This window comes from Hydractinia symbiolongicarpus, chromosome 6 (assembly GCF_029227915.1).
Source record: "Hydractinia symbiolongicarpus strain clone_291-10 chromosome 6, HSymV2.1, whole genome shotgun sequence".
In the NCBI taxonomy this organism is placed as follows: Eukaryota; Metazoa; Cnidaria; class Hydrozoa; order Anthoathecata; family Hydractiniidae; genus Hydractinia; species Hydractinia symbiolongicarpus.
Genome location: NC_079880.1, coordinates 20,645,604 through 20,851,299, shown reverse-complemented (window position 1 = coordinate 20,851,299; position 205,696 = coordinate 20,645,604). Strand labels below are relative to the sequence as shown.

The 205,696-nt window shown below is 34.4% G+C and overlaps 14 protein-coding genes across 19 annotated transcripts in view; 2 read left to right on the top strand and 12 right to left on the bottom strand.

Annotated features, from left to right (window-relative positions):
* Nucleotides 1–1,194, bottom strand: part of LOC130647485 (protein boule-like) — a 5,688-nt gene extending 4,494 nt beyond the window's left edge. The window contains exon 1 of the mRNA XM_057453355.1: nt 875–1,194. Coding sequence (XP_057309338.1) covers nt 875–1,015 — 141 coding nt within the window. The 5' untranslated portion in view covers nt 1,016–1,194. The remainder of the gene's footprint in view (nt 1–874) is intronic.
* Nucleotides 1,195–14,109: 12,915 nt separating this feature from the next.
* On the top strand, nt 14,110–38,904 carry LOC130647481 (kynureninase-like). The gene is made up of 15 exons (XM_057453352.1): nt 14,110–14,310; nt 20,171–20,291; nt 26,714–26,796; nt 26,994–27,055; nt 27,329–27,400; nt 27,624–27,698; nt 29,124–29,205; nt 33,664–33,728; nt 33,964–34,062; nt 34,443–34,519; nt 35,486–35,538; nt 35,856–35,944; nt 36,058–36,112; nt 37,128–37,312; nt 38,724–38,904. Exons 1-15 carry the CDS (start codon nt 14,142–14,144, stop codon nt 38,841–38,843), a joined length of 1,407 nt encoding a protein of 468 aa, XP_057309335.1. The 5' UTR covers nt 14,110–14,141; the 3' UTR covers nt 38,844–38,904.
* Nucleotides 38,905–39,011: 107 nt separating this feature from the next.
* On the bottom strand, nt 39,012–68,509 carry LOC130647479 (calmodulin-regulated spectrin-associated protein 1-B-like). 2 transcript variants are annotated; one of them, XM_057453350.1, is made up of 21 exons: nt 68,391–68,509; nt 66,961–67,065; nt 66,220–66,426; nt 64,785–64,870; nt 58,417–58,646; nt 57,296–57,682; nt 56,835–56,979; nt 56,663–56,742; nt 55,063–56,378; nt 54,782–54,857; nt 47,345–47,454; nt 46,925–47,072; nt 45,959–46,533; nt 44,979–45,033; nt 44,317–44,765; nt 44,098–44,186; nt 43,476–43,655; nt 43,111–43,333; nt 42,586–42,681; nt 42,156–42,220; nt 39,012–39,383 (listed from the first exon to the last, which is right to left on the bottom strand). In XM_057453350.1, the coding sequence occupies exons 1-21, from the start codon at nt 68,415–68,417 to the stop codon at nt 39,203–39,205; spliced, it is 4,830 nt and encodes a 1,609-aa protein (XP_057309333.1). In that variant the 5' UTR covers nt 68,418–68,509; the 3' UTR covers nt 39,012–39,202. The 2 variants fall into 2 exon arrangements, with proteins under 2 accessions (XP_057309333.1, XP_057309332.1); XM_057453349.1 differs by lacking the exons at nt 54,782–54,857; nt 55,063–56,378; nt 56,663–56,742; ... (5 more) ...; nt 66,961–67,065; nt 68,391–68,509 and adding an exon at nt 48,706–52,283.
* Nucleotides 68,510–72,923: 4,414 nt separating this feature from the next.
* Nucleotides 72,924–82,754, bottom strand: LOC130647482 (tRNA-splicing endonuclease subunit Sen2-like). Of its 2 annotated transcripts, none has more exons than XR_008982859.1 (13): nt 82,472–82,754; nt 78,631–78,739; nt 78,190–78,247; nt 78,057–78,114; nt 76,967–77,176; nt 76,549–76,626; nt 75,726–75,776; nt 75,360–75,502; nt 75,176–75,212; nt 74,989–75,103; nt 74,689–74,722; nt 73,815–73,870; nt 72,924–73,070 (listed from the first exon to the last, which is right to left on the bottom strand). XR_008982859.1 is itself a non-coding variant. In XM_057453353.1 (13 exons), exons 1-13 carry the CDS (start codon nt 82,670–82,672, stop codon nt 73,020–73,022), a joined length of 1,197 nt encoding a protein of 398 aa, XP_057309336.1. In that variant the 5' UTR covers nt 82,673–82,753; the 3' UTR covers nt 72,924–73,019. The 2 variants fall into 2 exon arrangements, 1 of the variants encoding a protein (XP_057309336.1); XM_057453353.1 differs by having other exon boundaries at nt 75,364–75,502; nt 82,472–82,753.
* A 167-nt stretch (nt 82,755–82,921) lies between these two features.
* On the bottom strand, nt 82,922–92,372 carry LOC130647480 (uncharacterized). The gene is made up of 9 exons (XM_057453351.1): nt 92,250–92,372; nt 90,599–90,756; nt 90,329–90,466; nt 89,646–89,779; nt 87,430–87,520; nt 85,613–85,718; nt 85,482–85,537; nt 84,140–84,406; nt 82,922–83,834 (listed from the first exon to the last, which is right to left on the bottom strand). The coding sequence occupies exons 2-9, from the start codon at nt 90,753–90,755 to the stop codon at nt 83,143–83,145; spliced, it is 1,641 nt and encodes a 546-aa protein (XP_057309334.1). The 5' UTR covers nt 90,756; nt 92,250–92,372; the 3' UTR covers nt 82,922–83,142.
* LOC130647483 (presenilins-associated rhomboid-like protein, mitochondrial) lies at nt 92,042–94,393 on the bottom strand. The gene has a single exon (XM_057453354.1). It carries the CDS (start codon nt 94,302–94,304, stop codon nt 93,345–93,347), a length of 960 nt encoding a protein of 319 aa, XP_057309337.1. The 5' UTR covers nt 94,305–94,393; the 3' UTR covers nt 92,042–93,344.
* A 10,253-nt stretch (nt 94,394–104,646) lies between these two features.
* LOC130648173 (uncharacterized) lies at nt 104,647–107,038 on the bottom strand. The gene is made up of 3 exons (XM_057454212.1): nt 106,850–107,038; nt 106,516–106,597; nt 104,647–105,386 (listed from the first exon to the last, which is right to left on the bottom strand). The coding sequence occupies exons 1-3, from the start codon at nt 107,036–107,038 to the stop codon at nt 104,926–104,928; spliced, it is 732 nt and encodes a 243-aa protein (XP_057310195.1). The 3' UTR covers nt 104,647–104,925.
* Nucleotides 107,039–109,208: 2,170 nt separating this feature from the next.
* On the bottom strand, nt 109,209–125,725 carry LOC130647475 (intersectin-1-like). Of its 2 annotated transcripts, none has more exons than XM_057453344.1 (17): nt 125,567–125,725; nt 121,486–121,637; nt 120,977–121,131; nt 120,719–120,831; nt 120,473–120,566; nt 119,680–119,830; nt 118,732–118,826; nt 117,716–117,823; nt 116,343–116,398; nt 115,335–115,789; nt 114,157–114,271; nt 113,550–113,903; nt 112,958–113,053; nt 112,580–112,610; nt 111,811–111,892; nt 110,724–110,822; nt 109,209–110,347 (listed from the first exon to the last, which is right to left on the bottom strand). In XM_057453344.1, the coding sequence occupies exons 1-17, from the start codon at nt 125,660–125,662 to the stop codon at nt 110,176–110,178; spliced, it is 2,424 nt and encodes an 807-aa protein (XP_057309327.1). In that variant the 5' UTR covers nt 125,663–125,725; the 3' UTR covers nt 109,209–110,175. The 2 variants fall into 2 exon arrangements, with proteins under 2 accessions (XP_057309327.1, XP_057309328.1); XM_057453345.1 differs by having other exon boundaries at nt 120,473–120,542.
* A 2,405-nt stretch (nt 125,726–128,130) lies between these two features.
* LOC130648172 (uncharacterized) lies at nt 128,131–133,484 on the bottom strand. Its single transcript, XM_057454210.1, has 6 exons — nt 133,043–133,484; nt 132,191–132,529; nt 131,214–131,516; nt 129,968–130,285; nt 129,363–129,677; nt 128,131–129,038 (listed from the first exon to the last, which is right to left on the bottom strand). The coding sequence occupies exons 1-6, from the start codon at nt 133,134–133,136 to the stop codon at nt 128,260–128,262; spliced, it is 2,148 nt and encodes a 715-aa protein (XP_057310193.1). The 5' UTR covers nt 133,137–133,484; the 3' UTR covers nt 128,131–128,259.
* A 1,929-nt stretch (nt 133,485–135,413) lies between these two features.
* LOC130647477 (polyunsaturated fatty acid 5-lipoxygenase-like) lies at nt 135,414–146,602 on the top strand. The gene is made up of 15 exons (XM_057453346.1): nt 135,414–136,454; nt 136,729–136,773; nt 137,234–137,371; nt 138,598–138,698; nt 139,121–139,256; nt 139,838–139,930; nt 140,527–140,623; nt 140,943–141,060; nt 141,297–141,386; nt 141,823–141,883; nt 142,480–142,585; nt 143,099–143,181; nt 145,034–145,207; nt 145,627–145,790; nt 146,173–146,602. The coding sequence occupies exons 1-15, from the start codon at nt 135,957–135,959 to the stop codon at nt 146,288–146,290; spliced, it is 2,022 nt and encodes a 673-aa protein (XP_057309329.1). The 5' UTR covers nt 135,414–135,956; the 3' UTR covers nt 146,291–146,602.
* Nucleotides 146,603–150,305: 3,703 nt separating this feature from the next.
* On the bottom strand, nt 150,306–150,830 carry LOC130648171 (uncharacterized). Its single transcript, XM_057454209.1, has one exon. The coding sequence runs from the start codon at nt 150,828–150,830 to the stop codon at nt 150,306–150,308; it is 525 nt and encodes a 174-aa protein (XP_057310192.1).
* A 6,678-nt stretch (nt 150,831–157,508) lies between these two features.
* Nucleotides 157,509–164,433, bottom strand: LOC130647473 (uncharacterized). The gene is made up of 3 exons (XM_057453342.1): nt 162,698–164,433; nt 161,964–162,180; nt 157,509–161,828 (listed from the first exon to the last, which is right to left on the bottom strand). The coding sequence occupies exons 1-3, from the start codon at nt 163,701–163,703 to the stop codon at nt 158,516–158,518; spliced, it is 4,536 nt and encodes a 1,511-aa protein (XP_057309325.1). The 5' UTR covers nt 163,704–164,433; the 3' UTR covers nt 157,509–158,515.
* Nucleotides 164,434–164,977: 544 nt separating this feature from the next.
* Nucleotides 164,978–173,494, bottom strand: LOC130647474 (echinoderm microtubule-associated protein-like 2). Its single transcript, XM_057453343.1, has 8 exons — nt 172,465–173,494; nt 170,775–171,497; nt 169,673–169,829; nt 168,972–169,107; nt 168,071–168,389; nt 166,830–167,861; nt 166,017–166,331; nt 164,978–165,535 (listed from the first exon to the last, which is right to left on the bottom strand). Exons 1-8 carry the CDS (start codon nt 172,735–172,737, stop codon nt 165,254–165,256), a joined length of 3,237 nt encoding a protein of 1,078 aa, XP_057309326.1. The 5' UTR covers nt 172,738–173,494; the 3' UTR covers nt 164,978–165,253.
* Nucleotides 173,495–173,640: 146 nt separating this feature from the next.
* LOC130647472 (E3 ubiquitin-protein ligase UBR5-like) lies at nt 173,641–201,984 on the bottom strand. 3 transcript variants are annotated; one of them, XM_057453339.1, is made up of 45 exons: nt 201,878–201,984; nt 201,439–201,480; nt 200,927–201,008; nt 200,052–200,125; nt 199,847–199,923; nt 198,087–198,162; nt 196,511–196,712; nt 195,303–195,468; nt 194,731–194,887; nt 194,267–194,456; nt 192,066–192,302; nt 191,746–191,903; nt 191,353–191,458; nt 190,857–191,106; nt 190,498–190,736; nt 189,793–189,904; nt 189,395–189,552; nt 188,885–189,140; nt 188,561–188,710; nt 187,901–188,024; nt 187,055–187,384; nt 186,710–186,856; nt 186,063–186,335; nt 185,031–185,169; nt 184,335–184,489; nt 183,735–184,041; nt 183,184–183,310; nt 182,063–182,269; nt 181,469–181,710; nt 180,940–181,070; nt 180,695–180,838; nt 180,293–180,580; nt 179,569–179,711; nt 179,071–179,241; nt 178,630–178,859; nt 178,097–178,331; nt 177,555–177,698; nt 177,322–177,479; nt 177,086–177,216; nt 176,586–176,744; nt 176,360–176,444; nt 175,849–175,993; nt 175,412–175,536; nt 174,820–175,053; nt 173,641–174,013 (listed from the first exon to the last, which is right to left on the bottom strand). In XM_057453339.1, the coding sequence occupies exons 1-45, from the start codon at nt 201,937–201,939 to the stop codon at nt 173,801–173,803; spliced, it is 7,581 nt and encodes a 2,526-aa protein (XP_057309322.1). In that variant the 5' UTR covers nt 201,940–201,984; the 3' UTR covers nt 173,641–173,800. The 3 variants fall into 3 exon arrangements, with proteins under 3 accessions (XP_057309322.1, XP_057309323.1, XP_057309324.1); XM_057453340.1 differs by having other exon boundaries at nt 194,731–194,884; XM_057453341.1 differs by having other exon boundaries at nt 198,087–198,159.
* Between the last annotated feature and the right edge of the window lie 3,712 nt (nt 201,985–205,696).

The following is a 205,696-nucleotide window of genomic DNA, read 5'->3' as shown; positions in this document are numbered from 1 at the left end:
AATTTAAAATGCATAATCCTTTTAAAAACACATTAAAACTATTTTATTGACTTGATGAAAACTGTCTGGCAAGAAATAATTCCTAATTACAACAAACTATATTTTTACCGCGCATAAATCTTGAGGACAATTTACACTCCTTCGCAGAGATAAGAAATATCCATGCATTTTAAAATACATTATATTTTTAAGACATGAAAAAACATGAAGAGGGTGAACATATAAAGAAATTCAGTGGATTCCACACGTGAGCGAACGCATGCATAATAACCAAGATGAAAAGTGTTTTGCATTACATTGAGGACTAGTTTATCCAGTAAAAAAAATATTTTTCTTAAAGTTTTTTTTAATTTTAACCCATTTTTGTCAGCATTTTTGCTGCTTTTATATTACAAAATATTATCCCGTAAACAAAAAAGAAAGTTGAAGGCAACGGTCCTGAAATTATCCGGTTGTTTTGATTTTTTTGCAAAGACAAACATAAAAAGAACAACTCAGCAAAATTGAACAGATAAGGTATTATGAAATTTAAACAAGTTGAACTTTAGAACATGCTAAAAATTTTGCTTTTTGCTATGAAAACATTGTTTGAGTAGTAATTTATTTCAAAAGTAAACAAGTGCAACGCCATCTTTCCTTCGCGTGCGCACATGAAATAACCATTTAATAAAAAAAACTTTACAACAGAAACGTTTAACACAGTAATATATAACTTTTTTTAATTTATTTTTATCGCCCTTTACTTTCGATTTTGCAAAGCTTCTTTAAACTATGAAAGAAAAACGTAAGCAAAACGAAAAAATCGATCTTCAAAATTGTTGTAACTCCACTGATATGTATGGAGTAAAAAAACAGAAGAGATTTCAATTTTTACCTCTCTATCCATGTTAAAATAGTGTGAACACATGCAAGCTGCTTCTTTGTTGACTTCATCCCCTTCTTGTGTATGTTCGTCTATTGAAATTCTCAAATTTTTAAAGTTTTTTACTGTTGTTTTTTCTTCTGCGGAAGACATTCTTAAAATGATGTCTGGTACCAGCACATTGGACGTTTTAAGTTATCTCCGTTGTTGTTAATGCAAAGCTCGATTTTTACGTCTTCAAACCGGAACATAAAACAAGTAATACCACAATAAATTTATGCATGCGTATATACATTCTATTTCCAGCGATTCTGCACTTAATTCGTTAGTTTACAGGATCACATGTTATCTCTCCTTCGCAGATATTATTCTAAATTTCTAGTTTGTGCAATCTCGCATACTTCATATAATTGCTTATTTGATTGAAATGTGGTTACCATGTATGACGTCATTATTGACTAATGTATGTCACGTGATGTCATTATGATACCACGATCTCGACAAGAATATTCTAGATGATGTAAAAAAAAGAGAGAAAAACACGGACCTTGTAATTAAAAACAAAAGCGATAACTGGTTCTTCCCAATGATGAATATTTATTTCATATTAAGTTAATTTTCAGAAATTATGTCTGGAGGTCAATATGCCAAAGCTATACAAATAGGTTTATAGTGTGAGATTTTGCAGCTTATACATAAACCTTTTATATTTCATTTATAAGCTACTTTTATATAGCATTCCATTTCAAACGTGACGCAAAAATGGTCCTTCATGTTCAGTTATACGACATTCAACACAAAGACAAGGTTTAGTGGGCGGGGTTTGCTTTCTTGATCGGGGCCAGCATGTCTGGCGTCTTCTGTTGTCGTAATCAAAATACCGAAGGAGTTAGGGGGCATCGCATGAGCAAAATCGGCCCGGCAAAACGGGCTGACTCGGTTTGCCGAGATCTCATCTTTATTAACAAACTTTCTCAAAAAAACTTGCTTTCAAATGAGAAACGAGCTGACCCGGCTAAGCGAGCAAGGCGGGCTAAAAAATTCATGTGATAGCTGCAGCCACGGCAAACCGGGATGACTTTTTTTTATTTATTTGCATGATAAGGTCATTTCAATTGGAGAAATCACATGTTTTCTGCATCCTCGTCCCCAGGGTTTATTGCCTTAACAAAGCCTCTAGCAGTTACTTTTCGGCTAATTTTCACCGCCCGCCTCGATGTCAAAAGACAAAAAACCCTGTGGACAGAGTTGTTGTTTTCTGTACTCGAATAACAAAAATGTTCAAGAACAAATTTATCAAACAAATTTATCAATATAATAGTTTCATTATACAAACTTTTTGATGAAAATAATAATATACATACAAAACTTATTGAAAAATACAGACTTTTCTTTGTAACTATTTTTCAGCCCGCGCTGAGAAAACTTTATGTGATAGCGAGCTGATTCCAGCCCGGAACGAGCTTGTGTGTTAGGGCCCTTGAGGTTGTTCATTGAAAAGAATTTGTATTATATATAGTGCTACATTATACTTTCTGTACCGAATTCAGCTTAGTATTTTCTCGTGTCTTTTGTGTGTTTTTTAAGAGGAAAAAAATCATCAAAAGCTTGCCGATTATTTTGTTCTTATTTTTCAACTATTCCCTACCTCACTGTTCTTACAAAAATTTCTCACAAAAATAAATGTGACAATTGCCGTCCAAATGTTAGAAAAGATACAAGATGCCCTAGGGTCGAGGTTGACCATGGGCAGGATTTTATTCTCATAAAGCATTCTCATAAAATGTGCTGAAGTATTAGAAAACAGGATTTGCTGATGCCACAAAACTTTTTCTCATGTGGCAAAAATTGATTTCCGCAGTTAGCAGATGTTTGTCCCGCATTACCTATCCTGTAAAAAAAAATAAAACTTTGTCGCTGTAATATTTTTTTTGTTCATTTTGAAATTTTGACGAACACGAAGCAGTTTATACTTTTGAAAGATTTGGGTAAAATAATAGGCAAAGGGTGAGGGGGTAATACATTGACTAAGGAGAGGAAAGAGTAATGGTTGGCGCCGGTCTAAGTTTGTTTAGGAATTTCAGATTGTCTAACACGGTATTCAAATTCTCAAGCTTTGCTATGTTAACATAGAGAAAGTAGTTTTTACGAATCTATCTAGGCTCCGAAAAAAATTGGGTCTTTCGGGTTCGACGGCCCTGTATTGCTATCATATTATATACGCTATCATTGCAATAATGATATGAAAATCATATTATTTATCAGAAAATCTCATTTTTTTGTCTTGTTTATATTTCACGCACTTTCTTCATCCATTTGATGTATCATATATATTCAGATAAAACCTGAACAAATTACCACAAATTATCCAAATGTCGAGAATGTTTAAGTCACTTGCTGCATATTCGTGTATGATGAGTCAGCTCATCAAATGCTCTAAATATTCTCCATTACGTGTCTTAGATATATTCTATTAGTTTCCACTTGACGTCATTGGTGAACTGATCGAGTCCGCTCCAAGGGATTTCTACTGTAATCCATTTCGTCCAAATCTAATTCAATCCAAAGCATCTAAAAATTTCCTTACATCTAACATTTTGATATAAATCATTATGAGATGAACGTTTTCCCATATAAGCACCATACTCAAACTCGTCCAAAAAAGAGACAAAAGGAGCTGGAGACGAGTTTGCACCATACTAGCTTGCAGGGACAGAACCGTTGTGTGCACGTAATTAATTTCTTTTATTTGTTCTGTATTGTTTAATATTTTCATTGTTCGTAATTATCGCTCGTTAACTTAGAGATAAATTTCAGGACCATTGCTGACCGAGTGTGCGACAAAGTTTATTTGTTATTGCCAACCCTGATGCTTTCTGCATATTTAAATAATTAGGGTATTTTATCTCTTCAGAATGTCTAGGATCATATATACGGTGAAAAAGATTCTGCAGCTGTGATGACGATTTTGAAAAAAAGGGTCTCGCCTGTTGACGCAATCTCCGTGTTAATAAAAACAGTTGATAAAGTTATGATAAATTATGCAAAATCTCGTTAACCGAACAGTAGCTTTATGGATGGGCGTTCACTTTGAAATGAAGGCTTTAAATGCACTACCCCTTTGCATGGGTCCAGGGTAATTGTCCTTAGAAACATAACAATATTTCATGGGGATTAGAACGAATAATTAGTAAACTGTAACAAAAAACATCTGTTGTGCTACAAAAGACCTGATCACTTTTCGGGTTTAAGGTGGTTTACCACCAAATAATGTCTAAATTTCAAGAATTGTCTTTTACCTGTTTTCTGACAGCAAATTTACCTTAGAATACCGTGGCAAGTAGTTCTTGTGACAAATTTCGGTTTTTATTGCGCAATCTGGCACTTTCTCCAACCAACCGCAAATATAAGTGCATAGCAACACCCATAGCAACCATTTTCGCATTTTTAGACAGCTTTCTTGCCCCTCCGTCGATGTTTAATGCTTTGCAAAAGCTGGATGATACTTTAGGGCCTCCTAAAACAATATATGACAGTTCTGAATATTAAATATGGTGTTCCACACGCAGTCAGAAAGCTGTCTTAACGATCCCTAGCTCAAAACGCGCTTCAAATAGCACATGTTATTCAGTTATTTGGTTTAGCATCGAGCAGCAAAATCTCATATTTTGCTCCTATTTTACCTAGCAGCGGGTAATCATGGCAACCAATCAACTAAATTTTAGACTTAATTTTGTTGTACTGTCGCCTCCTATGATATCCTCATCAATTAACTTTGGAAAAGACAGTCGTCTGCAATATAGGTTATTTGGTTGTGAGCTACCTTAATAATTTGCTTCTTCTCAACCTTAGCAAAGTCAAACCATGGCCAAGCTAACTAGATTTCTGTCCTCTCGTCTAAAAGGTTTGGTATTGTTTCATGCTAGGTTTGATTTTACTTTAAAACTTTCTTTTCATGTGAAGTGATTGATGTATTTGCTAAGAAAGAGAATCGATATAGCACCTCGTCTCGAAGATATCCAAAAGTTACTAGCGGTATTTTGCTTGTACGAGAGCCCACAGTTTCAAATAATGCACACAAAATATACACACATTTTTGATTTTAATACGATATTTTTAAAAAAAAATGCAATACAAACGAGCCAGATTATATCCGATAGGAACACAAAACATTTATCGCGAATACATTACATACTAAGGGAAAAATCAAATAAAAAAATATTCAGTATACGGACAATCCAAAACAGAGTCGTATGAGTCTTAACCAGCAAAAGATGAATTAACGTTTTCGAACTATTCAGAGACTTGAGCAAAATAAGCATAGTATATAAATAGGAACAACGAACTTTCCTTTCTTAAACATTGAGGCGTTAAACGAACCATAACAAGAGAATCTATTTTTCACATTTTACAGATAATTTTTTTTTTTTAATTCGAGTCTTCAGAAATTTCTCAAATGTTTAAAGACCATGTTAGATGATATATTAAAACGAAGGCGTGAGCATGCTGATGTCATCAGCGGGAATTACATGACTAAACAATGCTCATAGTCACATGATCTGATGTAATATTTAAAAATAGTAGCACGATGTAAACAAACAACGAGGTAGCCTATTTAACTTAACTTTCTTCAAGGATATAAAAATTCAGTTGGTCAAATCCTTAAAATTCAAATTCACAAATTAAAATGAACCACTTATGCCTGATAGAAGAGATGTCTAGATAATATGTATTTTGTAGAATCTTTAAAACATAATGAAATGTTTGTAGTTTTGTTCGAAATGTTTGTAGTTTTGTTCGAAATGTTCATATTTTTGTTTGGAATGTTTGTAGTTTTGTTCGAAATGTTATCAGTTTTGTTTAAAATGTTCATAGTTTTGTTCGAGATGTTATCAGTTTTGTATAAAATGGTCATAGTTTTGCTCGAAATGTTCATAGTTTTGTTTGAAATGTTCGTAGTTTTGTTCGAAATGTTATCAGTTTTGTTTAAAATGTTTATAGTTTTGTTCGGAATGTTCATAGTTTTGTTTGAAATGTTCGTAGTTTTGTTTAAAATGTTCATAGATTTGTTTGAAATGTTCGTAGTTTTGCTCGAAATGTTCATAGTTTTGTTTGAAATGTTCGTAGTTTTGTTTAAAATGTTCATAGATTTGTTTGAAATGTTCGTAGTTTTTTTCGAAATGTTCATAGTTTTGTTTGGAATGTTCGTAGTTTTGGTCGAAGTGTTCATAGTTTTGTTTGAAATGTTCGTAGTTTTGTTCGAAATGTTAGTAATGAATTTTTTCGTATTTTTTTTATTGATTTTTTATCATTTATTCTCCGTCAAGTATTTTTGTATTTGTTATTCGCATTGGAAAAAACTTTTGATTCAGTTGACGTGCGATTTAAAGAATGGAGACGGAGATGTGACACAACTGACATGCGTTTTAACAAGTGGATACGAACATGATTTTATGCATCTGACATGTGTTCTAACGAAAGGAGAACATTTTAATTTTTATCTTCATCTAAACCTTTGTAAGAAACTTTTGAAATACTTGAATGACAGCTTGCTGGGAGTTAACTTTTTTCCCTCAATCAAAATTTTCGTTAAATGTCAAATACGTCAGAAGATAGCTGCCCTTATAAAAAAATAATTTTCGAAGTCAAATAAATCTGCTTTTATTTATTTATTTAGTTTTCTTTTTATTCATCTCTATAATAGTAATAATACCCGTTTTATATGTGTTTAAAATGGTAGTTTTATCTACAGTGTAACGACTAATCTCTCTAGGAATGTGCGTAAGCTGTTTAAATTAATAACCGAATCGATACTTCGTTCTAAACCTGCACGAAATATTGCTGTTTATAATATGTACAATCTGCTCACTCTACAACCTCGTTCCCAGCGTCTCACCGTCCAATGTTGGAAAAGATACTAGATGCCTTGGCGACAAGTTTGTGTACCCTAGTGTACGATTATTTCCCCAGGATGAGCTCTCTTCAGTTACAGGAACTGAAGAGCCTATTAGAGAACTGAAGAGCCTATCAGAGAACAGAAACCGATCAATGGAGAAAGATGCAAATTCAATTCTTGTGCTGAACGCTAAACAGAAAGGATTGATTAACATTTTTGTTTTTGCGCTTGAACCAGAGTAAAGGGGAGTTTTATCTAGAAAACCACCATGCACACTTCTTCATACATCCACGTATTCACCGTTGTCAAAAAGCGTCTACCCCGCCTAGCACTATACACTACCAACACTACTGAGAATTTAGGCATAGACTGGTGTTTAGACCGGATTCTGAGAATGGATGTTGATTTACTTACACTACAGCTTACTTAAATCTTTTTATACACGGAGCTTTCGGCATGGCTCAGTGCCAAAATATTTAAAAATCCCAAGAACAAGAAATGAGAAGTGCTTAAAGTGGAAAGCTGCATATAACATCCAACATAGAGTTTCCGGTGGACACCAGCGACGCATCCAAGTTTAAAAAGAACTTTAACGTTTATGAACTTAAAGATGACTTTTAAAAGCTCATGAACTGCTCTGTCTTTGGCAAAACCATAGATAATATTTGCATATGCGACCACCGCAAGATCATTTTCGTGGTGCAACACATAACAATTGCAAGCTAAACTACAAACATATTCCCATAATCTTCTACAATCGAGTGGATATGATGCCCATCTCTTCATCAAAGAGCTTGGCAAAAAGTACAACAAGACAAGTAGAAATAATATCTGTTTTAACGCCAAAGTTAAGGTACCCTTCAAAGGCTAACCAATTCGATTGGAGGCAATTGTACAAAAGGATAAGGCTAAGATTTATGTAGATTTATGTCGTTATTCCTGGACAAACTATCCTTAAATCTGATTGGTACAAGCATTGAATTATCTAAAGTTTAGACGCCCCATGAAAGTTAGGTCGATGAACAGCTCCTACAATGTTGAAATTAAATGCACGTCGTGTCAGGCAGAGAGGGTATTGGTTTTAGATAGAGAATTGCTACAATCTAACCTACCCAGCACATACAGGATCTACCAGCACGATGTCATGGATTTCCGTCAGATATGCTGAGAAAATCTCTGCAGTTGACTAAGAATGATTTAAGAAGATTGAGCTACTTTTTCGCAAATGAGATGCAGTAAGTATGGAACATTTTGGACGAGCTGGTAATTGTCTTTAAGAATTCCCGAGGTGTCTGTCTTGATCACTATATAAGCTAGATCCAGCGAATTGTTACACTGCTCCACACTTTAGTACGCGAATGCACAGAAATCTACCTAGGGCTTCTAACCTGTGTTGATACGGTGTAAACTCCTTTGTATCACCAAACCGAATTGTAAACCTAGTCAGAAAGAAGAATATCGGTCATTTCCTAGAGATGCTGCACGATAGCTATAATGATTTACTAGGTTTGCTGCAACGACAATGTCAAAACAGAGCATCATGAGAAAGAAGAAAAAGCTGCAAAGGCACTATCTGGGCATACTCTTTCTTTAGCATATTTAAGTTCTCAAAAAAATTGATTACCTTCACTTTAAGTTTGTTTTAAGTTTAACCACAGGGCGGGTTCGCTACGCTACCCCATACTCTTCCAATGTGATAACAACTGTATTCATGTCCGATGTGACAAAACTGTTGGGAGAAAATATATGCAGATTAAGCATGCAACAACAAATGATGACCATGATCATACTCTAACAGCCTTTTGTTGAAGAGCCTTGCTGAGATACCTTTTAAATCTCAAGAAGCGTAAGAGTTAGCCACTCACCAGAATAGTACGCATGAATTAAATATTCACACTCTGCGGTAAAAAGCTGGAAAAATACCAACACAGGGATGATAGGAATTAAGCCATCACAAGTGAACAAACTCGATGAAGCACCACTTGTGCAGACCAAAGAGTAGAAAACATTTGCAAGAAGATGGTGGAGCAAACAGGCCTACAGCCTGGACCATATTACAGCAGAACCAATTAGTCGCGTGTTGCACTACCCTAAAGATGGTTCTGCGCGTAGCTTTGTATCTGAAGAATTGATGCATATTTCTAAAGATGCATAGCTACCTAAAGAACCCGTAAAAAGTGTTGAAGTCGCAAACTGCGCTAACAAACGTGCGATACGTAACTTTTAGGCGAAATCGATGTTGAACATTCAAACAGCTTCTCCGTGTCACAAACAGGTAGCGTAAAGTGACTTCAATAAATGTTTTTAATATCAAGCACATTACCTTTAAATATGCACCATGTACGTACGGCGTTGGGTTTATAACATTTTTTTTTTCGTGGGTTACCCTGACATTGGATCATATAGCCTTGCACCTATCCCAAGATCGGGGGGTGCATTCTTATTAACCACTATTAAGGCACAATCACAGGGGATTTCATGTTGTTTGTAGCGTGACTGTTGCACCTTCTAGTGCCGCTCTGCATTTTCATCTTTAGGAATAGCAATAGCGGCGTTTATTTCCTCAACCAAGACGACAAGTTTTCTGTTGGCAGCACTGTATCGCAAACCCAATTCATAAGAGCTCTGCTTTTTCTATCTTGTACTTTAGAAGGCAGTAATAAAGACAACGTTCTGTCAGCAAAACTGTGTTTTTGCTTAAGACGGACGGGTTATCAACCTCGCTGTATGTCTTTTATTCCATATTATTATCTCTCATAGCTTGCAATTATCATTAAGAATATTATTTTTTTAGACGCGACAAGCACCTCCCCCCCCCCCGAGTGATTTTTGCCTTATTTGATATGATATAATCTTCCTGGGGAAGAGGGTGAGCAAAAAGATGCTAATCTTGGTCGAAGAAGAATTCAGAGGTCTAATACGGTCTTAAGGCTTTGCTACACGACACGCGTAGAAGTGAAGTGTAGAACGTAGAGTGTAGAGCGTGGAAGTGAAAACCATCAATGTAAAATGTTGTGAGCTATAACTGTTGTGCAGAGCAAAGAAAAAAAAAATGCTTCCGAGGTTCCTCATTGAATGCGATGATAAGAATAGCCATATGTCGTATTATTGCGCAAAGATTGTTGAGTGTGATCGTTACTTTCAGTAAACTTCTATTGGCTGCGGAGAAAACAATGTGGTTCTCAATATAATTAATAAATAATATAATCTCTTCTTTGATCTTATTTGAGAACATTAGCATTTAAATTCTGTTGTTTATGTTTCGTGCGAAATTGCATTATTTTTTGTTAAAAAGCTAAACACAGTGTTTTCCTCCCATACCTGTTTGGCATATTCTCCGTCTGGCGTAACACAACTTGCATTAACTCAGCAAATTCGCCATTATGAATGCAGAGTTTTTAAAACAGCGTGGCCATGTGATTTTGATGAGAACAAGTAAATTTGAATAAATTGTTTTGGTTTTTTTTGGAGATACTAAATTAGAACAAACTATTAATTATTAAATTCTATTTAAATTTATCCACATCAGATATGTTGTTGATACAAGGAAGGTTTGTTTGAGGTAGGCTGGCCACCCTCCTCCCCAGGGTTTTTTGCCTTCTTGATGACGGTGAAATTTTTTTGTCGTCTTCTCTCATATCGAAAAGACAAAAACTTTGGGGACGAAGGTGGTGGGAGCGCCCTTCTTTCAAGTTTTCACCAAATGGCTTGGCAAACATGCTCACCACTTTAGCGAGCTCGCTTCGCAAAAACAAATCTTTTTGGTTGGTTGATTGGAGGAAGATACTTTCCTCGAAGATGTATGGCGACACAGGACAAGATCTTAGAAGAGCGCTAGCAAACGTTATCAAAAGGATGTGCGTCGATAACATCAACGACAACTCCCTTGAAGCAATAATGGCATCCCGACTAGTCCCACTGGACAAACAACCTAGGACCACGGCCTATTGGAGTAGGTGAAGTACTCAGGAGAATAGCAGGAAAAATCGTGATGAGTGTCACAAAGAAAGATGTGGTCGAAGCTTCCTCAAAATCACAAATGTGCGGCCGAGAAGCAGGTAGTGAAGCGGCGATACACGCAATAAAAGGGCTGTTTGGAAGAGAGCAGTCTGAAGCAGTCCTCCTCGTTGACGCTGCAGCAAACGCTTTTAACAGTGTGAACAGAAAAGTGCTGCTTCACAACATCTCCATCATATTTCCACCGATTGCCACATGTGTAAAGAACTGCTACCAAACGCCAGCACGTCTGTGTCTTCTGGGGGGCAAGAAATATTGTCAAGAGAGGGCACAACACTAGGTGATCCACTCGGAATGGCTATTTACGCGATGGCTATATCCCCTTTACTTGACATATTAATTGCAACAACTGAGGATAAAAACAACAAGATGGTGGCGTTCGCGGATGATGTAAGCGCATCTGGAAGCCTCGTCGCACTTCGTAGTTGGTGGTCAAATCTCATACAATGTGGGCCAAAATATGGATATTATCCCCAACCAACAAAGTCGTGGCTTATCGTGAGGCCAGAGAAGTTCGACGAGGCAAGAGAGATTTTTGAAGGAACTGGGGTGAAAATAACCACTGAAGGAGAAAGACATCTTGGGTCGGTGGTAGGAAGCGAACAGTACAAGCAAAAATACGTTAATGAATTGGTCGAAAAATGGGTGAATGAAATGTCTCTGCTTTCTCGGATTGCGACAACACAGCCGCAAGCAGCATACGGCTGTTATATTGCTGGATATCAACATAAGCTGACGTACTTCTTCCGAACAATCCCAGGGATTGAAAACTACTTACAACCGTTCGAAGAGGTCCTTAGACATCAGTTCTTCCCAGCCATTACTGGTGGACATATCGTTAATGATAGAAAGAGATCACTCCTGTCCCTTCCGCCACGTCTTGGAGGTCTTGGTTTGAAAGATGTTACTCGAACAGCAAATGAAGAATATGAAAATTCCTGCCAGGTCACGCTCCATCTAAAGAACATGATCCTAAACACGCAGGTAGAAAGTGGCAAGACGAAATCAGCGATCAAGGCAGAACGGAGAAAAAAGCAACAAGCTAAGCTCGACAGCCTACGAGAAGAAATGGTGGATGCCGAAAAACGTTTGAACGACACCAACCTTGAAAGTGGCGTTTCGAACTGGCTGACAACACTACCCCTGAAATATTGGGGCTACGATCTGAATAAACAGCAGTTTTGGGATGCAATCAGAATAAGGTATAACTGGAACCTCGAGCGACTCCCGACAGAATGCGTATGTGGTGAAAAATTCGATCTTTGCCATGCCTTGTCTTGTAAAAAAGGGGGCATGGTCACCCTGCGACACAACGAACTGCGTGACATCACCGTCTCACTCTTAAAAGAAGTCTGTTATGACGTAAAGAAGGAGCCAATGCTGATTGAGGTCAACGGAAAGCGTCTTCGAGAGAGAACAGCAATCATCCAGAAGGAAGCACGTCTTGACATCAGTGCTTCCGGTTTCTGGACGCCTCGCCAAAGAGTATTCTTTGACGTAAGGGTTTTTAACCTACACGCTCAGAGGTACAGACGTTCAGAAATTAAGAGATGCTTTCAGATGAACGAAAGAGAGAAGAAGCGACAGTACAACGAACGGGTGTTGCAAATCGAGAATGGTTCGTTCACACCACTGGTGTTCGCTGCGAATGGTGCAATGGCAAAAGAATGCAACGCCTTCTACAAGCGGTTAGCTAATATGATTGCAGAAAAACGCAGCATTTCAAATTCGGTCGCAACCAATGTCATAAGAACGAAAATCAGCTTTTCGCTCATAAGATCAACATTGAGATGCATTCGAGGATCAAGATCACCGAGAAATGCAGACAATAACATAGAAGAATTTGAACTCGTTAACAATGCGACAATTCATCAAGAGTGATGGAGTAAGAAAAAAAAAACATCTAGTATTTTATATATGTGAGATAACAACCTAATTTATGTATAACACAGTTAATGTTAATAAAATAAAGTTTCCGTTAAAATAAAAAAAACAACAAGAAGCCCTGGGGGCTCTAAGAATTTCTGCGCGCTACCAAAATATTTGATGAAAACCTGCTAATTCGTTGTGTTATTGTGCCAAACATTCGAAGGGGCTTGGTGCATGAACCTCTGAAGATAAAGCCCATCAGTGATATTATATCTTACAACAAACGCAAACAAAACGAAACGTGTCATAATAAACTCACATTTTAAAAGAAATTGCTAACAAAAAATACAGCCTATCATTCATGGTTGAAAGTCTTGCGATTGAGACGTTTATGGTCTTAAACGGCATTAGTTGACAAAAAATCAAAATTTTGATGTAACCATCATTTTCAGCATACTTTTTTTATTAACTGTGTCAATTTTTGTCGAAAATAAAGCAGTTTTAATTTTTGGATAAATTTTGGCCTGAAATGACATTTAGGTGACAAAAAATCAAACTTTTGTACCATCATCATTTTCAGCATACTTTATTTGTTAACCGTGCCAGATTTAGCCGAAAATGAAGTGGTTTTAATTTTTGGACCAATTTTGGTCTAAAATGGCATTTAGGTGACAAAAATCAAAATTTTGATGTCACCATTATGTCAGCATACTTTTTTTGTTAACTTTGCCAATTTTTGTTGAAAATGAAGTATTTTTAATTTTTGGACCAATTTTGGCCTAAAATGACATTTAGGTGACAAAAATCAAAATTTTGATGTCACCATTATGTCAGCATACTTTTTTTGTTAACTTTGCCAATTTTTGTTGAAAATAAAGTATTTTTAATTTTTAGACCAATTTTGGCCTAAAATGACATTTAAGGTGGCAAAAAACCGAAATTTTGATGTCACCATCATGTTCACCATACTTTTTTTGTTAATTGTGCCAAAATTTGTCAAAAATAAAGTAGTATTAATTTTTGGACCAATTTTGGCCTAAAATGACATTTAGGTAACAAGAAATCAAAATTTTGATGTCACCATCATGTTCAGCATACTTTATTTGTTAACTGTTCCAAATTTTGTTGAAAATAAAGTAGTTCTAATTTTTGGACCAATTTTGGCCTAAAATGACATTTAGGTGACAAAACTCAAAATTATTATGCCACCATTATGTTCAGCATACTTTTTTTGTTAACTGTGCCAAATTTTGTCGAAAACAAATACCAATTTTGGCCTGAAGCGTCAATACTAGACTTCCTAGTAGTTAAGGAACTTGGGTACGAAGTTTACATCTGTGACGGACCAACGTGAAATCCCAGGGTCGATTTTTTCTCAAAAAATGCTCCGAAAGAAAAAAACGACGGTTTTAAAGAATTTCCTACGCCTTTGGGCGCGGAAATTCAAAAAACAAAACAAATCTTTTCATGCCGTGACAAAAAGCACATTTTGCAAAGATGGCGGCCCAGTATGCACAGCATCCCTTTGATACTTTACGAAAACTGTCACTGGAAACAGGACTTTTAATTGAAACTAGACAATTTGCGGAATACTTAGATAATATTGATGAATTAAAGAACTATCGCCGTGACTTTCACTATCCGAAGAACAAAACAATATCTGATGGTAATATCCTTTGTTCTAGAAAGGGAAGAAAGAACTGCGAGGAACAGAAAAAATCACATGGTTCATGTAATTTTTTCTAACTAAGTGGGAAATAAAAATATGTTTATATATGTAGCTATATATGTATAAGCATAATATTTATTGTGATGTAGGTTAAATGCTAGTAGTAAGCTAGGCTTCTTCCAATTTATTCATGTCTACCTTTTTGATTCTTTATTTTCCGGGGTCAGGGTTGTCACATCTCCGCTGACACAAAGAGCTCTAAAATACGACTTTTAGCACTGATTTGCCTGTCTATAATGCATCTTTTTAAGTGTCTAAAAGATGTCTTTTCAAAGATTCATTTCAAAAGAACTCAGAAGTCTTTTTAAAAATGTCTTGTAGACCTTTTACAGATGTGGGAGTGGCTAAAATGTATCTTTACTGCAACTTTTTAAATGTATCTTATCTATGTATGAGACATCTTTCTTGGTTTTTATTGTTTTCTTTTTGTTTTTTTTATTAACTTTTTAGAAAAAATAGGCATTTGATAAAATAAATTTAAGATGTTTACGTTAATGTTGAAACACACGTTTTCAATTAAATTGCTGAATTAACGGTATCAAAGACGAAAAATACTTTGCAATGAAAATATTTTGAACTTTTTCAAACTCGTATTGACACTTTAAACAATTAGCTAATATATTTTGCAATTACAGTAAGCAAATATAACCAAAAATAAGTAAATAAACACTACACAATTAAATCATTCATATTTATATTTAAAATTTGTAATCATTAAAATAATCTGTATTATGAATTCTATCTATGCACTTATCCATGAGATGTACACTAATTTGTATCACGTTTTTTAATAAATCTTACTATTTAAAGCATAAATTGGAACTCTAATCAAATTTTTTAGCATATTTCGGGCTAGAAAGAATCACCTAAAAAATTCTGTGGAAATTGCAGGTTGAAATCGTCGTAACGGTTGCAAGGCTGAAATAAACAAAGAATATATTCAAAATGATAAAAAAGTCACTTCAGAAGAAACAAATGTATTAAATGTAAAAGTGACTTTTCCTTTGTTTTTTGGAAATTTATACATTTAAGGTATTTAAGCATTTCGCAGCTTGGTCCCAATTATGCTTTCATTTCTTGCTAATTCGCATCTTTGAAACGCTCGTTGACAGATTCTTGAGAGAAAAAATCACTTACAGTACTGTGAAAAGGTTTTTTTAACATTGTGGTTCGTATTTATTTCATGTTACGCACACACCACGATAGCCCACGATGCGTATTTTATTAACAATTGTGGACCTCACGATCATGTTTCGTGGACTCTACACAAACAAAAATTAAACATTACACCGTGACGTCTATGATAGATAACTTCTATTGTAAAACAATAAGGACTATTAGTTCATCGATTAAATCAAAAACAAGGGCAAAAAAATAAATTAACACTTGCTGTTTTAATTCGTTGTCATAAAGCTAGCTAAATAATAGATTTTATTTGTTCGTGAATCAAAACGCGATGTAAAAAACATTTCTTTCCCCTCTTCTCGTTTTTAAACTTTTAAAATATGATCTAAAAAACATTTCTATCGCCGTTCTTCTTTCTTAAATTTTTAAAATGTGGCGTGAAAGCATTTTTATCGCTGCTTTTTGTTCTTAAACTTTTAAAATGCAATCTAAAAGAGCATTTCTATCGCCGCTATTTGTATTAAACTTTTAAAATGTGATCTAGAGAAGCATTTCCATCACCGTTTTTCTTTCTTAAACTTTTAAAATGTGATCTAAAAAAACATTTCTATTGCCTTTTTTCTCTCTTAAACTTTTAAAATGCGATGTAAAAAACATTTTATATCGCTGCTTTTCGTTTATAACCTTTTAAAATGCGATCTTAAAAAACATTTCTATTGCCGCTTTTCGTTTTTAAACTTTTAAAATGCAATGCGATTTCATAAAAAAACAATTTCGTCCATTATAAAAAAGTATTAACCAAGCAAAAACTATGAATATGCTTTTTTAACTTGATAAAACCTGAAACAAGCAAATTAACTCTAATGAAAAACTTTTTTGAAAAGAAAATTAATTAAATTATACTGGCTATAAAAATTGTGGAGCTCGCAAAAAATCGTGGGACACATGATCCTTTGTGGAGATAATAATATTAGTGTGGTGGCCATGATAGAATGTTTGAATGTTTGTTATATATAAAGACGACGATTTTATCGTGGTTCTTGTGCACCACGCTTGGTACACGAACATTATGTTAACAAACCTTTTCACAGTACTGTATTTCTGAATTGAGCCCAAATTTATCTTAGTATTAAAAACCGCTGATTTAGTATTAAAAACCGCTGTAATATATTCCGAGAATCACAAAACAAAAGTACTTACTTTTTAAACAACAGGTGTCCCGCAGATGCTTTTATTAAAATCCTGCCAATTTGTATACTACAAGATTTGAATTTATTAACTTTCAAAAGACGTATAAAAAATGTTTTTTAAAGACGTTCTTTAGAAGATGCATTAAAGATGCATATTTCTAACAGAAGATTTAAAAAAGACATCTAAAGAGGTCTTAAAGACGTCTTGTGCGGGCTGGGATGGTATAACTTTTGGTTGAGGGAAAACATGGTGACCAACAAATATCCATAATGTATTTATATTGATTTTGAATCCTCTATTATGCAATGTGATTTATGACATTGTTGGAAATGAAAGTTGCTATCTCTTCATTTAGCATACTATTAATTACTACGTCATTTGATATCAACTGTTTATAAAGGCAAACCCAAATCTTTTCTTTTTGCTGGTTAATTATGCCTTTATACATGATGACCTTCGTTGCGCACATTGATTGAAGTTTGGTCTAGGTAACATTTCTAATGGATTACCTAACGCATTGTCATTGTAATGCTGTAAGTCCAATACAAAACAACTTGCATTGTTTGTATTGCGCACTGCAATGACATTGATTCTGTATGTTTGGCTGGCAGTGTTGGCTGTGTTGGTTATAATATAGTTTAGCCTAAAAATGCACTGGAATTGTTTTTTCTCAATTATTACAGTCAGGGAAATTAGGCTATGATAATCTAATGTTAATAATCTAATGTTAATAATAATAATTTATCTCTCCTAATTAGACATGGTTTTTGCTGCCTATCAATGTTCCGTGTTGCATAGTCGCAATGATTTCATCAGCTAAAAACATTCTATCAATCCTCCTTTCAATCGACCAAATATATTTTTTTTTTCTTTATTATTTCAACCCTTTTAATTAGGAATTTTTTACGACGGCAAAATCGTGCCGACGTGATTTGATACTTTTGCCAGACACGTCGGCAAATACCTATTTCACGTCGGCAAAACTTTTTTTTAAGAAAAGGGGTTTTTCCTTTCGTTTTCGGTGTTGTTTAAAGTTGTATATATATTTTTTGTATCATACTTAAAACGTTTTATGAAATTTACGAATAATAGAGAAAAATTTTCATTAGTTGCAGTCTTCTATCTTCTAAATCATCGTTTCGAAAACAACCCACAATCGACCACTACGAGCTACGCTACCATTTCCCCACCCACGTGTTGGACATATCGAAGCCCCTGTACCTATTCTTAGAAGTGAAAATCTTCGCTTCGCACGACCTCTCTTTTTGGCACACGAACCACGTGTGTGACTGTACAAAGCCAACAAGTTCATCCTAGCTAATTCACCGACTCCTGGCCTAATTAGGAACTACGTAGACACAGATATCAACAGCCCGGCCCCTTCGTGGTTGGTAGCCTTGGTCTCACGGAGGATATACAGGCCATGCGGTTCCTAACTCGTACGGAGGTGAACGCCGACGAAGCACGGATGAATCAAGTTTGCATGATTCTTTTGAATTTTCTCCATAAAATTCGCTACACACTGAACATTTTATTTTTGTAACTTTCGAAGGATCACTTGGATCATCACAAAAATACTCAAATTCTTTTCTTTTAAATTCCACTTTTTCACTACAGACAAATTAACCATTTTTGAAGTCTTCATTGGTAAAATGTTTGTTGTTAATAAAGTGGCACGTTTGAATCGACTTAACAAAAAGAGAAGATGTCCCTACGGGAATAAAAATTTTCTTCTTTTTTTTATGACGCAATTCGAATGAATTAAAAATAGAAAAGAACACGTGGAGGAAAAAACGAATGAATGAAAAAACATACACATGGTGGGTTCGTAGAAGAAAAAACAAAATGTAAACACAGCTTGAGTTCCCGAAAGCAATGAAAAGAAAGGATTTAAAGGAAAGAAAAGAAAAAAGTTTTTTACTGTATTTTTTTACAAAATAAGTGAAAAATCTTTATTTCTTTAGGCAACAATTTTTTTTTTTTGAAAATATAAAAATTCTAGCGATGGCATTTTTTTGCCGACGTGATATTAGTTTTTTCTCAAATCACGACGGCAATCACGTCGGCATTTGCCGCGTGCCGCCGTGAATTAAAAGGGTTGTATTTGCACTGTCAAAAGATATAGTGTTTAGTTTGTTTTGATTAAGAAACATGTGCTGTGCTACGCCTCCCTTTAGCCACCTCAGAGTGGTTTTACATAGTGATCGAGTGATTTTACTACTGCTGGAATAATTTGAGCAAAAGGATAAAGATCTTTAATAGCATTGAAATCTTAGTTAAAGAATTAAGACAACATGTAAAGCACATAAATACAATTACATTGACAGAAAATCCCACTTAACTGGCGGGTACACACATTTGTGCAGTTGGCTGTTGAAGCATCAAAGTTTTATAGTATCTTCTGTTTGTGATTGGCTGAGTAGAAAGATTCTTTTCTTGCCATTTCTCAGAATATTTTGTCTCTGTGCCTGGCATTATTCTTTATTGCATTTTATTAATTAGTTTGTTTTCAAACCAGTGTTCTCTTATACTTTGTCCTTACACTCAGAGACTGGAAAGTAGTTTGAGGTCAAAAAGAGATTATATTTTTTTGACAGTTTTTGTATTGTGTTTATTTTTCCAATCATATCAGTAACATTAATTTTTTTTTTGCCTAAACAACACGGAATGTTTTCTTTGGCATGTATTTTGGCATGTGTTATGCAACCTAGTGCCTAGGACTTATTAATTGATGTTAAAGTTTTTTAAAAAATGTTGCAATGAAATATCAGTGATACAATATATATTTCTTTTGTTTTTATCTTACTTTGATACTTACAAGAAACTGATGACCAGTAAATAAAAAGCAAATAAAATAATAAGGTACATTTGGTACACATTTATCACACTGTAAGCCATACACTAATCTCTTGCTAATTTTATTTATTTTGTTTTCCCCCAAAGATTTTTTTAGTGCTTGAAGTTTTGATACTATACTAAACTTGTCCAAGAATATTTTATAATAACAAAGCTGATATCTGAATGTGTGCATTTTTCCTTCTGAGATAATAATATATTCAAAAAACTATTAACCAACCTTTGTTTGCAGACCCTTAGTGTTAATAATGTTGTTTTATTTTTATTGTGTTTTGTTAGTTAAACTAACAACTGATAACAGTTAATTGTAACAAAACCTCTACGAAAGTTTTCTACTGCACAACCCACTATTTTGCATTACTTTCCTAATCTTGCCAATATCAATGTTTATGAACGTAAGACGATTTTTTTAAAATATTGTGTTGTCAACAAAATTGTTTCGAGTTGTCTTGTCAGGAAACATCTTAAATTCTAAGATAGAAAACTACCTGGGGTATTTTGTTAATTGCATTTTATTTGTCAACAAGCTTTAACCTTACAAAAATATTACTAGGGGATACGCATATCCTCCAACATTTAATTACAATCAAATTGAATTTGTATAACAAGATGTTTCTTTTTCTAGTTGATCTTAGTTTGGTTGCTGGAGAAGATGACTGTATATACTTGGCTGGGATGTCTCTTGGCTTAGCCCCAAAGCAGGCTAAAAATCTACTTGATGAAGAAGTACACAAGTGGCAGCTGTGGTAGGCTTATTAATTTAAGTTGTACTTTTGGTTGGAAAACTTAATATTACAAAAATTTTATTTATTACAGTTATGGTGATAAATGGACCTATTTCCGTATCCATTTTCATTACACAGAATATACATACCAAAATACTGAATACTATAAAACAGGATTAGTTATAAGAATTTTTTTAGTTTGCAGTGAAGTAGTGTACATGTATATATTTTGTTTACTTGCATTTTTTGCAAAAATTAGTTCATCATACAATATAAGTATTAACATTTGGTACTAATATGAGATAATTGTATGTATCTGCCAGATATTGGACTGTTCAAATAGTTTGTTTATTATTCTTGGTGTTAAACCAGCCAAATAATATAGCTAGCTTTGAATATGTTAGGAGTAGCTACCAGGTGGCTGGCTTGTTCCAAAAAGTTTAATTTCAAGCTGTATATTAAGGTTGATAGTGTTGCTGGTAATATCTTGTGTCATAAGTTTTTTATTTTCTGTCATTTGTTATGAAATTTAAAGTTTATACATTTAATGAATAAAATAGTATATACCAACAGGATAAAATGCATACATATAATTGCATGCGCGATCCTATATCTACGTAATCTTACTTCATATACATGCTTTACTTTTTTTCACATAGTGAAATTGTTTTAACTTTCTATTGCTTGCCAATGCTAATATTACGAGCTCTCTCTGAAACACAATTCTGGAGATAATGTAATTCTAATCTATTTATATCTTTGCAATCACATTGAGCACATTGAAATGATTTGCTTCCGGTAATAGTATCATTTTTAGGTTTAATTAGCAGGTATTTCGCAACCTAGTGCCCAGGACTTAATTATTAATTGCTGGTAAAAATATTGAAAAATGTTAAAATTAAAGTATAGATAATAATTTTCTTTTTTATCTTCGCTACCTTCAAGCAACAAGTGGCCAATGAAAATATTAAAAATAAATATAAAATACAATTATTAAGACACACGCAACTATCTCCTCCTCATTGCGGCCATTCATTTTGTCATCCACACTGTGATTGCTGAGATATAAAAGGATAACAAAATTATATAAACATTAGAAAAGAACGTTCCGTTCATCGCTGTTACAGGCAATCCGCGATAATTATTATGTTGTTTATTTTTATGCCAAAAAACTTAAATATACATAAAAAAACAGAGATTTTATTTTAGGTTTATAACTGGATAGCATGTTTTTTTATTTGTTTGTTTGTTAAATCACAGGAATCATCATCATTATCATCATTCTCGGCTTAACGTCCGTTTTCCATGCTAGCATAGGTTGGACGGGGTATATTAATGACCCTCTTCCAATCTGATCTAGACTGTGTTAGATCTAAACTCAACTTCCTCTGTATCAAGTCTGTCCTTATAACCTCCTGCCAAGTCTTTCTTGGTCTGCCTCTGGGCTTTGCCCCAGGAACTATCAAGTCTCTACACTTTCTTACCCAATTATCCTCCTCCATTCTTTCCAAGTGCCCCAGCCAGTTCAATCTTCTTATCTGGATAACATCTTTAATTCTACGGAGACTTAGCCTGCTTCTTAGCTCATCTGAACTCTTTCTGTCTCTCAGACTGGCGTTACACATCCACCTAACCATTCTCATATCATTCCTTTCTAAACGGTCAAGATCTTCCTGCTTCACTGCCCATGTCTCACTACCGTACAACATAACACTTCTTACACAGGCCTCATACAACTTACCTTTTAACTCAATTGACAAGACTCTGCTAGTCAACAAAGGAAGTAACTCTGAACTTTTTCCAAGCAGAACCTATCCTGCAAGTAACACTTCTACCAACACCCCCTTCACTGCCCAACATATCACCTAAGTAACAGAAGTTCTCAACTATCTCTAACGAGCCACTGTTGTACATCATTAAAGCTGGAAATACTTCATTCTCTATAATCTCACCTTTGCAACGCTTGCATACAAACTGTATGTCAGCTCTTAACCTTCCACTAATACTACTGCACTTCTTATGTACCCAATGCTTGCAAGTCTGACAAAAAATTGAGTTACTACCAACCCCTTTCCTGCAAACTCCACAAGGCCACTTTCCAACTACAAGGTCACACTTGGCTGCAATGCTACTAATCATGACTTTAGACTTTGCTGTGTTTACCTTTAGCCCTTTCTCTCCTAGTCCTTTCTTCCACTTCTCAAACTTTTTAACTAATTCTTCCATCGACTCTGCTATGAGAACCAAATCATCTGCATACAATAACTCCCATGGACAACCTGTTCTGAACTCCATCGACAGCGCTTCTAAGACTAGAATAAACAACAAAGGACTAAGTACAGAACCCTGATGTACACCAACATTTACACTAAATTCATCACTAAGTGAATCGTTAATCCTGACACGACTTCTAGCATTGCTGTACATAGACTGTACCATCGTAACTAGCAACTCATCCACACCTAATTTTCTCATAGCCCACCAAATAAATTTACGTGGCACTCTATCAAAAGCTTTCTCTAAATCTACAAAGGAAAAAATAGAGATTCTTTCTCTTTCCTAAATACTTTTCCTGAAGCTGTCTGAGTAAAAATATTGCATCTGTAGTGCCACGCCCTGGAACAAAACCAAATTGCATCTTATCTATATCAATTCTTTCTCTAAGTAACTTATCAATCACTCTTTCAATAACTTTCATTACTTGATCAACCAACTTCAAACCTCTATAGTTACCCCTTTCTAATGCATCACCCTTGCCCTTGAAACAATTCACTATTACACTCGACTGCCACTCACTCGGAATAGCACCATCCTTTATAATCTGGTTAGCAAGACTTGTAATAAGCTCAACTCCAATATATCCAGATGCTTTTACCATCTCTGCAACAATACCTGATACTCCTGCAGCCTTGCCAATCTTCAATTTCCTAATAGCCTCCACTACCCATTTCGTCTTGATCTGCATAGCTGGCCCTTCTACAACATCATCAGCAGACAAATTATCCTCGTCCCAATCAAACTCAGTGTTAAGCAACCTCTGATAATGATTCTTCCAAGCTACCCTTTTCTCCTCCTCTGTGCTAGCCAAAACACCTTCATCATTACGTATACACTTCTCACCTACAACATCTTGATTAGTCTTCTTCATTTTCTTTGCTATCTTGAATACCTCATTGCACTGGTCTTCCCTTCTTAACACATCTGCAAATCTGTTTCTCTCTGCTTCTGATTTTGCCTTATACACTGCTGTACGAGCACGACGCTTAGCTTCTAAGTAAATATTTTTACTACCACCTGACTTCCACTCTTTCCAAAGTTTCCTCTGTTCCTTTATACACTGGTCAACCTCATTATTCCACCACCAGGTCTGTCTATGTCTTGCAAGTCCTTTCGTCCACCCACAGGTATCATCAGAAGCTTCTAGAAGACAATTCTTCAAAGTAGTCCAAGTACTTTTAACATTGTCACTATCACATTGACTATTGTAGGCTAACTGCTGAACTTTTGCACTAAATTGTCTTGCTACAATCTCTTCCTTCAGCTTCCAGACTTTTCGACGGGGCCTGTACTTTCCCTTCGCTTCTTTAACACTCTTCAAGATAATATCACAAACCAGCAACCTATGCTGGTAAACACACTCTTCCCCCGATATAACTTTCACGTCCTTCACCACTTTCTTGTCTGACTTTCTAACCAGGAAGTAATCTATCTGTGTCTTACAACCACCTGACTCATATGTTATCAGCCTACTCTGTCTCTTACCGAATGATGTGTTGCAAACCACCATGTCCGTTGCCATTCCAAACTCAAGCAATCTCTCCCCTTCCTTATTTCTGCTCCCAAATCCATAGCCTCCATGCACACCTCTATAACCTTGAGATGACTTCCCAACATGACCATTAAAGTCGCCGCCCACCATGACAAGTTCAGTGTCTCCAAACTTTGATGTGACTGCTATTAACTCATCATAAAACTTATCTTTATCTTCCTCACTGAGTCCACACTGTGGAGCATAAACTGACAGAAAAGTGAGAATCCTATTACCTATCAAAAACTTTATCACTATAATACGACTATTAACACGCATAACATCTATTACTTTTTCTACCCACTTCTCTGCAACGAATATGCCAACTCCTCCATATCCATCACTATTACCAATCCAAAAAAGCTTATACCTTGCCCTCCTACCTTCCACAAATCTCACTGAAGCTCCTCTTCAACTGACTTCCTGAACACAACACATATCAACAGATCTACGTTCACCTGCTCTACCTCTCAGAGTACCAACATTTACACTAGCCATCCTCAACCTAGTGTTATCTACCTTGGAAGCAAGGATTATTATAGGCTGAAACTAATGTCTACAAATAAAAAGAAAATAGCATTGTCTGATTTAGTGATGTCGGCATTAGCTGAAGATCGACTTGTTCGAATGAATTTTAAATTCATTATTATTTCGGCAATCGGAGACAAGGAAGTTAAGACAGAGAGTTGCTAGTTCAGACACTCGTGTTTGGGGTTCACAAGTTGAAACGTCCCCCACTTGTCTACAGCATAAAAAAAAATGACACAGAATACACGCACATATTTATAAAATGACGCTGAATTTTTTCTTAACACAATGGGGGTTATGCAAAGGTCTGGGTAAGTAAAACACATTGATTGAAATTTTTTGCAGGTTATACGAAGGTGCTGGCTATCTGATAGCATCTAGTTTATAACTCCCTAAAAAAGCTGAACTGCGGGTTTACAATGTGCGGGTTATATACCGGAAAATACTGTACGGTTTTGATTTGTTTTTGAAAAAAACACAAAATGATTACTTGAATGGTTCTTACGTACTACCCAGAATAAATTTTTTTACAACCTTAAAATTTTATCCACAAAAAACTTTAATCAGAGACAAAAAATGTGGAAGAATTCTAGGAAGGTTATTTTCTGCAAATAAACAATTTAAACAATTCTGCAAGATTAAATTTTAATATTTTATGTATATATAAACAAACAAACAAAAAATGCACAAAGACCTGGTTTCTAAAACATTTAAACTTGGATTTTGCTAAAAATTAAGCTTGTTTACACTTGGAATTCAGATGGCTAAACACAATATTGTTTACATTACACTATAATGACAATATCATTAGTCAGTATACAGTGCAGCAGATTATCACTGCTAAATCTCTTTACTATCCCCTCACTCTCCCTCCCCAAAGTCAATATCTCTAGAAAAACTTCCTGGAGTACTTCTAGCATCAGTCAAGCATTTACAATATTTAATTTTAATTTGTTAAGAAAGGGAGACGTCAAAGGTAAAGGTTATAGCCTAGTTGGCTATTTGCTGGCAGCTAGCTATGCTGGCTGGTTACTAGCCTGGTTAGTAGGGCATGCAAAAAGTATGTTAAGGGAAGGGTTCTGTAATAGCAAACTAAAAGAAACAATGATAAACATTTGGACAAACACAACTTTTTAAATATAACAGTCCATGGAAGAATGAGTTGAAAAGTTTGAGAAGTGGAAGAAAGGACTAGAAGAGAAAGGGCTAAGGGTGAACACAGCAAAGTCTAAAGTCATGATTAGTAGCATTGCAACCAAGTGTGACCTTGTAGTTGGAAAGTGGCCTTGTGGAGTTTGCAGGAAAGGGGTTGGTAGTAACTCAATTTTTTGTCAGACTTGCAAGCATTGGGTACATAAGAAGTGCAGTAGTATTGGTGGAAGGTTAAGATCTGACATTCAGTTTTTATGTAAGCGTTGCAAAGGTGAGATTATAGAGAATGAAGTATTTCCAGCTTCAATGATGTACAACAGTGGCTCGTTAAAGATAGTTGAGATCTTCTGTTACTTAGGTGATATGTTGGGCAGTGAAGGGGGTGTTGGAAGAAGTGTTATTTGCAGGATAGGTTCTGCTTGGAAAAAGTTCAAAGAGTTACTTCCTTTGTCGACTAGCAGAGTCTTGTCAATTGAGTTAAAAGGTAAGTTGTATGAGGCCTGTGTAAGAAGTGTTATGTTGTACTGTAGTGAGACATGGGCAGTAAACAGGAAGATCTTGACCGTTTAGAAAGGAATGATATGAGAATGGTTAGGTGGATGTGTAACGCCAGTCTGAGAGACAGAAAGAGATCAGATGAGCTAAGAAGCAGGCTAAGTATCCGTAGAATTAAAGATGTTTTCCAGATAAGAAGATTGAATTGGCTGGGGCACTTGGAAAGAATGGAGGGGGATAATTGGGTAAGTTCCTGGGGCACACCCCAGAGGCAGACTGAGAAAGACTTGGCAGGAGGTTATAAGGACAGACTTGATAGAGAGGAAGTTGAGTTTAGATCTAACACAGTTTAGATCAGATTGGAAGAGGGTCATTATTATACCCCTTCCAACCCATGCTAGTATGGAAAACGGACGTTAAGCCAAGAATGATGATGACACATTTTACATTAAAATTATAGTGGGGTTCAAGGACACTATACTGGGAAACGACCGTATCAACATATTGCAGAATTCGTCATTGACCAGAGTGCTAAATTGATAGGTAATAAATTTTTTGTGGTTGTGTAAAGCTTAGTTGTGTGAAGGCTTTTTCCACAGCGAGGACATGTATATATTTCTGTCTAAACTTACTAATAATGATGCATTTAGAATAAAATTTGGTTGTCAATTTATTCTACAATTAATTTATAATACTTATTCACCCGCCGAAACGTTTTTTTTTAATTATTTTTTTTCTAGGAGCAAAACCAATTGAAGTTGTGATCATGAACACACTGTCGGTAAATCTACATTTTATGATGGTAAGTATACAAAGTTTATGTATGTTTTGCAACTAAGTAATTGTAGAGACTTGATAGTTCCCGGGGCAAAGCCCAGAGAAGACTTGAGTATTCTAACCAACACATGCCAGCATGAAAAACAGATGTTAAGCTGATGATGATAATGAACCCAGTTTCTAGACTTTCCACAATAGCCAGCCAGGCTAAGTGAATATTCCTGACTAATGGGAAACTGTTTGAATTAGAAATCAGTCTCCAACAATGATTACCCATACAATATGTTTTTTTTTTCAGGCAGCGTTTTATGATCCAACTGAAAGCCGTCATAAAATTCTTATCGAAAGTAATGCTTTTCCTTCAGATCATGTAAGTATGTCTTTGGTTACAATGTGTTTTGAACGTAAAAAAGAATATTTGAAAATTGTTTCAAACATTTTTTCAGGTTACTCAATGCTTTAAAAGGGTTTTGTTTTCCAGGACTTTGCTGTTTTAGACACTAACGTTTCGATATACTCTAGATAACGAATCATTGTATTCTTAAAATGACAACCCTGAAATAACAGCTTAAACCTAAAAATGATTTTTTTAGGCAGCCGTCGAATCACAGATTAAATTCCATGGATTTGATCCAAAGAACTCCTTAATTTTAGCAAAACCAAGAGAGGTGGGTTTTACCTGTATACATTGTTTTTCGACTTTTTTTTCCTGTAAGATTGCGTTGTTTTACCCAAGAGGTCTTTCCAATCACCCCAATCAAGAAATTTTGTAGATTTTGCAAATTTTTTTTTCAAATTTGATCAAATTCACATATTTTGTTGTCAAGACATGAATGCACTAGGAACAATCAATATTTTTTTAACACAAAATTACCATGCTATTGTTTAACTATTTCGAAGGTATTTTTGATGGTAGGCTAATGTTCCAAATTTCAGCTTTATTTTGCTATTTTTTGTCAATTGAGAAACAATTGCAAGTATATGGTTTTGATTTTAAACATTATTTCACTGTGATTTGAATTAGTAAATTTTTTTATTGACATTTTTAAATTCTTTAACTTCCTAAATCTGTAGCCATCTTAACAGGGTGTTAGCTAGAAATACACTATTATGGCTGTTAAGCCTTTTTTTAAGAGTCTTCGAAACGAAGGACTATCCTGACATCCTAGGAAAAGATTCAAAATGCCCCTGGAACAGCTTTTTCTCTCAGCATGATAAAAGGTCTCATTATTAAATTCAGATTGAATTCAAATTGTTTTCAACGATTAAAATATAAAACCAGCCCTTGAAATTAGAATTTTTGTACGTCTGCAATAAAACTGAGACGTGAGATACATTTCAACTGATTTAAGTCGGCATTGTGTCGGCAATATTTTTTTGTAGTGAAATTTTTCAGCTGGCAATAACTTTCGTCATTCACCTTTTTTTAGGGCTAGACCTCTCATAAATTTGATGCATTGATCTCCTAAGACAATGACAAATGGCAATGGAGTACAAGTCTTTGACTTTGTTAGGTTAATAGCTCACTACCAACTGGCTTTTCGAGATGCACTCGTTAGGTTAGGGCACCATTAGGTTGTGTATCGCAGAAGTCGCCAGTGACATGCTTCGAAAACGCTTGTCACGGGCAAAGTTTAACATGAAGCAATTGTTAGAGTCTTCACAGAACATCTCTTCTCACTAAACTGAGGGCAGGGCTGACTTATTGCCTGCTGTGTTGTGTGGGAGACTTCTGGACTATACAATTTTTTCGATTATTATGGCACCACAGTATTTCTGTAGCCTAAATGATTTTAATTAGTGATAATGGCTTACCTTAGTGAAAATCAAATGTAATTATTTTGTAGTCGCAATGAGTGTATGATGAGTAATCCTTTGGCTAATGAATATTCAGGCAATTCAAATTTTTCAGGACTTTTTTTGATTATCTGGTAAATATGTGTTTATCTAGAGATTATCTAGAAAATAAGTATCTTGTTTTAACTCGAACTGCAAATAATTTTATTTTGTTAATCTCGAACCGTAACAAATCGAGTCAAATGATATCAACAAAGGACAAGATATGAAGTGTATTTTTTGCTTGTTTTACTAAGGGTGAAGTTCTGCTAAGAAACGAAGATATAATTTCTCTGATCGAAGAAGAAGGTGATGAAATAGCACTTATATTGTTTTCAGGTATGTTGTTTGTAGCCACAACTTAACCATTGCTCATGTTTCTAACGTTGTGGGTTATGTCTTGTTTTCACAAACATCAAAATCAAGCGTCTTGTTGTGCCCCCTCAGTCGATTTCCTTGCATGTACATTAAATATCCCTACTAGAAATTGTCAACCTCACACTCAACCCAGTTCATTATCGAGGGTGATGAAATTATCAGAGCGTAAAGAAGTTTTGTCGTAAATAGCGCTGTTGCTTATGTGGTGGCTTCGAGAGCATTCATTTACAGCAGTCTTCTTCTTGTGATTATGTTTATGGTCAACTTAAGATCCATTTTCTGTAAGAATCAGGCAATACTCATAAGGAAAGGAAGTGAGGTTTCCAAAATTGCTAGATTTTTACTTACGTTAGAGATACTATGGTTTTAGGAATTTTTTGAAAATTTTGTTTGATTTCGGTTATCGGTTAAGATTTATGGTCGTTTGAATATTTGTTCTTTGGGGGCCTTTTTGGGCCATTTTTTAACGAATTTCTGGGTTCCATGTTTGAAATTATATAAATCATAAAATAAGTTTGCATCCACTTTGATTTCATACGGATTCTGTTATAGTCCATAAATTCTATGGATCGTGTACCAGTTTTGCAGAATTTTTTAGCTAAAAATTTTAGCGTGAAAGCACCTCTCAGACCTTTTTTCCAATTGACCAATTTTCCCTACTTTTGAGGCCCAAATTTGGTTACACCTTATACAGCAATGTTGGAATCTAATTGGCATTGGGTAAAGTGCTTAATTTTGTACAAAAAAACATTAAACTAAGCGTTGAAATCATGTGCTTTTCATCAATGACCTTCAAACTGGCGAAAAAACAGTTTAGGTAACTAGTTCCAGTCCTTTTTTCAGAATGGGCAACATTTTTAAACTACACGATATTTGAAAATGTTTAATCCAAGGTGAGTAATTCACAAAGGAATAAGAAAATCCATGTGATCTAGTCATGCTAGCTAGATAATATTGCTCAAAGCAACCTTAAATTTACAAAAAAATGATACGAAAATGTCATAATTTTGGCATTTAGAGCCTCACAAGAAATGTCATATCTTTATTTATAGCTGTTACTAGGAAATGTGTAGCCCCTCTTTCTTGCAGAAAGAAAACCATAGTATCTTTAAAAATCTAGTAATTTTGGAAACCTTACTGACTGTTACAGAAAATGGCTCTTAAGTTTGCCCTGAAAGATCATGGTTTATCTTGTTCTTAATCAAGAGGGTCCCTAATAAAAACCACGTGTCTAAATTTAAATTAAAAATTTCTGCATGCTTCTAGATTTTGAGGAATTTATTTTCTCAAAGTTTATTTTACAGTTTAATTTTAAAACAACAATTTTGTATAAACAAGTACAGAAGCTAAAAACAGCATACATTTATGGCTGTAGTTTTTTTTTAAAAGCACAAAAAAAGTTTAGGAGCGAATAAGATAATTTTTCATGCTTTTTCTCATGTAGTAATACTTGCGATATAGTAAAAACAAAAACTCGTTGCAAATTGTCATCTAAACGAAAATCCACGCTAAAAACCTTGCTGCAAGTGCTTTCATGAGGAAAATAAGTTGTGCTAAATTCTTTGCGCACTTTTTCTAACATTCTCTCCGTGTGATCATGTTTTATGTAAACGTATACCACGTGACAACATAAGAACAAGCTGTTACAACGCAATGTAACATGTAAACTTTATATGGACTTTCCTTAAGAAAGAAAAAACAAAGGAAAGCGAACGTTTCTATTTGTTATGATGTGGACAGTTATAATAATACAGTTAACGAGGAGCAATCTGCAAAGACTAAGAAAGCGATTTATTGAAAAGCAAAGTTAAAACCAGAAGCAAATAAACTTTTGATATTGAAAATAAGTACAACAGAGATAATAAACCGTTGTCAATTCCCCGTTCCCTCTATACGGCTAATTCGCAATGCATTATGGTAGTTGTATTCCGCGAAAACGTAAACAAACCATTCGTAGTAACAAAAATGGCCGAACAAGTACACTTCATCCTTAATTCTACTCAAAACCAAAGCGATATACAAAATTCTAATCAAGACAACAGTTTTTTTCAAAACTTGGGCTCTCCTGCAAGCATTGGCTCAAACTTTTCATCAAGTTCAAGCTTTTTATTGCAAGCTAAAAGTAAAGGAGGAGGGATAACTTGCTGTGTACCTCTCTGTCAAAACAACTCAAAGAAGAATCCAGACTTATCTTTTTATGTCATTCCTAAAGACTCAGAGCTTCGAAAGAAATGGCTTTTTATGATCAGTAGAAAGGATTTTGTACCTTCTACATCGCATAGAGTTTGCTCTGTTCATTTCACTGGTGGAAAGAAGACATATATGAACAATGTTCCCACAATAGTCCCAAAAACTATCAAACCAACAGCTAGCAAACCAAGAAAAACTCTCAACAGTACAAACTGTAAATTGCAACTATTTTCTCCTGTGAGGGCTACGACAAATGACATTGCTGCAGAATTATCTGTGGAGGAAGAGTTAAAACAAGAGTTGGAAAAATTGAGAGCCGAAATTAGTTGTATGAGAATTCATGAAAAGGAACTTGATCAAACTATTGAAAAACAACAAGCCACTATAAGTGACATAGCATTTTCAATTGACCGGTTTAAACACAATGAAGCACACTTTAAGTTTTATACCGGATTCGAATCTTATAAATTAATTAATAAAATGATGATGGTTTATAGTCATTTCCTTGTAATAAATATGCCATTGAAGTTCCTTGCCCTATTTCAAATAAGTCTGTCGCTAATTTTTTGACTTTTTCGGTTGAGGGCTCATGTGCAAAAAGTGGTGTAGAACAAAATTTTCTATTTCCTGTGACCAACTTTTGCGACTTTCATTTGTGTCTTTCGTAAGGTCTGCTTTCTCGAATGCCATTGCAGAAAATTTTATTGGTGCAGAATTTGCACTTTCTCCAGGTACATGCCATTTTTGTAACAAATCTGTGCATGTCTTGTCATCAGGGACAATTTTTAAGTCCAACTGTTTGTATTCAACCAATTGAAATAGAACTGCTGCGACATGCTTACAGCATCCTCCTGCTCCAGCTTTACATAAACATTTCGCATACAAAATATCACCACTTCTTTGACACAGGTGGACATAAACAGAATATTTTTCTCTTTTCATGGAAGCAGCTACAAAACATTTCACAAGAAAAGTTAATTTTTCAGCCATAACATTACTTTTAACTCTCACTTTCTTCACGTAGCTCTCCTTGAATAGTTGGTATCCAAGAATTTTATGCTTTGTAGCACCCTTCGGCTTGCTATCACAGCTATTTCCAAGAACTAAATATTGGTGAATTTTCTCCTGGGTGATCGAAGGCATAGCTGCAAGATCAGTTGACCATTGACTTATATCTTCGTGTGTTCTTTCCTCCACTTCTTCGTCCCTCTCGGCATTTGTTAATTCTTTAAAAACAGGTCTTGGTACCACACAAGAGCTTTGAGAAAAGCTAGGCCCAAGATCTGTAGAGCTTAAAATTATATCTAAATCTGTATCCTTATTTATTACTTCCATTTCGACTTCTTTCACTCCTAAAACCTCACTAACTAACAATATTTAAATGTTTACATCAATAACACGGGTTTTGGATAAGGGAGATAATGATTTTCTTGAGGAGATTTGAAAATTATCACAAACAATAACGGCTTTTTGTTATTATCGCCACAATAAAAAGAATGCTGTTATTTATTTACAAACTCTCGCTTCTGGGAGGGAAAACTGTAGAATACAACTACCATAATGCATTGCGAATTAGCCGTATAGAGGGAACGGGGAATATACTGGATTCTCAACATCAAGTCGTTTTTCCGCGGTTTTAAATTTATTGACCCAGGTATCAATAAAAAAAAGAATTTATCAATAAATTCAAGCATGTTTGATTCACTCACTTAACGAAAATGGTGTTTGCAGAAGGGTCAACTGTGCAGTATACTTTAAAATCTAGAGGCATAAGTGGACTGTGATAAGATAATAAAGAACCAACTGGTATTTGACCAAAAGATGTCTGGACTTTAGATTTCTTATTTCTGTTAATGATACCTAGAGCTGGTATAGCTACACTCTTATCTGGCAAAGAGCTTAATTATAGTTTTATTTTGACCATGTGAACAGACTTTATACGCTCAAGATAATGTAGGTGATAATAAATGTATTGAATAAGTTAAGAAAGCCTATAAAGAGTTATGTTGAATTGTTTTATCTGTGTCATTATTGCCCACCAAGGTAAGAAATCCGGCCGTTCTGACGTCAGTGACCACTGTAAACATTGACCAGTAAAGTGCGAAAGGGCCTTGTGGTGTGTAATTCCGCCGCCATCCCCAACATATTATGACTGAGGTTGTAGAATGAAATTTCCATGTATTTCCTAGCTGTCCGTCATCATGATATAATGTTCGAATTTTTATTTAGGTGTTCAATTTTACACAGGACAGTATTTTGATCTTCAAAGTATCACAAAAGCTGGTCATAACAAAGTATGATTTTGTGTACTGACTGGTTGAAAGTCTTTCTTGGTGCAAATAGGAACTATATATATTTTTTATTGTTATTTTCAGATATTTTAGGTTGAACTTTTTGTTCATTTCTTTTAAAAACTATTTTATTTATTTGTTAAACGGACTATGAAATGATTAGAGTTCTTTATTAGACTTTAAATATTGTGATTTTAGGATTGTTCGTTTACAAGGATTTTGAATGTTGTGTTTTTAGGGTTGCAAAGTTGGATTCGATCTAGCACATGCTGTCGGAAATGTGGAACTAAAAATGCATGAGTGGGATGTAGATTTTGCATGTTGGTGTACATATAAGGTAATTACGTGTACAAATAAGGTAAATACATGTACATATAAGGTAAATGCATTTACATATAAGGTAAATGCATGTACATATAAGGTAAACACATGTACATATAAAGAAATTGTTTAACAATAAAGCTATTTCAGTGAACACAGTTACTCACTCTGGTTGAAGGAACTTCCTTTATTCGAAGGAACCTCCCTCTTAATACATCACATGTTTGCTTTACCTAATAACAAGACTCATAATGGCGGATATAAAAGTGTTTTTTGTGTTGTAAATACAACATTTGGAAAACGCATAAAGGGACTCTTAATAAACTGTAAAAACATATTTGTGAGAGCAGCTGTGTGTATGTGTGTGCGTGTTAATATTGACTTCTCTATTTTTAGTATTTAAATTCAGGACCTGGTTCGACTGCTGGTGCTTTTGTTCATGAAAAATATGCTTACGATAAAAATATTAAAAAGTAAGAATCCTTTCTATCAATCTATTTTTTCTTAAGAATTAAAGGAGTAACAAAATCTCTTTTCTTAAAATACATAAAAATACTACAATAACCGTTAAAATCTCTAAAATAGTACCGGTCATCTGTCTGTTTGTCCGTCTGTTACAGAAACAGGAAATGCGATATATAAGGGAGGAAGGACTAGTCTCAAATATTTTTCAATTTTTGCGGAAAAATACGAAATTGTTTTCGAAATCTTTTTAATTTGTTTTATGAAAATACCAATTTTCTTAAGGTTAAAAATTTTTCTTAAAACTCTTCTAATTTTATTTATAATTATCATTCTCGACTTAACGTCTTAAATCTGTTCAATTTCTTTCATTAAAATACAGTTATCTTCTAAAGGTTGAAAATTTTCCTCAAAATTCCTCAAACCTCAAATTTCATGATCATCATTCTCGGCTTAAACTCTGTGTTTTATGCTAGCATCTACATCAAAAGGTCCTGCCAAGTCTTTCTCGGTCTCTACACTTTCTTACACAGTTATTCTTATATTGCTCAATAAATAAATACTTGCATAATTACTAAAATGACTCTTTCGAATATTACACTTTTCTTTCTTTTTTTTGTAAAAAAGGGAATAGAGAAATAATTTGATTAACATCAACATCTTCGATAAACATGTTTAAAAAAAAGAGAGAGAAATTGTACTAGTAGATTCGCGAAAATAATTCTGCGCAAAAATGTGGTTACCAGGTTCGCTTCGCAATAACTAGGTCCATGGTTCAGTCCACAGCACAGGCATGTTAGCAGTAGCCTTTACCACAGCCACAGGTCAAACTCTACCATGTGATGGAAACTGAATGAAAATGTCGATACATACCTAATGTATACATAAGATCACAAGACCCACGTTGGTAACAATAAATTAAGAGATATTTTGGACATTTTGTTCACACGCTCATTAACCTTATTCTCTTCACGTAGATTAACTGGTTGGTGGGGTGTTGAATTTAAAGACAGATTTCATATGGATAATGGTAGGTTTTTTGTTTCCCATCTTTTTTACATACTCACGCTGACAACCTTGTCCCCAAGTCGTTTTTATTTTACAATTTACCTTTTGAAAATATACAGTAAGGATGGCTTTGTTGTTTTCGGTTTCTTGACTTAGAGTGTAATGTCTTATCTGATATAGCACCACAAATATTGCACGCAATTTTCTTTTATCAGGGTTCCCATTTCTTTCTTGCCTTGCTTATATGACAGAAGTTGTTCACTTTTATTCGTCAACAATATTTGAAAGAAAATAACACCTTGCTCTTGACTCTACCGTAATGTTCTTGTTTATTTTTAGAAAAATTACCCATCATTCCTGGTGCCAGGGGATATGCTGTCTCGAATCCTGCTCTCTTTTCAACTATTCCAGTTCTTGCAAGTTTAGATGTAAGTTTGTCACGTTGTGTTAGATATGGAAGCATCCATCACAGATAACTCAAACTTGCTTTTGTGAGATATACTTCTAAATCAGTTATTCATGGTGTATTTTTAATTTTTAGATATTTGAGAAAGTAGGGATGTCAAAGATTATTAAAAAGCAACGATTATTAACAGGTTTGGATTTGGTATTCATTTACAGTAAATACTTGATGGACCACTTGGTGCTTATTTGTGTGTTTTAGCTAAATGGGATAACGACAGGCTGTATCCTGTGTTTTTATTCAAACAAAAATTCAGAATTTTTTTTATACAGACATTGTCACGGAGGTAAAAAGGTGACATAGAAACGCCCTGGAATAAAGGCGTGTTTTTTAAAATAACTAGATGTGTCAAAACTAACACGATTTTTGAATTCTATGAGAAATTTCAGGCGGAAAGGAGGTATGACTTTAAAATCTTAAATATGTAACGCCAAAGATATCATCCGTTAAAAAAAATTTGACCGAAGATTTATAAATTTATGGTTTTTAAAAAGATGAGGGAATTTTCAAACAGATCAAACCTTTTTAGAAATTTATCAAATTTGGTCAAGTGATCAGTTATATGAGTTCACCGATTTTGACTTTAAGATTTGGTACTTTTTTTATAAAAAACCTTGAATTTTACCGCGAAATTCATTTTGTGTCAATTTAAGGCTCAAGGGCGTATAAAAATACCATTTTGGTAATCAAAAAGAGTGTTCAGTCCAAATTTTCAAAGAAACGAAGTAAACGAAACTGACGTATCTTTTTCCTCCCTTTAATTCAAGTTTCTGAGAAAAGTGAAAATCATTAGCTAAATAAACTTTCGCGAGATAAACTTAACGAATGAACAATTTCATTTTTTTTTTTTGCAAGATAAACTTTCTCGGATAGGGCAAAAATTTGTTTCGCCGATTAAAGTATTCGATTGTTGGTCAATTTTTATTTTTGGAGTGTTATTAAGTCGAAACAGAACATTGTAACCACACGACATTCCTTATTTTTGTCTGAGCCAATTTAAAATCCGGGGTTTGTCTCATCGAATACGCCAAGTATACCCTTTTTACGAAAGCACAAAGCCGCTGTATACACTTTTTTTGTCAATGTTTTTTTTGTCAACCTTGCCCTCTCACGAATGTCTGCTGAAATTGAAACTTTGCTTTTCGTAGGATATCTAGAATACCTCATCAAATGCACTCTGACGTCACAACTACCAAGTCACATGACTCATTTTGGCGCCAAAGTTGATATAATCACACCAAGTGATGTTCGCTGTCGTGGTAGCCAATTGTCTTTGCATTTCTCAATGTCAATTGATATCGTTCATAAAGAGTTAACAAGAAGAGGGGTCGTGGTAAGCGTTTTGTTTGTTTTGATCTCGGTGAGTTCGTTGTAACTCCGCGTGCAAAGACGTTCAGATTTTATATGAGAAAATCTGAGAGATTTTATAGTGCGTTCAACCGCTGTTCGAGAAGCCTTAGTAACCAACACAAACAAAGTTGCGGGACCTGTTTTACCTAAGCTCTCCTTATTAATATTATTTATTAATGGCCGTCTCATGCCTGTCTGAATGAATGTTATGTTAGGAAAATCAATACAAGTATACGTTCTAAAACGTTTATTTTTGTCTTTTTGAGTTATGATTCTAAAATGATAAAATGTCTTCAACACGTTTTGTAGGGCAGGGCAGAAAGTACTATAAAATCTCTTGATTTTCTCTTTTAAAGCTTACCCAGGATAGGATTGAAATCATGTCTCCGCCAAGTGGATTCTCCGTTCCAATACATTTAGGAAAGTTTAAAATAGTTGACCCTTGTGCCCGAGCTTTAGATGACGATGCAGATCTAAACGCGCTGAGAACTTTAGGTGTTTATTCCAACTGTCACTAGTACGGCTTTTACTATCGACCATTAGTACTATTTCATACTTCTTTGTGGGTGGTAAGAAAAATTCTATTGGTTCGGCCATTCTCCCTTGGTAATTGAAATATCACTTTTAGTTCGCCAAATGTCTAATTGATTCAATTCTGAACAGGGGGTCATGGCAGTTAGAATCGTAGCAATTTTAAAAGTCAAATCTGTATCATTCAAATCTCTATCCAAAACTAAAATATAGATTTATGGCTACCTGAAAAAAATTAAATTTCATATTTATATTCTCTCATACACAACTTAATTTGCTTTGTTATCCCATAAATATTTTTTTAAAAAAAACAAAATTTTGAGAAATAAGTGTCTGAAATTAACTGTCACATACATTCCTGATGAAATCCATGATACAGTAATGATGATCCCTCGGTGTAAAAGGTAAATCAAAATCCTTTTGGATCTATGTAGTGTTAATGTGACACACATTGGGACTTTACAAAGTTTTTTTTCGCCAATTACGCTGCTAAAAGTCCCAACTCCTTTATATGGTATTTTTGTTTCTGTTGTGTCGACAGGCCGTTCCTTATCCTAGTTTTAAGGATGATTTTTTTGAGAATGACTTGTTGTAAAGGCGCGGCTGAAATTGCTTGTTGAGTGGCATATATTTTTTCTATATCATTTTTTTCTCGGTAAAGTGACCTCCATTTTGAAACTGTCTATGATCATCCCAGAAAATTTATTTTATTAAGTGGGTTGCTTGTGCTTCTGTGCCGGTCCGTTCTATCAACCACCAAGCGTTTCAGTATTGTGATCGGTAATGCCATGATGGGTTAAGTGGGATCTGCCACCTTCAAGTCTATTTTTAGTACCTTAAATTGCTGTTTTATTACATTTTAGTGTGACAAACGACAACCAAATGTGATTCGTGTTTCTCCAGCACCGCTCTACAACAATTTTACAGACGTGTTTAAATTTGTGGAGACTTTGAGTCAAGTATTACTTGCTTTAAAACATTAAATTTTCATATTTTATTTTGTACTACATTGAAAATAATGATATAATATTTTATTGAGTGATAGATTTTCTTTTCTTATTTTGTACTACCGCAAAAATTTTTAGGAGAAGATAATTTTGTTGCTAAAAAAAACCCGTACGAATTTCAGGTAAAAAGAAAAGTCTATTACGTGAAGGTGTGTGTGTATTTACATATCATACAACTAATAGAAACAACTATATACAGGGCGGAATGAAAACAGTAACCACATTACTAATACTACTTTACCCTACTGTACGTAACTACCGTTGCGTCGATCACAATAAATAAATTACATAATAAATTTGTATAAAAATTAACCTTTCTAAAGAAATGTACATCTTCATCTACTTGGAATGCGGTTGCTACTACCTGTAGGAGGTTTCTTGCGAAAATTGGAATTAGTTTTGGAAGCTAAATTCGATTTCTTTTCCCATAGTTCTTTTTTGATCATAAGACCGTCGATTTGTATGGATAAATGTTTTGTGTCCAGCGCGTTGAATTCTTTTGCTCCGCTGTTATACCTAGAAAGTGAGGTCGAATCTAAGATTATTGCATTGTTATTTAATCTTATATATTAATTCCCTTGCGTGACTAAAACTGTGAGTCCACGACACGGAAATCACGGGTTACTTTCTTATGACGTGGCTGTACGCTAAAATTTAACTAAAAAGATTAGGGATGTACTTCATAGAAATCGCACATAAGGTGTAAATATATAACCCGCTGCTAATAACGATATAAATATATATACCCTTATGCCAAAAAACTCTATGTTAGCATATATATATAGGTATCGCTACATATGAAACGGTATTAGATATTCACAAAGCATACGGACTGTTAAATGAAGTTCCGAGCATAAAACGGAAATTGTGTTTACGAAAAAGATGGCTGTTCTTTTTGAGTATTCTCTACTCTTTCATTCAAAATAAATCTTTAAAAAAACATTTGAAGAAGAGCATGGTTTTATAAATTAATCATAGCAAGGTTCTGTAAGGTTTTTTCATGTTTTATTTTCAGTTTTGATTATATTATTGTTGCCAGACATGTTTTATAGCTAGCATCATAAAAAGCCAACCACCACCAACAACTAGCTAGCTAGCTAGGAATATATATATATATGTAGCCATGTTCTTTATACCTAGCTAAGTCTCCAGTTCATATTTAAGTGACTAGCTATTAGCTGCTGTAGCTAGCTAATGCTAGCTTTAAACTAAAGATTCTCAGTATATATATTCCCACAAAACACATCAAACGTTATTAGCCCTGAAAATTTTAAACATTTCCTGGGTTTTTTTTGGTTTGCGAAGTTCTTTTCCTCCAAATATTCTGAAAATAAAGTTCAGAAATTACTTATTTTTAAAATGTAAATTTAATTTGCTTCAAATTGTGTGCAAAAACCTTAATCAGCATGCTAAAAGAACTAACTTTTCTTAATTTAAAATTACTAAACACAACCATTTTCTTACATTTAGTGTAAACTTTTGTGCGTATGGCTTATATTTAATACACCAAAAGAGCTACTTTGTTGATTTCAATTTTATACTCTTTGTAAGCTATTTTTTTCTTCTTTTTGACATTTTGAATTAACTTATTGTTGTAGAAGGCATATAATATACATGCATATAAAAAAATGGAATTTTGCAAATTTCTGTTTTACCACTCAATTTTTACATCTTATAAGTTATTTGGAACAGAATGGTATGAAATAGACCAAATACCTGATCTTAGTTGTTTTTAATTTACAGGCTGTCTGTGAAACTTTAAGGGAAACATTTGGTGGAAGACAATGGCATGACATATACTGATAGAACTGATTTTTGTTGTGTTAGATGTTAAATCTGAACCTTTTTGACATTTTATGTTAATTTTGCGAGGAAGGACCATATATATATACACAGAAGAAGAATTCGATTTTACACCTTGCAAGCTTTGTTTTTCTATATTTTGTATAAATTCTTACTGGGGAGGACTCCGTGCAATATATCGAAATGACTGATCCTTCTCGATTTAAATTTGATGTGTTCTAAATCGTATATAGTTTTGGAAATTTTGTGTAAGATTTAATGGGTAAGGGCTAGATGCAATATGTCAAAAAACTTTTTTTGTTGAATCAGAAGCACTCCCTATAACCATTCTTTTTTTTACAGTTTGTGAAGCTTTTGTGAGGAAAGAGTGTATGCAATATTATCGAAATAACTGATTTTTGTTGCAAACTGTTTTTCTTTGGCATTTTTGGATTAAAATATTGTTTTAGAGGGCATATGCAGTAGATATATGTACTGAAATAGTTAAATTTTGCAAACTTTAATTTTGTCGTTACCTCTCATTTTTTACATTTTGATTAAACTTTTGTGGGAGACCGTTGGTATGCGAAGGACCAAAATAAGAGATTTTAGTATTATTTAGAATTTGTATTTTGTGTTGCAAAATTGGTGCAAAAATTGACATAAAATGAACTTATATACAGATTGATTGCTGTTGTTTAACATGACTCATTATGACTTATATATATATTTTATGAAAATTTGTGACAGAATACTATGTGAGATTTGAAATTTTGTTTACTTTATTGATGGTAAAACAGCATGCAAATTGCTAAAAGGACTTTATTAATTTTAGATTTAAACACCGTTATTTTGTTGGCATTTTGTCTAAAGTTTGGTGAGGAAGGACTGTATGCAATATATCAAATAATGTTTTATTGCATTATAATTTGTCCTTGCAAATCCCTTTTTTTACACCTTAGATAAAAAATTCTGTCAGAGGCACAATTTATTGTTTATTTTTCACATTGTGTGTCAACCTTTGGCAGGGTTTGCAATAAACTAACTGATTTTAACATATACAATGAGAGAGATTTGTGTTTAACATTGATCAGCTTTTTTGTATATATGTGGCGTTTTGAGTGATTTAAATTTTATGGGTGAGATGTATGTTGAAATGCTTTTGGAAACTTCTTTCCGAATAATTTTCGCATTTGTCAGATGGTCAGAGCAAGTAATTTTAGTAGATTTAGATTTTAAATGTCACATAAATACTGCAGTTGTTGAAAACCTTTAATTTTTTTGGTCATTTATATAATAATGCAGATGTAAGATGCGCACTGCTGTATTGTTTGTTTTTTGATGGACGCATATCTGCTACATAAATTAAATGGAATACAGTGGATTCTTCCACGGGAAACAGCTAGTATAATTTATTTACACAATATTACTTTTATCTCCACAATTAGCAAGGCTTATAATTAGGTATATCAGCCTCGTGCAGTATTAAAAAACCATAAATCTTACTTGAAGAATTTGTTCATCATCTTGGGGGTAATGTTTTTTGGGCCGATCCCATATATTCGTGTTACCTACAACAATAGAAATATAAAGTTTCACATTTGTTGTTTGTATTCTTTATGTCTGTAACCATTATGTAGAAATTTAAGTTGTCATTATTGATGTTCAAAAAGCATATCCCAATAAATCTTTTGCCATGAAATATATAACCTAAGCATCTTAACACTCTTGAGCCTCATTTTTGAATTTCAGTTGCTTCTAAAAAAACACGTATGACGCAGGAAGAAATACACGTTTTTTATTACAAAAACATAAGCCTGGGATTAAGTTGTTAAGCATATGGATTGTACTCCCAAAAGTGTTTCTATATTCTATCAAGAACAGTTTCCCAGTCAATATATGCTGCGTTAGCAAAATAATGTACAAAACAGTATACCGTTTCGCTTTCTGGTCGATATTCATACACCGATCTGAACTTCAAACCTTCGCGAAACAGAACCAAAAAATGACTGGCTTCTGATTGAAATATAGCCTATAAATAAATAGAAGTGGAATTCTTACAATTAAAAATTTTACACACGGACAAACACATTACATGCACACCCAAGGTATCGATAATCAAGCCATTTTACATGTATATGGATGACTTGCCAATGTTTAGAAAAGTTAAGAAAGTTTGTGGTTTTCGCATATGCGCAAGCATTTCAGTAGGTAAAAAATATAAACAATAGACCACAGTAATCAAAGAAATCCATCAAAAAAAAGAAATATTCGCTTAAAATTAGCGAAATATTTTAGAATTAGAAAAATATAGTTAAAATTTTGATACGATTTCCTCTTGGATCTTATGCTACCAAAAAAAATCCTTAATCTTCATTGCGCATGCCAATTTAATCAAAACAACTACGTCACATGGAAAGTGGTCTATAATGTGTGACACGCGTGAAAACATCATTTCTACCTCGACACATTTCTTTTTGGCTTCTTTGTTTACTTCTCCACTCAGACAACAATGCATGATGGCGTTCTGAATGATTTTTTTGTTCGACTTTCCGCTCGGTTTTTGATATACTGCAGGTCCTTTGTATTCAGAGAATGAGTTTGTAGAAGAGCTGTTGTCGTCCGCAGCTTCGACGCGCTGTTGAACTGTAGGACTTGCTGACTCAGCACGAAGTTCCATATTTCTAAACAATAAGAGACTAAGCCTTCAAAGCATCAACACTATGCGAAAACTTTGAATTTTTTTAACTGATCTAGAAAAGTAGTTTAAAAGCGTTTTAAAAGTTTTCATTGCGAAAATTTTATCCTTTAAAAAATTTAACATACCTTCTCTGTTGAGCTGGGTTTATGTCGGTGTTGTATGTGAGTTCATGAATTCTTTTACTGTACGTATCTTGATGTAACCGATTGGTTGCTTTCACCAGCTGTTCCTCCATCTGTTGTTCTTTTAACCGTCTCTCTTCAGCCTCCTTTTTAAGTTTTTGTTCTACTAGCTTCTCTTCTTTCCTAGTAAGAAGACAGAAAACATAAAATTGGAGTAGATTTACTTCAATCGCATCACTAACATTTTGCCTGGAATCAAGCGGAACTTGATCCGCAGTCCCTAGAAAAAGGAGCCGCAGACGATAACGTTCAGATTATATATATATAGATTATCAAGATTAAGTAATAATTCTGGCAAGAGCGAGTCGGGAGAGCGATTGCTAACATCATCAGAATAACGACACAGTCTACCCTGTTTTTGTATTGCATCATATTAAGCTAATGAATCACTGACGTCAAGCCTATCGTCAGCTCTCTGATGGCAGATGTTAAATCACTCAACCTGTGCTAGACATAATCAAGATAGCAAGAGTCAGGTTCAACCTTGAATATTGTAATTCCAAGGTTAAGTTCTATATCATTTAAGGGAGCACCTAATCGATAAAGAGTAATGTACAAGCCTTACTTTCTCTTTTTCTCTAGCTCAGCTTCTTGTCGTTTCACACGATTCTTCAAAAATCGTTCCTTCTTTTTTAGCTGTTCAGGAGTAAGTCCCTAAAAACATACGGTATAATTATCACAATATGCACATAAACAAATATATAACACCATTAATATATAACAAGTAATATATGTTATATATATTATAATATATGTTATTAATATATAATATCAATAAACGTACTGGATTTTCCATCATCTCATCACCAAACGTAAAAGCAAAAGACGAAGATTCTGGAGTGCCTGGTGTCTGCCTCGTTTCATGTGTTTGAGCCTTGTTGGGCGTGTTTTTATTACAGGGCGTATCAAAATAAGTATTCTGTTCTAATGGCGTTTTGTTGGGCGTATTTTGTTCAAATAGCGTTTTCACCGGGGTACTTTGTTCAAACAGCGTTTTCACCGGCGTATTTTCTTCAAACGGCGTTTTCACCGGTGTATTTTGTTCTTCTAGCAGGTTCGATGTATGAGGTAATTCTTCGTTGATATTTAAAGAGTGGAATTTTTGTTGGACCGGCGTTATACTTTGATCCGGTGCGTATGGATAGTTATTAACGTCTGGTGGATTAGTGATCAATCTTTCGTCCGGTATATAAGTTTCAATGGTTGTTACATCTTCCACATATTCAACCGTACCTACATTGGTTGCAGAAAAAAAATACTATCATTGAAGATAAGTATTATGAATTACAAAAAAAAAATGGAATCCGAGACAAAGAAACTACCAGGCGATAGCAGTGCAGTCATTAGTTAAGGCGGATTTACCCAAAAAAGATGACTTTCGGACGGAAGGAACGGTTACCAACTATGGAAGCAATTTGGCTAAAATAAATTCATCCATATTCTTACCCGGTTCATCAGGATAAAATTTCGGATTATCGGCTACAACTGGATGTGTGACAACCTAACAAGAAAATTCAAGTAATAATTATCAACAATTTACTAGAAAAAAATTTCAAGCGAAATATATTATAAACACGTATACATTTCTCCAAAACTTACTGGCCCCTGGTACCATTTTCGTCGACTCATTTTGTACGACAACGGACTAAACCCCACTTTTTTATATACACTGTTCCCACACAAGTGAGATGATTACAACGACACAGAAATAAGTGAAAGAATGTATACCACGCAAACTTTAATAAAAAACTAAACAATAATAAGATATAAGAGGTATTAATGAATCTTATGAGTAATATATAAAGAGACTTTATTTGATATGAAATCTTTTAGTTTGGCATAATAAAAGATATGATGAGTTTATCACTACAAAACGTATTGTAGTTTTAAACGTCGCCGATTAGACTTTTAAGTATGACCAACTAGAAGATACACCATTTTTGTAAAGTTTAACAGATTTATGACCAGGGCGTGGTTTTCACTACGAAAGAGTACGTTCTTCACTACAAAAACGGGGGCGTTTTTCATTACGAGTACCCCGTATTATTTTAACATTTTTTTTTTTAAAAAAAACAATTTTCTACGGATCCTTGCTAAAAAAGACTTATTGTGGTCTTTTCTCCATTGGACTTTTTTTGGGCAGACGTTTTTTTATTGTTTTAATCCGACATTGTGTAGCAGGATTTTTTTGACAAAAAATAAAATAAAAGGAACGTTGGTTTGTTTATATCACATTTTGAAAATATGACTTTAAGTATTGTAACGTTTTGTAAAACCCAGTGCTGAAATACAAAAATTTCAGTTTACTATACACAATCTCAGTACTGATGGATAAAATAACTTCTGAATAAGCTTCTTAAAACGTTAAAAGCATAATATATCTTCACCAGTAAAAACAAAAAAAGGTATGTTTAAAAGTGACAAACCTTGGCAGGAGGTTCGTTGTACGTCGTCGGTTTCTCCTCTTCTTCAGGCAGCTGCAATATATGTTTCTCATCATCGTTTTCAAGTTTAGACGTGTTCTTTTCTGCTTGTGACACATTCTCTTCCGTGTTTTCAAGCTCGTCGGAACGATTAACCCTACTGACTAGCTCAGAGGTAGATTCGTTAAGCGCTTGTAGGCGCTTTAAAGAAGACGAAACATCGCGGCTGTCGTTGAGATGCGGTATTTCTTTAAAATTGGCTGTGTTTATACTTTTACTAACAACTGAACTACCACCTTTTGACAACGATGGAGAGGAATCCGTCTGTTTTAAAGTGTCATGTTTATTGTTCTCCTCCGTTGGTGTTTCGATGGATTTTGCATCGTGGTTTTGTTGAACGCGAGATTTATCAACCATTTCATCAATGTTTGTGTTTGGCATTTTATCCTCGTCAAAATCAACAAACCACAAACCACGGTCGGTTGCCGGCTTATTTTTGTTTTCCTGCTGCTTTCGACGGATGAATTCTCGAGGACTTAACAGCTGTTTTTTTTTAGTTGGAGTTTTGTCTGCGTTAGCTAAAACGAAACCAAATGTTTTTATTAACAATTATTCTTTAAATAAAACCAAAGCAGCTATTTCTTGAACTGTTTCTTAGTTTGACATAAACCTCGCAGACACGACAACATCACGTAAACAACATTTTTTCACAACAAATCTTTAATTTCGTTACTCTACGAAAGTCCTTTGTGATGAAAAGAACAAATGAATTTTAATTAATGGTAATTAATTAAACAATTAATTAACAAAACAAATGAAGCGTAAACAAAAACACCAGTTTCGTTACATAGAGACGTTAAGTGGATTTATATTTCGTACGAAAAGAAGATAGATTTAAAAGCTTTGGCTCAGCATACATGTGAATATGTTGGGTTTTCAGTTTTCTCTCAAAAATATATTATTACAAACCTTCATCTTTTGTTTTTCCTTCTCCCTGATTGACTTCGTTAAAATGAACTTCCCATGAGGAAACATCAGTCTGCGTTGTCATTGGATCCTTGTTTTCTTTTCCACCAATCACAACAAAGAACGCGTCCTGTAAATTCTTCGCACGCTCCTGTTAACAAAACAATAACAAGAAATCACAGGCGAGGTAAAACAACACAAGGAAATGCTCAGCGGCAAGACTGAATGTTAAAAACTGACTATATAATTTTTTAGTCATTGGTAGTGAGAGAGGAAAGGTTTGAATGTTCAAATCAATTTTTACAACAGCAACATTAAGTAAAGTTTAAATCTAAAAGTTGTAAGAAGATGTAACAAGGCATTAAAGATGACTAAAAACAGAAATGGAAGATAATATAGTATTCTTAAAAAAACGGAGTTTACCTGACTCCATACCAGCTGTTTCTTCTTCTTCTCTTCTTCAAACTGACGTCTCTTTTCTTCGAGTTGCATACGCAGTGCTGCTAACCTAGCAGTGAGAGGTTCATCGTGCTCTATAAATATACCGTGTGCAAGACATGAAATCAACGTTGTGTTCTCTTCAGAAAGAAATACGAAGAGTCACTGTTTAAGATTTCTTTAGGTTTCAGAAGTCTAAAGCTCAAATTCCCATTTAAAATATTGGAGTCCTTTGAGGCTGTGAACATATTACCTGCAAGGAGGGATAAGGAATTTCACAGTTCAAAGCCTCAAAGGACTGGTAAAAACGTAAATCTTATATTATCAATTAAAGGTAATGTAGGCTTTTGGGAAAAATTCTTTGCAGAGAATGTCAAAAAATAATAGAGCTGTAAAAAGACTTTTGTGTACAAACTAGACATAGGGAACAGAGAGAGAGAGAGAAAGAGAGCAAGTGAAACTAGTAAAATAGTGTGTTTAAACTTCAGCCTTTCTAAGCCTATTTCGTTCATAACATTTTAGCCTTTTCATGCCTCCGAATGGCCTGGAAATAACAACACAAGGTACAGACCGCTTTTTAAACACCTAGCAGGAGTATCACACTTGAATTTAATACTAAAACCAGGAAGAAAATAATTTCTTCTTTATGAATTACCATTCAATCTTTTTTAGCATTAAAAGAAATCAACATAGAAAGCTATTACTTCGCGAAGATGCCTTATACATAATTTATCTTCCATTTGTTTCTCATTATTTGAAGTGAATGAAAACATTATTCATTGAATGTTTTGCCTTATAAAATGTTGATTAAAAGCTCTTTTCTGTAAAACGGAAATATGAAATATGTTTTGTGTTTAATATCTAAAAGTTCTGATGTGCTCCAGATGGCAATAAAGTTTCGCATAAATTACCCATGCTAACAGAAAGCCAGACTAAGCATACACCTTTATAAGAAACCTAAGTATTTCGTTGAGCCTGGAGTTTATTAAAATTTCGATAATTTAGCCCCTAAAATTTAAATGACGATTGACGATTTTCATATACTGTTTGTATTATTACCTTAATGTTGAAAATTTTCTTAATTAAAGTTTCTTACAACTTTCTTAAAATTTGATCATTCAAGCATACGCTTTTTTATTGACTGGTTTCTTATACCAAAAACCACTACAAAAAACGCTTCAACGCACCTACTAAAAATGCTTTCTTTGTCTACAAACTAAAAGGCTGGCCAACTTAGAGGTTAATGTAACGCACAGACACATACCTGTTTTCAAGCTAAGGTTTGTTTACATGTAAACATAATATACTATGTTTAATAGTTAGGGCCTTTTTACATGTGAACATACCTTTTAAAGATGTTGTTTTACTGTTATATCCTACACTTGTTCGTTTGAGAAACGATTTATGTTTACTTGGAGTTTCAGGATGAAGTTTTTTTGATTGTTGATTGATAAACTTTTTCTCAGCAGATTTTTCTTGGTTGTTTACTTTACTTGTTGATTCGTCTGTTTTAACGGTAGATAAAATATAAGTTGACCTTGCCACTTGGCTTTGTTTTTTATTTTCGTTGTTTTTATATGTTGGCCTAGTTTGGTCAGTTCTTTGCAGTTTTGATAATTTTTTGTTATTTCTGTTATGATTGACAGCTGATGTGGCTTTTTGATTGACAGCTGATGTGGCATTTTGATCGACAGTCCATGCAATGTAATGATTGACAGAAGTTGCTGGATCATTTAACATGTTATTTGCACTTCCCGAACTTTTACTTATAATGTATGATTCTTTTCTATTTATACTCTTCTGGGTATTTATTTCATTCTGTTCTTTCTGTGTCCTTCCCTTCTTCCTTCTGCATGATTCTTTTCGAGAAATTAGACTTTCATATCCTTTATTACTTTCACTATCACTGGTGGATGATTTACGTTTATCATAGGAGTCTCTCTGGTTAGTCTTCTTGCGAGACGATTGGACTTCTTTTTGTTCAAATTCTTTATCACTGCAACTAATATTATCATTATCAGACGTCCTATATATAACATATGATTCACTGCGATTGTATTGTTTCTTAGCTGATGTTTGCACTGCATCACAACTATCTTTGATTGTATTATCATTATCATAATTTTTTTGTACACATTTGCTCTTATTTAGCTTAGATTTTTTGTCATTTTGAATATTGGTGTTATAACTAAAAGATTCACTTGTTAAATCAGATATTTGGTTACTGCTAACATTATTTAATACATTTTTGTGACCAGCATTTGTGTCAGGTATAGAAGAATCATTTCTGAGAGATTTTAATGGCTGTTGCTTTGCATCAAAGTTCAAAGTATCATCATATATACTAACTTCATGGGAATTCTTAAAGGTATTGACATTGTTGAGGACATATGTGCTTCTTCTAGTGCAACTTTTCCCATCACTGTCATGTTTTTTTTCTTCTTTTTCATTTTTAACAGCATTGAGAACATATGTACCAGTATTCAACCTGTTTTGTTGTCTCAAACCTTTGCGTAGAACAACAGTATCAGATGGTTGTACTTGTTCCTCTTTGTTTACCTCAAAGTTTTGAAGTTCAACAAACTTATTGTTCCATTTATTTTCAAGACAATGAATGATGTCTTCTACATTTGACAGCTGAGCATCAGTCTGTATATATTTTGTTTCCTCAGAACCGACATAGTTGTTTAAAGTACTTTCATGGAAATTATTAGGTTTGTTATACTCAGCATCTGAGTCACAAAGTATATCCTTTTCAATAAACTTTGGAGGTGGTGAAATGGTATATGTAGCTCGACTACAAGAGGACAAGGGCCGATAATCACTGGAATCGTCATCTGTTTGATCATCATCCAGAACAGCCAGGGCAGAATTGGAACGATTATCATTATCTTGAGATATCAGACTTTCTGTTGAACTGAATAGAGCTGACCTTGAAAAACGCTGTAAGCTATTGTTTTCCAGGTATCCATTTTCAAACTTCAAGTTTGGATCACTGGAAGTGTCATAGATATTCAAGGATTCTGAACTTAAATGTATAAGTCTTTTAACATTATGAAGTTCTGTCAGCTTAGTGAGGGATGCTGACATGACTTTGTTGAGTAATCCTAACTTTGACATTATATGATTAACTGGTTCATCACCTACAGCTGAAGGTTTATCAATTAAATCAGGAAGGCTAACTGAAAGTCTGGATAACCTTGTTTTTTCTTGACCAATATCAAATTCATGGATTAAAGATTTGTTCTCAATTTGGTTCTTCTCAATGTTACTCAGTGATCTTTCAAAAACAGGCCTTATTGGGCTATAATTTTCATGCACTTCTCTGGTTGGTTCTTCTGTAGTATGGGAAATACGTTGTGGAAAACTGTCACTTTGTTTTGATTGTAAATAACTCTCTTGTTTCTCATTGTTGTTTTTATCAAAACTAGGCTTAAAAAATATGTTTTCATTGTCTAAACAATCACCATCAACATCTTCAACCGTATTTATTTGTGTAGAAATTAAATATGTATTACGAGATGTTTTTCCATATTTCTGTGTTGTTCTGGTAACTGGCTGTTTGTTCAACAAATGATCAAGATTTGAAATTGCTTCTTTACCCTGTTCATCAAAAATAACACTATTCTCTAAATTATTATTGTAATGAATTGTTGGTTCATCTGAATGACAGCTATCATTAGATTGTGTAGATTCTAATAGCATTGTTTTTGGCCGTGGGGATCTTTTTTTATTTCTTCTTATGGCTTTTACAGTTGCGTAAGTTTCAGTGGTATCATCACCACATGATTGATCTGCTGGAAAGTTAGCAGACACAACAAATCCGTCACTATCTTTTACTTCATCAAAATGATGGTACTGCAGTGCATCTTGTTTTATTTGGTCAACGGTTAAGTCAAGATTTTGAAAAGATTCTAATATTTTATTAACCCGATCATTTATAACATATTCAAGATCATTTTCTTGACTTTTCTTTCTGGCAATATTTGCTGAATCATCAACTTTTGTATTCTCTTCATCATCCTTATTATAATCTTTTATAAAATTATCAGCAACTGAGCACAGATTACCCAAAGCTTCAATTATTGGTAAACCCTGTCGAGCAGCATCATTTGCTGTTTTAATAGAAGTATCCAAAACAAAAGTTCCACGTCTGATGGCATTATTTGGTAAATATTTGTCATCGCTAGAACTCTCAGTTTCGTTTACAGAGCCATCAATATCAATATCACAGCTAACTGTGTTGAATTTTACATTATGAAAATTATTATCATGCTTAACATTTATATTAGTGGTTTTAGAACTATTTTCAGAAGAGCTATTACAATAATTAACTTCCTTAGAAGTATGATTGTGGTTTGGAGCTAAGTTATGCTCATTATCATCAACAGTAACGGTATCGTCTATATCTAAGTTTTCAAAACATTTTTCTCTGTCAATATTCCCTTCATCTGCAATGTCTGATAACTTTGCTAAAGTATCAACAATAGATATCCCAGTGTCGAGAGCTGAATCTAGAATATCTGCAACATCGCCAAGTGTGAACATTGTCTTGAAAACATCACAAAAAGTCTATGAATATCATTCGCCTTTAATTGATATCACATATGTATGTATAATGCATGTATGAATCATATAATTTTTTGTTATTTTAACACTTTATTTTTGAACTTGAGCAAATTTGTTGACATTTCATGATTGTTTTGTTAAATATAAATTTACATGACATGCACAGCTAGCTAGCTAAAAGCTGTCAGTTATCATGACAACATTATGGTAAGATTTATTCACTTGTGTAATTTTATTGTCTAGTTTCTGCATTGTTTTTATATTAAACCAATTAAATCTCAAACTACTTTTAAATGGACAAGCCAGCTCTTGTATATTGATTAATTTAAAAAACTAATATAAAACAGCCTCGTTTTCAGTTACTGTCGCTTGATTTAATTATTAATACACAAGGGAGACACTTGAATAAAAATAATAACAAGATTATGTTACCATGAATACGCCAGAATGATAATAACCCTTCCCTTTTTGACGTATGTTTCTCTAGCATAATATCTCTTCTTAAAAATAGACAGAAGATGGCTGAATACGTCGATTAAAAAAACACCAGAATGGATTCGGATTTAAAAAAGTCTTTTATACACTGCTATCATCTACCATCTTTTATTATTTCGTTTGTTTATTTCAATCTATTTTCAAAACAGTCTGGGGCAAGACAAAATCTGATCAACAGAGAGAAACTCAGTTAATTATTCATAAACGAACCGTTGAGCAGGGGGTAGCATCACGTAATTTATATAGACATTCGGTATAATAAAATTATGCTGCAACGCGCTGAAGCAAAACGTTCACTCGCCCGGTAATTTTCCTAATATCTTCTTACCAGGCTCTTTTAAACGTGCCCTGGCTGGTATATAAAAAGCGCTGGGGGCAAGATGGGAACGAAGTACTCGTTGAAGCAAAGGTTCACGTGTTTAGAACGTTTCTTCATAAATAAATTTATCATTGGTTTTGTGTTCAGCTTTGTTTACGTTTTTGCTCTGTAGGAAACGCTAGTACAGTCATTTCTAAAGTTTTTCTTGCTCTGCAATTTTCGAGCTCAAGTATTACCGTATTTACGGTAGATAAACCGCGTTTTTTTAATGTTTTAGGCGATGCTTTTTACGAGTGAGTAATTATTTAAGGTATGAAAGAATTATGAAAAATTATGAAAACAAATTTACAGATGTCATACAACCTATAACCATTTGGCTATTTTCTGTATCCTAATCTCCTTGTGCAAACACGGCATAGAATGGAAAACCGGGAAATGAAGGGCTTTTGACTACCATGAACAACTTGTCTACAATCAGTTAAAATTCTTTTAAATATAGCAAACTCCTTTCTGAACACCACTACAATAATCCCATCACTTAGGCTGAGTTTACACAAGTCATAAAGTTATTCCGGTGTTATTTCGCACGATGACTTTTCATAAATCTTTTCCCGCGTGAACGTCAGCAGATATGGGGGAAGGGGGTGGGGTTACACAAGAATAAAGCATGCTTAGTATAAAATTAAAGCGTGCTTTGACTAAGGGGTATTTGCATGGGAAATCTCATACCGGGATGAAAATCGTCCCGGGATGAGGTCATCCCTGTCTCTGGCCCAAGCTTTTATACTGTTTACATGTTTTAGGCGGGATGAAATTTCATCCCGGACGAAATTTTATCCCGCCTACATGTAAACGTAGTCTAAAGCAAGTTGCCGGTAACATCAAAGGGAGAGTTGTAAACAAAATTTAAACCAAACTTAAAATCATACATAACAAATGTTCATTTACTTGTGAATGAAGCAGATGTACAAATGGGATGCGAAAAAGAAAATGATTTTGTTGATATTATTCAAAACATTCTTGTTTGTATTTCTGTCCAACATTTTCTCTTCATTTTACCAGTAATAGTCTTATTGGAATCGTTATCACTGGATGCGATTGACGACGGCGATGCAGAGTTTTGCATATATTGAGAATTTAAAAATACTGCTTGATTGTACATCTGATTTTGAAACAACCATTCGGTGAATCTGGGTAAGGGTGCACCAATTCCAAATGCAATTCTATAATAATCTACGTATGTTTGGGGTATCCTTCGTGAATATTTTGATTTTCATTTATGTTTATGCCGTTGTTTTTCTCACATACGAATGAACTTACACTTTCATAATACCCGCTCACTTTCCTCACAATCCTTGCTCACTTTTAATACTCAAATATTTGTGCATAATTTTTATGCTAATGTTTCACGTACCTATAGCAGCTAAGGCAAAAATAAATTTGCTGCATTTAAGGCGTGGTTAAAGCAAGGAAACATAATTTGAAAGACATTTTAATAAAGCAAAAATGCGTTCACATTATTAAGCATGCTTCAAATCGTGCTTTAAATATATAGTACGCTTTCAAAATTTTAGTGTGAACCTAAAATATAAATAAAATGCAACCAGAATATTATATTGCTCTAAAAACTTTAGCTTTGTCATGATAATTTAAATATTCTATCTGAATGTCCCTATTCGAAGAGCATAAAACCAGTAAAAACTTTTGGATGACGTCATAATTATTATAATTTATGAAATTCGGGAAAGGTGGATTAAAATATTGTGATTTTCTCTTTGCCGTCGTTTACGAGCAGCACTCTAATTTAATATTCTCCATGTTGCATTATAATTTATATGATATATCATCTCAAACTGAAATCGTGTACTTTACGAAATGTCGTCAAACCTTCGGTCCATATTATTTGTTCAATTCATGCTTAACTGGCTAACAATCAAGAGAAGAAAACGATGTAATTCAATAGTACAGACACCAACTGAAACAGGTCTAACAGAAATGTATATTAGCTGATAAGAACTGAAAAAGTTTATGGAAATTACCCTCTTCTCTTGTAGTTTCCACAAGGTCCGCCCAATTCAATATTGCAGACTTGTTGTGTTTCTTTCGCGATTGCATCTGTAGAAAAATAAAAAACAACAAAAAATAACAATAACTTAACCGCTACAGAAAATTCTCGAAAAGTTATCAAGCTGAAATTTTAGCAACATCGGAAAACAGTTAACAAAGAGCTTAGTAGGCGAGTTATAAAAGACAATAACTAACGTGCCTGGTTTGACGACCTATAATTTGACTTACTTATCTTCTTCAAGTTTTTACTTACTTGTTCAAACATTTCTTTCAATTTGGATTCATTTTTGTTTACGTTGTTTTGCACAAGATCAAACCACGTGATGGGCGCGCCCGTCGATGATAAATTATTATGAAATTTAATCTTTGTTTGTTCAGTGGAGTTCTTCGTTGTAGAAAATGGCCAATGTTTGTATGACACTTGAATATCGATCTTTCTGCTTGTGTTAGAAAAATCTTTCAAAATCCGTTCTGTTCTGCTTTTTAATTTTGGATCATTTGTTTTGTTCATAGGAATACTTTCGCTTTTTATTTCGGCTACTGACGAATGTAACGGTTCGTTATCCACTGCAAAAGAAGTCTTAACACTCTCTACAAGAGTCTCCTCGTTTTCATCCTGATCACGCAGTTCATCGTATCCCGCAAAAGGTTCTAATCTCGCATGGACATTCGGTGACAGTGGCGACATGTGCTCACTCAAACTGCTGTATACAACATTACTTGGTCGCGTTGATTCATCCGTGTCTGATACAGCATGACCAATACCGTCGTCAGTGGACAAACCAGAAGAACTTCCCGATGCGATGTGAATAGGGGCGTCCTCAAAATCTGAATTGTTCCCTGCGCTTAAAACACCACCAGACTCGTAACGAATGGGTATTTCACTAGTCTCGTCATACTCTTCCATCGTGGACGTAGCGTCCATGCGTGTTAGCGGTTGATATAAAGACCTTTTCACACTGTCCGTTATAATAGGCAAACCAGTAGCGACAGCAGCTTCAACCGTGCCACGGTTAACTGTGTAACTACCACGAGTATCCATGTCACAACTTAACACCGTATGGTTTGTGTGCGACGCCGTATCGCTTGTTAACGTCGTATTTGGAGAAACCGACGCTAAAACTGCTTGATGTTGGTGGAATACGTTTATGTTGCCATTCAAATTTTTATCAGTTCTTTGAATTGTTCCATGTTCGTTCTTTTCGTCGCTAACCTTTGTTGAGGTAGAGGAAGACGACGAGCGAAACGAATACAGCGATGGAGCATCAGGTTCTGTAGCTTCCGTAATGGTGGAGAGCGCATCGTCATCAATATACGGGTCGTCTTGGTGATCGCGACAGTTATCTTGTTTTACGGCATCGTCGGGTGGTAAAGTATTAGAAGTTCCAGCAGACCAACTTTGTAGTGGTTCACGAGCAACAGAATTCGCTTTGCTAAATTCCTCCATACGCTTTGGTGCTCCCTCATATAAAACGTCTATAAAAGTTTTAGGTGGCATGTTAAAATCAAAATTTTCAGCCAAATGTGTGTCTTGGGAAACAGCGTGAACATAATCTGCAGTGCGACGACCTAAATATATAAAGAAAACCACTACATTATTTGCGCGAATTTTTGGACAGCGAAAAAAGATTTAATTCGCGCGACAGCAATACTAACGTATTTCAATTTCCCCAACAAATACCAAGGAAAAAATTGTATAATTTAGGGTTTTGAACAAAAAATAAGTGCCTTTCTTTTTTTATAAACTGTAGAATAACGTGTTTGTTGATTTGGCAAATGATAACAAAATAAAAAAGAAAGAAAAATAAATAAATCTTCGCGCACACTTTGCGTGTAATATCTGTTAAACTTACTGTAACTATCTCTCATATTTTTTGGGTTTGAAGAGACATCCTGCGGAAGGCTTGCTGATACATTATGTGGTTGGTCTGGTCTAAAGAAAAGTAAATAAAACAGATAAAAAAACAAGCAAGCGAACGAACGAACAACGAAAAATATAAACCGCACACAAACACTCGTGCGTACCGAAAGTTTACTGAGATCATCTGCTTTTTCGTCTTCCCATCTTGACGATTTTTCTCCCAGGCTTGCGACACTTCGGGATGGTGTGTGTTGGTAGTAGATTCAACGGTGTAGGACTGCTTCAGGTCGAAATCATCCAACATCAAGGCTACAGAGTAAAAATATCATGTTTTTTCAGGTGAATCTGTGAAATATTGTCAAAGTATAACAGAAATAATAAAAAAAAAACACATAAAATATAGTTTATTGGTATATAAAAAAGCTCTCTTAGGACTTCAAGGGTTAAAATATTTTCTTTCTTATAGTAGACTTTCAGGTATTATGATGAATCCTTTCAAGACGGATGTTACAAAATGACAGAATGAAAATTACGATGTCACAAAAAAGAAACATGCAAGAAACTTCAAGACACATGGTCCAAATCAGCCTCGTTGAGTTAAAATTAATTTAATAAACCTCCTTACCAGTCTCCTGCGGCGAAGTATCCTCAGTCTTCTCTGTGTCAAACTTTGCAAACTGTTGTTTCGATCTTTTCGAAAGTAAAGGTTGATGAGGAGTTCTTGAAGGTTTGCTGATATCTTCTCTACGCTTCTTTTCCTCACTGTTAGGAGGAATTTGATTGGCTGCAATGTTGTGTGCCGGTCTTTTATTGGTTGGCTTTGAAATCTCCAGTTGGTGAAACATTTCACATAACAGCACCATAAAGTTTGTTTTTAAATGTTCGTTAGCGTAAATAAAGTCATCGACACGAAGTGTGAACACGGACGTGCATACATACTCAGCACACAAACTCCGAAACAACTCGGTGTTGTCAATATGCTCTTCTGTGGTCAACTTACCTAGTTTAATATCTACATAAAAATGAGTTTTATTAGATTTCAACAGAACATATCATTGAAGAGAAAAATTTTCGATGCATACATCAAACCACGACCGAGATTACAACACATAGGTTATCATTTTTGGCTTACAGACAAACAGCGAGCATTTTAATATATATCGTTAAACAAGGGCGCATATTCTGTAATATGCTATCCCATTTTTTACTTCTCAGTTCTTCAAAAAAGAAGGAACAACGAAAGATGATAGTCAGAGGAAAAAACAAAGAATAATTGACAATCCCATGCGTGTTGAAACTTTGGGACGCTTAGTAAGAAATAAGAAAGTTTAAATAGACGTATTCAAAGAGTGGACCAATTTGTACCAAAATATGTAAACACAAGTTTTTTGGTACTTATTTTTGTTAAAAAAAAAGTCAATTTAAGGACCAATTGCGGTGAAAATAATATTGGGTGATTTGAGATTCGTTTGGCAGGTATTGTTGTCCTTAATATTATTACTGAAAAGAAGTTAAAGCAAATTTTTGGTTGTGGTTGTGATTGTCAACCAAATAAGAAGAAAGGAGATATAAAAAGCTGACCACAGAATTATAATGTACACGAAACTGCAGAAGTCCAAAAAAATTTGGCCACCCAAAAGACAATTTTTTTTTCGCATCTTATAAATTTCATGATTTAATGACAGGAAGAGAACACCCAATTTATAATTTAAAAACGCACCAAAAGGAAATTAATGCAATTCTCACCATTCATATTGAGCACATCCGGAAAGTAAAAGCTAAATAACGACAGAAGCATCTTCGAATCTCTCAAACACGACTTCAAATCGTTAGCTTGACGAAATTTCTTTGCACCTTGTTGATGGCTTCGATTACTGTTGTTCTCGACAGACAGATTAACCTTGTTTATCCAAAGCAGAAAAGCGTCTTCCAAGTCGAAGGGAAGCTCCTTGGATGCATTGTAAGTGGAAAAATTTCTAACAGAAATAAAGAATTATTATTATTTCAGGGTGACCACTAATAAAATGAGAACAAAAGTAAGGATATTAAGGAAAATTAAGGAGACAAATTGACACTTTTTAATGATATTTTGCTGCGAACAAGAATAAAGAAATAAAAAAATAAGGATAATTAAGGACAAAACCAAAACAAATGTGTTAAAAACAGCACTGATTTCTTCAAAAAACTTTAATTTCAAGGATACCAGGTTGTCTTAAGTTCTGGTAATTAGGTGGTCAAAGCTACAATCCCGGTCAAAAATAATGGCAGTAAACCCTTTTTTCATGTGTAGCAAGAGCTTGATAAGTACAAAGCCCCCTTTCCCCCAGTATCAATGTTCAAAAGTTGTGCTAACGCATTTCCAAACATTGATAATGGGGGAGAGGGGGTAAGAAAGGATTATACTGCACTTTTTGTAGCTTACTGCCAATATATTTTGACCGGGATTGTCTCTGAAATTTTAGACTTAGAATTTTTTCGGCAATTTTTTGCAGTAATTTTTTTGACTTAATTTTTAAATTAATTCTAAAGGTGGATACTATATATATGTTTTGAAGTATGTACCAGCATTGTTTCTTTTGTGCCATGCTAAAATTGGAAACAATAGAAATGCTAAAACAATAGATGACGAGGCGAATGGGGCATTTTTCGATAATCGCGAGACATTATAATATTCCGTGAAAAATTGTAGTTAGATGAATACGTTATTGTTACTAATTTTTGTGGGTATTAATTTTGACGCAGTTGTGCGAAAAAAAATTATTTGCGCGCAAAATTTAGTACAGAAGCAACGCGCAAAATGTTTTGGGTGAAAAGTACTACGCGCAAAAAATATATATATACCTTTTCAAGAATGAAAGGGTACATGTATTTTGAGTCAAAAATTCAGAAAATTAGTACCAATAAGGTAGTGCTAAGCTCTGTAAGGGAAGATCGAACTGAAAAAAGGACCTTGTTTATGTTTGTTTTGCATGTACATAACTGCCAACAGAAACAATGATAACAACAACATGTATATTTTCGTCTTTCTAGAAAGATATATATAAACATAAAACCAGCGCAAAATCAAAATGTCTCCACAAAACAGTCGGGGTAAGTATCAAAAAATGGACCTACAAACTTCCATGAAGTTGAGGATATTGCATCAGGAGAACGGTCTGAGTTGTTATGAGCTTGTCAAGCGTTATGGAAAACAGTTTGCAAAGCGGACCATTTACAGGCATGCAAAAAAACCTATGGATGCCGCTGCCCCGTTCGATTCACGGAAAGAAAACCAAGGTCGCCCTCGAAAGTTGTCTATCCGTATGGAACGAATTATTGTCAGAACTGTGGCACAATTGCGACGGAATGGGGTACAGTTCTCCTCGAAGAAAGTTCAAGAGACAGCAGGACTCGGCTGAAAGATAAGTAACAGAGACATACAACGTTGTTTGCAGAAACATGGTTACAAGTATTGTCAATCAAGGAAAAAAGGACTTTTGAGCGTGAAAGACAAATCCATTCGCACGAAGTTTGCTAGGCAACAGTTAAATCTCCCGGCCGAGTACTGGACTAAGGAGATTGGGTTTTATTTGGATGGGATTGGATTTGCATTTAAGCCCAACCCGGCTGGAGAGGCGAGAACAGTATCAAGTATGACCTGGCGTAGGCCCAACGAAGGTCTTTCTATCACAACAAAAGGACGAAAAGAAGGCAGTGGGGGTAAGATGGCAAATTTTTTCGTTGCGATTAGTTTTGGTAATGATGTTGTCATGTGTCACCATCATGACTGGAAAATCACTGGCGACAATTTTGCCAGGTATGTTATTGATGAACAATTCCCCACTGCCTTCGCGAAGAGCGAGTCTGCGCTACCGTACAAGTTTCTTCAGGATGGATGTCCTAAACAAAATTCAAAAGCAGCGAGGGTGGCCTTGGAGCGCAAAGGTTATGTCATGGTCAAAATACCGGCACGCTCCCCGGATCTAAACCCAATAGAAAATTTTTTCCACCTGGTTAGGACAAAATTAAAAGAAGACGCAATGAAACAGAACATCACAGCAGAAACATATGAACAGTTTGTGAACAGAATGAAGCAAACCATGTTGACAGGTATTCCAAAACAAACTATTGACAACCTGATATCATCAATGCCAAAAAGGTTGGCACTTGTGCAAAAGCACAAAGGTGCCAGAACAAAATATTAAGTTTTTAAAGATATTTAGCTGTAAATTCTATGCGTCACAGTGCGTCACTAATGCGTCACTCGGTTTTTTGCATGTGTTTAACTGTTAAATGTATGCGTCACATGCGTCACAACATTTTTTTTAAAGATATATATACTATTCTTTTAAAACTTCGGATGTGACGCATGTGACGCATTAAATTCTTTTACAGCATGGTACTATATAGCTTGTGATGCATATGTGACGCACTTGTGACGCATGGAATATAATAACTTTTAAATACGAACATAGTTTTTATATATTATACATGTTACGCATCCATGCCTTGGATAACCAGGGTGCAAAAACAGTGCGGACAAGGTTCTAAGTCTTTCATCGATTCCTTTGGGATTTCTTCAATGAATTTGAATTCTCGCCACCTTGAACTCATCATATCTGTTTCGCGTTGGTCTCTCTGGTTATATTTTCCAACATGTTCAATTGAACCTTTGCTTGTAGCCAAAATTGGCATGGAATTGTCCCTGCCTATAACCATGTCAGTGGCAAACTGGTTTTTAGGCCTTGGCAGGTGAACAGTCTGACCTTCCAACAGGAGGAGAAATTCGTTCCATGCGATTAATTCCGCTGACCACCTAAAATCATTAAGGTAGGCGAGTTCACATTCATCGAGGCCAACCCATGCGTACTTGCTGCTTGCAGGATTAACAAAACAATTGAAAATTAGTTCTACAGGGTTCAACAAGAATGATTTTCCACAATTTGTTGGTCCTGTTAACAGGATATTGTTATTTTTCTTGCGACCACGCTTCAAACATTCTCGCAGAGCATCAGCAAAAACGTATATATTGATGCTATTGTTTCTCAACACTTGCCTTGCACACACCAACCAAGTGCCGTTGCATCCGTCTACGCAGGCTGTGTTTGATTTTTCTACCACAACGTCAAGTCTACATTTTTGCTGTCGCTCGATCGCTTTAGGGGCACTGTGCATTTTCCAAGTTACAGAAATGAGTTCTGAGAGTGCCTTTGAAGACTTATTTAAGATAAAATTGAATAAGTCTGGCTGATTCTCAGCTTGTCTCCGGTTTGCTACTGACATGAGCTGAGTGTCATTTTTTATGTCGTTTTCAACAAGAAACTTGGCAACATCACTATTAGATAAGCGTCGTTTAGCTGAAGCTTCCGGTTTTTGTACTGGACCCTCCAAACACCGGCGTTTCTTTGAATTTTGGGAAAAACGAGTGAAACCCCGCTTTGACACTGGTGATTTGGCATTCTGTAAGTTTGGGTGATTTTTGCTGTGCAAAACTGACTCAAACGGTTTATCTTTGCAAACATAACGGTATGCAGCCAAGTACCCATAGTTTTTGGATGAGAAGTTCACAGAAATCTTACGTGTCTTGTAAATGTGCTGATGAATGGGGCGCCAACGACGGGTTCCACTCAGTTTCAATGCCATGTGGTAGTGTTGATGCTCACCATCTGCATGAACCTCTGTACAAGTAGCCCAGTGTTCGACATTAGCCTTAGGCGTCCCTATGGAAAATGCCTCTAATACGATGTCAGTGAACGCCTTTTGATTTGGAGCAACACTTAGATCTGCTTTGGAGTACGTTAACATATACGTTCTGCAACTGTCTTTGTTCTCAAGCTCCTCATCGCTATTTATATTGTTTGCCATTCTATATTAGGTTTTATACTTTATTTTATACGTTATTTTAGGCTAGGATGAGAGCTTATTTCTTGTGTTGAATATCATTTGATTTCACTTTCGTTTTCTTCGGATTTTGGCGCCTAATTTTGCTTATCATTTCACTGGATTCGTTACAGAATAGTAGTCTCATAGAAACTAGGGTCAAGTCCACGTGTAAATTGGAGTTACAGAGGCCTTTTTGACTTTCTCTAGGAAGAAAAAGGCCACAACTCTTGTCAAATTTTTTTCTTGAAATTCAGACAATCCCGGTCAAAAATAATGGCAGTAAACCCTTTTTTCATGTGTAGCAAGAGCTTGATAAGTACAAAGCCCCCTTTCCCCCAGTATCAATGTTCAAAAGTTGTGCTAACGCATTTCCAAACATTGATAATGGGGGAGAGGGGGTAAGAAAGGATTATACTGCACTTTTTGTAGCTTACTGCCAATATATTTTGACCGGGATTGTAGTGTTTAGGCCTGGCTACCGGGTTGTTTACTCTTTGGTAAAGATTTCCAGTAGTCAATCACAATTACCACCTTTGACCAAACTTCCCTTGCTTTCTTTGCTACAGCCCAACGAGTTCCACAAAACATGTAGGGAATATCTGATCTTGTTGCTTCAGCCATTTTTTCATAATCACTTGCTCTTGAGAGAATTTCATGGAAAATTTGGAACATTGATGACATCAACTTTTTTAAGTTTCAGTCAGTAGCTTTTGCGCCACTTTCCAAGGATCCGTTAATTGTATGTAAACTACATGTACCAAGATCAACTAGCACACCCAATGCATTGTTTTTGCGTTTTTTGTTGCGCATTGACAAACATGATTTGATTTGGTCCATCAAGGGATACTTGTCGCATTTTTTCACTTCTTAAACAATTCACACAGAACTTAAACATTTTAAGAATATATACTTCTGCAGCTTTTCCCATAAATCCTGAACTATAATATTGAGTGCATACCATGTTGATTTTATTATTCCAAAACCGAATATATTATACGACTCGTCAAATAAGCAAACAAAGTGACCCAATTCACTTACACGTAAAATGTTTTTAAAAAAGGAACAAGACCATGTGTGATAATATAGGTGCACTTTGTTTAACCACATGAGAAGTCTTCAGCTATATTACTATCAGGAAACATGAAAGAAAACTGATCTGACTTGTTATCACTTGATCTAAAGGAGTATTTGCTTTGAGCAATGTCAAGGCAAAAAATCAATTCTACTTTGAACACAGCATCTTTTTAAAGCATATTCACAATGTTTGATTGCTTTGTTGTTGAAGCAGCAGATCCTGTCTGCTCATGAGGCATGGTTTCCTTCCGAGTGGGGGTAAGGATAGAATCCTTTTTAGGCAAACGCTTAATGTGTTTTATACCACAGACTTTGCACTTTGCAAGACTCATTGCCTTTGTCTTTCTCTAGCCACGTTGGAATATTTATTAACAGTTAACCAACTGTCTTGGAGTTTACAATTATATTTAGAAAATATAGGATTTTCAGGTAACAGAGAAATATGTCTTATTTTACTGGTGATGAACAATCCATGAACACATTTCCAAAAAATTAATATCAGAAAAATTAAGAAATAAGGAGAAATAAAGGAGAATAGCTAAAATTTCAATTTTTTTAAGTATATTTAAGTAGTTTTAAGGAGATTTTCTTTTTTAAGGTTATTTAAGGAATTTGAGGAGGAGTGGTCACCATGTATTTATTATTTTATTACAAATAGCTACTGATAATAGCCACTTCAGTTCCTATTGGTACTGATATCAATGAAGATTCTGCACAGGGGGTCCTAATGGATTTAAAGCTCCAAATTGAGTTACAAAAGCAAGCACATCAATCACTTACTAAACAACCGCCTAAGATATCAATCCTATTTTTATGCTGAACACTAAAGACAAAGGATGGATTCACACTTTTTATAACCAGTTGTATGACTAGACGGGGGTTTAACACTCTACCACAAGACTATCAGTCAGTAGAAGTAGAGCCAACAGTTTGTTGAATAATTCATATATAAGAGAACTGATCCTGACTACTAAAAAAAGAAAACTTCCTTGATTGATTTTTGATTGAGATTTATAAACATTTAGAGAAATTAAATAAAAAGAAACTGTTTTTTGTTTGTTGTTTTTAATGGGATCTTTGTTCTTAAAATTGGAAATTCATGCTAGTAAAGGTAATTCATACTGAAAAAAAAATTCCTTTCCAATCCTCTATTTCACAACTACGTACATATAGTTTACCTGACAACGTCAACAATATGTTGGATGGTCACTTTGTTGTTCAAATACATCGTCATTAATGCGTCCATTAATGACAAGTGAGAAAACTAAAGAAATAAAATTAGGATGTTATATCACCAAAAAGGAAAAGCTGCGTCACAGACACATAATGTCACCAAAAATAAAAGCTTGGTTACACGCTAACTGTTTGCCTCCCTAATAACACATAAACAACTGTGTTTAAAAAATGCAATGCAGTATGGAATATTTTTACCCTAATAGCCAGCATTTCAGTCGATGATTTAAAACAGGCTTAACCCTTTTCCATCCGAGGGGGGGGGTTGGGGTGGATTCCTCCCCCCCCCCCCTTACTGGTTCTTTTTAATAACTCCTTACTGCTATGTTATATGGCTATGAAACTTACTGAGTTTCAATATTTATCTATTAGACACCTGCATGCCAATTTTTTAGGTCCCATACCTTTCAGATATTGGTTAGCCTGATATTGGCCATTACTTGAAACTACCCCTAAAAAATTCTATTAAATCCTTATAAAGGGGAAAATTGTATAACTCCTGTTAGAATTATCTCTACAAATTGATATTTCCAACACAACTTTGTTTTATTAAGAAGAATCATTTTGCATAATTTATACACATGGTTAATCTGATTTCCCGATTTTGTCGGATTTTACCCGAAAATCGAAAAAACCCGGATTTTCGTGCAATTTTTGGCAATTCGCTCTGGAACAAAAGTAATTAAATTTCAAGCACATAGTCCCATTTTTAACAAATTTCAAACTTCTAATGACATCACAGAAAATGTGCTGATGCAAGCAAAAATTTATTGCCGTCATTTTGTTCCTTTTATGACGTACTATAAGTGTGCCAAGTTTGATTCAATTTGAACAACCCTATGGGGGCGTAATTTCCATTTAATGAAGCGAATTCAATAGTTACTCATTTGATATATGTGTGAAGAGGTTTAGAAGTACAAATAAGCCCATGTAAGAAAATGATTGCCTTTTTAGGGGACTAATTTTCACAGGCATTAATTTTTGTGCTAGCTTTGTTTTTAAATAATTATTTCTGTAATTTGATATAAACTATGAGGCCAAAACATATCCCAAACAAAAATGTTTGTGATATGTTTCGCACAATATATTATTCAAGCATTCAATTTCGCAAAACTTGCAAAAAGATACTTCCTGCAAAGTTTTTACAATCATTAGAAATTTGTAAATTGAAATACTGTATCTGCAAATTTTTTTATTAACATATTTTTATAATGGTTGTAACTAGTAACACGGGATCAAATGCAAGTGGCCCACAATGTTCTCAGTCCACAGCTGTAAAGAGGTTTTCTTCTCTACAGACACCATATTTTTGCAAACTGACTTTATATTTCTAATTTAAGTCCTATTTTAAAATATTTCAGCCTTGTTATCAGAACCCACCAGCTTGAAGGGAAATCTTTCCATCAAATCTAAATCTGAAACCGCATCTTCATTTTCATCCAAGACATATACTCCATTCCGTGACATCAGCTGGATTAAATCCCATAGGCTGCGAACTTCTTGTAGAAACAACAAACTTCCAACAGACATGTACATTGTGCCTGAGGTAAGGTAGTTCACAACTGCAGGTCGGACAATTAGAGAATTCTATAAAAAAAAGCAAATGACAAACTATGTCATAAACAAAAACATATGACGGATTAAGCTCCCAAGTTGCTTATTTAAAATTTTTATCTTGACAGGGGGCACTTATTTGGCAGGGGCACTTATTAATTTTTTATCAGAAAAGCAAATTTTTAAATTTTATTCACACAATTTTTAAGAATAAAAAAATAAAAATACAAACAAAAAGAAATACAATATTAATAATGTATTTTTAATAAAATTTTAATATTTTTATCTTCATCTTCATTGTTGTTAGTAACAGTTACAGCAAAAACAGTTGCTTTTTGTGCCAATAAGAATCCTCTTTTCTTAAAGGGGGAGGGGGCGCTTATTTACAAAATTTTCTTTAACTCTAGGGCGCTTAATGAGCGGGGAGTGCTTAATCTGTCATATACAGTAAGGTCAAAAAATCTCAGTATATACATATTGTTGGAAAGATTTCTTACGCAGCTTGACTGCACCTGGAGTGTTCAACTGCTGAGCGTGGTATATTTTAAACCAAGCTATAATACTTACTGTAGCAGTGATTTCAATTGGACTTGTTATTTCTTGTGGAATGTCAGTATGGCCATTTTCACTCACTCTACACACAAACCAAAGTAGAGATGCACAAAACTTTGCCTGAAATCAACAAAATGTTATTACTATGCATATAAAAGTAAAAAAAAAAAACAAGAGAACAAGAAACAGTTTTTCAAGGAACTACATAACAAGAAATACGAGTTTAACAACAGCAGCTACATCAGAGAGATTTCTGGGACGCTTTTTGACACACATTTTTTTTTTAATAAGAAAAACTGTTTTTTGGCCTTGGTCACAATCTTTGTAGCAAAATGCTTGAATATAGAAATTTTTAGTCCTATTTTCTTTATAAATAACTACAATATTTTATCGACAGCTGTAAATAACATTATAGAGATGTATTTTATTTGAGACATCTTTTATTTTTATTGTAGAAAAAAGACTTCTTTTGTTATTTTTAAGATAAAACTTTGACTGGATAAAACAAACTTGATTGTGTCGTTTTTTAAAACGATGGTGATTTAGTAACTGTAAATATCAAGTTCTCCAAAAATTAGACCTTAACACCCTGAGGCTGCAGATGTACTTAAAAATTTCTGAAGGGAACCTGAGGTATAAATTGATGTTGGAATTATATTATAGGGCTTAAAAATAAAAGCTTAAAAAAGTCCCAGGCCTCTGTACTACGTCAGTATCATCTGTCTGTCTGTCTGTATATTTCCTACAATTTTCTATACAACAGCTTCTATAAAACATCCCATAAATACTATTTTCTGTATTTTATAAGATTTGTTTGTTTTTTTAATTAGCTAGAACAAATCTTTCATTAAATAAGGCAATTTTATTAGCTAATAATTTTATTGCATACCAATTTACTGTGATTGGTTTTAATGTTTTATTTGCGTTTTATTTATTGAAATTAATAACTAATTTTTTGTGATAAGAGTTGATTTCTACACAGGTTAAACAATCTATTTAACTTATTGCCCCTGTCACTCACACATACTTTGGGCATCGGTAATCTCTCAAATTTTCTTTCAACCTTTTCAGGAAACGAGAAACTCAACTTGCTTGTATCAAACAGTTAATATTTTAAAGTGAACCTACAAGAACTGTTACCACCACATTTTGCCCCTATCCATCATTACAAGAAGTAACGCAGTTTTTATCTATCTATTTTTGGGGACCCAAATGTCTCCAAAATCGGTATCAGAATTTCTAAATTGGCCTGTATAAGCCCCTGGCACCTTCTCTAATCAAAAAATTGCATCATTTGCAACATACAAAGTAGAGTCAACTATGCTCTTTTAAACAAAACAAAATTTTAGGAGTTGATAGCATTTGTGTCAGGTACAGAAAAGCAAGTAAGATTATGTTCCTAATCTAAAGTATTATCTCCCAGTCATGCAAATATAAAATCTTACTTGCACAGGATCATATGATTCTTCCATCTTTATTCAGGTAAAGAACTGAAAATTGGTAAAAGTATTTATCAAGTTTTCCAACATTGTACACAACTAAAAAACAAATAATTGTGTCAAAGTATCCATAGGGGTAACTGCAGGTGAAATTAAATATATTACGAAAAACTATTTTTTATATGTAGTCTCATTTTGAATAATGTATTAAGGCTCACATCAACAACTCATACAACAGAAAGCAACAAAAATTAATTAATCATTATGAAAAAAAATTATTAAAACTGAATCCTCAAGAGAAAATCTGCTCATTAATTTTAGACAACAGAAATAATGTTAGGTGTACAGCTACAATTGAATTCGGCTACCTACAAATAAATAGCTAACTTTCACATCAATTTATCAGTATAATCAACATAAATCACACATAAAGGAGTCTAGCTACCCTCTTCCACCACTCAGATTTTTTGTTAATTTGTTTATATTATTGAAAAAGGGCACACAAAATGAGTAATGAGTAGCAAAAAGCACATGTCAAGTGTTTTGGATGTGCTTTCAGGTTGTGCTATATACTGTTCACTTCTTATAAAAAACTTGCACTTTTGTGCTATTAATAGGCATGCAAGGCTTAATTTGCATGCTATCACATGCCTCTCCTACAAAACAGACAAAAAGGAAAAAATGATGAGTTAAGTTTACTAATCAGTTTCTTTATCAGGGCAAGCAATTATAGCAGTAATTTATTACTAAAGTGTAAATCTTTATGATGAATAAATAAATTACTCTGTGAAGCTTGTTTGAACTATTGGCAGAATAAGTTCCATTGCAGAAAAAGCTCTGGCGATTAACTCAACTATTACTCAGTCCACGAGAAGTCAGTCAGCTGCTTTACGCTAAGTTCTAAAAAATCCTCATACATTGTACAGTACCGCCTGCGTGTAACTTTACATGTACGCGAGTTTTACGACCTCATGTAACGATCTCATGTCTACATAAAGAACGTTCACATATCTTTTGTTTACACACATTGCTTTCTATTGTTATTGTCGTGCTCGAGTCATAACAATAAGATTTGATGAATCCTTTTGTTGTCACATGTAACATGCATGTTATTGTTTAAAATTGTTAAAGATCACGAAGGCTATTGAAATATATTATTTTAGAAAAAAGAACGAACATAACACTTAATATTTAAAAAAAACTAATGTTGCTACTTTTTAAAACTTTTAGTAATAATTCTTTATCATCGAAGCATATTTTTTAACATGCAAAACTTTTAAAAGTTCTTCTTATAAAAAGCAACGTTTAACAGCGCAAACGGAAAAACCCTACTTTCAGGACTTTCCCCTTTACGATAAGATTTTGAAAACAAATTAAATTTCAATACCGAAGAAAGAAAAATCTAAAAATCTAACTTTTGACGTTCTTGACAGATCTAATTGTTAGAACATTTTGTTTTGCGATGCGATCTAAAAAAGCTTTTCTATCGCCGTTTTTCGTTCTTAAATTTTTAAAACGCGATCTAAAAAAGCGTTTCTATCGCCGCTTTTCGTTCTTAAACTTTTAAAATGCGATCTAAAAAAGCTTTTCTATCGCCGTTTTTCGTTTTTAAACTTTTAAAATGCGATCTAAAAAAGCTTTTCTATCGCCGTTTTTCAATCTTAAACTTTTAAAATGTGTTCTAAAAATCTTTTCTATCGCCGTTTTTCATTTTTAAATTTTTAAAACGCGATCTAAAAAAGCTTTTATTTTTAAAGTTTTAAGTAAAGTGAGTAAAAACAATAAACCTTTGTTAAATTTTATTTTCGTTCATGGATCTCTTGACGACTGTAGCAATTAAATACAACAATGGGACACACACAGATTACATGAGCTAATTAAATTTCGCAAACAAGACATGAACTCTATTGTTTTCAACATGCAAAAATAGCTAATGTATTTAACAATAGGTTAACAATAACAACGAAAGTTCTAAGGCTACCGAAAGCTCATGCGAAGGTGATAACTATCGCGTACATGTAAAGTTACACGCAGGCGGTACTGTAAGAGGCATAATTCGATCGTAAAAATATGTTTAAAGTTGATTAAATATCCACTTTAGCGAAATAAAACACACCCAGTATCCCTATGTCCTACACGTGTATTTAATTGCTATTTCTAATTCATTAATAGATCAAAGCTAAATAAATGTTGTCTGGTGTTATCCCCAGTTACTAAGATAAAAACATTACAAAGACCTAAACACGCTGCGAGTGTATACAAAACTCGTTTCTTTTTGTGTGTTTTAAGAGAGTTTTCTACTACGGCATAAAGGGTTCAAAGTTTAATTTGCACCACCGGGCTTCGAAAATCCATAATGGCACATAATCTCCGAAATGGTCTATATCCCTGGATATTTGTGAGGCTAGCCATGTATAATATGCACATCTATATATATGACTATGATTTATTTAAATTCATTTAAAGCACTACCAATGCATTTGAGATGAAATGGACATAGAATAACTTTGGTTCAGTTGGTTGGACAGTAGTACATGCTACAACTTAAGCAATAGCACAGATAGCCAGTCCAGGCCACTAACTCAAAATGAAAGTAACTTTCCAATTGAGCAATTACTTCCTGATTGGAAAGTTTTTTAATTGCCCTATCTGGAAGTTACTTCTCTATTGGGAGGTTTCATTAATATTGGAGAATATTCAACTTCACAATCTGGAAGTTATGCTGCTATGTTGACCAAACTTCCCGATTGAGAAGCCTCAACACAATTAAAAATGGCTTTCTTACCACATTTTTTACAAGCTCGTGAGCTTGTATTAAAACGCAAATGTGTCCTACACAAGAATGGAAATTTTTGCCTCTCTGAGCACCGACACGGGAGTCGTCGTGTGTTCGAATCTCATCTTGGTAACTATTTTTACTTTTTTTTTTTCTTTTTTTTTTTAAAAAAGATAAGACAAGTGTTCAAAACACTTATTTAACTAGCTAGTAAATAAAGGTGTTTCCACCAAACTTTTTAAAAGTGAATGTAGGCAGAATTAACTGAATTAATGAATTTCGCAAATTTTGGGGTTTGTGGGTTTGTGGTCTTTCTTCCCATTTCTACCCATCGAAAATTAAAATTTCGAGGAATTTTCCGTTCAGGAAGATCTCACAAATCAATTTTGAAAATAACTGCGTAATGTGTAACAAATATTATTGCGTATCTGAATAGTAAAATATGTCGTGTCTAACTTCGTAACAAAAATCCCAATTTGATAGACAACATTTTGTAAACTTTATTCGCGAGGTTGTTTGCGTATATATATCATACGTCTTGTTTAAGCTTAATTTACTTATTGTGAGAAAATATATTGTGCCCAATAGCTAACATGAATCTTAGCTACAGGTAGAGTTACAAGTAGGCCAAGGCTTATAATTTGCGAGCCAAACTTTATTTTTGTTTCGTTGGCTGTTTTTTTTAGCGACCTATAGCTTAGCTATCTAAGCCTTTGTTTTTGTGCTCAAGAAAAATTGCTACCTAGCTAGGTTCCTGATGGAGAAAAGTTGAAGCAAACACTGTGATAAAGGGCAACTGGCATGTTTAAAATGACAGATCATCAGCAAGACTGTAAAAAAATAGGCAACATAAAATAAAACAAAAAGAAGAAAAAGGAAAAGCGATAATATTTTCCCACCGATGGTTGCCATTTCCCAATTCAAAATGCGCGCAATATCTTGGTTACACACACTAAAAAACCCCGCGAAATCTCTTAGGAGATATTTTTAACACCATGGGGCCACTACGTTTGTTTACGAGCGTCTCTTGGAAAAACAAAACGGCTTACAAAAGTTCGTGACAAGGGGGCGCGCGCACCCCTTCTTCTGGACTTACCACACGCATGTTTTTTGTAATAATATTTTCTTTGTTGTGGTGCAGTAGATTTTTCTAATTTGCGGAAATGTTAAAAGCATACTACATAACTACCATAACGGTTTAAACTTACCTAGTCCCAGGGGTTTATACGAAACAACCAACTATTTATACACGGGAACTAGGTTGTTTACTACTTACATCATACATATAATATTAGAAGTCCAAAATTGAAGTCTTTGAGCATGACAATAACGCTAGAAGCGATTGTAGAATTCAATAAACTTATCCCGAGTTAGAGCTAAAAGCTCTGTTGCGTTAGGAAGCAAATAGTCTTAGCCGCGACACCGTTAACAAAAAATCGACATAATTACAACTCCTCAATTCCAGAGCACGCTGCAGTGTCATCACGGGAAAACGTGTAAACAGGGAGGGGGGGGGTGGATATAAAATACGTTATTTGACCTATTTTAAACAAATTTAAGCCGCCTTATTGTAAATTCGGCATAAAAAAAACTACAAATAATATGACTTGCATAAATGTAACCACGCAAACAAAACAGCGTACTTTCTTAGGAACACAGCAAGTATTAAATTTCTCCATCTCTGGTTGAAAACAACCCAACACATGCCGCTTCTTTTTTAAAATCAACGCGCCGTCGCAATATTAAAAAAAGACAACAGGCGCTGAAAACAAGGTTAAAATATTTCTTAAAATAGAAAGGAATATACACAAGCAGAATTTTTAAAATTTCGAAAATAGTAACTTCTGCGACCGGGTTCACTACTTTATTTCACGATGCTTCTCCGCCACCCATCTTCGCGACACGACTTCCTGAGATAGTAAAAGTAACGTTAATTAAAAACCTTAACTTCTCATTCAAGTAGGTAATTTTACAATACACCTTATTCGTCCTTCTTTTTGTACTAAAATAACGGTAATTCTTGCGATAAGCGCTGAGATCTAATGTTCGGTATTTGAACTTTTACATTAAAAAAATAACAGGGTTGAACTGCTATGTTTGTTAAGTTTCTTTATAGATTTTGACATTTCGACTACGTTAAATTCTCTATTAAGGGCCTGGGGCGTTTACGGAAGCGCTTATAACATTTTACAGTATCTGGATAGATGATAGGAATGACGAACAAAGTAATTTATCACAGGAAATACAATGTTAAAATTGTCAAATTTCAGTTGAAATATCTTCTTCAGAACGCCGCAATCTTTAAGTTTATTTGCACAATTTTTTTTTTGATTTCACCACTTGATGTAGGGATCTAAGCTTTCTAATGAGCGTTCTTCTTTAGAGAGGGATTCATTGGACAGGGGCGCTTTGCAGGATTTACGGTATTCTTTTAAAACCACACCCTTCAAAATTTTTAAAAGTTCAAATCAATATAAAATTTAGAAACGACATGAAATATCAGATATTGTGAATGTCTTTATCTTTCATCCTGTAGTTTAATCCTCTCAAAAATTAGCACCTTCATTTTTTTCAAAAATTGTAAAGCATTGTCAAGATTTTTTTTCCTAAAATAAATTTTTAAAGAATTATCAGGATCAACAAAAAAACCTTACCACAACACTAAAACGTTTAACACAGCTCGGCAGCTGTAAGTCTTCTTTCGACAAATCTAAACAACGTAAAGGTAACTTTCATATCACAAAACGGTGTGCGCGAGATAAAATTTAGCAGGTACATTTAAATGTGATAATTAGTTAATGAAGCAGGTATTTAAACATATCTCGCATAATTACAAATCAAAAATTCTCTGGTCAGGCATTTATAACATCAGCATGTTCTCTCCATCTGTATTTTTAAGTAACTGTGTCGCCAGTCAATTTAAATTTTCTTTGAATGAAAAGGAAAACACTCTGACTTTTGTACGAGAAATTTACAACCCACGAACACTTCAAAAACATCAATTTTAAGCAATTATTTAACCTGTAACCAAAATAATTGATCGTTGGACAAAATTACTTGACTTTTAAATTTACAAACTTCTAGACCTTTTGATCACCCTGTTTTTACAACAGTTCGTTTGAGATGTGTAAAATATGAAACTCAAAACCTTACTTCGATTTTACACCACCTAAAAAATTTAATATCGGACTCCATGGTGAATAAAAAAGCTTAAGTTTAACAATTTAGAATTTTATTATCCAAAACCAGATTCGTAACAAGAGTTAGCCCTAACGACAGTAAGGTTTTGAAAGTTCAACTTTTTTTTCTTCTTTTTGACTCCAATTGCAAATATCTTCAAAAGTAAAAGGAGTTGAACATTCCTTTAGATCTGGTTGGGCAGCTAATTCTGTCCTCTTAAAGAAAGTGTAAAAATCTTTCTGCCATTCTGCACGTGTAACACGGCAGGGGACACCGCGTCCTACAATCCCCAGTCGGGTCACCAGTGGTCGTCAAAGGGTTAAAGAACAATCAAGCAGCAAAACAAACCTTTAGGCTGCACCACGTGACAAAACAAAACTTCCTAAATTTAAAAAATAAAATAAAAAGTAAAATCAAATGTACACATCGATCAAATTCAAATTCAAACACCTGAAAGTTAAATTTCCAAGCCACAGAAACAATACCAGTGAATGCGTTACCCACAAAGCATCATCATTTGCAAGCTTTTAATAAGAACACCGTAACAGGCGAAATAACATCACTGGTCTCATTTATCCGGACGTTGTTATAAAGTTACTTACGAAAAGTTTTAAGATAAAAGAGTTTATCACTTGAAAACGAACACACCTTAGCGACTTTTTCATTTACACGACATATTGAGCTAATGTCTCTCCAACTGAGACCTGATTGGTCGACTGGTGTGAGAGTAGTCTCGGCTACCATGGAAACAAAGACAGAATAACTAAAACAGAAATTTCATGGAATTACTTTTCTATTATAGTTGTTAAAGACTTTAAATCCGTATAGGAATTACCTTGCATGAAAAAATGGCATTCCCCCTTGGTACAGAACTAAAAAATAGTTAAATAAGTCAATAATAACTAACACACGTTAGCAAGGTGGTCGTTTGTCTTGTAGATTGATGTTGCATATATTTCGAATCCTGAATCCATATCTACACAATTGTTAGATTGCACTTTTAATACTGTAATGCGTACTCACGAAAATCGGCGCCGTATAAATTACCAAAGCGAACCACCCAACCTTTACTTCGGAAATGATGGTAAGCCACGTACATCTGAACGAAATTCTTTTTGTTCCTTGAAAATAGTTGCCACATTTCTGTTAGTGTCATGGTATGCTGAAATATAATATATGAGCAGCATTTTAGCGCCCTATGACATCACAAGATCACTTATTACTCAAAAAAAATATTGACGTCACAAAATTCAAAATAAAAATTAGACAAGCTATCAGATTTTCGAGTCATCGTGAACATATACACGGAAAGTTAGCAATAACACTAAAACTACACCAAGTTCGACATACTAAATATTGATTACATTTAGCATTTTTTAACGAACCTGCTCATTTTTCACGGACAGACAACCAAGACCATATGAAAGAAAGAAAGCCTATAAAGAAGAAAATGTTGTATTAACTTTTCGCTTCATAAAAAGTTAAAAAACCACAATATAATAGGTATGATAGTCGGAGCCGAAACGTTTGTTCACTATCGATATGTGCTACCTCTGAAATGTTAACTAAATTTTTCGGACTGAGTGAAATTCGAATTCAGGCAACAAGAGTCTAAGGCGTCAGACCTTAGAAAAGCGACTCAAAAAATCTGTCTGAAAATTTAATTGACATTTTGGTGGTAGCTTACATCGATAAATAACATAATCTAATATCGGTAACACACATCATCTTAGGTCCATGGTACACAAGCAAAAGCTCTTAGAAGATATCACATTTTGAAGCAAGCTTTGCAAAATAGAAAGTGACAAAAAAGGTCATTTGACTAAGGATCTAAGTGACAAAATGAAGCTTAAGCTAAATAGAACTTTGATAAAAATTATTTCGCTTAAAAAGAAGTTCACAAAAAACATATTTTGATATGACAAACACAAAGGAACTTCTAATTTGGAGCCCATAACTCAGTTAAGCACTTCCCTATCTAAGATTTTGGTATGTCAAGCTACTTAGGATAAGAGGATGGACTCGATTCTCACATAGACTGATGCTAAGACTTGACAACCAAACGAGATCTTATCTGTGCGTTTACTCATCGAGGTATTAGGCTACATTTGCCCTTACATTGTCAATATACTTAAGACTACCCCTTGCATTGTCAACATAAAGACAAGCTGTGGAAGAAAATTGGAAAAGATAAGAACAAGATATCACCTCCTCAAAAGTTAGCTGCAAATGTTCAAATAATTTGTAGCAATCGTCCAATTTCTGAAGTTTGCTGCTAGCTTCTCCCTTAAATAAAAAAAGAGAAATTTTTAGTTAAAAATAATATTTTAATCCATTTTCTAACAGCAGCTCTTGACATGCGAATCTTTATGCATATTTTTTCGGGAAGCTTTTTTCTCACTATAGCAGGTACTGGCCATATAGCAGGTGTATGGAAGAGAAATAATTTCCAAACGTTAGAAAAAAAATATTACCGAACACATTAAAATCTCAGCTTTCTTCATTAAAAAAATATAAAAACAAAGCAACCTACTTCAACCTCGTTCCCAGGACTTGTTAGTCTTTTATATTTTTGAGTCAAATTATAAAAAGCCTAATACGTCCTGGGGACGAGGTTGCAGCCTACCTGTGGTGAGGAGAGCGGTCGCTTCAATCCTTCTGAAACACTTTCATTTACAGTGTTGTGATTTTCTTGCTGCGTGACCACGCCCTCTCTTTCATCTTCACTTGTATTTTCATCTTCTTCACCGTCGGTTGATAAACTCTCGTATGCACCATCATCAACACCAGTTTCGAAATCTTCACACTGAGGGAGGTCTGTCACATATGACGATACCTTTAAAATGAAGATTAATATACAATTCGACTTATTCATTTATTTCATTTTTCACAGGATGTACACTTCAAATATAAAAAAATCTGTTAAAAACGTGTCCTACAATAAGATATCCTGATAAGACGTGTGACCTGTCAGTTACTTATAAATTTATTTAATCATAAATTCATTCACGCTTAAATTGCCTCACTCACTTCCTCACTCACTTATTTATAAATACAATATAAATATTTTAAGAGCGAAACTACAAATAAATAGGTCATATTAAAGACTGAAAAACTATTACATAGAAGTGGTTCTCCTCCTAAAGCTGCTTGGTCTAACTAGCACGAATATAATATCCAGTCCTTAATTTAGCGATTTATATACATTAGCTCCGTCCGCCCCTAATAAAAAAAAATGAAACAGCTAATAGAACTTTTAAAAAACCCGTCCCCCGCGCCTTTTTTTTTTTGTTTTTTGATTTTTTTACCCTTCTATAGCCTATTGGCTGACTTTTCTTTAGATTTTTGTATTAAGATTCCAAAAAAGTAATCAAATGTAACTTCTTCGCTGGGCAACATATTCTTAAAAAGAATAAGTACTACGCAGCAATAGTAAATTTTCAAGGGTGAATTATTACCTAGCTTGCATTCACATTTTGGCTCTTGGTACAATGTTCACCGTTTATTTTTTTCTTATGTCAACGTGTTATCAATATTTTTGTTGTATCAAGCAATGAATTAAAATGATAGTACGTCGTTAGTAAGTAAAGTAAGTAAGTAGCAGTAGTAGTCTTTCGTCTTAGCAGTAGAGTCCTTGATTTTAAACACTTCTTACACACGTTGTCGTATAAAGAATATTAATGCTCAAAGTAACTTTTTAATAACAATCTACTTACCTTTTCAGTTGGGATCTCTTCTTTTCTCTCTTCATTCCAAGATGCACGGTGTCGAAGTCTAGTAAAATCAAACATTCATTTTCATCACTGTGAATATAGAGAATAAAACAGGAACTATATAGAAAACAGTCACCTTTCATTCTGTATTTTTGTGAAAGCTTCTATTTTGAATTCTCTCTCCTCTGGATCCCCTGTAATGATTACAGAAACATAAAACAAGAAATACTGCTATTTGTTCTAATTTAGTCCGAATCTGATTGGTGCAAGTTAACAATTTTAAAAACTTCTTTTTAATTCTTAGAAAAGCTACCCCTTACCCATAAAAACATATTATTCTCGCAGGCAACGCTTTTTTCCCCAATGATAACATTTCCTTTCTTAGAAAAAAAGTTCACATTTGCCCTTGGATAATGGATAGATGTTACTTTGGATAGACATTACTTTACCATGGAATGCAGCAAAATGGTAAAAATATAGAATATACAATATTTTTCAAGGATAATTAATAACATACCAATCAATACAAAAACATAAAAACAACTACATTGCTTTATTTATTATCGTTGAAACTTACAGCTTGACTTTTTTCCATTGTACTGTCTTCTTGTATGTTCAGAAAGTATGCTGTTATATTTCTCGTACTGAGGTCGGCTTTTGGATAGAATACCTTTTCCGAAAAATCCCTGCAAAAAAATACACTTGAAAGACGAGCCGTAAAATCCTAACCAACTTTATAACCGATATTGTGTTTAAATATATCTTTCTGTACCTCACATAAATGCAATTTTTATGTGGTTGTTGAAAAATCTGTTGATAGGCTCTGATAAGCCTTAAAGGTCGGAGTACGCTGTCCATTTATCCATGTTAGTCAAATGTACCAGCTCTACAAAAGCAATCACTTGAAACTGGGTACGAAACTCACTCTGTCCGAAAATTTCAAAACATCAGCAAAGTTGCACAACAGTTGCCGCTACGACACATGCAACGTCAGCAAAGTTGCACAACAGTTACTGCTACGACACATGCAACGTCAGCAAAGTTGCACAACAGTTACTGCTACGACACATGCAACGTCAGCAAAGTTGCACAACAGTTACTGCTACGACACAAGCAACGTCAGCAAAGTTGCACAACAGTTACTGCTACGACACATGCAACGTCAGCAAAGTTGCACAACAGTTACTGCTACGACACAAGCAACGTCAGCAAAGTTGCACAACAGTTACTGCTACGACACAAGCAACGTCAGCAAAGTTGCACAACAGTTACTGCTACGACACAAGCAACGTCAGCAAAGTTGCACAACAGTTACTGCTACGACACAAGCAACGCCAGCGAAGTTGCACAACAGTTACTGCTACGACCATGCAACGCCAGCAAAGTTGCACAACAGTTACTGCTACGACACATGCAACGTCAGCAAAGTTGCACAACAGTTACTGCTACGACACAAGCAACGTCAGCAAAGTTGCACAACAGTTACTGCTACGACACAAGCAACGTCAGCAAAGTTGCACAACAGTTACTGCTACGACCATGCAACGTCAGCAAAGTTGCACAACAGTTACTGCTACGACCAAGCAACGTCAGCAAAGTTGCACAACAGTTACTGCTACGACACATGCAACGCCAGCAAAGTTGCACAACAGTTACTGCTACGACACATGCAACGTCAGCAAAGTTGCACAACAGTTACTGCTACGACACAAGCAACGTCAGCAAAGTTGCACAACAGTTACTGCTACGACACAAGCAACGTCAGCAAAGTTGCACAACAGTTACTGCTACGACCATGCAACGTCAGCAAAGTTGCACAACAGTTACTGCTACGACCAAGCAACGTCAGCAAAGTTGCACAACAGTTACTGCTACGACACATGCAACGCCAGCAAAGTTGCACAACAGTTACTGCTACGACACACGCAACGTCAGCAAAGTTGCACAACAGTTACTGCTACGACACATGCAACGCCAGCGAAGTTTTTGAACAGTTACTGCTACGACACATGCAACGTCAGCGAAGTTGCACAACAGTTACTGCTACGACACAAGCAACGTCAGCAAAGTTGCACAACAGTTACTGCTACGACCATGCAACGTCAGCGAAGTTGCACAACAGTTACTGCTACGACACAAGCAACGTCAGCAAAGTTGCACAACAGTTACTGCTACGACCATGCAACGTCAGCGAAGTTGCACAACAGTTACTGCTACGACCATGCAACGTCAGCAAAGTTGCACAACAGTTACTGCTACGACACAAGCAACGTCAGCAAAGTTGCACAACAGTTACTGCTACGACACAAGCAACGTCAGCAAAGTTGCACAACAGTTACTGCTACGACCATGCAACGTCAGCAAAGTTGCACAACAGTTACTGCTACGACACATGCAACGTCAGCAAAGTTGCACAACAGTTACTGCTACGACACAAGCAACGTCAGCAAAGTTGCACAACAGTTACTGCTACGACCATGCAACGTCAGCAAAGTTGCACAACAGTTACTGCTACGACCATGCAACGCCAGCAAAGTTGCACAACAGTTACTGCTACGACACAAGCAACGTCAGCAAAGTTGCACAACAGTTACTGCTACGACACAAGCAACGTCAGCAAAGTTGCACAACAGTTACTGCTACGACCATGCAACGCCAGCAAAGTTGCACAACAGTTACTGCTACGACCATGCAACGTCAGCAAAGTTGCACAACAGTTACTGCTACGACCATGCAACGCCAGCGAAGTTGCACAACAGTTACTGCTACGACACAAGCAACGTCAGCAAAGTTGCACAACAGTTACTGCTACGACCATGCAACGTCAGCGAAGTTGCACAACAGTTACTGCTACGACCATGCAACGTCAGCAAAGTTGCACAACAGTTACTGCTACGACACAAGCAACGTCAGCAAAGTTGCACAACAGTTACTGCTACGACACAAGCAACGTCAGCAAAGTTGCACAACAGTTACTGCTACGACCATGCAACGTCAGCAAAGTTGCACAACAGTTACTGCTACGACACAAGCAACGTCAGCAAAGTTGCACAACAGTTACTGCTACGACACAAGCAACGTCAGCAAAGTTGCACAACAGTTACTGCTACGACACAAGCAACGTCAGCAAATTGCACAACAGTTACTGCTACGACCATGCAACGTCAGCTAAGTTGCACAACAGTTACTGCTACGACACAAGCAACGTCAGCAAAGTTGCACAACAGTTACTGCTACGACCATGCAACGTCAGCAAAGTTGCACAACAGTTACTGCTACGACACAAGCAACGTCAGCGAAGTTGCACAACAGTTACTGCTACGACCATGCAACGCCAGCAAAGTTGCACAACAGTTACTGCTACGACACAAGCAACGTCAGCGAAGTTGCACAACAGTTACTGCTACGACCATGCAACGCCAGCAAAGTTGCACAACAGTTACTGCTACGACACAAGCAACGTCAGCGAAGTTGCACAACAGTTACTGCTACACCATGCAACGCCAGCAAAGTTGCACAACAGTTACTGCTACGACCATGCAACGTCAGCGAAGTTGCACAACAGTTACAACTACGACACATGCAACGCCAGCGAAGTTGCACAACAGTTACTGCTACGACACATGCAACGCCAGCGAAGTTGCACAACAGTTACAACTACGACACATGCAACGCCAGCGAAGTTGCACAACAGTTACTGCTACGACCATGCAACGTCAGCGAAGTTGCACAACAGTTACTGCTACGACACAAGCAACGTCAGCGAAGTTGCACAACAGTTACTGCTACGACACAAGCAACGTCAGCGAAGTTGCACAACAGTTACTGCTACGACACAAGCAACGCCAGCGAAGTTTTTGAACAGTTACTTGACTTTATCAAGCTTTAGACCATAGTGTAAAAAACTCAAAGTTGCTTTTGCGTTGGCTGGTTACACAAATTTCAAAACCAGACCAAGTGGCATGATAACCATGCTTTTTAATGCAGGCACAAATGAATTCTCAGCCAGGTATATCACCTTGATGTGTAGAACTACACGTCTTTTTTAATTTAAGAAACGTGAAAGTAAGCAGGCTTATGTTTTTAAGGCGGGTCCTATTTCAGAATCAATGTTTTTTAAGTAATATTCTTGTTCGAAAAGTTCAACATACACATTCGCTGCCACTCTGTATTGCATTATAAAGAAAAAAAGACATAACATTGCGATGCGTTATGTCGTTGTTTTGTGTCAAGAGTACACAGCTGACTATGTATTGTTTCCTGTTCCAAGATTGTAAAATTGTTTTTTCTTGATTTCCTGCTTTCAGCCTTCCTATTTTCTCAACATTTTTCGTTTTTAAGGCTCGTGTTTCTTATTTACGTGTTTCTTAAATAAAAAAAGACGTGTATATAGTTTCACAGAAGTAGTCAATACTTACAAGTCGATATAAAAAAGTAATGTCGCCCATCTTGTACACCTCCACATGATCAGCATGTACTGTACCAAAATAATAATACCATCTTAAGTTACTAGCAGCTTTACCAGTGATGCTCTCTATTGGTATAGGGAATGGAGATTCCAACTCATGAATCCTTGCATTGGCTTTTTTTCTTGGCTTTCTCAGACGTTCATCAGCCATTACTTGCACGAGAAGAAATCTTGCCGGTAGCTGACATTATATTATATTATTTCATCTAAAAATGAAAGACTTGTAAAAACTGCTAATGGAGAGTTGGATTCTCACAAAACTAACAAAGGAGCTGGTCAACATAACTTTCTGTTCAATTGAATTCAAGAACTATTTTTAACTGTTTATACATAAGGTGTAGTGTATATATGTTTATTAAAAGAGGTTCTTAGAGCAGTTCGGCAGCATTTACACAAAATCTATTATAACAATATAAACGAATCTTTCTTAACTGACATGTACATGTAAATGATCAATACATAAATCTTCCTTAAAAACATCACTTTTTGTCGATTTCTTTTATCACGTGATTAACGTCAAGCATGACCCATCATTATTTAAAATTGTTTACAAATAAACTACAAATACAGCCTTCTCAGCCTCTCAGCAAAAAAGCATTAAAAAACCCAACATCTAGAATGTCATATCAACACAAACATTTCTCCTGTCTTTGCTTGCACAACTCGTTCGTCACTGTTAACGCCACAATTTTCTTTGACAGCATTTTTGTTCTCACGAATTGTACGGCGACGATTTTTTCGAGCATGTTTGCCTTTTGGCTTTGGAATTCCACCTTGAGGTCTCAAATCTAAATTACCTTCTTCGAAATGTTTAAATAAAGGTACTTTTGCAGAAAAAGATTCACCATTCAGATCATCCATTGTCATTCCAATGGGAACAACTTTGGCGAGAACGCCACGATCAGCTGGAATTAAATACTCCGTAAAATCTTGTTGAACTTCATTGTCCCAGTTTTCTGAAATGTCAGTTACAACAGAATCAATAGCTGCAGGTTTGGGTGTTTCGTCCATCGTTTTAAATTCTACAATACTTTTCTTCTCTATTATTTTGGACTTATTTTCGCTTTGAGGATTACCTGTCTCATCCGTATTTTTTTTAACTTTTGAATTTCTTTCCAAGAACAAACTGTCAATATAATTATCCATATCTTCGATTTCTTTCAGTGTAAATGACCCAAATGTGTATTCGTAATGCTCTGGTGGACAAAAGAAGTCATCTGAAAACATGTTTGAAAACATATCTTGCATGTCACAGCCATCAAAAGATTCATATCCTGAATCAGTTCTTGCCATTTTGTGATGCGATTTCTCATCTATACGAAGTTTAAAAGAAAACACCATAAATTCTTACTTAACTTCACCTTAGAAATGTTGGGGTGTTGCTAGATCATATGCGTTAGTCACACAATGCGTCTTTCAGCTCTGTTGAAATATTTTGCAGGAAAAACTTTTGCCATTCATGACTGGCCTATTTTCGTTCCTTAGGAAAGTAAAAAGGTGTTAGTAAAACTAAATAAATACATATTCTTATTGTTAACATCACAGTTTTGACACAATCTTGATGTCAGATTCTTTACAGTTATACCACGTAAAGATAATGTTTAACGGTATAACTTACTTAATTCATTAGAAACTTGGACTTCTTCACTGTTCTTAATTTCAGTCAAACCACCTTCACATTGCAAGCCCATTGAAGAAAGTCGAGATGCGATAGCTTTTGCTGCTTTCCTATCGACACAAACATCATTTAGTTTGTCATAAAAATCTAAGTATGATATGGAACTTTTGAATAGATCTTGTAACCTAGTATAAGTTAATCCATTTCGTAACAAACGCTTCAACGTCATTGTGTGCGTTACTTTTGCCATCCCTTCTGGTAAATTATCTAAAATATAAATCCCTTTTCTTGATTGAACTTTTCAGGAGAATAGTTATTTTAGGTATTACATTCAAACTTTGCATACAACATACACAACATTTGATTGGTATAATCCTGAGTTCATATACAGATTACTATATGCTTTTTGATGACATCATGCACCAATTGATACTGAATCAGTAAATTGGCGCAACTTTTAGGAAATTTAACAAATTCCAGTCCTCATTGGTTCCTAGTGATAAGTACGGGATGAAATAACTGGTCACCCCCTGTTTCAAGTAATTTTGCTTTACAAGTGCCATGCAATGGCTTCCTAATGTAACCATACATTATACATTATACTTGATGTCAATACATTATACATTAAGTATAATGCCCCCTGTTTCAAGTAATTTTGCTTTACAAGTGCCATGCAATGGCTTCCTAATGTAACCATACATTATACATTATACTTGATGTCAATACATTATACATTAAGTATAATGTATTGACATCAAGTGCCTTTATTGATGTGATTACATGTTACAATAGTTGCCCTGCAGTATAGATAACATACTAACATTAAAGTGTAAACATTACAGACACACACAACTTGAGTATTATTATATAAGACTAGTTGCACAGCCCTCCGAAAAATCTACTTGATTAGATAGGCAAGTAGTTACTGAGATGAATTTTGATGAAGTATTTGTTTCATTCACTGTGTAGACATGAAATACTGATCAAGATAATGTACAAGATAAAATGGTTAATGCAGTTTGAAGATTTTTAGATGACATCTTTACCAGTGGATTATGAGACAAGAAGATGGGCCCAACTTTGGCTATTTGGTCTATTTTTATTCCCAGTTGGTCCATAGTTACCCTTGCAGGAGTAGACTTTAACTATGCTATTTTGCCTCAAAGTTATAGGAGCAATACAACGGTTTACTAATTATTGACGTCAAAGCTAATGTGTTACTGTCAAGAAAGGCATAAAAACAACCTGTTTGTAAAAGTCACACACACACACACAAGATGAGTATTAAAATATAGAATCAATTTTGTGTTAACACTTAAGAGCTTACGAAAATGTTTCATACCATTTAAAACTTTGCATTCTTCTTTTGAAGTATTTTTGGAGTTGTAATCATTTTTTCTAGAACAAAAACAATTCTTTCCAGTATCAACCACCATTTACATTAAGCCAGTATGTAAAGGGGAGAGAGAATACCTGTTATCAAAAGACACAATGTCTATTTTGTCAAAATATTCTCGTAAAGGTGATTCCAGAAAGATCTCCATCATAAATCTGACATCAGGAAGTGCGCGATGTTGTCCTGTGCAAACAAAATATCAATAAAAAAGAAATGCTAAATCAATAACTTTGTTCTACAAAAATGTTGTTTTCTCTCTGATCTTACTTTTAAACGTAAACTTATAAATTCCCAGAGTACAGTCAGTTAAAATCCTTAAAGCAGGTAAAACATTTTTTTGGCTTAGGCAAGAACAAAAAATGCAGAAAAGACTATTCTCATAAAATCTTTTTAGTACTTTGCTTGAATAACTCAAAGTGTAAGTAAACTGATCCCTACATCCACTTGCAGCAATAAGTACAGGTATACTTTATGCCATTATTACTCAAACAATGAGTTCAACAACGGTTCAAATAAACAGAGAATACAGGTTATCGCAACCCTGTCATAAGTACAATATGACACACTTCTGCTATTTTGCAGAAACACTCTCATAAAAGTTTCAAAATTAATGGTTACTACAGTTTAAATAAAAGCACAGTAGCCACACTTAAACATTAACAGCCCATTAAGAATGTTGTTGCATTGACATGCAACTGTACAGCTAACCCAGCTACATTTTAAAGCATGAAAGAAAAAATAAGGAAATTGTGTAGCAGTTTCTAACATTAAAAACACATCAGTGTTCGTTACTTTAGCTAGTAGGTTGAGAGATAACATAAAAGGGAAGCATAAATTTCGCTAGGATAAAGTGCATTTGTAACAAACAATAGCTTTGTGATCAATTCATGATGTCAGTTAGTAGCCAAAATCTTGAAATTAGTGTGTTTAAGATTTGTATCTGGCTTAAGAACATGATCAAATATTAATCTTAACATGTAAAAACATACAGAAAACATACAGAAAAATATTTAAGTATTTAAGAAAAAAAGGTCAAAAAAGAGACATACAAACCTAACCACTACTTCCAAACCAAAATGGATTGTGTCAGGCTTAAGGAACTTTGAGTAACTTTAAGTGGTTTTACCAAATATTGAGCTTTTTGATTGACACGCAAGTGGTCAAAACAAAGCTGGTAAAAATCAGGTTCTGCAGGAATTCTAAAATAAAGCTGAAGTTCTGTTTTGTGTGTTCTTGGCACAGTATACGGTTACCATTCTGAATAAAACACAGCTATTATTAAAGGTTCTTAATTAATATTACTGGCAATGATTTTCTTTTTTACTACAGAAAAATTTATTTATTATACATAAAATAATAAAAACAGTAATACAAATGCCTAAAAATTAATGTAATACAAATACTAATTTTTCTATGGGAAAAAAAAAACTGGCATAATTCTTAATTGCATTTTAGGGTTTCACAATATTTAATTTATTCACAAGTGATTCTGAAGTGCTTTAAATGTTGTTGTAGGAACTCACTTATTAGTCGCTTTTCACATATTTTTTAATAGTTTTGTGCAATACCGTATGAAGCAACTTAATAACACTCATAGAAACAATTTTTTTAATATCTTTTAGTTGCAATTTTACACAAGAAAAGCACTTGCAACAGCAAGCACACGACTATTTGCTGTTGCAAAAAGCTCCCCCAGTGGCAATTTTATTCCGAGGTTTTTTTTGGATTAATTTCGAAGTCTGTTAATCTAATTGCTGTAGTTTACATTTTAAAGTGGCTTACAGCCCTGTCATTATACATCTTAAAAATCTCGCAACATTTATACATACGCTGCATACATACAACACCATTACTATATAACATTACTAGTGTTGTCTATATTAAAAAAACATACCGACCAATTTTTTCTTGGGAAACAGCCTAGTGTACAACTTCTCAATAGACAATTGACATCCCTTTAGACAATCCACTCCACGACTTCTAAGCTAAAATTATTCACAAAATTAAGTTAAAAACAATAGTGACGAAATAATGTGTGCTTTTTATAGCACTGGTTATTTTATGACCCAATTGATTTATTTTCAATAAGTTTTACTCTAGATGAGGTATGGGTGGGAAATCTTATGACTTATTCCCAAAAACTAAAACAAGGAGTTTTAAAAAATGAGAAATGGGGTTTTTGTACAATGAGATTTTTGTATTTTTATAAAAAAAAACATCTTTTCTGATCTAATTATACATATCCTTGCCATTTTAAAGCAAGTTCCATAAATTGAAACAATGTAAAAAATCAATTTTGGAAAATGATGATGATGTCAAATAACTTTCTATTTGGTTAGTTAGCATAGCATTTGTCCTTCCCTGAATTTTATGAGGATAGTAAAAATACCCTCCCTATATACAAGACACTTAAACAGAGCAAAAACGTTAGAGCTAAATCATCTATTATATTAGGCCATTCGTAAGGTGCACGTGCTGAGTGTGCGATCTTAAAAAAATCAAAAGTAAGAACAAAATGCTGTTATCCCCGTATACCACATAGAGACCAAGGTTTCATCAAAGCTCACGGCCATAAAATTAAATCCATGAACAAAAAATCATAAGTGAAGGTAATAAAAAATTAAACAGCAGCTGATAACGATACTTAACATTACAACACTAACAACGCTAACGATGGATCATAAAAGCCATTACTTACAATAATAGTCTGCTATCGTCAATAACTTATTTTAAAATAAGTTTATTTTAACCATTTTTTAAGCTTAATTTTCTGAAAGAAGATTATAAACAAATTAAAACAGAGTAGTAAGTTTTTATACGTAAGGAACATCTAAATATCGCCGTATTCTTTTAACAATATTTATAATAATTAGGGCAGCCACAAGTGAAAACAAATCAATTAAATATAAAACAAGTCTTAAGTTAACAATAAAGGCTGCAAAGCCTTCTTAAATGTCGTCTGACTTCATATTTTGCTTTTTTTGTAATTTAGATAATTTGGAAAAAAGCTGTTAAGAACATAAGAAAAGAAAGATTTGCGTGTGTGTATGTGAGGGCGTGTGTGTGCGATTGCATGCCCCTCTAATAGACTACTTCTGTTGGTTATCTGTCTGTAACAGGAAAAGTCAATGTGGTTATTTTTCTATGATGTAGCCAAAAAAGTCTTATTTGCTAACTTTTCTGACATCATGACACAATGTCAATGCATCTTTAAAATTAGCAAAAGCGTTGTATTACCCTTTTATGTTTGAGGTCTTTTATCTTGGAAATGACTAGAAAAAACTAACACCATCTCCTGCATGGAAAAGTAGGGCCAAGTAGGACCAAATTGGGTAAGTTTCCCAAAGCTAGATCAACTCATTTGTTTACGAAAAAGACAGGTTGATTAAGTCATTAAAAAACCTTTAAATCCCATAATCACACAAAGGTACATTTTCTTGATTTTAGGAAGTACACAATGGGTTGACAAGTCCCTAAAATATTATGAGACATTGGCAGGACCTTAGTGAGGGCGTGTGAGGGTGGTCCTTTAGTGGGATGAGCGCTGCAATTAAAAAAAAACAGTGATTAAAAAACTTTTTATAACATAAATAGTAATGAGCCTAGGGAACAATCCACATGTTCGCCCATTGCACATATTCGGGTATTTAGCTTTTCCTGCCCATAATTTCGCGCATTTTTATCTGTCTGGTAGCATAAAGTAATGAAAGTAATCTGCAGAAGATCCAAAATAAAGCTGCAGCACAATAACTTTAAACAGAACACAGATATTATATAAAAAGAATCGAATGTCGGATCCACCAAAGAGTAATAAGCACCTCTAGAGTATGTAGTATTTTAGAAAAATTTGAACGTGCAACACACATCAAATTATGTGGACATCGTTATTCAACCTCATTATTTTGCACAAGTTATAATTGACTACATGCCTACACCATTCCATATGCGTGCTGGCATACACAAGAGCTTCGAGTCTCTTATTTAAAAAACTATGCAAGTGTAAGCATATTTGAGTTTTATTAATTTGACCCTATTTAATGTGAGTTGCAGCAGCAAGTAGTGAAATTTTAGTATTATTAAAAAAAAAACTAAAATGAAAACATATATAACCTTTTGTGCAAGTACGTAAGTGTCAGCAAAATGTACGTCATGTTTTGACAACATTTCAACATCCATTTCATTCCTCTCTAAGTTACTTTGAATCATCATAAAATCATTATTGAAGCCACTGTGTGCCACAAGCACTGTAACAAGATAATTTCTGCATTTAAAATCAAGATAATAAATACGCAGAATGATAATCACAGTGTAGAAAAATTATTTTAGTCATTAGAAACGTATATTTAATCTGTATTTAGAAGTCATTTAGAAGAGGTTTTTAAAGACTTTTAGAAGTAAATTCCCTAATTTTTATAAAAATGTTTCCATTGGAGAAAGAAAAATAAATAAAGGATTACCAGTAGTCATCACAAGATTACCTTGGGTAAATTAATTGGAAAATAAATTTTCAGAACATTTTTTGTAGAAAAATCAGTCATATGCAATTTTTTTTTGCAAAGTTTTTCATTTTCCTGTATCTGAAACAATTACAAATGCTCATTTAAAAAACCTTGTTTCTGAAAGTTATGTTAGGCAAAATATTGATTTTTTCTTTACTAAACTTGAATTTTTGACTTCTGCAAAAATTAATTTCTCAAATTTTGGTAAACTCTGCAAAAATATATTCTACAAAATAAAGGCAATCTAGAACAGTAAAACTCTTATCAAATATCATCAAATAAAATGTAACACACCAGGATAATAGGACTTGTCGAACTTCTTACTGCATTTTTTCGTAACGTTTAATATCCACTGCATGAAGTTGAGAAACACGTCTGGAAAATACTGTTTATCTTCTAACATTTCTTTTCTAATCTTGCTAACAGTGAGAGCTATGTTTATAAACAAACAAAAAAGTAAAATTAACCGTTTTAAAGTGTTTAAAGGAATTTCTGGGTAGCTATCTCTTTAACTTTGTTACAGTGCATTAGTTAAAAACCAGCATTGTTACTGCAATAACTTACCGAAATATGCAAGGCTTTGTTTTGTGTTAATTAAACGATGAAACACTTCATTCCTCAGAAGCCTTGTATCCACCTGTGCAGCAATTTCAATTATATCACCAAAGAAAATGTCGCCATGTGCTGCTTCCAAGTCAAGAAAAATATACAAAGGGATCATACTAAAAAATAAACATGCATATACAAATGCACTAAAAATACAAATGCACTAAAAATAAACATGCTGCATATTTCAAATTTCATAGTCATAACCCAGGACTGAGGTACTTCATCCTCCGCACACACTAAGGTGTTCATCAACATCTTTTATTGATGCTAATCCTTGCATGGATTATTCTGTTGTTCTATTTGTAATTGTTACTAATCTCTTTAAAAATTTTTTTTAGAAAAAGTTGTTGAAGTTTTCACAAAATGTATCACAATTGCAGGAATTTGATTTTTAGGGGCCTGTGATACACGTTTTTTTATAAGCAACTGCATTTTTGGGTTCAGCCCGGGGCTGCTAAGGCCTTTTTGCAATTTCAGCCTCAAAGTAGCTAAATGGTTGCTTCATCTGTACAAATTTCAGCCTTAGTTGCTAACAGGTTGCTTGATGAAACACGAAATGTTACATACCTCCTTACGCCCTCGTTTTAAGGGCTTTATTATTTTGTTATATATATGTAGGAAAAGATGTTTTATGTTGAAAATATTCTTTCTGTTTCCTTCCTGTGGAAGACTGATCTAAGTGGTTGCTAAGTGTGTAGTAGAATTCAGCCTAAGTTGCTTACCACTCTGCCAAAACTCAGCCTAGGCAGTTGCTTAGCAGTTGTTTAATTTTTGACCATATTTCAGCCTCAGTTTTGTAGCAACCAGTTGCTTATAAAAACAAAAAAATGCTAATTTTAAAAACTATTTTTTTCATTCTTTCGTGTGGCTAATCAGTGTTTATCTCAAAAAGTCAACATATTCCTGTGTATTCTTCATACTTTCAATTCAATTCTGTTAAGGAAGGAAAAAGAAGTTTTGGTTCAAAAATGGTTATAGTGTGAGTATTGTCATGTATTTTATAGATTAGCACTTGACATATACTGATTACTTTCAGCTTAATGCCTAGTATAAAAGAACTGACTTTAATGCTTTTAATATTGAGTGATTTGTATTCAGTCTGGAGTATTATTTATTCCTTTTTTAGCAATATTTAAACAATATAGAGTGACACTTTAATAACAGTGTTGATATTATTGTAAATAAGGGGCAATGATTCAAATTATTTGTCAAATTATTCGAATAACAGAAAAAGAAAATTAAAAGAGAATGTTTAGACACTTAAGCAACACATTACCACACACTCGCAGACAGATAACCAGTCTAATTCTTATTGTGTGCAATGTAAAGGAAAAGTGTTTAGCCACATACATTTCACTTTTCGGAAATATAAACAAAGATAAAAAAGAACTCTTAAGCTCATAAGAAAAACAGAATGTACTATGATTTTTTTATACTACATTTTATAATCAAAATGGGATGAATTTCATCGTTATACAAAGCATAAATTACAAAGTAATAAAAATATGCTTATATAATGCAAATGTATCTGTGAAACATAGAGAAGATAAAAAGTGTACCATTTACAAGGTAAACAATTTCACGATCACGATAATAATTTACTGACCTAAGCTAATTATTTGGTACATGATTGTAATTCTCAAATTCTCTGAAATTAATCCATCTTTAAAAGCAAAAAAATGACAGAACTCGTAGTTACGCATTACAAGTTATAGTTCCAATCCAAGCTGCTGTGAAATTTGATTTAAGTTAAGACATTTCACTCATCTAAACATTTAAGTACATGCAATCTGCTAATAAAAAATAAAAAAAAATTTAGCCCTATTTATTATCAAGAATAATTTTAAGTCTTATCGTACGGGATAGATGTGTACAGGGTGTAAATGAAAACACAAAAACTGGAATAAGGGAAGAAATACAGCAAGGTGTTGGAAGATACTGACAGGGGTTAATTTATCAGAAGTGTAATTAAGAGGTGTACCATATCTGCATCTTGCTTGAAAAAGCAAATGTTTATGAAAAAAGTAAAGTGGTATACTTGGTAATTAACAAGAGAGTCATGATTAAATGAGTTTACTAGATGCCACAGAATTTTGGTGGCACCTGGTAAGAAAGTTAAAGCATGATTTGTGCTGCAAGAATGTCAGTTACAGGAAATTCATCTACAAATGTTAGATTAATGTTGCACTAAACTGGACCTGGAAAATATAACAACATTTGCAGTCTTTAATGCAGCTGGAAGGGTGATAGACCCACTTCTTACATTAGCTGATGAGAACAGAGACTGAGCATACCCACAACGTTTTATTTGTCCACTTCTCAGTCTTTTAAATTCACGTTAGCACTCATTAATTGCCAACTTATAAATAGAGCAAATAGAGAAATTACCCACATAAAAAATTGAAGTAGAAAAACAACTTTTTAGACAGTTTTAGTGAAATTGTGCGGCTGTATCGAATCCTTTACTATACTAATTAAAAACATATCAAATTGTTTAATATTTAGCCACACTAAAATGTCCATGTCAAACATCCTAAAAATTTTTACTGCAATGAAATGTTTTTAGATCTTACCAGTAATAAAGGAATTTACAAATATAGTCTATATAGACAATGTTTACAAAGTATCATTAAAAGACAACAGCAAGCTATATAAAAATGTCTAAATATCCTAATGACTAAATAATTGAATTTATTTTGTCTTATTTCTCTTTTCGAATACTATGCCACCAACTTATCAGTGGCCCTCTTTTATCCCATGTCACTTTATGTCCATACATAACATACCAACTTCCAAACATTGTTCCACCTAAATGACATGCATGATCAAAAAGTTTCCATCGTAACAATAATCCAGTAACATCCAGTGCTATAATGCTATACAAGGCTGTTTGAGCCGAGAATGTGAAAAAAGGTAAAAATAAAATGGACAACTGTGCATCGGGTCTTTCAATACAACAAGCAGCCAACACGGCTAACAAGGCTCCTGAAGCTCCTAAAGATGGTACAGATAACGCTGTTGCAACTTTAAAACAGTGACTTGCTAGTGACGCGAATGTACCGCCAGCAATATAAAATGCAATAAATTGTTCGGTACCAAGCAGGGATTGGATAAGAGGGGAAAAACTCCATAACACAAACATATTTGCCCCAATATGCCAGATTTCTGAATGACTGAAACATGACCACAATAGTGGGGATGACTTTCTGAGAAGTGGCGTAGAGGTAAACCATTTGGTCATAAAAACACGATTGACTGGAAATTGCCAGCAAGTAAATACCAGTAAGTTAATACCAATAATACTAGCTGCAACTTTCTGACCTTCATGCAAATTATTCCACCATCTGTTCAACTGTTTACGAAACTGAACTCCTTTCTCTCCATAAAATCTCCTTCCTGGATGCACATTGTGGTTACTTTTTAAACGTTCATATTGTAAAATGGCACAACCGCCAAATGCACCAGCGCTAACCCCAAATGTAAACAAGACAGGTTTTATTATGTTTCCTCTTCGATGTGATTGAAAGTTGGGGTGAGGTTGTTGACTTAAACTACTTTTAAATGTAGTAATAATATAATTCTGCTGCCATCTTGGTAAAGTTTTATGTACAAAATTTGTAATTATTCTCATTGTGTCTTTGGAACCTGAAAATAGCAACATAGAGCAATAGTACAAACAGATAACAATCCTGAAACAAACATGTATGCAAACATTATGGTGTTTGTTATGTTTTTTCAGGATCTTTTTTCAGTGACGGTGGTGATGGTGAGTGGGGGGTGCTGGGGGGAGGGGGGAAGGGCATTATTTTTAGAGGTTTAAAAATACAATATATTTAAAGTTTAAAATCACATTTACAAAATAACGAAGATTGTCAATAAATAATTGGCAGATGATTGTCAGGAATTCCTTCCAAACCATTCCTTGTGATCACCTCCTTTCCTTCAAGATATAATAAAGTTTAAAATTGCTCCAACATTAGCTCATTTATTACTAAAAAAATTATCAATTCTAAAAAAACCATTTTGCAATACTAAAGTGATTAATGTGAAATATAATGATTGATTTAGTTAACATTGCACTGATTTGATTGTTGATTTCGATAAAACTTTGTAGTTAACAACAGTAAGTAAAGTAATTTTGTAAAATTAATTCTAAAAGCTTTGGAGGAAATTTCCTCGACGAAAATGAAATATTCAAACTGTAAATAGCATTGTAATGTTTCTTTATCTCTATAGACCATTACTATACCAGATTTACATAATTTGAACTTATCATAGTTTACTAGTTTGCTAGTTTAAAACCTTAGGTTTTGGGCACTGAGTACGAACATATAACCATAGCATAAAGCATCTTTTACAAAACAACATATGTAAATCAATGCCTATTGAAAATCTTCACAATTTTAAATCAATTTTCAATTGTGCACATACAAAGTTGAAAAACCCCATAAAAATTTATAACAGGCTGAAATTTATTCAGGATATCCATAGATGTAAAAAGTCATCGGAAATAAAATGCAGCATGAATCTGAATTCCAGAATGTCCAAAATTTGTCCAGAATAAAAAATGGTGACTGCCACAATAAGCCAAATTTTTAATGTCATTTTTTATCCAAAAAATAGATCATTTGGTCAATTATTTAATACTGAAAATTTTTTCAAGAAGAAAGCTTGGTCTAGAAATGCACAGAAATAAATTTTATATATTATATATATCTATATATTATATATTTAATAAAATTTAAATATAAAAAGCTCTGGCTTTACACGCTTATACACATTTTAAAGAAACACAAGACTGAGGTTATACGTACTTTCAAAAGTGTGGATACGAAAACAGTGAAATTAACATATAGCAAATATGTCTATTAATGGCCCATTAACCTCATGTGTCGGGTTTTGTCTGCTTCTGAAAAAAAGCGTATCTGCAGCCATGTTTGCAGACATCATATTTTGTTGTGAGGCAGGGTATTATGCGTGATGCACTAGAAATATTTCAGCATAGTTGCGACTGTATCATCCAGGGTTATCGAAATGCTATTTTTTGTGAATCACTTTGCGAAGAAAATGATAAAATTGTGAATCAAATATTTTTAAGTGGCGATAGCAATGCTTTTTTAGATCGCATTTTAAAAGTTTAAGAATGAAGAACATCGATAGAAATGCATTTTAGATCGCATTTTAAAAGTTTAAGAATGAAGAGCATCGATAGAAATGCTTTTTAGATCGCATTTTAAGAACGAAGAACGGCGATAGAAAAGCTTTTTTAGATGGCATTTTAAAAACTTAATAACAGAGAACGGCGATAGAAAAATGGTAGTTGATCTAAGGTGTTCCCAGGCCACATCTAGATGGTGGTTCACTTCGTTCCAGGGTGTCAAAACTTTTGTGAACTGAATTTACTTTTCTAATTCGAACCCTGCCATCTCGCTGAGCGTTTTATAGTGACCTGTTAAAAATCACTATGTTATGATGTTAGAAAAAACGTGCCTTCAAATTAATTTATAATATCTAAAAACTGGTTCTTTGGAAGTGGCAAGGATGAGCAATGGTCACAATCTGTTCTAGTACAACAAACAAACTCAATTTAATAGGCTTTCCTCGTACAATGCTCCACGAAAAAGCGGTATTCAAGGGCTGATTCAAGTCAATTTGGACATTGTATACCGATTTTGGGGACATCTAATTTGGGCGCCCAACTTAGAAACACATAACTTAAAATGTTTCAGAATTGCATTATTTCTTATTTTGGGATACTTTATATCTCATATTATATTTTTTTATATCTTCAATCACAGAGAAGATATATTTTCATGAAGAAACTTTGTTCTATACTAAAAAAGAAAACGATATGCTATAGCCATGTATTTTTGTTGGCCTAAAAATTTTCTATCTGCGGCACTATTGACACCCAAAATAAATTTCTGGATCAGCCCCTGGTATTTTTGTTGGAGCTCTGTAAATTCAACAAAACATTTTATGGATGCAACACAAAATCTTTTGATAGCATCATGGGTGCACTTGATATCTTCACCAATAGATTTGTAGATAGGAATGTTTCTACTTTGATTGGAAACCATAGTAGATTTTATTTATCGTTGCGTCATTGTCAAGGACATTTAACCATTTTTCGGAATCATTTAAATTAGGTGTTTGTCCATCCACCTTAATGGGAAGTGTTACTCCTACCAGCTGCTGGGTGAAAAAAATACCGACATCTTTCTATAGGATTAAAACAGGAGTGCCCCGGGGTGTAACATTGAATAATCAAACAATCCAAATGTAAATTTAACCACAAATAACCCAACAACATCAGGTTAACTACTGCTTTTGTTGACCATGATGTTGATGGCTTCTACTAAACGTGAAGTATAGAGATTTAGAAAAAACGGACCTTTACGACCTTAGTTATTTCTGATTTTAGGACCAGAAAACTGACCTTTCTCAAATTACTATTAAAGACTGCCGAGTTGGAGAGAATGAGCGTGATTTTGTTATTATCACCTTTAATTGCTGGTAACCTGCTGGGGTTAATTTACTTTTTGGATAGGTGAAGTCGTGGTCATTGTAAATGGGGGCGTCCCATTTGATGTAATATTGTCTGATTTGCCCCTGTCTACTCGTAGCTGAAATGCCAACATCCACCTTGTTTTTGTTACCAACTGAGAAGGAGATTGTGTTTTTATTGCATAATTCCACTAACTCATTAACCAGGTTAACTTAGGCGCAAGTGAAATGAAAATCTTCATGAATCTTTTTTCTCCCATGTTGTGCTTGGGCGGAACACGTGCATCAACCAACAATTTGTGACGCTTGCTTAAAGTGGATTTTTTTCTCCTCAGTCTCATGAGGTAATGCACTGCGCTCTTACTCGCATTCAAACCGAGTGTACTTTTTACATGAGAGACTATATCTCTTAACCTCACACTATCTGTGTACATGACACTCTCTCTGCGCCTCAAATGGTTCTGGTTGATGTAGAATGTGATACATGGAACCAAGCCTGGATGTTGCTCGTTTTTTTTAAGCTAAAATAAGAAAAAGACTATTGTATAAATAGAAATAATGACACAAGTGATTACTAAAAGCAAGTTTAGTCATGTTTATTTAGTAAAGTCTGACTTAAGGCTGACTATTCTTACTTTTGAGATTTTCAGTCTGTTTTATTCTTATTTTGTTCTTTATCTATCTCATCTAGAAGAGTTCCATGAACACATCAACGGCTTACATTGACAAATCAAATTCACTGTTGAGCTTGAACATGATGGAAGTATCGCTTTCCTGGACACTTTGGTCAAACGCAAGAATAGTTCCATTTCAGTGTATCGTAAAACAACACACACTGACCAGTACCTTAACTTCGAATCAAAGCATCGGAAATCTTGCAAAGAAAGTGTTGTATCTTCATTACTAAATCGTGCCAACAGCGTAGTCAGTGACAAACAGGAGAGGAAAGAAGAAATTCGACTAAGAAATGCATTAATCGCAAATGGATACAGTCATAAAGTCATCACACAAGTAGAAAATAAAATGAAGAGAAGATGCAACGGAGACAACAAGGAAACATCAGAGGATTTCATCGCAACAGCATTCCTACTCTTTGTACCAGGTACTAGCGAGATCCTACTAGCGAGGCAACACAAGATCAAATGCATTCTTAACTCCCTAAAACACCCTAAGAAGCACTTTGTCTAAACCAAAAGACAAAATAAACCTGGAAGAACAACACAATGTTGTTTACGAAATCCTGTGTAAAGATTGTGATGCAGTGTACATAGGCGAAACAAAAAGAAAGTTTAAGCAATGAGTACAAGAACATATGTGCGCAGTGAGAAACGAAGATGTGAAGAAAAACGAAATTGCGGACCACAGCTGGAGCAGAAGTCATCAGTTTAATTGGGATGAGAAGAAAATCATTGACAGAGAATCCAGAACAACGGCCAGGAAGATTAAAGAAACCATAAACAGTGTAGAACGTAACAAACACATAAACAGCATCTCGTATCAACTTCCTGAGATTTGGTTACCAGCCCTACAGAAGAAGTAGTTACCTACATCTAGGTCCGAAAATGTTAATTACCGTAATTAACTGTAATTATCAGCTCGTTTCTGATTGGTTAATTTTTATGAATTTCGATCCTCTGTAATTATCTAAATACATGCTCAACATCATTTTACTTTGCCTGATGATGGGAGAAGGATCTCCCGAAACGTCGCCTACTAAACTATCATGTTCAAGAAATGATAAACTTTCCACAGTAATAAAAAAAAACAACTAGTAAATTAAGTAAATATAAGCTCTAAGTTTTTCTTCAGCAAATTTGCGATTTTTTTTTTAATTTTAAAAAATCAACGATTCTCTAGATATTACATCTTAAAGACAAAAGTTTAAGTTAGAAAGTGGCTTTTTTAGAAAAAGTAAAATAAATCAAAAACGATCTATCTATCACGAATCTATCACGATTCTATAGAACATCGAATGATATTTGGAAAAGAAGTAGTTTTGTAAATGAAGTCACTGTACTCTCTCTTGAGTTTTCACGAGTTAAAAAGTTTCAAATTATTTTTATACCATTTGATAGGTGGTTGAAAATGCTTTTTGGTGATGCATGAATAAACTTTGATTAAATATCGCTGAAAAAATCGCGATTTAAAAAACCATGCTCAAAAGGTATACCGTCACTTTAACTCACTCAGCCATTTCAAAATAAATCCAGTGCACAATAGCTTTAGCCTATGTTATAGGCCCAACACTACGTCTGTGAACGTAGGCTAGTGAATAGTTTCACGACAAAATCAATACAGCCTTGGGTACAAGGTTGGTAATCACAATTTTATACAAGGACATGTTCAAAAATAAAGGCAGCAATGTGAACATTGCTAAATCGGAAAAAAACATCTTTTTATCATAAAATGATACTTAGACGACTGCAATTTAATTTGTTGTTCTACGGGCCCGACCGATCCTAAATTTCACAAAAACAAAAAAATAATAATATCAAGCAAAACAGGTTTAAAGAAAAAAAAAGGAAAAAAAAAGTTCTCATCCCATCTCGTGAAAATTTAATGAGCATAGAAGATAAACAATGTTATTTTTTGTTGGTTGAATGTTAACTATGTGAATCAATAACGTTACTTTACTTAGGACCACTGTTGTTAAGGCTACTGGAAGTTGATTCTTTGTTCATGGTAATTTGTTGCGATAAAACTAAAATGCGCGACGCGCTAATTTTATAATAACAAAAATGATTATGTGGTTAAACAGAAGTTTTTAAATTTTTATGTGATTTATAACAAAATTAGCTACTTTCGCTAAAATAGTTATAATACAAGTGAAAAACAAGACAAATTATTGTCGTGACACCCTCCATTATTATGATTATTACATATGTTTAAAATTACGTGAGCTAAACTGTAATACAGTCGATACCATTTAGGAAAAATAATTAAAACAACATAGAATACGCTTGTCGTAACACCCTCAATGATTTTATCGCTGCGAAAGACTTTAAAATAGTCTTAACTAAACAACCATAGTCCGAAAAAGAATTTGCACTTAAATTTAGATTTTCCTATAAAACTGCGCAAAAAATATTAAAAAAAACACTAAAATTGTTTGTTTTATTATTTTAAGTAGGAGAAGAATAACTTGCTGCATAAGTTTCAAAACAGCGCAAGTATAACCTGCTGTAAGACTTTCAAAACAATACAAGTATATTCTGTACAACTTTCAAAGCAGCAAAAGAATAATTCTTGCTGTATAACTTTCAAAACAACACAAGAAAAATTCTTGCTGCATAACTTTTAAAAACAAGTTTTTGAGAATCCAAGTATTTTTAAGTTCTTACCTTGAAAACTAGTTACATATTTTTTAGTGAGACAAATTATTAAAAAATATAAACTGCGTGCGTTATGCAAAAATACATAGGAAAAAACAGTTGTCGTAGCACCCTCCTCGGTTGTTATCTTTATTATTTTTTTGTTGTTCCGACCATATATTCTTGACCAACCGTAAGCTACTATTGACTTCTCCCGTAGAACAACTAATTAAATTGAAGTCGCCTTATGTAACAAAATAAGGTGAAATTTTGTAAATAGGTAAAACTAGTCATTATGAATAGGTCAAGATATTTTTATTTCGCATATTAATGCTTTCAGAGCACATTTATGATAAATATCAAACAACAAACGCAAACAAAACGAAACGTGTCATAATAAACTCACATTTTAAAAGAAATTGCTAACAAAAAATACAGCCTATCATTCATGGATGAAAGTCTTGCGATTGAAACGTTTATGGTCTTAAATGGCATTTAGTTGACAAAAAATCAAAATTTTGATGTGACTATCATTTTCAGCAGACTTTTTGTATTAACTGTGCCAATTTTTGTCGAAAATGAAGTAGTTTTAATTCTTGGACCAATTTTGGCCTAAAATGACATTTAAGGTGGCAAAAAATCAAAATTTTGATCTCACCATCATGTTCAGCATACTTTATTTGTTTACTGTGCCAAATTTTGTTGAAAATAAAGTAGTTTTAAGTTTTGGACCAATTTTCGCCTAAAATGACATTAAAATGTGGCAAAAAACAAAATTTTGATGTCACCATTATGTTCAGCATACTTTTTTTGTTAACTGTGCCAAATTGTGTCAAAAACAAATACCAATTTTAGGCTGAAACGTCATTTAGATGACTTCCTAGTACGTAGGGAGCTTGGGTACAAAGTTTAAATCTGTGACATTGCAATTGACCATTTGGGACAGGGTTAGTTAGTTAGTCAGTTATACCAATATTATCCTCCTCTCAGGGGAACGTGAAATCCCAGGGTCTTTTTTCTCAAAAAATGCTCCAAAAGAAAAAAATGATGGTTTTAAAGAATTTCCTTCGCCTTTGGGCGCTGAAATTCAACAATGTTACATTTGTATTATAATCTGCATTAAAAGTGGAAAAATTATCATTTTCTTGTTTTTGAAGAAAAAAATGTTGTATTTATGATAGTAACAGCTGGACCTTTCATTAGTCCGAAAATCGGTCTTTTTCATTATTTTTCTTGACTTTATTAGACTAGTATCATTTTTTCAAAAGGAAAGCTTTTATTATCATTTTTTTGTTTTTTATGTTGCACTTAATTTCTCTTTGACAGATTGCCCAATTTTCACGGGAATTTCTAATTGTTACAGTTTTATCTTCCTTGAGGAGAAAGACATGACCAAATTGTTACAATATCGACTAAGATCCTTAAAATTATAATTATGTAACATACACCCTAAATGTTCACAATTGGCTAAAAAACTGTCTCATATTTTTTAAACATGTCCACAAAAGAATGGCCCAAGGAGGTAGAGTGGAAAAGTAAAACAACAAAGAAAGGAAAGTTATCCCTATTAATTCCACCCAGTACCGCTAATGTTGAACGAGGATTCTCTGTACTTACATTAGTTCACACAAAGCAAAGGAATAGACTTGCTGTTAAATCGATCGATCGAGTTCTCCGCATTGCTCTAGTTGGTCCTGATAAGTTAGGTGATAATACCTACGAAGTACTTTTAACAAATATAGAGAAAAGCCAAGTCGTATTGCACTATAGAGAGTATAGATATTCCTTATCAGAGCAGTTTTAAGCTTTCGTTAGTGTGAAAAAATTTAAAATGTAATTGGTCTATTTTCTATTTGAGATTTTTATTTTTTATTTAGTGCACAATGTTCAAAATTGGTCAAAAAAAATTTTGCAGCTTCATTCTTAGGGCTTCTTTCTTGACATTTACATCTCCTTTCCTTCCCAGTTAAACATTAAGAGAGAAAAGTCCTGGAAACAAGTTTGGCAAATTTTGCAGATTTAATATATAGCACTTTATATTGACCACCATTTTGAGGTAAATGGTTAATAACCTTTTCTAAACGCATCCAAATTTTCTCTTTCCTTTCGGAAGTTTGTTGAACCCCTTACAGGTTACGAAACGTGCAAATTTTCTTTTTTCCCTTCGCAAGTTTAATAAAAAATCACTACTGTAAAACAGTGAAGAAAAATATGGAATATGACAATGAACAGGTTCTTGAATAAATCTACAAGGAACAGACTTCATGTTGCCAATATATAAAAAAACAGGAAACTAACAGGTGGCCTATATATCTATATTGTAAGTATTATATAATTCTGTGAAGAAAGTTTTAACAGGTATTTATCAGCGACAAAGACTAAAAACGAAAAACATAAAAAATTATGTAATAAAACGCAAGTAATAATTGTACAAAATTTAGCTGTTTTGAGTGTCGCCAAGCGATCTAGGGACCTCAAAACCCTAAATTTGGGTATAAGAAAATGGTAGTCCCAAAAAAACTCTGGATACGTCACTGATTTATTTTTATAAATAGTAGTATTTTTCTCATGACCAAGGAAAAATCACAAGATAAATTGGGCAATAGATTTTTTTGTTTTCAAGATGTGAAATGAAATTTTCTTGTAATATGGAGAAAAGCAGCAAATCCCGGCAAATTCATATGTAAAAAAAAAAACCTGCCTTAACAGATTTTTTTTACATATGAACGCAATTTTAAAATTTAGCTTGGTTAGCTAGCTACCCAACTTACTAGCTATCTTGATGAAAAGTTTGGTGGGATTTTAACTTACTTCCGTCTTTGGGCGGAAATATTAGTTAGCTATAGTTAATGATGATGATGTATTTGATCTAATGTTAAAAATAATTTATATGGGAGTTAGCAGCTACTAGATAAATCACAATCATGAATAGGAATGGGAAGTATCTGTAAGAAAGGAAAGTTAGCTAGCTAGCAGTTAGCCAGCTCTAAAACTCTAACAGAAAACTTCAGCTGAGGAATGGAATTTGCACATGTTCCTGCGTGTGTATCACCCTCAAATCGTGGGATGTAAATGTTCTATCCCGCTTTAATCACCATGGACAACATTTGAAGCTGGTCATTTAAAGCGGGGGATTCTGAGAATCGACCTCGCTTCCAGTGTTTTTTTTTCTATTTTTTCGCCGTCTTCTCTAATATCAAAAAGGCAAAAAAACCTGGGGACGAGGGTGAAACAGGGTTAAAGGAGGGAAAATTACTGAAGCGCGTTCACACAGCTAGGAAGTTTCTAAAAGAGGGCGTAGTTATTTAAAAAAAGTGAAAGTAAAAATTCGATAAAAGAAACAGAAAAGATTTTCTTGCAATACAATATCTTGGGTCAGGGGAGGAAGAAAGTAAGGGAGAGAGGCATTCCAAAGCCTTCCCTCACACAATTTTTAAAATATATTTAAAGCTTACTAAAGATATAAGTGTTAAAACTTGGTGATGTTTTATTTATTGTGTTGTCGTACCAACGGGAAATTTTAATGTTATGTTAAACGACATCCTTGTCCCCAGGGTCTTGTGTCCCTTGAGCATTTATTACGGAGAAAATTCATTAAAAAGGTAATATGCCCTGGGAAAGAGGTTGGTTAACCAAATTATCGAATTTCGTGTTAATAAGTTTTCTTAATCGGAAGTAAGAACCCAACCCTCTCCTAGCAGTAAATAGTCAGGTTCAGACAATGTATGTTAGCATTTGTTGTAACATATGCTACGAAAGAGTGCAAAACAACAACGACAACATCAGCGACAACGACGATAGCAACAACGACGATAGCAACAACGACGATAGCAACAGAAGCAACAACAACGTCGGCGACGATAAAAACAACAACAACAAAAATAAATCGCCGCCTTCTAAAACTTGGTACGTCATTTACACATGTAAAAACCATTTATAGGAACAATCAGACCGAAAATTTCTGAAAAAACAAATAAAATAAAAACAACGGCAAAGCAGATATTTTACATTTCCAAAGAAACACACATACAAACAGAGAATTATCTGTCGGGTCGGAGTATTTCACAGAATAAATTCCCCGTCACCCCTTTACGGCTAATTCGCAATGCATTATGGTACCTGTATTCAGCAAAAACTTAAACAAACCATTCGTAGCAAGAAAAAGTTAGCCGTAAAGAGGGAACGGGGTATAATTTAAATTTTAAAATTTTAAAAAACTTGCTATATACTTAGGTTATAATGTACTGCAAAATGACTTAAAAAATGTTTAAAATTTATAAAACCAATTTTAAGGCTGAGTATGTGCAAAAAATAAGAACTAGAAACAGAAAGGAAATAAAAACAAATAAAAACAAAGTTGAAAAGTTGAATGAAAGTGAATATAATCAGCTGACTGTTGACGAGTTTCCAAACTAATTCCAAAAGATCCAATCTCTCAAACAAAATAAGTCGACATTCTTTTCTCTACTCTAAGTACATAACATCAATAAAAACATCGACACAGGTGTTACTCTCTACATCATTGTAATTCTCATACGCACTGGTCAAAGTTTCACTAAAATGTAATGTCAATATTTCTCCCCAATTTATAATATGTGAAGAAGCATTGAATACCAAGTAAGGAGAATAAGCATTATAGCCTGGTACTTTGTAAGAATGGTTTGCAATATGGTATTTACTCGATGGATAAATCACCTTGTCTTGACCATCTTTGACGACGACACCAATATGGTCTGGCCTGGCGTATTTCATACCGCCACAGCTCCATTTTGTGTCTTCCCATTCCATTGAGCAGAGTATTCCAGTTCCATTCACGTATTTTAACTTTACTCCTTGTAAATGTCCATCGCCTAGCATTTTAAACGTTCCAAACTTTTGTGGAGACATTTCAAAACATACATTGCGCTTGAGTAACTTCCACTTTTCTAGAAGAAGAAAAAAAAAATAACTTAAGATGGAAAAGTAAAAAGAAGAAGGAAGTAGATGAAGCATTGATCTCAGCGGGAAAATTAACTCGTGTTAGTAGAAATTAAAAACCGTAGCTAAAACTAATTTTGATTATCAACAAACGATTTCTATAAGATGCAATAAGATATTCAAAATCCAAATTATCCACGGATTTTTTATTTTGTGATTTCACGTGGTTTTAAACGAGTGACCTTTAATAACTTCGCGACTACAACATTTCGCGCATTCGGGTATTCAATAACCTTCGAGATTTAGCATAATAAATAAATCTCAGTTCAAACTCCTGTCGCGGTTTCTATATGAGGTTATATGAGGTTGAAACGTAACCGTTTCATCGCGTTTTATCTTTATATCAAAAATGCTACAGACCATAGTATCGAGGTCGGTCAACGAATCCAAAAATAGAAATGAATTATCCCTAACGTGCACAGTGTTGGCAAGTGCTAACCCTGGTAAGGTAATTTATTACGCGCGAACAAAGTACTGTCAGAGAAGATTGTGTCCAAAATTAATATATCCTCGATTTTATTCTAATCTTCTGGTTCGTTACCAAATGTCTATCAATGTAAAAAAAAGCTTGTGAAGGAGAATTCCATTTCTTAAAAATGTAAACAAGCTTCGAGATCTGTCATAACTAAACGCGGATTTCCATTCCAATTATTTCCATGTTCACGCGTATTTTTAAGCTCAACATTTCGTGGTAAACGTACCCTGGTTAATTTATTCCTCGTGTCTTTTTTTTTTAAAAAAAGAAATCCTTTGTGCTCTGCTTCAGCAGCAGCCTTGTTTACATTTTGTTTGTTTACATGCTAGAGATAGCGATAGTCGGGCAATAATCTGAAGACTGGAATAACGGATGAATTGTGAACTATTCAGCGCGCTAACGACTAGTATCTATAGCAACGATCTGTGTGTTCAAAATAGTCGCGCGTAGCTCTATTTCGAAAACCCTAAGCATGATTAATTGTTTCATGCTAATAAAAAAGTATGCACGAAATACCGATTTGGGGAACATATGTTCGACAGGGAATTACTATTATAAAAGTACCATTATTAAAAGTATCTGATCTTGAAAAGTATTTTTACCTTCAGTACACTCACAGCTGAATGTCGAGTCTTTACATTCAATAGCAATACATTGATTTTCCACCTTAGCAACAGGATCCATCTAAAAAATAATGTGATGATTGCAGTTTCATTGATTTTAAAAATTAGTACTATCAGATACTATCTATTTAATAATGACACTAAATTTAGAATGTCATAAAAGAATTCTAGGATAATTGATCAGTCGCAAAATCAAATTTAGCAATATTTTTAATTCGTCAATTTAAACCTACAAACCTGCGCTAGAATTTGTATTCATATTTGTGCAACTTGACTTGACTTCACTAGACAACTAAACAAGAAGGTAACTTACTTTGCGAAGTAATGTTTTAAAACTTTCAATGGATTCATCTTCTCTTAATCTTTGCATCTCCTCTCCTGCATCTGTTGTATTTTCTTGGATCAACCAACAATCTCCATGTTGATCAAGTCTCTTCTTAAACATGGCCCTGTCGCATAGTTTTTCATTCTCGCACAGTAACAGGCAAGTAACGATAGACATCTCCTGCAATTGTTTGATGATAATGCCATAAGGTAACTCATCTATTGATGTGTAGAACTTCCCTTGAAGTGCCATCATATGAAGAAAAGAGTCGTGGAGTATGGGTAATAACAAACGCAAATTCATCGTTTTTAACAGTTCCAACTGTTTCAGAATGTGCAAATGATATCCTGTTTACCAGTCCCAACTGTTTCAGAGTGTTCAAATGATATCCTGTTTAACAGTTCGAAGTGCTTCAGAATGTGTAGATAATACCCTTTTTAATAGTTCCAACAACTTCAAATCCAAATGTCTCCCAATGTCTCCCAATGTTATTTAAAATATGGATCATATGAAATAAATCTCTGAATTGATTATTTATGTTAAGGAGAGGTCTTTGGGTTCTGAATCATTTAAAAGGTAATTGAGAAGTTGCACGTATTTGTGGGCAAAGGTTAAATTTTAAAAGGCATTTTGGTGGTGCATTATACGCCCTATACCATTTTCCATGGCATTTTGTTGAATGCATGATACGCCTTGTAGACATGATCTCTCGGTGTGTACATATCTCCTGTGGCACACCTAATTAAATAGTTTTCGAATTTCATGTTTGCCATATCTGTTTATATCAGGATAGTGTAGTTAAAGGTTAAATTTTAAAAGGTATTTTGGTGGTGCATTATACGCCCTATACCATTTTCCATGACACTTTGTTGCATGATCACCCTGTGTGTACATATGTCCTCTGGCACACCTAATTAAATAATTTCCGAATTTCACGTTTTTTATGAATTTCAGTATATTGATTTTTTCATCCTTAGATTCTGTATAGTTAAGGGGGATTTTCACGAAGCCATATGTGAATAGCGAATTCGGCGGCGAATTTTTTTTTAGATTTTCACGGAAAACAAAAAACATATGGCGAAGTTTAAATACTGAATGTGAACACTCTTTTAGGTATTAAAAACAAGACAGTTATTTTGAATTATTTACAGTAGTAATGAGTTTTTCTAACAATAAACAGTGAAGCTTGCGTTCTGATTGGTTAAAAGTTTACAACGAAATATTTCGACATGAAAAAGTAGAAACTGTTTGCGGAGCGAAATCAAAACAAACATAACTTCGCTCCGTGAGAACCCTTCTTTAATTTAGCATGCGTGTGAAAAAAAGTCCTGTTTTTGTAGCATTATTGTCAAATCTTCTTATTTTTTTATTTCTTTTGCAAAACTCACTTCCAAAGGAAGTTCAAATATAGCCTAATTACAACCTCGTCCCCAGGGTCTTGTGGCCTCTGAGCCGGTATTTAACAAGGCAAATTTGCCTTGGAACGAGGTTGGCCTAAATAAATAAACTGTTATAGCAGAATATTTGCCGAAAAATCTTAAAAATCTTCACACTTTATCAATTTTTTTGGCAAGGAATTGAAACATTGTATCCATTTTCTAAACCTCGTCCCCAGTCCCAATATAAAACCTAAAAAGCCCTGGGGACGAGCTTGCTATTTTCTATCAAATGTTTTTTGAAAAAGCTACGGAAAAAAATTCAAAAATGTCTATTTACTGACTTACGTTCTGTCTCCAGCTTTTCTGTTCCACTTTTTGATACTGTGATTAACACAATGATTTTTTACTTCGAGAAAAAGGTCTGAGGTCGAGGTTGGCATAATAAAATTAAAGTTGGGATAATGGAATAACGTAATAACTACCGCAGTGAATAAATTCCAGACTCTTGTAAAATGTTAATTTCAGAAAAGGTCAATTACACTGTTATTTCGTAGCTCCAGAAACTTACTAATACTGGCATAAAATGACACAAAAAGAGGCTTTTCAATTAGTACTTAACACCACAAGTAAAGACAAACTGTCGACCGATATATCCCCACGGGAGACGCAAGGTTTTCCAAAGTGAAATGAGATATTGCACAATTACTGACTTTTATGAAAGATTATTTCATAGTTTTAAGATTACAGCTTTTTGCCAGAATTGCGTCAGCAGTTGGACTTCGCTGCACTGGAAACTAAAGTAAAACTTGAAAGTATTAACTCTTCCCACAATTGTGGTACTATCACTCTGGGCAAGGAAACAACTCATGACATGGCCTGAAAGTTTGCCAACCACCAATGTTATACTTCTCTGCAAATTTTTTTCGGTGGCCAGTTACATGTTTTCAGACACAAAAGATGGCGGCAAATAGATGGTGCTTATTTTACACAAACAATACTTCATTTACAAAAATTAAACAACAAGAAAATGCAAGAATTACAAATTAGAATATTATTACAGCTATCAAAAACATAAAAATACGATTGTTCAAATTTACAGTAAACTTCTAGCATACTTAATTTTTTATGCTCGCTGGATAAACTAAGTTGGCTACGAAACTAGAAAATGGAAGTAAAATAACATTGAGGTTTATGTATTAGATCGTGTAAATGCAGCTTTACTCCAGAGTCAAATCCTGCATCGATAATTATTCTTACGCTGTTTTGCACAAATATACGCCAGCGTAAAGGGCGAATTAAGAGAATAGTAAAAGTAGAAATGACGTCACAAATGGTTTCCAAAAAAGTCTGTGACCATTCATAGGGAAACTTGAAACAAGGTTGATCTTTGATTAAGAACGAAGTTGGAATAGAAGTATGCAGAAGTCTGATTGTCCAATATGCAGAAATTGTTACATACATGTTTGGAAATGAGAAAGTATTGGGGTAATTTCAAAAATGGAACTCCCCCTTCACAAAATAGTGCTGTGGAAAAAAGTGTATATAAAAAACACATTGATATATTAACAATTTCACAAACATTTCAAATTGTCTTCAATAGTTGTTGACATCCCCCTGTCAACAAACAGGTTTGCCATCTATGAATAAATAATGTTTCTAAAAATAGCACGGGTGGTCTATTTGACCGAACCGCCACGCAAAAGAGATTATTATTTTAAAAATAAAGAAAAGCGTTACAAAATTAGCGCCTTTTAAAATTTCAACTTGTACAGCAGAAATTATCAACGTTATTGGTAACTAAGGGTGGATATATATACAAAAGGATATTTTGCAGAACAAAATTTTTTTGTACATTTAAGGGGCTATTTACCAGAACAGAACTTTTTGTACACGAGAGACGGTGTGCATAGAGGCTTTAACACTTGGTTGCGACATTCACGACAACGGTACAACATAGTTTCCAGGAAACGTTCCAAATGCTCCAGTCCGTTGACATGTCCCAACGAACCAACCGTCATCACATTTTTCTAATACGTGCACATGATCACCAACGATCAACTCGACTTCGTCTTCGTTAGTCGCTTTGTAGTTGTAAACAGCTTTAAAACTAAACAGACGGAAGATAAAAAAATTGAAGCGAACATTTTATCCAAGCGTTAGTTCATTTGTCTCGTTTCAAAAAAAAATTTGTAATCATATTTTATTGTATATTATTATTCCACCGAGCTATTTTTTATTATTTTTTTTGCACATGCGCGATAGAGAATCAATCAAATATATATGCGCAGGAATAAAATAGGAATTGCACCAACCTCGTCTCCAGGGCTTGTTGGTCATCCAAATATAAAAAGCCTAACAAGCCGTGGGGAGGAGGTTGGAATTGTAAGTGTTGATAATTTTTCTATGCGTCTTCAAGTACGACTTACTTAAGTGTCCTCAAAAAAAATGTCAACTATTTTTTTACATAAAACAAATTCACTTACGGTTGACCAGTTCCAACAAGTTCATTGCTGTTATCATTTTCATCATGATATGAATTATCAACATTACCGTTTGTGAAGCCGTTATATCTTTTCTCTTCACTAAAAACACGAGTTGTGATTTAGAATTTTTGCGTCGGTAAGAAAGATTCATTCCCAATCCTGGTATAAAACAGATTTGATGCTTGTTGCCGGAAGCCGAAATTCCCCTCTACTAGCTGGTCAAACTTTTAGTTAAGAAGGCGAAATAGATCTTGCCCCTTTGCTAGAGAGGCGCTGAGAGTCCCCGTCCGCTATTGTCGGGTAAGAAGTCAAGAAAGAAAACGTTTTGACTTCCTGTGCTAGATATTTTTTTAGTCGTGAAATCTTAATGCAAAACACCTTTCCCGAATTTCATAAATTATAATAATTATGACGTCATCCAAAATTTCATAATGGTTCTATGCTTTTAAATAAGGATATTCAGATAGAATATTAAATTATCATGACGAAACTGAATTTTTTTAAAGCAATATAATATTCTGGTTGGATTTTATTTATATTTAAAAACGATGCTATCCTTAGAAAGCTCGGCTATATGGAGCGTTTTACCGCAACTTTCAGCTCGCAGTTGAGGCACTTAACGAACAGAAATATTTACGAAAATAGGTAATTTATTCTATCTTTTGATAACGAACTTGGGGATGAGAATCATTTTTAGTATCGACCTCTTTAATTAAGTTTGGCATAATTAGGAAATTCGGGAAAGGTCTACTGTTTTATTTTCGTTCTTTTCGAGTTATACTCGCTTTTTAATTTATAAGAATATGCTTTATAAGAACATCTAGCTGGTACTTTAGGTTAAAAAGAATAGGTCTATTGTTCAGAACAATAAAGAAATAAAAATATTGACCAGCGTGATTAGAATTTTGATATATGAAATGATCGTACAAGGAACTACCTCAAGAAAATGAGTAAAGCGTTTTAATTTTAAACCATACATAAATTCGCTTATCAAAAGAGAGAAGAAACTATCAACAGAAATGGAAAACATAAAAGAGAATTGCTAACATAAAAAAAGAATAAACCAACTTTTAAAAGCACGACTTACTGATGCACTTGTTCATTCGATATCTTCGTTCTCTCTGTCTGCTTCATGTTTTCAACATTGCGTATGGCTTCTGTTAGATAATCTGAACAAATATGAAAAAACATTGCTCGTAATTTTCAATCAATCTACACAAAGCGAGCGTCCTTCTGTTTAAATGCTACCTAACTTGACTACTCTTTTCTGTTAGAACCATTATTATAACTGCTTTAGTTTCCCCAACTAAAGCAGTTGCGCTTCATACACGCTTTCTTATAAGGAACACACAATTTGAGTTCAGCCCAGCTAGTCTTAACTTAAAAGAAATTTTCTGAAAATTTACCGACTTTCGCTTGCAGAGCGGGAGGACTTGGGTTCAAATCCCGGTCGAGTCATACCAGAGACTAAAAAGGGTGAATCTATTCTTTCTGCTTAGCGCTTAGCATGAGAATAGGATTGACATCCTAGGCGATTGTCTAGTTGAGCGATTGCTGTGCTTCCACGACTTTCGTAGCTCAAAGGGAAGCCTTTAATACACTAGGACCTCCTTCGCAGGACACTCGGGTAAATAATTTCAATAATAATATAATAGAGTCAGACCTCTGTTTCGTTGATCAATCAATCAATATACTTTTTTAATTTCCATAATATTTTGCAAGTTAGCAGTTGACAGTACCTATATTCTTGAGTTAAAAACATCGTTTCTTGTAAAAAAAAAAGCCATGTAAAAAAAATGGACCAAAGTTCATAAACCTTATAGTATATCTACTATGGCTGAATAAAAAGTACCTACCAGTATGTGACGACTTTGCTTCATTCAGAATCTAAAAACACATGCACGTATATTCAATAAACAAAACGAGATTTCTGTCGATAACAATAATAGCCGTCATCTGTCTGTCTGTCTCTGCGCAAAATGGTACCGCAAGTAGCGAGACACGCGATGCACATATATTCAATAAGCAACATGAAAAATGTTACTCATTTTTTTTATGTTTAGGTTAAAACAGCAAGAACAATGTGAACGCAAGGTTATACCTAACATGTAGAATAAAAACTGAGAAATCCCATACAAAACGCCTGAATAAGAACACTGTCAAAAAACACATATTGTGGTAAAAATGGGATAGTACGTTCTTAACAGAGAACACGATGTAGCAAGATGACGTACCTCCACATATGGTACAGGAAGTATCCCAATGTTTCCATCCAGTTCCCCTTCGTACCAATTATCGTCAATTTGTCGGAGAATATTTATATGCTGACCCTATGAGAGAAAATGTTATTGATATTCAACTACGATCTAACAGCTGATGAATAGTCCTAAAAGATCTTCAAAATAATATCCCAAAAAAAATCATGGCTTCAAAATACAGGGGTTCAAAACATCATGGCTTCAAAATACAGGGGTTCAAAACATCATGGCTTCAAAACACAGGGCATCAAAACATCCCGGCTTCGAAACACATGGCTTCAAAACACAGGGCTTTAAAACATCCCGGCTTCGAAACACATGGCTTCAAAACACAGGGCTTCAAAACATCATGGCTTTGAAACACAGGGCTTCAAAACATCATGGCTTTAAAACACATGGCTTCAAAACACAGGCCTTCAAAACACAGGGCTTTAAAACACAGGGCTTGGGTAATATATTTTTGATTAATTGAGAATCATATCATGTCGTTTATAGGTATTGCCCCAGACCCCTCAGTGTTTTCAACACATTAAATAACAACAGTATATCACTGCTCAATGTAAATTACCTTTTTGAAAGCAAGCTCTGATTCTGTTTCAGCTCTGAATGTATATTTTGCTCTTGCTAACCCAATCTCATTATTAACTTCATCGCTAACGATTTTCCTCTCTAGCTCAAACTCATTATTCACTTCTTTAGGAGTGTTTTTAACATCTTCTGAAATATGATTATTGATAATGTTTTTTCCTACAGGAGCAGCCTCCAAATTCAAAACTGGCATGGATTCTTCGTTTTTCACAACCATCGGCATTAACTCAGCTTCAACAACAGGTGCTTTTTTCTGAGACAAAGGTGCAAGGGTCTGTGTTTTATTCAATTTCGATTCAATAGGTTTGAGTTCTGCTGCTGTTTCTTCGAAAATCTTGAAAAAATCAAGGCTTAGCAATATTATTTTACTAATACCACTGTCTAGTTTTAAATGAACAATCAAATTAAACCTTTGTGCAGAAAATTCATTTAAATATTATTTACACTTGAATGAATACATTTTTTTAAAATAAAATTCTGTAGTATTCCTGAATAGAAAAAATTGAAAAGCATAGAATTATAAGAGAACTGTCAAGCCATAAAAAATCACTTTTTTGAGGAAAAAAAAATTGGAGAACTGATCCTACCTCCACATAGGTACATGGAAAGATACCAATTTCACCATGTACTTCTCCTTCCAGCCAGTTCTGATCAATCGCTTGCAAAATATGAATAGTGTCTCCTTTCTTGAATTCAAGCTCCCTGGAAATATAAACACGTTTCAGTTTTTCACGACTAACACAATAGGTTGCTTCTTACAGAGTTTCCTGACTTTCATGACTGATTGTCGAAAACTCGTAATTTCTTAGGATTGTTCTCAGACATTCTGCTCAAGCGACTATGGTCGCGACATCCGCTTTTATCAATTACCACCTACGTCAACTGATATATACTTTTTTAAAAAAAGTAGGAAATTAAGTCGTCTACAATCATGTTCAAAATTTTTCTGAAATAAATACTTAACCCACAAGCGTTTCCATATTATGCTCACACACTTCGAAATTGTCAAAGTTCATTTAAACGTAGAATTTGCGATCTAGGTTATTTGGTTAAATCTGATACGATAATTATTGCTGACGTCAGCATTTTCTCGGTTTTCTAAACTTTCTCGTGCCGCTGCGTTAATTGTTTCAGAATGCAGAAATCACCGAAACTGAGACTAGCGCATTCCCTATAAAACCCTACTTGTTTTCCAAGATAGAACTCATGGAGCATTTGACAGGAGAAGCTGTTTTGCTATTTTGAATAGTGGCCCAAAAAACTGAAATTTTCTATAAACCTCGAAAAAAATTAATAAAACAAAAGAACTAATTACGTAGACCGCGAACACATGTGATTACATATCAAAATTCACTTGTCAATGTCCACAGCATATCTTAGGTTATTGGTTAAAATCCATATATGCTAATTGTTGCTAACGTCAGCATAACTATCTCCCGAATTTCGCGACCTTCGTGGGCCCTGACATGGACTATTTCGTTGTGCATGAGCAAATTTTCAAACTCTGTCCACCTTTCGCATTCTCTTCGTTGCAGAGTATTGACCCATCGACCCATTTGTTCATGTTTGAAAAATAACAAAAAAAACTGCCTTTGTTTCGACAAGAGACTCCAAATTCAAACTGGAGTGGATTCTTCGCGAGCTGTTCTCATGCTTGAACAACTTCTTGTAAAACTTATCATAGAGTTTTAAATACGTTGGTTATCTTTCTATACCAGTATCAAATGGACCTGAAAAAATTATCAATGCTAAATAAACTTCTTACCCTGGACCCTGTGGATGGAATGAATACTTCGCTCTTCCGTATTTCTCTATTTTAATTTGTTTTTCTGTCTTCGCTAATATTTGGTCGACTTCATCTTGTGACTTGAGTATGTCCTCCTCCATTTTTCTTAACCTCTCTTCTTCTGCTTTGCGCAATCTCTCCTTCTCAGCAATTCTCTGTTTCTCCCGTTCATCTTCGGCTCGTATTCGTTCCTGTTCTTTTGCAATTCTTAACCTATCTTCTTCTGCTTGCCTTTTTAACTTCTCTTCCTCCATGATACGTTCCCTCTCGCGTTTCTCACGCAGCTCTTCGCGTTCTTTCTCCAGTTCTCGATTTTTCAATTCCAGTTTTCGCAACTCCAAAAAGTCTGGCGGTTTATTGTATTCGGTATTAATACTAGGTTGCTTAGCAATGAAATGGCCTTTCTCTTTTTCTTGCTGCAAGTAACTGTATGTCTAAATTAGAAAATAATCAAATTTATTGACTTGAGGATTGTCGTAATTTAAAGGGAACAAATTTTAATGGCTTTGCAAAAATTATTTTATCATTATTGTCACTGAAAGATTTTAAATTGTAGTTTGTTCGTTAAAGTTTTTTAGTCATCTGTTTGTCTACAAAAATAATAGTTTTTGTCCCTTCCGCGAAATTTAAGGTACGCTAAACATTTCAATTCGCGAAAATTAAGTGCGAAAATGTATCATTTATACTGTTATATGTTAAATACAAAAGCTAATTATAAGAGAATCATTTTTGTTGGGATTTTCTTTTGAAGTTTTTATCAGATTGCTGAAATAATTTTTTCGTAAAACAAGCAACTCAGAAAATTCATTCCGCGAAATATAATTATTACCTCGCAAAAATTTATTTCTGCGAAAATTAACTCACATAGATACATTTTTCTGAATACTTAAGCTTTTAAATTGACACAAAAATATCTAAAACTTGTTCACCCCCCTTGATCCAACCCTTAATATTGTATATTTAATGTCATCAAAACATATTTCTAACCTGGTTATAATCAATTTTCGTTTCTTTTTTCGGTGCAACCGTCTCTTCCCATGATTCTATGGGAAAAAAAATTCCGTTATGATATCTTAAGTGTATAGGTACAGATTGGGTACAATGTGCGTGATAACTGACAAAAGAATAAACATGGATGTAGAAATGATTGCTGAGCAACTAGAGCTAGTTAGTAGAAAATAGCTAGTTAATACAATAAGTCCAAGAAATGTCTTCCGGTTAAATGTAATAGATTTAATTGATATTTTAATTCCTTTGGATGCGTGAAAATGTAGTGTTTGCGAAATATTTCTTTTTATTTATTTCGCGGGAAATTAGGAAAACAAATAAGGAGGTAAGTTTCATAAATTGTTCCATTTGTGTAAAATAAAAGTTAATATTTTGTTAAACTTATATGTTTAACAGATAAGCAATACATTGATGTGTTTATTTAGCTTCTCTTTTCTATGATCCCCTTAGGGTTGCGTGAAAATTAAATGTGCGCGAAACCTAGGTATGCGAAAATTTAAATCCGCGAAGAAAAGATGCGTGAAAATCAAATTAGCGTGAAAATTATGCTTTTTGTAGCTTAAAAATATTTAGATGCATTAGTTTTTTTATATCGTAAATCGTAAATATCGTAAACTTATATCGTAAATCCTCAATCCTTTTATTTTTCAATTATTTCAGCTAATTTTGACGTGCAACTTTTATTATAAGTGTTCGAAGAAAACACGGCACCAACACAGAATATTTTGTATGAACCTGAGCCCCTCCGCTGCGTTTAGATTTACAAGATAACTAGTCATGGTAGTTTTTTTTTTAAGTCAAAAAACGAAGGAAAAGAAGAAGTTGGGCCAGAATTGAACTGAAAACACTCCCGCAGAGAGGTGGGTGTAGGTGGACACGCCCTAACTTGAAGATGAACTTTCCTTGAGCTAATTAATTATAAATCCAGTATGTATAGTGTATAGTAAAAAAGTAATATAAACATAGATGCTACATATGTATTCACAAAAAACATTTTATTTAAAAAATATAAAAATGCACGAAGCTTTTCGTAACATTGTTACATTATCAAGTGAAAAAATATTTTTAAGCCAAAAACAAATATAGTACACGTATCTACAGTAATATAATTAGTTTTAAATCAAAAACAGTCTGAAAGGACAATCAAAATTAGGTTAAATAGATGTTATAGTTTTCTAGGTTCCATTCAGGTTACTTATTTACTTAGTAGTACAATTATTGTACACAAAATTAACACTCCTTGTGAACCTTTTTCTCTTCTGAAACATTCTAGGAAAAATTGTAAACAAATTTTTGAGAGATAACAAGACCAGCTTTGTTTCTGTATTATGTAGTATTAAAAAAAAACCCACCTTTTGACTTAGCTGTGGCCAGTCCTGTTACTGGTACATCACCACCCTTTTGCAATTGACGATAGAAATCTGAATTGATAGATTTGCGGTTTTCTGGTTTCTTCCAACCTGTTAAAAACAACATAGGACAGAATTTTAGCAGACATAATCTTTTGTGATGGGAAAATTCTTGCGAATGAGCAATATGATAGATTTTGCGAACATAAATTTTTGTCAATCGCCAACCTTAAATTAAAATTTTCTCTTGCTAATTTATATGTCTACGGTGTCTGCATTTCATAGCCACCAAATGTGACTAGAAATACCTGGTATTTTTAGAACTTTTTTTTTCAAGATCACTAATGAAAAGATAAGTCTCTCTAATTTCCTAACATAGCTAATTTTGAATATTGTTGCAGGCTTAGTTTACAGAGTTTAAAAAACCTTTTCACAATTGTCAACTTCAAATAATTTTTTAATAGGTTTTGACGGGCAAAAACATGAATTAAGATATATTAATAATAAACAGGATGTAACTTTTAAATGAAAGAATTAGAAACTGACTGCAAACTAAACCAATACAAAAAATGAGCAATTGCAGTTTTAAGGTTGAATTAAATAATCTGTCTTATACTTGAGGTAGGTAATCTAAGAAGCAATAATTTACTCCAAATATAGAGCAACCCTACCCTTTTTACAGCAACCCTCCTATTTAACTTAACCCCACCCGCATTTTATTTTAATTTTAGTAGGAAACTTTTAACCCCCCCCCCCTCCTCCTATTTTACAAAAATTCGAAAATCCCCCCTCTCTTCTCAAAAAAGATTATTACAATTACGAAAAAGGGTGAATTTAGGAAATGTGAAGGTATAGATGAGATTTAATTTAAGTGAAAGGGTCAGGAATTGGTAAGCTTCATTGAATAAAAAATCTATTTCCACTATTGTCATTTATTTAAAGTATAATTCTTACAGTCTGAAATATTTTGTTAGGGTAGGACAGGTTCACGACAAACAAAAATCAGTAACCACACTTACCATCTGTTAACCTTGTATTATTAGGATTCATGAAATTAAAATTTGATGCATGGATATTTGGTAGCGACTTGCGATTGGGATGTTTTGCTATAGATCTGTAAATATTTAATCAAAATATCAAACATCACAATACAGTACACGAGGTGTAGAAGAAGCAATGTATTATATACTTTGAGACATATTTCTGAAAAGACATATCAAAGTTCCATACACAAAATAGTGTTAAGTTATCAAAAAATGAAGTTATGATGTCTTTCAGGTAAGTAGAGGCGATCTTTTACTAGTCAATACACGCAAGGTTAATGCAGCATTCTCAGTAGCTGTTAAACGACTATTACCCAATTGAAATTTATCCCAAATTTCACAATGTATTTGAGAAGCTAATTATATGAACTAAAAAATAGTGGACTTATAGCCCATTTAAAACAAGTTGTAAAGGAAAAAGATTATACGTAAGACTACTTTGATAAAGTCCCATTTTGGATTTAGGGCCCCTAATTTTACATTTCTGGATTACACCCTGGCATGTTACACACAACAACAACTACAGTTTATTCAAATAAACAAAATGATCGACACATTGTCTGAACAAGTGGTAGATTTTCTGCCTTACGTTGTTTACATGCAAAGGATAAAAAACTTTTTCCTCCCACAAGTATTAATTTAACTTTCTGTATGAACAGGTGCTTATTACAGAAGTTAAGCTTTTACACATACAAAAATAGTAGCTAGCTTAGCTATAGCTAGCTATCAGGATACTTTTATTGCAAACAATTTTTTCTTAAGAGATGTCTCCCAGAATTTTGAAAACCTAATCTTGAAGTCTTTATGAATTTAAAATTTGAAACAAGAGAATTCAATAAAATACATGTTAAAACTTGGAAATTTCTCAAAAGGCATTGTCATTCTGTAGGATAATATCCTAACCACACACAAAACTCAACATACCTTCCTCCACCTTGCAAACGACGAGGAACATTTTTAGTTTGCTCTTCAACTGAGGTTTTTCTTTCACTGTCATTTGTTGAAACTCCATCATATTTACGGAATGCGCCACGTTGAGCGTCTGTTGAAAGTAACTTGGACAAATGAGATTCACCTAGTTGTAATAAAAACCACTAGATAAACTTAAACACAAAGAAACATAACTGTCATCTTTTATTATTTAGCTCAATTTCTTTATTTTTCATATACTCACCCTGAAATCAACATAGTCTCTGCAAATATTGTAATATCAAAAATAGCAATCACGTTAGCTGCATTACACAAAATTGGAAATTTATAGACACTAAATTTAAATTAGCATTTACATGGACTCAAAATAAGTTTCACACTGCAATGACTTTTCTGAATTTCAGTTTTTTTTGTGCAAAACTGTGTCATAACTTTTCACACATATGTACACAGCTAGCTTTTCAAACATTTACACTATATTTGTACACAAGTGCAATAGTTCTGTAAATCGTTATAACATGAAGATTTTGAGGGTACAATGAAATCAACATCACGTAAAGGGCTGTACGAATAAATTTATAATAAATGTTTGGGACGACTGGATGTTTTCATAAATCTCTTTGTTTTTGTTTGTCTATATTAGAATAACTTACAGCATTTCTAACTCACATAAAAACTTCAATTCGAAATTATGTCATCCATTTAGAAAGGACTCACAGCAAGTAAGAACAGATAACAGATGGTCATAAAAATGACATACAGTTATATAGCAAATCATTTTACATACCTTCCATACTTTTATGGATGTCCTTGTACATTTGCTTATACCAGTCAGGTGCCTTGTTAGGAATATTACTCTGAAAATCAGGTGTCAAATTCAACTGAGTAAAAGAAGGTCAAAAATAAGTATTTTGTGATATTAATACATTTACCGCTATTATAACACAAGATCTACAACATTTGTTTTAGAATAAAACAACAAATTCAGAAAAATTTATCAGATTAAACTTGCCTGTAAAAAAATTGAACTTACAGTTGACTTTCTTGGTAAACTTTTGGAGTCGTACGATGCACTTTGATGCTGTAGAGTAGATTTCTTTGGTAAGGTTTTGCTCCTCTCTCTGTCCATTGGAGGTAAGTCATCGACTAAACATGAAAATCATAGGCAAAATCATAGGGTTATAATTGTCATATTTTATCACTCATCCCTTTTTTGGCCTGCAAAATTAAAATGCATGTTTTACTGCAAAAGTTATAATATACCACAAAAATAATATTAAACTTTACATACAATCAAGGGTGTCTGCTTTCGCCATTATTTTTTTCATGTAGCCTTGACCTCCTGGAACAAATATATTGTCGCTATTGCTTCGAGGTGCAGTTGGGGATGATGGCACAGATCGTGTCTTCTCCACAGTGGTTGTAATCTGCACCTCATTCTCATTTCTAAAACAATTGTTTCAAAAATCCAATGGATAAAAACTTATTGATGCATGTTGCAAATTCATTCTCATTTGAATTTTTGAATTTATGTTTGCAATTTGAATTTAAATGATTTTTATTTAATACCCATACTGTTTAATGCATATATTTATTTCAGCAATTCACTGCAACTTTTTAAAAATTACAGAGATGATTAGTTTATTATTAAAATGTATATTTGTAATTTTTAGTAACACTCTTCATTTGTTAATTTGCAGATTTTCCAAAATCTTATAACCCTTTCTCCAATTTTTTTTTGCCTTACCTAGTCTCTCGATAGATACGTCAAGAAAGATTTATAGTTGAAGGGATAAATACCTCAGTAGAACAAGAGACAAAGTTGAATGTGCACGTTTGACAGCAGTTAAGGCTTCTGTGTGATATAACGTTTCAGTTTTAACTTCATTTATTTCTGTGACTTCGTCGCCAACTTTAATACCTGCAATATCTGCTTTTCCACCAGGTTCAACCTAAAAAATAAATTTAATTGAATCAAAAACAAACAATTTTTGAAAATATTATGCTTTCACTAAAATAGTGTTTGGATAAAGGTTTTAATATTTTCTGAATACAACATTCTACATCTGGTAAACTTTTATCTTCTTTTGTCACACAACACAGATAAAACAAGCTTGTTCTCACAAATTACTCATTGCAATAAACAAATGCATTCTTACAATCATTAGCAATAATTACCCATCAACAGTGGGAAAGAATTGCAACTTAAGATGAATAAAATAGCAAAAATGGCAATAAATTATTTTTACAAAGTATGTAAATAACACATGTTAAATGTTTTATACAGTAAGAGATCCTAAAATCTAAAAGAACTGCAATCCTAATTATATTAAGGAACCAGGATGCTTGTTAAGCGATTAAGAGGGAGGATATTGTTTTTATACATCTTTATGATTACATTTATAAATCTCTAATCATATATTATTATCATCTATTTATTATCATTTATTATCATCATTATCACTTAAACTGAAGGCATTTAAACCTAGAAAAATTGAATATTTGATAGCATTTACCAACATTCAAAAAACCCACAAAAATTTAATAAATCTAAAATGACTGCTAAATTGTTTTGTTGTGTTTTCACAGTTAATAACTTACCACAGTTATTCTTATCAAGCACTTAATTCTCTTATTGGGATTAAATGTTACCTTTCATGAAAAAAAGTTTATCTAAACCAACTCAGTTTAGTAATTTATATACTGCATATAATGACTAAGAAAAAATATTTAGTATTCCAACATTAAGTTGTAGCAAAAGAGTGCTCAATAAACAGCTCAAAACTGTCCCCAATCTGTGGAAAGAGCTGGTGTTTACCAGATGTCCAACATTTTTAAAAAAAATAAGCATTCACATAACTCCAATTATTATTATTCTTCATATTTATTTACAGGTGTCCTAATTAGGATTCATAAAAACAATCCTGGTATCAATAAGGTTCCTGTATATACAAGTATATAATAGATAATGTTAAAAATTTTAAAAATGATAAAAAAAAATTATCTATAGGCAAAAATGAAATATACAAAATAGTAGAATAGGCGAATGTGCTGGGATAGATAGTTTCAACACCACACTGAAAAAGATATGAAGAGAAAAACCAAAACTGATTGAAAGGCAATTTAAGTGCGCAGATGTAATTAGAAGCAACGCTGTGTGAGAACAAAACTAAAATTTAAAACTTAATATCCCTAATGCTTCTCTTAAATAAAAGCAAAGATGATTCAAAAGTATAACTTAGGAAAATCAACAATTTCAACATAAAGTTTTTTTCAATGAGCAGCTTTTTAAACACGTTCCCTTTGACATTTTAGTAATCATTTGAAAAAGTTTGGGATTTGAATGAGAGCATTTAAAAAAATTTTATTCAGAGATAGTCAGACTCTCCCTTACAGCAAAGTTTTAATGTTTAACTTGTGATGAAATTCTCACACATGTGCAAAAAAATCTGTAATAAAATGCACACTTTAGTTTAAGAAAGTCAAATTATGGTAAACTTTTTTTATTTTGGCTAGTAGAATCTTTTTACTGATATGTGATTTACATCTAAACTACATGCAAACTAAATTTTAATTTTAAGATCATAAATTGCCTCTATTAAAAAATAAAGTTTAAAAGGTTCCACCTGTACTATTTTGACTGTCGTTTTGCGTAAGACATCTGGGAACTTAAACAACTGGATCTCGATGAACTCGTATATGTGGGCGTTTGTAGTTATCAGTACCCTTGTCCCAATGTAAGCAAAATAGACATTTTAGAAAAGCACAAACAACCATTGTTGAACAAGACTTGCAAGTTTGCAAAAATAAATATATTTATTATTTATTTTGTATGCTAGCATAGGGGTGTATAAGTCCGCTGGGTGGGTAAGTTTGTCCCTTACAAAATTAAGACTCAGGCAACTGCTACCAAGTCCAATGTGTTTTTTTGTGAAAAAAATAGTATAGCTGTCCTACATGGCACTGGCACTTAAACACATCATATGTATCCCAACATAGCTCGTAATAAAGGTGCAAGTATAGAAAAAATAAATTTTAATAAAAATTTTTTTTGGTGATTGAATAGAAAAAAATCTGGGCTTCCTAATGATGAAAAATAATTTTTTTAAAATATTTTTTTTTTATAAATTACTTTTTGATATGTGATAAAGATCAAGTATTTGTTCACATGCAATGATACTGTGTATTGATTTTTACTACTTAATTATGTATGGACATAAATAGAAGATGTTAAAAAACATGTCTGCAATTATTTATGCAGAAGTATAAGATTTCTGTACAAAACTTTAAAGTTCTTTTTCACAGTGCTAATTTTTTAGCAGAGTACTTCTTACATTTTAAATTTCTTTTATAAAACCATAAAGGCTTTGGAGTGGAGAACATCCATGAATGGAATCTTTGATCCAAAAAACATTGTTTTTTTAAGAATTTATGCAAAACGTGAGTTACAATGAGTTTTTTAGCAATGAGAGGTTAAAAATTGTGGAAAAAAATTGATACTAAATATCTCAAAAACTAAACAATTTAGGAAAAAAACAACAACCTTTTTCGATTAATTTCTTCTGATCACAAAAAAGCAAACAGCAAATCTCATTTGTAGAAGAGGGGTCATTTTTTATCCTTGTTTATTAAACCTTTTGTTGTCCCTTGTTATTGATTCCCATTATTATCAATCATATTTAATTAATTTGAACACAATGAGAGACATTCAATTAAATTGAATTTTTATTTCAGTGATATAGAGACCATCAAATAGCTGAATTAGCTAATCGGGTGAGGACACCAGTGAGAAAAAAAATTTATATAAAAAAGTGACTAATCAGGAACATTCTTGCAGCTTTCTAGAAAGAAGAGTTTACATTTTGATATAATTTGACCAGAGCTTAAAGAGGCCAAGTCATGTCTAAAAATGTTGCTGGAACCTATTCAAAAAAGGATATGGCCAACTTACACATAACCTGGCAAATTTAAAAGTGGTGAATAGCGTCTATAATCCGCGAATGGTGGAGGGCAGATGAGGCAAAATCCAAGGGAGGGCCATGTTACACAGCATGAATTTAACCATCGTTTAGTAAAAACACTGCAGGGGAGTGTAAGTGCATAGCATTTTAGTTAAGCTTTACTGAGTTTACTTGGCAAACTTATATTATACTATTCTTATAGACGCCTTGTCATGAGATATTGTTCTATACTCACATTCAGATATGATAAAACATGGACTTTTTACAGCCAAACATTCATAGAAGAAACCTTAATTAAAAGAAAACTTTTAAATGTAGCTAGTCAAATTGCAAAGATAAAGCAAGAAAAAAAAGAGACACGTAAATGATCCACTCTTGAATTTATAAAGGTTTGACCACATGACTTTAATAACAAATAATCCATATTATACTGCCCTGTGATTGGTTTAAATCATGTGGAAACATGTCTATGACTCTGCAGTTGCATTGCAATAATTTTCAAGGGTTTCCATTTTTCACTCACACTTCTACAATCCGAAAAAATCTTTACGTGGCTTGGATAATTTTTTTGTCATGGAAGCAGTAAGAAATATTTGAGATTTGTTAATACACTTCCTTGTTTATAAAAGTGTATAGCTAGCTAGGCTAGCAAGCTAGCTAACCTACAGCAGAAACAGTTTTTCAGGTTGGGTTCAAACCATTTGAAAGCAGCATATACCAAAACAGCATTTCCAGCCTTGGTAGCTAGTGTATAGTCAAATTCTGTCTGTTATCAATATACAAAAAATCCTTGACAAAAAAATGGGAAATCTGCAGCTAGCCAGGATTTATAGTTTTTAACCTTGCACTTGAAGTCAAATAAATAAAGAAGTTTTTAAATGAAAATATTTAGGAAAATATATGGAAGTAAAAACACACACCTTTGAAATACGTAAGGGTGCTCTAAATTCTTTACCACCCTGCAAACGAAAGCCCCAAGGAGAACCTCCCTGTAGAAACACTTCGAACTCCGCCATTTTGTTTGTTATTCTTTTTTTTCGTGACTCACAGTTTTACGCTCCGAATAAAAATATCTCCGACTTGGTAAATTTCCACCTTTACTTGCGATAAGAGGTTTTTAAAATGCAGAATCGCACGCACTGTAAAAATGCATGGGAATTTTCCTGCCGAATATTTTTTGTTATAATCACGGTGTTAGCTACCTTGTATATTATAGATGAAAAGATCAACTCCGTTCTTTGATAAAAATAGCGCTAAAAATTAAAGGCTAAACAAACAAAATTGTTATTGAACTCAGCTTGTTTGATCTAGGAAACATGGTAGCTATAATTCAAATAGCTTTTCAATTCAAATATATTTTTTTCTCGAGTCAATGAATTTGCTTTCTACAAAATAGCAGGCTTGGCTAACCTCTTCTCCAGTGTGCCTATTAATTTATTAGGATAAAACTTGCCGTAAATAAAAAAAGTCCCTGTGACATCCTCTTCTCCCTGTGTCGAAAAGACAAGAACCCCTGGGAACAAGGTTAGCCCTGGGAATGAGGTTGAGGTTAACCCCAAATATAAAACCCTTGCTTAAGTTTCTATGTAACTAATTTTTTTCTTCGCAAAACGAGAGTGGAATTTTTCTCTTTCATTCATCTGCTTTGGGGCGTCTTTTCGCATCAAAATATTCTCTTCCCATTGTGGAAAGAAGAAAAGATATATAAAGTGATACTGACAGATTGTCTCAATCTTTTATTTGATTTCAAAAGATTCCAATTTAAATACAAAAGTGATAATTTCTCGCTTGAATTAAGACGGTTAAAAAATGCCAATCTCATTTTACCATTCTCGACGCAGCAGCTCTTTGAGACAAACCTGTTTTCTTTCTTAAAGAGCTCTGGGGACGAGAATGTCATTTTCCAAGATATTGTCAATAAATAAAGAGGCCTTTTAATGGAGTTAAGTAAGAGAGAAAATTTTAGATATCGTAATAATTTCTGGTTAATTACGTGAGAGAATCTTCGTCCTGAAAACATCTCGTATCTTAACCTCGTCCTGGGGCAATCTTTTGTTTTTTGACACAGAGATTTCTTCGTGCCGTCTCGGAACGAGGTTTGTATCTCTGTCATAATGATAGCAATATGATGTAACCGGGCCTGGGAACAAAGTTAGTGTTAAGAATGAGCCAAAACATTTTGATAAAATGTTTATAAATATTTTTTAATTTTTAACATAATGGCTCAAAAATAACACGATGTTCTCCATTCTCGCCCCTAGGTTTGCTTTCAGATGGCTGGGCGCCAGGAGAACAACAAACAGGTTTCTTTGCAGCCAACAGCCAGTGTCACTAAAGGCCAGACTGTATGTATTTCTTTTTCCAACAATATGTATTTCAGGGCATTTTACCTCTTTCTTATATCTGTGCCTCGTCAGACATACAAGGTCGTGTGAAGTCTAGAATCTTTTCTACTTCCTGTGAATACTTAGTCTACGAAAAGTTTCAAATTTCTTTCGTTTGTTTTTATAACAAAAGTATGTAAATGTAAAAAAGTCTGTATGTACAATTTTGTTTACTTTTATAGATGTGTTAAATTTTAGATTCAATATAAACTTTTTACATCAAAATAAAAACAATCGAGGTGTCAAGTAGATAGTAAATACATGTAACACGTGACTTTATTCACATTTTTAATAACAATTTAGTTTATAAGAAAACACGGGGCTGAGATTTTGCAAAAATCTAAGAATATAATAAGAACATACCCAACAAAAATTTCTTCATAGATTTTAGATTAAAATTAAATTATTGAAAAATTTCTAGTGCTTACTCTACAACTAGAAAGGATCTTCCCCGCTGACCCTCGATGTCAAAAGGGCAAGAACAAGTTAAAATTTCGCGTTGTGAACGCAGGCTAAATGTAAAACTGGTTAGTTCTCTGGTTAAAATGTCGGTAAAACTTTACGTGAGTGAGTTAATCCGCGAGATAAAAAAGTAAGGGGCTTACACCAATCTATTTCTCAAGGCATTTTTTCGCTTTCTAATATGTGCCCAACCTCGATCCTAGAGTCTGTAGCGAATTTTGATGTAAGAATGTAACGGATGGAGGTTGGATACGTAGCTAGCGCGAGCGCCCGCATATTGAAACGTGAAAAGAAATCGGGGGCCGAGAAGCTCACGTGCAAATGGATCAAACATCTTGGTGAACATTACGAAAACACTTTAGTACAATTTGCCACAGACCAAAACGTTTACCAATATCGACTGATGACACACGCAATATTTTTTATTGGGCAAAAACAATAAAAGGGAAATTTTTGCGACGCCAAAAACTCGCCAAGTTTCGCGCCTTTTCTTTACCCTGGTTTTTATCACTCGATAAGGTATACAAACAGGGAAGAAATCTCATTCCCGTGGCGCGACAGAAGTTTTCTATACTGCCCGCATATCAGAAAGCGAAAAAAAACTCTGGGCACGAGATTGACAGGGAAGAACTAAAGGAAAAGTTACGAAGTGTATTTATATACAATCTATATACAAGAAAGCAATATCAAAATATTTATAAATTATGAGAAAATATGCAAAATATGAGACTAAAAAGATGTGTACAAAGTATACTATAAGTTCTCCTTTAAGTTACATTTGCCGCTATTTTGACGTAAACATAACATATTGTCGGCGAAAATATGGATGATTTTGCTGGTACAGCGTCACATAAAGTCTCGTTGTAACATTCCACTGAAAAACATGTATTTCTCAACATGAACGCTAAATCGCATCGTTCCAAAAGACAACATAATTTAACGCATTGGTTTATATCTTCCATTTCACCTCTGTCTTTAAATTTACCTGAATGCACACCACCTCGGAGTGTAACATTGTGAAAGACTTCGCTATTTGTACAGCCAGGGTCACCATCTACAGACTTCAATCCACTTTTAGAGATGGAATAGTTTCTTCTAGATCGATTATCTTCAAGAACATTTTCTTTCAAAGGTATAATAGTTTTATTTTCACACGATGTGGAGTTGCAATCTTGAAATTGATCGAAAACTGAATCACTTTCTCCTTCGTTGTGTTGATTGTTTTCAAGAAACCTGTTCAGTATGGTTCTTTCTAGTGTATTTTGCATGAGAGCAGATTCGTTACCAGTGTTGTTTGTTTTAGCGGGAATTATAACTGAACGGTTTAAAGTTTTATTAAAGTTTGAAGGCAAAATAACGGCAGGGTGAAAATACGGTAACTTTGTTTGTTGTATTTGTAAATCTGGTATTCTTGACTTTGATGGTGAAACACGAAGGCTTGGTGAAGTCGGTAACGATGAAGTTATCGCGTGGAGCTGCGCTGCTAACAGTGACTTTTTCCGTCCTCTGATTTTTATATTTCGATGTGGCTCGAATGTGATTGGTGCTAGAATTAATTAAAAGAGAAATTATAAACATAATTAATAGAGGAAACCTTGTTTCCAAGGCATGTTGCTTTTTTGAATAATTTGATAGCAACCTCAAGGGCCAAGAGACCCTCGGAACGAAGATGTTAAAAAATTCTTAGCAAGACGAGTAGACCAAACCATAATCTATTTATTGGTTTAAAATTTACAATTTGAAAAAAGGTGTATTGACAGGAATTAACAATTTTTTGAATTTTTTATATTGGGATGGAACCGTCCAAGGGTAAAAACCTAAAAAGTCCTTGCAACAAGATTGATAAACAAAGTGAAATGCTGGTACGTACCTCTGTTCATCAATGATTTCTTTTTATCCCGAAACACGTAAGCTATTTTTGGATTAAAATCACTTGAAGTTGGTGTCTGTTTTTTCTCGCATAATACATCACGCGTACAAACAACTGTGAAACACGTATCTTTTAGCATCATAGCTACACTGCAGCCTTCTATCTGACAGCACTTAGATATACACACTTCCATACTACCAACTTTTCCATGAGGTGTAAAATTCCCAGCATTTGCCCCGCCCTTGAGACTAACATCGTATGATATTATTCCAGCATGGCACGAGCCATCGGGCGTTAAATGATCGGCGAGTGATACTAAGATAGATATAAATACCGTAAATAACAGAATAACCTGTCCCTGCTCTTTTCAAGTACATTTTGCCCCCCACGCTTTCCCAATTACGTTCACAGGGCTAAAATCAATTTTATACTACTTGGAATCAGCTTGTGTCAGCGAGTCAGGTCAGCGAGTTTATAGCATACCATACATATTTTTTATAGGTAATATATTAGCGTTGTAGATGTAGAAGGATATAAATCCCGCGCGATTAAGATGGAATACCCAGGGTGTTATTTTGCTTGATCTATTTATAACTTCCACTTACCTACTTCGCTTCTACTTGTTATGTAAGATATCCTAGGATTCAAAGCAGCTAATGAATTTGATGATTTGGCGTGAACGGGCAAACAATTATCAGAATCCCGGCATGCAACAGCGAAACAGTTGTTTTCCAACATTAATGCAGCATCGCAATCCTTGTTTCCACAGCACAGTCGAACGCAAACACTTATGTTTTTCACTTTTCCAAAGTTTGTGTAATTTCCAGCCCTATAGCCTCCTTTTAGTGTGGTATTATGAAAGATTTGGCTATTTTTGCATACTAACTGATTTGCTGATGTCTCCAATATTCGAGGTGTTGTCGCTAAAAGGGTTTGAATTAATTGTTCAGTTGTTAAAGAACATCACACCCTCGTCCCCAAGAAGTCAAAGAAACCTGGGGACGAGGGTGAGAACATCACAGAGGACAAATTATAAGAAATGAATTTCATACTCAAAGGGGCTGATTACAGGACAGGCCGGACGGGCGTTTGCCGGGATCCCTCTTTCTTCAATTATAATAAAAATCATTTTGTGTTTATATAAAAAATCTTTTCCCTGCACAATTTCGTGCGGATAAGCAGGATTTCGCTTGAGCTAAGCTGAATCAGGCACAAGCGGGACGTCTTCTTCCATATCAACACACCGTCCCAGAACGAACGAGATTAAAGGAATTAAATCAAAGGAAATTAAAGGAATTAATTAAATCAATTAAAGGAAAGCAACATCCTGACCCACACTTTGTTTCATAAAAAGCTGGGACAGAAATCATCCTGGCATATTTTTTTTCAAATAAAGGCGGGACAAAATCATTCCGGCAAACGTCTGGTTCCGGCAACCATCCCGTCCGGCTGTCAAAAAAATAGCCAGCAACTATTTATTTGTCGGTTTGCTAGTATAGTACGTTTGGTATAGTACGTGTAGTATAGTACGTTTTTAAAAGGAGTAAAACGTTTACAGCGGAACATGTTACGTCAAGGTCACACTCACATACACAGATCTTTTACACGTTACAAACAAAAAGGTACTGTAAGTGCATGTCAACATGTGTCAACCTCACGTGATACATATATGTTGTGTTTACAATCATTGATAATTTTGTCAACCAAGTGCGGTAACTTAGTGAAAAACAGTGTCTTTGGTCTTAAAATTGTCGGTTCCGTTATTCTGAAGTCTCATGATTATTTAGTGCAAGGCTATATTGTGTTGTAAATTCAACTAAATTTTTAAACAAGCTCTCGCGTAAACCTTACCATTTGTTTTAGTATGTTTTCTGTTGATAAAAGCCACACTGGGTTTATAGACGGCTGTCAAAGATTTTTTTATACTGCACAGGCTAACTGAGTAACAGGAGACGATAAAACAATTCTTATTTATCGTCAACGCGAGATCACATCTTTTTGACATGCAGCATAATGCTGCACACATGGAAAGATTGCCAACTTCACCAACATCAGTAAAATTACCAGCGTGTAATCCACCACGCAACGTTACACCAGTTACCATTTTTGTGGCAGCGCATTTAGGTAAGCTGTCATCTAATTCATTTGTTTTCACTGTATAAACATATGAAGAAAAATGTATGCATATGTAAGAGATGAACATATAACAATAACAAACATAAATAAATAAATAGAGAATTTTACATAAAAATTTCGCGGTTTTAAAAAGAAGCGAATTTTTGAATTTTCGCAGGTGAAAGAATGTAACATATAAACACAGGACATTAATTAACAAATAAAAAAGCTTGTTAAAACACTTTGCGAAACGAAATTTTCGCGGTTTAAAAAAAACGCGATTTTTTTGCATTTTTTGCGGGTAAAAGAATGTAACATATAAACACAGGACATTAACAAAACAAAATTTTCGCAGTTTAAAAAAACGCGTAATTAAATTTCGCAGATTATATAAATGTATTAAATTTTTGTGCGACTTAATTTCCAGACAAGAATAGCTATATTAGCTATTTAGTGATAATTTGCGGTTAAAAATCTCGAAAAATTATATTTCGAAGTTAATGACAATCCTGCAATATATAATCTGCGAAATAATCTACCCAGCGGAAATTGGTACAATTAGGGTTAAAAACATTCCCGACCCCAGAGCTCTTTGAGATTACTTTCGAGGATTATCTCAAAGACCTCTGGGGTCGAGAATGGGTTAAAAAAGCACCAGGATTATCAGAATATACATTGTAATCCAAACATTATCAGTTGACAATTCTCCCTACCTTTTTCACCTTTAAATGTGACGTGAGAGATCATGACAGGCTCGGTGACATTTTTCTTGGCGGGAAATGCTCGACATAACTCCTCGTTAAAGCACTGTACCCCATAACAATTCTTTCCAGACATGAACGCGACATCACACCCCTTTTCCTCACAACATAATTCTATACATAGTTTCATAGCAACGTGCTGAGCAAGCTTACGAAAATATCCCGCCTCTATTCCGCCCTTTAACGTCACATTTGTTTTGATAGGACTTTGGGCGCAAGAATCATCTGTAGCGGCAGTCCGTCTCCATCGTTTTAACTCAAAATTACTTCTTACGCTCTTAAAACGTTTTTCTATAAAAATACAAATAGACTAGTTACAATTTAGCTAAATCTATGTAGAGATTCGTACCTCGTGGCATTGAAGCCAAATATACTTTATTATACTATTTATTAATTACAATTGCAACCTTGATCCTTTCTAAATATCCGCTGAATGAGCTAAATAGCACAACCTCGCCCCTAGTCCTCTTCTACTCCTTTCAGGGTATCACAGGCGTGGAAGAGTCCTGGAGACGGCGTTGAACTTATAGTATTTCGACATTCTCTTTTGCAACATAATTGACTCTCAATGTTTTGTCATTATGTTTCAAACTTTAATTTTTTTTTTCATTTTGTTCTGATTTTTCTTTTTATAGTTTTTATTAAGATTTTTAACGAACATAAACTTTCGCGAGTCGAAAGCTGGAATTTTCGCGAATGGCAACAAAGAAATAAAAACACGCTTTTGTCATGAAAATTGATTTCAACAAAACAAATGTTACTTATTCCGCGCAGAACATCTTCCGAAAAAAAGACAACACTTACCATGCAAGCCTTCAACGCTCTTCATTGAAGAAATATCAAGTATTACGACTAATCCAATTATTACTGTACATAGCATATTATTTTTTTTCTTCATGTAACACCCATACGAAAAACAGTCAACATCATTGAAGCGCAAATATGTTTTAATCTGCAGTATGCAATCCTTGAAGTCTTATCAACATACAAAAAAGTCAACGCCGTGCTTGCGAGGTAGAAACGTTTTTGCAAGCCGTGGCGCATAAAAATAAACGCTAAATAATTTTCTGCATGAATACCCCCACGTTCACTCGTTTCAAAATATATCTTTTCGTGAACTAACTAGCTGGATATATTTTGAAAATTTAAATCTTAGATTAAAACTTATTTTTGCAGTCATGGTAAATTTTCACGTCCTCCCATGACGAGCTCTTCTAGTGCTGTTGTTTGCAAAATGTTCGATCATATCTTTCCCGCCATTATTCAGTGAATATCAAACGTACTGCTGTGCCGTTTCGATTCTTTTCGAAGCCTGTATAGTGCGCATAGTTCAGCTAGGCGTGTAAACAATGAGTAGAAAAAAACTGGTGACCTTTCAAACAATGTGAAAAGTTTAGTTTAGTTCGAAGTTCCGTTTAAACTTGCAACATATTTTTTCTTTATCGTCGTTCACTTAAATTTTATGCAATCCACTTGATAAAACATCAATTATTTATTATGCTGAAAAAAATTGGAGACATGTGTTTAGGTTCTAAGAGATTTTTCCGTCAGGCAGCGAATCTTCTAGATTATCTTATAATTTCGAGGTGATAATATTTGCCCAAGACTATAAACACTTTTCATAGATCATTCTCTTCTCCAGGATCATGTTATATTTTCCAGGCTCCTCTTGGTATTATTAATCTCTTTTCGAGATCAAATTTTTAATGAGGTGATGTTGGTGTTGATAACATCATCTCGAGAAGATAACACCATCTCGAGAAGATAACATCGTCTCAAGAAGATAACATGATCTCGAGAAGATAACATCGTCTCAAGAAGATAACATGATCTCGAGAAGATAACATCGTCTCAAGAAGATAACATGATCTCAAGAAGATAACATCGTCTCAAGAAGATAACACCATCTCGAGATGATGTCATCTTCTCGAGATGATATTATCTTCTTGAGATGATGTTATCTTCTCGAGATGATGTTATCTTCTTAAGATGAAATTATCTTTTCAAGATGATGTTATCTCGAGATGATGTTATTTTCTTGAGATGATCTTATCTTCTTGAGATAATGTTATCTTCTTGAGATGATGTTATCTTCTTGAGATGATGTTATCTTCTTGAGATAATGTTATCTTCTTACGATTAATTTATCTTTTGAGATGATGTTACCCGGAGATTATTTTATATACTTGAAATTATGATGTGTCAAACTTAGGCCTTCTTTGCCATTCAACCTTCCTTATATCTGTAGGTCAGCAATTAAATTTAACATGCCTTGATTTATAAAATATTTGCACACTTTTAATTTTCGCCCAGAGTAGCTTCGTGAACAATAATTGCGAGAAAATTTTGTACGCGCGGATATTGCTTTTTACAAGGTGCGCGAAAATTAGATTTCGCGAACCTGAAAAAAAGGATAATGAAGATTTTATAATAGTTTTTTAAATAACTTTATAATTTATTTTTCAATGTTGTTGTTTGTGAATGAAATTTTCGTAACACTAGGAATAAACTTTAAGGAAATTTGAGTATATATTTCTTTACTTTTGCAAAAAAATAAGTATTTTTAGGAGCCACAGCAATTTTTGATCCGATAGATAAGTTGCCAAAAAAATGCCTTTAAATATCCCAATAATTATTCGGTTTCAAAGAATATAAAAACACTTCCCAGGATTTTAATACCGTTTCACAACATCTATATATGGAAGGAAGAGAGGTGTTCGAGTGTGGGGAAACGGAATCTTGAGGTCTCTTTTGTTATTCATTTAATATAATATATTTTTAAACTCAGGGGCGAGACATCAGCTGTTGTTTATATGCTTAGCGATCTTAAAGATTTTGGTACATTTGTTTATGATAAAAAAAATACGTGTATTCAATTTTTTTTATTATTGTTATTTTGCCGTTAAAGAATTTACATTTTTTCGTAAAAATAAATACAAAACGATAGCCGTTATATTGTAGAATCTAGAATATATCCTCAGGTGCAGCTGGAGTAATGGCTTCTGCCATTAAATATGACGGTAACAAAAAGAAGACTGTAGTAGTCTTATCACCAAACCCTAATTATTCCACATAAAGATCTATTTTTTGGTTAATGCTAAAACGTATTTTTTACTAAATCTTAACATTTCAAATGGTATATTTAAGACGCTACTTAACAAATAACAACTGATTATTTTACATCTGCAGGGAAGTTAATAATCTATGTAAAATGTTTGAAAAGAGGTGTTATTTAATTATTGAAGGTTGGTCAGGCGACACTGTTTACCATTCATATGAGAACATTCACATTTTTAATATTTCAAACGAGTGTATATATATTACTCTTACATATTTTATTGCTATACAAACTAAAGAAAATGAATTTTACAAGATCTCTCTAGCATTTTTTACTCGGGTTTCATTTTCACTGCATGGTTTATAACCTTAAAGTTTGTGTTAACCTTATGTGGATGGAGTTAAGTGGCGAATCTCACCTGTGTGACCGAAACATTCCCTGTCGATATATAGTAAATCGATATACTTCGGTTGTTAGAACTTTCTTCAATCAAAGCTTATTGTTAGACAACTAAATCGAATCGTATAAATTTTTTATCACTACGTTCACGAAAAAAAAAGCCGGATGCGTTACTCAACACTTTTTACAATGTAGCACAGCGAATCGCGTTCATCGAAATAATATCTTTAAAATATTTCTTGGGCATGGTAACTTAAAGAGATGGGGCAGGCAAAAAGTATCTTTGAATGCTTCGGAACTCCGGATTACATTGTTTCAATAAAAACCGGCGACACAAAAGGCTCCGGACTGCATAACAGTGCTGATATAATTCTTATAAACGAAAAAAATGAACACTCGAGAAAAATTCAACTATCCGGTTGTTGTGTTACAGTATTTAAAAAAGGGAGAACAGACAACTTTAAAGTTCAAAATTTAGCAGATTTTGGAGAAATTAAGCAAATAATTATCGAGCAACACAGAGATCAAAGTGATGTTGAATGGTATATCGATAAGGTTACCATCTGGAGGAAGATCGATGGTCTGCAGATGGTTTTTCCTGTTCACAGATGGCTACGAAACAACCGACCTCTACCTATTAGTAAATATGATGCTTGTCTACCTCAGTTTGATCCCAACATTAAACACAGAGAAAGCGAGCTGAACATAAAACGTATTATTTACTGTTATAGTAAAACGTCACATCATAAGCTGCCACAGGTTAGTTTGATTATCAGCAAAAAAATTTTATCAGAAGTTGAGAATAGTTCTGTAAAGTAACCATATCTCTTTATAGGACATAGAAAAGTTGTTGTTGAACTCTTTTAAATGTGAATTTTACCCGATTGTTCTTTTTGTGAGCAACTTTTTTGTGTGGATGAAATTATTTATTTTAAATATCCAGGAAAGATGAAATTTCTTAAATAAAAAGACTATTTTTGTTTAATCATTTTTTTCTTTAAGTAAGTTAGTAGATATCTTATTTGCTTTTCAGATGAACACTTTACCACGTGACGAAGTATTTAGCAACTTTTACAAGGTATTTGATTTATACATCATCACAGCAAGGTTTAATACAATATTTTAGATGGTCTGGTCAAAAAATTAGGCTGACAGGAAGATGCACTAAGCAACTTACTGAGAAACAGAGAGAATAGACTAACAAACAAAATTCAAGGAAAAACAAAAGGTAGGGAGATATTAAACGATCAAAAAGGAAAAAAGTCTTGCCGTGTTTTCTGGGGAAATTCTCAGAAATAATTTGTATGCATAGCAACTTTCCTGAAATTCTTTTGTTAGCAACTTTTTGGCTCAGTTCTGAATTTTACTTAGCAACACCAGGCTGAAATAAAAATTGGAGTTGCTTATAAAAAAAGCGTGGATTCTGATTGGCACGAAAAATGCATTACCGTCAAACAACCAATTACATTCAAGAATTCTTTTTAGTGGCCGAAAAAAATATGTTTCTTCAAAACTTTTTTTTTAACTTTTTTTTTCAGTGGAACGTGACTCAGAAACGTGACAGCTTATTTTCAATCTACCGGATTGTACCTAACTACGAGAAACTTGAATCATGGAAAAGCTTTGAAGAAATAGAAAACTTGTTCAAAGAGAAAGGAAAATTTCGCAGACCAGCAGTAAGTGAAATTTTGGCTAACCCTATTCCAGCTGAGAGGTCCTTAATGCTGATAGAGTGGGAACGTAGGATGTAGATCATTTCCCGACTCTGTTAATTCTGTATTTGATCTTCGTGTATTTAAAACCTGCAGCCATTCTTAATCAGGTCCAAATTAACAGTTTGGCTGAAAAAGTGCATACATCAGCAATTTCGGTAATGATGTCAGATGATTTGAATAATTGCTTTCAATTTAGTACACTTATAATGCAAACATAAAGAATAAGTGTAGTAATGCTAACAATTCCCACAAAACGTATAAAAAGGTTTTTGCAGAACTTTTTTGCAAAAAGTTCTGGCAACTTTACCGAACACAAAAAACTTACTGGGATAACAAAACATTATTTTCAAAAATCATTTCTATGGATAATAAAGCGACAAAAAAGTTAGGAAATTGCAGAAAAGTGTACTTTAAAAACAAAGTTAACGTGAATCAGACCATCCCAACCTTCCAGCACAAATAATATTTCATAAGGAGGACAACCTTTAATTCGAAATTTGCTACTGTCAGAAGTGGGCAAAACTTAGTAGCGCGTGGCCTTGTGGTTATGGAGTTCGCTTCGTATTCACAAGGTCCGTGGTTCGGTCCACAGCGCGGGCATGTTTAGCAAGTGTCTTTACTACAGCTACGGGTCAACCCATGCCATGTGAGGGAAATTGGGAAGGTAATGCCGGTGTATACTTAATGTATACATCCCGAACACAGGACCCACATTGATAACAGTGTTTGAAACACTGAAGTGGCTATATCCTGTATAAATATTCGGAATAATAATAATAATAATAGGGAGCTGGAGACGAACCCACTATACTACGTGCGGCAATACGTTAGTAATGAAATCAGATCGTTTGTCCGGATGGTGTGAATACGTAGTGAATCTTCATCATAGCACTTCCCAACCTCGTCCCCAGGGTCTTGTGGCCCCTGAGCCGTTATTACGCAGTAGCCAACAATTTTCGCCGCTATCAACTTCCAGGATTTCTTAATGTACGGATGTGCCCAACCCATGCAAGTCATATTGAAGAAGAACTACTTTGCTCATCACTAACGTACTGCCTGATAGCGAACAGGATTCGCTATTGTTATGGAAATATGCAACTTAACTTTAATACAATAACCGATATACTACAAAAAAGGCAACGAGTTTGCTGTAAGTAACATCATTAACTTATACGTTTTTTTGTTAGGTACTTAATGAAGATTGGAGGTCAGATGCTCATTTTGGACGTCAAAGATTATATGGGTGCAATCCCAGAAGTTTACAGCTTTGTAAAAGCATTCCAGAAAAGTATGATGTCTTTATCTAATTTGAAAAATAACACTTTTATAATAAACGAAGCCTGTTTATCCTGAATTTAAAAGGGTCATGCATTTGGGAAACAAAAACTAGTTCGCTGTTCATAAAACTTAGAGGGCGATACCAGTTGGTGGGTGAGGGTTTGGTACATCATTGTTACTTTGAGGGAACAAGTTACCTCTTAAAACTATCAATCGAATATATGACCTTGCTTACTGCGTATCAAATTCTTTGCCTTCTGTAATGTCTTTCAACAATTTTACGGGACTTTTTTCGTTGCAATTATTGTCCAACAAAATCGAGTTCTCTTTTCGAACGATTGATTCAGTACGTGGTACAAACTCTTTATTACAAGATATAGTAAATATGCTTCGTTGAATGTATGCAAGACAATACCGATTTTTCTATTTCAGTTTTGCAGTTACCGAAGACATGGTGACAGAATATTTAGAAAGCTTCAGTTTAAGTGAAGCGTTGGAACAAAATAGAATTTTTATTGTTAATCATTCGATTTTGGATGGAATTCTTGATTCTGAGAATAATCAGATTGTAAGTAAATTTACTTTGTAAGAAAAAAAATTATATAAGCTACCAAGAAGGTTGTAAAGAAATCCTGGAAAGTAAAATAAACAACAAAATGTTAGCTATAAGCAGAAAATATTAACAGGAATTAATACACTTTTCATATTACCAGGTTAGCATAATGACAATTTGATCGTTATTTGACATTGTTTTTTTTATTGATACAGCATGTTCCCAACTTCATTCCCAGGCTTCAAAGGGATTGAGGTGACGATTTTAGAGCTGTGCTACGGAAATTAAAATGCAATATAAAAGGAATGAGCAAATCAATGGTTTAATACGTTGGTTACCGACTTATTAATTAGTAATTGGGCTTGTAGGTAACAAGGGGTGAATGGGTAAGTGGCAAGGGGTGAATGAGTAGGTGACAAGGGATGGATGGGTAGGTGATAAGGAGTGGATAAGTAGGTGGCAAGGGTCGAACGGGTAGGTGGCAAGGGGTGGATGAGTAGTTGGCAAGGAGTGGATGGTACGTGGAAAGGGATGGATGTATTTTGCCTACACTACACAAATTCAAATTATAATAATGGTTGTTGTATCATATATAGATACCTTCACCAATGGCGTTGTTTTATCTGGACAGTTCAGAAAATTTAATGCCTATTGCTATACAGTTGTATCAGGACAGCAAAAAGAGTCCGGTATGTCAATGTTTTTCTTTGTTGTATGTGAAAGGAGTCCGGTATGTCAATGATTTTCTTTTGTTGTATGTGAAAAGAGTCCGGTATGTCATTGTTTTTCATTTGTTGTATGTGAAAAGAGTCCGGTATGTCATTGTTTTTCTTTTGTTGTATGTAAAAAGAGTCCGGTATGTTACTGTTTTTCTTTTGTTGTATGCAATTAAGTTTTAAGGTACAAATTCGTTGCCGGTGAAAAGGTGAAAAACAATATCTTAAAAGAGAAACTATTATTTAAAGAGAAAGCGAAGATTCAAATCTTCTAAAGAAACTTCTTAAGGCGCCTTTCATTTTGTTTTCATCATGGCCGCACTCCCCTTGTAAACATGGGTGCTCAATATGTTTAATTTCTACAACATTAAATATGGCAACGTTATCTGAATTCTTATTGGTCGTTAAAATACTTTCCAACTGAAAACGTTTAAAAATTGACTCGTCCTAACTTTCGAAGCTATCAAAATACAGGCGTTTCGAAGAAAAATTAATTCTAACACTCATGAACAGATGTTAACGCTAAAATAGAAAACAACTAAGAAAAATGATGAATTTTATATATTTAGGTATTTGTACCAAATGATCCATGCAATACGTGGTTGTTAGCAAAAATGTGGTTCAATAATGCAGATGCTACCTTTCAACGAGTGTGTCTATTGTTTGGTAAGTAACCATTCTAAAAAAATCATGTTGGTTGATTTATGGTCGTCTGGATTATATGGGCTTAGCGGAAATTCAGAGGATTAAATTTTAACAGTTTATATGTTACAGGCTACCGTGAGGATAATTTTTACATACACCGAGGTTTATATCTCTGCACCTATTATTGTTATTGTTATTCTTTGGTGTTTTTGTTTGTTTGTTGTTGTTATTGTTGTTGTTGTTGTTTTTGTCGTCATAAATCTTCGTCCTCAATAATATAAAAAGTGTTGAGCAACAGTTGCACAGCAGTTATAGAAGTCATTGGATCTTTGTGTTTCAGTCTCATCACATTGGATATTGGGATCGATAACATTATCAATTCATCGAAATTTATCACCATCACATCCGATATTCCGATTGTTAGCTCCGTATATACGTTTGGTACTAGCAATTAACAAGTAAGTTAGAATCAAATTAATCGGGTTATCAATGAAATTTAAATCAAAAACTATATATCAGTATCAATGTTGGTGTACCACTATTGAAGCAAATTTTAAACAAAATATAAAAAAAAAACCCTAAACAAATTTTTAAATCGAAAAAGTTTTCATTCTCCATTTCTTTTATACAACATGCACAAAAAATATTTAAACACAATTTGAAAAATTATTTTTACGCCGTTGCTAATTCTTAGTTTTGAAGTACGTCAACTGACGGATGTCGCATGGGCTGATCAATTCATGACAATAAAATCTGACGGCGTCGCTAAGCTGACGGAGAAATAGTAAGTACTTTTACAGCTTTTACGATGCCACTATGATTATATGAACTAATGTTTTTTATTAAGAAATCTTTTTTTGTCATGAAGTATAAAAAGCTGAGAAAAGCTTTTTTAAGAAGTTGAGACATCCCAGGATGTGTTGCCTGATGTCAAAGCTGCCAGCGCTTACATGTCAAGGCGCTAGCGATAATTTGACGGCCTCAATATTAAAAAGGCACGAACCCCTGAAGACAAGGTTAAAGTTAAGACCTTTTGAGGAGGATAGAAAAGGATCTACTTTGCGAGTTTGTCGTATTCTAATACACATAGCTGTCATTTATTGTTACAAACGTCTGTTGCCACCCTATCAGTCAGATCCACAACCAACAGCTTTCATGTGACAAATAAAATTTGGTTTTGCCCTCTTTCATGTTTTTGCTCTATTATATTTTTGTTTTAGTTGGGAAAAGTACGACTTTAAAAAAAATTGTAACATCAACAATGAAATGGAAGTAAATCAGGTGAGAAAATAAATTTTATATGATTTTGTGAGAAACATAAGATCTTGTATGTCGCTTATCCTACAGAAATGCTTCAGCCTCCCCAGTGCTTCTTTTGTCATCCTCTCCCTTTTCTTCTATGTTATTACAACCACGTTACCAGGGGGGAGGGGGTGTTGTTTTTAATAATTTTTACCGAATTTTTGGAACCGAAAAGTTATTTCTCTGCTTTTAATCCCCCTGCAAAACTCTAAACCTAAAACATTTTACTTTTGGAGTATTAGTGGCTGACAACTTTCAACCTATTTTTCTAGCCTTTTAACAAGCCTGTGATATCAGCTTTACGTAATAGACCCTGGGAATGAGGATTACTAACAAACCTATATTTCCCATCTAATTTTAAGGGAAACATCCTAAATATGATAGATAAAAGAATTAAATACACACAATTTTTAAAATAAGGAAAAATCCTTTTGGTTATATCATCATTTGTTGTTTATTTATTCTTTTATTATTTAACTGTGAATACTATAAAAAGTCTTTCCGACGTTTTTGGCTAACTTGGGTATATATTTTTGAGCCGGCGCAACATTTCCTTTTTTTTGTTTACCCTTTAGGTTGGAACCAGTGAAGTGATTGGAGAATATCCATACCGTGATGATGGTATGTTGTTACATGCTTGCATCATGAATTACGTTAATGCGATTGTAACAGGTTATTATGGTAAGTGTGGCACTAACTTTTTAGACTTCGTTTCCAACTCTTTTTGGCGTTGCTGTTGTTGTCACAACAAGACATTGTTATTTTGCTTGTACAAGACGAGTTTTGCATTTTGGGTTGTCATCTATGTTTCAGGACGTGAGGAGTACCTCATCCATTTGTTAGTATGAACTTTTAGCAATTTTGAGTGTAAAAAGATATTTTTGGTATATATGTGTGTTCTAAAAGTTGTATTGTTGCAACCTCGTTCCAAGGGATTGTTAGGCTTTTTATATTTGAACGGCCTATGAACAAGGTCCAAATATAAAAGGCCTAAAAAGAACGAAGTTGGTAACTTTGACATCAATTTCTTTCATGTGAAATAATTGCACTAAAATTCGCGCAATCTTTAGATTTTTGCAGCAATGAAATTATTTTTTTAAAAAATTATCAGCAATAAAGTGTGAACATCCTTAAACATACAAAGGATTGAGAAATCTTTCAGTTTAGCGAAACAGTGAAAATATTTTATTTTAGACACCGATAAGAAGTTGCTTGAGGATGAGGAGTTACAAAATTGGGCTAAAGAGCTTGTCGAAGAGAACACATGTGGATTAAAAGTAAGTTGGTAACCTGAATCAATTTGAATTTCGATAACCTCGTTCCTAGGTGTTAGGCTTTTTATATTTGGACGGCCAGAGGTTGAAATTTTGACAAATTGTTGCTGAAAAAAAAAATATCTGTGGCGGCCGTAAAGTAGGGCCATCCAAAAAAATGTAATGTGCCCAGAGGTTAATCGTTAAATATGTGATAATTTTCCAACCTCGTTCCCATGGTCCAGAATGGTCGCTATCAACTTCCTTACCAAAGGAGCCCTGGTAACGAAGTTGATCATTTTTGTGACATGCTGTCACGACATGTAGAAAAGAGGGGAGTCATATCTCACTTGCATTTATTTATTTATTTATTTATTTATTTAAAGTTGGATCCAGTATAGTTACAAGGTACTAATTTACACCAACTATCAAATTAAAACATGTAAATACTAAGTGATAAAAATACAAATAAAATACTAAAATAAATCATCGATTGATCCCCGAATGAGCAGCACAGAGTTTACATTGGCAGTATATTTCAACGTGCCTGATAACAGATTTGAATTCTTTTAGATCTGTCACATTTTTGACACACGCAGGTAGGTAATTCCAGGCTAGGCTAGCGCGAAATTGAAAAGAATTCTGCCCGATACTGCTTTTAGAAGGTGGAATGACCAGTACAGTACCACGCCTAAGACTGTAAGTAGTCTCCTTCTTTCGAAAAATATCCCACATTAGTTCAGGGTTCAATCCATGAAGACACTTATAAACTTCAGTTACAAGGCTTTTCAGATTTCTATCATGGATAGGCATCATACTAGATATTTCCAGTATTTCTGTATAGGTTTTCTGCACCAGGCCAGTTTTTGCACACAACGCTCTTTTATGGGTTGCCGAAATGAGATGCAATGTAACGGATGTTTCTAGCTCTCATAATATTCAAATATATAAAAAAGAATTAAATTAGTTAGTTGATTGAAACTTCAAATGTTACTTACTAAGTGGGTGGTGATTTAGTACGATGCGTTACACAGGGTAGGACAGAAGAAAAAAAGCATGGCAAAATTACAGCTCACATGTTTTTTAGATACTTTAAGGGCCGAAATTTTCGCGATTTTGTCCCCCGTTTAGCAAAAATTTCTGCCCGGTAAAAAAATTTACCTTGATATTTGCGAAAGTTATTTTCGTGAAAAATCAACTTTTTCTCAAAATCGCGAAAGTTTTTTCCAAGTCTAAAACTGTAACTCTAAAAATGGCTCCAAAGCACGACTAAATGTGGGGAAATCAGCTAAAAATCGAGAATTTTCAAGACAAAAAAAGAAAAAAGCGTTCTTTGAGTAAAAAGGGATGTGTTATTAATACTACCGTCGCAAATGCAACTGCCAGAGCTTTGATCTTAAAGTATCCTCACGTAGCAGGCGACAATGATGTAGAATCTTCGCGTTGGGCCAAAAGAGATACATACACATACAGTAGTATTGTTATTTCATTAGAAAGATATTCGGTTTGAAATCATTTTTTTTTTTTATTGAAATTCATTGTCATTCGCGAAAGCTTTTGTTCCCAAAAATAACGATTTTGGAAAATTCGCGAAAGTTCTTTCTATAATATATCTTCCAAAAGTAGAATTCGCAAAAATTAACTTCGCGAAATTTCCTGATTTTTTATCCTCGCGAAAATTTTTGCCGCGAAAATTTCTGCCCTTAACGTAGCTTTAAAAAACGCAATTTATGTGATCGAATTTTTTAAAATAGAATACACTAACCAATAACGGAAAAACGTTAAATAGTTTAGCCCCAAATGATTGCAGTTTAATGCTTTTTCAATTTTCTTGTTTACTTTCGGATTATTTTTAATTTAATTTTCACTATTTTAGAACATGTATGGAGATGGCAGTTTCTATAACAAAGAAGATGTAACCGATCTTCTAACTTGCATCATCTACAAAGCAACAGTGGAACACGCTGCTCTCAACCTACCGTTATACGACGAAGGAGCTTTTGTTCCAAATTACCCACTTATGATGAGAGGAGAACCGCCCACATCCAAAGTAAACAGTTATTCTCAAGCGATGGACACTAAAGTTTTGGCGTCTCATTAAACCGAATTTTTGACTCGTTAACCCAACTTTTCTTATTTTATTGAACTTGTTTGTTGTGTGCAATGTCTATGGTTGCATCTTAGTAAAATTTCCAAAGATTAGACATAACTTAAGGGACACACTATTTATACTGAATCTAGGTCAGATAAAAATATGTTTTAGGTAAATAGTCTGATATTCGCCTGGAGAACCTTGTTTACATTATTTCTGCATGTTTCCAGGCAAATTTCACCAGGCTTAGCATCGTCCCTAAAAGAAAAAGAACCTGGAGACGAAGTTTTCATTAGGCTTACGTGGTGTCAAGAGATATTTGTCTAACGAGCGTAGTATTGTTACCACTAGAGCAAGCATTTATACTTTTCTTTTAGGATGTGCTTACAGAAGCCGACGTGATGGCAGCAATTCCGACACGTCACGTTACTATGGAGCTAGTCGTGATTAACAAGGTCTTAAGTGAGCGAGACTCAAGTGGACTTGCTGACTCAAGAGCTATTTATCAATATGATCCTATCGCAGAGGAGGCCCGCAGCAAGTAAGCAAAAGCGTCACTGCGCATGCGCAAATTAGAGAAATATTTACTTTGAATCAAACACTTTATTTTCGAAATTAATAATATTGGTAAACTTAAAAGAAAGTTTTGACTTTATTATCGCCATTGAAAATTCGGTCATTTAATTGTTTTTGTTTTTTCACAAAAAAAATCGAGGCATTTAGTTGCACGAAAAAAAAACACTAAAAATGAGTGGGACATATTTCCACCAAAATACGAACAAGCCATTATTCCACGCATTACTTGTAATTCAGTGCTCCATCGAATGTTTTCCACATTTCAAACATACATATCACTCTTCTCGAAAAACCGAAACACTTAAAAATGACCGCGCAAAACTAACATTTATCTATTTTTCTTTTAGTTTTCGAAGATCATTGCACGAAGCTGCGCAAGTTATTAACTTACGAAACAACAATCGAACACGTGATTACGATTATTTGAATCCGAAAAGCGCGAGAGTTCAAGTGATTTCATCCTAGAAGAAACAACACAGAACAAGTCTAAAAATCAGGGCCTGCGACATGAATTAAAAGGCAGAGGTTAAATTTATGAAAGCATACATCTGAATTCGTAATATTCATTTGGTTGGAAAAACCGAAACGTTCGGAAATAAGGTTTTAATAACTTTTAAAACAATATCAAAGTTTTTATAACATGCTGTTACTTAGAGTAATACTTAGGAAAAATATAGAGTAGTGGCAGAAGATGTCTAAGCTGCCTCCTCTTTTATTGTCGCAGGCCCTGGAAGGCATATATAGATAGTTTTGTTGAGAAAATGAGGATCAGGTGTATCGCAGTGTTGTTTCTTTTCGTTATTTTTTGATGAAATTAAAACGTTTAAATCGGTACGTGGCATCAAACCACCATCTTTGCTAGCATTGTAAACAAACTTATTCAACCAATTTATACATTTCCACCTTGCCTCGCTATTTGTAATATTTGAGAGTTATCACATCAATCTAGAAAAGTAACAGCGCAGGTAACGCTTCCTTTATTTTGTGTTTTCACAATGAGGAGTTACCTGGATTAAAAAGAAATTGGGCCAATATTTGTACGTAGAGTATGTCCCGGGTTACACTAACGCTACCCCTGAAAATCAAACGCCCTTTCTCCCAATCTGAACATGTCCTAACTATCATTCAAGAGAGTAAATATAACGCAGAAAACTCATAAATAACATGAGAACAGGACTATATTTACTCTAAAATAATATCGTAATACACATTTATACAGCTAGCACAAACAAAAACAAAAAAGATAACAAAATATCTATCAGCTATTTACTTGTATTGAACAAAAGTACTTGAATCGCGTCAAATAAATCATAAAAAATTCTACCCCACAATTGTGGACAAAATTAAGAAACAAAGGCAATTTTTTATCATGTTTCAAATATGGATAAAAATGGTTACTTACAGCCGTAAGTAGCATTGTCTAGCGCGCCCGCATAACAAAATAGTCCACGTCGGAGCCCACAAAGATCGCGAAATTGGGAAAAATGGTCTTGCTGACGTCAGCAACAATGAGCACGTTTTAATAGTAAGGATTTAACAAAATAGCCCAAGATAATCACATGTGGCGGCGAAATTAAAAATTAGCCGTTCTGTTTCATTGTAATTTGAGCAAGATCGCAGACTCACAAAACCACTGATCCTATTCTTAAATATTATATCCTTTATCTTTTTGTTAACCTACTTTGGTTAAACAATGACACTTTGGTTCTTGGTGGCTAAGAGTAAGCAAAAAAATCAAACATTGACCTGCAGTCTGTTGCAGATGTTCTTAGTAGATAACCTAATTATTTCTTTTTCTTTGCTCTCTTTCCTTCCCCTAAAAATAAACAAAAAATATTCTATGACAATCACAGAATTTATTGAGAAGCAATATAAATATAGAGCAACAAAATCATTATGATATGCCTTATTCTGTGCAGCTACGTATCAAATTAGATGCATTTTCACATACATTTAGAAAGGCAGGTTTTTGTCATAAAATTTACATAAGTTCGACAATTTACAAAGATTTTTGGTTTGGTTATTAGCAAGTAAACAATTATTAATGGAAATCTCTACCATCAATAAAAAAGCATTACACAAAATGTCAAACCTTTTTTCGGGGGTCCTTTTCCTCTCAATTTCCTTTTGTATGCCATTTCTTCATTGAAGTCCTATTTTAAAAACACATTATTAATGCACCCATTATATGCTCCAAATATAAATAAAAAGCAGACAGTTATGGGACCAAAGTTTTTCAGCTCCTGTGTAAATATTATTTTGTGCAATTTTATAAAGCTAATTCTGCCTACACTGTTTGTAACTGTTTATAAAAAAATCAAGTTAAAAAAACATGTCATTTAGAATGGCAGAATCTGTAAATTGAGCTAGATTACTGACAAATATCAGTCCTTTTCCTGCCCTATTTAAAAAAGAATATTTCGCTCACACAAGCTTTGTATATTTAGACGCAGTGCCTTTATTAATCTTTGATCTGCATTACTATAATGTGTTTATTGGTTAGTTTCACTAATTTCAAGGTATATGCTTGGCTATTTGTTTCCAGGATGGACCATGATGGACACACAAGTCGCTCCACCAACTGAGCTACCAATCCAAATAGCTTATAATAGAAATCAAATTTACTATTTGTTACCATATGTTCTTACCATATGTTCATCATGGTATATTCCAAAAGTTCTCAACTTTCTTAGCAATGAATTATACTTTTTGAATGGAGGATAATAATCCGAATACATTGCTGATAAAGGTTCTCCTTTAAAGTAATCAATAACCTTCTGAGACCTAAACAAAAAACAAATAACAACATATTGGGAGCAAACAAATATATGAGAAAAATATAAAAGACAACGAAGCAAGAAATATCATTATTCTTAAGGGCCAAGTATGAAAATAAAGACAAGTGTGTTGAGTTGAATCATTCAGATCATAATAAAGCTCCCCGCTTACTTTTGGAAAAAAAAAGACTTAAATATATAGAATAAATGACCTCTAATTTGCTGTTCAAAAAATTTTTTCTGCAAAACATGCCTTTCAATTTCAACTTATAGTATCTCTTCTGCAAATGCCAGCAGGGATACAATTTTAACAGCTAAGTTTTGAACTTGGGAAAAAGAAGCTGAGTAATCAAGTAAGTTAGCCCAGTATTATTGTAAGCCCTTTGTTAATTGCATAACTAAAAACCTTGGTTTTATAAAGAAAAAGAAAATACAAGTCTGAGGAATATGAAGCAGCGCTGCACAGAAATTTGCATCACTAATTTGAAATATTGTTTTTTATTTAAGATTGAACAGAGGAAGACGCATTGATAGTTGCAAGTAAGTATAAACGCCTCACAGTGGCGTAGACGTTTCTTATTTTTGGGTGAAAAAAATTGTACCTATGGTGAAATTTTGTTACTATACAATACGCTATCTATAAAAGAACCTTTTTGATTAGTTTAATTTATCAAAATAGTGAGTCAATCATTGAAATATCTCATGACTCTACATAAAGCATGGTTTCCAATAAGTCGCGGGCTGTTGTGCAACTGTTGCGGAGTTGTTGGAAACATAATGTTGCACAACACAATAAATGTTGCACAACTGTTTCAATGTTGCACAACAAGTGTTGCCGAGATTGACAAATTTCTATTTTGTTCGGTGTTGCAGCTTGTTGCAGAACTGTTGCTAAGCAATAGTGTGTCATTTTTGTTTAATATTTATTTTGAAAATTTTGGTTCTGTAAAGTAACCCTTGTACTGAACAACAACAACAAATCAAAAATCAAAATGGTCACTGCTACTTCGTTCTCAAAAGAAAGATTCATGCAAGAAGTCCAACAATACAAGATTTTATATGATAAATTTGATTCTGAATTTAAAAACGAGGATATGAAAAGGAATGCCTGGGAGAAAATTGGTTCGATATTTAACATGAACGCTATGGAGGCGGAGAGCAAATACAAAACTATACGATCCGCCTATGGGAGATTTTTAAGAAAAAGAAAATCCACGCCCTCGGGATCTTCAAGGAATTCTTGAATGGTTGAACACTTATATAGAGCAAAGAGAAACATAGACAAACTTTCCCACTGCAACACCTTTATCTTTTGTCCAAGTTTCTCCTTCATCGTGTGATGCAGCAGAGAACAGTAGTAATGAACAACAACAACGTGATGAAATCGAACAAATTAATTGTTAAGATTAAGATTCCATTCTTGATCAATTTTTACACAGGAATTCGAACACTCAACAACAAAAAGAAAACTTATGCTTAAATCAAACTTTGGCGATAAAGAACGCAAAGCAGTAGCGACAAGTGTTTAAAGAATTAAATGATGACAGCGAAGTAGATTCTTCTCTTTTAAACACTATGTCTCAAATTAATGAAGTTATACAGAAAGTTACAACATGGCTATCTGTTAAACGTAGGTAGTTGTGTAAACAAACAGTAGCTTTAATTATTCCTTCAATTTTTGTGGGTTTAGCTTTTATTGGTCGTCAAAATATTCTCCATTTTGCTGCAAGAATACCAAATGTATTTTCAATTGTTCTTCTTGCTCTTGATAGACGATAGTTATATATTCTTTCTTCAAATGATAGATTTTTACCAGGAAATGGTTTCATGAGCCAGGGTTTCAAAGCGAAAATGTCATCTCCAATTAAAACTGGTGGAAGTTTCGATTTCGATGATGTTGTTTTATGTTCAGGAAGATTTAATAAATTATTTTGAATAGCGTTGTATATTTCCCTTTCATTGAATATAGACGCATTGTTATCTCTGCCATAACTTCCTATATCGACGATCGTGAAACAGTACTTGGAATCGCATATTCCCTTAAGAACCATACTAAAAAATTTTTTGTAGTTATAATATGCGGAACCAGAGTTAGCTGGAGCTTCTATGCATACGTGTTTACCATCAATTGCCCCTACACAGTTAGGATAGTTCCATTCTTTTTCAAATTCGAAAGCAATGGTTCTCCATTCTTCGATAGTGTCTGGCGACTTTAAGTATATCGGCATCAAACTATCCCATATAGCTCAAGTAGTTTTACTTATGATATTACATACCATCACTCTGCCAATACGAAAGTAAAATGACTGCGTTTGTTGAGATTCGCCTGTGGCCAAATAATGAAGTGTTACTATTAATCACTCAGCAGGTGTTATCGGTTTTCTACTTGGGCAAAATCTTTTCCGTATTTTTGGTCCAATCATCGATAAAAGATGTTCAAATCTTTCGGGTGACATCTGAAGGTAACAATAAAAATATTCTCTATCGTGCAGTCGTAGCTCCGGTATCAGACTGTTGAACGCACCTTTCTCAACACGATTTTTGAAAATATCTCTAACCCAAAATCTGTGACTTCTTCTCTTCTTTTGTTTTTGTTTTCGTCTTCTCGCGAGTATACTGATCAACAGTTTGAGCTGACAAAGAAGGATAAATCGCGTGTTCACATGTGCCATTTTTTACGATGTTTTGGTTTTTGTTTTCTTTTGGAAACATAGTGTTGCGCAACAACTTGTTGCAGCAGTGTTGCACAACAACTGTTGTGCAACAACCGCGGAACATCACCGACTTATTGGAATAAATGTTTTAGATATTAAGCGTGGGCTTAATATCTAAAACATTTATTCTGCACTATGGTTGTGCACAACCATATTGCAGAATAGTTGTGGTTATGGTTCAAGATTTTAGCAGTCCTGGCAAAATACCCTGCTTTCTAGTTTTTAGTAATGGTAAGACTTCTGATAATCAAGCGGTCTCTCAAATGTGGTAATTGTCAAAATGGCCACTAATAAGCTCTACACGCTGTTATGCAATAGTCAAATCCATCAGGTTTATTACAATATAAGTTTTCTGAATTTTTTTTTACATTTCCATTCAACAATCCTTTCAAAACCTGTGGTTCAAAACATGATCATATTGTCTCCGAGACTTCATGCACATATCATCAGGTGTAAATTAATGCCTTCTGATTTATTTGAATTCATTTAAAGTAATACTGCCTTTGTGTGACGAAATGGACAGAAGATAACTTTGCTTTAACTAACATCATCATCATCATCATTCTCTGCTTAACGTCCGTTTTCCATGCTAGCATGGGTTGGACGGGGTATATTAATGACCCTCTTCCAATCTGATCTAGACTGTGTTAGATCTAAACTCAACTTCCTCTCTATCAAGTCTGTCCTTATAACCTCCTGCCAAGTCTTTCTCGGTCTGGCTCTGGGCTTTGCCCCAGGAACTATCAAGTCTCTACACTTTCTTACCCAATTATCCTCCTCCATTCTTTCCAAGTGCCCCAACCAATTCAATCTTCTTATCTGAATAAAATCTTCAATTCTACGGAGACTTAGCCTGCTTCTTAGCTCATCTGAACTCTTTCTGTCTCTCAGACTGGCATTACACATCCACCTAACCATTCTCATATCATTCCTTTCCAAACGGTCAAGATCTTCCTGCTTCACTGCCCATGTCTCACTACTGTACAACATAACACTTCTTACACAGGCCTCATACAACCTACCTTTTACCTCAATTGACAGGACTCTGCTAGTCAACAAAGGAAGTAATTCTCTGAACTTTTTCCAAGCAGAACCTATCCTGCAAGTAACACTTCTACCAACACCCCCTTCACTGCCCAACATATCACCTAAGTAACAGAAGTTCTTAACTATCTCTAACGAGCCACTGTTGTACATCATTAAAGCTGGAAATACTTCATTCTCTATAATCTCACCTTGCAACGCTTGCATACAAACTGTATGTCAGCTCTTAACCTTCCACTAATACTACTGCACTTCTTATGTACCCAATGCTTGCAAGTCTGACAAAAAATTGAATTACTACCAACCCCTTTCCTGCAAACTCCACAAGGCCACTTTCCAACTACAAGGTCACACTTGGCTGCAATGCTACTAATCATGACTTTAGACTTTGCTGTGTTTACCTTTAGCCCTTTTTCTTCTAGTCCTTTCTTCCACTTCTCAAACTTTTTAACTAATTCTTCCATCGACTCTGCTATGAGAACCAAATCATCTGCATACAATAACTCCCATGGACAACCTGTTCTGAACTCCATCGACAGCGCTTCTAAGACTAAAATAAACAACAAAGGACTAAGTACAGAACCCTGATGTACACCAACATTTACACTAAATTCATCACTAAGTGAATCGTTAATCCTAACACGACTTCTAGCATTGCTGTACATAGACTGTACCATCGTAACTAGCCACTCATCCACACCTAATTTTCTCATAGCCCACCAAATAACTTTACGTGGCACTCTATCAAAAGCTTTCTCTAAATCTACAAAGGCAAAATAGAGATTCTTTCTCTTTCCTAAATACTTTTCCTGAAGCTGTCTGAGTAAAAATATTGCATCTGTAGTGCCACGCCCTGGAACAAAACCAAATTGCATCTTATCTATATCAATTCTTTCTCTAAGTAACTTATCAATCACTCTTTCAATAACTTTCATTACTTGATCAACCAACTTCAAACCTCTATAGTTACCCCTTTCTAATGCATCACCCTTGCCCTTGAAACAGTTCACTATTACACTCGACTGCCACTCACTCGGAATAGCACCATCCTTTATAATCTGGTTAGCAAGACTTGTAATAAGCTCAACTCCAATATATCCAGATGCTTTTACCATCTCTGCAACAATACCTGATACTCCTGCAGCCTTGCCAATCTTCAATTTCCTAATAGCCTCCACTACCCATTCTGTCTTGATCTGCATAGCTGGCCCTTCTACGACATCATCATCAGACAAATTATCCTCGTCCCCATCAAACTCAGTGTTAAGCAACCTCTGATAATGATTCTTCCAAGCTACCCTTTTCTCCTCCTCTGTGCTAGCCAAAACACCTTCATCATTACGTATACACTTCTAACCTACAATATCTTGATTAGTCTTTTTCATTTGCTTTGCTATCCTGAATACCTCATTGCGCTGGTCTTCCCTTCTTAACACATCTGCAAATCTGTTTCTCTCTGCTTCTGATTTTGCCTTATACACTGCTGTACGAGCGCGACGCTTAGCTTCTAAGTAAATATTTTTACTACCACCTGACTTCCACTCTTTCCAAAGTTTCCTCTTTTCCTTTATACACTGGTCAACCTCATTATTCCACCACCAGGTCTGTCTATGTCTAGCTGGTCCTTTCGTCCACCCACAGGTATCATCAGAAGCTTCTAGAAGACAATTCTTCAAAGTAGTACAAGTACTTTCAACATTGTCACTATCACATTGACTATTGTAGGCTAACTGCTGAACTTTTGCACTAAATTGTCTTGCTACAATCTCTTCCTTCAGCTTCCAGACTTTTCGACGGGGCCTGTACTTTCCCTTGGCTTCTTTAACACTCTTCAAGATAATATCACAAACCAGCAACCTATGCTGGGAAACACACTCTTCCCCCGATATAACTTTCACGTCCTTCACCACTTTCTTGTCTGACTTTCTAACCAAAAAGTAATCTATCTGTGTCTTACAACCACCTGACTCATATGTTATCAGCCTACTCTGTCTCTTACTGAATGATGTGTTGCAAACCACCATGTCCGTTGCCATTCCAAACTCAAGCAATCTCTCCCCTTCCTTATTTCTGCTCCCAAATCCATAGCCTCCATGCACACCTCTATAACCTTCAGATGACTTCCCAACATGACCATTAAAGTCGCCGCCCACCATGACAAGTTCAGTGTCTCCAAACTTTGATGTGACTGCTATTAACTCATCATAAAACTTATCTTTATCTTCCTCACTGAGTCCACACTGTGGAGCATAAACTGACAGAAAAGTGACAATCCTATTACCTATCAAAAACTTTATTACTATAATACGACTATTAACACGCATAACATCTATTACTTTTCCTACCCACTTCTCCGCAACGAATATGCCAACTCCTCCATATCCATCACTATTACCAATCCAAAAAAGCTTATACCTTGCCCTCCTACCTTCCACAAATCTCACTGAAGCTCCTCTCCACCTAACTTCCTGAACACAACACATATCAACAGATCTACGTTCTAACATTTCAACTACTTCACCTGCTCTACCTCTCAGAGTACCAACATTTACACTAGCCATCCTCAACCTAGTGTTATCTACCTTGTGATGTGATAGCTGGGTAACGGTCTGACGATGCTCACATCTGACATCTGCCTACCGTGCGTGACACCTTCAATTCTTAGAGTTCCAGCCCCGTTTACGCAGTTTGTCTGATCAACTATTCTTACGGCCATTAATAAAGAGTTTTAGCATTGTTCACAGACCGGACTGGGTGTTTTTTAAAGTGACACCATCACTATGTGGCATTTCATGGGACTTCCACAATCGCCCCTTTAAACTAAGGTATGGTGGAGGACGTTCAACTCCTCTCTTGTCTCTTACCCTATCTTTTTTCCTGCCACATGCAGATTGTCACAGCTGAAAGAGCTTACCGCTGAAAATGTACCACCTTAGACCACCTTACGCATGACGTAGTTGATTTGATTTCATCTTGAGAACAATGGGCATGCACTCAATTTTTTGTAGGTACAAAAAAGCAGAGATTTCTTGGGTAGTGTTGAATCCAAGAAGAGGAATTGGAATTAAATTTTTACCATATTCTTATAATTCTTCTTAAAAAGTTCCTGTTGTTTATATTTTCTACCTACAGAAATGCTTGCGCATGTAAACATTGGCTAGTCATGTATTTATCTAGCTATAATCCATCTATCTGAAGCATTAAATTTATTCAGACAAAGTTTTAAGTAATTACCGAGTGGAAACTGGTCTAGGAAGGTTACCAAATATTTTGGCACTTAAAATTGCCATTCGTCGAGCGTACGAACTCATATTTAAAACCAAAATAGTATCAGGAACACGTGTATCACGTTATCATCTTCCTTCTCTGAACATAGGCATAAACTCAATCGCGGTCATTTTTTTTCAGAAAAGCAAAAGTCATCAATATTTAAATTACGGACCCTTGAACCCATAAAGGCCGGGGCAAACGACTCCAACATTCCATCCAACATCAAAAATGAATTGTTGGACAAATGTTGGATGAAGAATGTTGGATGACCTTAAAAGCGTTTAATCGTAACATCCAACATTAGATTTATCCAGCAATGTCGTTCATTGATTCATTAGCACATGCTCTACTCATTCATTTCAAACTAAACATGGCGGGGGCAGAAGACACGTTCCTCCCGATTATTTTATCAGAATTCGCTGATTCTGATGACGAAAAGCCTCGAAGGGGTAAAACAAGAGAGCGGGTCAAAAGGAGAGTCCAGTTTGGAATATATGAGACTTTGGTCAAGGAGTTGATAGTGGAGGATCGGATGTCGTTCAGGCAGATGTTTAGAATGAGCGTGGAAGATTTTGAGTCACATTGACGATCTTATCCCCCCCCCCCCCTAAGAAAGAGCACGTGGAGGAAATCGTCCTATACTATCAAATGAACGACTTGCACTAACACCACGATTTCTTGCAACAGGCAAATCTTTTCACTCGTTGTCCTTCCAATTTCCAATATCACTAGGGGCTGTGTCTTACATTATCAAAGTCTGTTGTGATGCAATTGTTGAAAGGATGTTGCACATCTTTGTACCTTTGCCATCCACTGATGAATGGGATACATTGCAGAGAGGTTCGAACAGGAATTATCCGCACGCGTTAGGAGCAATTGATGGAAATCATGCCACAATTAAAAAACCTAATAATGGTGGATCATTTTATTTCAATTACAAGAAAACCTATTCAATTATCTTAATGGCAATAGCAGGTGTACCAGTGTTTATGGGCGGATGTAGGTTCAAACGGCAGAACAAATGACGGAGAAGTTTGGAACAAATCGCAGCTACAGTCATCTATTGAGGATGGAGTTGTTGAACTTCCAAAAAATAAGTCAATTTCAGATGTATATCCTAATATGCCATTCGTTTTCTGGGAGATGACGCCTTTGCGCTTAAAACATATATGATGAAACCATATCCCCAAAAAAATCTGACTGTCGATAGAAGATTTTACAACTACAGACATTTCTGAGAAACTTTTTGGAATTTTGCTGTAATCTTTGTGAAAAATGTCCCACAGACAAACTCGCTCTTCCAACATGTCAATGAAATCAAAAATTTCATTGTCTGTCCAATCTTTCTTATCCTTCTCATCTGCCTTTGATGCTTTCTTACGCTGACTTTTCTCTGGTTGCTTTAGATTCTTCTCTTCTATATTTTTCTTCCCTTCCACTCCGGTGTTTTCAGCTTTAATTTCAGAAAATGTTTGTTCGTCTTCACGGTCCATGTTTGTTTTTTGGTTACACACAGTTTATACACAGCTTTTCTACCATCTTTATTTAAAATAAATTTCTTTGAGAACTTTTCGAATAAAAACGTTTAATTTTCTTTCGATTGACGTCATCATTATTCGAATGTTGGACGAAAAGTGTCCCAACAGGAAAATCGAGCGAGAAAAAAGAGGCAAAAGTTGGATGAAAAGTTTCATGGCGAACAAACTTTCATCCAACTTCATCCAACTATTTTTTTCTTCTTTCGACGTCATTTTTTCTTCCTTTATAAATTTTACTTTCGTTCAAACAATTCCAACATTTATTTAACATGGGTATTGGATGTGTGTTGGATGGAATGTTGGAATCGTTTGCCCCGGTCCTAAAGGTATTCACCTCCGTGTTCCTCAGGAACAAAGGATTTTAACAATTTAAATTTCTCCTTTATTTTCTCTTTATTATTTTTTTATTAAAATAATTTAGATGTACCATACTCTGAAGTAAGCTGTTTACCAATAAAATTTCCAATAAGTTATAGTTTTCTCAACTTCATTTAAACGGTATAAAACATAGTTCTTGTGACTATGTCTTGAAATTGATTACACTTTTCCTCGTGTTACCTTATCGTCTTGGATTATTAGATAAAATAAGCAGTGGAAACAAGGTTGTCTTTTATATTCATTCTTGAAGCCATAGGATAAGGAAAAACACTAGCTTATTTTTTTGTGATTGTCAGATGCCGACATTCACCAGATGTAATTGAATATAGATCCTTCCTTTAACATGGCCAAACCTTTCAGGCTTTCACGATACTATGCAACCTTGTACCTAGGGCATCTTGTATCTTTTTTGACATCGGACGGCGATACTCGCTGTCCCAGTTATAGAAAAGAGACAACATGCGCGGGGAACGAGGTTGGATACTAAGTTTCAATTTTGCAAAAAAAAAAAAGAAAAAAATGGTCTTTGTCTTTTTGATCAAGTTGATAGCGGCGACCGCTCCATAATACATCCTAGCTCTTACTTGACGGCCGCCCGCCTCGATGCCAAAATGGCAAAAAACTGAGGACGAGTTTGCTCCATAATAACGACTAAGAGATCCCGAGAACGACGATGCAAATCGTCTATAATCGAAAGAGGGAACAAAATAGAAAATTAAAAAAAAAAGGAAATAAAAATTAAGTAAAATTACAAGGATATCAGAGTGTATACAGACAATTTTTTCCAGCGAGCGAATCCAACCACGAAAATATCTTTAATTACAAACAAATCGGATTAGCGTTAAAGTCATAAAAATAAATTGTTTGGGTGTTAAATAATTAATTTAATAGTTGAAAGTTTAACTATACACAATCGGTAAAAAAATATAAAAACTGTACAAATTGTTATATGCAAGTCTATTTACAGTGTTATTCTGCATCCGATGTAAGTGTCACAGCCTTGGTTCTCAACTTCTCTTCCATCGATAACAATTCTTCTTCTTCTCGCTCATTCACAGGAGTATGACAACAAAAAAACGTCTTATCTATCTTTGCTAGTATCTTTGAAAGTTTGGGAAACAAAGTCAGTCTATCTTCTAACAGTATAAAAATGATGAGGTATAAACATATGAACAAGTTCACTACTCCTATAACGAATGATTTAATTTGCAGAAATGTCCAATTGTCTCGATGATCCAAAGCTGTGTACGATATAATAGTCGTAACTAACGTTGTCACATCGAGGAAATTTCCCGACATCGTCATACAAAGACGATCGAACCATTTTCTTTCTGTTTTATCTAATTCTACGGGTTCCCTTGGTCTGTATTCTACATATGGGTCAGTATGCATGACAAAGATGATGTTTGAGGAAAGCAAGGCTAAAATTAATGGTCTCTGTAACCCCCAGGTGAATGGAATGAATGATAAAATAACACTCATTAACATCCAGCGAAGTGTTAAAAATATCACAAAGAAGTCATGACCCTTCACACCTCCTGGTATAAACATATCACCAATTTCATCATTAATATCGTCCGGGAAAACCTTTTTAAAGTACCAGTAGTGTAAAGTGAATGGTATTCCAATAAAGTAGAAAACACTACCTAATATTCCGGAAATTTGGATAACCGAGTCAATTTGACATTCTTTCCACGGTTGAGATGTCATGTACCAACGTAACGAAATGACATCTTGTTTGCAACTCAATGTTCCTAAACTCATGTTACTCAATGGAAACTGCAGAACTGACATAAATAAACAGTACGATAAAAATGCTCTCTTCCACACGGGTCTTTTTTGAACAGTGCCTGTTATGAACATGTAAAAACCAACAATAAAACCAAGAATGATTGGTAGTGTAAAAATCAAAATAAACGCGCCTTCCCAGCCAAGATTTTCTCCGGTGTAAATATTGGGTAGACAAGCCAAACCTGGAACCGGTGCGTACATTATTTCCAAAAATTGAAGCAGATAGCGCATGAAGTTCGGCCACATAAAATTTCCTTGTAGTAGAGCTTGCAGGGTTTGTATGTAGAAAATGAAAGTTAGTGTTGCATACGCGGGAGAGCGCAGTTGCTGCATGTAAACAATAACGACGATGAACACCATAAACAAAACTGACGCTGTGGAGGAGATTCCAAGTAACACGAGAAGTACCGTGATTAGAACTTCAAGCAGCTGCTGGTCAGATATCAAAGTATCATTGTTGGTCTGTTTGTTAGCCATATGTTTCCGTATAAAATACACTGACAGAATACACAAGGAGGTTAACAACGCTGCTACAACGCATATGGTTTGTCGAAGTCCCATGGAACATGGTGCACAATGAAATGGCGATTTCCTATAATATCCATTTTTACAAGCTGAACATAATCTTTCTGCATGACCTTCCTCACATGGGTCCGAACATATTGACTTGCAAGAAATTTCATCGTCAGCATTTGTACGATTCTCACATTTCAATCTACACACTGCTCCCTTACAAGGTGTAAATCGCGACATGGTCGTATAGCACTTTAATAACACGCGGAAATTATTGGGTGTGTCTGGCCAGTACCCTTGTGGGACGAATAAGGGTGAGTTAGTCTTATTTAAGCTACCACCATGACAAACTGAGTTGCGAAGACATGGCATACATCTTTGCTGGGGTGAACCATAAAAATTTTCCTTACAATAACAATCATCAAGAACCTTTCCTCCTACTCGTGATGTCGAATTCTCCGGACATTTCTCTTGAGTTGGCTTCACCGAACCCATAGGACAGTAATATCCTGACAAGCATGATTGAGGCGCATTTGCTGATTCATCATTAGCAAATCCTTGTGCTGTACCTGCCGGACAATACGCTCCTGCTGGACATAAATGTGGAGGGGTGGCTGTTTTATCCAAAACATCAGCCATAGGATTTGATGTGGACGTTCCATCAATGCAATAAAAACCTTCAGGACATGCTCCGCTGGGTTGCAACTGACTGTAATCACTGCAATAAAAACCAGCTGGGCAAGTGCGACATCCAAGTCCTACATGACCTGGTGTACATCTGGAACAAAAATAATTTCTTGGTAACACAGTATCTACACCATAACCATTAATGCAATCTCCAATCAGATCAACTTTCTGAAGGTAAGTAACAAAGGTAATACCAAATGGTTTATGATCTTGACCAGTGTGTATCATCCCGATTCCTGCGATCAAATCTGTATGATCGAAGCGATACAACAGTCGAAAAGGACACGTGTCAGTGGCATACATCAACACAGTCTTCTCAAAACTTATAACAAGTCGTTGAGCAATCTCATTGAAATCTAAAATAGGAATGTTGGTCACGAATAAGTCATCGTATTTAGACAGTAAACTTCCAAATTTATGATCGATTGATTGCGAGCAGATCGGTTTTAAATTAATCGCTGATATGAAAGTCACGTGGTAGGTTTGGTTTATCACGTTCGAGAGTAATGTTTCCGCGCATAATATCACCAATTGTGTTCGCAGGTAATCGTTGTAGTTGTTAACCGCTAAGCAATTTGGTACTGTCCCTTTCCGTTGAAACTTCAACGCATAGTCATTCATGATTTTGTACTCTAAAATATTTGTTGACACATCTGTGTTGTTATGTGAAGCAAGCATGAAATTCTCGTCACTGGAAAAATAAATTACCCATATTCTTGTGGATTCCGTCGCATCGAAGTCATCCCAAGACCAGCTGCCTTTCACTTCGGCTTGAGCAACAATTCCACTCATATTGTACGACATTACAGACATATCCGCAATCTTAAATATTTGCACTGTGAGGTAATCGTTTGAAAGTTCTTGAACGACTAACAAATGATCGTTCTTTGGATTAATCCCTGCTTGTATTATGAAAACTTTATCACTAATACTCACAACTGAGCGCAAATCGGCGACCGTTGCATTCGTTACAGTTATAGCTGAAGCTGAAAACGCACCATATGGAGAGCGATAGTACGAAAGATATGCGAAGGTCCCTCCATCTGGTGAAAAGAAAGCGAAGGGGTGTTCAAAATTGTGATTTATTCCGGCTGATGAGAATGTATCTGCGATGAAGAACGAATAGGACTCAGCATATTCAAAGTCTATGCTCAAAGCATTTTCTTTGCTACCATCTCGAAAAAATAGTCGGCCTCCGTGCGAAAATAACCAAATGTCACGTGTTTGATGATTAACTAATAGGAAGGATTCTGCAGGAGTGATGCTGGTAGCAAGAGATGGGTACAGCAATCTAGAAGAAGGTAAGTATGAATGTATCACATATGGTTAATCTGTTTGGGATCTCTACAACTCTCGCCAAATCCGCATAAGTGCATTAAAACCAAGCAGTTTAAAACAGCCCTCATACTCGAAAATATAAAATTACCTGGACGCAATAAGTGCTGGTTGTAGTTCAGCCCTTACATTGAAAATAAAACCTCTGGGATCAGCAGTTAAACTTGGTACGATTTCAAAGAAAAATATGTCAGCAGATGCAAAACCAAATCGATTAATAGCCACACCAAGTCGCCACGCTGATACAGTAAACGCGGAAATTGGATAAGCAGATTTACGATCACTTACGTCGAAGATTCTCGGCTCACCTAGAATAAAAGTAAATGAATGATTATCTTTGGAATGCTTTTTATTGAAATATTGAGAATCTCTGTTTTAGTAAAGCATGTAATGTTGTTTTTATCGCATTAGGCAAGAGGTGAAACAACATTGAAAATGGGTCCTTCGTTGTAAGAAAAGCCCGCTCTCATTATTTGCTTAGCTATTTTAATTTTATAAGCCTATTGATTGTAACATTTGTTAAATTACTTGTATTAAAATAAGCAAACTATTACTTTTCCTGCCTTTTTTATTTGTGAAGTTTCTTTAAATCAAACCGTCGTAGTTTCCCAGCCCTCTAAGTAATTACTTAATTCTTTAAACTATTTTCCCGCGTGTTCATTGTTATTACAGATTTACAACTCTCCTTCACGGAGCTTATTTTCTGCATTTTGATTACCGTTACCGCCAAGTTAGTAAGTTTGGCATTTGACTCTCCTTTTTTACTAAGGTCTGGTTTATTAACAACCTTAATACAAAGTTCACTTTAAAAAAAAAAAATCATACCAAGTATTAAACAAGCGATAAGACTTCCCTCTAACGATGTACTGCATGGAAAATGCTCTGTGAGGGAGCGTGTTACCATATTGAACGTCATCACGATATCTTGAATAACAAACCCGCCACACTTGTACATGTGATGCGTTAGACGGCCAGCACAATAAATAGAGAAAAAACTGCGGAAGGAATGCGATTCTGCGGATAACGTTATAAATTTATCCAAAATAATAATCCTTTCTCCATCTTCGACAGTTTTCATTAACCCCGATACTGTCTCATTATTTGGCGTCAGCACGCAGCTATCAGCTACTACGAGCAAGTCACGGCATGCTGTAAGTGGACATGAATATAAACAGGAATCAGAGAATACATACAATGTATCGTAGGCTCCAGCAACATCTGTAACTTTCAATTCACTTTGAAGTTCTCCAATGACAAGATTGCTTTCAAGTTGAATTTTCGAATCAGGCCAATCCTTAATGTTAATAATAGAATAAAACTGTGATTTTTTTAACCACACCAAAACAGATGTAGTTTTGTTGCCAATCAGGTGAATCTGAAGTTCCCTCTTGTTATCGAATGCTGTGTAAACGATCTCCCAATCCCTTGAAGTAGTAAAATCGGTTAAACATGATTTTGAAAGTTTAACAAGAACAGCTCTATTTTTGATTTTACATTGTAACGAAACTAAATACGTATAATCCTGGATGAGAATTATATTTTGAACTGTCTTGCATACTTCAGCGTTCGGTACCGTAAAATTGATCCTCGCTAACGTACAATTCGCCACACCATTATCTTCTGAGAATTTTGCTTCAGCTATGATCAAATCATTGATCAATGCCCATTCTACAATTGTTGTGTTGCTTCTTGAAACAGTTTGATAACTCATAGGATTTGGACCAAGATTTTTTGGTTTGTAGAGAGCGTCTTCATAAAGCTCTGGGAAGTAAATATTACCAACACAAACATCAACCAATAAAATAAATATATAGCTGAACATATAGAGCATTATATAATTGTTTCACATCCAGCATTACTGCAGTGGATAACTACAAATATTTGTAAGTTTTCATTATTTTCTGGAAATTTGTTCATAACTTACTATATGCGCACCAAGCACACAAATGAGCTTTTCATCTCCTGATCTTCTATACTATGCCTAATTTCGTTTCCTAAATCTGTTGAGAATGTTTATCACATTGAGTATGATTTGAAACATGCTTCAAAATGTTTAAGCCTCGTTTTAGGCTACTCGCTATTAAAAGTTTTTTATTCTAGCAGAAATGTGTTCCAGTCTCGATCTCAGGGCTTTGGGCTGGAGGTTGGCCAAATTTATTTACCTGTCCCCGAATATTTGAAAAAAACTTCGGTGCGTTAATAGCAAAACTAATGGAATTTTGTAATTTTTGTGATTATGAATAAAGAACTGCTTCATTTTTTCGAAAAAATTGTTGTACACCGAACAAAAAAATCTGAACTTAAAAGAATGATTAGATAGAACTTCTTTCAAAGACTCTTGTTATTCGTACAATGATTAGATAAAAACTTCGTTCGGTTGAAATTCGTCCCAGATTCCATAAGGGTCGAAATTAAGAATGCATGGCCCCAGTAAATACCCCCCCATCATCAGCGTTTATTAAAAATCTGTAATAAAATATATTTTAGACACGGTAATAACAAAGGGACCGTGTTTTAAAAAATTCAAGAAATCTTGTTTACCGAAACCTTGACCTCAGATTTTTTTTACATTCCTTCACGGATAAAAACATCAGGAGCTTTGGGAAGCAGGTTGGTCTTAGCATGAACAGTTTTAATTTATATGTGTATTTTGAGAAATAAAAACGAAAATTTGCGTATATATGTATGTGTGTGTGAGAAGCCATTAATATGTGAAATGGTACTATCTTAAATATAATTTTACAAAAAACTTATAAATGCAAAGGTAGACAAACTTTTTCCCAGGCCCTTTTTTGTTGTTCACATTTATGGGGAAAAAAAGACCTGAAAAAAAGCAGATTTGTGTGGAAAAATAAATGTACATACTACTTAATGAAGCGTAATCTTACGGAAGACGAAACCTGTATATAAATTTCAGAAAGTAAATTTAGCCGCGATTAAATGTAAATAGTAGTTTTTAGGCTCGATTTACACAGGTACAAATACAGACCGCTTTTTAAGCATAGATCTGTATGCCGTAGTTTTTAAAGTCTGGCACAAATATAGACCGTCTCAGAGTTTACAATAAACAGGACATTATTTGTTTCAACGCATAAAACTGTAGAATTTAAACTAACACAAATTTCTGCCGCACAAGATTACATGTAAAAACTTTAAAAGGCTTCACGTTAAGTTTACTTGGAGTCCAAGTATCCCTGGGACCTTTTATTGTGTCAGCATTTAGGTGTTACTTTTCAGATTTCCACAGTCAAATTCGACCAGGGATATTCTTTACGCCGGTTAAACCATATTCCGGCGTAAAGTTGATGCGTAAGTTACATAGATATATAAAATATTTATACATGCTTTAAAGTTTTTGTTTTTAAAATACACATCGCCTTTCTACTTTTCCGGATACATAAGTGTCTTCGGGCGTGTGACGCGTTTTTGAGAAGGGATTTTACTGAAGTGCCTCTGTGATAGACGCGTTCTCACACCAAGATCGTATCGCGTTGGATATTGAGCTTCTTTGTATCGCTGATCGTTGCTTAATTCTTTCTTCGCTAATTTCCACTGAATAATGCAACAATCATTCTCTCCACTTGATATTACACTTTGGCCTGCCGCTAAAAAGGTGACTTGGGATACCGGTCCACAATGTCCAGAAACCTCATTGAACAAGGCCTAAAAGTATAAAATATAATAATAAGTGATGTACTGAAGAAACCAATAACCTGAAAATCAAAATGTGCCAAAGAAGCTGTGTAAGATGTACATAACCATTTTTGTTTGCCGTACAATGCCCCAAGCATAAAGCATAACCCTAACCAATTATTCTCAAACTGTGTACTCGTTGCCAACCTTCATTACCAGAGTTAAACTCCACCCTCGTCCCCGGGGTTGTTGCCTATGTCAAAGCCGCTAGCGCTTACTTGACGGCCTCAATGTCAGAAAAGCACAGTGTTGTGATTTATATACTCTTTCCCATTGAAACCAAAAATATCCTTTGATACAATGTTTGTATAAGTTTCATGGAAGTTAATTATCAAACTCGTCCGCAGGACTTGTTACGTATTTTTTACAACTTCAAAGCCGAACATTTAGTTTCATCAGAAATAGCTTTATTTATAAATTTTAAGACTGTAAGAAAACGAGATATGCCTACCAATTTTGTATCGCATGGATAATGATACAACCGAATGGAACCAGCATCTGTCCCAACACAGAACAAACTATTGTTGGGCGACTTAATGCACGCAGTGAACATGGTATTGGCACCCACATTGTTCCATATACCAGCCGTGTAATAGTTCAAAGATGTTGTATGTTGGTCAAACTGAACGTTGCGTAGGTAATGTGGGTTGCTTTCCTTTTGACGGCTTTCAATGTTCCAGATGTCTTTGTCGTAGCGCGTTGTGACGTAACGTAAATGAGTAGCATTAACCGACCAATCGATGGATGAAATAGGATCCAAACGTGACTAAAAACAAATAAATAAATTTTACCGCCATTTGTTCCTTTATCTCAACGAATGACTATTTTTGTGTGTTAGATGTTGTAATTAGTGGCGAGAAGACTCCAACGATTGTTAAAAAAAAAAAATTTTTTACGATTTTTTGAAAAAAATGGCAAAGCATTGTTGTTATGGTAATGCTGAACTGATTGAGAAATATATTCAATAAAAAAATAAAACGGAGGGGAGTTATGGACGTTTTAGTGAAAAACAAGATGTAGATTTATGGCTACCTGGAAAAAAGTTAAATTTCATATTTATATTATTTTATAGACAAATTAATTTGCTTTTACATCCAATAAATAATTCTGTAAAAAAATGAAACCGTTTGAGAAATAATGAATATATTTAATATGTGTCTGAATCATTAAGTAAGAAAAATAAATTCTAATTTCTAGAACAGTATTGTTCAACTGATAAAGTAAGGAGTTCAAAACTCAGAAGGTAAATAATATTTCCACGTACCTTGATACTCTGCATATGCCGGTAGCCTTTCCCTTCGTTGAAACAATTATACAGGAACACACTTCCCTTATCTGTACCGGCAGCGAGAAAAGCAGAATTTTCAGAATAACTTAAGCAGGTCACAGGAGAATTATCGCATTGATATGAACCTATTTGCTGCGGTTCACCCAACTCAAAAACAAGCCATTCTCCGGAAGATGTACCAATAGCCGCAATTTCTCCATTTGTATGCAGAGAAGCCGCCGTACACGAAATATCAATGCTGGTCTCCCAGATTTGCGTGTGATCTTCTGTTGACCACAAAGTAATCGCTGTATCAACTCCAGCGGACAGAAACTTTTTGTCAGATGTCTTGACAGCCAATGCAGTGACGTCATCAGAGGTTCCACTGACGATGCATTGTAACTCCGCGTTCATGCTACCTTGTAGTATCTTGTTCATACTTGTGCCAAGGTACAACATCATCTCCCCTGGATCTCCCTCCAGGGGATTATTTGATGCAATTGCAACAATTCCACCTTGGTTATCAGAAAGTTGAACTTTGTTTAGTGTTGGAAACTCTTCATCGTATTTAAGCAAACATAAAGTTTTATCTGACCCTCCCCCTGTGAGGATACAACGATCATGCAGAGCTTTAATAGTTATTATGCTGCCAGTATGTTCTGTCACAACGTTGGAGATCACAACACGATCGATTTTATCCCATATTTGAATGTTACCTGAAGAATCTGCTGTTATCAACACGTGTTCTGCATTGAAACTTAAGCACGTGACATACTCAGCGCGAGGGTGTCCGTCGAAAGCTCCGTCTTCACAACTTGCAATCATATCAAGCACATTCCAAAAACTAACGTGATCCTTTCCACACGAAACTAGAATTGCACTGTCAGACGGATCAAACGCACACATTAGTTCAACATCCATGTACGGTTCACTACTGCATATGATGTTGGCTTCCTCCCAGTCCCAGACACGAAGTAACCATTCATCTTCTGATGTTGTGATGCTTGCTAATTTTACGCCGTCATCACTCTACAGGGTTTAAGAACATGAAATTTAATTCGTCGCGTCCTAACTCGCTTAAAATGAAATTACGGCTCACTCCATTGATTTAAGCACACTACATCTCATTCACATACGACATTTGAGTTCACAAAAAGAAAACATATATCCAATTTAGTTAGAATCAAGATGGCAGCTAAGCTGTGAAAATAACAAAACTAAACAACAAGGATTCTTACTTGAGAAAAAGCTAAACATTCCACAGATAAATCAATGTCATTTAAACTTAAAACATTTAGTGTGATCATGCTTTTGCTATCCCAAATTCTAATGTGCCCGGTCTCTTCTTGCAATGTACCGGATGATTGACCAGTTGCGACAATCCATAAGTTCGGATGTTGTGCGATGCTTCGAAGTTCTTCAGTATGTTCGGTGTAGAATCTTTGCTTCTGCGATGTCAGATTGTAAACAACGACAATTTTAGCGATGAAATAAACAATTTCATCTGATGGAAGCATTACAATGTTGTTTCGACAATTTTTACCGTTATAACCGTATCTGACGCGACGTTAAGGAAATTAAAAAAAAATTAAAATCTGCTATTGTTTTTTGAGTATCTCACAGAGTTAGTGAGGCTAGGTATATGTGCATGGTTGCACTTACTACATCAAAGCATATAAAAAAGTGATTGCATGTACCTGACTCACAAAGTAAGTGAGGTCGGGCAACTGTTATTTTTATTGTCCAGTGAAAATTCAGAAAAAGCTCCATTTTAGGACTTAACTGTACCTGCGTGCAAACTATTAATTAATATGCGAAGAACCCTCATCTTCTTGCGTCCCATTAACTTAGAAATAAGAATACCCAGCCGAATACCAGGCTGGTCATTATTCTTACAGCTACCTATCGTTTTTAACTTTAATCTCAGCCTGATATTCTTATAAACCATAGTATTATTAAAAAACGTGTATTTCGCTTGGGTTGTACCATGAACGCACCCAAGTTTCCGTATCAGTATTTATAGAAACTTGTTGCTAATACTTCCAGCCAAACTCTCACCCAGACTCCAACCTAAATTTGCATGCGTAATATTTAAACAGTACTTAAAGTTTGAACACAAAGATTGTTGTGAAAAGATACACCCATTCCATTTCAAGATGTTCAAATGGAGGGATATCAAATCTTTTAATCAGAGGATCGATGTATTCGATGTTTGGAGGTTCAAATTCGTGTGTTTTTCCCTTGATGTTAATTTCAAATGGCTGCAGAAGCGACCCTGGAATAAAAATGTTTGGTACATATATCAGAAAACAATACAAAAGAACAAAGGTAATTACATCATTTACATCAACCTCGTTACCACTTACTAACATTTTTCCAAATGTAAAAGCTTGTTTTTACAAATGTATACACAACTTAGTCTCCAGGTCCTTTCTTGCTTTTTATATATATTTTTACAGATAAACACTGGGGACGAGATTGCTTACAAAACTTTGTATCTTTTTATATAAATATCTGAAATACATAAATGGCTTTGACAATCTTGGACTTATAATTTGAAACAAAAGCAGTTTTTTTCAAATGGCTAGCGATCTGCAGCCGACAAGCTTCAAAATCGCCACTTTCGCACACACGTAGACCAGGTGAACCAAGATCCTAAGTCTTTAAGTTCACTCTTAAATTGACTAGTGTAAGTGTTGTTTAAATGTGTGAATCTAATATGGAAAGACACTATGTAATGACTTGTGGCAGTGAATTTCAAAATCGTCTCGCCTTAAAATATTTTGACCGATATTTTTTTTTTCGTACAAGTTCTTAAAATAAAAAATTCAAAACCTTACGTTCGTAATATTCGACTTGATTTTTCCTCAGGTAATTGTGGTACGTTGAGTAGTACGGTCTATCAGTGACAGCATATTGATGATGATACGGACTGTTCCAAGAAATAGCCAAGAACAATTCGTCGGTTGTTTGAAAGAATTCTTGAATGGATTGGATCTAGCATAAAAACAAGTGTAAACAAAGAAATTACCATCTATGGTCATACAGCATCAATTTTGATTTGCTAATGTTGGTTTTTTTTTCAAGTGCGTCGTTAATACGCGATTTCGGAATTAGGATACAGTGGAGCAAGTTGGACTTTGAACCATCAATTCTCGGTATCAAAGCATACAAAAAGTGTGCTATTTTGAGGCATTTATCACCTATCCTGGCACGTTTTTGTTTAAATTTGGGCACTACTATAAAATCCTGATCCCCTGGACTCGTATTGCGTTATAATTCGCGAATTTCCGAATCGCTTTGGATTTGGCATGTTTTGGAACTTTTTAATATTTGGCTACAAAACAATACTTGAGAACTCTAAATATGACGCTGACACATGAACTTAAGCACGAACATCCCAAGAAAAGCTGCAAACCTATCTAATGAGCCTATACATTCTAGCACTTTTGTTGTAGGCTTCGCTATTGAGAACGGAGGATTCAAAGTCCAACTTGCCCCACCGCTTTTAAAAAATTAGAAATATAGTATTCTAATTCCAAAATGGCTTATACTAAATTTTTTTTTAATATGCTTTCAACGTTAAAAATGACAAATATTTATTTCATATTTAGTTCACATTTAAAACGGTGAAAACACACAAGAAACGAGGGCTGGGGAAAAAAATTTTGTATTATATTGTCAATTTTACTTGCAGTAAGTATTAACTCTTCCTTAGAAGGCTATAATTTAGAACTTTAAATTATTACTATTAATTGATCTAATAAAACAACATTAAGAAACGAAAACCGCGTGGGCACAGCATCCTGTCAAATTATCTCGACCCCAGGGTACCTTGTATCTTTTTGACACGGAGAAAGATATATGTACCAGAAAGATACAAGATGCCCTGAAGACGAGATGGCCTGTCAATCATACTCGCCCGCATCAAAAATAACTTACAGTTTTTCCATTTCGTGTGCACACTTTCTCAACATGTCCTTGTTCCCAATACGGAACCAAGTCCGTTAAATCTTGCAATATTTGGAGTAGAGATTTATGTTTTCCCGTGTCCACAACAAACGAATACGCGTGCAGTTTGTTGTTGTTGAAAATGATTTTAATTTTTTTTCTTCGGCGATACAAAGATACAGGCGGGGCACGGGGCGTTAGTGTTACGTCAGCAAGCTCGGAATCTAGTAAATCAGGAGTTGCTTGACGACGAAAGAGGTTGTAATCGTTGGATTCGTAGATGTGAGGAGGACCAAAAAAATAAATGCCGCCATCCTCAAACTCGGAGACATCTCTGATAATCTGACCATGTTGTGAATGGATAAACCTACGGTTACCGATATCGATTAATCTGGATAGATTGTCAATCAATTCTCTCACATTTCTGAAGCGCGCTGGACTAACAACTAATCTTATTTCTGGGACAACACTCTCGAAATCTTTATAAAATGTCACAAGCTTATCATGCGGTGCAGTTTTGCGAAAATTACCATCGCGTAAAAACAAACGGTCAGCTGCGTGATATCGCTCATATGCGAGTTTATGCATGCGAGAATACTCCATCCATGATGGCTCACTCCGAGATGTTCGAATAGTGCTTGCACGGTGGTGTAATTGAGGCAAATATGACAAATCATCACTGCTTCGTACTGTACCACGTCGAGTTAACATGCTCTAAATGTAAAGTCATTTGCACTTATTTAAGGGGTTCTTCTTTCCAAAAGCATTGGGAAAGAGGCTGTCATCCACGAGGTTCTCCTCTCCAAAAGCATTGGTAATGATGTTGATCTAACATCTCAGTTAATCAACACATTCTAAATTGTTGTTGACATTATTCCATTACTTTTTTTTTATCTCTCTTTAAAAACGAGGCATGACTTACGAAGGAAAAAGAACAACTTTGCCTCGTTTAATCAAAACTCAGTTGCCAATGGACATTAAACCCTAATAAACGACCATTACAACCAATTAGAATCGACTATTTGTGAAAAGTATTCAAAAATGTTTGTATTAGAAACCAACCTGCATTTATATTATTCATCTTAATATAAAGCAGTAATATGTTACTTAGCAAACTTCACCTATCCAATCGCACTATTCACTATAAATGACAACACAAGAATGTAAAGAGAACCTTTCAGTATTCAATATTTCCAAGCAAGAGAAATTATTGAAATCTATGTTTTGAAACGTGTTACCATGGGTTATCATATGAAAAGGAAGTTAAAGCAAACAAACGGACAGGGCCTGCAATTAGAACCAAAAAATATAGCTATTTGTAATAAAATATAGTCAAATTACCCGCATTACTGACCGGTCTGAAGTACCCTACTTTAGTAAGCAATGGACCAAATTTTTTTCTGACCAGTTCTGAGAAAATTAAAACAAAACAAAAAAATCTTAAGAAAGATTCCAACACAGTTTCTTTTAATCCTTATAAAAAAACAAAAACGCTACGGGTCCTGGGATCGAGGTTGGAGAAAATTCCTCATCATTACAATTTCTTGATTTGTTCATAATTTCTTTGACTTTTGTTTTCCATAACAAGAAACCTGCTAAAGTTCTTTCTATCGACACTCAAACTTAGAACATTTATGTAAAATTTTATAACGTTAGGTACAAATATTTAAAATTAGCTTACATCGGTTAAGAGACCATTTTTTTGGACATTATATTTTTTATTTCGCATCTCTTCACTCTTTTTATCTTTTGGCATGTCTGCATCCTCTTCTTCTTGGTTTGGGGCGGCATTAGCCTCGCTTACTGATCGAGACGACATAATATCCTCTTTGTTTTCAACTGGCGGTAAACTAAAAGATGAATCCTCGCTTTTATCTTTTTGTGAGTCAGAAGATTTTTCCAACTTTACTCTTCTGCCATCGTAATCGTAGACGAACATTCTCTGTCTGCCCATCTTGCCTGTCCTGCCTAATAATGTTATGTTTTTTCCATGTCTATAGAAATTGATAGAAAACGGTATGTTGCCAGCGAACGCAAGTTGTGTAGTAGTAAAAATTGCTCTCGAAGGGTGTATATTTAGCCACTTTATATTAAAATAAACCGACTTTGAAACATTTGAACCCCCTGTTTATGTATGTTGTATAGTCCATTGGTGTTCCACTTCAGTTAAGCATATAAATTATGCAAAAAATATTTTTGAATCCTCTGTGAAGAAGAATAGAAGAACCTGTTGAATGTATTAAATATTTAAAGTGGGAGAAATATTTTTGAATATATATATTGTTTATACAACTTTGAGGTTGACTTAAAAAGTTAGGGATTTGTGTTGCAGCACCTAAGGGATGAAATTTTATTAGGAAGAAAATTAAAATTAGTCGCCAAATTACGACCTCGTCCCTTGAACTGCGAGGCTTTTTATATTAGGACCGCCAGAAAAAACCAAAGTCCTGGGGACGAGGTTGGCCAAATTAAATTCCCGCCAAAATTCTCGCTCTTCCCTTTTGTCCAAACTTCTTTCAAGCATAAAAAAGATATAACTTTGCTAAAGACAAACTGATTTGCTTCACGACCAGCAGTAGCAAAATCGTTTATTACTTTACCGATAAAGACCCTTAGACGAATCACAAGATTTTTATAATTTCTCCTTATTTTATATACTGAATTTCTTCGCAGAAGATATGTTTTAAATTTTCAGGCAAGCCTCGCTCCCAGGAGTAAAGTAATCTCATTCCGATGTGCGCATATTTATTTTAAATTGTGCTATTTTTAGTGTTCTTGCAGTATAGATTTTTTCCCGCCAATTTTCTATGTTACGCGTTGAAATTTCGTAATTGTCAATCTTCGATATTACGATATGTTACAAAATGAACAAATGTTTTTTCTTCTGAAAAACACGTTATATATTCTTACTTTTCATAAATAAAAGTATTACGTCACAGGTAAAATGTTCGAATTCGATTTCTGTATGCGAGTTAAAACTCGTAACAAAGCGATAACACGTTCGAATTACGCAAGCTTCAGACGAAACCAAATACTTTCGTTCTTATCGCTAGTAAAAACTTGCTTCTTAGGATAGATTTGGAAGAATATAGAGGAACGTATAGACGTGATATGCATGTGTTTGCTGTTGGTAGTTGATGATCATTTGCTGGCTTTATCGTCACAGAAGGCATCGGTTGAAAACCTTCGGCACTTGCTGGCATGGCAGGAGAAGATGTCCAGAAATAAAGCTGAAATAAAAAAATACAAATTGTTCTCACAAATTTGCTGGTATTGCTGTTAGCGTAAAGGCCATAAACGGAATATTTGTAATTTTCAATTAAAGGCAAACCACTTAAAAAATTTGGAAAGATACAGTATTGACTCAAATGAGCGTGCGTGCGTCCTCAATAAAGCGACTCCATCCGCCCCTCTTCTTCTTGAAAAAGCACCACACTTCAGATGGAAAATGCTTAACGAGACCATTCGTCCTTAAATGGGTTTCTCTTCCATTTAAAAAGGCACATTCCAAGACTTATTTTAATTAAAATGTCTCCTTCTTTAACATAATGCACGTGTTTGTAAGAATATGCTTAATAAGGATATTAGGCTGGGATTTCAGGTTAAAAAAGGTCATTGTTCAAAACAATAGAGAAAAAAGAATAATCACCACCCTAGTTAGAAATTTTAATACTCTTATAAAAAAGAGTGTAGTGCGGCTTCCCTGAATAAGCACCCCTCCTCGAAGTGACAAAGTTAAAAGAGTGATCGAGCTGGTTTTGAGTAAATACTTAAAGGTAGATAACCAAACCAACTTGTTGAAAAAAATAACGACAGGCCTCAGCACTAAAACTCTTTAAAATTCGGTTTCCATTAATATAAAAAAAATGTTGAGCGACTGTTGTCCGACAGTCACTATTACGACTTCATTGTATACACATGTTGTACCACAAAGCGACAAAAGAGGTGTTGCGCAATTAATGTAGTTAAACCAGCCTTAAACCTATGTTGTATAAAAAATCAGCGACTTTAAACTGTCTACACAAAGTGCACTCACCAAATCTTGTTTCTGTTTTGGAGTCATGTTTTCTACAACCGACCAAAACCACTTTCTAAATTTCGCCAACTTCTCATCACCCTCACCACCTGTTTCATCACTGAAGAAAGTGTAACTTAACAGCTGCTGCACGTTGATGTCACCCGCACCGTTAAGAAGCAGACGAAAATCTTCAGCGGTTAATCCTTCTAAGTGAATTGCAGGTACAACGTCTAACAAGCCTCTTCGGATGGCCTAAAACGAGTAAAACAATAATGAGTAAGACAAAAAAAACAACAACCTGACACTAATCATGACAATGCGACTTGTTGCCAAATAACGGCGGTTCGTCACCATCAAGTTATCCTAAGTTGGTAAACATTATCATCCTCATTAGTCAAAATTATTCCCAGCTGGTCACAATCAAACCGAGTAGGTCTTAGTTATTAAGTTAGCCACAGTTTCCTTGACCAATAATCTGTTATGTCTAATATCTTCAAGTGTAGCGGTAAAAATAACATTTGTTTTACTCTAACGTGAAGAAATTTTTCTGACTCCTCTACAGTTTTAATATGCACCCACATTGAAACCATATTTCATAGTGCGAGCTTACCTGTAGAGCTCTTCTAGAATTAGTTATCATTCGGTATTCAGCATACTTCTTTACGTAATCATAAACATTATCAGCTGCCACTTCAACTTGTGCTCCTCCTTTGACCAACTCAACACTGCCACCTCCTAAAATAAGAGAGAAAAAATTAATCACATAACATCTAACACATGTTGATAAAATTTGCGGGGTGGGGTAAATTCCCGTATTATGCTTACATTTAAAACCCACGTGGAGAAAACTGTTAATACAAAGACGAACGTTACCCACTGTTTCGTATGTCACACAACTGAGCTCTTTTTGCAACACTATCGATATTTGTGGCTTTTTACTAACGCATTTTAATGTGAAAAATAGGACAGTGCAGTGCCATGTTCATTTAAGGCGTCAAACAAGTGGTGTTGCACAACAAAACAACAATAACCAAACTTGCACTATACCTTCTTCTGTTCTTAATTGGATTAAATATGTCAGATCGAGCGATGAGAAAACATCAGTATTGTCTTCCCGTGTTGCTTCTTCCATCAGATTTCGAAGACTTTCATACAAAGTGGGGTCAAAAAATGCCAAATCATGCCAACTAATCTGTAACAAAAAACATTATGTCATATGTTAAAAATAACCGCAGCAAGAATGGTTTAGTTTAATATCCTTATTTTAAACTGAGTTATTCTAACGATTCAATAAATTTATCGCATATCACATAAATTAACATATTAAAACAAAAACACCAAAAAACAATCATGTTTAGTATGCGTGCCAACAGTGTATGACCGTTTAACATGTTAAGTATGCGTGACAACGATGTATAAACATTCAAAAATATTTAGTATGCGTGTCAACCGTGTACGAACATTCAACATATTTAGTATGTATGCTAACCATGTATAAACATTTGAACATGTTTAGTATGCGTGCCAATCGTGTATAAACATTTAAAGACCGGCTTACCTTTCTACCTAACAGATACTTGATGACATGTCGATTGAAAGCGAGTGGACAAATTTCATTTTGAAGAAGACACAGACCAACAATCCTATGAAACAAAGTAAAAACAAACAGTATTAAAGGACCTAAGAATTCACTTATGTACGCTGAAAATGCTTAATCAGCATAAAATGGTCCACACGTAAGCTGAGCTGCAATTAAGCAAAATTCGAACTGAAACTGTACTAACCTTCCCACATTTCTCATGCAATTTAAGCGTTCCGGAGAATTTTTACCCGGTCGGGGTGAGTAGTAGCCCGGTTTACCCGGTTGAAAGAACAAAGGTGAGTTATCTTGTTCTTCTTCTATTGTCATTTTTTCTTTGGCCATGTTTAACGATGAATCTTGTCTACAAAATAAATGATTAACAATTGTAAAAAATACTAAAAAATAGTCACTTTTTAGTTTTTCTTGAAAAGAGTTAAAACAGCAGAAAGAAATTTCATTCTCGAATTTTGAGTTTCCTATCTCCACAAACTATTCTAAGTGCAGAAACTTTTGCGAATGGGAAATTTCGCGAACATAAAATTTCGCGAATGAGTCACATTAATATGTTTGCGAACATAACCCTTTGCAAATCAAAACCTTACGGAATTAGGCCGTAATCACCAACGCGCACTTTACGAATTTCTACGCGCGAAAGTTTCTGCACGTAACACACTTGTCTTAAGCTAGTACCAACTTAACAACCTTGTTTGCGCTGTAAGGATATCGACAGCCTCGTTCACTTTATCTTTAAACGGCTCGTCATGCGTCAGTAAGTAAATGAGTTGAGTTGGTGTGAGTTCCAACAACATTCCTGTCACCTTGGAAACATGCTCCTAGAAATACCAAATAAGGAGGTACACAAACAAGTTAACGGCAACCGAATCGTGACTAGTCTAATGCAGGAGAAGAATAGATAAAAAAAGTTTAACAAAACATACAGGGAACATAGCGTTGACTTTTTTGTATATTCTCCTCCCAAGTTCTCTTTTATGCACCGGCACTGGGTTTTCAATAAGATCTTCTTCGCTGGGAAAATCATCCAGTTCTGATCCACTTGATCCAGCTATGTACGGAGGAGCGTCAACTGACAGGTTGCCTATGATTTGAACATAAAGAAAAATATTACAATCATTTTCTACATATATTGATTTACAAGACATGTGTTACTTACAAGCTTCAATCTCGGCTGCTGTGTGTTCCATATTTCTTTCGTTACGCCGTACAATTCTCGGTATCATGCCAGATTGAAGGTTTCCACTAGAATTGCGTCGTCTTTCACGTTCTTTACTGCGCACACGTAGTTGGTGAGTAAGACCTGAATGAACCGCAAACACTTTCAACGACAAAAATCATTTACTTGTTACAAATAATAACAACTTTTAGTGTGGTTTCCCAATTCTTTCAGAACCATAATAAACCATTTTTCCTGACAAATTTTAATAAGAAAAAGGAAAGAGTATATCGATATACTTGTTTTTTACATGGAAATCTGTAAACGTAAATTTGGAAAATCTAAAATCTAGTTAGAAGTGATAGTCAGGATTGTGGGTTTTAATATTTGGATAGCAGGAGCACTTTTTTCTGTGTTGAATTCAGTTTTGGTAAGGCATTTCACGGCAACTGTATTAACTAATTTACATACAAGTTAAAAAAAACCTCACAATCGAAATATCATTTGACAAACATACGTCAACACCCATAAAATTTAGTTACCTCGCGACCCTGTAAATATACTTTCCAAGTTCGGTAAATTTTCGTCAGCTAGAAACGCATTACTAAGCGCGGTGTAAAAACTTCTCACAACTCCGCTTCCTTCACCAGGTTCGTCCTTGAACGATACTTTTAAACGATGAATATTTAACGGACCGGCCCCTGGTACGCGACGACCAAACTGCGAGTTAAGTTGGCGCAGCGATTGTAGAAGTAAGAGCGGCCTTGATCTATCAAGCTGAAAGAATGATTAAAAATATTAGCAAAAAACAATTGGATATTTTCTAAACAATTTAATGTTTCACAAAGGAATACTTTTCAAACGAATTTCCTTCTTGAAACTGGAAAAAGAAAGTGTCGGAACGCCCTCGGGGTTTAATTATTTAACTACATCCATGGACTAAGCGAGTCAAAATGTTTATAAAATTAACGAGGTTAATGAAACATAAGAGTCAAATTCTATTTCTTTAAAGGGAGAAAAAAAAAACAAAAACAAACAAACAAGCAACAACAACAACAACAAATCCAATTCTTACCATTTCTAGGTACAAATCTTTTTGATGGCTATTTCGAAGTTTCTCCATTTCTCTTCGAAACTTCGCTTCTTTTACATCAAACTTTCCCAGTTCGTTTAACACAGAACAGGGTTCACTTCCAACGTCATCAAGAAACACGCGACCAAACAGTTCCAAACACATACGCCAACGCCCCAGATAAACATTCGGTGATAATTTGAAATACGTTTTTTCGCCAGTTTTTGTCATCGCTAAGAGTAAGAAAGTTAAATGAATGTTCACGTGAGGGAAGGGGATGGAGCAGTGGGAGAACAGAAGAATGCAGTTATATCTTTTACCAAGAGGAACGTCAAAAATTTAAAATCAGTGCTTTCATTCCAGACGTTTTGTTTGTTGCTAGTCACAAAAACAAACCTAAAGCAGAACATCAACATGTAATCAATTATACCTAAAAAACCTTACCATTATCAAATTTCATGTTGATGGGTGGATCTGGTGTTGACTCCGCATTGGTAGTATTCACAACGCCAAATAGTTGATCTCTACGTGCACCGGGATTGAGCAAATGCGGTCGATCAGCGAGTGGCAAGGCATCTTTTAAAGCTGTTTTTACGGGATCGGTTGGTTCGTAACCTGATGGAATCAAATATCAAACTTTGTAAGGAGATCAAATTTTTAAAATGTGAGATAAAAAGGTTCATCTCCAGATCTCTTATTATTAACAACTGCCTAATAGTTCTTAAGTAATTTGGAATTTTATTTAATCTGGTTTGAAAGACCAATCCCGGGAAACCCACATACTTCAATTAATAACGATATAAGTTCGATTACTTTTACATATACCCCAACGCATGCGTAATACTTACTACTCCAGTTTCCGAAATTAAGCCACTATTAACGTTTTTCCTGGTATTTGAAGGAGGAAAAGGTATATTTGCTACAATGGAGAATTTTTTTTACCTAACACCAACGTTGAGTCACTTCTTTTAAAAAATTGATGACGAAACGCTTTCACGTCACTTTCTGTATTAAGCAGATCATCATTCTGTATACTTTCGTCATCATCATCATTATCTGGTTCGTTCTTTATTGTACTGCCTCCGCTAAGAATATAAGAGAACAAAAATGAATGAATGGATAAACGAATGGGTAAATGGATAAATAATGAATAAATGAAATAAAGAAACGACATCTTTTATTATTTTTCTTTCTTCTTTTTCTTATGTTTATTAAGGCCAACAATCTTTTTTGGTTTCAGAGTTAAAAAAAAGGTATTTACATAAAACCAAGCAATGCAACCTTATAAAACCATGCAATTCAATTTTCCTATAGTTCTACTTTTGCCTTCTACCTGTCAGCGAAATAGAAAATTATAGATAATGAACCGCCTTTACCCTACGGAAACAAGGGGTGCAAATTTCCAGATCAAACACACGCTGCCATTTATAACCTCTTGGATGCACTTCTTAATCTCGAATTTTAAAAAAGTGAAACGTACGTGTGTAAGTACATAAATGGGACAAAATACAGTTAATTTCGTTGAAATATCTCTAAATATATTTTATAACGGCGGCTAATCTGTACAAATAATTATTAAGCTCTCCTTCAGCCCTATATGGCATCCTATAACACAGCACTGGAATTTTGAGTTTTTCTGGTATTTCTGTTATGAAAACACTCATACCTTTTCTCGACAGTGTTTTCTTTCATCTGTTCCATCCTAGTTAAAGATTTCCTTTTTGTATTATCCACAGAGCTAGGTAAGCATTCTGTCATTTGATTTGAACGCAAGTAATATATAAATGCATCTAGTATGTAAGCCACATGTCTCAATGAGGTGATCTCCACTTTAGGGAGGGAATCACCGTGTTCGTTGTCATGGCTACGCATTAGTGAAAGTATGTACGTAAGGTATTCATGTCGTCCATTTGGTAGATCAGAAGCAGCTCCTGTGTGACTTGCTGCACCACGTCTAAATAGGAATAAAATGCAATAAGTAGCAGAAACATCGAGGCAATATATGTTTTTTACGCTAACGTACAAACTAAGAGTGATGATTTGTTAATGATTATTAAAGATTTTATACTTTTTTCGTCTGTTCTCTCCCCACGATCGCAATATATTGGTGGAACTGGCGCCCCCTCTATTTGCTTTTGCTTTTGTTTGTGAGTCAAACAATGGATGCTGTGGATGGGTAGGGTCGGATACAGCTGTTAATGATGCGCCAAATCTAACAAAAAGAAAGAGTTGCTAAAGTTCTGTACACACAGCTTAGACCGTCCTAAAAACTCATAGCTGGCTAGCGAAATTATCATATGTGGTCACATGTACCTCAGTTGAGCTTCGGTTGTGTCCATGACTTGCCATAACCATTTCCACGTGGTATGTAGATGTTGATCTGTCACCTCTCTACTCTTGCTAGTTACTGCTTCATCTGCACTCAAACTCAGCAAGTCAGATACCTGAAGATGTAAGGAAGGGTGAGGTAGGTACGGGTGTAACTAAGTCATAGTTATTGCCGGGTATAGTAGCAAAACACCGACTGAATAACATGAGGAATTACAGTTGACTACTAGTAACTTAACCTTAGGAAGTAGAAAATGTCCCATTTACCTAGCTTTGAAGTCAAAAAGTGATTTTTATAAGATACTATCCTCGCTACAATAGTTTAACTTTCAAACCTAAATATTTTACTGGAGTGTTTTCCCTACATATTATAAGGGGGACAGTTTCAAATCTCTGTATGTGAAAAGAGACGGAGCATCTATTAACAGTCACAGGGACCGTACAACCTCCAACAGTTACTGACACTCCAGTTACTCATCCTACACATGCCAAATATCACATTAACTGCTCCTACCTCTCTAACGAGGACAAAAAAAGTTCTCGCCAGCGCACTTGGTGCAGAGAACTTCGAACTAGCTGTTACTCCTTCCCCACTAGCACTTGCTCCAGATCTTCTTAATTGAGCTGTATCGATGAAAACCATTCCTGATCCCGACATATGAGCAGTGGTAGTGGTGGTGGGAGTAGACTGGGCGTTCTGGTGGCTTCTGACAGCCCATTGCAAGGCATGGGGAGCTGTATTGCCATCACCTGTTCCTATCAAATATAAATGCGGTATACTGTTAACAAACAGTTTTACATGATGTCGCGTGATAATCTATCACCATCGTAGTTAAAAGGGTTAAACTAGTGGCTATACACCGGGGCCTGTCTTAAATGACAGACTTGAGTGTATAGCAACTAGTTTAATGTGACACCCTAACAATTTCATTCGTTTACTCTTCACATTGAACTAATGTCTATACATCTAAACCTTGAATAAACAATGTTTAGATACTTATGAAAGAAAAACAAGAGAAAATTTGACACACTGCTTAAAGAAAAGAACCATTAACTTGATCTTAACCCTGCGTGAAAATATTTCCATGACTCTGAGAAAAACCCATACCGAATGTATTTCTATTCTCTGTGGTTTCACCAACGTTTTCATCATCTTCATCCTCATCGTCATCTTCATCCTCTTCCACTTCTTCATCTTCTTCACCATCTGATGTTTCAGCTGTCGAAAAGTAATGATCGTCATTTCCTCCGCGTCGCATGCGATTGGTAGTAGCAGCAGGTGTGGTGTTGTTAGACTGTGTTTCATTTGTATCGCCTGAAACAAAATAGAAGTTTGAATACTCATCTTAACAGTGTTGCCAGTCTCACTATAATGTCAAATTTGAGGACTTTTTGAGATGACAGCATCTTTTTAAAGGTTATGTCACAAATAAGGAAAAATTTTTGCTGTACTCATGTTGCATTTCTATGTAATTTTCCATGTAGTTTAGAAAAAACTAAAAATAAGAAGATTTAAGGATGTTTTAAAAAAATCTAATTTTAAAGGAAATTTAAGGAGCTTTGAGGAGACCTTTCATAACTGAAATGATTGAGAAGGCAGGGCAACCCTGCTCAAGTAAAAACTGCTGCCAGTTAATTCACTTTAATTTCCAATCTTCGATTAAATTATTATTTAAATGTTATAAAAATCTCGCAAGTGTGTAAGTATTGACGTTCTGCAGATAAAGTTATTTTTCAGCAGAACACAACGCCTGTAGATATTGCCATGCTATTGGGGATTTATGTTGTTTCTAGAAGCAGTAGGAATCAAATGGTCTACTATGTAGGGGCGAGTATAGTCAGAGTAAACCGAGTAAACGAGGTTTTAAAAGCAAATCTTACTTTAACTTCTCTTCATTTCTCAGAGTAGGATATTCTTAAAGACACAATATACACAAATTCTTAAAAATTACGGCATAAAAATTTTCAGACATATCACATCTGCAACTTCAAATCTGCATTGTAAAATGTTTCTCAGTGCTTTCTAGGCTTACCATATCGTTCTTAATGTCTTACATGTGGAAATTAATACGAAAGAAAACATAGTTATTCGTGCTAACCAACTGCTAAAGCACATCCAGTGAAGTTGAGCTTCGCCACGACAAGTAAGCAACTCCGCCCGTAGACTGATTTCTGTATCTTAATGCACTGGTAAAAAAATACATTAGATTTTTATACTTATTTTCTTACCGTTATTGCTCTCTTCGCTTTCACTGTCACTCTCAGCCAGCAAATCAATCTCCATATCTGACTCATGCACCTGCGTATCTTCTATAGATTCTTCTGTGGCATTCAGCTGACTCTGAGAGGCAGGCTCCTACAGATAACATTGTTAACAGTGAAACACGAATAAAAAAGTAACGCAGTGTCATAATTAGTGACAACTGTGCAAACATTTTATTAAATCACGCAAGTAAAAATTCCATGACTATAAAATATTACTATTTTATGAATCTTTCATTATTTTCAAAAGATTTTCCATAAGGGCAGTTTTTTTGCAGTATTTAAAATCATTTTAAATTTTAAATATACGTATTTACAGTTTTATAAAATATCTTTGTGACGATAAAATTTCACAGTTGAAAATTTGTCATGCAGTTTGGGAAGAAAAGTTTGGGTAAAAATTTATCTTGCAATTACTATGCTTTCCTAAAATAGTGAACTTGCAGCATATAGCTACACAGAACATCTACAGCACCCTCTACTACCCAAAACACACGTAACAACTCTATGTTTCATACCTCGGCTTCCATTTCTTCTTCCTCTTCTGGCTGCCCTCCCTCCACAGTCAGTGTGTTTGCAAATCGAACACGAGTTGATTGTGAATACGGAACAGAAGATCTTTCAGGTAATGGCAAAATAGAAAACAGTTCATCACTCACAGACGAACTATCTGGAATAGTACCCAAGGAGAAGGGTGATGAGGGGTATACCACGCCCATTCTAACAGGTGCAAAGATAGTTGCCGCAATGTTCGCCATTTCTTCAGCTGCTAATACATTTAAAGATAAAAACACTCTTTTGCATTGAGCTATGGCTGTTGATAACCTAAAAACAAAAATGTTAACTTCATAATGTACACACTGACAGTGAAATCCAAACATCAAGTTGGAATAACTAAAATTAAAAATTGCATAAATCTCATTAAATTTCTTTCAAATTCTGATTATGTTCAAGAAAAATTTAAAAAATCGAGAAACTTAATGCAGTGAAACTCCAGCCTAATTAACTCCCAAGACAAAAAAAAAGACTGCCTGCTATGTTAACATGTCATTCATTAATGGCAATACTAACCTACGTTTTAGAGACTACACTCATATTAAAAGAGAAGCACTACAAACCCTTTCTTTTTTGTCGCAGTGGTACCAGCGCACGAACTTAGTATTACATAAACTCTAATAACAGCACGTATGAATCTTTTCACCACTAATAAAACTTCATCACTGTTATTTTGCTCAATCTGTCGCAGAAGTGTTTGCACAAGTACTTCCAGAAACTAAACATGGCGGATCAAAACATTACTACATTTAATTTTTTGCAAGTTTAATCAAAAGAGAGTATATCTCCAATAGGCGGAATATTTCGAGCAGAATAAATTTGAGCATTTTGATTGTTTGACAGGATGAATTGTGGTCGTGTAGTATGTTCCACTAGCCAATCTGAATTTGAAGTTATTCTGCTCTGCTCGAATATTCTATCTAGTGGAGATGAACCTTATGCTGATGAGCACAGAGAATCATTTTACATATTCTGTTGTTTCCAATAAAGTAACAACTATAAAAAAAGTAAGAATAGGATAGGATATTAAACTAGAAAAAAATTAGATCAGATTCAAACTTTCTCTATGTGATATCATGGCTCAGTCACACTACAAAAATTTATGCTTAAAAATTTGAATTAAATAACAAATACATATCATATCATACATAAAAACAATTCTTACTTCAGAATTGCATTTCACAATGATTTATGAACAAAACAATTCTTACTTCAAAGTTGCATTTCACAATGATTTTATGAACAAAAACAATTCTTACTTCAGAGTTGCATTTCACAATGATTTTATGAACAAAATTATCCAGCAGTGAAGTACCGTGTTGTACATCCAAATATTTTCCAATCTCTTCTGGCTGCAACATAGAAGCACTGATAATCTGATCATCTAATGCATTAGCTCTATAAAAACAAAACAATAATGACGACTGAGAGAGTTTGTTAAAAGAGGCTTATGTTTACTGAGGTTTTATGATACAAAAGATTTTGATTTTGCGAGGTTTCGCTTTACTGAAATTGCAGTGAAGGCATTTTTTGATTACAGCACATCAATTTCCGCATTGCTAACATACTGCCTACCAGCGGGAGAGATTAAATCCCTGGTCCCGCAGATGAACCCACCACACTACTGCAATATAGTAGATACGCACGCAAATCTAGATGGCACGTCATTTACATCTATAAATATAACACATGCTTTCACTTTATGACCATCGCAATCCTGAATAACATTAATTTTGATAAGGCTGTAAGAAGAAATATTTGTTATGGTTAGCCACCCAATCGCTATAATAATAGCTTTATTTTGTTTGTTCGAAATTGTTGCATTGCATCTAAATTTATCACCACCTTGGGCTGACAGGTGGACAAAAATGCATGAAATACTGATGTTGGAAATACACACAATGGTTAAAAACCTAGGGACTGGCAAACCAGTGGATTCTACACGCTAAGGACTAGTACAAGATAAAAGCTTTATTTTCGTTTAACAGCGATAAGAACAAAGCGCACTCTACTTCGCAGTAACCGTACAGTAAGAATAATTGTTTTAAAAAAATTATTGTATAGTAATAAAAGTTCCATTACAACAGCTGACAAAAAAACACAAAAAACCTAAACTGTATTCATAATCTACAGAATAGGTCTGCCAAGTAAGAAAAATAAAACAGAAATGTTCTAAGTGTCGTCTAGATAATGCTGTTACATGGTCAAAATTTGTATACCAAATTTATACTACCCCTTACTTATCCATTAAAATCCTTCTTATTTTCCACAGCACACATTAAACAACATACCTTCTAGCTCCATTCTGATCACAACCAAATAATATCATCGACTTCAATGCATTCCAATTCTTCAAAATATATCCCAATGAAATCTTTGCAAACTTAGGCGGTTCCAACTCATGATCAGATGGTGGAGTTTGTGAGCGATTCTTCGAGCGGATGTTATTACCACCACGTTGCTTTGATGACTCCCCAGAATGTGTTTTATTTGGCATGTATTGTACCTGCTCATCAGCTTGTCGAGCTACAGTTCTCGCTAAGAACAGCAAAATATGTTGGTCTCTGAAATTTAAAAAGGGATAGGAAATTACAAATCAAACAAAAGCAGACACAAGACTTTTTTATTTTTAAAAACTTGTAAAAAAATTTACAGAAGTATGTTTATGGATATGTCAAGGATAAAATACCCCAGCATATTGCAATAAAAAATATACGAGAAAGTTTAACAAAACGATACAAGCAAACTTATTATAAAAACTAAAAAAACATTAAGCGAAAGTAACAAAAAAGCAGACTCGGAAGAAATAATATTGGTTGATTAAGCACAAATTCAATGAAAATCTTATGGAAATATAAAAATAAAAACAAAACAAAAAACACTTGGAAAAAAAGCTTTTCGTTAACAAGAGCAGAAACTTACAATCTTTTATACTTACTTTTTATTTGGTTTGGCAGAGAGATCTGTCTCATCAACTAAGAGGTGCAAAAGTTTCACTCGCTGGGGTTGATCACCAGGTACAAGAGACTTGCACGGGCATTTCTCCCAACAATCACAATAAGCAGTAGGAGATGTTTTTTTTAATCTAAATAAACAACTCTATAAATAAACAACACAGCTTTATAACAATAGCCATACTTTATCTGTCTGTCTACTAGAAAAGACCAGTCACGGTTACACGAAAGAGCAAATATAGTGTTCATCAACTTTGTTACAACATTTCCAATAATTTCCACACTGGGCTAGAGTAAACTCGCTTTACATGATATCCACCTTTACTTACTTGCATTCATGGCCAATATGGCAGACTTGTGCGCACTCAGTACAACAACAAAGCGGGCCAACTAAACCACATGTCTTGCATTCAAATATGTCTTGATTGATGTGCTTAGTCCCTGTCCACGTAAACGAACACGTGTCGTTGCAACAGAGCATTTGTAGTGGCGACATATCTGGATCAGTATTATTTGGACAAATCATTGCCATGAATTGTTCTTTATTTTGACTGGTTGATGATCCACATATACTTATAATAGTATTATAAATTTTAATGGCAGCTGCATAGGCACGAATTCTAACTGCAGACATAAAGGGGGTGTATCCAAGTGCATCCCTAGAAAAGTAAATAATAACTGGTAACAAACTAGATGTTTTAATTAATTTTCTGAAGTTATGTTTTAATTGTAACCTGATGATTGTACAAGATACATGAAACTTAAAGTTGTTAAAAAGTTGTAATATTCTTACTTGTTCAACAAATATTATAAGGCTGTTTTTTACATTGAGCACTCTGGAAACCAAGAAGAACTGTTTAACACATAAAAACTTTATTATGTATTTTTTCACATATATCACGCTTCTAGGACCAAAAATATCAGCCATTTTGTTAAAAGTTTAGAAGTTATAAGATCCATAAAATCCATTTAAGGTAATTGTGTAACTTTTTTTCTTGGATGGCATAAAGTAGGATAGATAACCCTACTTTATGCTTTTGTGGCATTTCACAGCTTAAAGAATTTCAAGCACTATTTTGATTTAACGGCAAGGACACAAAAATATTTTAGTCAACCCTATATAGATATACCTTTCTTTATAAATTTAAACAATAAAAATGTTAACAAAATCTTACTTCTGTGACAGTAGATAAAACAGGTGGCTTTGAAGAACTTCACTTTTCAAAAGTGCATCTAAGCAAGTCAAGCCATCGAATAATGGAACCCACATTGTTGGTTCGTATGGTTCGTCTTTTAATTCTAGACATCAAGGAATTAAAATAATGAAAGAGCTTCCATAGTTCGCTTTCTAAAGTTACAATATCAACACTGTTGTGGAAGATAGCTTTGAAAACAAAAACAAAATGATGCGAGTGTATAATGTAATATATTTATCTACATATGAAGCTGGATCTATGGCTGACTACAAGCCTTTCCTTGCCTGTTCTCGTTTTAACCAAAATTGATGATAGAAGGATTATGTTATAATTCACAGTGCCACAATTTTTACCACGAGATTCTGCGACATAATTCCCTTCCTGCTTTTACGTAGTTTCTCATTTTTTTTATTTATCCAACATCTATTTTACTTGCTTGTTTACTTGTCTTGAAATCAATTTTTTTTGTTTTTATAAGAAAAATGTTGTTGAAAAAAAATGCTGCTGAAAGACGAAATGTGAATATAAAGGGCAGGTAGTCCCGTGAATTTTTCTACAGGCTATCAACTAATAGAAACTGACAGTGGAATTTTTTTTTCAGTCAACAATTACATATGACAGTTTTTCTTGTTCTCCTACCTCCTTTACTAGCATTAGATTCCAGTGTGTTGCTAGATTGACTGGACATTTTGAAAGACTTCGAAGAAGCAGGACGACACGTCGAAATGCAAACATGCACTACATTTCGGTTTCCATCACAATTACTGTTGACTGCAGAATGTATTAATTCTAAAAAAAAGAGACAAATTTTACTTGCTTAAGATGTAGATTTTTGAACAAAAGGGTAATTCAATGTTAGTTTTAGTCTGGAATGTCAACTACAATTTTTCTCTTAAAAAACATAAAAAGTAACAGAACAAAATTGAGCAAAATCCTCTTACATAAAATTTTAAATTATGTTACCTTGATCGTCTTTAATTCTACACAAATACTGTTGCACTGCATCTCCATCACATCTCAGTATATTCTGCATTAACTCATTCTCTTTAAGCACCAAAATACTGATACACATCTGGCTTGTTTCTGTTTTCTTTAGACCTGACACGAAACATGTCATTGATGAAAGATTTGACCAGCTTGGATTTTGAATGCCCCCCACATTATCTTTTACTAATGGATACAAACAACCATTTGGATCTTGCATTAGGACTATCGACTCCTAAATAGAAAGAAATCGCACCAAAGTTACACAAAAATTGACATAAATAATAGATTGTTTGGTTCTTTAAATCGACTAACTTATGTAGCTACATATGACAAGCTCATTCTAATATGTTTGGACACATACTACAACATTTTCAGCCTGCACTTTTTTCTATTTTGGAAGAAGAAAAGATAAACATTACCAAACAAAAAGAAAAGACTGCTGTAAAAACAGTTTTAACTTTATCCTACAACTTAAGTACAACTTACTACTCCAGATGATAATAAGGTAGAGCTGAAGGGTACAGATTTTGATAAGAATGTTGCTGGTTCACTTTGTATATTACCACCTGGTTCAGGTCGACTTGATGCTAAACTAAACAACGAGTAACGCAATCCATTGGAAGTTTTCAGAATAGCATGTACACCTAAAATATGTAAAATATTGAATAAGTTTAAAGTCCTCTCAAATAGCAGCTGGTTCATTCAATTACAGTTGATGGTCACTGACTACGACACATTGATGGTCACTTACTACGACACATTGATGTTACGAAAGTCGATAAGTTGTAAAAAAAGATCATAATACTGTTTTTTATGTGTCAGTAAAACCATGCAAAGCAGTAACACAAACAAGTGACAAGTGATAGCTCATTTAAACACTATACCTTTTTTGTCAAGTGCAAATGTTAAAACCTTTGAGCCTCCTGGTACTATTAACTGCTTTGGAGCCTTCTGATAACATTCTGGCATTTTTGGTGGTGTTGTCCATTTCACAATCTGAAGTTAAGGTAAAGGTAAGGGTAAAAACATGTACAAATTGTGTAGTGTTGTCTAAAAACAAATCGTCATCGGTAAAATTTTCAAATCATTTTATGATAGGAGTAAGAATCAATTTTTACACAAAAGAAAAACCCAAATTAAAAATTTTGGTGTAATAAAAATATTAAATTTCAATGTAAAAGTATTACTATCATTATTAATTAATTATTAATCGACATATATTTCAAGCAACCATAAATTACAATGGTTCCTAATGCTGAAATTTGTAGGTACTTAATGTATGTGCAAACGTAAATTCAATCAGAAATAAACAAAATGAACATGAGCAAAAAGAGCATAGATAAAGGAAGCAGTCAAATTATCATACAAAAGTCTTGTAGAAACTATTGAACAATTATAATAATTATTATAAGAGTAAAAAAGTAGTGCAAAAAAGGATGAGAATATTTTTGCAGGTCTTCCCTCAAAAGTCTACTAAAATTCTTAAAGTCTGCAATGATTCAGAACAAAGGCCCTATTTAATAGTTTTTAAACAAAACGGGTTTAGCATGGGTGTAAAAACTATCCAAAAAATATTTTATTTAACATACCTGCAACTCATCTTTTCGACGTATCACGCTTTCTCGTAGCATCGAGTCCACATCAGTAGCACTTTTGGCATCACTTTTGGCATGTGCAGAAAAATGAACCATTGCATAAGCACCATCTACTTTTAATACTTCACCAACAGGCACGTTTCGTACTTCTTCAACAAATATGACATCTTGCAAGCACCATTCCTCTTCTTTTAAAATATCACAACCTAACTCGACCTCTGAATATTTTCGTTCTAACAAAAAGAAAACACCCCAACAAACATAAAAATTACAGACTAAACTTGGTTAAGGAAAATCGCCTATTCATTTCCAGCATCAACAAAAACAGTGGACTTCACCCAACCCTCACTTACTTCTAGTAATTGGCGTCACAACATTTGGTTGGTCATCTTTAGAAACATTAGAGACACCTTCACCCTTATCCATGTTTTCTTTGACTTCTATGTTGGTAGGAATGCTCCTTCCTGGTTCAATTATTTTAAAACGGCACTTTTCACCGATATCCCATGCTTTGTCCACCAGTTTACCAACCCTAGGTTCACCGTTAACTGTAGTGAAGCCAACAGCACCAGGATAGTAAAGTGGACAGCTTCTAATGCACACCTAAAACAAATCAAGAGAATGTAAACAAAGTCTCACAGCACAATGTAACTTCATAAAAATAAAAGCTTTTAACTTTCCATCTTGGAAAATGAAGAGGAATATCTTTAAGAAACATTTTTATCACGAGTGACTGGTGAGAAAAAAAAAGAATGAGGAAAAAGACTACATAGATATCATAAGATATCTATGTCAGCAGTATATTGATATGGTCTAGTGAAATGTTAGTAAAACCCCAAAAGCCCTTACCAATGTGCCTGGCTTGATCTGACTACTCCCAGCAATAGCACTTTTCTTGGCTTTTGTTTTTACTTTATCTAAAATCTTTTTTCTTTGCTCATAAGGAAACATACCCCTAAATAAAATGTGCATACCTTAACATTCTAGTGGGAGTTTAAGCAGACATAAATTCATGTGAAATGTACTCCTCTCTGTTCAAAAGAGGAGGGATGACGAAAGCAAATAGAACCTTTAGAAAATTGTGTTGACAGAAATTTTACCAGAACTTAACTGGTCAAACTTGGTAAAACGTACACAGAAATGAGAAAAGTATGTTTGCTGTGGCTAACAAGTATAATTCAGGGCAAAATTTTTTAGTAAAAATAGAAACAACAGAACAGTAAAATAAAGTAACCAACATACCACCAATAAATAGAGCCATTGGAAAGTTGAACGCATGAATACAAATTACAAACATGAAGTTGTGTCACTAGATGACTTTTGAATTCTGGATATGCTTGCAAAGGAATCTCCAATCTATAACCTACAGCAGCTAAAGTTTCATCCAACCATGTTGCAAGCTATGGAAAAGCACAATTATAAAAAAGAAACTGCAATATAAAGAAAGGACATTTTTAAGGAACTCGGACAAACTTAAAAATAATATTTTCTAATCACAATAATACATCAGGAAGATTATGGTCTGTTATATGAAATGCATATAAAACGAGAAATTTGCTTACCTTGCCAGAGTTTGTTAAAATGCTTATTCTAATGCTACATGCTGCAATTTTTGATATTTTTTCGTTATTTGTAATTTTCATATCCACAGCTCTAGGGTGCGTGTGTTCGTTGTTTCGAACATTGGGTGGATGTGGATCATTCCATTTCCAAGACTGCAGAAAACCATCATTGGTAACTGCAACCAATTCAGAATAAAGTGATACCATTTCAGCAAACTTGAGATTGTCTTCGTTGCTCTAAACAGATTATGGTTAAATAAGTATTATTAACCTATTTAAAATGCGAAATAAAGAAGAAAACTGGGCAGCTAACGAACTGTGGAACAATTATACTAAAAGCTTTTATAATTAAATCAAAATTGATAAGGGGTCATCTACAAAATTCGTAGCAATTCGTATCAAAAAAATTCGTATATGCTATACGAATTTTCTTTTGCCATACAGTAATTAAATTCGTATGAAATTTTTCTAAAATCGTATAAAATTCGTATGAGTTTTTAATTAAATTCGTATGAGTTTTAAATTAAATTCGTATGAGTTTTAAATTAAATTCGTATGAGTTTAAAAAGTTCGTATGAGTTTTAAATTAAATTCGTATAAGTTTTAAATTAAATTCGTATGAGTTAAATTCGTACGAGTTTAACAAAAAATTCGTATGAGATTTTAATTAGATGCGTATGGTTTTAAAAAAAAGAAAATCGTTTGACATTGTATTAAATTCGTATACGAGTTTTAAAATAAAATGTTTTTTTAGATCGCATTTTAAAAGTTTAAAAACGAAAAACGGCGATAGAAATGTTTTTTTAGATCGCATTTTCGAAAGTTGAAAAACGAAAAACGACAATAGAAATGTTTTTTAGATCGCGTTTTAAAAGTTGAAAAACGAAAAACGGCGATAGAAATGCTTTTTTAGATCGCATTTTAAAAGTTTAAAAACGAAAAACGGCGATAGAAATGTTTTTTAGATCGCATTTTAAAAGTTAAAAAACGAAAAACGGCGATGGAAATGTTTTTTAGATCGCATTTTAAAAGTTGAAAAACGAAAAACGGCGATAGAAATGTTTTTTTAGATCGCATTTTCAAAGTTTAAGAACGAAGAACGACGATAGAAATGTTTTTTAAGATGCATTTTAAAAGTTGAAAAACGAAAAACGGCGATAGAAATGTTTTTTTAGATCGCATTTTAAAAGTTGAAAAACGAAAAACGGCGATAGAAATGTTTTTTTAGATCGCGTTTTAAAAGTTGAAAAACGAAAAACGGCGATAGAAATGTTTTTTTAGATCGCATTTCAAGAGTTTAAAAACGAAAAACGGCGATAGAAATGTTTTTTTTAGATCGCATTTTAAAAGTTTAAAAACGAAAAACGGCGATAGAAATGTTTTTTTTAGATCGCATTTTAAAAGTTTAAAAACGAAAAACGGCGATAGAAATGCTTTTTTAGATCGCATTTTCAAAGTTTAAGAACGAAGAACGGCGATAGAAATGTTTTTTTAGATCGCATTTTAAAAGTTGAAAAACGAAATATAATTCGTATGAAAATTCGTATAAAAGAGAATATAATTCGAATGACAATTCGTATGAAAGAGAATATAATTCGTATGACAATTCGTATGAAAATCGTATAAAAGAGAATATAATTCGTATGACAATTCGTATGAAAATCGTATAAAATTCGTATTAGATTTTTTAAAAATCGTATAACTATTTAACACTATACGAATTGTATACGATTTTTATACGAATTAAAAGCAATTAAATTCGTATATGTTCGTATAAAATATCATACGAAATTTGTAGACGACCCCTAATTTAAAAGGCTATGTTAATCAAGTTGATAAATACCCTCAGTGGTGGAGAGGTGGAGAGTGTAAACTCACTTGCAGAAACAAAACATAAATTTAAGTTTTACAGAAAGGAAAAATATTATTTAGATAGCAATAATCCTGTAACAATTATGCTTAAACTACCACATTAACATTTAAAATAAACTTTCTTCAAAATGTGTTGAGACATGAACAATAACTATTTGCAGATGTGATGTTATGCACGAAAGTTATTTTTTTAATTGAGCTGTTTTAAGACATTTAAGAAGGTAATCCTTGGTGAAATCCCAATTGAGGTCTACAGTCACTATTTTATATTTCTAGATTTCACTAAAAGACAGAAGTGACAAATTCATGCAGAGGCTTATTGCACATACCTGCTCACATGTCCACCACTCAATCTCTCCGAATCTGTGAGTAGTATCAGCTTGTTTAGAAGATTTAATCTTAATAGGTGAGGATGCGTTAGCAGATGCCTTATCTTTTCCTTCCATCATTAACATGCCCCACCATTTGTCTCTTATACGTGAAGCAGAAAAATCTTTATCACGATCTGCAGATGATGAACTATAAACATAAAAGTGCAGAGCGTTAACTTTTCTTAGCTTACCTCTGTTTTGACTAATTACTGTATGAATTATACAAAATGCACCTCTCATCATAGCGTAGGTTCACCAATCACAGAGATTTAGCCAGTAAACATTGAGGATATTAATTTATAAATAAATACTGTTGCTCCATTGTTGTTTAAATTTGCTATTTGAGAGAGGTGCTTATATTTCAAAGTTCTGACCTTATGTAGGCAACAAAAAGGTTTTAGAAGTACTGTCAACAAACTAACTTTTCATTTTGTGTTGCTGGTCTAGTATTTGTTAGTCTCGATTCAGCACGTGTGTACGAAGGATTATAAATAATATCTTCAGAGAATATAGCATCTCTCTGGACAACAAATGGCTCATCTCCAGGTATACCAGCTTCAAATATTGACATTAAGTCTTCTAAAAACAACGCAAACTTAAATAAACATAAATGTGTCTTTAATCAGTCAGTACTGCAAGCAAGATATTGACTAGCATTAATGTTCAAATCAATTGTTCGAAATGGTACTGGAGTCGCTAGTCTGTGCTAAGTATGCACATAATACTAATGTCTAGGCTATACATCTCGTTGAAATTTGTACAGGATGACTAGGCTGACTAGTTTACACATTTTAAAAAGGTTGTTTTGTAACCTTAGCAACCCTAGTAAAAATTCATTGAACCTAAATTTAATATGTGAATCAAACTTTCGCTTTCGCAACTCTTTTTCTCTGATAAGCTAACAGCAAAAATTATTTGAAGACAGGCAAATAAAAATACAAAAGAGGATTGCAAATATTAAATTAAAATTAAGAGTTATAAAGGAAATGATTACCGCTTGGAATATATGTTTCCTGCATGTAAGCATCTTCATCTTGATCGTCAGGATCATCATCATCACGCGATAACAAGTTATTAACTGCAAGATTAACATCTAAACTCGTCTTCTGAAGCTCTCGAATTATCACTTGTCTCGATTTGCCTTGAAGTACAACTTGCGCCTAACAATAAACATTGTAAATTTGAATTATTTTCCATCCATCCATTATGCATGTTTTATTGTTTTTTTTTAATTCAAATTTATTTTTTTTATGATCTATTAGGAGCCAGTTTATAAGAATGGAGCCTAGATAAAATACGTTTTTTAAAGCCTGGCACAGGCAAAGTTTTACTTTTTTTATTAAATAATTCATATTGTCTATAATTAGTGATATATAAATTGGAAATGTTTGCTAAACAATACACTGAATGGTGTGACTTTTTAATATTCCATGCTGTGAAGTATCAACTTTTTAAAGAATAAAGAGTATTTTAAATTAAGTCGTTTTTCACATGCCTCACTGAAATTTAAAATAAAATGTCTTAAAAAAAGTATTTAAACCTAACTTTCATGGCTAGACTTGATATCTCAGATACACTTTGGAATAGGTGATGTTTCATGCCCACTTCCACATAAGTTTGTGGAGAATGGACAGAGAAACTTAAAATTAAAGCTTAACATAAATTTTTCGATTTGCCCCTCCCTTAAACACAAATCATTAAATTATATGGTAAAAGCTTTAAATTAGAACAACTTAAAACTGAGGACTAGTTAAAACAAATGTTTAAGTAAGCTCTACAACGTAAGTTTAACATAAATTTTATCTGGTTCTGCTAACACAATTGACATTTAGAAATCTATTTTACTAATGTTAACTATTAAATACGATAAAAAAAATTTAAATTTTTAGTGTAATTTCAATTAAATTATTAAGTTATTGCCTCCTTTATTACTCAGTGTCCTATTTTACATCCTTTTTCCTCTTTATGTTAAATTTGTTTGTTATTTACATTTTTGTGGTTTGCGGTTTGCTGTTGTTTCTTCAGGCTTTAAGAAGTCTTCTTTCTAACCCCTGTTTTTTACGATACAATCTTTAAAATAAATTTGCTACTTTTTTTAAATCAGAGTTGTCCTTTAAATTTCGTTGATAATAGTGTACTAGAAAAAACACAACAGTTTTACCTGTTACAGAATAGTTCTGTACTATAATCAATTATTCAAACCTGTGATATTAGCTCTTCTGGTACAGCGGAGGCTGGTATTACAGCCCGGCTGCTTATCCAACCTGATCCAGCTCTACCTCGTGTGGCACGAATTATTCTTCCTCTACCCCGAGTTACAGGAGCACGACTTGCTAAAACGCTACTACTTGTCCCACTGGATGTTGTACCTGATGAATTTGCTACCCTGTGTGTAGTCCATCTTCTGCAAAAAAATCAACCTTATATTTTTCAAAAACATACAGCTTAACATACAAAAATATCATAATAAGAAAAAAAGCTTCATTCATTAAAAACAATACTAAATTAAAGATGAGTAATATTTGCATAAATCTGGTACTTTTGTTGCATGATGTCAAGAAGACTAGAGAACATGACTTCAAAGGAGTAAAAACATGTATTTTAAAGTTATTATTTTTGGGAATAGAATAATTGCACTTCAAATTTATTCATGCAAATTCCAATCAGCAAAAATCGAAATATGTACTGCAATTTAAAGTAAGGAAAGTTGACTTCTGTCTGTTAAAATATATATTTGATGATTCAATATGTCATTTATTGTCTTATTTCTGCCCAATTCTACTCACTCCAACAGAGCACAATTCATTCTAGGGTCTGTTATATAAGGTCAGGTGCCATTCAGTAGGATATACATTACTCAACAAGTCAAACAGGAAAGAAAAAAAAAAGAATCATTGAAAGTAGAAGCTTTTTTGCACCTAAATCAGTCATAATATTTCTGTTATATAATTCTCGCCTGAAAAGTTTTTATCAAAAATATGTAATTTTCTTTTTGTTTCAAATCAATTATAATACTGGGAGTTTTGTAATAAAAAACGCCATTATAATCGCATCTATAATTACAATAACCCCTATACCATTAAATTTTTTTACTTCATGGAATATGTCAAGAAGCACTTCCATGTAGAATTTTTCATATCGACTAGTTTATTTAAAATAACTACACTTTAAAATACCAGTTACTGTCTCAAAATGTTTGCATAACTTGTACAAAAAAACTTTGTATCTATTTACTAAATCTTTTAAATCATTTTATTTTTAATACAATTGTATAGAGTTTGATATAATGTTAAATGAAGTTCGATGTAATTTACACAAAGAATAATAAAATTCATTTCGTTATACAAAGTTTGTTTATAATAATTCCGCTATTAGTACATCTTTATTCAAAAATAAAAATGATCAAGTTTGTTTCATTATACAAACTCTATTATTACACATTTATTCAAAAAACTTTAACTACAAAGTTGTTTCTGATACATCAAACCATAAACCCTATTCGGTCCAAAGAGGGGAGGGACTGGAATGTTTTATTGCTTTGCATTGGAATAATTATGTGTAATAATTATTACTCTGGTACTTTTGAAGTTTGTGTTATCATAAGAAACATGGTAATTTCCTTCACTTAATTTTTATTTTATTTTTATTTGAAAGAAGCACTTTGTATGGCTTTTTTTGACGAATTGAAAGAATTTGTAGCATTGGTATGACATGAAAAAAGGTGCATAAACATTTGTAAAATTTAATTATACATAGCCTAAATACAAAAAGAACTTACCCAAGAGCACCAGACAATGAATTTAAGGTATCACCAGAAATTGTAAATGTATGTTCATTTTGTGAAGAGGTTTCTGCTAAACAAATAAGAAGTTACCAATTATATACTAGTTCATTATATATACTAAAGTGGAATAGGGAAAAATTTCACTTAATTAGTGATGATCATTGCTGACTGTGTTTCTCCCTAATTAAATGATCTGTTTGTCGGCCATTACCCAAAAAATATTAAGACTTGTTAACATGTTATACTTTTGTGTAGAGCTTTATGGTGGCAGAGCGTTGCCATAATGAAATTTTGCAAAGACTTTTTGTTTTTTAAATTGTTTTTGCCAATTTAACTTATATTTAAAAAAATATTTAAATTTACTTTAAAGGAAATTAAATTGAATATGGAATTTAAAGTTTTCAAAGATAAAAATGAAAGTGAATTAAATTTTTGCATGGCCGACAGTTGACACATGGTTTTGAACGATAAAGTATAGATGCATGTGTTTGTTATTTAGATATCGCTATTGCAAGTAACATATAAAAAAAAGATACTTCACGTGAAGAAGACCCCAAAAAGTATGTTTTGCAAGGATTACTGGGTGAAGAAATGTTAGTTTTATGATAAGAGACTATCCTCATTATGCGTGGAGTTTATAAACTTTAGATTGTAGATTACTGTATTAAGAATTTATTTCATTGGCAAAAGTGCCCATTATTTAAGCGAGGGCAGTCATCGAGGCAGAAATAAAAGGACCTGGCCAGCTGGTTGGCTACGGAGCCATGAAAAAACATTTGCTCAAAATACCATGTGATAGAACATACAACATAATGTACAATATTAACCCAGGTTTACTTGAAAATAGGAGACCAACTTTAAAAAATCGAAAAAGAGATATTAATTTTGCATCAAAGGGCTTTAAACGTTCTTTCCTGCAATGGGCATGACAAATAATGGGATACCAAAACTCTACATTTCCATTAGCCATGTACGGTTGTATCGATGCAAACAGTTGTAAGGTTTTTGGTTGCGCAAATGGACATCGAATTCAAAGCCAGAGCTGATAGGCAAGTGGTATGTGGAATACTCGTACGGGTCAAGAATATTACCTGCTTATCTCAGAATGGATCGTGTTTGCTACCAGCTCGCTACCAGCAGTAGTGAACTTTTCTCACATATCTGTGTTGCTGCACTTAGCCACCATAATGGACTGCATGTTCTACTTTCTCTCAAGGTTGTTCCCGGGTATCTTTTTTTACACTTTATTAGCCATACTTTTAAGTCACATTTTGGCAATCCTTGGCCACAAAGAAATTAAATTAAATTTTTTCAAAGTATATTTTTAAATTTATTTCAAAAGCAAGAACGATTTTGTGACAAGAAAGAAGAGTAAGTTTTTTCTCAAATGTAAAATTCCAATTTAAAAAAAATATTGATTTCAGATTTTAAAGTTTTAAAAATGAATTAAAAACAAGTGGCATTTTAATTTCTTTAAATGGCAACAGTTGTCACCCAAAATAATATATAACATCATACACTTCTGTCAGATCAATATGGAGATATTAGGTCATATCGTCATCAGATCATTTGTATGCAAAAAAATATTTTTCATAAATTTTAAAAAATAATTTAGCATTACCAAACACAAAACAAAACATTAGGAAATGTGAGATTTAAGTTTCAGATTGCATAGCTTTCTACCTTTCTATATGTGTAAAACGGACCTGGAGAAAACATAATCAATCAAGCAACTTTTTAAAGGGAACACTTACCAGCAGCAGATGAGAAAACAGCAGTCATCGCAGCTTTCTTTGCAGATGTGGTTGGATGCAATGTCTCTTCATCACTACTGCATAAAACAAGAACAGCAGGTGTTCAGATAAAAAGTATTCAATCAACTTGACATAAACTGACAGGCAAAAATGTATTTCTTGAAATTACAAAAACTGTTCTATAAATAATGAAATGATTTTTTACCTTGGTTCTTTTGCTGTGCTACAAGTTGTTCGTTCTGAATTAACATGAAATGATACACGACAGATTTGACCGTTCTAAAAGTGTTAATGGAGTCACTATTCGTAATACTTAAATTTTGGTTTTAAATAACCAAAACATATAAAAATGACTTTAAATAATAACAACAAATGTTTCACATTGTGACAATCAAAGCTATGAATTGAATAGCAAACACAACTATACACAGTGCTTGCTTGATGGTCACTGATGTGTGCAAGGTGTTGGCTTACCTTTTCAAATAACATAAAAATTAAATCAAAATTCCCAGTTTTGAAGTTTCAAAGCAGTGATGGATAAAAAATTGGAGAGCCTGCAGGTCAAACTCATAAATTTTCATTTAGAAAAAGAAACATGCTTGAGAAATTTTTTTTCGAAAAGTTGCAATGCAAACTTTTTAATTTCTTGTTTATGTCTCAGATATAACCAATATAGCTTTTATATAGGAAATGGTAAGAATATTAGCTTATCTCCTGCTTAAAAAAACAAATTGATTTCGTATGAAAGAGCTTGAAGTGCTGTCTAGGAAATTTTTTATTTTTTGAAAAATCTTTTTTGGTTGGTGAGATACAAGTCTTCACAGCTTAGCTCATTGTGTGGAATTATGACATCATGTTACATTTTTTTTTTACTTAATCAAAAAAGCAGTTGATATTTATCAAGTAATTAGGAAATTTATAATTTTTAAGTCGCCATTAGCTGTCATGAGGGTTAAAAGGTTTAAAGTTAATTACCAATACCTTGGAAACAAAAAGCTTCCCTTATTTCAATTTTCAACAGGCTATACAATGAAGAAAATGACAATACTATTGAAATTCATTTCTGGTTCTGGTATTTACCTGCATAAGAAATGCTAGATGATTTGGCCCAACAACACATTGCTTTACTTTCGATGCATCTAACTCAGGAAGGATTGAAGGTCTGTAAAAAAATAAAAAAAATAAAAATTGTAACTCACTTACAACTTGGATGTAAAAAAATGACATCAAAGTTATAGCCGACATCTTCTCCCATCATCCCGTTTAGTCCCAACCCCACCTCCAGACTAAACTTGGTCCTATTACTAACAAGCAATCCGATTCAATTCATAATCAGGAGGTGATTAAAAAAATGCATGCCTGATCTAAAATCGTTAACTTTATACCCATTTCTCCTTGTACAATTTTGTTATCTCCTCTCTTATAAGCATATGTCACTTTTTATCTCAACCATTTCTGAATGGTTTACTGTTCTAATTTATTTCTGCCTTTTAACCCACTAGAAAGATAAATATTTTTTATGTTACTAGAAAAAACCAACAACGATTGATAAAGGTTGGTTGGTAATTGGATTGATAAAAAAAAATTCTTACAAGTCAGCAGATGCATTTCTTGAGTCTACAAGATCTTTCAAACTAGAGAAAAAAATAAAAAAGAAGAAAATATCATATGCATCAAGCTGCGAATAATATTTACAAAATAACGCAAACACAAAAAGTAGAGTGTATTTACAATGGAAACAGTCTTCAAAGAATTGACACAAAACTTAGATCAACAGGGTAATACAGACATTTAACATCATGCTACATTCTTGTCTTAACTTAACACTTCGACACACGCCTAGAAGAGCATAGGGTGTATTCTTTCAAGGTTGTTAGGGTTGGTCACATGAACTCGACAATTTTAAACATGCAATGTGTTCCAAACCTAGACTTTTCTTCATTGATGAGACTGAGCTGAAGTCAACCTCTACTTAAAAAAAAGTAGGAAAACAAATATTAAATGTCAGAAGTTAATGAAAGTAATTCATACCTATCACTATATTGTTCCTGTGTGCAAGTTGTAGGATGTGCCAGCAACAAAATCGATGACATTCTACTATGATCTACAAAATCAAAATTAACTTTAATTTTAATGGATACTTTTCATCTGTATACAAGTAACAAGAAATTGCGATAAATTTGAAATCAGACATACACGTTCATTCATTGTTCAAGAAAAAAATTGGTAATATTTAAATAAAAATAACTTAAAGAGAACCCAAGGTTAACATAATTTTTTTGGCCAAAATGACACTTGTTTGCCCATCCCAGGCTTCTTAATTTTTTTCTGACGACCTAATAACTTGGGATCTGCAGGTCTGTTTGCAATCAAATTTTGTGAGTAAACATTATAGGCCTATCAATAAGAAAATAACACCCAAGCAATAAATCGCTCTCTGAAAGTTACAATAATTTAAACTGGGCAAGCAACCTAAATGATAGGTTTTAAATGCATACAAGTTAGGCCACCCTCAAAAATATAATTGGTTAGCATCACCCGACCGACTCACTTTGAAAGGCGAAAGTTGAGTCGGGAAGTCTGTAAATTAGTAAAAAATAAACAAACAATTCACAAACATGCAACAAAATCCACCATTTATCTTTTCAGCGGTCCTCTGAATTACGGTTGTTACGTCAGAATGTTATTTCGATAGGGGACTGCCCTGCGCTACTCAGTGTTATATTTTCATGTTTCGCATTTATACGGCAATACAAGCGAAAACCATGGGAATAACATTGACTGACAAAAATTGAACTTGAAACGGAGGCTAAAAATACAGCTGGCTTATATTAAAACGAATATCCAACCAATATCCAACCGACCGACTCACTTTTGTAATTAGAAATGACGCTAACCAAACATAATTTTGACTGTGGCCTTAGGGCAATAAATTAAAAAAATTAAACCAAACAGATATTGAAAAAAAACATTTTTCTCCTTTGGGTGGGAATTTAGGAGGGTGCCGTTGTCCGCCGAAACCGCCCGTACTTTCCCAAACACGCCAAAACTCGCCCGGAACATTCCCGAAATGCAACACCTTGTAACATAAACATGGCGGACGACAGTTGAAAGAACGCGCTTGAAGAAAAAGGAGGTAATAAAGTTTATATATAAGTTATTTATCAAGTAAATCTTATCAAAAAACATATAAACAAATCTTTTAAGAACTTAGTGTTAACATCCTACTGTCTGACTCTAACAATGCAGTTCATTTATGTTTATTATATGTTTGTATATTTATAGGTATTAATATATAGTGGTGGGTTTATCTATCTCTATTAACATTTGCGAGTTTTCATGGTAGCAGAGGGTGGTTAAACAATGGCTAGTGGATTTTTAAACCCACCACGGTGGGATGAAGAAAACAAAGAGTTTTCATTATGGCTCCGAGAAGCCAAGGCATGGAAAGTTGCCACTTCTGGTGTAACTGGACTGAAAGATGTTCATGGTTTGCAATTAGCATTGCATCTTCCGGATGGAAGCGAAATACGTCGTCAACTATTTGATACCCTTGATATGGAGAACATGACAGGTGATGACGGGTGGAAAAAGGTGATAGAATTGATAGAAACGTACTATAGTAAGGATGATAACACGTCAGCCTTTGACACGTGGAAAGACTTCCGTACATTATGTAGAAAAGAAGATCAAAGTATTGAACATATCATGTATTATGAGAAATATAAAGTCCGAATGGAGCGCTTCGACATGAAACTTGGTGAACGTATTCATGGACTTAATTTACTGTGTGGTGCCAATCTTAATGATTCTGACCTTCGTCTAGCAATGAGAGAAGTTGATGGGGATCAACCAAATGAAATGTATAAACAAGCCAAAAAGGTGCTTAAGAAATATTTTGGCAGTGCTGCTGTCACAAGTACTCAGTCATCCAACACCGCTGTAGTCTCAGTTCAACCTGCTGTCAAACAAGAGCCTTTTTTGCCACACTAGATGAATACGAAACATACGTTGCATGGAGACAATACCGATCGAAAAATGGTAATTCATCCTTTAAAAGTTATCGTGGACAAGGTCGTGGAAAATTGCAACATCGCAATCCCCTAAATGCTGACGGTAAACCTTTAACATGCCATGTTTGCCGTTCAATTGCACATTTTGCTCGAGATTGCCCACATCGTTCTGAGAAACAACAAGGTTCGGAAGACAACCAACAGCATGATAGTTCTACAAACCGCTCCTGGGTTGCTTCTGTTAACTCTGATGTTACTGAATGCCAAGCATCTGATGCGTCTATGGCAGGTGGTGTTGCATTTAACTATATGATTCTCGATACAGGTTGCCCACAGAATGTTGCCGGAGTAGTATGGACACAGTGTTTTCTTGATTCCATGAGTACTGATATGTACCAAAATGTCAAAAAGCTTGATGGTAATAACAAATTTAAATTTGGTGGTGGACGTGTCATGAAATCTATGTATACCATTATAGCTCCTGTTTTGGTTGCTGGGGAAATCACTTCCTTAAAATTCGATGTTGTTGACACCGATCTTCCTCTTCTGCTTGGAAAGGAAACTATGAAAGCATGGAATCTGCTCATTTGTACAGGAAATGACACTGCTGAAGTTACAATAAATCGTGTGAAGAAGAATGTTGAGCTCTTCACATCCCCTACTGGACACTGGTGTATAAATGTGCAGCCAGGTTTTCCTGTTGAAGTACTGGATGTTATGTTTTCTGTTAGTGAATTGTCCAAACATGAGAAAGAACTTGCTGCTAAACGCTTGCATCGCCAATTTTGTCATCCTCCCTTTGAGTTCTTAAAGAAAGTCCTCAGTGTCCTGGATAAGCCTGAGAAGGAATTTTTGGACATTCTGCATAAATATTCTCAGAATTGTCTAGTGTGTAAGCGATACAAACCGACCATTCCAAGGCCAGCTGTCAGAAACTTAATGGATCCAGATAAAATGAAATTTAATGAAATAGTTAGTATTGATTTGAAAGAAAGGAAGGGTAAATGGATAATTTACCTCATCGATATGTTTACTCGATACACACGTGCTGATTTCATACCATCTAAAGAAAAACGCATCGTTGTTGCAAAGATTATAGAACTTTGGTTGCCCATATTTGGAGCAGCTAAAAGTTTTCACATGGACAATGGAGGGGAATTCGCTAATGATGAAATGCGGGAACTTGGCAATCAATTTGGGATAAACATCAAGCACACCGCTGCTTATAGTCCTTGGGAAAATGGTCTGAATGAACGGAATCATGCAACTATAGATATTATGATGGAAAAAATGCTGGAAGATCACCCGAAGCTATCAGAATCACTGGCATTGCAGTATGCTATATCTGTACGAAATTGCTGTATGTTTGTAAATGGATTTACACCAGCACAGTTAGCAATAGGTCAAAATCCTAGACTGCCATCAGCTTTCCATGATGAACTCCCTGCCTTGGAAGGCATTACTACCAGCTCTGTAATAGCCCAGCATCTTAATGCCATTGCTGCAGCCAGAAAAGCTTTCGTGCAAGCAGAAATAAGCTCAAAGCTTCGCAAGGCATTAAAACATCCTCTTCGTGAGTATGTAGGTATGCGGGTATGAACAGCACCACATTGCAGAAGAAGAAACTGAACAGGAAGTACAACATTTTACTGAACATGTTGCAACTCACCAACCAGAAAGCTCAATTCAGCAACCAGAATCTGGTCCTGTTGCCAGATCCAAGATGTCCCTCCCAAAAAGACAACAGACAGTGCAATACAAATATCCTGATGGAGAATGGAAAGAAGTAAAAATTCTAGGCCCTGCTGGAAAAAAAGGGTGGGATCCACAAAGATTG

Excerpts from the sequence above, each read along its gene's own strand:
- LOC130647477 (XM_057453346.1), top strand. The coding sequence starts at position 135,957 with ATGGGGCAGGCAAAAAGTATCTTTGAATGCTTCGGAACTCCGGATTAC. Across the intron at positions 136,455-136,728 it reads CACATCATAAGCTGCCACAG|ATGAACACTTTACCACGTGA; the intron begins GTTAGTTTGATT and ends TTTGCTTTTCAG. Across the intron at positions 145,208-145,626 it reads GAGAACCGCCCACATCCAAA|GATGTGCTTACAGAAGCCGA; the intron begins GTAAACAGTTAT and ends CTTTTCTTTTAG.
- LOC130647472 (XM_057453339.1), bottom strand. The coding sequence starts at position 201,939 with ATGTCATCGATTTTGTTGCTGGCACATCCTACAACTTGCACACAGGAA. Across the intron at positions 191,107-191,352 it reads AGATCAAGCCAGGCACATTG|GTGTGCATTAGAAGCTGTCC; the intron begins GTAAGGGCTTTT and ends GATTTGTTTTAG. Across the intron at positions 180,839-180,939 it reads ACAACCGAAGCTCAACTGAG|ATTTGGCGCATCATTAACAG; the intron begins GTACATGTGACC and ends TCTTTTTGTTAG.
- LOC130648172 (XM_057454210.1), bottom strand. The coding sequence starts at position 133,136 with ATGAAGAAAAAAAATAATATGCTATGTACAGTAATAATTGGATTAGTC. Across the intron at positions 130,286-131,213 it reads AAAACATACTAAAACAAATG|CGACAACACCTCGAATATTG; the intron begins GTAAGGTTTACG and ends AAACCCTTTTAG. Across the intron at positions 129,678-129,967 it reads AACAAGTAGAAGCGAAGTAG|TATCACTCGCCGATCATTTA; the intron begins GTAAGTGGAAGT and ends TATCTATCTTAG.
- LOC130647483 (XM_057453354.1), bottom strand. The coding sequence starts at position 94,304 with ATGTTGCTATTTTCAGGTTCCAAAGACACAATGAGAATAATTACAAAT.
- LOC130647473 (XM_057453342.1), bottom strand. The coding sequence starts at position 163,703 with ATGCTCTATATGTTCAGCTATATATTTATTTTATTGGTTGATGTTTGT. Across the intron at positions 162,181-162,697 it reads TATCGCTTGTTTAATACTTG|GTGAGCCGAGAATCTTCGAC; the intron begins GTATGATTTTTT and ends CTTTTATTCTAG. Across the intron at positions 161,829-161,963 it reads CCAGCACTTATTGCGTCCAG|ATTGCTGTACCCATCTCTTG; the intron begins GTAATTTTATAT and ends ACCTTCTTCTAG.
- LOC130648173 (XM_057454212.1), bottom strand. The coding sequence starts at position 107,038 with ATGTCTATCGTTACTTGCCTGTTACTGTGCGAGAATGAAAAACTATGC. Across the intron at positions 106,598-106,849 it reads TTAAAACATTACTTCGCAAA|ATGGATCCTGTTGCTAAGGT; the intron begins GTAAGTTACCTT and ends ATTATTTTTTAG. Across the intron at positions 105,387-106,515 it reads CAGCTGTGAGTGTACTGAAG|AAAAGTGGAAGTTACTCAAG; the intron begins GTAAAAATACTT and ends TTCTTCTTCTAG.
- LOC130647475 (XM_057453344.1), bottom strand. The coding sequence starts at position 125,662 with ATGGCGGAGTTCGAAGTGTTTCTACAGGGAGGTTCTCCTTGGGGCTTT. Across the intron at positions 113,054-113,549 it reads CAGAGCTTGCTTTCAAAAAG|GGTCAGCATATAAATATTCT; the intron begins GTAATTTACATT and ends TTTCTCTCATAG. Across the intron at positions 110,348-110,723 it reads CTTGTTGGAACTGGTCAACC|TTTTAAAGCTGTTTACAACT; the intron begins GTAAGTGAATTT and ends CCGTCTGTTTAG.
- LOC130647481 (XM_057453352.1), top strand. The coding sequence starts at position 14,142 with ATGGCGGCCCAGTATGCACAGCATCCCTTTGATACTTTACGAAAACTG. Across the intron at positions 26,797-26,993 it reads CCAGAGTGCTAAATTGATAG|GAGCAAAACCAATTGAAGTT; the intron begins GTAATAAATTTT and ends TTTTTTTTCTAG. Across the intron at positions 37,313-38,723 it reads TAACAAGAAGAGGGGTCGTG|TGTGACAAACGACAACCAAA; the intron begins GTAAGCGTTTTG and ends ATTACATTTTAG.
- LOC130647474 (XM_057453343.1), bottom strand. The coding sequence starts at position 172,737 with ATGGGCAGACAGAGAATGTTCGTCTACGATTACGATGGCAGAAGAGTA. Across the intron at positions 169,108-169,672 it reads TCAAGTCGAATATTACGAAC|GGTCGCTTCTGCAGCCATTT; the intron begins GTAAGGTTTTGA and ends TTTTTATTCCAG. Across the intron at positions 168,390-168,971 it reads CATCTTGAAATGGAATGGGT|ATACGGTTATAACGGTAAAA; the intron begins GTATCTTTTCAC and ends ACGTCGCGTCAG.
- LOC130647480 (XM_057453351.1), bottom strand. The coding sequence starts at position 90,755 with ATGATCCCTTTGTATATTTTTCTTGACTTGGAAGCAGCACATGGCGAC. Across the intron at positions 90,467-90,598 it reads ACAAAGCCTTGCATATTTCG|CTCTCACTGTTAGCAAGATT; the intron begins GTAAGTTATTGC and ends TTATAAACATAG. Across the intron at positions 87,521-89,645 it reads CTTACGTACTTGCACAAAAG|CTTAGAAGTCGTGGAGTGGA; the intron begins GTTATATATGTT and ends GAATAATTTTAG.
- LOC130648171 (XM_057454209.1), bottom strand. The coding sequence starts at position 150,830 with ATGCCGATATACTTAAAGTCGCCAGACACTATCGAAGAATGGAGAACC.
- LOC130647479 (XM_057453349.1), bottom strand. The coding sequence starts at position 51,907 with ATGTTCACACTTGGCGATGTTGCAGATATTCTAGATTCAGCTCTCGAC. Across the intron at positions 47,455-48,705 it reads TAAAACAACATCTTTAAAAG|AGCACGATGAACCTCTCACT; the intron begins GTATGTTCACAT and ends GTATATTTATAG. Across the intron at positions 44,187-44,316 it reads ATGAGATGATGGAAAATCCA|GGACTTACTCCTGAACAGCT; the intron begins GTACGTTTATTG and ends GTATGTTTTTAG.
- LOC130647482 (XM_057453353.1), bottom strand. The coding sequence starts at position 82,672 with ATGGCTGATGAACGTCTGAGAAAGCCAAGAAAAAAAGCCAATGCAAGG. Across the intron at positions 76,627-76,966 it reads GACCGCTCTCCTCACCACAG|GGAGAAGCTAGCAGCAAACT; the intron begins GTAGGCTGCAAC and ends TTTTTATTTAAG. Across the intron at positions 75,104-75,175 it reads ATGCCATTTTTTCATGCAAG|TTATTCTGTCTTTGTTTCCA; the intron begins GTAATTCCTATA and ends TTTCTGTTTTAG.